This window comes from Aricia agestis, chromosome 6 (assembly GCF_905147365.1).
Source record: "Aricia agestis chromosome 6, ilAriAges1.1, whole genome shotgun sequence".
NCBI classification, from domain to species: Eukaryota; Metazoa; Arthropoda; class Insecta; order Lepidoptera; family Lycaenidae; genus Aricia; species Aricia agestis.
Window position 1 is genome coordinate 13,114,541 of NC_056411.1, and position 270,286 is coordinate 13,384,826.

Below are 270,286 nucleotides of genomic sequence, written 5' to 3' on the forward strand. Positions count from 1 at the left end.
TATCGAGGAAGGCTATAGGCTATATTTTGTCACACTGAGGGCCTGTTTCACCGCTTCCTGATAAGGCTATCCACCACTTAATTTGACACTTGGAGTATGGAAAATCTGTCGAATAACCCTATCGGGCACCTTATCAGCAAGCGATGAAACAGGCCATAAGACTAATATGAGCGAAGAAATAGAGGAAAATGTGGAAAAACCATTTCCAAACAACAAAAACACAAACAGGGCGAGCCATGCTTCGGCACGAATGGACCGGCTCGACCAGAGAAATACCACGTTCTCACAGAAAACCGGCGTGAAACAGCGCTTGTGCTGTGTTTCGCCGAGTGAGTGAGTTCACCGGAGGCCCAATCCCCTACCCTATTCCCTTCCCTACCCTCCCCTAATCCCTTCCCTTCCCACCCCTACCCTCCCCTATTACTCTATTACTGCCTGTCAAGTATAGCCTGTCCGGAATCTTGGAGGCCGCCATATTGGATTTGTAATGACGTATCTTAGGTAGACATGTATTGTCATCAGAACTGAGAGCGTGCGCAAAAGGAGGGGCATTTCTTACCCACTAATGAGTAATGTAGCACTTTGACACATAATATGTCAAATGAAAGGGCTTGAAAAGTTGAACATTTTATTTTATTACGAAAAATCTTTAAACCATGGGAGAAAAAAGGCTAACGAGGGTAGAAGGTAAGAAAAAATTACAAAAAAACACTCTGTATTGTTGCATCAATTTATAGTTTTGCTGGTAAGGAATCATTTCTAGAAAGTAATCGTATATGGCAAACTTGAGGAAAGTGTTGTATTGTATTTTTGTTTATTTATACGATAAAATGTAGGAAAGGTTAGATTTTGGTGGGTTTTATTGTCTTTTTATACATTTCTTTAAAATATGAAACAATATACTAAAATACAACACTTTCCTCAAGTTTTCCATAAACGATTACTTTCCAGAAATGATTCCTTACCAGCAACACTATTATAAATAGATGCAATATTACAGGGTGTTTTTTTGTGATTTTTTGTTACCTTCTACCCTCGTTAACTTTTTTCTCCTATGGTTTAGAGATTTTACGTCATACAATAAAATGTGCTACAGCTTGGGTACGGGCTCCATATAAAAATGCCCCTTGTTCTTTCATCCTAATCGAAGACCAGGAAGATTCCAAGATTTTCTTACATACAAAGTTACAACTTACTAGTGAAACTAATAAAAGCGTGTTAAAAATACAATAATTTTATTCATATATTAATTTGACGATATGCGAGATAGACATCTAATCGGCGATATATTTTAGAAATTACCTGTCCATTAGCCGACAGAGATAGTGGGACGATAATGGTCCCGATAATGTTGTATTATTGTCATAGTTGGGTGAATTTCCCAACCGCATTTTTTACGCGGCTTCTGTGAAAATGGGGGTGTTAAAAGGCTTTTTAGGGTTAAATAAAATTTTATCGCATAGTTTGTGTGATTGATTGATATGAGGCAACAGACACGTTTTTAATTCGATAACTATAACATTAAAATAAAAAAATCTAAAGGTGGAAATTTGGGCCCTCGGTAGTCACCGTAGTTTGGTTAGTCAACCAAACTCTTTAATAAAATCTACTTATAAAGAAATATGCTGCCGCCTATTAATGTTTGAATTTTTAAGCTATTGTATAGCTTTTAATTCCGTAACGAAAAACACCTAACATTCGTCTATCGTCGTTTCAGTTCGGCAGCCTTCGGTTCGGTGAGGCTCGATGTGTGGTGGCTGTGCCGGTTGTTGCCTGATTATAAAATGTGTCAATTATTTCCCAACAAAAATTGGTATTGTTATTTAAAATTGAAATCGATTGTAATTTGTAGATTAAACGCCCGCAACTCCGTCCGCCAAAATTCGTAGGTAACACACAGACAGACACACATACACACTTTTGCATTTATAATTTTAGTATGGATTAATCGTTACCTTAGATAATAAACATCAAAGTAATTGGCAATCCATATCCAATATCCATACTTCCATACTAATATTATAAATGCGCAAGTGTGTGTGCCTGTCTGTCTGTCTGTTACCACTTCACGCCCAAACCGATGAACTAATTTTGCTGAAATTTGGTATGGATATACTGTGAGCCCCGGGAATGGACATAGAATACTTTTTATACCAGGAAAATGTACGGTTCTCGCGCAACGGACTTGCGGGCATCATCTAGTATTATGTAAAGAATAGAAATTTATTGTCCTTTACAGTATTACAATCGAACAAATATCGCAGTTTGATTAAAACTTGTCAACGCGCCGATGGCGGCACGGCGGTGGCTACCGCGAGTATCTCATGATAATATTTTCCGGCCGGCTACCGATCTCTATCTCTCTTCCAAATACGTTAGAAAGTTGCCCAAAAGTGTGCCCTCTCTATTCCATCATTCTCTCCCATCAGGTGGAACGGCTGAACGACACGACCGGTGAGAGAACTGGCTAATGATTGACTGCTTTGCATTTTCGGTCTACGCATGGACGACTTTCTTAGAATACCGAACTAATTTCGGGGGGTCAGCTAGTTAGTTATTATATATTTTAGATACGAATTTATTAAATCACGGATTGTTTTATTTTTTTAACCGGGGTGCTTGTTTAACGTTTTACAATCATCTATTTCGGTGAATTTACATTTCGGTGACTTTTTTTTTAATCTCTTAACTGACTTTCTCGTCTCCGTGACAGCAAAAATAGATATATGTGTGTCCTTCGCTTATTTATTACTTAATTTTTATGACATTATTTTTGTAGCCATAAAACATTAAAATTGAGAGGAAACTTCCGTAAAAACTCAAAAAAGCATAGAACCAAAAAAGTTCACCGAAATGAAAAAAAAATGGACATGTTGAAATTCACCCAGTTATTACTTATAAGTTAATAGTTATAAACTTTATAACTTATATACTTTAATCAAATTTAAGAGTCATTATTTTAATCATATTATTATTTAGTTATTTTTACCAACACGCCAAGGAAAATAGTTGTCTCTATATTGTGATTGGCTTTTTAGCCTTCGACTTAGAATCGTTTCGAGCGATTTGATCTAATAATAAAAAAAATATTTAAAATCTAGTAAGTATTCTAAAACTAGTACCCGTTTTCACCAACGACGACGTTTAGTGTCTGCTACCGCTAGGGGATACTATAACTTTAGGGGGCGGTTGGTGAAAACCGGAAAAAATGTGCTTCTATCAGTACACTATGCGGTGCGGAAAAAGTCAGGAAATTACAAATTATCGCAACTACCTGCAGTTCAAAAATATTCATAATCTGCTTACGTCATCAATTCTGAGTAATAAAAATTGTTTACGTCCTCTTTAAGAAACGGAAAAGATAATAATTATTATTATCTTGTTCGTTACTTAATTAAGCTGCGTATAAACAAGCTTGCTATCTTTGATTAATAAATTAATTAAATCGGGTGAATGTATTATTGTTTTTCAAAATATGGTAAGTATAGATTTAGTAAAATTGCAGTTTTTTTTTCAGAAATTCTACTGCTCACGAGTGTCACGACACACAAATTACGCTCGTTTGGTTTCGCCCTTAGCCGTGAGCCGCGGACAGACAGACGGACAGACAGACGGACATACAGACAGATATATGGACGGACAACCGAAACTAAAAGGGTTTCTTGTTGACTACGGAACCCTAAACAAAACTTTTAACGTTGGACGCTGACGTCCATTTTTACCGTGGAAATCGGCGTCCGCAATATTATCGTCCAGAATAATTATAAAAAGTGCACAATATATTATTATGTGTGGTTCAGAAGAGTGAAGACATCGTCATGACCTCTAACGTGCACGTTTAATAACGTTATCGTCGATGGAAAAGCGTCTTCATATTATATCTCCATTCTCCATACATTTTACTTCCCTGAGTTATCGTTTTACCGCGGACGTCCACGGTATTACCGACACGTCCAAGATTATAAAAGCGCACATTGAAAGACAAATATTATTTTTACTCTATTATATTTTGCATTCAATCATATTTGGCGAGTTCGGCGGCCATGTCGGCGAAGTGTTTGGTGTCAATGTTGTACTTCTTCCTCATCTCCACCAGCGCCTCCGGGAACTTCACGACGGCCACCTTCAGCACCTCCTCCAGCTTGTGCTTCTGCAGCGGGCTGCAGTTCTTGCACGTGTTAGCTACGGCATCCACGATGTGCTCTGTGAAAAAGTTTAGGCACTGAATAGGCATGATGACTATTTTTTCATTGATGGTAATTAAAGCCTAAAGGATATTTCCGAAATCGAAACATCGGTGAAAGAATTACTGTGTTAGCTAAAAAACTTTCCAAGATAGAACAATTCAAAAATCCCATAAAATAGACCTGCCCGAAATGCTCCATACAAACTGCTACTCGATTATGACGTCACCGTGGAGTCGCTCGACGTACGCATAGCGGGAGTTCGATAGAGGATATTAGGTAATTATTGCGTTCATTAATGTGGTATCATAACAAAAGCTGTTTTAAATTAGAAACAAAAAAGTTCACCGAAATGAAAAAAAAAAATTGACATATTGAAATTCACCCAGTTATCACTCATTAGTTATAAGTTATACGTTATAACATACATCTAGTCCTACATAGTACATCTAGTTTTTTAATCAAATTTAAGAGTCATGTAGTTATTTTTACCAATGCGCCACGGAAAATAATATTGTGATTGGCTTTTTAGCCTTCGAATAAAAAAAATAATAAAAAAAATATTTAAAATCATGAGGCTATCTGGTACGTATTCTAAAATTTGTACCCGTTTTCACCAACGACCCCTAACGTTTAGTGTCTGCTACCGCTAGGGGATACTATAACTTTTTTTTTAAGGGGCAAACGAGCAAACGGGCCACCTGATGGAAAGCAACTTCCGTCGCCCATGGACACTCGCAGCATCAGAAGAGCTGCAAGTGCGTTGCCGGCCTTTTAAGACGGAAGAGGGTAATTATAGGGGAGGGTAAGGATGGGAAGGGAAGGGAATAGGGTAGGGGATTGGGCCTCCGGTAAACTCACTCACTCGGCGAAACACAGCGCAAGCGCTGTTTCACGCCGGTTTTCTGTGGGAACGTGGTATTTCTCCGGTCGAGCCGGCCCATTCGTGCCGAAGCATGGCTCTCCCACGCATGGTGAAAACGGGCATATTTTAGTGCTTCTATCAGTAGTCAGTACACTATGCGGTGCGGAAGAAGTCAGGAAATTACAAATTATCGCAACTACCTGCAGTTCAAAAATATTCATAATCTGCTTACGTCATCAATTCTGAGTAATTATAAAAATCGGCCAAGTGCGTGTCGGGCCACGCGCAATATAGGGTTCCGTAGTACCGCTATTTTTTTATTTTTTATTTTTGTATGGTCAATGAATGTATATTTATAACGTGTTTTACACTGCTAACAATATCATCTGAGTTACTTTCAAAGGAATTTGAACGGAAAGTTTCTTTATACTTCGCCGAATACAATTTTTTTAGTTGATCGACTATTACTCAATAACTTATGAAGTCTTCTTAGCCGTGATAGTTTTCCTTTTAAATTCAGCATATTTTCTACTCCCGTTAATTTTTTCACATTTCCAGAAGCAACCGTTTAGCTGGTAGAAGGGGGGGACACTGGACTCTAACGATTTTTTCCACTTTAAAACTTAATATTTCACAAACTGATACCAAATAGGAAAATGATCTATGAATACTCATAATATTTAAAAAAAAAACTATCCTACGACACCCCACACGATGGGGTGGAAACGAAAAAAAAATTCATCCCTGCTTGATGTGTAGGGAAGGTACCATAAAAAAAATATATTTTTAAGATTTCATGTACCAATTTGTCGGTATAATTAATATGCGTATTCATGCTAAATTACAGCTTTTTAGGTCCTATAGTCTCTCAGCAAAACCGCGGACAGATAGACAGACGGACAGACAGACAGACGGACAGACAGACCGCCGGACAGACCGAAACTATAAGGGTTCCTTGTTGACTACGGAACCCTCAAAATTGTCTACGTCCTCAAATTTAAGTAACGGAATAGATAATAATTATTAATATCTTGTTCGTTATGTATAAGATACTAGATGTCCCGCGCGTACATTTTCGAATAAAAATAGCTATAAATACTCCTTTCACGTGGTCTACTCTATATAAGTGCCAAATATTGCTATAAAAATTGCTCCAGTAGTTCGTGAGATAAACCCTTTCTAATATTTTCCCCGTTTTTACCATATTTTCCTGAGTTTCTTCGGTCGTATTAGTCTTAGCGTGATAATATAATATAGCCTACAGCCTTACTCGATAAATGAGATATCTAACACTGGAATAAGTTTTTAAATCGGACCTGTAGTTCCTGAGATTAGTGCATTCAAGCAAACATACTCTTCAGGTTTATAATATTAAGTATAGATTTTTTAACTTATCGCTTGACAAACTCGAGCCTCGATCTAAAAGACTATGAAAAGGCTCATAATCATGGGACGATGCATGGTATAATATTATGGTAGTGATGATGATGATGATGAATGTAATTTGCATAGTAGCATTAATTTGCTTTCCGTTCTTAAAACAACGCCGAAACTCTTCAAACTTGTATCTATAAAGAATCAGGAGTTCTTTCAGCACCTTCCGAACCACGGTATACCAGGTATACCTCGGTGCAAAATCTTACTTGTTTGTAGCATATGCTTAGAATACTTCTCACGAAACCGAAGTCACCACATCTTTCCCCATAAATTTTGAGGAGTTCCCTCGATTACTTATGGATCCTTTATCAGATCACCACTTTTGTGAATATAATACCAAATTGGGATGATACCCTACATACCAAAAGAAAAATTTTGAAAATCGGTTAACAAACGGCGGAGTAATCGTTGAACATAAGAAAACGATGTTCGTTTTCTTATTATAACACCTCCCCCATTTTGAAAGTCGGTTAAAATTGTAGCCTATGTGTTATTCTGATGTATAAGCTATATTATTGTAAAGTTTCATTAAAATCCGTACAGTAGTTTTTGCGTGAAAGAGTAACAAACATTCATACATCCACACATCCACACATCCATACATCTATACATCCATACATCCAAACAAACATTCGCCTTTATAATATTAGTAGGATTTTAAATTATAATACTTAATTAAGCTGCGTATAAACAAGCTTGCTACCTTTGATTAATTGGGTGAATGTATTATTGTTTTTCAAATGTTTGAGTAAAATGTATAGTTTAAGTAAAATTGCAGTTTTTTTTTCTTGTAATACGATACGATAAATAGATTACTTTCATAAGATTTGCGTTAAAATGTAGATTCTACCTCTTCTGAAAACGGACCATGTTTACCTATATATTGCAATACGTTAAGAAATACTAAGGTCGCCAGGAGAGAGCCAACGCCAGCCTGCCATGAGTGCGGCGCTGTGGAGGACACGGCCCAGCATACCCTTGAGGTGTGCGATCGTTGGGCCGTGCAGCGCCACGATCTCGTGGCGGTGCACCTCTCGCATCCGAGCATGCTCGAGAGCGATGAGGCCTGGCAGGCGGCGGTCTCTTTCTGCGAAATTGTTACGTCGCAGAAAGAGGCCGCGGAGCGGGACAGAGAGGACGATCCCACCTCTCTGCCGCTCCGCCCGCGTAGGACGGGAGTGCGGAGGCGACGCTATGCGAACCTCCTAAGTCTCGTCTAACGGGGCTCCGGGAGAGGATGGGAACCTCCCCGGCTTAGCCAGTCCCGGCGCCGAGGGGAACGCTTCAGTTTGCCGAAGCGTTCCCTAACTTAGTTGGAAGTCCGGTCCCTTCTGAGGTAGTCCGGCCGGTCGTGGAGGGAGTCTGTGTTTGTTAGATCCGGGATATCCCTCCTTTTTGCGGCTGAAGACGAACCGCAGGTGGTTTTAGTGAGTAAGAGTCTCACATACCCCCGGGGTGCTTCAGCTAACTGAGGCACATCCCCAACCCGGGGCACCCATGATCGGTTTCCCCTGCGCAAAAAAAAAACTTATTCTAAAGTCTAAACGGCTTTTAGCGGCCAGCGCACATTACTTATTTAAAAAACTACAACAATCTTGTAGGGAACATAGAGTTAGGGACTAGGGTCCACATGTGACAATACAATATGTTAAAAGCACGTTAAAAGTACCTATTAAAAAAGCGTAACAAGCGGTGAGTGGATAGGTTAAAAAAATAATTGTGTGTGACGTAATAAAACGTCCGGCCACGGCCCCTTAAATTATTGTGCGCTTTTATAATTCTGGATGTCACGTTATCGTGGACGACGACTTCCAAGATAAAACGTAAAGGGCCCCCGAGACGATCAAACGGTTTGATTCAAACTTTACGTGTTTGATGCAACCGTTTGATGTCGGTTTGAATGGTTTGTCAAACGACACTGCGCAGTTTCATTCAATACGCGCTGTCGAGTACACGTCTTGTGATGCAGAAGATGCTCTAGAGTCTAGACTCTAGAGTCTAGATTCTAGAACGAGGATCGCGATTTTCTTATCTTAATAATCTTATGTTTATAACGTTAATGTCCTGCGTCAGAAGAGAAAAAAAAAGAAAGCTACTTTGGTCCAAATTAATAATATGGCCTAACGACTAAGATAATATCGTTTTACCCACGAACATCTACAGAAAGTGCTAGAAACTACAGCTTCTTTTTTTTCTTCTTCATAATCCAGCACTAAACTAAGCGGGTTTGATCAAACGCGTCGGAAGTCGGAACACGATCAAACGGCACGTCAAACACAACGAAAATATGAAATTTCATCAAACAAGCTTCAAACACGTAAATGTTTGACAAACCGTTCAAACTAGCTTTGTAAACGGTTTGAGTCAAATCGGTTTGAGTCAAACCAAAATTAACGTGTTTGAGTCAAACCGTTTGATCCTCTTCGGGGCCCTTTTTTGACAAGTATAATGTGGAGCATGTTTTTTGACGGAGTTACTTTTCCTTAGTTTTTATTATTCGTAGACATAAAACATAATATACAGATTATTTTCTATGCCAAACTAACACTCTAGGTATACTGTCAGAATTCAGATATAAAAGTGATACTTAAATATTTTAATATTAATTAATACATAAATATGATAATCACTAGACATCTATAAATATTTACAATATATTATAGATTATTGATGTGTAATTGTGCAGTGATTACTGATTATCATATTTATGTAAAATTTACGATATACGATAGTGTGGCGATTAGTTCGTACTTCGTAGTAAAAACATTCTATCTGGGGGCATTGCAGTGCTCCCGGCAAGTCGAGCAAAAAAGCGGCACCTCTGGATCGTATCCAACGAAGGGCCGCTCGAATTGTTGACTGCCATAGTGTTTCAAACAGCTTGGACCAACTGGAATTACGCCGAGATGTAGCTTCACTCTGCATCCTCTATCCACCTGAGGAATTGTTCGGAATCATACCACCTGCAAAATTTCGCCATCGTCCCACGCGAAAAACATACCATCCTCATCACCTTGATGAGTGGCATCTTCCAGCGTGCGTTTTTCGCGTAACTTTCTGCCGTGCACGTAAAACTCTGGAACTAACTGTTACCAGCAGTATTTCCGGACCTATACGACCTGCAAACCTCCAAGAAGAGAGCGTATTCCTTTTCAAAAGGCCGGCAACGCGCCCGCAGCTCTTCTGATGTTGCGAGTGTCCATGGACGTCGGTAGTTGCTTACCATCAGGTGACCCGTTTGCTCGTTTGCTCCCTTATTTAATAAAATAAAAAAATAAAACATTTGCAGTTTATGAAATCATAATTGTACCGGTACCATCGATATCTCCCGTGCGTATATGGAAGGAATAATAGTTGTAGATAGGTATCTTTATAATATACCATATCTTATGCAATAACAAAAGAATCTTGAAAATCGGTCCACAAACAGCGAAATAAAATACATAGGTAAAACATAAAAAAGTTAAAATATCCTCCTACTTTTTGGAAGTCGGTTAAAAAGTAGCCTAAGTTACTCCTTATTACATCAGCTATCTGCCAATAAAAGTCTCGTCAAAATCGGTCCAGCTATTTCGGAGATTAGCCGGAACAAACAGACAGACAGACAAAAATTCTAAAAATTGTTATTTTGGTGTGTGTACCGTCTAAATATTCATATTATTCATGTAGTAAAAAACGGCTATTTCAATATTACAAACAGACACTCCAATTTTATTTATATGTATGTATGTATGTATGTATGTATGTATGTATGTATGTATGTATGTATGTATGTATGTATTATGTATGTACTCGTATATCAGTGTTGCCAGTTTTTTTTTGTGCCAAGTCGGGACTTTGGAACTTTTTGAGTAATAAAGCGGGATTCTTCATTCAAAAGCGGGACAAAGTGTAACAAAATCGGCCAATCGGTCTCGCGCTCCAAGGGTTCCGTACCGGTACCACAACAGAGCGAAAACGTAGTAGATTGTGTTTTTTGTATGGGAGCCCCACTTAATTATTTAATATTTAATTCAAAAGTTTTTGAATTTTTATCTTTTTATTTGCGTTAAAATAACGTTTACGATAGCAAAAGTAGCCAAAGAAAATCCACGCCTCTAGCTCCCACACTCTCCTCCTCCCTCTTCGTTACGCACCTCTCTTTCTCAGCACGCTGCACGTACGTTCGGGCTTTCCTCGAAAAGCGGGACCCGCGCGGGACATTTAATTTTGATAAAAAAATCGGGACGTCCCGCCAAAATCAGGACGTCTGGCAACGCTGATGTATAGATTAGTATGGACTATGGATATAGTCATGAAAGGCTTATAACTTATTATTGTTTTTAACAAAAATCAAAACAGACTTCCAAGTTAACCAGATATAGCTGAATCTTCAGTCTGCCAGAATGTTTGAAACTTTTGTAACTGCCTACCGACTTCAAAATTATGAAGATTGATTACAGAAATAGTTGAGTTTTAGCCGAATTCAGAAAAAGGCACTATTAGATAGGAAAAATTATTTAATACTTTTTAGTTCATATTATAAGGATGTTATTATTGTTTTTACCTTGGAAGTCGGTTTAAATTTTTGTTAAAAATAATAATTTCACTCTTTTTAGTTACCTAGTGAACTATCGCGTACTATACGTAGAATAATACACCTGTATATTATTCTACGTATCTTATTACAAGCTCACCGGTGAGCGAGACACAATAGAATAACAATAGATTTCCAAGAATCCACGATCGAAAGATTAATAGGATTGCTAAGTAAGTATAATCAGTAAAAACTAAAACCGTTTCGGAGGAGTAAGGTAACTAACATTGTGACACGAGAATCTATACTTCTATACTAATATTATAAATGCGAAAGTATCTCTGTCTGTCTGTCTCGCTTTCACGCCAAAACTACTGAACCGATTGTTATGAAATTTTGTACACAGATAGTCTAAAGTCTGAGAAAGGACAAAGGCTACTTTTTATCTGGAAAACGGGGTTGTAAGACCAAGGGGGTGAAAATGCGTAAATTTGTTCAAATTAAGTTAGTTCCAAAAACTCATAACAGATGGCGCCAAGAGTCGCCTAGATCGCGCTATCGCTTGCTCATATATATTTCTATAAAAGGTGGTATCATGTAAAATCAGATTTTTCGATTCTTTCGATTGTTATACACGTTATTAAATTAATCTTTTTTTTTTTAGCATACCAACTTAAAAGGCCCATTCACGGCAGGACTGCACGGCAGTCCTGCAGTAAATGGGCCTCACTGATTGGTTCACACTCGGTGTTTCCGGCCGGCAACACCGAGTGCGAACCAATCAGTGAGGCCCAATTGAATAATAAAAAAAAGTGAATTGTTTATGGGTAAAGCTAAAGTTGTGAAAACCGGCGTGAAACAGCGCTTGTGCTGTGTTTCGCCGAGTGAGTGAGTTTACCGGAGGCCCAATCCCCTACCCTATTCCCTTCCCTATCCTCTCCAATTCCCTTCCCATCCCTACCCTCCCCTATTACCCTATTCCCTCTTAAAAGGCCGGCAACGCACCTGCAGCTCTTCTGATGCTGCGAGTGTCCATGGGCGACGGAAGTTGCTTTCCATCAGGTGACCCGTTTGCTCGTTTGCCCCCTTATTTCATTAAAAAAAAATGCAGCTAAGTTGTGCAAAGCTAAATAAGCTTTAAAATTTGGTACTTATAAAAAGTTTAATGTAAAAAATATATATTATGTGCATACTGCACGGTTGTTTTGGGTATTTTGATTTAAGGGGTACTTACCAGGGTTTAAAAAAGCTTTTGACACCAATTTTGTTGACACCGCGCGCTATAAACTGAAGTCCACGCAGACGAAGTCGCGGGCAACAGCTAGTTTTAAATAATTTATGAAGATAAGAAGATGTACTTATTTATAATATTAATATTATAAGGCACTTATTTAAAGGGACAGTTGTAAATTTCAGTTGTGGTAAGTTAAAAATTATAAATGGCACGTTTAATAACTAGTTTAGCAGTTAAATTAAGCAGTAAAGTAAACAAAAACGAGTTGTAAAAAATAATGAAATGGATCATTGAATTTGATTGAATTTGAACGGAATTTGTCAGTAAGAAACATCATTCTAAGCAGTTCTTTAAACAATGAGGTGGTAAAATATAATAAAATCGGCCAAGTGAGAGTCGAACTCGTCCATGGAGGGTTCCGTAGCACGCTCGCTGCGCTCGCTCGGCTCCCTCTGTGTTGTGGTCTAAGTTCTAACCTAACCTAACCTACTCTTGGACTTTCTGGATTGTGTTTGTTTTTGTTTTGGGTTTTGGGGGGCTCCCCCTTTCGGGGGCGCTGGCCCCCCGTCTCCCCGCTACGCTCTCCGTGGTTAAGTAGGCCTTCTGTTAAGTCGTTATCGAACCGCTCATTCCATCATTTTTACCTCTCATTCAGTTATTGGACTGCTTAGTTATTTTTTGATTACAGTCCATGTTTCACGCTAAACGCAATGCAAAAGGTTGAAATTAGGTTGTTTTCCAGAATAGTAGGTAAATAATCTCGGCGATTTCGCGCCGTTTGTATGGAAGTGAGACAGGCATGTTACTTGTATTATCGAAGCAGCTTACTTCTCAGAAGTAATGTCAAATGTGTGCCTTACGCTCTGGAGTTAAGGCTGAATTTGTTATGTTCAATTTTGGTGACATTGGTGACCCTGACGTGGTAATGATGATGTTGAATGTAATTGCATAGTAGCATATGCTTTCAGTTCTTAAAACAGCGCCTAAACCCCCAAACTTGTATCTATAAGGAATCCGGAGTTCTCTTAGTATCTTCGGAACCATAGTATACCCAGGGGCAGATCTTGAATTTGTGGGGCCCTGGGCTAATACTGCTTAGGGGCCCTACCTAATTACTCAACTAATTGCCATTTTGACAAGAAACTGTTTTCTGTAGTGATGTAGGTATATCTATATTCTATACTAATATTATAAAGCGGAAGAGTGTGTTAGTTTGTTTGCTTGTTTATTTAAACGCGCTAATCTCCGGAACTACTGGTCCGATTTGAAAAATTATATCAGTCTTAGATAGCCCATTTATCGAGGAAGGCTATAGGCTATATTTTATCACGCTAAGACTAATAGGAGCGAAGAAATAGAAGAAAATGTAGAAAAAACGGGGATAAATTATTTGACAGGGCTTATTTGAACGCGCTAATCTCAGAAACTACTGGTCCGATTTAAAAAAATTCTTTTAGTGTTGAATAGCTCATTTATCGAGAAAGGCTATATTTTATCACGCTGAGATTAATAGGAGCTAAGAAATAGAGGAAAATGTGGAAAAAAATGGGAGGAAATATATTTGAAAGGGCTTATTTGAACGCGCTAATCTCAGGAACTACTGGTCCGATTTGAAAAATTCTTTCAGTGTTAGATAGTCCATTTATCGAAAAATGCTATAAGCTATATTTTATAACGCTACGACTAATAGGAGCGAAGAAATAGAGGAAAATGTTGAAAAAATGGGAGGAAATCATTTGAAAGGGCTTATTTGAACGTGCTAATCTCAGGAACTACTGGTCCGATTTGAAAAATTATTTCATTGTTAGATAGTCCATTTATCTAAAAAGGCTACAGGCTATATTTTATCACGTTACGACTAATAAAAGCGAAGAAAGAAAGGAAAATGTTGAAAAAACAGGACATTATTTGAAAGGGCTTATTTGAACGCGTAAATCTCAGGAACTACTGGTCCGATTTGAAAAATTCTTTCAGTGTTAGATAGTCCATTTATTGCAAAAGCCTATTTTATTTTTTATGTATTTATTTTATTTAACTCAGGCATCTTGGCCCATATAAGCTATATTTTGTCATGCTACGAAGGAGGAGCGAAGAAATAGAGGGAAATGTGGAAAAAACGGGGGAAATTATTTGAAAGGGCTCATGGCTCATCTCACGAACTACTGGAGGATTTTTCCTGTTATTCGGCCCTCGTAAATCAGATATTTCACAGACGAATTAGTCCATAAAAATAGCCTACGATCCTTCACGTGGTCTACTTCTTACCTGTGCCAAATAACAGAAAAATTGCTGCTCCACTAGTTCTTGAGATAAGCCCATTCAAATAATTTCCCTTATTTTTCCATAATTTTCTCTATTTCTTAGCTCCTATTAGTCTTAGATTAATAAAATATAGCTTGTAGCCTTCCTCGATAAATGGCCTATCCAACACTGGAAGATTTTTCAAATCGGAGCAGTAGTTCCTGAGATTAGTGCGTTCAAATAAGCCCTGTCAAATAATTTCTCCCCGTTTTTTCTACATTTTCCTCTATTTCTTCGCTCCTATTAATCTTATCGTGATAAAATATAGCCTATTATAGCCTTCCTCGATAAGTGGACTATCTAAGACTGAAAGAATTTTTCAAATCGGACCAGTAGTTCCTGAGATTAGCGCGTTCAAACTAACAAACAAACTGCAAATTCTTTTATTTGGTCATCGCACTGTAGGTCCTTTGTTAAATAGAAATTTATCAAAAGAACTGATAATTGATGATGACATTGTTGTCCTGTATTTGTTTTCTATATACGACATCCTTGAGAAAGAACGCTCTGCTCCCCGTGTATTATATTTCTCTATGGCTCTGCTTTACAGCTAGTGATCGGCATCGTTAAAAAATCTTTAAGATGGTATAGCAGTTTGGGAAAACATCAACAAGTTTCTTTTCATAAATTAGCCAAAAAATTTCACTGCAAGAGGTGAAACTTCGGTGCAAAATCTTGCGTTCTGGTAGCATATGCTTAGGATGCTTCTCATAAAACCAAAATCACCATATTATGTTTCCATATAAATTTCGAGGAGTTCCCTCGATTACTCATGGATCCCATCATCAGGTCACCACTTTTGTGAACATGGTACCAAATTGGAGTGAAATCTAATACAATAAAACAAAAATTTCGAAAATAGGTTCACAAACGGCGGAGTAATCGTTGAACATACAAAAATAAACAATAAATAAAAAGTATCCACAGCCGAACATAATATAACTTCCTCGTTTTTTGGAAGTCGGTTAATAAGTTATAAGTTATAACCAGCAGTTGGCGGTAGTTATACAGGTAGTATAATATAGTAATATTATAATTTATATTGGCGTTATATATATATATATTGTAGGGGCGAGGACCCCTACACTACAACGATGGGCAGAAAGGAAACTGGGGTTACCTGGTGGCTGAGGTAGCTGGGCAGATGAGCTGAGATGGGATGAGCTGATGTGGTCACACGACACTGTCACCTTCTATTTCACTGAGCTGAGATCGCGATTTACGGGAACGGCTAGCCGATATTTTTCGTATGTAACGATCGCGCGCCGGTATAGGACTGTGTCGAACCGTATGTCAAACGTATGACAGCTGACAGCGCAGACTCATGCGCAGTGTTGCCTACTGCCACATTCGTCGCGCTAAAGTTTGGCGCGAACATATATATATATATATATATATATATATATATATATATATATATATATATATATATATATATATATATATATATATATATATATATATATATATATATATATATATATATATATATATATATATATATATATATATATATATATATATATATATATATATATATTATATAACGCCTCCGTGGTCTAGTGGTATAGAGCGCGGCTCTTGACTCGGGGGTCGTGGGTTCGATTCCCGCGTTGGAAACATGTTATTTCCAAGTTTGGTTAGGACAATGCACAATGCAGGCTGATCACCTGATTGTCTGACAAGTAAAGTAAAAGTCGGTCCTGCGCCTGATCTCGCCGATCTCGCCGATCGACCTGATCGCCGGTCGTGTTGGTCTTCCGTCCCAGTGGGTTATGAGAGTAAAGGAATAGAGAGTGCTCTTGTGTACTGCGCACACACTTGGGCACTATCAAATTACTCCTGCGTAGCTGGCCTGGTTTCAATGAAAACGGCCACCGTCACCGAAACCGGTGTGGGAGCTATTAATGGGTAAAGCCAAAATTTTGTTACACTTTTAGATTTTTATTTGCGTCTAGTGATAAATAAAGAAACCATATGAGTATTTGTTTTCGATTGTTACATTGATGTATTTACTAGTTACGTAAATATCAATTTCAAACGTATAAGCTTATTTTGTTGATAAAAATTTAAAGACAAATTACCAACAACAAAAAATTTCATACAAAAAGAAATGTCCTTTTTTGCTACCCAAGTATGTCGAGTACCCTAGTGAAATTTATATAGCATTAATACTTAACTTTCTGATTCATAATTTAGTGTGAGGTTACTGGAATGACGATTTTGTTACATAAACTATGAGATTCAAAGTAAATTAGCATTTTTTTAGGTTTTATAATGTTGTCCTTGATTCTCGCGCTTTTACGTTACCCTATTTACATTACTAAATTTATATAAAACTAGCTGTTGCCCGCGACTTCGTCCGCGTGGACTTCAGTTTATAGCGCGCGATGTCAACAAAATTGGTGTCAAAAGCTTTTATAAAAAAACCCTGGTACCCCTTAAATCAATACAGCTGTGCAGTGTGCACACAATAAGTATTTCATTTTTTTATATTAAACTTTATATTTTATGCCAAATTTTAAAGCTTATTTAGCCCTCCAATTACACAACTTTACCCATAAACTATTTATCATTGATAGATTTAAGGTTACGTCACTGCATAGATAAAGTACTGACTTATTTAATACCGTAGAATAGATATAACAATCGAAAAAAATCGAAACTTAAATGTAAGATGATACCACGTCTTATAGAAAGACTTTTGAGCAAGCGTCAGCGCGATGTAGAAGACGCACGGCGCCATCTATTATGAACTGTTGGAACTAACTTAATTTGAACAAATTTACGCATTTTCACACCCTTACAACCCTTTTTTCCAGTAAAAAAGTAGCCTATGTCCTTTCTCAGGCTTTAGACTATCTGTATACAAAATTTCATTACAATCGGTTCGGTAGTTTTGGCGTTTGGCGTGAAAGCGAGACTGACAGACAGACAGACAGACATACAGAGATACTTTTGGCGTTTGGCGTGAAAGCGAGACTGACAGACAGACAGACAGACAGAGATACTTTCGCATTTATAATGTTAGTATAGATTATGTGCACACTGCACAGCTGTTTTTGGGTATTTTGATTAATTAAGGGCCGCGCTACACCGGAATGGCAGCGGCGAGGCGAGCACTTTCAGCGCTGCCATTCCGGTGTAGCGCGGCCCTAAGAGGGGTACCACTTACCAGGGTTTTAAAAAGTTTTTAAATTTGACACACATTTTGTTGACACCGCGCGCTATAAACTAAAGTCCACGCGGACGAAGTCGCGGGCAACAGCTAGTGTTACAATAAAGTAAAAAATAAAACGCCATCGCCAATGAATCGTATTAGAACTAAAATGTTCATTCCATCGATATATTTCTGGATTTTTTATAATATTATACATAAAATATGTTTAAGATTTTTGAAATTTTATTTTAATACACATCCAAGACCCAGGAACATTGAAAACTTTTTGTTCCGCCTGCGGGACTCGAACCCAGGACCCCCGGGATGAGCGCTGGCCACGCGCAATGCGAATTCATTTTCATCGATATTTTCATGGAAATAAGATATTTTCCCACATCAAAATGTAGCCTATGTCCTTTCTCAGACTCTAGAATAACTGTATACAAAATTTCATTGCAATCGGTTCAGTAGTTTTGGCGTGAAAGCAAGACAGACAGACAGACAGACAGACAGAGATACTTTCGCATTTATAATATTAGTATGGATAGTATGGATTAGAAATGCAGTAGGAGTTCTACATAAGATAAGATAGATTGATTATTATTATACCAAGTGATTATATTATTAAACATAATATTCTAACGTATTAAAAACTATAAACAAAAACATACTAACTAATAAGTATGATTAGTTCTATGTTACAATAAAGTAAAAAATAAAACGCCATCTGTTGAATCGTATTAGAACTAAAATGTTCATTCCATCGATATATTTCTGGATTTTTTATAATATTATACATAAAATATGTGTAAGATTTTTGAAATTTTATTTTAATACACATCCAAGACCCAGGAACATTGAAAACTTTTTGTTCCGCCTGCGGGACTCGAACCCAGGACCCCCGGGATGAGCGCTGGCCACGCGCAATGCCAATTCATTTTCATCGATATTTTCATGGAAATAAGATATTTTCCCACATCAAAATGTAGCCTATGTCCTTTCTCAGACTCTAGAATAACTGTATACTGAGAAAGGACATAGGCTACATTTTGATGTGGGAAAATATCTTATTTCCATGAAAATTTCGATGAAAATGAATTCGCATTGCGCGTGGCCAGCGCTCATCCCGGGGGTCCTGGGTTCGAGTCCCGCAGGCGGAACAAAAAGTTTTCAATTTTCCTGGGTCTTGGATGTGTATTAAAATAAAATTTCAAAAATCTTAAACATATTTTATGTATAATATTATAAAAAATCCAGAAATATATCGATGGAATGAACATTTTAGTTCTAATACGATTCAACAGATGGCGTTTTATTTTTTACTTTATTGTAACATAGAACTAATCATACTTATTAGTTAGTATGTTTTTGTTTATAGTTTTTAATACGTTAGAATATTATCTATACTAATATTATAAATGCGAAAGTATCTTTGTCTGTCTGTCTGTCTGTCAGTCTCGCTTTCACGCCAAAACTACTGAACCGATTGTAATGAAATTTTGTACACAGATAGTCTAAAGCCTGAGAAAGGACATAGGCTACTTTTTAACTGGAAAAAGGGGTTGTAAGGGGGTGAAAATGCGTAAATTTGGTCAAATTAACTTAGTTCCAAAAACTTAAAACAGATGGCGCCAAGAGTCCCCTAGATCGCGCTATTGCTTGCTCATACGTATTTCTATAAGAGGTGGTACCATGTTGAGGTAGGTTTTACGATTCTTTCGATTGTTATACACGTTAATATTAACTAACTAGCTGTTGCCCGCGACTTCGTCCGCGTGGTCTTTAGTTTATAGCGCGCGGTGTCAACAAAATTTGTGTCAAATTTAAAAACTTTTTAAAACCCTGGTATGTGGTACCCCTCTTAGGGCCGCGTTACACCGGAATGGCAGCGCTGAAAGTGCTCGCCTCGCCGCTGCCATTCCGGTGTAGCGCGGCCCTTAATTAATCAAAATACCCAAAAACAGCTGTGCAGTGTGCACATAATCTATACTAATATTATAAATGCGAAAGTATCTTTGTCTGTCTGTCTGTCTGTCAGTCTCGCTTTCACGCCAAACGCCAAAAGTATCTCTGTCTGTCTGTCTGTCTGTCAGTCTCGCTTTCACGCCAAACGCCAAAACTACCGAACCGATGGTAATGAAATTTTGTATACAGATAGTCTAAAGCCTGAGAAAGGACATAGGCTACTTTTTTTACTGGAAAAAAGGGTTGTAAGGGGGTGAAAATGCGTAAATTTGTTCAAATTAAGTTAGTTCCAACAATTCATAATAGATGGCGCCGTGCGTCTTCTACATCGCGCTGACGCTTGCTCAAAAGTCTTCCTATAAGACGTGGTATCATCTTACATTTAAGTTTCGATTTTTTTCGATTGTTATATCTATTCTACGGTATTAAATAACTCAGTACTTTATCTGTGCAGTGACGTAACCTTAAATCTATCAATGATAAATAGTTTATGGGTAAAGTTGTGTAATCGGAGGGCTAAATAAGCTTTAATATTTGGCATAAAATATAAAGTTTAATATAAAAAAATGAAATACTTATTGTGTGCACACTGCACAGCTGTATTGATTTAAGGGGTACCAGGGTTTTTTTATAAAAGCTTTTGACACCAATTTTGTTGACATCGCGCGCTATAAAGTACTATAAACTGAAGTCCACGCGGACGAAGTCGCGGGCAACAGCTAGTACATAAAATATGTTTAAGATTTTTGAAATTTTATTTTAATACACATCCAAGACCCAGGAACATTGAAAACTTTTTGTTCCGCCTGCGGGACTCGAACCCAGGACCCCCGGGATGAGCGCTGGCCACGCGCAATGCGAATTCATTTTCATCGATATTTTCATGGAAATAAGATATTTTCCCACATCAAAATGTAGCCTATGTCCTTTCTCAGACTCTAGAATAACTGTATACAAAATTTCATTGCAATCGGTTCAGTAGTTTTGGCGTGAATGCAAGACAGACAGACAGATAGACAGACAGACAGACAGACAGACAGACAGAGATACTTTCGCATTTATAATATTAGTAGGGATTTCTGAGCGAATCGTAGTAGTTATTATTTTATTTACACTAACATTTTGTTTTGTTTGTCATAGAACAAGTGAATCGGCGGCGTGTTTTAGTGATAAAAACTATTTAACTTGTACCTGTGATTTACAAGGTATGTTCCAAGTTATTTTTCTACTTGTTTATGTAAGATTGACGTTTGAGAACGTAAGATTTATGCGAACATAGCTGCAGCTAACAATTCCTTCCCATTTTCTTATAAATTATGGTTAAGCCTGTAAACAGAAGCTTTTTCTGTTACTTTTCCGTTACTTTTCTGTTACTTTTCTGTTACTCTTACAAAAGTTTATGTTACGTAACGTAAAAGCATTATAAAGGTAGGTGTATACCAGTGGCGAAGGGTGAATTTTATAGAAAGTGAAGAGAAGAAGAGTGAAGAGAGAAGAAAATTTACTTATTTTGCGTACGCTGCCTAAACTATAAAAGATAGAACTATACAATGTTCTAAGTAAATGTAGATCTTATAAATATCTACAAAAATGTCCGCGACACACTATACCTATCTATGTCAATTGAGGCACAACAACCATTTTTTTATTTAAAAATCTTGATTTTTATTGGACTACATTTAAACGGATTTATTTTACTCATGCTAATAATCCTTATCAAAATAAATTATTTCGTCACTAAGTACAGTTTATGTAGAATATATTTGGTCTTTGAATTATTAAAATTTGACGTTTAGTTTAGAAGTTATGGCGAAATTAAAATATTGCGATGTACGCCCGTTTCGAAGTGGGCGCTACCAATGCGGCGATGCGCTCGCGGAAAAGGTATCACTATGTACAATATACATCGCCCGCGTAATTTGGGAATGTCACGGAAACCGTACATTTTTCCGCAAAAAAGAACTTTCACGTGGTCTATTCTTCATGTGAATAATGTACCAAGTATTGTACACATTGAAAAGGTCTACAGAAAACTCCGCGATGGTATATACGCATAAGGATATCCCACAATAACATTTTTTGTCATTTACTTTTAACTTTAAATAATGGCTAATTTTCGAAGCCATTTTAAAATGGTCTCCCGTAAAAGTAAAGTAAAATGGTAAAAGTATGGCTCTGAAAGCGTATAAAGCATATTATGATTTAAATTTTAAATGAATTTTTTCGAAGATATTACAGATTTAAAAATTGCGGGACGTTGCTTTTGCGGCAGTAGGTACCGACCAATGTGGGCCACGGGTAGTAATAAATTATTTATGAAAACTACTGAATCTATTTCAATCATTTTTTTGGTGACATAGGCTGTAATATATTTTATACCCGTGCGAAGCCGGGGCGGGTCGCTAGTATATATATATATACAAGAATTGCTCGTTTAAAGATATAAGATAAGATAATGAAACATTGATATTAAAAATAACTTGCACGTGATATTTTAGAAATATTCATGCGAGATTTAGATTTAAGCATGATTAATAATCGGCATGTTGATTTCGATACATTTCCCAATTCCGTCTCAGAAACGAATAAAACGTTAATTCACGATTCGAAGACTGGGAATTTTTGCACCCTACAACACAACAGTACCTCGTACCGCCCATATTTTCCTATTTCAGAGCATTTTTAATGTTTTCAACGTGTTTTCATTAAAACTAGTAAACCGTATTTTACAGCTGATCACACTCTGACACCCACGTGTTGCCTGAATCTGCCACTCGCCGCGCCACTAGAGATATCCAAGAGGCCTATAGGTATTAGGTATTCCGTATTCATCTATACTAATATTATAAATGCGAAAGTATCTCTGTCTGTCTGTCTGTCTGTCTGTCTCGCTTTCACGCCAAAACTACTGAACCGATTGTAATGAAATTTTGTACACAGATAGTCTAAAGCCTGAGAAAGGACATAGGCTACTTTTTAACTGGAAAAGGGGGTTGTAAGGGGGTGAAAATGAGTAAATTTGGTCAAATTAAGTTAGTTCCAAAAACTCAAAATAGATGGCGCCAAGAGTCCCCTAGATCGCGCTATTGCTTGCTCATGCGTATTTCTATACGAGTAAGAGGTGGTACCATGTTAAGCTAGGTTTTTCGATTCTTTCGATTGTTATACACGTTCTATACTAATATTATAAATGCGAAAGTATCTCTGTCTGTCTGTCTGTCTCGCTTTCACGTCAAAACTACTGAACCGATTGTAATGAAATTTTGTACACAGATAGTCTAAAGCCTGAGAAAGGACATAGGCTACTTTTTAACTGGAAAAGGGTAAGGGGGTGAAAATGCGTAAATTTGGTCAAATTAAGTTAGTTCTAAAAACTCAAAATAGATGGCGCCAAGAGTCCCCTAGATCGCGCTATTGCTTGCTCATGCGTATTTCTATAAGAGGTGGTACCATGTTAAGCTAGGTTTTTCGATTCTTTCAATTGTTATACACGTTCTATACTATATAATATTATAAATGCGAAAGTATCTCTGTCTGTCTGTCTGTCTCGCTTTCACGCCAAAACTACTGAACCGATTGTAATGAAATTTTGTACACAAATAGTCTAAAGCCTGAGAAAGGACATAGGCTACTTTTTAACTGGAAAAGGGTAAGGGGGTGAAAATGCGTAAATTTGGTCAAATTAAGTTAGTTCCAAAAACTCAAAATAGATGGCACCAAGAGTCCCCTAGATCGCGCTATTGCTTGCTCATGCGTATTTCTATAAGAGGTACCATGTTAAGCTAAATTATTCAACGGCAGTCTCCTTCCCGATGAAGCTAACACGGCCCTCTCACACAGGGCCATTAGCATAGATCCATTCGAAAAAAAAAAAAAAAAAAAGCTAAGTTTTTCGATTCTTTCGGTTGATAAACACGTTAATAACTCACCTACCAACTTAGATTAGATATCAAATTCAAAAACAACAGCGCCAAAACTACTGAACCGATTGTAATGAAATTTTGTACACAGATAGTCTAAAGCCTGATAAAGGACATAAGCTACTTATTACTGGAAAAAGCGGGTCTTTATGCGTAAATTTGTTCAAATTAAGTTAGTTCCAAAAACTGGAACAGATGGCGCCAAGAGTCGCCTAGATCGCGCTATCGCTTACTCATATGTATTTCTATAAGAGGTGGTACCATGTTGAGTTGATATTTCGATTCTTTCGATTGTTATACATGTTATTAAATAACTCACGTACCAACATAGAAATCAGAAACAACAGTCTACCAATAATAAATAGTTAATGGGCTATGAGTATTGGCTATTGGGCAAAGCTAAAGTTGTGTAATGCATTATGCAGCTAAGTTGTGTAACGCTAAATAAGCTTTAAAAGGTATAAAAAAGTTTAATTTAAAAAAAAATCATATTATGTGCACACTACACGGCTGTTTTGGGTATTTTGATTTTAGGGGTACCAGGGTTTTAAAAAGCTTTTGACACCAATTTTATTGACACCGCGCGCTATAAACTGAAGTCCACGCGGACGAAGTCGCGGGCAACAGCTAGTAAAAAATATAATTCCGGTCCTGTACGAAACAGTTTTGAGACTCAAACAGTCGGATGAGAATGCCGCGTATTTACGTAATGCTCTAACAACGTCATTTCTCGTTTGTTAGAGTAGGCCGCGGCATTCTCGTACGATTGTTCGAGTCTCAAAACGGTTTCGTGGTACGGCCCCTTGTTACAAGACTTACTTTTGTAGCCCATCATCTGATCGGTGCAGGGGCTCTTGTCCAAGTAGCAGTCGATGTAGGCGCGCAGCTGAGCGGGGTCTTGAACCAAGTGGTCGACGTCGATTTTGTCATCCACGTCCGTGTAGTACCCCGACACTACCGCCACGCATACTACCAGTACCAAAAACTTCATCATCTTGAATATTCTGGAAATTAGGATTGTTTAAGTGGGGTTTAAATGGGTCATGGGAGTGCTAATACGTATGAAAGGTATGGTAGCTAAGAAGCGTTGTTCATAGAGGATTTTTATACGGGGATCACGGAATTATTATCGAATAATTCCCGAATCCTCCATGGATTAGGGGATCTGAAAGTCCAGCTGGGATCGTATCTTCTTCAGGCACTTTAAAACCGAAATCATGATTTACCTATTCCAAAGTATTCTACCTTCACTGCTAAACTGCACTTTAGTATTTCACTCGGTTAAATTTCTAGAAAAATCCACGGCGTCTAATTATCACTATTTTCGGTAAGCGAGTAAGGTAGGAAGAATGCTACTCTCCGCTTTTATAAGGCAATAATTCTCCAGTTAATTAAAATAATTAATGGTATATTCTCAGAATAATTAATGTGCAATTCAGTTTTCAGTGTTGAATAAAGCACGTCCTTCTAGTCAAAACAAAATAGGACCCACTTGGTTTTTATCATCGGATGATCGGTAAAGAAAACTATCGAAAAAATGGGTAGATGTATAGGGGTAAAGTGTTATTAATTGCGTAAACCCAATGATATTGTACTTAAACAGATATGTTACGACTTACGTCCATACTATTTTCCGGCTTAAATCTCTTCCGAACAATTTTCAAATTCAAAATTGCAGACATTGACAAATTTGACAGATGAGTGAAACAAAAGATACGAAAAACCATTTACGTAAAAGAGACAGTTCTATTTTTAAACGTCGAATCCTATCGCTGTCTGATGTCTCTTTCTTCGCCTGAGCTATGACGAAAATTCGATTTTTTCCAGATTGTTCGAAAAAATAATTGAAAATGTAAATAATCGAGGTATTTATAGCAATCAAGACATGTGGTAAGAGATTCCATGTTTTGTTTACTTTCGAGTCATAATTGGTACATTTTCGATACACGCACGACGTCATTTTCAATTTATTTAGGTAAGACAAGACGCGGCACATTCGTGACTGCGCCTGATGCAGACTAAACAACAGACGGCCCAATTGGGCCGTATTTGAAGCTTCACAACGCGCGCGGTAGTAACATATCTGGTTTGAGTATTTCATCATTGCGTAAACCAATGAAATAATAAAAATAAAGGTGCCCATATACGAGACAATTTGTCGTTTCGATCGATCGTCAAGAAAATCGTCCAATCGATCTTTTGAACGTAAAATCGTTTGCGATATTGCTAGTTGCTACACACGTACAATTTGTGGTTCGATTTTAACATCGAGAAGATAAATCGTTACGATAATTTTCCCGTGTATGGCCACCTTAACTTTAGTTTTTTTAAAAATACACATTAACATGAAAAATTTCAAAGGGGTTTGGGTAATATTGGCGTCATTTTCAAATTTCGCGGCCACTCACCAAACCGGCATATTATGAAAGAACATATCAAGAGGAGTAAACTTTTTTATGGGGGACATAATATAGCTAAACTATATCGGAGCCGAGATATTAGGCATTTTAAGTTCGTATTTTCAACTAAAAGTAAATTCAATCACAACATGAATACTCAGGAAAATACAAAAAAAACGGAATCATTTATGTGCTTAAAGCCTTCCTCGATATATGGGCTATCCAACACAAAAATATTTTTTCAAATCGAACAAGCAGTTCCTGAGATTAACACTTTCAAACACACAAACACTTCAGCTTCATAATATTAGTATACAGGGTAAAACAAAACTAAGTGATAATACTTTAAGGTGTGTACTGTGTATGAATCTCGTATATAGAGTTTAGTGTAAAAGTAGTAGCGCTGAAAGAGAACATTTTTTTTTCACTTTTGTACGAGGAATCTCTTTCCAAGGCCCATGCAAATCACAAAAAAAAATGTCTTTCAGCGCTGCTTCTTTCACAGTAAACTCTATACAAGGGACACGGTCATTTAATGAGTTTTTTAACTAAGTATTTATTTTTCTTTTGAAAAAAAAAATGGAAACCCATTTTTTTTCTTAAACAGGGCCGTTTTGTTTTTTTTTTTTAATTTTTTGTGTAAGTAGGGGAGGTCAGCTCAAAGTGGCCACCTTAACTTTCAATTTGAAAAAAGACGAAATATTATATATTTAAAAATAAAAAATGTGCTACTAGATAGTGCATTTATTATATTTCTGCTATGTGTGATTCATATTTACCCAAATCTTAAAATTAGCTCATGATTCACATATTACGACAACCTGTCAAAAAACCGCTTTGCCCGAGGGCCCACCTAAAGCGGCCATAGGGGTAAGGGCAACGTGGCCAGCCCAAATGTTCACACGAAATGGTGTTTTTTTCTATTAAATAAATATATTTTTTATAAAATTAATGCTATTTGAATGCTATATAAAAATTCTGTAAACTGCTACTTATATCGCTTCTGCCCGGTTTCTGAGGTTTCTTGAAAGGAGTTCATCTTCCAACAATCACAATATTTTTTTATAAAAAATAGTCAACTCTTTTTAATAAAAATAGTCAAAATATATCAATAAAACTTTGTTTTATCGATGTATTCCTGTTTTTAAATGTCTCCTTAAAGTATGACCATGTTTGTTTTCTACTAATTTGACTGAACCCGCATCATGGAGCGGGGCTGGGCGGGATGTTCACTATGCGCCAGAGCAGCAACATTGCTCTGCCTTTATAAATAACCGAAATATTAAGGGTGGCCGCTTTGCCTCCTATGGCCGCTTTGAGCTGGGCTCCCCTAAATAGTTAATATTCTATAAAACATTCCTGCAGCTCCACGTGTATGAGCCGGGAAGTAGATTAAAAGCTAGACTAAAAATTCTGCCGAAAGGTGGCGTCCGGCGTCATAACTCATACTGAACTATGGCCAAAATTCGCTAAATAGTGGAAATACTCGTAATCAACATTATATTATGGGAACAATACCCTAGAGTCATTTTACCTACAACACATTAATACACAAGAAAAATAATTATAATTGCCTAATATTGCATCCGGCATTTGAAAACCACTGTCTAGTGAAATATAGTCTCAAGTCTGGCTATATTTTAGTCGGAGAGTTAAACCCAGTGTGAAAATATGTATGAAAAATTATTCATATACTAGCTTTTGCCCGCGGCTTCGCTCGCGTGGAATTCGAAAATCGTGTACAATACGAATATTCTTGCAAATCTTCTTTAGAAACATGATATTTTTCCAAGACCAAAAGTAGGGGCAGGGGCAAAGCCTCCCACATATTAATCAAACGACACGTAAAATCTGCATGTTTAGTTTTGGTTAGATTAATTTCACTTTTAATAAATAACTTACTTTGATTCTAAAGAAGGAGAAGTAAGACTCAAAACTAACGACGCAACACCATTTTGCTTAGCAACATTACCAGGAGGGGGGGTTTGGGGGGGCGCAGCCCCCCCAAGTACCGGCCGGGGGCAAAGCCTCCCGCATGTTAATCAAACGACACGCAAAATCTGGATGTTTAGTTTTGGTTAGATTAATTTCACTTTTAATGAATAACTTACTTTGATTCTAAAGAAGGAGAAGTAAAACTCAACACTAACGACGCAACACCATTTTGCTTAGAAACATTACCAGGAGCGGGGGGTTTGGGGGGGCGCAGCCCCCCCCCCCCCCCAAGTAAGGGCAGGGGCAAAGCCTTAGCAACATTACCAGGAGGGGGGGGGGGGGGGGGGGGAGAAAAAGTTTTATACAAAATCTTGACCCCTCTTTTGTCCCCTGGTGAGGGGAAAAATTTTATACACCAGATATTAAATTGGGAAATACAGTTTATAATATGATGTAAGGTTATTCAAGAAAAAAGTTTGATACAAAATCTGCCCCCTCTTTGGTCCGTTTGAGGGGTGGGGGGGAAAAATTTTATACACCAGATATTAAATTGGGAAATACAGTTTATAATATGATGTAAGGTTATTCAAGAAAAAAGTTTGATACAAAATCTGCCCCCTCTTTGGTCCGTTTGAGGGGTGGGGGGGAAAAATTTTATACACCAGATATGAAGTTGAAAGAAGACAAATATATCTGCGAAAACCATATTCAAATCGGATCAGTAGTTTTCATGTTAAAAAAAAAGTTTGATACAATATCTGACCCCCTCTTCGGCCCCCTTAAAGGGGTGGGGGAAAAATTTTATACACCAGATGTTAAATTGGAAAATACAGTTAATAATATGAAGTTAGTCCATTGAAGAAAAAAGTTTGATACAAAATTTGACCCCCTCTTTGGTCCCTTTAGAGGGGTGAGGGGGGAAAAATTTATACACCAGATGTTAAGTTGGAGGAAGATAAACATATCTGCGAAAACCGTATTCAAATCGGATCAGTAGTTTTCGTGTTAAAGAAAAAAGTTTGGTACAAAATCTTACCCCCTCTTTTGACCCCTTGGAGAGGTGGGGGGAAAATTTTTGTACACCAGATTTTAAGTTGGGAGAAGACAAATATATCTGCGAAAACCGCATTCAAATCGGATCAGTCGTTTTCGTGTGATGCTGGAACAAACATACAGACAGACAGACAGACAGACAGACAGACAGACAGACAGACCAAAAACTAACCACAGTTTTGGCTTCTATAGCGATGTAGTAACAGCCCCCGCTTATTATTTTTTGGATATCTTTAATGTACAGAATTGTCATTTCTACAGTTTTATTATATGTATAGATTTGACGCGGACGAAGTCGTGGGCAATAGCTAGTGAGAAATATATACCCAACAGATTAATATACCCTTTCTATACCTGTTTGTTAAGGATAGCTCTATAAAGTAACGTTAATTACTATTGATTTTGTGAACATAAGGCGCAAAAATAAATATACTAAAATAATCGTAGCTCAGCTCCGATATTACTTAGAACAATTTTTATTACTAATAAGTAGGTATATGTTTCTCTAAAGTAGTGCTACAAAATAGTATTGGTTTAATCCCTGGCCGCTGGAAAAAAAAATGACGCCACAGGTCCATACAAAGTTACTCAATGCCCTTTAAAATAAAATTGATTTTGGCAATTTTGATTTTTGTTACTTTGAGGAATAGGGCTGGTTACACAGGCATATCTCTAGTATGGAGATTGGAGTGGGTCGTGCTCTGTCTGGACGAAAATGTCGCGTCCTGCTCTAACAACGTCATTTCACGTTTGTTAGAGAAGGACGCAACATTCTCGTACGATTGATTGAATCTCAAAACCGCTTAGTGGTACAGGCCCTGTTTGGGACACTCTCAATTAAGTGGCTGACATTTTAAGTGGGTATAATATGCTTCCAGCAGTTTTTTAAAGCGTTTATGAGGTCCTGTTCACTATGCACTTCACTATAATTTACTTTTAGGCTTCTTTTCATCTGGTCCCATAAATGTTCGATCGGGTTGAGGTCGGGGCTCATTGACGGCCGCGGTAAAACGGAGATATTGACTTCAGATAGATCCCTCTGTGTGTGGCGAGCCGTATGCGCACGAGCATTACCTATCCTGCATAAGAATAAAATTATTGCCCATACATTGTGCATAGAGGACGATATGAGGTCGGACAACGTTTGTATGGAAAAAAGGGCGGTGTGGACTAGTCCTCTTAATGCGAACAACATGCATTCTGGATCGTTGTCCGTCTTCATGCAGTCTATTGCGGGCCGTTTGGTCGCTTACTAGCATACCGGTGCAGGTGGCTTGCCGGAGTCGATTTTGTAGAGCACGGGCGGTGACTGTGCGCTCTCTACGAGCAGACAAACGAAGGTATCGATCCTCTTGAGTAGTTGTGGATCATGTTCTTCCTGATCCGGGTCTCCTAGCTACACTACCAGATTCTCCTGATAGCGTTCCTACACATTTCTGATCGCTCGTCGTGATACTCCAAGTCGTAATGCTACTGCTCGCTGTGGCTCTCCGTCTTGCAGCAATACCACAGGTCTTGAAGCACTTTCCATGCTCATATGGTTCCGAATACGTGGCATTATAACGTGCTCTAATAACCCAGTTGAAACAGTGAAACGAAACAAAAACGCCTGTAATGATAGTCGGAATACCACTGAATAAGAAATTCTGCATTGGGTGATTTTTACTTACCTACTTAACTTGTTTTGCCTATGGCCACTGGCCACTTGAGGCTAAAAATTAAAAAAAAGTGTTGTTCAAAAGATCGATAAAAACTCATAAACATGTAACGGTAAAACACTTAAACTTGTCCATAAATAAGTCTGAAGCGACATGCTAACACTTTTTGTGAAAAAATGGTGGTGGGCCCTATTTTGTTTTGAGTAGGTAGGTAAGGATTAAATATTTCTAAGTGAGATTCCAAGATAATTTTAAATAGTTGCATAGGTATGCTATTAAATTTTAATACATTTTGAATTAAATTTCCACGAAGTTGGCGCTCGGCTATAACGATACATTAGCACTTACACATACACTTTGTATGTGTGCACTGTGCAAGTGTGCATGCGGGGGATTTAACAATAAAACGATTAACTTATATCTCGATGGTTTACCGTTTAAGGCCCACTTGCGCCAAAACTTTGAGTTAAATAAATAACCCGGGGCTTACTAACTCAGTGTTAACGTTTTTAATTTTTAACTCATACTACATATTGCACCAGAAGAATTTATCCCAGAGTCAACTAACCCGGGCTTATGTCATGTTCATTCATTCTTTTTACATCCAGCCAAATATGATAGAGCGAATGCTGAATAATTTAAGTGTACTACTCTCTCTCGCTCCACAGTACTTTAAATAAGGCTATCTCCTTATATCAGATTTGAAATGACACGTGGTTCTATGTCGCATTATGCGTGCGTGTTGTGATATTTTGTGCAAATAAATTAAGCGGAAAATGATAAAAATTGGGAAGAAACACTTGTGTCCAATGTTTATCTAGTCTACCTATTTATGAAGGAGTTCACTAAAGACGCACTAATCCAATATTTATTATTATTAAACTTTGGTAGGAACTTACTTTTTATGCTCATTTGTATATTGCAATTATTTTCAATTTTATTTAATAAAAAGAGAACAGTTTCTTTTTCTAGGCGAAATTTTCGATGGAAATCTTAGTCTCTTTGTGAGTAAATACGGGACCCTAAACAGATCGGTCCGTTCTACAATCCTTCTGTAATACGAGTCCGAACTAATGTATTCGATAATTTCTTCATCATCATCAGATAACAACCACTGATCATTTATCATGGTTAAACACAAAATAAAACCGGTACCTATTACTGAACACAACAAACTACATGAGTCATAACCGAAAAAACTCAGTTTTGATACTACTAACCCAGAGCTAGTTGATTTAACCCTCCGACATCGGTGGGTTAAAAAATTTAAAAATTAACTCGAGGTTAACTCCTAAATCTTGGTGGTGCAAGATATGATGTCAATTTAAATTCGAAGTATAATTTAACTCAGAGTTAAGCGTGTTAACCCAGTCTAGCGCAAGTGGGCCTAAGAGGAGTCCACACCGCCGTTTTTCCATACAAACGTTGTCCCCTGTTTCCTCCCTGGATAATGCCGGTAGAGTTATGATTTTTTTCCTGAATATCTATGGCCACTATTAGCATGTCCCTATGTTTTCTTTTTTTTCATAATTTTATTATTAAAAGGGATAAGAACGTCCAAAAACCCAAAAAATGGCCAGATTTTCCTCTGTGTTCAAACACCCAGAAAACAAAACTGGAGAAAATATACAAAAAAAAAAAAACATAGGAACACAGCTCAAGCCTTGCTTTAATTCTTAATGAAAAAAGTACTTTAATCAGTTAAGTTTTGGAGAAGGAATCAGCGGACAACGTATCGAAGATTTTCTGTTCTTTTATTAGAACTTTTGTCGTGTTGTCTCTATCGCGCTCTGCGTTGGGAGACTTGAGATTGGTGAGACAGCAATACATTTTCAAATACCTATTTTCAATTCCTTTCGCCCTTGGTGTATCCTCTTAACTTTGCCGATAGATCGAATCTGAAGAAAGCGACTGCAGCAGTCTGCGTAATATGTAATAAGTAACACAAACACAATACGCGAACTGCAGTCAGTTTTAAATAAGGTAATACAATAATTTGTATGCAACTTGTTATTAACGTATATATACCTACATTATCAACTTGATTCGCTCATTATTTTTGTAAAATGCATTCGTCACATCACTCATATATCAAATATATTCAGTCGGAGAATTTATTCAATAAAAATACCCGTGATTGTTTAGAACATTTATTAAATACAGTACACCACACAGTTGTTTGATGATACATTGCTCAAAGCGTTTAAAATGTGCAACATCGATATATGTAATTGAAATTATTAGCAGCTATTGCTACAACACTTAGTACGCACCTAATTACGAAAATACAATATTATAGTACTTATAGTACCTACTCATAACCCACGGCTTTTCTCTAGCTACCTCAAAATAAATAGCTCTAGCCATAACATTGAAAGTCGTAATTACAATGCGACGTCGTAAAATTGGACTTAAATACATTTTAAAAACCAAGTCCAAAAGGCGAGGCAAAGATATATCGATCTCTTTCATTCTCATGTTTTTGCTGATGTTGTTTGTAAAACAAATAGCTGTGCACAGATTTCATCGTTTATGTTATCAATACGTAGCGAGTAAGATTTTTTTTATTATATTTTACTTAGGTAAGTATATAAAATGATTGAAACTTTAAGTTAGTGAAGCTTTCGATAAACTGTACTTAGCATACTTACATCACAATATTCGGATGGAAATCTTTGTCTCTTTGTGAGTACATACGGGACCCTAAACAGATCGGTCCGTTCTACAATCCTTCTGTAATACGAGTATTCGATAATTTCTTCATCATCATCAGATAACAAGCACTGATAATTTATTATGGTTAAACACAAAATAAAACCGGTACCTATTACTGAACACAACAAAGTACATAAGTCATAACCGAAAAATCTCAGTTTTGATATTACTAACCCAGAGTTAGTTGATCCTCCGACATCGGTGGGCTAAAAATTTAAAAAATTAACTCGAGGTTAAATTCGAAGTATAATTCAGAGTTAAGCGGGTTAACCCAGTCTAGCGCAAGTGGGCCTTACGTGCTTTTAAAAGATACACATAAGTAAATTTTAGAGTAATTTATCAACAACATTTTTTCCATTTTTCTTATCATGAGATAAGCATAATTCATAATCATAAAATTTACGACATACATAAATATAATTAATTTTATTTATAATTTGCATATTTTCATACTGAAAACGATTATTTATTATTTTTTTAACAAGGTTATGCGTAACCAGGAAATATTTAGAACTGTAAACATCTACTAAATTAGCAAAGTCGGTGCAGACAGGTAGTTAAATTTTCTAGTTAACTAAATGCCTAGGCCCATACTATGCGCTATTAAATTATATTTACTTCAACATTATATTTTTTGGAAATAAGATGCTACCCTTCAAATATTTCAGCGCTTCTTGGTTCTTTAAACATAATAATATTTGGTTTCAACTTTCAATTACACTCATAAACGGCCTAGGCGTGGAGATGGCTACAAGCTTCTTAATATACTTAAAAACATTTTAGGGTGCCTAATATTCTATAACACGAATATTCTAATTTCTAAAACACATATATTTTCGGCTTCATATTGTGTAGTGCGTATTATTAGAATAAATGAGAATTTTATTATTTATAACATTAAAAGCATTATTATCATATTTTCGACCCTAGTGTGTGTCGTTAGCATATTTTATATTTGTAATACAATACTCCTATACTTACTTTAATTTTCTACGCATAATTAAAAGTGACGTCAACCTCTTATTTTAATGTTACTGTATTAAATACTTGAAATTTTCTTTAAGATAACTATGAATTTAATAGATGGTAGGTTCTACTCTGCAAGAGATTGAAACATTACATAATAATTATAAATTTACAAAAGTCAATTTATTTTACACAATAATTTTTAAAATGCTAAAGAGAATTTGTTCTAATTTATAGACGAATAACGGAAATCGTACTTATTTTTATAATATGGTACTTTTATACAATGGTAATTAATTATATATTTTTATTTATTTATATAAGTAATATATTTTCTTATCATTATTAAATTTCCCTCGATAGTGGAATATGGAACGCTAAAATATTGATCCTGAGCCCCTGCACTCTTAACAACTAACTTAAATACACTAACTTAAATATTAAGCAATAGTGTCTACCTCTTTTCTTACAATACATGACTAGTACAATCAGTGGCAGTTCTATAGTGACAAAATCTACAAGACTAAAATTTGTTGGGTCTCTAGCTCACACAAAGTCTTCTTTATTGATAAAAATATTTACTCCAGGCATACGCTAACCCATATCGCTGTCATTGTCAAGTGGCTTTCCCAACGTATCAGACACGGACAGCAACATAAGGCTACGTCAAACGTAAGGGCCAACGCTAAAACCCGCGCGGGCGCACGCTCGCGTGTGTATAATGAAAAATAGTATGAGCAGCGAAGGCGCGTACGACGGGCACACGGCGCGGGCGCACGCTTTTCGAAATCGACGTTGTTTCCGTTGCCGTCTTTTTTCCAAATAATAAATTAGTAAATAATGTATGGTAATTTACTCGCACAACTGTACACGCTCGAGATAAAAATTATACTAGCAGCGATAATAAGATGGGCGCACGCGACGGGTGGCCCGCTCGCGGATTCGTGGCCCGCGGCGGTCTTCTGACGCGTGCGCCCGCGCCCGCGTCCGCCTGTGTTTTAGCGTTGGCCTTGGTACAAGTTGGAAGCCAGCTACTTGAAGTGTCAGCAGACGACGTGTCGTCGCGACACTACTGGTTTCTATGTATTTCTATGAATAAGTGTCGCTAGCTTCGTGTCGCTAATTGGGCAGGGCATTTCATAGAAATACATAGAAACCAGTAGTGTCGCGACGACATGTCGTCTGCGGTTGCTTTATGTTGTGCCAACCGGCACCTTAAAGTAGGCAAAAAATTTTATTAATAAAAGGAAAAACGCTGGCGAGTAATTTTGCAATTCAGCGTGGAGATAACAGTGAGTAGACCCTAATGTTTAAGTAGCGTTTAATAATTTGGTTGCTTTTTTATGAGAATTTGTAGTCACCACCTGTTGAGTTGGTCGTTCGCCAGTCTGTGCCTTCAATATGCTGGGAGAACCGCCACTGATACTATTATATAAATTATCGCCTACGCTAGCGGCTAACGTTTTTAATTATTCCCTACACTAGCAGCTAACACACAAGAAGATTACTCAAAAAGCTAACTATATAATATTATAATTCACATTATTTGCACTGACACATTATTTAAATAACAAAAATTTATTGAGATCAAGATGAGAAAGAGAAGAAAATAAATTTAAATTTAAGCTTAGGCCCAATTTCACCAATAACTTTTAAAGTTAATGCTCGAATTAGTATCACGTTACCCCTTCTGTTTTTCGTGCGATAGAAAGAGAAGACATGACATTTTAACAAGCTGTTAACGCTAACAGACGTTGGTGAAATTGGGCCTTAAGCTTCTACAAATAGATAAAATATGTAAGACATGAGATTTACATATTAAATTAAGTTAAAACCCTAAGCTTTACTTATTTTAACTCCACTCGCGTCAGTTTGTGTTAAGTAGCTAATCGGTTAACAAACTACCAAATATTATCTTCTTTTTCATGAAGAACGAGTGAAACAACATGATAATGTTGAACCCATATAAATTTAACACAGACTGCCACAAGTAGATCTTCGTCAGTTTCTACAAAAATTATTTTTTAATACAATATTCAAATATTTCTATAGCTTACGCCTATCCGATTCCAAATCTACAAAAAAACGTAGTACATAAAATAATTTACAGCTTCCGAGAGCTGGTCCATGTCTTTACCTAATTTCTAATATAATATTTATTCGATAAATTGTTCATAAATTATTTAAAAAGTGTCAACGCTACGTCGATGCATAAAACGTATACAGTGTACTACTTAATACACATCTATAAAATTTCAGAACAGTATTACACAAAAAAGCGACGTAATAAGAGCATTACAAATATTAATGGTGCATTCACAACATTGCGTCTAAAGTGACGCATCGACACGGACGCCGTAATGCAGGCTCTACAATGTTGCCTAATAAAAACGTATTTCTACGAATGTAATTATTACACTATTCTGAAGTTAGTTAAGAGTTATTACTAACATAACATGCATGACACTAACAATTCATGTAGCCTTTCAGCTGGTGTTGATGAAATTTTTTTCAACTCGGCAAAAGACGCGTAAAACATTATCCACCTTACCAATAAAAAAACAGCAAAAATAGCAAGGTCTGCATGACAAACAAAACAGCAAACCTTTAAAGTACACCGTGTTAATGTCTATATATTTTGTAATGCTAAGGATTCACTATACATAACACTACACAGGATACGTCCACAGTCCCGATGTTCTGGTCCCGCCTACTGTGCGGGCGGAGTGGGCGGAGAGGGCGGGGCGGGGGTGGCGGAGGAGGCGGCGGAGTCGGCGGAGGAGTCGGCGGAGGAGGCGGCGGAGGAGGCGGCGGAGGAGGCGGCGTCGGAGCTCGTGTCGCTAGAGTAGCCCGCGCCGCCGGCGCCCCACTATGGAACTAGAACATAATATCAAACTTTGTTAAACACGTTCATTTTATAGGTACTAAATGAGGCCTGAAACTCCGTTGCGCCAATATTCGTTCTTCGCGTTGGAATCATACATTTTTCCTAAATAAAAAGTCTGTCTGTCTCTCTGTTACCTCTTCATGCCTAAGATGCTGAACCGATTTTGTTGAAATTTGGTTTCAAGATACTTTGAGGCCCGGGAAAAGAGATAAGTAGGATACTTTTTATCCCAGAAAAATGTGCGTTTCCCGTGCGGTAAACGAATTTTGGCGCAACGGAGTTGCGGCCGTCATCTAGTCACTAGTAATATGATTTAATCACGTCTGGATGTATAATTTTATCGTGTTTGGAACTCATAGGATTTACCACTTAGTCACAAGTTCATAATATAAAACTAACACTCATTCTTTTAGATTCAAGGTCAGATTTTATGTAAATTATTAAAATAAGAGAAATATTTTATGTTTTAAATATAGAAAATAATTACCAAATACATAACAAAAATAGTAGAATTTTAAATTCTATGAACAAAATTTTTTCTCTCTCAACAATATTATCAGTATTTTAGCTAATTTGTACTTTACTAGAAAGTTGCATCACTTGCATTATAGTCACAAAGCTTATATTATAAATTTATGTTCAGTGGTGAGAACTTTGGTGATCTTTATTAGTCATATTGCAAGTAGTTAACAAGGGACAAAGAAGTTCTGGATACTCAATGATCAGTGGTCAGTACTCAGTATTCAGTCGTCAGTGCTCAATGTATTCAGTAGTATTCAGTCGTCAGTGCTCAATGTGTTCAGTATTCAGTAGTTAATGTTCAATGTATTCCGTAGTATTCAGTAGTCAGTGCTCAATGTTTCAGTATTCAGTAGTATTCAGTAGTCAGTGCTCAATGTATTCAGTATTCAGTAGTATTCAGTCGTCAGTGTTCAATAATAATCAGTGTTGAGTACCCATAAGCAGGTGCTCCCTCAATGTGGCGATCTCACGCTCGATGTTCTCGCGCGCGGCCGACTCGAAGCACTCGAACTCCGGCGTGTGGTAGATCTTCGGGATCTGCGAGAACTGGTTCAGCACCTGCAATTTATTTTGCGTTTTCTCTTCATTGATTCAATCTTGAAGACAGTAATGTTTCATACTTGAGTCTATTGGTTATTTTAGAAGACACAATCAATCAATCAATCATTTATTTATTTATTTTAAAAGTGGTACAGTAGATGTTAACATAAGTTCATTGCTCAGGTCTAAGGGCCTGTTTCAGCACTTTCTGATAAAGTGCCTAATAGGCTATTCACAACTTTTTTGACAGATTCTCCATACTTGATCTGTCAAGTTAATTGGTGGATAGACTTATCAGGAAGTGGTGAAACAGGCCCTTAAACTTTAAATTAAACTTAAAATTAAAAGATACTAGATAGCATCCAAATATTTAAAAAGTTATAGAATCTGCTGTTAGCAGTACGACCACCTATTTGTAAGTACATACTACATACATAGTTTTTCCTATATACATAATTATAGTATTTTTTATTTAGTTTATTTTTAAGCATTTTTTATTATATTTTCCAATCTACTTATTAAATTTTTATTAAAAAAAATTAAGATGTATTCCTGAAAACAAAAATGTTTACCTTGACCCGCAGCTCAACGTAATGCTGTCTCGCCATGCCCGTGTACTCTGCACGCACAAGCTTAGCGTGCGCGTCGTACTCCTCCCGGCTGGCGGCGAGCACGGCCAGCTCGCAGTCCCCGAACAGCTGCAGGTCGCGCAGCCCCGCGCCGCCGCCCCGGGACCCGCACCCGCCACACCACGCCTCGTCGTCCGTCAGGAGAGACAGGATGTACGATATCAGCTCTTGCTGGAAACATTTAAACACATAATTTGGTTTAAAAACAGCACAAAATATCTATCGTGATTTGGTGTTTTGTAATTTGTAGCTAAGGAACAATTAATGTGTAAGTGTGTATGGATAGGCACCCATCTCTCACCCTAATTAAAACCAATATTTGTATAATAAATATACAAGCATAAGTTTAAGCTAATCCTAAAAAGCTTCTGGCTATTTCAGTGTTTATAGAGCTATGAAGCTAAGTTATCTCTTACCGACTGTGGGTGAACATGTAGTAAGTCAGTGAGGAGCCTAATGGTAAGCTCAGAGGGTGTGTGGCGTAGCACTATGGCCAGCTTAAAGGCTGCCGGGTGTTCAACATCTGTTATTCCTTTTGTTAAAAGATTCTGCCATATGCCAGCCTGAAATAAATATGTGAGTAAATTATAGTTACAGAAAGTGATTCTAAAGTTAAAGGTTTGCAATTTTATTAAAAATTTCTTAAACTTATGAGAATCAATGCCCTATAAGTACAATGTTGATAACCCTATACCAAATGATGTTTTAAAAGAATATATTTTTAAAGAGTCTATAGGTAGTTTGTCCTTATAATATCTTACCTGATAAGAAACACAATTCCTCAATGAGTGCCACAGTGAGTCAGCAGGTGAAGCTCCCACAACCTGCTGCCAGGCTTCCTCAGAGTTGGGAGCTGCCAGTGAACTGCAGGCGCTCCGCCACATTCGAGACGCCGCGCACCCATCTCGCTCACCGGACACTACATGTATTATCGAGTAGAAGTTTAGGGTATAAGGAAATATCCGATTATTCTAAAGTTATAGTGTATGGCTTTAAAAAATCAATATTTTTAACAACTTTGAACACTCACCACAATAAATAACTAAAATGTGTTAGGTGGGATAAGATCACGTTTGGTTTAGTTGTGTTATTTAATCAATAAGCTGAAAGCTATTATTATTAGCTATTCATCCAAAAAAAATCAAAAACATATTTACCTCCCATTTTTTAAATATCTTCAGCAATGCCGCTGGGCCTTAAGTCTGGGTTATATTAAACGGCACCTTTATATTATGTTAAAAACATTCAATTACTTAGAAAAATATTTTTTTCGTCATTATTTTACAGCGACAAGTAGCGTTTGAAAAATGTTAAAATATTTATTTTATTTTTAGAAATAATAGTAAGTAATTTCGCCTAAATGGTTTCACAATCCTGGTGCAAAAATCACTGAATCTTATATTTTATTAAATAATATTATTATTTCTGTCGCAAAAAAATAAAATGAAAAGTTTATCGATCTTTCTTTTTGACACAGGACACTGACAAATGATGTCTTCATCTTCTTCTTTTTTTTTTTTTCATATAATGGCACTTCGGCTATAACCATTGTCAGTGTCGAGTATAATATTATGGCGGGAAAACAATATTCTTTAATACATTTTATTGTTGTGTATATTATTGTCAGGTCAGTCAGGTCTAAAGTCTAGTCAAAGTCTAAGTATAAAGTCAATACAGTCAAAAAGTCAAGTCGGTCGATTCAGTAAAGTGGTAGGACGCTTTACTGAAACTTTTGATGGAGTTTTGGAGGAAACACAAAAGAGCACGTTTCTGGTTATTACATCACTCTCCCACACTTGTGCACGATAACGAATATTTAATGGTTAATATCCTACCAATATTACACATTAAAAACCCAGATAACACAATTTTAGGAAATTAATATAAAAACACAACATCGCTCTTTCACATTCTCCCAAAAAACTCTTCTTCTTTTGTCAATGGACAAATGAGTGAAATGACAATTGACATGACGAGTCACGTGACAAACCAAGGACAAGCTGTCAAAGACATCTGACAGTGGTTTTTTTTCGATAAAATTAAATACGAAGCTATGACTTTTCATTTAAAAAAAGCAATGTTTTATTATCTACGAAATAACTAGCCTGACAAACGTTGTTTTCCTATATGAATTACTTCCAGTATCAATATAAAAAGTAGATAAAACCCTATTGTCAAACCTAACTTGCAAAAACAAAATTGCATTAAAATCGGTTCAGCCGTTTTGGAGGAGTTTGCGCACAAACACTGTAACACGAGAATTTTATATTTTAGAAATACAGGTCATAAAAATTTTAGAAAATAATGTATTATTTTGTATATTAAGTATTAATATTTTATTGGGTATAAATTTTCCCAAATTTTCATCCTATCTTCTTTCAGATTCTTATTCACGGAAAACTCGTCATCAATACGTAAATAAGTTCGATCGTCTGGTTTCATAGGAGGCCACTTCAAATCTGGCAACACTGGCGTGTCATCACGTCGGTTCGGATCACTGAAAATACGAACGCAACATCACTATATATAATACTACAGGATGTAACAAAACTAAGTGATAATACTTTAGACACCCTAAAGCGAAACGTCAAGCGCTCCAGCGTCAAGAGTTTCCCCATACGAGTAAAAAAAAAATTGGTCTTTCACAGCTGCTACTTTCACAGTGAACTCTCTACAAGGAACACATTGTACACACACTAAAGTATTATCACTAAGTTTTGTTACACCCTGTATATCGTAATCATTGTTAAAACCATTATTATTACATCGTAATGCGGTCGAAAAATGAACTTACCCATATCGAGCAAAGTTGTACCAGAAAGCAGTCATTCGATCAACCATCTGCGCATCTCGGCCTTCTAGACCAATATCGGGGAAACGAAACCGAAGCGACATTAGATAGTGCATGTCGTCGTGATGAGCAGCAGCTGGAAACAATTATTAATTTAAATAAGTAAACTCATTTTGTAAACACATTAATTTAAATAAGTAAACTCATTTTGTAAAGTAAACACTCTATATTATTATTTTTAAATTATATTGAAACACAATTTATTGAATGCGCACCAACAGGTTTCTTGGTGTCTGGATCTTCGTAGTGGCTGTGGTTGCCGATGTAACTAAACTCGTAGTACCACACGGGGTGCGGAGAATGCCGACACATGAGGTTGGCCATCCTTACAAATAAAAGACAGTACATCAATCCATCATCAAAAGGCTTTCAAGAAATAGTAAAGACGTTACCTTGGAACTTGGAATTTCTTTAAGTTCTAAGTTATAATAACTCTGAACCATCAGTACCTACCTGTGAACTGGGAAGCCAGTAATAGCGTCGGCGTACAGCTGGCCCAGCCTCCTGGCAGTGTCTGCATCGTTTACTAGAGGCTTGTCTTGTAAATATTCCCGGCGAAGCACTCTCGTGGCTTCGGAGGCGTTGTTTCGAGGCAAAACGAATGATATAGGCGCCACTCGCTCCCATTCTTCATTCATTTGCTTGCGTAGGCTTTCGTTTCTCAGAGGATCTGAAATAAAAAGTTATTTATTATTTGCCTCACTTAAGTGACTATTGACGATGAGTGCAATCAGCAATGTATCAAGTAATTTATAATATAGCCGTTTTGATCTTTTCCTTACATGTAGTCATTCAATTAATATCTTATTATAATCTTGAACTTACTGTAAGCAAACCAGAAGAATTCGTCTTGTGTCTGACTAATAAGATGAGGAACTGCGTGCATTTTGCCTTCTCTGATAGCGTCCATTGGCTCTATTGGCAAAAACCGCTCTTGTCCGAAGTCATTTTCTACAACGTGTTGCCATATTGTTATAGGGTCGCTTCCAATTTCCTGTAATTTATAGGTACCTAAGTTTGTGAAAATGATACATTAATTAAAATATCCTCCTATCGGTTTCTCAGAGAAAAACCGATAGGAGGATACAGTTGGGTTGGGCAGCATTCAGGAAGCTAAGCCACATTCTCACGTTGCATATTCCGCAGAGCTTGAAGACGAAAGTCTTCGATCAATGCGTGCTTCCCGTTATGACCTACGGGGCGGAAACCTGGCCTTTTACAGCAGGGCTAGCTCGTAAGTTTTCCGTCGCTCAGCTCAGCGTGCTATGGAACGCGCTATGCTCGGAGTTTCTTTGGCGGATAAGCTTCGAAATGAAACAATTCGTCAAAGAACTAAAGTCACCGACATAGTGCAGAGAATCAGTACGCTGAAGTGGAACTGGGCTGGTCACGTAGCTCGAAGAACAGACGATCGCTGGAGTAAACTTACTCTGGAATGGAGACCAAGGCTGGGAAATCGGGGTGTAGGTCGACCTCCAACTAGGTGGGACGACGATCTCCGCTTAGTTGCAGGCCCATGTTGGATGCGAGTAGCAGGAGGTCGGTCATCTTGGCGTTCATTGAGAGAGGCCTATGTCCAGCAGTGGACGACTATACGCTGATATAATGACGGTGAATTAAAATATGTAAGGTCAGGTGGGGTAAGAGGGACGCGGGGGGAGGGGGAGAGAGACTGTAACTAATAACAAGAAAACTATAACGCCGAGCTCCATGGTGACTACGTCCATAAAACAGTATTAGGCGTAGTTCATATATTCTTGGATAGATGAAGCTACAACACGGCAACTAAGCGAGTAAAAGAGAGAGAAAAAAATCTGTTTTCAAACTAAAAAAACCAAGTCAGACAGGTGTTCCTTGTTTTTGTTATTAAAATATTAAAAACATCAGTTTTGCGGTTGATTGCTAAGGAAAGTGTAATTATTACGTTTAATCTTTATTTTCTACGTATTGCATTGTTTGTAGTGTGTGTTTTTAGTGCTTTTTCGAGGTCAATAAAAACATAAACTTTAAAATGGCAAGCTGGGAAAGAGGAACAGCTATACCTGGTTAAGAGAAACATATGTTCCTCTTTCCTCGTTTCAAGGGGTAACAAACATTTTTAAAATACGCTAAAATACCGGCTGACTTTTAGTACTTACTGGTTTGTAATATGAGCCTACCTATGTGTATGAACAACCTTTTCTATGGGACCAACTTTCGTACCCGAAATAAAAAGGCTGTTCCATACAAAAGTATCAATCAGCTGTGACTAAAATGAATGAAATAGTAGATTTTTTCTTTCGAGTACGAAAGTTGGTCCCATACAAAAGGTTAAGGTTTATCCTACAGGCTTATACCAACTAATATTAAGTAGAAATGCGAAAGTCTTGTCTTTTTGTCTGTCTGTCTGTTGCGTTTTGACGCCTAAACCACTGAACCAATCTTAAGAAATTTGGAAAATAGCTTGATACCCGGGACTAGGGACATAGGCTCCATTTTAACTGATCTAACCGGGATACTAAACGGGGTTCATGTTTTGAAAAATTGTGCCCAGTGCGATATAACCAAAACGCGGACGAAGTCACGGGCGAAAAGCTATTTTTTAAAACATTCATTTAATACCAGAAAAAGTTTAGCACCTCTGACCTTACCTATATGTTCCTGTTACCCCAAATTTCGTTTTTGTATGCTTTCAGCCTTAATAAGGCCTTATTTTAAACTAGGGAAGGTTTCATTCCCTTAACTCAAAGAAATTGATTAATACATGCTATATAAACACTTAAAAACATGAGTAATTACTTTAAAATATTGAGTGTTTCTCTTACCCCAAATCTAGGGAAAGAGGAACTTTTTTGTGACCTAGCTTTGTTGCTAAATTGTGCCGTAATCATACGTAAAATCTAGTTCTGTGTCAAAAAAAATGTAAGTATATTTCAAAAGCGAAGATTTGTTTCAATTAATATCGAAATAAATGCATAATTTTGATAGCTGAAGGCCAAAATGTTCAAAAACCAGTAAAGTAGGTATGTTTCTCTTACCCCACCTGACAATAAGTAATTGCATTTCGCACCAGAAATATAGATGATAGAGAACTATAGCAATCAATTTATAATATTAACCAATTTATTATTACCAGTAATTATTGTCGGTCTATTCTTCCCCTTCCTAGTTCAGATGCTAGTAAGATAAGTCAATTAACTCACAGCAAAACCATTTACAGAGTAAGCGATATCTCGCCAAGGCTTCGTTTTCAAACAATCAATGATCTCCCTGGAACTAGTCGTGGAGCAGTTGAGCAGTTCTGCCTGCTTCACTGCGATCCCATGGAGATTATTCGGCGTTGGGACTTTCCGAACTGGGGACCCACTCATGGATATGGCTCGATGAAATAGACCTTAAAGAAGAAACATGAAGTGAGTGAGTAGTGACTTTAAAATAGAGATGCTGACTTATGGACCCATAGATTTCACGTGTAAGTCGCTGGTAGCCAGCTCCAGACATCCTATAGGATGTCTGGAGCTGGCTACCATATGGCTACCATATGAAAGTTTTATATGTCATTTGCCCAGTTCAGCTGGTTTCTCATTCATCTGTATGGTTTTTGTAGGCATCTACACAGTTTTCGTAAACACCTATACGGTTTTCGATAACTTTGTAGTGTAACGGCCGTTCCCAATATTTGATCTATCTCTGGTTTTGCCCTACTAGATTAGCTCAGATTAGACATTACGGACATATATTTTATGTCAATTGTGAGCTATTCCTATCTCTAGTAGGGCAAAACCAGAGATAGATCAAATATTGGGAACGGCCGTATGTAGGTATCTACGAAAACTGTACTAGTGTCTAAAAAACTGTGACAGATGTCTTCGAAAACTGTACGTACAGGTGTCTACGAAAACTGTGTTAGGGGGATATTAGATTATCATAATATACCTATATTGGATCCGAGATCATTGAGTCAATGTCATATTGGATAATGTAATATAGACATATGATTCATTTCTTCCTTGATCATAGATTTTTGACATTTGCTGAGAGATTGGATCCAATACGGTCATAGAAATAGGTGTTGCCAGTTATTTAATATAAAAAAGAGTTTTTAATTTCTTGTTCGTTAATATGTTTCAAATAATGTAATGTTATTATTTTTCTAATTATATACTTGGATAATCTTGCTGAAATAACAAAAAACAAGCCATATTAAAAATGACGATGTCTTTTGACAAATCGAATTCTCTGAGATCTAGTAACCCTGACGTCAATACCTGTCAGCGTTAGCGCTCTCCATTGGCTATTGAAACCACATATGACGTAAAATAGGATCAATGAAATATGATAATGTAATACGCAGATATGATCAAATGATCATATACAATGTGTCCCGACACCGGTGTCCGATCCTTTAATGTCATGATCTATGGCATATTTCATCGACAAAATGGCTCTCAAATTTTCTCTTTCTCTCACGGTTGTAAAATGGCAGCCATTTTAGTTTTTCTCGGGCTTTCACACTAATCTGACCAGTACTTCTCATGTAAATATCCTATGAAGATAAAAAAGTTCTCATTTGATAGCTTAACTTGTGGACTACGCTTACACAGGCAATATGTTATAAATTTCGTGGAATTAAACATAGAAAAACCAAAGTTTAAGAAAAAAATAAGGGAAATTTTAAGCCATGGCTTTTGGTGAAAAATCTAGCGCATTAAACTGGTTCTATTTTATTTTAAAAAGTTAGAGGAGGTCTTCATCTTAAACAAATTCTTTGCTTGAATGCTCTAAGTCAGATAGTTTAGAAGTTATAACGATTTTCTTATGATTTAGATTAGTATGAAGCCAGAGAAAAAGTTTTTTTTTTTAAAGTTGGAGAAAAAAAATATTTGAAAGCTAATTTGTCACTAAAATATGCCATAAATCATGAGTTCTAATTTTTTTTCTTCAACTTTTGAAAAAAAAAAATTTCTCTGACTTCATACTAATCTGACCTACACTTCATAAGAAAATCGTTATAACTTCTAAACTATCTAACTTAGAGCATTCAAGTAAAAAATTTATTCAAGATGAGAACCTCCTCTATCTTTATAAAACAAAAAATAACCAGTTTAATGCGTTAGATTTTTAACAAAAATCCATTGATTAAAAAATATACAATTTTTTTTCTGAAACTTTGGTTTTTCTATGTTTAATTCCACGAAATTTATAACATATTGCCTGTGCAAGCGTAGTCCACAAGTTAAGCTATCAAATGAGACCTTTTTTATCTTCATAGGATATTTACATGAGAAGCACTGGTCAGATTAGTGTGAAAGCCCGAGAAAAACTAAAATGGCTGCCATTTTACAACCGTGAGAGAGAGAGAAAATTTGAGAGTCAATTTATCGATAAAATATGCCATAGATCATGACATTAAAGGATCGGACACCGGTGTCGGGATACATTGTATATTGGATCCTATATATGATCATAGAAATGATCCAATATAAATGATAATGTAATACCCCCCTTAGACCGGTGTCGTAGACCGGTGTCTACGATAACCGTATAGACCGTGTCGATTGTAGATGTAGATTGCAGAAGTAAAACGTAAAACATTAGAACGGCTGAACCCATTTGGCTTATTTTAGTCTAGAATAATAATTATTCGTGAAAGTACAAGGAAGGTTTATATCCGGAGTTAAGTGATACAAAGTTCCCGGTGAACTTTGTATCACTTAACTCCGGTCATCTAGTTATTGAGAACAACTTGAGAGGTGTCAAGGGACACCCGGATGGAACGAAGTGATAAAAAAAGAGAGAGATCTTGACTGAGAGAGAAACACGCGATACCGCACGGCTTACAACTATAGTATTTTTGCTCTAGTTGTAATATACCGACACTTTTGTGTCATATCGTTACAAATTTTTCCGTCTAGCCCCCTTTCGCAACGCGCGATAAGGAACTTCGTTCCAAAAACATTATACCTTTTGACATGGGTGAGATCATGTGCAGCATGACACTGGCGGAACCGGCGCTGCAGCCAGCTATGGTGACACTGTGGGGGTCTCCCCCGAAGGCGGCGATGTTCCTCTGAACCCACCGCAACGCCGCCACCTGGTCCTTGAACCCGTTATTGCCGGGAGCGAGCTCGTCTGCGGTACTCAAGAAACCTGAACAAAAATAATGAACATAAACGTCATTATAGAGTCATTATAAAAACTAGATTTTACGAAACAGTGTATAACTTCTGACTGAAGGTCTGGATTATGTAGAAACGCTTTCAACGCGTACGGCGCGTATAAGGTGTTGACAAAATATTTTGCCACCGATTCCGAAATTACTAAAGTAGCGAAAATACCTAAAGAGCCAAGCCTGTAGTTGATGGTCACGAAGACGAGGTCTCTGTCGAGCAGGTAGTGCGGGCCGGCGAACTCGCTGCGGCCGGAGAACGCGTAGAACCCGCCCGGGTGCATAAACAGTATCACTGGAAGAAGTTTACTCCTGGAAACAATACGCAAGACTTAAAATCAATAGATTCATACTTCCTGATACTTCCATATCCATACTAATATTATAGATGCGAAAGTGTGTCTGTCTGTCTGTTTGTTGCCTCTTCACGCTTAAGACGCAAAACCGATTTTGCTGAGTATGGAGATAGTTTGAGTCCCGAGAAAGGACAAAGGATACTTTTAAACCCGGAAAAATGTATGGTTCCCGCGCGATAGGCGATAAACGAATTTTAATTATTTTACGATTAAGGTTTTTAGGGCTACGAAGAATAGCATCTTCGTAGTCTTGTGAATTAAGACAATAATAATAATTAGCTCTCAACTCGAAGGGATCGATTTGCTTAGTACTATGCTGATCTATATTATGTGTATCAAGAAAGTTTGTCCATGCGTCATGACTCATGTATAAATAGTCTCTTTATTAAGGTCGCTATTCGCTAAGCCGTTATTCGATAGCAAAAAAAATAGAGGCAAAAATTATATAATATTATACCTTTCTTGCTTCAGAGGGGTGAAAACATTGATGGTGAGACAGTCTTCGTCGAGATTGGGGAAGAACCGAGCGGACGCGGGCATGGGACACGCCGGACCCTCCTTACTGGCATCCACGGGCTTGGTGTATTGATGTATCATCTTGGGAGGCTGGAGCATAAAAGTAGTAAGTACTTACTTACATTTTTGGGAAATTAAAAAATTACTGATCTTGAAAGGAGCCTAATATTATGTCTTGCAGAATGGCTTGCAGTTGCCTTCTCTCTCTTTTAAGTCGGGCCAGTAACTATATCTAGTTGGAAACATTTCCATTAACATTACACATCACATCTAATCACAGAAGAAATTATTAAATTATCCAAGTTATTTTTGTGTTCTAAAGTTTTCTTCTTTAGGTATATAATAATTTACCTACCTATGAAGTCTTAAAGTAAGTTCTTTAAAAAGGTAACAAACCTGAAAGCGAAGTTCCCCAACAGGTGGTTCCGCATACCGAATGCCTCGGTAGGACTCGAACCTGCGCCCTCTCCGTGTTAAATCGTACGAGCCGCGGACCTCTCCGGACGGTGTTACGGTGGTAGGTTGATCGACGTCTAGATTGATGAAAAAAATTATCGATAAAATGTAAAATCCACTCGTTGAAACTCTTTTTTTTATGATGTTTGCATGAACCTTTAGTACTTACTAGGTACTTGGCTCTAAGGCCCCTTTCACACTGCGACTTTTATCAGCGATGCTGTCGCGATGCATCATCGATGCAGTCGCAAATGGTCCACCTTTACACCCTTGCGCTATTTTAAGTATCGATCCAGTCGCGATACAGTAGCGATACTGTCGCGATGCAGAAGCAAAATCAATGCAAAAATGCATTTTGTCGCGCGTGTGATGCTATCGCGCTTTCCAAATACGCGCGACTGCATCGCTGTTAAAGGTCGCAGTGTGTAAGAGGCCTAAGCTATTTACTCATAAGTCATAACCATAGTAAAAGGAGGGGAAGAAGGATAACTCCGGCCCAATCCGCGATATAATTACCTACTGTCTTAGGGTTGTCAATTTTAGGCGGCGCGGAGGCGCGGCGGGTTGGTGTGGGAGCGGCCGTCCCCGCTTCGTTCGCGCAACCGCATGAACAGCGGCAACGTCGCGGACTTTTAATAAAAAGTAAATCCTTATAGTACATATTTTGTGTATAATTCGGCTATGATATTTCGGCCATTTTTCGTGCATATTTGCATGCAAATTTCGGCACTTTGATCGTGCATATAATCCGATGTCTAAATAAAATTATAAAAATACCCTGTAAAACAACATTAAAAACTAACGCTTCAAGTCTCTTATACTTACTATAAACAAATCTGTTGTTATGATTCGAACTTTGCTTTATGTGTATTGTGATTTACAATTAGTCAATTACTTATTTTTAATTACGATTTAAAATAAGTAATTGACTGTAAGTAGTTAGTTAATATACGGTCTACAATACAGAGAAATCGGCAAATTACTATTACGTAAACAAAGCAATAGCGGCAAATTAGTTGACGGATCAAAAGTACATAAAACATTATCTTATTTATACTATGTTCTAGTGGGTAAGTAGATCTACCTACCTACCTACCTACTTCCTTTGTGTGATAGAAAACTAATACAATAAAAAAGCTTGTAAGTAGGTATCTGATCATCAAGTAAAAATTATTATATTATGCTAGAATAAGTGCGTAGTACTGACCTTTCCTGTTCAACAGGTAATTTAAACAAAGACAATGCTGGAATTGTTGCATTACTATTAAAACACCCAAACACACAGCAATATCTATTACTCCTGCGATTATGATCGGACATTTTTGATTCGTGTAGCCGTGGCGCGGCGCGAGCGTGCAGCGTAAAGTGTTAGCCCCGACTGGTAATGCCGAAATATTGTCCGAGATTTTGTTGTGTGCCGTGTGGCGACGCATTGATACTATGGCGCACACATACAAGCCGCGCGCGGTGCCTTTGTATTAAGATAACTTACTTCCCCTCCTTTTACTATGTCATAACATTGTCCTTAAAATTATTACGTTGACTAAAGGTGGGAAATCCACCACGTAGCTAAAATATATTAGGGACACTGATTATAAGGACAGTCTACAGCTATGGGGTAAGGAAGCCCTCTACTTATAGTATTATCAATGGTCACACTCAGAGAGATTTAATGTATACCTACTTAACTTTATTTTATACATATATAAACTCGGCTATTTTTCTGTCATACCCTACGAATAATAAAAAGTACAATATACTTACCCTTCATTAAAATATTATGTTTCTGACGGACTATTTTTCTGTCATACCCTACGCCTACGAATAATAAAAACTACATACCTACCCTTCATTAAAATATTATGTTACTAAAGCCCGGGCCTCACTAACGTCAAACGTGACGGACTTCTGCGGAAATAATGATTAGTGCTCCCTGATCAGTGATCACTATCTTACGATTCCTCGACAGTGAGTATTTCTCCAGTAAGAAATCATCTCTGTTCCCCAAAAAAAAGTCTGAACTAAGCCCGTATCCTAAATAAATTATAATAAAAGCCTCAGAAAAAGGATATGGGCGAAGAGCCCATAGGTGACCCAAACTATTGAAAAAAAAACCGTACCTTGGCCTGAGAGCCAGTTATGTTCAAGGCTTTTCGCGGCGCTCACCGCGAGAGCGACACACAATACCGCTAGAGCTCGCATTGTGAACTGACTGGGAGATGCTCGGACACGTACGTTTTATGTCCTGCCTGGTAGGTACTATTTTATTATACAGTGTTTCTTCTTAGTCATTTATTATTCCTATTGTGTCTAATCTGTGACTTGTAGAACACCGATAACATTTTCCTTAAGACATTTGCCTATAAGTCCTATACGCATTTCAATATTATATTTAAGACGCTTGTAGGAATAATAGGTAGCCGCAGGGTACAAATTAATATCCAAAAGCACACTACTTAGATTACTCTGATATTTTACAAAAAAAAAAATACCTAAGGAAAAGTGACACTTGGTAGGTGGAGGAAGTTATGAACTAAAAGAAACTAACGAATATTTAGATTAAAATATTTATTTACATTGCACGTAAAAGTTTATAATAAACTTACTAATATTAGTAGGAGATTGGATACAATTTTTCCCAAACTTGGAACCGATCTTCTTTGAGGTTTTCACGCAAGGAAAAGGTCTTGTCGAGGGAGAGGTATGTGCGTTTCTGCGGCGTCATTCTCGGCCAGTGTACACCCTTCAGCTCGGGCTGGTCACCACGGGGGTTCGGGTCTCTGAAAAGTTGTTAAATTTAATAGGGATAAACCAATAAAGTAGTAGTGAGTAGTTGTTACTTGTTCTACCCTTTTTACTAATAAAAAAGTAAGACTACGAATAAGCTATACGACGTTTTGTCCTTTTTGTATAGTTATTGTTTAGCACATCAAACAAGGTAGGTATAGCGTACCAATTTGTATACTGTGTAAGCAGTTTTATTAGCAAGGGTGTATTTACTTATTTAGATTTCATTAACATTTTAATGGAACCTTATTCAAGTTTTGAAACTTGTTTCATTTCTTTTTATCTTTTTACACAACTTGCAACATTACTTTTATTTATCTATCATTTAACTGAAACTGAGGTCAATAGAGGCATTACCCATATCTAGCCATGTTGTACCACAGAGCAGTCATCCGGTCGACCATTTCAGCGTCGGGTCCGTCCCGCCCAATGTCAGGGAACACAGCACGCAGCGAGAATATGTAGATGAGGTCGTCGTGGTGAGCTGCGCCTGTGAATGTTAGCAATAATAACAGTGCAGCGCTTACACGACAGGCGACAGTAATGCAACAGGCGTACTATATCTGCTGTCAATCGCCTGTTGTGTTGCTGTCGCAAGATACATTAATCACTCTCGCAATTTCTTTGGTGGCCGGTTTATTTAAATACTGGAGTGAGGAGTCATTGTATAGTGCTGTGTGTGAACTTTACATAGGGATTAGGGATTATCTATGTTCCCTTACTCTACACCTGTTCAACTTACCTATAGGTTATAACTATCATTTTGTACACTTTACCGGCTACATTTCAGTAAGTTCTCGTACTACCTACCAGTAGGTTTCTTCGTGACTGGATTCTCGTAGTGGCTGTGGTTGCCGGTGTAGTCGAACTCCGCGTACCACACCGGCTGGCCGGAGTGACGCGACATGAGGTTCGCTAGCCTGTGGACAGACATTTTTTTTAGTTTCTTACAAAGAGATTGTCTCGCGTTGAGATTGCAATAATATTGAAGATTGAACGCCTCCGTGGTCTAGTGGTTAGAGCGTCGCTCTCGACTCCGGAGGTCGTGGGTTCGAATCCCGCGTTGGAAACATGTTATTTCCAAGTTTGGTTAGGACAATGCAGGCTGATCACCTGATTGTCTGACAAGTAAGATGATCCATGCGTCGGATGGGCATGTAAAAAGTCGGTCCTGCGCCTGATCTCTCGCCAGTCGTGTCGGCCTTCCGTCCCACTGGGTTATGAGAGTAAAAGGAATAGAGAGTGCTCTTGTGTACTGCGCACACACTTGAGCACTATAAAATTACTCCTGCGTACCTGGCCTGGTTTCAATGAAACCGGCCACCGTCACCGAAACCGGTGTGGGGAGTGTATTATTATTATTATTATATTATTAATATTGAAGATTACGTTGGAATTTTAATAAGTATCTATCATAAAAAGTTATTGCAAAAAAAATATTTAGAATATTATGAGTGCGCCACAGACTGTACCACCCTTCGATCACGCTATATGTATACAGGTTGTTAGGTTTAACACCGTTATCCTTGAAACCGTCAAATGAGCCCGTCCAAATGAACAACTTTTTCTATGAGAACAATGCTGGGAACTCAAAAAAAAATGCCGTCTTTATACCCATACAAATTGCCCGGATCGGCAATTTGTATGGGTATGAAGACTGATGTGATCGAAGGTACCTACCACCTTACAAATAAAAAGATCACATTGTGTATACAGCTTAATACAATGTTATACAATGTTATGTTATTGTCTGATAGATGAAAAGGTTGGCTTGACCGACAAGAACACGTTGTATAAATATATTGTCTGTATACAGGATTATTTTCTTTTGTATTTTTTTTTTACTTTTTGACTTAGGATTACTACTTTCAAAACTTAAATAACAAATTTCCATTGTTACCTGTGTACGGAAAATCCTATGACAGAATCACCATACAGTTTCCCAAGTCCATCAGCACTCTCTGTGCTGTTAGTCAGGGGTTTGTCGTGGAGGTACGCTTGTTTCAGTTGCCTCACCGCGTTGTTTCTGTTCGTGGTCGGTAACATGAAAGCTATGGGGGCCACACGATCCCATTCCTCGTTCATCTGATTGGTCAAAGTGCTGTTTTCGAGGATAGCTAAAATGGTCGTTAGATAATATTATTAGCGTAAGCAAGATGTCGTAAAGGCCCATACATGTCCACGCCCGGGCATTTTGCGATATAAATAAATGGATAGGCGCCCAATAGGCACACTAGTAGACGCCCAATATGCCCAATTATTACCCGTAATATAGCTCAATTGGGAGACTTCAAACTTCAAAATCATTTATTCAACACTAGATGACGTCGCAACTCTGTTGCGCCAAAGTTCGTTTATCGCGCGGGAACCGTACATTTTCCGTGATAAAAATTATTCTATGTCCCTTCTGGGGACTCAGAGTATCTCTATACCAAATTTCATCGAAATCGGTTCAGCGGTTTGGGCGTAAACAGGTAACAGACAGACAGACGCACTTTCGCGTTTATAATATTAAGTATGGATAGACTGATGAAGATGCTGTAGCTACTCACTGTATGCCTTCCAAAAGAACTCGTCTTTCGTTTGACTGATGATGTAGGGGACTGCGTGGATTTTGCCCTCCTTGATTGCATCTAACGGTTGCATTGTTAAAAACCTTTCCTGTCCAAAATCTTTCTCAATGATTGGCAACCAAATACCGATAGGATCGTAAGCGAATTCCTGAAAAAGATCATAATATGAATTGTAATCGGCATGACTAATTTTTGAAACGCTTGTTTCGTCACAATCTTGAACGTGATACTTAACGATTTGATGGAAGAAGAATTTACGTGGGAGAGCCATGCTTCAGCACAAATGGGCCGGCTCCACCGGAGAAATACCACGTTCTCACAGAAAACCGGCGTGAAACAGCGCTTGGCGCGTTTCGCCGAGTGAGTGAGTTTACCGGAGGCCCAATCCCCTACCCTATTCCCTTCCCTACCCTCCCCTATTCCCTTCCCTTCCCATCCCTACCCTCCCCTATTACCCTTCAAAAGGCCGGCAACGCACCTGCAGCTCTCCTGATGCTGCGAGTGTCCATGGGCGACGGAAGTTGCTTTCTATCAGGTGACTCGTTTGCTCGTTTGTTAAAAAAATCATATCTTATTTGATGCCACAGCTTGGAATAGAACGCGCGCCTATAGGTTCTCAAGCAATTCAGGTACCATTAGCTAAGGTTTACGGATGTTCTATTCACAAAGTCAATAAACTGAACACTCACAGCAAAGCTATCAAGCGAATCGCCAAGTTCCTTCCACGATTTGGTCTTCAGACAGTCGATTATAGCCTTAGAGCTGTCGGTGGGACAGTTCAGTAGTCGCGCCTGCTTCACCGCTAAGTCGTTCATGTCGCTTCGCAGCGGAGCCTTGTCCACCGGCGACCAGCTCATAGATATAGCGCGATGGAATAGTCCTTGAAATGGTAAAACATATTTTTACTTGTGACACGCAAAATTTACGCACCAATTCAATTCAAAACTGAACTTTGTTAAGCACACAAAAAGATACACATTGAATTGATAGACCTGCCGGCTGCCGCTCGCGGTGTAAAAAAAAAATATTTTATTCAGAAAATAAAAGAGGATGGGCAAAAATGTATGGAACCTGGGACCATCCACCAATGGCATTGAAATATGTGTCATCGGATAAGTCTCTTGAATTGGAGCAACAATTGCTAAGATACATTTGTTATTACGGCTGTCCGTTCCGAGTTATGAGACTTGTAAGTTCAAATAAAAAGGTTACGTTTACCCAAGGCTAGCCAAGCTAGTTGATTACCCAAGCTATTTTATTAGCTTCTTTTCTCTGAAAGTCTCTTGTCATTTAAGCACTTGCTTTTTATATGTTTGTTGCATCTACTTTGTGGCGTATATGACCTTGTGCGTATGTGAAAGTGGTTTATAATAGCTACATTCTATTAAAATATTTTTGTCGTAGCAGCTTTAAATCTCGTTTAAGGCAGCCGTTCACCACTTCCACTAACCAGCAGCATACTGTTACAGCTCGAGCTTCACTTGCCTGTTCTGTAGCAAGCTGTGTCTCTCCACGGTCTTAAGATAGTGGCACGAACCACTCATGACCGCAAGCTTCGATAGACTCCAACCCATTCCCAAGCCCCGTGGGCTTGGGAATGGGTTAAATTGGAGTCTATCGAAGAAAATCACGTCATATCGAAGAAAATCACGTCATCTAAGAAAAACACGTCATATCCTTGAATTAAAACATGCAATGTGTTTTCATCGTCATTCATGAAGTCTTGAATTATTTGCGAGTCAGTTTTCGTGTCAGCAAGTGTATTTGATAAAAAGTCTCATTACTCCAAATGGACAGTTGTTACAGCCAGGTGGTCATAATGATTGTTGTTCCTATTGAGGAGACCTGTCCAGTGATATGTACCTTTTTGCTATTGGAGAGTGGTCCCAATCTGCCCAATGTCTTTTGAAACAAAATATGTTCTCAGAAAGTTTATATTATGGTGCCTACCACCAATTAGGGGTCTCACCCGGCGAGAAGAACCGGCGTAAGAAACTCGCAACTGTCAGTGGAGATAGTATATTCATTTTATTCATTTTTCCCAATGTGAGGCTTTACTAGATATATTGTAATAAAACATTTTAGAATTTTGTCATGGAAACTCTTACGTTGTATAAGGCGCTTCCTTTCGCTTTGAAGATATTAATTATTACGCCTGCACCTACGTTGTACTATCAGAGAAGTTGATTCCTAGGCAGATGGTGGTACCTCGCGGTGATGGTATCTCGCTTGTGGGTTGTGAATCCACGTACAAATTATGCATTGAATAGGATAATCCAGTCAAAATCTTTGTTTAAGTGATGACGCCTCCTGTAATATCCCATCAAAGCATGAACAGCCCCAAATACCTTCAGACATAGGTGAGATCATGTGCAGCATGACACTGCTGGCGCCGGCGCTGCAGCCGGTTATGGTGACACTGTGGGGGTCGCCGCCGAAGCCCGCTATGTTGTCCCTCACCCAGCGCAGCGCCGCCACCTGGTCCTTGAAGCCGTTGTTACCGGGAGCGAGCTCGTCCCCGGTGCTAAGAAACCCTGTTAGGTACCATACAAAATAATATTCAGCTTTTTTTTTTGGTAGGGTGCTGGTGTGGTGGTCATTGTTCGCGCATCATTGCCTTCATCGGAGAATAGGGCACCATGGGGATTTAGTGGATAGACTATGCGCCTGAGGAGTTCTAGATACACCATCTGATGTCCTCAATCAGCTAGGGACGCGGAAACTGGAAAGCATTTCTCCATGTAAAAAAGTTGTGCCAAACCCCCTAACGTTCTAAACATTTATGGTTGGAATACAGAGCACAGAGCCTACAGATACAGAAGAGACCGTCCAATTTAGCATTATCTTGTTTTTCACAATATGTCAGCATAAATACCGATATAGTAATGAATAATGATTATCGAGCGCAAATGAAAAAGATAAGTAGAGTTAGACCTCTGTCACGCCGTTCTGCAACTGTTCAAGCACCAACAACTTTAAGGGCGCGTTCAAACGTGCACGTTTCTGCGCGCGCGGTTCCTGCGCGCGTTTTCCCATACGTTACAGCAGAAAATGCGCATGTGTGAACGTGGCGTAGTGGGTTTGTTGGAGACTAAAGCCCTATCCTACCGGACAGGGCCGGATTTATATTTTTTATGGGTACATATAGGCCACTTTGATTTTGCCGCCCCTATGTACGAACTCTGCCGCCATCCTAGGACGCGCTGCCACCCATAGCCCATGGCCTATACTGCCTATGCATGAATCCAGAGCTGCTGCCGGGCTTCTAGTGGGTTAGTTGTGATACCACGTACCTAGTGAGCCTAGGCGGTAGTTGATGGTGGCGAGCACCACGTCTCGGTCTAGCAGGTAGTGCGGGCCGGCAATGTCGCTGCGCCCGCTGCCGGCGTAGAACCCGCCGGAGTGCATGTACACTATCACCGGGAGGGGCTTCGATCTGCAACATTGAAATACAAATTGTTTGATATTCTATTTGTCACCAGATGCCGCCATGTAGCCTTAGGGTCTATCGTGTCCACTGACCTCCATTATACAAGTACGCTGGACTTATGATACCCTTTGAAATGACAGCTATTTTTGTGCCTATTTGAAGCGGAATCAGCGCCCCCAATGAGGGGAAAGAGAACTAAATCTGACGTAACAATGACGTTTGAAAGTCGTCATATTGGCGCTGATAGCAGTAGTGAGAGTACTTGGAACTAATAATAATAATGACAACCAATAACGATTAAGCAGCCATTTGCAATTTACGTCAGATTTAGTTCTCTTTCCCCGCATTGGGGGCGCTGATTCCGCTTCAAATAGGCACAAAAAGCAGGTGGGTATCATAAGTCCAGCGTACTTTTATAATGGAGGTCAGTGATCCTGTCTAATAGGCATATTATCGTGACACACGATATCTATATCGTGACATATGATAGCAGTTTTTGACACGACATATCCTAAGGTTACATAGCGGCAAATAGAATTTCAACAACCCTCATTGGTGTGGGTCCTAAGAGTAAAATTACGTACCTATAACTTGCAGTTGTTTTTTACATTAATTATTGGCATTTATTGGTCATCACTTGCAACTTTACCTTGCACTTTTGACGGGCGTGTGTACGTTGATAGTGAGACAGTCCTCATCTACGTACGTCCCCGGCTCGGTCGGCTGCGGGCAGTACGGACCCTCGGCGGTGGCGTTCACCACTCCATCATACTTCACCATTAGCTTTGGAGGCTAAAAATGCCATATTCATTTTATATTCTTTCAATATTTATTTAAATAATAGGGTAACTAGCCAACTTCAAAACAAATATCGGAGAGCTTTCACGAATGAGTCCAACATTTCACAATCTTAATCGTGATCTATCGGCTGCATAAGAAGAGGCAAAAAAGTAGGTCCGCCGTCTGCCTATGAATCAACTCCTCTGATAGTACAAATAAACAATGCTCTTCTTGCTGTTGAGTAAGACATGGGTAAAACCAGGGGTATCACGAGTCACCACATTTTTCTAGTCTAACCTGAAACATAAGGTTGCCAACTGGAGGCTCGGCATATCTGATGCCGCGGTAAGATTCGAACTGCCGCCCTCGCCGAGTCACGTCCATGATTCCTTTGAACTGACCCGAAGGCGTCACAGCCGAGGCCTCATCTCTGGCTTCATTTTTGGCTGTAACAAAACGTAATACATAAATGTAAAGCGTTAAAAAATATTGTTTTTGTTAATTTTCAATGTGTAGCTTTAAAATATTCAAGGGCCGTGCACATTCCGTTACGACAGAATCCACAACACACAAAGAAAGAAGGCTGTAACGCATGACATAATATAGGATCGTAGCTTCATTATAATTTAACAGACGAAAGCCTGACGTAATATGTGAACGACAATAATTTCACTGACCTTGAACATAACCACCAAGTCCTTGGCCGATAACTGCTAACACAACACCCAGTACGAGCAACATAATATCTAGACACGTCCACTTGTAGCAAACAACTCGGTAAATCAGACGCTCGCGTTCAATTTAACACTTTATATACTTACCTATCCTTACTATAAAAACACATAGAGTTAAACGACAATGCCCAGTCTGAAATAATAAAAAAAAACATTTATTTGTACCTACTGCTACTATAATATATTTATATATAATATATTTATATACTATAATATATTTATTTATATTTGGAATCTCCGAATCGGCTCCAACGATTTTCATGAAATTTAAGCAGTAGCAGTAGGTACAAATAAATGGTTTTTTATTTTATATTATATTAATACTTTAAAAAAAAAAAAAAAAAAAAAAAATATATATATATATATATATATATATATATATATATATATATATATATATATATATATATATATATATATATATATATATATATATATATATATTTATATATATATATATATATATATATATATAATTTTTTTTTTTTTTAATTTTAAGATATAAGATAATCACAAAAAACAACACTAAAATGAGAGCACTTCGTGCATTGATCTTTTCTTGTTGATACATATATTTCATGTTAATAAACCACTTATTCCATGGCCGTTTCTTGGCTGGGATTGCCGCTTGAGGAAAATGACTCATAAGGAAAACATAACAAAACATTTACACACGTAAATAAACAGAAAGGTGAATGTAATACGAGATAATATACATGCGGGGATTTCTTGAGTTTATACTGTATACCTACCTAGTAACTATACTTACCTAAATAATATAAAGTCTATGTTAAGTTGTTTTAATCAGTTTCTCGCACTATAATGCACACTGTGACCGCCATATTAAATTCTCAATGCAATAAGAAAAAATTAATTGATTAAATACATATAATGTAGCATTATAAAATATAGATTCAATAATAAATGTAAGTCTTTAGATACTCTTTTAATCTCATACAGTAAAATAGCAGAAATAACTACGAAGACTTTACTAATTGGTGAGGAAATAAAGATATCTATGGTGCATATTTTACTGACTGAGGTTACAAATGTGAGTATGAAATACAACTTACAAGTAAATCTTCGTCTGTATTATGAGGTTCGAAACGTAAAGACCAAAATATAATTTCAACATTTTATTAAGAAAACGGAAACAGTGAAAAAGTACATAACTGTAAATAGCAGTTGGTTACAATATTTTATGAACAATTGCTTACAGTTAGAAAGGTTGCTAGATTTTTACTCTGTTATGTATAGTATATTATGATAGTTGTAACTAAAGTTAAAATATACCTTAACATCTTAAGATAAATATATTTCGTATGTGCAATAATCATAAAAATGAAAACACCTCCGTCGCCGCACTACAAATCTATGATAAATAAAATTATACATTATATTTCGTAAAACAGAGTAAAAATATAGAATCGTGAAGTTAGAGAAAAAAGCGCATAAATAAATGTGAAACATTTGTAATAGGTATATTATTATAATATTATTATACACGCGACCGTCTCACCCGGGCCCGGACCGCGGTGTAAATAAAAAGCATAAAATAAAGTGTAGTGCCTCGTCGACGTCGGCCGACCGCCGTCCGCCGACCGTGGTCAGACGACCGCCGTCAGCCGACCGCGAGGGCGAGACGATCGCTTCAATTTATTAACATTCAACATTTACACATCGCCGAAGGATGTCCTAAGCGGTATCACTCCCAATATCCTACGACTTAATTAGTAATTACATTTATAAAACTCAAAAACATTAGTGTTACTTATATTTTTCTAGTTCTCGGGTCGACTAATAAAATAGCTGGATAGCCTTTCGTTGCGGACGCCTAGGGCAGAGTTCAAAACTACGATCGTAGAGAAGACGTTCGGCCGAACGGTGAACCCCGACGGCGTCATTCACTTCTGGTGCCCGATTCTCAAGCGTCGAATTCTATCGCAGGTTAAAACGGCTTTCGACACTTGCGAACCGGCCCTCTGCTGCTGAGCGCTTGTGTCACGCATCGCTCGAGTGTAACAAATTATTTGCTATATGATACAGTTCATTCTCCTTTTGAATACGGTAATTAAATAATGGTGGTTTATACGTAACTGATTCTCTTTACTATGTTCTCTTCAATCCAGGAAATTAGTTAACACGATTTTACGATTAAACCATGAATACAACATGATAGATATACTTAGTATGGCCATACCGATCTGTAGCTGAAGCTTACTTTGACGGATAAAAATAAATTGATACATAGGCAGATGTTGGTCTTCGTAACTACATCGGATTATATTATAAACCTCAATCGATAGATCCCAGCTGACGCTAACTTGACATAATCCGTCCAAATAACTTAGGTCCACAATCTGCCAATAAATCGATTTCTCTTATAGTACAAATACCCTTAGATTTTTCAAATCAGCTGATAGCATACAGAACTGTTCAATAATTATTTAGAAAAATCATGGATCGCAAAAAAAAATATATAAACGAACATAGTTTTGTAACACAGGCTGGTCACACCAGTGCGGCTAGCATGCGCCAACGAGAAAATTTTGTCTACATGTTTTCTCGATGTTTGATGGTTTGTCTCTTCATTTCTATTGACCCTAACATGACATACATTTTTTCTCGTGTAGATCTGTCGTTAAAATAACACATCTTTATCGAGTTTTGTCGAGATTTTGACATTATGAGAAGAGTAGTTTTCAACTACACTCGAGAGTGAGATATCTCGTGGTACGCATGCTAGACGCTCAGAACGACTGCAGAGATATAATGCTGGCAAATTTTAGAGTCAAGAATTATTTAAACTTCTACCATATTATTATTACACAATTACACAAGTCTAATGCTGGCACTTCATATGGCTATTTGTATTTGCGTATTTGATGTATTCGCCAAGCAATCACCATATTTTGTAGACGGTATGTTTGACAAAGTATTGGCCTTATTTGCCTATTTGACAAATATGACCAATACCATATTTTATTATCATACCTTTGTCGGTTATTGACGCACTTCAAAACGATGAAATATACAAGTAAACAAAATCAAGTAAAAGTTTGGTATTGGACGTCCATGTGTTTGTTTATACGTCAATAATTTTGCCAAATGCAACAAATAGCCAATAGCAAATACGAATAGCCATGTGAAGTGCCAGCATAATATGTGTAATGGTGACCAATGTGAGCAACGGCTAAAATATTGACATTGATAAAGTTGAAACACTTATGACGCTATAACTGCTCGCCGCTCTCCTCTCGGGGGTCAATCCCGCAAAAATGGAATAACAAAGATGTTACAATCATATAATATGATATAAATATATGATTCGATTATGGTAGGACGTATGGGCAAGTTTAAACGATCTATCTAGTAGGTTACAATTTTAAAGTATGATATAAAACATCGATAATTTAGATTGACAAAAATATTATCAGATTTGATAGTTTCGCTACGACATCTACTATTATCTAGCATTCCTCTGACTTTTGGAGATCCTCGTATCCCTACCCCTTAAGTACGCCTTAAGTAGTAGATTCTACCCAATTTAAATATTAATTATTATGATTACTTACACCACTCTTGTCCGACATCGTTCACGACTCAAACACAGAACAAGCTACAGACATCAAAATGCGTAACGTTAAATCTAATTTCTCTTATGTATGTACATATATTACAAACTGAAGAAAAGTACAGTAATTGTTCACATCACACTTAGCTGTATGAGCGACGAGCGTGTGTGTTACAGACTTACAGAATAGCAGTAATATTGTCAAGCGAAACTACAAACACTCCAATTAAGGCGGCACCGCACTAGACATTACGCTGCAGCGAAGCGACGCGACATTAATTGACGCTTCATAGAACTAAGTTTTATGGAGTACCACGACTTCAAACAAACGGGCGAATATACGCGCGTTGGGCGCGAGTGTCAATTTTAACATGTTTCACAATGCTGGGTAATGCATTAGCACGGCGCGCGCCGGCCGATGACATACCATACTACGACAAATTCGAGATCTCTTCTTAGTCGGCCTACTCGTAAGTTCTGTTTACTCTGATGCTGCTTAGCTCATATGGTATTATGCGAAGAATATTTGGCCGTGACGTGTCCCTTAGTTTTACTGCAGCTTAGTGTCGCCGTGTGCGGTCTCACCTTTAAATTCTTACAAATGTTGACATTACACCAAGATATTGTTTTGTGACGTAATAAGGTTTCCGACAGTTCCGAGTAATTTTACGTTATATCTAATAATATATTAAGTAAATAAAAAATTTGGTAAATTTTGAACATTTACAGTATTTATGGTAATGTGAGGGAATACAGTCGGTACTCGGTACCACACACATACGAATATAAGTTTTGCGACATATTAGTAGCCACACCACACGCACGCAATATTAAAATGAGTAACGTGTAGATAGCCTCTTTTTATTCATTTTATATTTTTAAATACACCAAATGGTAATTATTTTATGATTAAAATCAAAGTATAAATCTATTTAGTAGTTTCGCCACAATCAGTGAACAATTAATATTATAAGTATAGGCATTCACAATCCCGGAAATCTAGCATCTTATGAATCGAATATTTTAAAGACCATAAATTAGCTCAGGTTTAAACTGTTCATTTTGTAAATATCAATTTACATGCTACTAAAAATTTAGTAAAATAAAGTCAGAATAATTCTGACACTTTTTTCTAACTATGTATTACAGAATTTGAACACGTGACTAACAAGTTGCTGTTGCACAACTCAGAATCGGCCAGTTCATAAAAAGTTTGGTACACATTCGTATCATAGTCGAGTTTACGGTACCCGAGTAGACCTAGCACTAAATTACACGTCGTAATATTATTTGTACATAAATAAATAACATTAAAATTAACTACTGTTGCACAATTTGTCGTTGTAGCATCGACTTATTTACAAATGAACAGTTTTCACGCAAGGGGGTGTATATTTGCTCCGTCGTGCTCTCCCGAAAGATATTTACAAAAACTCACTCCGTTCTTTACATGATAATTACACGCAAGTCTTACATTCAGCTAACACACCGTCGGTGTTCTTTTACAAGTATTAACAGGGCAATTATAAATACTATCAAGCGATAAATATCATATTAAGGACCGGCGCTAACCTACATACGGAATACATCGTACTCGCTGGACTAGTTTTGGATCGTAACTAGTTGAACTTTATAATAATTCCATTTATTTCAAGGGTTCCCAGTTCTACATTACAATTTTAAAATTCATTAAAACGTGTGTGTGAACTACACCAGAACACGTGCCCGCTAATGAAATTCAAATCGATACTGCTAGTAGATTAGTTATAGCTCAGTACGACATAAAACCACGAAGACCACCATAAGCTAGTTTAAGCTTTGGTAAGTTTCACACACATTCAATATCGATTGTTTTTTTACAACTCTAACGCTTTCAATTACAAATGATTTGAGTAGCGAAGCTATAGTACCATTACTTTACGAGTAAAAAAATATATGACAGCAGTCGACTTCATTTCATTGGTACAGCAAAACCCCTATTTTCAATGTATCAACCGATGTCCTAATATCTTATTATTATCAATGAATTACACAGATTTTTCTACTTTTATTCAAATTCGAATCACCCGAATAAAATGTCGCAATTTGTCATAACACATTTCGGAGTGCCTTTTTCACGTAAGCGTATTTAAGTTAATCGCAAATTGAATACCATGTTTTCTCTCTCGTACTTTGTACTTATTATTGAAAGAGAAGGCACTATATTTCAACAAACTATATTCCTCTGTTACAGCTCGAAACAAACAATTCAGCAAATGAATTGTCAAGACTGTCAAACTGATGTCAAATCAGTACAAAAATACAGAAATGAATTGCAAGCAGAGGAGTTGCATTTTGCGATTTTAGAAAAATGAATCATATTATGATTCTTCAAAGCGACCATTTTAGTTCCGCAGTGGAAAACAAATAGTAATATTGCTGTTGGAAACAATTGCACTCATATTATGGGATAATGTGGAAGTGTTCAATATGATCTCGTGAGTCGTTACATTGTTATTACAGAATTATTTATTCTACAAATCCTACTTTACGAAGATATTTCACGGACTTATACAGTCCATTATATAGCGCAAAGGAAATACTCATTCCGATGCATACAAATTTTGAATATAGCGGATGCCATTGGAGTTCAAATGAATGGTAGCATATTTTACGGATCATTTCATGAGATTTAACATAGAGATCCTACATGCTTTCAGTCTTGGTTCAGCTCATTAAAGTATGTTCTTAGTAGAGGGTCTATTTTAAGTTTTTTTGTAACGTGACTCATCTTTTCTATTGTTTTGACTAAAATTTACATCTACATGATACATGTATACGATAAAGATACTATAAAATAAATTACTCAACTTCATGACCCAATGAAGCAATAGCTAGATGTATTATCGTGCATACAGTAGCAATATGCCCGTTTCGATATGATTACTGTTAATTCTAAAAACCTGTTAAAGCGAAATAGATTTGGACAAAAGCGTGAAAACTGACAACGCCATTTAATATTAATTATACTACAAGCCTATTATGCCAACCATGGTAACTTTCTCCTTTCAAAAATTCAAAAGATCAATTTACGCCAAAACAATAATGGAAGATGCATTTGAGCAGACATTTTTGGTAGATAGAGAACGATTATTATTCGCAAATTTTACATCTAGGTATTCACGGATGAGCCTTTCAACAATTTAAACTTCTGCGCAGCTCCAACTTTTATTAAATAATTTTCTTTACATAGACATAAATAAAAATGACAAACGACACATTTCCGCAAGCAGAAAAATATATTATACCAGAAGAGCCTATAGTTTGAAACACCTTTAAAATAATATTCTTTACGAAAACCTTCCCGTTTTATGTATCCAGTGCCATTCTCGACAAGACACATCCGCTCAAATAACTTTGAAGTAGTAATTTTATTGTTAAGTTATTAAAAGGCTCATTCCATATAATTTAATTTTGCCCTAATCCTAAAGTACCTATTTACTCGCCAAAAGTGCAGATACACTAGTGTTATTATACATCATACTATTTTAAAATACATGTGTAAAACTTAAAAACGTAACAATGAATTTATTAAGTAGAGAGAATCTAGAACTTTGTCGAAAAAAATATTTTATTTGTATAATTATTTCTTTAGATTTTTAAATGAAGCTACATAATGTGTTCTTATTAGGAACAAAGAACCTTAATTTTCAATTTAGATTGTCATCTATTTTGTTTATTTTAGTAACACACAGCAATTTCCTAGTTACATATTTCATATTAGAATCCGCCATACTAAAAAATAATTAAATTGATAGTATTTAAATATTTCCATTTGTATGTGTTTCTGTTAGTCCAAGCGACATATCATACAAATTAATCACGACCAACACACGACATCAGGATTCTTATCTCTCTCATTATAAAGTTAATAAAACTCGTATGATAATAAATACGACGAAATCTTTTTCAAAATATTTTCTTAGACAAAATTTTATTTACTTACTTTGAAATAAAAATTCAGAATAAAAATGAATAAACAACTTTAACCGATAGATATTATTTAACAAAAAAAACCAAACACAACATCAACAGTTATTAAACAAAATATAATGCATTCTAAATGACCTCAGAATAATTTTATCACTCCAGTGGTGGCCGCCTCTAGAACGCCTGAAACTTGCCCATCGTAACACGAAAATTTCGCACAGAAATATCAGATATGACTCTCGAGCTGACACGAGTACTCGGAGAATGGAGATATCTCGTGGTCTCGACGTCTAGTTCCAGCCACCAACGGAAGACGTATGTACACAATATACTTCGAGATTTATAAATGCTCTATATCTTATATACAAACCGACTTACTTCAACGGGCTTAATCTATGCAAAATTTTGGACCGAGTGAAACGCCAAAGGGAAAAGCTTGCACAAAGCCGACCTCGCATCGTTCACTTCGTACTGAGATTGAGGCAGTCCCAAACGTAGCGACAGCATCCGCACTTCGATCGAGCGCACCGCGAAGCCGCGTAAAACCAAACACATTGTAGCACTACTAGCCAACAGGCGAGTCAGGTCGTTCACACGACTGTCTTTTTACGGTCTCATCGTTATCGTCTCGATCGCACTAGTCGCTGTAATATTTCACTTTACCGCTGCCGCACTTCATAATGTCTTCCCAAGCTGAAAATAATAATAATTGGATTTAATACCTATTCCAAATATTTTCTGGGCGCTGTCGATGATCACGAGGACCGCCACCATTATAAATTACAATATTTTAATGTAAAAGATTGTAAAATTTTGGAAATGTTTTTTTTTATTTGTGCATTGGGCAAGTGCTCCAGCGTCAGGAATTTGCCCATACAAAAGTTAATAAAAATTTTCTTTTTCAGCACTGCTACCTTTCACAGTGAACTCATACAGAGGTCCCATACACATCCTAAAGTGTTATCATTTAGTTTTGTTGCACTCTGTATAAAGTTGACTGTGAAAGCAGCAGTGCTGAAAGAGTTACGTGACTTCTATGTTTCTACAACAAATGGCCCAAGGCAAATATTCAAAAATATTATTTAAAGAACATAATATGCACACCCTAAAGTATTTTCCCTTTGTTTTTTTACAACCTGTATAATATATACTATTAAACTGTTGCATCGCTTACCGGCTTGCACGTAGTCGACAATGAGGTGTGTGTGGTGTGCGGTGTGCGCGGGCGGTGGCAGGTAGCGCAGCACCGCACAGCCCGCTCGCACGCCCACCGCCTCCGCGTCGCGCACCACGTCCGCGCGTGCGCCGCCCAGCAGCTGCTCGTTCACGTCGAAGCCGAACGTCACGCCGTCCAGCTCCCGCGCACGCGCGCCCGCCGCCAGCAGCACCACGGCCGGCCGCCGGTCGGCCACCACGTCTGGCGCCGGCGCCTCGCCCGCCGGGCCGCCGCCCGCCGCCTTGTCGCGCGCACGCCGTCCGCCCGCCAGCGCCGGGTACTCGCTGTCCGCGCGCGTCGCCCGCGCCCCGACTGCGCTCTCGGCCTCGCCCTCGCCGTAGAAGTTGCACGACTCGATGAGGTCGGGGATGTTGTGGCGGGTCCGCGCGATGTCCGCGTACGAGGCGGGCGGGGCGGGTGCGGGAGGAGCCGGGAGCGCGGGCGGCACAGGCGGGGCCGCCGCGGTCGCGGGCAGCGGGTGCCGCGCGCGGGTGCCGGCCGCCGGCAGCGAGTGCACGGAGTCCATATCGTCGTTGGAGTCGTTGCTACGGTCGGAGGGCGGTGCGGAGATGCGGCGTGCGCGGGGCGAGGGCGGGCGGCGGCGCGGCGCGGGCTCGGTGGCCGGCTCGCGCTCCGCCTCGTCGGTGCGGCGGCGCGGCTTCCGCTTCTTGGTGACGGTCTGGAAGTCGGTGAGCTCGGCGGCGGGATCAGCGGCGTCGGCATCGGCGGGCGGCTCGGGGCGCATCAGCAGCGCGGCGCGGGCGTCGTCGCCCCACGAGCGCCGCTCGGGTTTGGCGGGCGCCGCGTCGGGACCGCGCGCCTTGCCCGCGCGGAGCGGAGGGTCGGTATCGGTTAGGTCCTCGAGCTTCGTCCGGGAGAGCTCCTCCATGGAGGTGGCGCGCTTGATCTTGCTCTCCTTGTCCTTGCGTCGTTCGGTCGATCGTTTTTTGGTGCACTTGTCGTCGGAGTCGTCCTTGTGTTTGGCTCTGCCGAGTTTGTGGGCGCGCGCGCCGTCCGCGTTCGATTCGATGAAGCGGAGGACTTCGTTGAGATCCTTATTTCCCTGGTAGCCGTCGATCTGGTGAGATTTAATGACGGTCTCGTTTTTGGACGATTTCTTTCTTCGAGGTTTCTTGTGCTGACTAGAGCCCGATAGAGGTGAATTGAATCCTTGTACTGCATTGCCGTTTTCGTCTAGAGATTTCTGTAAACGGTAGTGCACAGTGAGTATAGGCACCTGAATAGAAAGGAAAAATATATGTTAGATGTATTAAAAAATTCGGGGTATTGAATGTTAACGAAGACCCAACGCCGACTGCAGCAATTTTGCGTGCGAATATTGCTCCTTGTCGCATAGTTAGTGTAAGAATTAACATTATTACATCGAACATCCAAAATGGTTAGGCAGGCAAGCAATGTTAGTGACAAAGAAATATACACGGCAAATCATTCACCTTGTACTCGTCAGTGGTCGAGGCGGTGGAGCCGTAGTTGGGTCGAGTGAGCGGTAGTCCATTGAAGTTACTCGAAATCACGCTGCGAGGTTGCTATAAATAAAAATAAATGTTTAATTATATGCATGTAGATATAAACATTAAAGTAACAATCAAATATCTAGACTTTTAGTACAGTGTTTATGTTTATATCGTATTGTATTATTCTCAATGTTTTCTTTGTGCATAATATGTTAATATTTAAGCAGACTTTTTTAAGCGAGTTCATATTTATTACCTTTTGGTCGATGGCGTCGGACTGTGTGGTCGATGTAGTCGTGTTGCAGCTGGACACAATCTCGGGGGTTGTGATACAACTAAACGGAATTGCAGAATCCACCTGAAATTTAAATCATACAATATTTTAAACAGACGAACTTAGCTTTGTCGTGTTTATATTATAAATACTTATCTCCCTAACTCACTAGGATCAATATCCAACATTTTATATTAAAATACATAATATTTTAATATATCAGTGAGTGACATATCACAGAGTGATTAAGGTGACGCACATTCCAATATTAGCTCTCGGAAACAGCAGCTGGTGACGTCATCCTAGTGAGTTACGGCACTTAGAAATAACTCGACAGTCCTACCTCAACAGTAGACGATACTTCCTTTGGATCTATCTTGGACAAAGCTTTAGGCGGTGCACTTTTTTCAATAGTCTCTTGAGATATTTTGTTTACATTTGCTATGGAATCTGTGCTGTCGTCAGCTGTTTTAGCTTCGAGGGCACGGGATACCGCACGTTCAAAAGCATCAGGTCCTGTTGATGTTATTTCAGGATCTTGATTGCTTGCATTAAGCTTGAGATTTACACATTCTTTATCGATAGAAACACCTTTATCTTCATTAATTTTACTCGTTGTAAAGCCTTTGTAGGCGTATTGTTTATCAAGAATATTTTGAGAAACTTGACACTTTTTCTGTGACATTTTCGGGTTATTTTTGTCACCTTGAGCTGATGGAAATTTAGATTTTACTTTGCGTTCCTTACGATTAGGGCCCGATTGTGATGATTTTGGGTCACATTGAGTGCTTTTTATTATTTCAATTGTTTTAATGCCAGATTCATTGGGGTCTCGAAAATTACTCGACACGCCAATAGTGAGACTCCTTATATTTCTTTTGTTTATAAGTGAGTGACTCGGCGGCACCAGTCCCTTGGTGATATTACGATATTTGATTTTCACTTCTACTACATTATTATTTCTATTATTAACATTAAATTGATGAAAGTCATTAACGTTTTCTTGAAATGAATCATAGTCACCTTTATAACATTCAATATTATGAAAAGCCATATTTAGTAACGGTTGGGTAGCTTCAGATTCAATATTTACATTTCGGTTGTCATTGAGCTTTTGAGTGCGATTTGTACTGCTATTAAAACTATCGTACCAATTGTTCACGATGCCAGTCCATGTATTGTCATCACATAATTTTTTGTAACTCGCGAAAGCCACTTCGCCAGTTTCATATACTGTGTTATTAGCACAGGTAAAGCTTTCTTTGGCGTAGGATCCACGAGCATTTTTCTTGAAGACTTTCTTATCAGTCCTTGGATTGTACAGCCTCCGATGTCCATACAACTTCTCGGGTGGGCCGGCGGTGGGCAGTGGGCGGGGCGGGAGGAGGGGCCGGCGTGACGTACGCACCTGATTGGACGCCGTGGTGGTCGTGACCGCGCGCCCCGACGACACGCTGCCGCTGCCGATCTCCAGTGTGGCGCGAGCCGTATATGTCACGGGGAATATAGGCTTACTTCTACTGGAACAAATTTCATCTATTGTAGTTATCTTTGCACACACGGTGAATATACTTTCTTAACTTCTTTGCAAAAATATATGTCAGTAATTTCGCCGTATCGCGGAAATATCACGATACTAATCGACATTCTCTCCCTAGCTTTTTCTGATATCTGCGACAAATGCTGTATAGTGTATTGTATTGTACTATTTATTCGCTTAACTATTTAACTGTAATGTATAGTACATGTATTGCTCGTTTCTTTTTAAAATAAATAAACACTTTAATAACAATAATTATAAAGGCATAAAAATCACCTGGTGAGCAGATCTAGTTCAGCTGGGGGGTTGGCGTCGCTGGCGGAGACGCGGCGCTCGGCGAGTGGCGGCGGGTTGACGCACCGCACCGTCGCCAGGTACCCGCCACGAGCCGGCTCCTCGCTCAGTAAAAAAGCTGTGGAAAGTATTATATTTTTTAAGTTTCGTCAAAAGTTACCTTAAATAATAAATTGTGATATTTTCCGGCGGTAAAACGTGTTCGATGTATCCAGCGTATCGGCTGCTGCCATGTCAACTTATCGCTCGAGCCGTTTAGATGTGATAAAAGTAAAAAACATCAATACACAACACAAGCGGCCGGGCCGTTCCATAGCGCGGAAACAAATAAATAGTCTAAACGACCAACGGATCACCAAAAGTCCGCGGACTTAAAGCCGGGGGGTTTTCTCCGTGTACGAGCTCCGTGTTGCCGCATGCTTGGAATTCTAAGTAAAGTTTTCGCGGTGCGGAGAAGGCGAGAGTAGACTTTTTGCACCTTGGCACGCTAATGCTAGCCGACGAGCCAAGTTAAACCGTTAGTTCGCCGGCTCACCAACGGATCACCTAATTAGTGGATTTAAAAAACGTCCCACTCGGGGTGCTTACATGTGTCGACGCCGGACGGCAGGCTGCCGCCGTGGTGCGCGCGCGCCGACACGCTGGCGGGCGGCGGGTGCGCGGGCGCGTGGCGGGGGCGGCGCGGCGCGGACTCGGCCGCCATGGCCGCCACAAGGTCCTGCAACGAGGAGTGGTGCTCGCGCCGGCCCCGACCCCGCCGCCCGCGCCCCGACACCCGCGCCGCCGCCTCGCACTGCTCGTCCTGCTCCACCTCCTCCAGCAGCTCCTGCAATACAACACACACATGTAATGATCTATACTATACAAATATTATAAAGCGGAAGAGTTTGTTTGTTTGTTTGAGCACGCTAATCTCAGGAACTACTGGTCCGATTTGAAAAATTATATATTTTATCACGCTAATACTAATAGGAGCGAAGAAATAGAGGAAAGTGTGGAAAAAACAGGAGGAAATTATTTGAAAGGGCTTATTTGAACGCGCTAATCTCAAGAACTACTGGTCCGATTTGAAAAATTATTTCAGTGTTAGATAGCCTATTTATCGAGAAAGGCTATATTTTATTGCGCTACGACTAATAGGAGAGAAGAAATAGAGGAAAAGGTAGAAAAAACGGGAGAAATTATTTGAAATTGCTTATTTGAACGCGCTAATCTCAGGAACTACTGGTCCGATTTGAAAAATTATTTCAGTGTTAGATAGTCCATTTATCGAGAAAGGCTATAGGCTATATTTTATCACGCTCAGACTAAAAGCAGCGAAGAAATAGAGAAAAATGTGGGAAAAAACGGGGCAAATTATTTTAAAGGGCTTATCTCACGAACTACTGGAGAATTTTTTATGTTATTTGGCACAGGTAAGAAGTAGACCACGTGAAGGATCATAGGCTATTTTTTGTGGAATAATTTGTCTGTGAAATATCTAATTGACACGGGCGAAGCTGCGAACGTTATATTTCGCGTGGTCACGACATCACGCGTAAACGGCTGGACCCATTTTGCTATAAATAAAATAAATAAATAAATAAATAATGTTTTATTTCTGAGTAAATTTGAATCAAATTTTTTCAGAATATCTACCTGATGCCTACCACCGGTTCGGGAACTACCCCGGCGAGAAGAACCGGCGTAAGAAACTCGCACGGGTTCCACTTTTTACCAAAAAAGTGAGAGAAAAATTATTCTTTTAAAATAAAGTTTACAATTTTGTAACTTAATATTATATACAATGTCAACATACATAATTGTAAGTCATAATATAATAATGTAGAAGTAGCCTTGCAAGAAGCCATCCTACTCCCAAGATGTGCCATCTTCTATGAAATCATTGACCTTGTAATAAGCTTTGGCACACAAACGCTCTTTGACTACTTTTTTAAATTTATTAATGGAAAGATTTTGAACGTTTTCTGGGATTTTATTGTAAGGGCGTATACATTGACCTTTAAAAGATTTACTGACTTTACTAAGTCTGATCACTGGCATGTCCAGCTTGTGCTTATTTCTAGTATTTCTACAGTGAATGTCACTTTTAACTTTAAATTTATTTATATTTTTTCTAACATATATTACATTATCCAAAATGTATTGAGAAGCAACAGTTAGAATACCAATTTCTTTAAATTTATCTCTCAGAGATTCTAAAGCAGACATTTTATAAATAGAACGTATGGCTCGCTTCTGCAGCACAAATATTGTATTAATGTCGGCAGCGTTTCCCCATAAAAGGATTCCATATGACATCCTACTATGAAAATAACTAAAATATACTAATCGTGCCGTGTCTTCGTCAGAAATTTCTCTAATTTTTCTGACTGCATATGCTGCAGAACTGAGCCTACCTGCTAGATTAGCAATGTGAGGACCCCACTGTAATTTACTATTTGATTCAAATTTACTCAGAAATAAAACATTTTTTATTTATTTATTTATTTATTTTGCTCGTAATCAATAATGGCAACATATAGCCACTTAAAAATTGAAATATTCACAAAATCCTTAATTATATTTTTACTTTAATAATTAATAATAATATTAGAAATAAAATACATAAAATACATATAAATATGCAATACAAAAATACAATTTTTTGCCAACTTGCGCTCTATAAAGGTGCGGAACACTTCGTGCGCAAGTCCGACTCGCACTTGTCCGATTTTATATTTATATAACATATTTAAAAACAAAGAATTGCATATTATATGAAATACGCAAAAATTATAAATAGGTAAACTGAAAGTACATAATACTTAACAGTGTGTCGAATTTCTTTGTGTAACAAGTAAATTGCATTGATATTACATTTCAAGGTTTTTAAAGACAGCATTTGTTAAAATAATGTTTTAAATCGCTCTAGCGGCAGGGTCGAGAATAGCGGTGATTGTGAATGAGCATGAAGCTATAGATCGATAGAGGATACTCATCAATCCCCAAGCGGTAGCCGGCTGCCGCATAATCTATTGTGTCTGCAATATCCACGACGGAGGTGATAATTGATAAAATTTTGAAAAATAATAAGGTGAAGAACCGCCATCCTGAAGGATTTAATATTGTTCACCTCCATCCTCAACACAGGCCGCAACGAAAACAAGTATAGTCTGTCAAGAAAGTGAAGAAATTAAAAAGTGGCAACATCGTAGTGTCATCGCTTTCAAAACAATCTAAGAAAAAAGGGATGACACTACGATGCTGGCACTTTTTAATTTCTTCACTTTCTTGACGGACTATATGAACAATGATTATTTCTCACCTTAAAAAGACTACTCTTCCCTTCTCTGTCTTTTGGGCACTTGTATGTAATGGCTTCATCTAGGAGAGCCCGCAGTTGCCCATCATCCAAAGTCTCCACATGTTTGTTCTAAAACCAAAATAAATCATTTGAGTTATATTACAAAGGATTAGAAGTAGATCTCTATTGGTTTTTTTTTAGTAAAAGAATAATTTATATTCATTTCAACCCTTTAACCGCCAAGGTCGGAATAATCCGACAAATATTTTCGTGCCCGTTTCGCCAAGGTCGGATATTTACGACCAGCCCCCGTAGACAAGTGGCAAAACGCTAACGCTGACGCTACAAAATGTATGGATTTGACATTAGTATTTGCTAGCGAAGCGATGACTTATGTCAAATCGCATACATTTTGTAGCGCTAGCGTTAGCGTTAGCGCTTTGCCACTTGTCTACAGGCCCAGTACCACTACTCGGTTAATCTGCCTTTTTTGTTTGTTAGCACTGTATTATATTAAAATATGGTTTATACTTGGTAAATAGTTAATGAAGTAATCATTTACCATTGATTACACTTTAGTTTCTTAATTAGAAAACCTAAAAATAATGTCTAAAGTTAAATAAATTACCGAAAATATTTTTAGAAAAGTGTATTGATGTCCAACGCACGAGTCGGAAAAATCCGACAGTAGGGACGGGACATAAGCAATGATTTACTGATACAAAAATCCACATAAATTAAATAATTTCTGCTTATACTAACTAATTTATTATAAAACAAATAAAGCAATGGTTATTGAACAAATAAACGTGTTTGTTTTACTTAATTTATAAAAAATATAGTATGAAAATGTCAGTGATTGAATTGACGATTCCCATCCCTAGCCTGCATGTTTAGAAACGAATGTTGTCAGCACACCCTACACCACGGTCGGAAAAAGACGACCGCTTCTGACGTCATAAACGAGTGCCGCCTTCTAGAATTTTCCACTAGTGCTGTGCTTATTAACCGACTTCCAAAAAGGAGGAGGTTATATGTTCGGCTGTGGAGATTTTTTTTTGATGATGCTAACGATAAATGTGATTGTAGTGTATACTTAAATTAGAAATAAAAATACAATAAATTACAAAGTAACGCTTTCCTATCTGTCTGTCTGCTACGACATTTAGATGAAATTTTATGCGTGTGAAGGGGATGGGATATCGATCTACTATTGAAAATCTATATTTGTAGTAGGTTATATATTTAAACAACACAATTATTTAATCCCTGGAAACTATGAAATGAATATTATTTGAAATGTAATAACAAATATTGGGAACTAGATGTCCCGCGCGGCTTCGCCCGCGTAAATTAGGAATTTTACAGAAACCGTACATTTTCCCATAAAAATATTTCCCCCGTTTTTCCCACATTTTCCTGAGTTTTTTCGGTCGTATTAGTCTTAGCGTGATAATATAATATAGCCTATAGTCTTACTCGATTAATGATCTATCTAACACTGAGATAAGTTTTTAAATCGGACCTGTAGTTCCTGAGATTGACGCGTTCAAGCAAACATACTCTTCAGGTTTATAATATTAGGTAGGTATAGATTTTTTTAATTATCGCTTGACAAACTCGAGTCTCGATCTAAAAGACTATGAAATGGTATAATATGGTAGTGATGGCGATGGTGATGATGATGATGAATGTAATTTGCATAGTAGCATATGCTTTCTGTTCTTAAAACAACGCCGAAACTCCCAAACTTGTATCTATAAAGAATCAGGAGTTCTCTCAGCACCTTCCGAACCACGGTATACCAGGTATATCTCGGTGCAAAATCTTACTTGTTGGTAGCATATGCTTAGAATACTTCTCACGAAACCGAAGTCACCGCATGTTTCCCTATAAGTTTTGAGGAGTTCCCTCGATTACTTATGGATCCTTCATCAGATCACCACTTTTGTGAATATAATACCAAATTGGGATGATACCCTATACAGGGTGTAACAAAAATAAGTGATAATACTTTAGGGTGTGTACGTGTTCCTTGTAGAGACTTCACTGTGAAAGTAGCAGCGCTGAAAGACGAAAAAATTTTTTCACTTTTGTATGGGCAAGGGCCCGAGCGTCACGAGTTTCCCCATACAAAAGTGAAAAAAAAAGTTGGTCTTTCAGCGCTGCTACTTTCACAGTGAACTCTCTACAAGGAACACGTACACATCCTAAAGTATTATCACTTGTTTTTGTTACACCCTGTATACCAAAAGAAAAAATTTGAAAATTAGTTAACAAACAGCGGAGTAATAGTTGAATATAAGAAAACGAACATAACACCTCCCCCATTTTGAAAGTCGGTTAAAATTATTTAATCTATACTAATATTATAAATGCGAAAGTATCTCTGTCTGTCTGTCTGTCTCGCTTTCACGCCAAAACTACCGAACCGATTGTAATGAAATTTTGTATACAGATAGTCTAAAGCCTGAGAAAGGATATAGGCTACTTTTTTACCGGAAAAAAGGGTTGTAAGGGGGTGAAAATACGAAAATTTGTTCAAATTAAGTTAGTTCCAAAAATTCATACTAGATGGCGCCGTGCGTCTCTTACATCGCGCTAACGCTTGCCCAACATCTTTCTATAAGAGGTGGTATCATTATACATTCGGGTTTCGATTTTTTTTCGATTGTTATTACTATTTTACGTTATCTAATAAGTCAGTACTTTATATTATATACAGTGACGTAACCTTAAACCTATCAATGATAAATAGTTTATGGGTAAAGTTGTGTAATTTGGGGGGGCTAAATAAGCTTTAAAATTTGGCATAATATATAAAGTTTAATTTAAAAAAATGAAATATTATGTGCACACTGCACAGCTGTTTTGATTTAAGGGGTACCAGGGTTTTTTTTATAAAAGCTTTTGACACCAATTTTGTTGACATCGCGCGCTATAAACTGAAGTCCACGCGGACGAAGTCGCGGGCAACAGCTAGTATCTAATAAATATTAAAATATTAGCCTATGTGTTATTCTGATGTATAAGCTATATTATTGTAAAGTTTCATTAAAATCCGTTCAGTAGTTTTTGCGTGAAAGAGTAACAAACATCCATACATCCACACTTCCATACATCCAAACAAACTTTCGCCTTTATAATATTAGTAGGATTATGTCACTTCACTATTCAAGCTGTTTTTTTTCTAATGTTTTTGCCAGCGTTGTATATTTACTTACAACATTATGGATTCAAATACTAGATATCAGTTTATACTTTATAAAAATTATAAATTAAGAAATAAATTATTGACATCGAAAAATATAAGTATTGCACATCACTATTTGTTGTAGGTATAAATTTTTCGATTTATGGCGCCGGCGCTAGAGGCACGACAATTGATTTTAAGCTTGGCGGTTAAAAGGTTAATTTAATTTAAGATTTTAAGAAAAATACTTGCACAGATCAGGGTTAAAGTTAACCCCAGATTAAATGTTACCTCTTTCGTAAAATATTTATAAAGGTTCCTGGAAAACTGTTGTTTTCGCGGTCGAATTCAACCGCTTGAGAGTTGAAGCAATATGAAGAATGTAAGAAGTAACACACTATTTAGCCCGGTATTAACTTTAATCTGGATCTACGCAAGTGGACCTAAGGTTGTTTTAAATATAAAATGTAAATTCTTCATAACCTATGTTTTCATGGTATTGTTTTAGCTTTATCAGGAAGTTCTGGACAAGTGATAGGAATTGGAGAAGCTTTCTTAAGTTATTGTAGTATTCAAACATTTAAAATTAACATTGTAAATACAAATTTTTAGTTAAATAATATTAAACTTAATCATGATTAACCCATCAAGCCCCATACGAGCACCGGTGATCGCGACAACAATAGAATACAATAGCATTTCTGAGAATCCCCTATCGAAGTATTAATAAATATTTCAATAGTACACATACATGGTAACATGGAACATCATGTTGCATAATATTATGTATATCAGTATGTTATTCATTTGTGTCTAAATGGACCATAAAGATAATTATAACATGTTCTCTTATGATGTATTGAAGAGGGAATCCATCAATCTTCAAGCAGCAGCGGGCTACCACATAACAATTGAAAATATTGTGTCTGTGATACCCAGGATGCAGGTGTTAAGAAGAAAAAGCCAAAATTTTCTGTTCAGTGAAATGAACAATAAAGTCATGAAAATAATTACAAAATATATAGAAATTGATGGTGTTATTGGATTATTGACATAGTCTAATTTTAAAATTTACTTGTAATTTTATTTCCTGAATAATTTGTCAGCACCTTGTTTGTTGCGCCTGAAATACTTATTTATATATTTGTTAACCCTTTAAGGAAATAAATGATATCGAATTTGAATGTTATATGAATATCACATTAAATATAAACGAATCATTTACTGGAAAAATGACTCCACTCTAAGATAAAAGCATGACGAACCATTACAAGCTGTAAATTAATGCAATAATTTATCTAGAGTCCAAAAATTATTGTAGTGAGTAATCATAGATCAACATTTAACATCTTTTGACCCAAGAAGAACAATGTCATTTCAGCAAGTTGTCCAATGTATTCAATAAAGAATTATTATACTTTTATGGTTATTAGAGCGTACTATAAACGCGAAACATGTGGTTGCAACCAATATTTGCCGAAATGACGAAAATTGAGCACAGACATTTTTACCACGAATAGACGAAAGTATTTTTGACATTTACGTTTCGCCATATTCGATTGGAACGGTGTTTGATTTCTAGCAACCAAATCACGATTTGTTATCTAAAAGCTTATTAATTAATAGTAATGATTACGAAGTTCAATTACTTTTCATATTTTTAATTAAAATGTAATGAATAATCTTACCTCTGCATCGGAATTTGCTTTTGAATTTGTAGATTTTACTTCCGAAGTAGGAGGATGATCTTTTATATTATTAGTATACCGAACTTTAGAATCGTCTTTAGAAATATTTATTAGACTTTTATCCGGTGCTTTGGGTTCCTTATCATACTCCGGTGGAGGAGCCATTTTGATGGAAGGGAAGACAGATGACACAAGTCTTATGACTTCTACACACAAAAAACTACTCTACCACTTTCTTATAAAAATCCACATTACTGTTTCTTCACCATAATAACGTGAACCCATCGAAATTTTAAAATCACTTCCTAAATAAGTTGATATTTGCGAAATTAATCAGATTTTTGACGGATTGTAAAATACATTTTTGCGACAATTTATTGGTGACTTGACTAACTTGACAGGACCCACAGATTACTAATAGATATTTGTAGACAGGACCTATCACCACAGATTACAAATTACTCACCTATCACCTACGGCTACACTGCCCTCAATAATCATTTTAGTTTCGCATACTCTGTAGCATAGACTTAACTCTATAAAATCCAAAGATTTTGTAAAGTCTTGGATGTTTTGTAAATTGTAGAGTCTGGCTAGCGAAAGATGAGACTGGAAAAAAGCGGCAAATTCAAAAAATCGACGTATAACAACCCTGTTTATAGCCGGAATTATAGTTTTAATCTACGAACTACGAATAATAAAAACTAAGAAACCTTATTATTCGTAGTTCGTAGATCAAAACTATAATTCCGGCTATAGACATGGTTGTTAAACGTCGATTTTTCTAATTTGCCGCCTTTTTCCAGTCTCATCTTTCGCTAGCCAGACTCCATTTTCAAAAATTTCATTAAAGAAATATGGACACAATCAAGAATTTGTGTGCCGAGTGTGAGTTTTTCGTTTGACATTCGATCGTGACCGCGTTTGGCGTTTACTAAGATTTTGTATGGGAGCCTGGCACTGACCTCCATTATACAAGTACGTTGAACTGATGATACCCTTTGAAATGACAGCTATTTTTTGTGCCTGTGTTTGGAACTAATACTAACGATGTACAACATGTGTACAACTGTCTTTTCTATTATCATGAAATGTTTCCAGATTCAGATAATGTCGACCATTAGGACAAAAATATTAAATTGAATAATACAAACGCTACATATTTGTATTAAAGATTACAGACTTCCTCTCCGTAATTTAGATTTAGATAGCGTAATAAATTAACAACGATTTCATACGTAGAAGTGTGAAGTAGCAGTACCTATCTATAATCCATTTATTTTTAGCAGTTTGCACTACAAAAAACTAAAAACAAAACTGAAGATAAGCTTCTAACGAAAACTTTGTTGTATTGCATTTTCTAATTTCATTTCTAATATTATCAAAGTAGTGCTACAGTGTATCGTATTAAAGCTGAACAAAGCTGAATAAGTGTTCTGTGTGCTAACTAACTAATCTCATTATATTATAAAGCGGAAGAGTTTGTTTGTTTGAACGCTCTAATCTCAGGAACTGCTGGTCCAATTTGAACAATTATTTCAGTGTTAGACAGCCCATTTTATATATTTTATCACGCTGAGACTAATGGAGCTAAGAAATAGAGGAAAATATGGAAAAAGCGGGAGAATGTATAACGTGAAGGATTATATAGGCTATTTTTAGTGGACCAATTTGTCTGTGTAATTACATATTTACGTGGGAGAAGCCGCGCGGAAAGTCTAGTAATAATATAAAAGTTCCTTATTTATTTATGGATCTAGCAAGCCAATTTTTATCGATTTACTTTATCTCATTTGATTTTCGCCATTTTGGCGCTGATTGCAGAAGTGCGAGAGAAATTAACTAATTGGATAATGCGATCCATAAATAAATATGGAACGTTTGAATAAATTTTTTTATTGGGGTGGAGTAGGTAAATAATAAAAATATATTATGTGCGATACTTTAACATTATATTTTATTAGTTATCGTTACACAGTTACAGTCTGTCAAGAAAGAGTAGACGCTGAAATAAATTTTCCAAACATAATCACGATCAAATGGTAGTTTTGCGCCTTGTATTTTCACAGAGAACGTTTGTACACTTCAAATAATAAGGCAAGCGGTAGTAGCAATTTTCGGACGCCAACCAGGCTTTTTAATTTTTTCAACCATAATTCCAGTCTTCCTTCGTCAGACGGAAACCTGTCAATTATTTTAAGAGCATAATATGTATTTGATAATAAAAATCGGTTATCGGAGATTTCAATACAATTATTATAGATATCGATAAGTTTTATCGACAGAAAACTCCAGCACTATTGAATTTTATTGTTTATCAAAAATCGGTAAAACAAAGGTATGTGGTGAATACGGTATAATAAGATTAGTGCCACATTTTTAAGTGCCTATATTATCAATAAAAGTTTAATATCGTAGAAATGAGCTGTTAAAATCACTTACTTGTGAAATGTAACCCCACATCCCTTTTTGTACCGTGTTTTACGTAACATACACCCTTTCATAGTTTAACTATGAACTACCACCACTTATATAATATATATTATATATATTACTTAATCGCGTAAAACCTTTTAAATCACTTTAAAAACACGAAAACAATTCGAACGATTAGCCATAGACTATAGAGAATTAAAATAAATACATGGTTACCGATGGTTACGTCAAATTTAGTTCTCGGTCCTAATATGGGGGCGCTGATTCCGCTTCAAATGGCACAAAAAAAGTGGGTATCATAGATCCAGCGTACTTGCATAATGGAGATCAGTGGAGCCTGGGCTCACTCCCGTGAGCATCGCAGATCGCTAGGTGGCGCTGTACAAATCCCATATGACATATCATAGATAAAGTATTATAGTATAGATCATAAAGTTAATATACCTAGCGGAATAGAGAAACAAAGGCCTGAGCAAGAGAGATGTCTCTATCAGTAACACTGCGTGGTAAAAAGAGACGTGTGATACATGACAACAGCACTCTTTTTTTGACGTTCAGTCGGCACGTGCCGCACGTTGACAATTTAATCTCATAGAATTCATGTTCAATCATGTTTTGTAAGTGTATACGTACACATATTTTTCACACAGATGAAAACCAATTTCGGTTACGTTTGACAGCTTGAGATTGTTGCTCTATTCCGCTAGGTATATCAACTTTATGGTATAGATGTAGTCTTAGCCCGTCATCACGTGGCCATTTTGTGCTTATTTTCATATATCAAGTAGTGTGCGTTTATTTTCTTGAATATTTCTATTTGTTGATTATTTCGAAGCAGATTGTGATACAGGAAAGAAAGTCAATTAGTTCATGATATCGATTAACTAGAGGTCAAGTGATGAGAATCCGTAAACACACGTAAAAGCTATGTGGTTTTTATAGCCAAATTATTAATTGATGTGACATTTGTAGCACTAATGCCATAAATAGCACGAATAAGGGATTAATAAACTTATAAATTATCTTTCAGCTTACAAAAATACCGATTGAAAAGCCCAAAAAACGTTGTTCAAAACTTACGTATTTAAAAGGGCGACTAACCCTAAAATGTCGATTTTATAATTCATTTTTATACTTGAAAATAAACCTCGAATTGTTTCATTTTCTAAAATTAGATACTACATTATATTTCCGACAATTCGATCTAAGCAAAAACACGATATCTTAAAATTTTCTCGATAGAAAAAATCACAAAGATGCATCTAATTTTCACGAATTTTTCATTTATTGCCATAACCGTGCATTGAACTAAGTTAATATTTTAACACATTGTATAAAATTCTATCATTAAGAGATCAACCTAGCGAATTTTTAAAATGTTGTATATTTATCGAGTTATTAAGAAAAAACTAATTTGGCAATGAATACGCGTCGTTTTATTTCACCTGGCATATGAAAGACGGGCGTGAGTGTGAAGAGAGAAGGACGATGTTTGATTTTTGGGGTTAGTCGCCCTCTTACGGCCGTTCCCAATATTTGATCTATCTCTGGTTTTGCCCTACTAGAGATAGGAATAGCTCACAATTGACATAAAATATATGTCTCTAATGTGTAATGTGAGTTATTCCTATCTCTAGTAGGGCAAAACCAGAGATAGATCAAATATTGGGAACGGCCGTTAATGTTAAATCCACGTGTTTGAGGCATTCTTTGACCATCTTATGGTTTATTATTTAGCGGAACCACAAAACTCAACAATATCTAGCATCAAATGTTCACTAAAAACCTTTATTAACACTTTTATTACATGAAATATGCAGACCGACTCCTTTGTTATGTCCTAGTAAGTAGGACATAACATTACACGCTTTTGACGCTTAATACACGGATATAAGGCTCTCTCCACTCTCCAGTCTCCTGTCTATAGTATCTCAACTCTCAAGGCTCAATGGTTCACACTTACTTGCCCGCGATCGGCTATTAACGGGCGTTCCCAATATTTGATCTATCTCTGGTTTTGCCCTACTAGAGATAGGAATAGCTCAGATTAGACATTAGAGACATATATTTTATGTCAATTGTGAGCTATTCCTATCTCTAGTAGGGCAAAACCAGAGATAGATCAAATATTGGGAACGGCCATTAATTAGCCGAATGAATTTTAATGAAGAACCTTAAAAGAATAAAATGTCATTTGTCATTGTCTTTTATCAATTGTCATTTGTCAATCTGTCACACAGAATAAAAATTACTCGGGGGAACGGCGGGAAACTCGAACGCGGGCGGTCGTGTTTTTCTTAATTCTCAAATTTTATTTGTTTATTAGTGTTCAGTGCGGGAATATTGTACATATTTTTGTAAATATTTAGTTTCTAGTTTATTTTATATTTTCTTCTCGGTAAGTGTATTTATTTCTGTACTATGAATCGACCTCCGGATCCCGGAGGCGGGAATTTTTGTGGCCCAATTCCACAGCCCGGTTATTTTGTTACGTTGGATTTTGATGAGTCCAATAATATGGACACAGAAGAGTCAATAAGTCAAAGAACGTACAAACGATCTCGTAATGATTTTACTGACGAGCTGACGTGCAAACAATCATGTAACAAAGTAACTAGAGATAGCGCGGGAAATTGTATTAATTGTAAGTGTATACTTGAAAAGGATAATTCTGCTAGCATGCGTGTATCCTCAGCCTCAGCACCTGAGACAGAAAGAAAACATATTGGCAGAAATTCATATAATGAAAATGATGTTTCCCCTTATTTAATTCATGTACAAAAAGTTACAAAAAATGTCTCTGATGGTACGCAACTACACCCCATCACCTTTGGAGACTTTTTAATTAAAAATAACATTTATAATATTATTAATGGCTCTCTAAAAAAATTGGTCGGAACAGAATTTCTGTTTCATTTCAAAATTACAAAGATGCTAATACATTTTTAGAGGACCGGTTGGTCTCTCTAAGAGTTCATTAGAGGTCGGAGGAGTATAGAGTAAAACTCGATATACTGTGGTGAACTGAAGTGATTTATTTACAAAAATGAGCTGCTTATATTTTTTTTTTTATTAAATAAGGGGGCAAACGAGCAAACGGGTCACCTGATGGTAAGCAACTACCGTCGCCCATGGACACTCGCAACATCAGAAGAGCTGCAGGTGCGTTGCCGGCCTTTTAAGAGGGTATACGCTCTTTTCTTGAAGGTTTGCAGGTCGTATCGGTCCGGAAATACTGCTGGTGACAGCCCATTCCAGAGTTTTACAGTGCGCGGCAGAAAGTTACGCGAAAAACGCACTGTGGAAGACTGCCACTCATCAAGGTGATGATTATATACAAAAAAATGAGTTAATTATTATTATTACAAAATGTACAAAGGTTAAAAGATTGATTGTGATTGGCTATTACAATTAGAAAGAGATGTACAGAAAGGGATAAAAACATTTACAAAAATTAGAAAGGGAAAAAAATTGATTAAGATTGCCGCGCGAGAAACTGGCCGCGCCGCGGCTCGCGGCGCTGGCATCGCCCGAGTATAAATAGGTATGGGCTCTCGCGGGCCGCGAAATTGGATTAGCTCGGCTGTCGTGTGGTGCGGACGTGTTTTTGGTTGCTCGCGATCGAAAACATTTACGCCCATACACTCCTTGTGAAAACGTTCATGCTTTTGTATGCACGCTATCCTTTGCGCTCGGACCCCGCTCCCTTTTACTCGCGTAGTGTTTGTGTTGTTCCTGCCTCTTCATTGAGTAAGTTGCTACCGCTGCGTGCGGCTCGACAGAGCTCCAGTGATCAGTCGTACCATACGGAGTAACCAAAGAAGCAGGAATCTAACCATCGCTACCCACGGATCAGTTCCCCGCTTCTTTGAAGAAGGTGCTGCATCCGTCCGGCATTTGCCCCAACCATATTCCGACGTACCGAGTCCCAGATAGGTCGTCACAGGGGTCGCGTATACAGCCGCCTACCAGTGATTCTACATTACAGTGTACCATGACGAATCCCTAGGAGCTGTACCCCACTGTACAAGTCCAACAAATAACCATGGACAATAGACCTTCAGCTTCGGCCGGGGACAAGCCAAGGGCGGAACGGCACAGAACCCTATCTGCGTCGTCCACCCGCAGCGACTCCTCCGCCTCTAGCTTTCATCAAGCTGCTTCCCAGCAGCCGTATCATCCGCTGGCCGGAGTTTCCTACTCCCCTACGGCCACTCATGTAAGCCGCAAAGAAATCGGCAGCGCGGACGTACATCGAAGCGAGGGTCCGTCGGCATCGAGGGGCGGAGACTATGTAGTACCCCCCCCCGGATGTCCCCCGACGCCCCCCGCATGCGATGTCCTATCTCCCTCGCACCGTAACAGCGCAACCACTGACCACACTAGAGTGACGCTGCAGGCTATCAAAGCCCAATTGACTCCCGATGCCTACGCCAAAGTGCTGCACATATACCAGGCACAAGGCCTCCTCCCGAGAGACCCGCGCGAGCGCAGAGACTCTCTAAAAAGACCTCGCATCGAGGAACCAGAGATCCTTCCCCCGCAAAAGCGGAATGACAAGGGCACACCAGCCCCCGATTGCCCTCCTTCTACCAGCTACGCTGCAGTAGCCCAGGCCCAGCCGCAGTCATCTCAGCCCATGGACACGGCTGATAACACAGCAGCCCCCGGCACGGCGGGCCAGAAACCCAAACCGAAGCCGAGATATCCACCACTTATAGTGGAACACCTTCCTAATTGGACCCGTCACTTTTCCGCCCTAAAGGACATCTTAGGGCGTAACCCAAACGCCCGCCCCTTCGGGAAAGGTATTCGTTTCTCCCCGTCGGACGAAGACGAATACAGAAAGGTACAAAAGTACCTTACACAGGTAGAGGCCACCGAAAACATATCGTGGTTCTGCTACTCACTCCCTGCAGAACGCAGTTTCAAGGTCGCCATTCGAGGCCTTCCCGCCAATACCCAGCCGGACGATATTACCGAGGACCTCGCACTGCAGGGGTTCACTGCGGAATACGTCCGGCAAATCAAAGCCCGCAAAGGCCGTCCTGGCTGCATCTTTCTTGCCATACTCAAGAAGACGGCCAATGTAGCCAAAATATACGAAGTAGACGAAATCCTAGGCATGGGCGGAATTATTATCGATGCTTGGAGGAGCAAAAAAGGTCCCGCCCAGTGCCACAGATGCCAGAAATTTCGCCACTCCAGTGCCCACTGCCACAGGAAACTTGCCTGTGTTCGCTGCAGTGGTGAGCACGTGGCTAGAGACTGCCCGCTACCAGTGGGCGAAGCGCCCATCTGCGCCAACTGTGGAGGCCCCCACCCGGCCAACTACACCAGATGCCCGGTTTTTGTTTCCGAGACCAGGAACAAAAATCCCGGGCCAGTAGCCCAGACGGCTGTTTTTAAGCCCAAGCCCCAGACTGAGCCAACGGCCCCATCCATCGCCCCAGCTCAGATCCCGCCCACAGACTCTCAAGGCCAATCCCTAATGGCCAAGGCCAACGACCCCAAGCCTCGCTCCACCACTAAGGCTAGAGGCAAGGGCAAGGGGAAAGGGAAGAAATCAAAGTCTTCCTCCCAGCCCCCGTCAATGCCCCAAACCCCGATTTCCGCCCGCCCGGCAGCCAGTACCGTCACCACCCCGGCCGCCGGGCCGAGTGCGCCTAGTAGTTTCCCCGCCACACCCAAAGCGGTAACTCTACAGACACCCAAGCCCAGACGAAGGCAATCCCAGCCCGCGTTAGATGGGAATTTCTCGCAGCTCCTTAACGAGGGCTGCGAATTCGTCAAAAAAGTCTGTACCGAGGTCCAACAAAGGGGCCCGGACACCCAGGCCATAATGGCATTATCGGCAGCCCTCCAGCTGCTGACCACAATAGTTTCCCAATGGAGCCGCTGAAAGTACTCCATTGGAATGCGAGGGGGGTGAAAGATAAGATAGCCCGTCTCCGTCTCACACTAAATTCCCACGACATAGACGTCGCACTAGTCAGCGAAACTCATCTCGCTCCTAAAATCCCGGTCAAAGTGCCGGGATACCATGTCTACCGCCTCGACTACATCACCGACCCACCGTCATGTTTACAACGGGGGCTAATGATTTGTGTGAGACGGAGAATCATTCACCAAATTCTTCCCGACACGAACACCGTGTCGTTTCAATCTTTGGGCATAGAAGTCCTGCACGAAGGGCGCCCCCTCTCCATTTACGCAGCCACAAGCCTCCCACTAGCAGGCTGAATGTCGCTGACATCCATCAGCTCTTGTCAAAAGAGCCAGCTGTCATCGCCGGCGACTTGAATTCCAAGCACCCGGATTGGAACTCTACCCGTACCTGCCCAAACGGTAGAGTTCTACACAGGGATGCCGAGGCTCACAATTACGAGATCCTAGGACCCGAGGTCCCAACCCGCTACCCTGAAGACACTAGGATGTCCCCGGAGGTCTTAGACATTGTAATATGTAAAGGCCTCCCGGGCGGAATCACGCAGGACGTCCTGCCAGACTGTCACCAGTCAGATCACCACCCGGTATTGTTACATCTCCACGGGTCCCCAACAACTCTACCAACTCTACCACGTAGACCGAGAACAGACTGGGAAAGGTTTACGGAGTATCTGCAAAACAATACCCCATCTTTCCCAGTCTCTACCCCTCAAGAGGTCGACGACCTGGCAGAGGCCCTTGACAATACTTTTCGTCTTGCCCGGGAACACAGTGAGATCCCAGTGCCCACAGGCGACTCAAATCCCAGACAGCCCCTCCCTCTGCGACTCAGAGCCCTCATTTCACGTAAGAGGGCCCTGAGGAGAGCGTGGCAGAATAATCGCTGCCCCTCTATCAAAAGAGAGGTCAATAGTCTGTCCGAGAAAATTAAGGCCGAACTCTCCCTCATTAACTCGGAAAGATGGAACCGAGTTATTGAGGAGGCAGCGGACAACTGGTCCTCCCTCCACAGGCTCTGTCGAAGCCTGCAGAACGCCCCGCCCCCTGTCAGACCCCTCTTCCATGAAGACGGCCAACTCCGATATAGAGCCCAAGACCGTGCTGACATCTTTGCCAGACATTTAGAGCGCCAGTTTACGCCCTTCCCTTCAGTGGATACCCAACACACCCAAATGGTAGAGGAAAAGGTGAGGGAGTTCAAGAACTCTACATTTCCGCCCACTACCGCCACAGTCTTTTCACCGACATCTGTTCGGAAAATACTAGCCCGTCTCCCCATAAAGAAGGCTCCCGGAGTGGATGCGTTTACTAACGCCCATCTCCGCCACCTACCGCACAAATCAGTAGCCGCCGTCACCCGCCTTTATAACGGCATCATGCGCTCCGGACACTTCCCAACCAGGTGGAAGACGGGGCTAGTAGTGATGATCCCCAAGCCCCAAAAAGACGTGAGGAGGGCCGACAGTTATCGGCCTATCACCCTCCTCCCATCAATCTCCAAGGCATTTGAAAAACTGTTTTTGGCTGATCTCCTCCCTCACCTACCCATACGCTCTGAGCAATTCGGCTTCCGATCCGAACTCAGTACCACCCACCAACTTATTCGGGTAATCCACGCCGTCACGGCCGCCCTTAATAAGAAGGAAGCGGTTTGCGCCGTCTTCCTTGATATGGAGAAGGCATTTGACAGGGTCTGGCACGATGGGCTGATAGCCAAGCTGCTGGACCAAGGCGTACCGCCCCACAAGGTCAGGATAGTGCACTCCTTCCTCACGGGCCGCTCCTTCGTCGTCCGAGTAGAGGATGCACTATCAGAACTCCACGCAATCCTAGCCGGAGTCCCCCAGGGAAGCTGCATTTCCCCCGACCTATACAGCTCATACGGAGCCGACATCCCGTGCCACCCGGCGACTCTATTGTCCCTGTACGCAGACGACACGGCCTACCTGGCCACATCCTTGAACCGCTGGCATGCGGCAATAAAGGTCCAGCGATCCCTAGACCTCCTCCCCTCTTGGCTGCAGAAATGGCGCCTATCAGCCAACCCAGCCAAAACACAGGCCATCTTGTTTCCGCCAGTCAAGAAACAACCATACCCTCCTCCGCTGACCCTAGATGGCGCCCACATTACATGGTCCAGCACGGCCAAATATCTGGGGGTGACCTTAGACAGTGGACTTAACATGGGTAAACAGGTCAAGGCGACGATCGCCTCCGCTAACGTGGCCCTAAAGCATCTAAGGCCAGTTATGGCTTCTCCTGCTCTCCCAACTTCCACAAGGCTCTCTATCTATAAGACCTACATCCGGTCGCGACTGACCTACGCCGCCCCGGCATGGTACCAACTTCTGTCTCCCACGCATAAACGCAAGCTTCAGCGTGCCCAAAACAAAAGTCTTCGCCTCGTAGCCGGGGCCCCCCGTTACGTCAGAAACGACGTCATAGCCCGCGATCTCAAGGTAGAGAGCCTTGAGAGCTTCATCGGCCGCTTGGCCTCCAAGCTTTTCGCTAAAGCCGACGCCTCCAGGCTGGAATCTCTTCAGGACCTGGCCCCTTGGCACGCTCGTCCTCCCGATAGGAGACAACTTCCAAGGAGTAATATTCCCCCAGAGACCCCGGAACCCAGCGTCGAATAGACAGAATAGGCTATTCTCTCGACTTAACCACTGGATACTCGGAAAAAATCTGTCAAAAATAGAAATCCAAAATCCAAAAAAAAAATGGCGCCAGGCCCCGCCCCTTTTTTACAAATAATATAATATTTTTACATCCAACCCACATTTTATGTTTCTGTAAAAAACATTAACAGCTATGTTAAATTTTCTATCTATCAAGCCATCATAATTATAGTATTTAGTCTGATTTAATATTCTTTTCACAGTATGTACTTTGAAAATTATTTTTCAGACCCTTTGATTACAAATTAAACAATATTTTGTTAAAATCTACACGACGGAACCCTAAATTAGACCCTTGTATCAACAACTCATCGAAACATCTTGAATTGTTTATAAAAACAGCCGTGATTTACGACCCAAAAAAACCGGTTTCGTATAACCCACAAGCAAACTTCGTCATTAGTGCTATATAAATAAAGTTCAAAATGGCGCGGCCGGCAGAAAATAGCCGTTATCTGTGAACTTTTGTTCTCAATTGTTTAGAAACGTAATGCATAATATTGATATAAATTGTCTTAGAGACATTGTGTAATAACTTGTATAAGCGTTTTACGTAATTAATTTACAAATATATGAAGCAAATCACGTCCAAATCACCAAAAACTAAACCAAATTTTCGAGTGTAACCTAAAAGTTTTTACGATGTATTTCTTTCAAATGATTATCTAAAATAATTAATTATTAGTAAATTTAGGTATTTTACTACTTACATTCGTTAAATCAATCCATTATTTCAAACAAATTACACAACACTGCAGAACACACACGAAAAATTTCACGATTTTCAAATGACTGAAAAATATTCGTCGACCACAGATTGTATAATATTTTGCATTCAGAATGTGGCAAATGTATCATAGATCGTAACTAACCCAACTTCTTCATACAAAAGTAGTCTCTAAATCAGCTAAATACGAAATATAATCGAATGAAGAGCGCGGCCCACTTGGGCCTTATGGTGCTTGACGGAATGGCGCTTGATATTTAGCGCGGCCCAAGTGGGCCTTATGGGGATTAAGGAGTTGGCTCCAATCCCCTAATTTTAATTTTAATTTAAATTTCCTAAATTCATTAGAACGCTAAATTTCCAATTTCAATCTTTCGTTTTTAACTTCGAAATTCGCTAGGACTCATAGATTAGGGCCCTAGCTTCGCAATTTTCTATAAAATTTTCGCACTTCTGCACCAATCCGAGCCACCGAAAACACCGATTATACGTCGCACTCCACACCAAGTAATACATCCTGCGTACCCCTGACTCTACCTGCTTGAATTATCGCCCCATGTCGCTGGCAGCCTCCGCTAGGCCTTCCCCGGGGCAACCGGGGATCTCACCTGGTGGGGTGGACCGCCGCGGCGACTCGGGCGGGCTGAGAAAGGCGGCAACGCAGGAAATAGAGGTGATCTTAGTCACCCAACCTAGGGACTCGTCCCGCCCCAATTCCGCCTCATCGTCATGAGGTGCGGCAGATCCCTCGGGCAGGGGGCTTAGCCCCGATCCCGAATTCCCATTTCTCCCCATGGGGGAAGTGAGAGACATCCCACGACCGGGCCGCGAATTCAGTCCGCGCGCGCATTCCATACCGACCTCGTCTCGCTGCCGGTCGCCGCCGTGCCGGTAATAATTGTAGTTTTGTGAAGATGGAAGCTCTGCAAACGCCATGAAGACCGTAGCCACGCTGCGAAGATCCCTCGCTCGACGTAGCCTCGATGTGAAGACGCGTAGTGTTGTTGCGAAGAATTCTTATTATGGCGGCTCTCGACATAGGCGAACGCGTTGGCCAACGCGTTCGCCTATGTCGAGAGCCGCCATTAGTCGACAGGGTTGCCAGATTGGGCGACAAGTAGCCAATTGGGCTATTTTGCGGTCCTCCGCGGCTACAAAAAATTTGGAATGGCGACTTATCGCCTGTTGGGCGACACGGTTTTTTACTTATCGCCTATTGGGCTACTGCCTACTATTGTATTTTCGTGAACGCGGCCATAATATCAACGAACGCAGCGATGCGTTGTCTATGCGCGGCCACTTTCACTCATAATCTGTGGTTCGCCGCGTGGGTGGCTGTTGAATATCATTCTGTTCAGGAGCAGAGAGAGCTCCGGTAGGAGTGTTAGTGTTCTGTGAGAGAGAGGCAGTAGATATCATAGATAATCTATACTAATATTATAAATGCGAAAGTATCTCTGTCTGTCTGTCTGTCTCGCTTTCACGCCAAAACTACCGAACCGATTGTAATGAAATTTTGTATACAGATAGTCTAAAGCCTGAGAAAGGACATAGGCTACTTTTTTACTGGAAAAAAGGGTTGTAAGAGGGTGAAAATAAGAAAATTTGTTCAAATTAAGTTAGTTCCAAAAATTCATACTAGATGGCGCCTTACGTCTCTTACATCGCACTAACGCTTGCCCAACATCTTTCTATAAGAGGTGGTATCATCGTGAATTTGAGTTTCGATTTTTTTCGTAAATACATAATTTTAAAATAAATACTATGAATTATAGATTTTCATTGCTAAATGTCACTTTTATAGTTGGGAAAAAAACCCCAAAAAATAAAGACAACTCGTTACCACTAATGCAAATTTACAAGTATCCAATTAAACCAAGAATCTTATGTTATATTATATATGCTTCTTGAATTAAACGAAGCAAGTCTCCTTAAAATATTGATAAAATTACATGTAAATACATAACTCTAATGTAATAGAACAGTAGCATATAATATTATTAATACGTTTTATTGACATTACGTTTAATTACCGTGTTTCTTTTTTATTGGGCTACTTTGGGCTATCTTTTTATCGCGAAGTGGCGATTTGATCGGTCTTTGATCTGGCAACCCTGTTAGTCGAGAGCCGCCATTAGAAAAATGCCTTTTTCAAGGCCGGTTCATGTCCGGTATTATTACACGGACAGCTGGTTCTCTTGTCATTGCGAACGTACGTTCTTTGCAGAGCGATTTTCTTCTGTGTTTCAACTTCTATAACGAACGTATACAAAGACGGCGTGCGTTCTTTTCAGAGCGCGTTGTTTTCTTTGTTTCAATCGGCGCACGAACGTAGGTACTGCTACACATTTATTAATAATTCAATACTCGCTGACAATAATTATGAAGCTTTTATACCATCTTTTAATGTCGTTAGAATAGGTATTGTGAGGGGTATACCAGTTGAATGGTCACCTGAGGAAATAATAAATAACATTTCTACACCTACCGGTAGTGGTAGAGTTGTAAAGGTCAGACGCTTAAATTATAAAACAATGGTGGAGGGTTCTCCTGTATGGAAACCGACTCAGTCAGTTGTTGTATACTTTGATGGTAGGGTTCTGCCAAAAAGAGTTTTTATTTGTTATAATTCACTACCAGTTGAGCTCTACATCTTTCCCACTATACAATGCTTCAAATGTTGTCGGTATGGACATACCAAAGCTCAGTGTAGGTCAAAATCACGGTGTATCAAGTGTGGTCAGGAACATGATATGGATTCTTGTAGCGTTAATGAGCATGAATATTTCTGTTGCTTATGTTCTGGCCATCATATGGCTAATAACAAAATATGCCCAGAGTTTAATAGGCAAAAATCTATAAAAATACACATGGCTGAACATTGTGTCTCTTATGCAGAGGCCAATAAAGAAATTCCTTCCTCATATAAATCTTATTCAGATACACTATCCACTCCTAAATTTAATTTATCTACTAATAATAATAATAGTTCATCTCTCATAAAAAAACTGTAGTTGCTAAGCCTCGTGCTCCTTATAGACCAATGAAAGGTTATGATAAAATTGTTCATAACAATGTGGTAAAAGAGTTTTCTTTTGATAATTTAGAAAAAAACAACACCAGTACATGAATACAATAAAGGTATACTTATTAAACAATCACAAGAATGAACTTTCTTCACTTACAGATGTAATATCATTATTACAAACCCACTCACAGAACAATAATATAACGTCCATCGTTGCCCCTTTAATACAATGTATAAGGTGAGGTGGGGTAAGACTATCACCGGGGCAAGAATAACACTTGCAATTATCTCGATATGTATAGCATATTTCCCAATGCCAGGATGTCGGTAAAACAGTTAAGTCGAAAAAGGTCTCAACTCAACTCTAACATGTCGCCGATACTCAACCATATTGCCAATATAACAAAATGAAATTACTCAGACGTTTTCAACTTTTCGGTAAGTTGTTGGGTCTCTACATGTGTGTACATTTTGCCAATAAAAAGTGAATAAATTGAAGTGTTCTGATGTTAAGTACCATAATATTAATATTCGCTTTTATAAGATTAGATTGATTTTCAGTAAAACAAACGAATAACTTGAATTTTCAACGAAACAAAAACATAACTTAAATACATTCAAGTGGGGTAAGACTATCAGTTTCCTTGGGGTAAGACAAACGTACGTTAGTCTTTCCCGAAATCAGATGTAATTAACCATTCAGTTAAGGTTTTGTTTTCATTTTGGGTACATAGATTATAAAGATCACAAAAGTGGCGATGTGAATGTGAAAGTCTGTCTCACAGTAATAAATATACAATTTTCATGCACTTTTTCCACTTGATTTATATATTTCATTACAATTTTAATGAAAGTATGTCTGTCTGTCTGTCTGTTACTCATTCACGCCAAAACCATTGAACCAATTTTGATGAAAAAAAACTTCGAGTGTATATTTTGCTCCGATCAATTTTTTTTTAATTGGCTGAAATAAAATTAAGGATAGATAAAGTCCATATAAACACAACGGTTCAGCCGTTGTGTTTATATTTGGACCAAGGGAAATATATATTTTTTTTATATACTTACAACGAGTTAACGGAATAACTGAAATTGAGAAAAGCATTTGTTCAGTTAGTAAAACTGAACAACTTTCCCAAATCCTCTTAAAAAAATTAACTTCTCCATACAAATTGTCTACTCGAACTTTTAATTTTATATGGAGAAGTATTTTTTTTTGTTTTAAAAAAAGAAAGCAAAGTTGATCAGTTTCATTAAATATAAAACGGTTTTTTTCAGTTTCGGTTATTTCATTAACACGTTGTATAAAGATTTATTTTAAATAAAACAAAGCAAAACGAATTAACACCCAAAGGTTTAAAACCTCTGTTTGCGATAGTATGTTAGTCTTACCCCAAATTGTTATAATAAAGAAATACTCCAAAACTGAACCTTATTCCAAGGTAATAGAATTAAAATTTTATTGAAAATATTTGAAGATATATTATTTTGTTTTGGAAAGTGCAGAAAGTCTTTATCTTATACAAAATTTTGCTACTGTTAGTCTTACCCCATTTCCTGGGGCAAGACTAGCAGTTTTAACTACTTACATTTTTTTAAATTATACAAGCCTAAAACACGTCAACTGGAATTTATTAATTATTTTATAAAAACATAAGTATTTGTCGTAAGTACGTCATTGTCAACTCAAAGATAGGCCAAACAGTTTAGTCAGAAAATTCGATTTATGCCGTCCAACAGCAAACTATGTTTGACTTACCCCACCTCACCTTAATTAATATTCTACAATATGGCCCAGATCATTCAGTGGAACGCTCGAAGTGTAGTTAATAAAAAAAGTGACATAGCTTATTTATTAAGAAATTATAATCCTTTTTTATTTTCTTTCTCAGAAACTTGGCTTAGGCCAAGTAATACTTTTAGATTTAAGAATTATAATACAATTAGAGAAGATAGGTTAGACGGCTATGGTGGTGTAGCCTTTCTCCTGGAGAAAAACTACCCTTTTAGCCTTATTGATATCCCTGTACATAGTTCAGAGCTATCTATTATAGCAATTAGTGTAAATAATATATGTTTTGTCTCTGTATATATTTCCCATGCCTCTATTAATATTTTAAATGAATTTAATAACATTTTAAGCTCTTTACCAAGACCTTTAATTATAACAGGTGACTTTAATTGTCATCACCAGTCATGGGGAAGCTCCATTACTAATAGTTATGGTAACAAGCTGCTAAGTGTTTTAGATCTGAATAATCTATGTGTTATAAATTCTGGTGAGCCCACAAGGCGCACTAGTCCAACAGAAGGCAAAAGCGTTGTTGATTTGACTATTTGCTCCCCACAGTTTGTAACACAATTAACATCTTTGGTTCTATCATCCACTTTTGGAAGCGATCACTTCCCCATATTAACTACCTCTCCTTTTGATAATTCTCAGGCTCCTATTCAAAATGTCAGATTATTTCCCAGGTATAACCTCAATAATGTCACCGATAAATGTTTGAAGAAATTCAGTAGTAAAGTTGATGTGAAACTGTCACAGATATTTCCAAATGAAGATGACTCTATTGATGCTCTCGTTTTTACAGATGTCTTGATAGAAAGTGCTAATGAAGTTGTTCCAATAAAAAATGAATCATCTTCCATCCCCAGCCCACCGTGGTGGGATAAAGAGTGTACGGAAGCTGTAAAAAGGAGAAAGAAGGCTGAAAGAATGTAGAGTACAAATATGTCTTTTGAAAATTACTGGACATTGAAAAACATTATAAGTAGCACCAAATTACTTTTCAAAAAGAAAAAATCTGAAAGTTGGCAAAAATTTTGCTCCTCTCTGTCCCCGAATTCTCCTCCAACTGTTGTTTGGCAAAATATTAGGAGGTTCAAATCTGCATACAATACTTCTCATTCTGTTTCTCTTCCTAGTTCTATTGCAAATGATTTTCTTGACAAGCTTGCTCCTCCTACAGTCAATCTTCCTAACCTATTTCATAACAATAGTAAATAGGTGAAAATGAAGAGTCTTCAGAATTAAATTCCTCCTTTACCTTACCTAACCCTCCTTAAATGTACTTTCGTATGTATCGGATTCCTCTCCTGGGCCTGATGGTATTTATTATTCATTTATTTCTCATCTAAACGAAAACAGTTTATCTTAGAATCATTAACTCAATTTTTGAATCTGGCAATATTCCATCAGAGTGGAAATGTCAACTAGTGCTACCCATTTTTAAACCAAACAAAGATCCTTCCCTCTCATCTTCATATCCTCCAATAGCCCTCTCGTCTGTTCTTCTAAAAATAATTGAACATTTAGTCAAAAACCGCCTGGAGTGGTTCGTTGAAAGTAACTGCCTGCTTTCTTCATCTCAATACGGTTTTCGGCGTAATAAAAGTACATATGACAACTTAAGTACTTTTACCACCGACATAAGATTAGCTTTCAGCGCAAATAAATTCGTTCTTTCGGCCTTTTTAGATCTTTCTAATGCATAATATGATAGTGTTATTATATCAATATTGAAACAGAAACTATAAGACGTCTAAAAATTCCTAAAAAAAATATTTCATTTATTATAAACCTGTTAACTGATAGATCTATTATTTTCTATAATAATGGCCGTAAATACATAAGAATATGTAACCAAAGGTTTACCACAAGGCTTAGTTTTGAGCCCTCTGTTATATGACATATATACTTATGATTTAGAATTGGCCATTGCAGAGTTGTTGGATGTTGATGTTTCGCAGTATGCGGGTGATCTGACCTTATATGTTGTTGGGAATAATGTTGATGATGCTTCCGCTAAGCTAACAAGAGCCTTGCATTTTCTTAAGCGTTGGTTGGACAACCACGGCCTAGATTTATCCCCAACTAAAAGTTCTATAGTTATTTTTAGTCGAATGCGCGTAACTCCTCAAGTTAGAGTATTTTTTGATAACATGATCATTTCACAAAAAAACCATCATAAATTTTTAGGTGTCATCCTGGATGAAAAGCTTTCCGGAATTCCTCATTGTGATTATGTTGTAAATAGATGCGAAAAAAATGTAAATATCATCAGATGTCTAGCCGGCGTATGGTGGGGTGCCCATCCATTTTATCTAAAATTAGTTTATAATGCTTTGATTCGCAGCATATTAGAATATGGCTCTTTCCTTTTGGAGCCTGGATGTGTATCAGGATTTAAATCTTTAGACAAAATCCAAAGTAAAGCCTCAGAATTATATGTGGAGCAATGAAATCTAGTCCAATCAACGCTTTACAGGTTGAATGTTGTCTTTCGATGCCTTCAGCTTTATGATCATCCTATTATTGCGAAGCTTCAAACGCTTTCCTATCATATTTCCGAAAATTCATACTGGTTAAATAAACAAAGCCCGTGTTTAATTGTGAGCTATTTTAAATTTAAATCTCTTACTGCACCTATTCATTCTTCTTCTAAATTACCGATTTTTTCTTCTTCTTATGGGGCTCTTGTGTCCGCTCCAAATATTCTGACCATTAATATAGAGAAGAACTCTTTGAGGGCCAATGAAAGATTTAATGATATAATTAATACACAATTTAAAGATCATCATGTTGATGTAGGTGAAAAATTAAACTCCCTCCCGAATGTACCGTATTCTCTGGAGAATGCTTAGGGATCTTAAAAGCTTTAGAATATATTTTATTAGCCAAACTTAAAAAATCTATACTTAATTTTTACAGACTCTCTAAGTTCTATTCAAGCTCTTAACAAGAATCCATTTGAAATTAAACAACAACATCCTGTTATATTCGATATAATAGACAGTTAATAACAGATGTTACCAAGAAAGGTACTTCAGTTTCATTTGCTTGGATCCCTAGTCTTTGTGGAATAGAAGGAAACGTTAGAGCGGATTCTCTTGCCAATGATGCACTAACGTGTGGTGACTTAAATCCATACAAAATCTACTACCCTGATTTATTAACTTTACCAAAAATTCATTTAGAGACGTCATGGAAATCGTCATTTGATCAAAGTCATAAACAAAAAGGAGCACATTTCTATAGTATTCAATCCGAAATTGTATCAAAACCATGGTTTTATAGTATGAATTTCATTAGAAAATGTAGTAGTATCATATCACGATTAAGACTTGGCCACACTTGCTCGCCAGACCATCTTGCTAGACTTAATATAATAATTAACAATCCCCTTGTGCCTTGTGGTGCTGAGGTTGGGGATGTCAACCATATATTCTTTTCTTGTCCTCTTTACAACCGTTCCCGTTTCCTTGATTCATTGTTAAAGAATAACATTCCTTTTCCTACTTCAGTTATTTGTTTATTGCATTCTAGAAAATATATTATGTATCAAATATTAGCTGATTTTATATTACATAATAATATTGAGATTTGATATTTCTATATTTAATTTTAAGTATTCTTTTGTAAATATATATTTTTTCCTGATCCTGTCCTGAATTCCTTTTTCCAAATTCCTCGTTTTTCGTAATAATTTAATTTTTACATTGTTTTTCCCGTTCGTCATTGGCAAGTGCATGCCATTAAAAAAAAGATACTCACATCTGTCACCTGTCACGATTTACGAAGGGCACCAAAGAGAACAAAGTAGTCTGTGAAAGAGAATGTCATGTACACGAATATATACAACTCGGGCGAATTAACATGACACCTGGTTCAATTGACGTTTCTCTTAAGTACTGAGTGCAAAAAAAGTTTTTTTATTTTAAGTTATTTCAAAAAAAATTACGTTACCGGAACTAGTTATTTTTATAGGGCTACACTAAGTTTAAGTTCCCCAGCAGGAATACGAGGTTTATGGATGCGTCCGATAATTTGTATCTAGCTTCATATTAATATATTCCGTGAGTAGCTAATTCATACCACAGACGCACGGCAATGTTCAAACGTTAATACGAATAACAAAAACTTAACAAATTTAACGTTCAAACGTAACAACTAACAAATAACACAACAAAACTCAACAAAAATCCAAAAACAATAACCATTAACTACTAGTAAATAACTCCGAAACGCAAACTCAATAACACACGTGTAACGGTAACAGATATAATATGCTAACGCTACTGGACGCGTACGACGAGAGCGGGGTGCTGCGCGGGGAAGCGAGGGAGGGGTAAAATTTAAGCCAGGTGTCAAGTTAACTCGCCCGAGTTGTACTAGTAATCTGTGTCATGTATGTACTATGAGGGCACGAGATTTGTGTGAATTGCAAAAAGTGCTAAATTAAATCATAAATTAAAACTCGTACTACTCGTATTCACCAATTAAAATATTAGTTTTAAATATTACTTTCTTAAATATTAACTGCCCATCGCGGCATTGTTAGCAGCAAATAGTAAGGTCTGCAAAAAATAATTATTGTGATTTGTGAGGTGAATAATGGCTGAAGCTGAAGAAAATGTTTTTCTTTTCGTTCCAAATATAATAGGTAATAACTAAGTAACGTTTATTTATTGTTTGTTTTGTAATATTAAAATAATTTTCCTTTAAAAATTAGAATCTTATGCTTTTAGGTTTTGCGAGAGTGATTTTGGCCATTATTGCGTTTTATTTTATGCCGACAAATTGTGTATTGGCATGTACCTGCTACATTGTATCAGCTCTACTAGATGCAGTAGACGGACACGCAGCGAGACATTTCAACCAAAGTAAGTAACACTCAGAAAACAAATTCACATTTACGAAATGAATAATAATTGTTAAGTAATTATTATAATTTTTAGGTACCAAATTTGGAGCAATGCTTGATCAGCTCACCGATAGAGCGGGCACAGCAGGTCTGATGATGACTCTGGCGACCTTCTACCCTCACTATACTTTCTGGTTCCAAATATCTATGATAATTGATGTGACATGCCACTGGTTCTATTTGCATACAGTCACACTGCAGGGTAAAAAGTCACACAAGTTCATTGACATGTCGGAAAATCCAATAATGCATGTTTATTACACAAATAAAACTGTATTATTCCTCATGTGCGCGGGCAATGAAGCATTCTATGCTGCCCTGTATGTAATGAACTTTTTTACGGGACCTACAGGTGAGAAATTCCTAACCAAATAGGTACTTAATAACTTTTGTAATTGTTAGCTAGAAACAATATTTATACGATAATTTTATACTTTTTTTCAGTTCTTGGTGTTGGATTGTTTAAGTTAATAGCAATTTTGACTATGCCGGTTGCCGTCATAAAGGCAGGAATCTCTGTCATCCATGGTATTGTTGCATCCATGAATATTGCTATCATTGATGTTAATGAGCGCGCTGCAGAACGAGCCTCTAAACAGGAGTAAAACATCCCCTAATAAGTAATAAGCTAAGCTAAGACTAGACAACTGAAAACCATAAAAATTGCCACTTGGCATTAGTGTTAAAATGTTAACCTTCCTTTTGTGTTTGTCTTGTATAAGTAACTAGTTGTATGACACTTACAGTTCTTTATCGGAGGGTGTATTTTTAATGATAAGAGTAGTAACAAGCATCTGTTATTACATAATATATTATATTCATTTTTTTATTTGTAATTTGGCATACTATTTAAATTTCTATAGAAAAATTACAATATAACATAAAGTTTATATATGCCAATAATTATAACAAGAGGCTGCATTTAATTTTATTGTATTTGTGTATTTGATCGTATTACTCAATTTTATCTAATCTTGCTTGGGGGTGATGGGTAGGTATAATTGAAAGCTTATATCTTTAAACGAGCAATTCTTGTATATATATATATATATATATATATATATATATATATATATATATATATATATATATAGCAAATAATCAGCTCCAACGAAATTTCATGAAATTTAGTATATAGGGGGTTTCGGGGGCGATAAATCGATCTAGCTTGGAACCATTTTTATTCGTGTTTTATCGATAATCGATAAACTGAAAAATATGACTCTTCCTGACAACTATTGGCGAATAATAATACTATTTTGTGAACAACTAATTACTTTAACGACACAACAACAGCTAAAGCTATTCCAGCAGATGGTGTTGGTAACATGAAGTCAATGAGTGTTTGCTATACCGAGCAAAGCTCGGTCATCCAGGTACTATTATATAATGAGAGACCAAAACAGATTTCAACCTTTAGTCCATAGACTTATCTCCCTAATTGAATGCACTAATTGCACATTCAAAATTTGAATTAACATTTTATGTCATTAAATGTGTTGTGTTTCCTACTAAAAGTACCAAAGTAGTTGTAGAAAATACAAGCTAGTAGTTATTATTTTGAGTGTTAGGTGAAAAATATAATAAATTTTGTTATCTCAGTATTTGTGTAAAGTAAAATAAAATTCGTTAAAAAAAACAACTCATGTAATATATAAGCAACAGTTAACTGTATTGAAATGTTGTCATTAAATATAAATAAAAGAATAATCAATGTTTACAAAAAATAACAAGCTTTTATAAATATCAAATACTGCCAGACCCAACAATAGGCAATTATTTTTTAAGACAATATATGTGATAGAAAATTGATTTTGTATTCTTGTAGGCAACCTGAAAATCCAAAAACAACTTCATCATAGATATTATGAAGAGTTTAGCTCCTCTGTTATGATAATAATGTTGCAATGACAGAAGCCAAATATTTAACATTCCAATATCTCGAAGCATTTCAAAAGAAACAAATCTCACTATTTTTATAAAATATTGGTTGAAAAAATAATTTTATTTCTAGTCATGATATTTATACAACTTTATTTAGTTACTAGTATTTTATGTTGTTAACTCATCAGTCATCAGTTAATGCTGTACTATGTCTAGCTACTTACATTGATACGTATTTAAATGTTATATAATTTATTGTACCATGTTCCTGAAGTATATATTATTATGTATTAGTACAGCTATCCCCAAACCTCGGTCCGCGGGCCGCATGCGGCCCGCCGCGCCGGAACTTTATCTGTGGCCCGCGTGGTGTTAAACCATTTTGAAATTCACGCACACCGGCAAAATAATGTAAGGTCGTCGTTAAAGTCGTGAATTTTTCTTCCACTTTTAAATCGTTAATTTTGAAGAACGTTATTTTTTAACCCTAAAAATCTTCGTTACAGCCCGCAACACCAAGATCAAATCACGTTTGTGGCCCGTGTGGAAAAAAAGGTTGGGGACCACTGTATTAGTACAATTAGGTATTTTTGCGATTGTTATCTCTATTTAACATAAATAAATGGTTGATATGTGTACTAAATGAGTTTATTTCAACACCTATTACAGACAGTACAGTACGAATAAATTGAGAGCACTGTCAAGGTAATAATTCCTAGGTACCGTACCGAAATGAAATAATAAATATAGCTGCGGTTGTACCATAAAGTTAATTACCTATGTACCTAGCGGAATAGAGCAACAATCTCGAGCTGTCAAACGAAACCGAAATTTATATACGTCTGTGTGTAAAAATTTGTTTACTTATACAAGCATCTTTCTTAAGACACGCACGCGTCGGAAGACCGCCGCGGGCGAGCGGGCACCCGTCGCGTGCGCCCATCTCATTTAGCGCTGCTAGTATAATTTTTATGTCGAGCGTGTACAGTAATTGTGTTAAGTAGATTACCATGGATTATTTACTAATTTATTATTTGGAGAAAAGATGTCAACGGAAACAACGTCGATCGTGTGCCTGCGCGTGTGACAGTCCGTCGCCTGCGTCCGCGCTCCGTCGCACGCGCCTTCGCTGCCTATACTATTTTTCATAAACACGCACCCGCCCGCGTGCGCCCGCGCGAGTTTTATCGTTGGCCCTTAGATCAGCCTTTCCCAAAGGGGGCGATAACGCCCCCTTGTGGGCGCTGAAGGTCTAAAGGGTGTGGGATCCAGAAAAAAAAATAGGGGCTTGTGGATGATTTGTAATTTAATTTTATCTGGATGCATTTTAATTTGAAACTATGGGGGGCGCCCCACTGTTGTCCCAATTTCGACGCTAAAGTAGATATAGTTTTTCTCAAAGTGGGCATTAGACAAAAAAGTTTGGGATATAGATACTCAAGTAAATTAAATTATAAAAATAATACAGCCTCTTAGGTTTTTCGACATTTTATCTTTATTATCAACATGATACAGCCGTTATAGTTTTAGATTCATTCTATATTTTATATTATAATAAAAATATTAACAAATTATTTATCTTACATCCACCGGAAAATGTACAGTTATTATTGTAATACAGTACACCTTACAAAATACAATAAATATACTTCCGTTATCGACACCACAGCCTGTATGACCAGGTAGGCGTGAAAACATTTTTATTGTTCATTTAATGACTGATCTAATCAATTGGCCATTAATATAAACACAATACTTGAGTACTTCATTTGTCTATGTGTGGATATATTTTGCCAGGACCTTACACAATGTCAGTGTAAGCTTATCGACCGAGAAGTAATGATTGATGTTAGTAGTAGCCTTATAAAGGTTTATTTCAACTTAGTAAGATAAAACAATTTCAAATACATGCATTCAAAAAGGTATTTATATACACAACTTATTATTCTACACTCACAAATTTTATTACAATTTTATTTACCAGATGTAGAATAATATATTGAATAAAATGTATAAATGTAGTATGTATTTTAATGCCCAGTTATAAAATATACTTCTAGAAGCCTAATAAAATAATTTAAAAACATTAAGTTTCGAACACAAAGTCAAAATATAATGAACAAAAAAAAAACAATTAAGTACCTATCTTAAAACTTTTTTTTCTGAAAAAAAATTTTTTTTCCTCAAGAACATTTCATATTTACCTACACGGAATGAATACACTATAAGCGACTTAACAGAGTTAGTAAAAAACACAGCACGATTTTTAGAAACATATACAGTATAATCTATTAAAAAACATCCAATTTTATCAACTGATACACAATATAACATTTTAAATAATCCTATTTTACGTTTACAAGCCGCGTTAGGCATGGACGTCGTTTAGCCAAAAGATTCATCCGAGTCTGTAGCGGATTTTACTAATAATTTTAGGCTGTTTTCAAATTAACATAATCTTTCACACATCATAATAAATCAATTGATGTACTATCAGGGAAGTTGATTCATTCCTAAGCAGATGGGGGCCTACGTAGCTTGGTCGCGTTACGTCAAACCCAGCCGGCAGATCACAATTAACATTGAATTGACATGATCCAACCAAATGACGTCGGTCTGTCAACTGTCTAGGAATCAATTTCCTCGATGGTACATAAAACAAATTATAATGATGAAGTATAAGTACTGTACAATTATCGATAACCCACACCCAGGAACAATGTGTTTAAAATAAGTTAAAATTATGTTTAGAAACATCATGCACAGCTATAACAGTGCGGCCATCCTGGTAATAGCCCTTAACAATTATGATTTTTAACCGATTACCATTTAGACCATATGAATAATAAAAACTAAGGAAAGTTTTACTCCAAATCGAGTAATAATTACTGTGTGGACCGCAAAACTCACAGCTCGGAGGCTCGCATCGAGTCGGCTCGCATTGATGGAATGAAATATTATGTGGATTTAGAATAAAACTATCGAGCAATGCTGAATGTGTGGACGAAAGCCAGAGCCGCGGGTTTTGCTCGTCGTTATTGCTCGATCGAGCAAAACCGTATGTGACTACTTAGCGAGTTACGTTTCCTTAGTTTTTATTATTCGTAGATTAGACCTGTATGTATGTAATAATTCCAAAACTGCCCAGTTTTCGCATATTATGTATATCAAGGTGTCAACAAAATGTGCCCAAAAGAGTTATACAGTATTTATTTTTTCCTCCTCCGGAACTACAAGTCCGATTTAAGTATTTTTTGTTGTACATACTTGGTACTGTTCAACTAATGGAATACTGCATGTGTCATCAAAATCGTTTCAGTAGTTTTTAGATAGGGATTTTTAATTCTCAATTAGATACGTGAAATTTTGAAGTTGGTATTTTTAATATAAGTACTATTATTTAAAATAACTCATTTTCATTTAAATAAAAAAACACTTAATATTGTTGAGGACCATTTCCAGGATGATCGTGCTGTAACTTTTTAACTTACAAAATTAGTAGTACATATTATTCGATTTAAACTTGCGCAGATTTGTATGATTGACTTGCTTCTGTATTACAAGTTCCAATTTTTCTTTTGTAAATTGTTGTGTTTATTGCTTTACCAACTTTTATTTTTGATAATAATACTCGTAACCTGTAACGTAAGAATTATTGCTATTGATGCACCAGTAATGTTATATTTTGTTTTTATATTCCAAATATAATGGTATGTACATTTTACGTAATAATTTCAAATTTAAATGTAGAAAGTTTTTAAATAAGTAATGTTTATACAAAGTGACAGAGGGGTTTCGAAATGTTTTATATTTTTTTAAATAACAACTAAAGTTATATAAAATTTTAAGGATATGGGAAGGAAAAATATAGTTAACATAATAATAACTATATCATATTATAATTAATATAAACAAAAAGTACTATCATGTGATATTACTACATTAGAATTACAATCCTTGCACTTAATAAGGGCACTTTTGCTTAATCTGTACAAGGTATCAAAAGTACCCTCCTTTTTAAGTGTTAATTAAAAAGTGAAATGCAAGAACTATAACAGGCACTTGCAAGCAAGAAAGAAGTAGTTAATGTAACTATATAATTTTTAGGTTCATTCTGCTACAAGGATGTAATGGAACGGGGATCAAAATCATAATATAATGCATATTACAAGTTTAGCGCGTCATGTCTTGTCAATTTTTTAAATCATACTGTTACTCTCATTCTCCCACTCAAACACTCACAATTAACACCGATAGCAATAGTCAAAACAGGCCCGACGACGCCGCCCGGCGCCGATCACAATGATGCTTTAATAAAAACCCAAAACGTCGGTATCGACCCTCGGAAACGAGCAGGAAGCTTCAAAATTAGCAGCCCTATCTCGACTACAGACACTTAGAAAACTAATCGAATATTTTCAATGTAAGTAACATATAAAAATAACAACGTACTAAAAAATTTATGAATTATAGTTTATAGTTTACATGAATACTGTGTACAATACATATTCATAAGTTGTGCACCCATAAAAAATATATCCTCAAATGTATTTCGTCGTGTCGTCAGGCGTCAATAGAAATGGTGGTTATAAAACTTTAAAATGGAAATACATTTCGTGGCGACTCTTCGCCTCTCAGGCGCCGCACAGATCTAATTTAATTTCATCGGAAGCGAATAGAAGTCGACGAAGGTTAAGAAGATTAAAAGCAACGTTCCCGCCGGTGACGAATTAAAACAAGACCAAACGACCACCTCGCATTCGCTAGTCCCGTAGATTCGGACGAAAGAGTTTTTTAAAAATGTATCGAACCGAGCGAAACCTACGGGCATCGCGCTCCGGGGCCGGGGGTCGCAGCGCGCTAGAATATGTCGGGGCAGGCGCTCCAGTCCTGCTTGCGCTTGCACTCCCAGTAGCGGTGCGTGTAGAGGTGGCGCAGGTGCGGCGCGGGGGGCGCGGCCTGGCGGGCGAACCAGGCGGGGCGGGGCGGCGCGGGGGGCGGGGCGCCGCGCGCGGCCGCGGATTCGGCGTCGGCTTCGAGCGCGCGACGCACGGCGCGCTGCTTCTCCTCGAGGCGGAGCTTCTCGGTGTTGGCCTCGTCCCAGAGCCCCTCCTCCATGAGGCGCTGGTCGGGGCGACGGCGCGAGTCGGTGGGCGCGACGTCGGGCTCGGGCTCGTTGAGCTGGGCGGCGAGCAGCGTGAAATTGTACCACTTGTCGGAATCGGGCGGCGCCGGCACGCGCTCCCACGCCACGCTGAACTTGCCGGTCTTGCACACCGTGTTGTCCGCCGACGCCGACGTCACCGGCGCCAGCTCCACGCGGCTGTCCCAGTGACCCTGCACCACGTACCGCGGCTGAAATACGACACAACGTTGGTCACGCATACCTAAATTATTTAAAAGTAATTGCAGTGTGTTATAAGAGCTAAGTGTTGTAAAGGTAATCTAACACCTTTTATCTTGCATCGATTATTATGTAGGGCTTGTCTAGCTTAAAATGACGCGCCCCTTCCTTGTATTCACAGTACAAAATTTTTCATTTATATCAACTAGTGAAGTGGTGGGGCGCGTCTTTTCAAATTAGACAAGCTCTAAAGTCTAACACATATTAGATCTTATAACCAAAACATAAATTTTCCTTTTACAATGTATTTTTGTCATTTACATCTTCCACGCCTTACACTATTTGTATCGAGCCTGAATATTATAACCCTAAAACTCACCACGCCCTGGGGGTCCTTGATGACGCCTGTGACCTTGCGCTGCGTGTCCTTGCTGAAGTATCCGTAGGGCAGGTACTTGAGGTGGGCGACGTAGCCGGCAGCGGGCCCCGCCTCGCCCACTATCTCCATGTCGCCGTGGTTGTCCACCCACAGCTTGCCGACTATTATGTTGTGCACCGTCGTCGTTACCTAGTAGTTTAGTTATTAACATTACGTACTCCACGGGTACAAACTTCTTTCTTAAAATCTTATGTAATCAAGGACTTAAAGCATATTTATACCCATCAAAATCTTAAGCGTGATAAGCCAATCTATATATATAAAACTCAAAGGTGACTGACTGATTGACATAGTGATCTATCAACGCACAGCCCAAACCACTGGACGGATCAGGCTGAAATTTGGCATGCAGGTAGATGTTATAACATAGGCATCCGCTAAGAAAGGATTTTGATAAATTCCAACCCCAAGGGGTTCAAATAGGGGATGAAAGTTTGTATATAATAATACTTCTTAACGCGAGCGAAGCCGCGGGCAAAAGCTCGTTGACAGATATATCACATATTATAGAAACACTTTCGCATTTATAATAATTATGGATGTTAAAGCCAGGGACGGCTATAAAGGCTCCTGCTCCACCTGTCCGTTAACGTTAACTTAATGCCAAACTGCGCGTCGCTCAATGCATTAACATTTAACATTGCGCGTTGGCTACATTTAGGCATTAACGCTACAAAAATTTAGGCATTGGGGCATTTTCAAAAAAATGTATACCCCTGGTTTTTACCTTGTCCCTTGACTTCGCTACAGATTATTTGTAAAAAATTACAAACTAACATTTTGTAATTTTAATGTAGGAGCAAAAACGAGTTTTTTTTTATTAAAATACATACACGTTTGTATAAAATTTTATTTAGTATGAGATTTATAAGGGTTTTTAAGTACCGAAAACTATTAAATTCACCTGTCCCCTTCCCAGAAGTTGTAAAAAAATCTTTAATAACTATTTTTTTTCTTAAAGTAAGTTGCTTAAAAAACATATTTTAGATTCCTAAATATTTAATGTATCAATTGAATGTGTTGTTATTGAAAAATCTAACATAATTTAACTACAAATTAATTAAAATTATAATAATGAAAAAACAACCCGACCGGAATGTTCTGTTTAGTGACCGTTTTTTTTAGTTTTATAAACATACTACAAAAATATTTTCGGCACTAAATGATAGCACTATATTTCATTGTACATCGAGAAACTCCAATTTGAATTTAGTAGTTAAAAATCTGCTACAAGACGCGGACGCAGGTTGGACGGTTCTTCAGGAACGGTTTCTTTGTTCAGATAAGTTACCATATTTTGTTAGAATTATTATACTTTCTCCAACTATTATTACTGTTGACACGTTGCAAAATTAGCTTAGTATTTAGTATAAAAAATGAAATTGTGATAACTATTATCGGTTATTTACAAACACTTTAAAAGTAAAAGAAAGTAATATTATGTGACTTCCGATTTGCGACTTTTCGTATGGTCACCTATAATGGAACGGACAAGTCACAACAGGCGGAAAGCATAAGGCTTAGTTCACATTTCAAATAAATTATTTTTTTATTCACAGATTTTATTAAGAAAATTGGAAATTTTTAAACTGGTACGATTAACGTACAAATATATTTTTTATTACTTATGTGTTAAAATGACGCCGCGTTAAAGTAAAAAACCGTTTTGGATATGTTTTAGATTGCTAGTTTTCTATGAAAGTCCGGCCCGGCCTCTCACAGAAAACAAGCAATGGCACAGCAAAAAATGGAAAGGGCGTAAGCGACAAAATAGTTTTGTCGTGTAATTTAAAAACCATAAATACATTTTATATAAGCTATGGGAAAATTAAAGTGTATGCTTGAACCAATCCATGTACATTTTTGGAAGCTTAAATCACTCTCCTCTGTTGGAAAAATAGGAATCCCTTTTTTTACACAGGTCTTTTTGATTGAATATTCTGTGTTATAAAAGTTGACCAATCGTGTTATGCTATGGGTAATTCTAAGACAAAGACATGATGAATACTGACAATAAACTTTAATTTCTTAGCTTTAGTCATTGCTGAGAAAAATCGATATCGCTACAGCCAAAATATCAAGGCGTCGCCTTTACTTAAAAATAACAAATATACTATTTAAAATTTAAGTACCTAAAAGTTTTATTTTTTAAATAATTTTGATTTTATTTCCACTGCTTTTCTATCAGTAAAGTTGAAAATAATTTTGTTTCATTGATATTTGCACATCGGATGTCTAGTAAGACATAACTAGACATCGGATTATATGCATTTGCATATGCAAGTATACAAAATATAATGCCACTTTTTAGGCGATAACGTGCATATTTTGCCAATTTTTCGTTGATAGTGCATATTTCGGTAGTTTAACTTCCATGGGCATTAAGATTGCTGGAAAATGTTGGTAGAAAATTATTTTTGGCGTATAATAAATAAATAAAAAGTCTTTATTTCAAGAAATTAAAAATCCTGGATTTTATGAAATTATGAAAATTGGCGCTTTTATTAATGTCACTACCGGAAAAGTCTTCAAAAAAATAATAAATTTTAATATTAAGTGACTTTTGATTGTGCATATTTCGACCATTTTTCGTGCATATTTGCATGCATATTTCGGCACTTTGATCGTGCATATAATCCGATGTCTAATAATAACTTAGGAATTCGTAGACATGTGAACACAACTTTATGATTATGAGATGTTCGTCCCTCTTATTAATTAAGTTAAATCTATGAAATCAAAGAATTTTTTACTTTTATAAGTAGTGCAACAATAAAAATGTTTAAATAAAAGGTTTTTGTGTTATAAAAACTTCTTTAAATATGTTAAATATTACTTATGTAAAAAAATGAAAAATAACCTAACGGATAGGTCACAGAGTCACACTATGGATTAAAAATAATTGCTACTCTTGTTGATCCTTGAAATTATCTATATTTTTTTTAATAAACAATTAAATATGCATTTCACTACATTAAATAAATAAGGAAATCCATTTATTGCTGTATTTTTTGTATTAAATTATATTTTACATTTAGTCACACAACGGAATCTGTTTCGTCGAAAATTCGATTTAGTTTCAATAATATCAGAATAATATAACGTTTTCGGCGTTCTTTTTAACTTATTCCATTAGTTCAATATTTTTCCTTGTATATTATGACATTCAAATAAAGGTAAATAAATGACCTTAAAAAATATAGACATATTTTTGCAAGGGTACACGTTTTTTTGAAAATGCCCATTAATTTCCCAAAGAAATGGTTCTAATTGAAGCAATTCTAAAAATTCCAACGCTTTCTCATTGGACCACTCCATTTTCGTATTATTTTGCCCCAAAAGAAAGCAAAGACGTCGTTCCTGTACGCAAGCGTCGCACAGTGGATCGAATCGACAATTTCGGGGACATAGGGACCAATTTTTGTTTTTCAAATTTTTTTTTGTGCCAATGGATAGAGCTAATTAATCTTAACAAATGTTATTCTTTGCAATTTTTTCTTAGGGTTATTATTTAAGTAGAAAAAAACATATTTTTAAATTTCTTGTATGGAAAAAAATATATAATCCCAAATTTTTGTCAAGTCCTGATAGATCCCACGCTCAAACCTTTTTTTTTATATATTTTGGCTACATTGCTAGTATTATGTACCATAAATGTGTGCCTAAAGTTGCCACCCTGCCAGAAATAGCCGAAGAAAATTACAAAAGATTTAATTAGTAACTAATGACTTCTTAAAATTCCTTAAACTATTCTAGGCATATTTCATGCAAAATAATTATTATGCTAGTAAAACAATACTTATAATTACTTAAAATTAGATAAAAAAAAACTAGAAATATCGATTCCCCATATGACCCTCAATTCTTTCGACCTGAAGAATCTACATAACCTGGAAGAACAATTAATTGGTTAGAATCGTCAATAAATTGGCCCCAAGAAATAAATTGATGTTATCAATACTGAACCAATAGAACTCGAGGTTTATGATAATACTGAGAATCTACCACCAGCACTTTCTACTTCAGACGCTTCCACATCTACGTTTACTCCGAGGAAACCTTTTGAAGATTTATGTGATCGACAAAAACGGAGACGTTTAGATGAAATAAATAAAAATCTTTCATTTTCTCCGGAAGAAATGTCTGCCATATCAACAAGGAGTTTAAAAAATAGTGGAAACGAAGATATTTCAAAAATAATGAACCATTTACTCAATCATCCAGAAGATTTAAATAAAGTCAAGGCATGCTTAAACAACGATAAGGTTAAGAGTGATACGTATTCACCTGATAAGGCACTAGCTTTATTAGTTTCGCTAAAGTTATCAAAGTGGCAATATATAAACTTAAGAGAGTCTGCGAGTGAAAATGGTTCAGAGTTATATCCATCGTACTACAAATTGCAACAAGCTAAATTGAATTGTTATCCAGATAAAAAAGATTTATGTATTACTGAGGACGGGGCTTCAATTAAACTGCAAGCTTTACTCAACTTGACTGTATCAAGACTTTTGGATGCAATATCCATGGATTTGGACGCAACAATAAATTTAGAGCTTGTAAGTAAATGGGGTTTTGACGGAGCTTCTGGTCAAAGTGTGTACAAGCAAAAAGTAAACAAAGAATTTGAAGACTCCAGTATTTTTATGGCCAGTCTAGTACCAGTTAGGCTACAACAATCCGATGGAACTATTGTTTGGGAAAACGAAAGACCATCGTCCACGTTTTACTGTCGTCCATTAATGTTTCAATTTACGAAAGAAACCCAGTACACTGTTATGTCAATTAAAAACAGAATAACAGAAGAAATAAAAGCGCTTCAGCCATCAAAACTGAATCAAATTGAAGTGTCTCACCAGTTACTTTTGACGATGATTGACGGAAAGATAACGTCATATTTATCAGAGACGTCGACAGCCGTTTGCGATATTTGCAAAGCAAAGCCATCGGAAATGAACAATATTGAACTGCTTGACCAAAAACACAAGAATGAAGAAATTCACCAGTACGGACTATCATCTTTACACTGCTGGATAAGGTGTATGGAGTGCCTTCTTCACATAGGTAACAATAATTATTCTTATTTATCATACCTTAGCTATTAATTACTTTACAGCCGCAAGTCATTGTTCTTTTACAAAATATTCATTTTCAATATTAATAATGTCCCATTTTTCTTATGCAGCCTATCGTATGGATTTTAAAAAATGGAGTGGCAGGGGCGAAGATCAACAAAAAATTAAGCTTAGAAAGTTCGAAATTCAGCGAGCATTTAGAGAAGATTGCGGATTACTAATAGACCAGGTGAAACAAGGAGAGGGAACAACTAATGATGGCAATACTGCCCGAAGATTTTTCAGGGACGCAGACACTGCAGCCCGTATTACTGGTATAAGCAAGGAATTAATAGAAAGGTTACATGTAATACTCCAGACTGTAGCATCTGGAGAGTGCGTCAACCTTTCTAAATTCTCCTTATTCTGTAGAGAGACTGCAGAACTCTACATAAATTTATATCCCTGGTATTATATGCCTTCTAGTTTACATAAGCTGCTTATACATGGCGCTGATATTATCCAGCATTTTGCTACCATACCTATCGGCAATCTGTCAGAAGAAGCAGCAGAAGCTCGTAACAAAGATTTCCGGAAATTCAGAGAGAGTTATTCCAGAAAATTAAGTAGAAAAGCCACAAATGAGGATATTTTACATAATCTTTTAATATCATCAGATCCAAATATCACAAGTTTTAGACCAAGACTATCAAAGCATACCAAAATAGCTCTCTCTTCACGGGCTAAAGAGCTTCTGTTAAATTTGCCGACAGAATCTGAGATAGAGTTCATTGACGTTAATGAATTACAGGATAATCATTCTGATAGTGAGTAAGCTTTTTGAGTTTTGTAAATTAAATGCAATATTTATTTAGAAATAATTTTATTACTTTTATTATAGTATGTATGGTATCGTAATTTTTATGTATACTCACTATTTTTTATTTTTCAATTTTATTATTAATAGGGAATATGTATGTAACGCTTTTTTTTTTTTTATTAAATAAGGGGGCAAACGAGCAAACGGGTCACCTGATGGTAAGCAACTACCGTCGCCCATGGACACTCGCAACATCAGAAGAGCTGCAGGTGCGTTGCCGGCCTTTTAAGAGGGTATACGCTCTTTTCTTGAAGGTTTGCAGGTCGTATCGGTCCGGAAATACTGCTGGTGACAGCCCATTCCAGAGTTTTACAGTGCGCGGCAGAAAGTTACGCGAAAAACGCACTGTGGAAGACTGCCACTCATCAAGGTGATGAGGATGGTATGTTTTTCGCGTGGGACGATAGCGAAAAGTTGCAGGTGGTATGATTCCGAACAATTCCTCAGAGCACTCCCCGTGATACAACCGATAGAGGATGCAGAGTGAAGCAACATCTCGGCGTAATTCCAGGTGGTCCAAGCTGTTTGAAACACTATGGCAGTCAACAATTCGAGCAGTCCTTCGTTGGATACGATCCAGAGGGAGCAGTTGGTATTTTGGCGCCCCTGCCCAGAGATGAGAACAATATTCCATATGAGGCCGAACCTGCGGCTTAAATGGAGAAAATATTATTATTTGTAATCTTTATTGTTAAAAAACCATATTAATGCTATTTTTTTATGTTTTTTTCGATACTTAATAATAAAATTTAAGTATCAAAAATTGGATTTTTTTTAAATTCCTTCGCAAATTTTTAAAACACTACGCTATTAGCAAAACAAAACGAGATCCATACTAATATTATAAATGCGAAAGTATCTCTGTCTGTCTGTCTGTCTGTCTGTCTTGCTTTCACGCCAAAACTACTGAACCGATTGCAATGAAATTTTGTATACAGTTATTCTAGAGTCTGAGAAAGGACATAGGCTACATTTTGATGTGGGAAAATATCTTATTTCCATGAAAATTTCGATGAAAATGAATTCGCATTGCGCGTGGCCAGCGCTCATCCCGGGGGTCCTGGGTTCGAGTCCCGCAGGCGGAACAAAAAGTTTTCAATTTTCCTGGGTCTTGGATGTGTATTAAAATAAAATTTCAAAAATCTTAAACATATTTTATGTATAATATTATAAAAAATCCAGAAATATATCGATGGAATGAACATTTTAGTTCTAATACGATTCAACAGATGGCGTTTTATTTTTTACTTTATTGTAACATAGAACTAATCATGCTTATTAGTTAGTATGTTTTTGTTTATAGTTTTTAATACGTTAGAATATGATGTTTAATCCATACTAATATTATAAATGCGAAAGTATCTCTGTCTGTCTGTCTGTCTTCTGTCTGTCTGTCTGTCTTGCTTTCACGCCAAAACTACTGAACCGATTGCAATGAAATTTTGTATACAGTTATTCTAGAGTCTGAGAAAGGACATAGGCTACATTTTGATGTGGGAAAATATCTTATTTCCATGAAAATTTCGATGAAAATGAATTCGCATTGCGCGTGGCCAGCGCTCATCCCGGGGGTCCTGGGTTCGAGTCCCGCAGGCGGAACAAAAAGTTTTCAATTTTCCTGGGTCTTGGATGTGTATTAAAATAAAATTTCAAAAATCTTAAACATATTTTATGTATAATATTATAAAAAATCCAGAAATATATCGATGGAATGAACATTTTAGTTCTAATACGATTCAACAGATGGCGTTTTATTTTTTACTTTATTGTAACATAGAACTAATCATACTTATTAGTTAGTATGTTTTTGTTTAAAACAGATGGCGCCAAGAGTCCCCTAGATCGCGCTATTGCTTGCTCATACGTATTTCTATAAGAGGTGGTACCATATTGAGCTAGATTTTTCGATTCTTTCGATTGTTATACACGTTATTAACTAATAACTCACCTACCAACTTAGACATCAAATTCAAAAACAACAGCGCCAAAACTACTGAACCGATTGTAATGAAATTTTGTACACAGATAGTCTAAAGCTTGAGAAAGGACATAGGCTACTTTTTAACTGGAAAAAGGGGTTGTAAGGGGGTGAAAATGCGTAAATTTGGTTAAATTAACTTAGTTCCAAAAAACTCAAAACAGATGGCGCCAAGAGTCCCCTAGATCGCGCTATTGCTTGCTCATGCGTATTTCTATAAGAGGTGGTACCATGTTGAGGTAGGTTTTACGATTCTTTTGATTGTTATACACGTTAATATTAACTAACTAGCTGTTGCCCGCGACGTCGTCCGCGTGGACTTTTGTTTATAGCGCGCGGTGTCAACAAAATTTGTGTCAAATTTAAAAACTTTTTAAAACCCTGGTAAGTGGTACCCCTCTTAGGGCCGCGTTACACCGGAATGGCAGCGCTGAAAGTGCTTGCCTCGCCGCTGCCATTCCGGTGTAGCGCGGCCCTTAATTAATCAAAATACCCAAAAACAGCTGTGCAGTGTGCACATAATCTATACTAATATTATAAATGCGAAAGTATCTTTGTCTGTCTGTCTGTCTGTCAGTCTCGCTTTCACGCCAAACGCCAAAAGTATCTCTGTCTGTCTGTCTGTCTGTCAGTCTCGCTTTCACGCCAAACGCCAAAACTACCGAACCGATGGTAATGAAATTTTGTATACAGATAGTCTAAAGCCTGAGAAAGGACATAGGCTACTTTTTTTACTGGAAAAAAGGGTTGTAAGGGGGTGAAAATGCGTAAATTTGTTCAAATTAAGTTAGTTCCAACAATTCATAATAGATGGCGCCGTGCGTCTTCTACATCGCGCTGACGCTTGCTCAAAAGTCTTCCTATAAGACGTGGTATCATCTTACATTTAAATTTCGATTTTTTTCGATTGTTATATCTATTCTACGGTATTAAATAACTCAGTACTTTATCTGTGCAGTGACGTAACCTTAAATCTATCAATGATAAATAGTTTATGGGTAAAGTTGTGTAATCGGAGGGCTAAATAAGCTTTAAAATTTGACATAAAATATAAAGTTTAATATAAAAAAATTAAATACTTATTGTGTGCACACTGCACAGCTGTATTGATTTAAGGGGTACCAGGGTTTTTTATAAAAGCTTTTGACACCAATTTTGTTGACATCGCGCGCTATAAAGTACTATAAACTGAAGTCCACGCGGACGAAGTCGCGGGCAACAGCTAGTAGTATTATATTCCATGCCACACTAATAATAGCTAATGAGGGTATAATTAAAAGCCCTTATGCAAGGCTACTTAAGCTATTTATTTTGAATGTTGTTCTGTTCATTGTCATTAAGCGATTGTTAGAAAATACACAATACAAAAGATTATTTACTATTGTCAAACGGATTAGTTACTTGAAGTTAATGACCGATCACAATATTTACATGGAATCGATTTTTCTTTTTTTTTTCTAATTTTAAGTAATTATAAGTATTGTTTTACTAGCATAATAATTATTTTGCATGAAATATGCCTAGAATAGTTTAAGGAATTTTAAGAAGTCATTAGTTACTAATTAAATCTTTTGTAATTTTCTTCGGCTATTTCTGGCAGAGTGGCAACTTTAGGCACACATTTATGGTACATAATACTAGCAATGTAGCCAAAATATATAAAAAAAAGGTTTGAGCGCGGGATCTATCAGGACTTGACAAAAATTTGGGATTATATATTTTTTTCCATACAAGAAATTTAAAAATATGTTTTTTTCTACTTAAATAATAACCCTAAGAAAAAATTGCAAAGAATAACATTTGTTAAGATTAATTAGCTATATCCATTGGCACAAAAAAAAATTTGAAAAACAAAAATTGGTCCCTATGTCCCCGAAATTGTCGATTCGATCCACTGTGCGTCGTGCGGAATGAGCCGGCGTAAATGTAGCCAATATCCTCTAGACTCTTAGAGTCTAGCGCATTACACTGCGCGGGAATCCCCTTTGATTAGTCCAAAAAACCGATACCCGGGATATCGCTTAATGTCATGTGTTTAGAACCTTTTAGGACGACTGGTTCTAAATATTAAAAATAAATAATAATGACGTTTCGCCCTCGATTTGTATTGTCGCCTTCTCTTTAAAAAATGATATTTAGCCCCAATTTCACCAACGACTGTTAAAGTTAACGCCGGAATTAGTATGACGTTACCTCTTTCGATTTTCATATGAATGAAAGAGAAGACATTACATTTTAACAAGCTGTTAACACTAACAGACGTTGGTGAAATTGGGGCTTAAGAGGATACACCAGGGGCGAGAGAAATTGAAAATAGGTATTTGAAAATGTATTGCTGTCTCACCAATCTCAAGTCTCCCACCGCAGAGCGCGATAGAGACAACACGACAAAAGTTCTAATAAAAAAACAGAAAATCTTCAATTCGTTGTCCGCTGATTCCTTCTCCAAAACTTAACCGATTTAAGTATTTTTTTCATTAATAATTAAAGCAAGGCTTGAGCTGTGTTCCTATGTTTTATTTTTTTTGTATATTCGAGCCAGTTTTGTTTTCTGGGTGTTTGAACACAGAGGAAAATCTGGCCATTTTTTTTGGGTTTTTGGACGTTCTTATCTTTTTTAATAATTAAATTATGAAAAAAAAGAAAACATAGGGACATGCTAATAGCGGCCATAGATATTCAGGAAAAAAATCATAACTCTACCGGCATTATCCAGGGAGGAAAGAGGGGACAGCGTTTGTATGGAAAAACGGCGGTGTGGAATCCTCTTAAGCTCCTTGATGTAAACATTATACAATTGAAGTTAATATTATGGTCTAATTATTTGCTTCTATACAACAAGCAGATTCTAAACATCATGTGACGCTAGTATGGTACATTAACACGTTAAAACGTTGGCTACATTTGCGTACCATCCTGATTAACGTGCTAATTAACGCCTAACGCAGATGGAGCAGGGGCATACGAGAGAAGAAAAATTAATTTTAATATTATAATTCGTATAATTTTGGAAAACTAGATGCCAGTCTCGATATTTTTTTATTGCCGTACCATTATACTGACCTTCGAGATCGACGAGCGATTCAAAAATCACGTAAAACAGACCTTCCTAAAACACCCCATACAAAATGTCAGCGAGCTATGACGTCAATAGCAAGTTTCTATGCATCGCGGGTAGGGTTACCATCTGACCGGATAAAGCCGGTCAAGACCGGATTTTTACGTGTCAGACCGGATTTTTTTCATTCTTGCATGTCGTTCCGCCCGCTCAAGCGATGAGTGCCGCACGCACTGAGCCCGGAAGTCCCGGAACGCAAGCAGTGGACTTCTCAGAGGACCAAAGAGAGAAACAGACTTTCAGTGGAGTCAGTGAGAGCCATATTTAATAAATAAATAAATATCTATGGACGCTTCACACTACGTCAGTCTGGCCCCGTGGTAAGTACCTGAAGGACTTGTGTTACGGGTACCAGACAACGGAAATATAGTTAATACTCTTATACTATACATATATTTAAGATCTGGGGGCACGGCAGTGCCCCCGCCAAGTCGGGCAAAAAAGCGGCACGGCCGTACTATCCTTTTCTCGAACCAATTCAGGCTCTTTTTGACCCCCTATAACTTCATTGTGGATAAACCAACAAGCCTGAATTTTCATCTGCTAAGCAAGCATTGTATAAACACGGTATATTTAAAATTTCATTCAATTTGAACCAGTAGTTTAAGAACTGTAACTTGTTAAAGTTTCTTAATTTTGTCACTGACTGACTGACCGATCACCAAAAGTCTGAGGCACTTCCAGCTGACATAGAACCTTCAAATTTAGTATATAATTAGTGTTTAAATCAAGGAAAATTTCAAATATTTCAAAATTTCTGTCTAGTTTTCTAGATACAGTAACTTCGTAAATAACTTTGTAATCCCATATAAATGTATAGGATTACAAAGTTACATTTGCGGTTTATGAATCATTGTACCCGTACCATCAATATCTCCGGTTTATCGTCGGTAGAGAGCTATATCTAGCTAGTGTTTAGTGTCTTAATTAAGGGAAAACCTAATAAACATTTCATAATGACTGTCTAGTATTCTTCTTCTTTCTCTAACTTCGTGAATAACCTTGTAATCCCATTTATTACATGTATATAGATTATAAAGTTACATTAATTGCAATTTATGAATCATTGTACCGGTACCATCGATATTTCCGTACGTATATTCGAAGAAGTAATAGTTGTAGATAGGTATCTATATAATTATATATATGAAGCACTAGCTTTTGCCCGCGGCTTCGCTCGCGTGGAATTAAAAAATCGTGTAAAATACGAATATTCTTGTAAACCTCCTTTGGAAACCTGAAGTTTTTCCAAGACCAAAAGTAGCCTATGTTACTCTTCATCCTTTCAACTAAGTCTACATCAAAAATCAAGTCGATTGGTTGCTTCGCTAGGCCGTGGGAAGGAAGGACAATCAAACAAACAAACACACTTTCGCATTTATAATAATATTAGAATGGATATTGGATAGTCATGAAAGGCAAGTAGTATAGTAATACTGTATACATAATGATTATATTAATTTGTTTCTTATAAAAATCGTTATTGATAATTTTATAGCTGTAGTAAAAGGTAAGTACCAAAAAGGAGAAAAGTGGGACTCTACAAAAAGAAGTGAGATCCCATCAAAAACATCCTGTAAAAAAACCAAGTCTCGCAACTCAGTTTTTATACCGTAAAAATTTATTGATGTCCAAGTCGATCTATTTATTTAAAACGTAAAAGATTTTTAATATTGATTTGATAATAACTTACACGTAATAACTTGAGACAGAAGGTCCCCTAGGTAGGGACTGAATAAATTAACGGACTTGGTATTGCATGGATCTCATAAATTTTTACGATATAAAAACTGAGTTGCGAGACTTGGTTTTTTTACAGGATGTTTTTGATGAGATCTCACTTCTTTTTGTAGAGTCCCACTTTTCTCCTTTTTGGTACTTACCTTTTACTACAGCTATAAAATTATCAATAACGATTCTAACACACACCAGCATAGCTAGCACGCCGTTGCCCAGTCGATTCTTCGGAAGAAAGTAATGGCAGTTTCTTTCCCATGTCTACATATCTTTTTCCTGAGCATGGCGCAACCCGTCGACTTGAGTTTCAGTGGACAAAGACAAGAAACTCTTTCCATAGCAACCGTTATAGCAACGGCAATTATTTTTTTTGACATTTAGTTTCTTGATTCTTTTTTTTTATTATGGCACTTTGGCTATAAAACCATGGCCAGTGTCGATTAAATGGCGGCAAATTAAAAAAATCGAATTATTCGTAGTTTGTAGATCAAAACTATAATTCCTTCTATAGACAGGGTTGCTATACATCGATTTTTTGAATTTGCCGCCATTTACTCGACACTAGCCATGGTTTTATAGCCAAGTGCCATAATTAAAAAAAATATATATCAAGAAACTAAGGCTGCGTTCCAGATGACGTTAATTTTGACCAAAACGCTCAAAACGTCCCCTTCTGCCGTTCCCTTTGGCGACCGGGGTCGTTTTGATCGCGGCTATGACGTTACTCATGACGTCATCATTTTCGCTCAAAACGACCCTCGACGAAGATGGGTCAAAGTGGGCGTTCTAGTTTTTTTTTTAATTTTAACGTAACTATATCGCGAAAGCTATGTTCGGAAAGTTTTCAGGAGAGAGTAGATAAAAAAAACTTTATATTATTTCATTACAAATAATATTTATATTACTTAAATAAATTAAATAACATTTAATGAAATATTTTGATTGGAAAATAAATTGTTTTAAATGAAAGGTCAAATGATTTCTTATAAAATATTATAATAATTAATACTAATTTTCATCTCTCCTATACCTGTTGATTTATTCGTACTTGACTAAACATTATGCGGTATTGTTACCTAACGTTTATATGTATATTGTGACAATTATAGTCAATATTCAAAGTATGTGGATTTGTTATTAAAATATGATTCAATGTGAAAACTCAAATATAATAAAAGTTTAACTATATTAAAATATGATTACTTAAGTAAAAAAATGTAATACTAAAAACCTAACAAATATAATATTATGTATTTTATTTGTAAATTAAATGTAACTATAAACAATAAAATTACTTTTATTTACGACTTGAAGAAAAGGATCATAATATCCAAGTAATGAACCGATCATTGTACCTATGTATAAAAAAATTATAGTTCTTTTTTTAAACTTTTCTCAAAACGCTCAAAACGATCCATAATCCGTTCCACTTGGGTTTGTATCGCTGACGCTCACATGCTAGTGGAACGGGAAAAACTACGGTCTTGAGCGTGAGCGTTTCTAACGTCATCTGGAACGCGGGGTAAATGTCAAAAGCGGTTCGTCATGCTTGACTTATAGATTTTCAAAAGCGGAAGATAATCGAGATACGAAAGAAACTTTTTCTCCAAAGTATTTCCGGTAAAACTGTCAAAATTTAGTTTCTTTCGTTTGTCTACGTGCTTGTGCTAGCTATGCTGGTGTGACCGGACTTTTTTTTTTCAAAATCAGGATTTTTAGACATGTCAGACAGGATTTTGCATTTTTAGGCCTAATCGCGGGAGAACTTTCTTCGATAACTATATTAAAAATTGCATTTTTTAAAGTGATTCCATAACAACATTTTATAAGTCATCTAGTGGTAAATAAATTTAAACTTTTTCGAACTTTGAAAGCTCATAACAAAAAAATACAAAAGTTATCAAGCTGTTTGGAAACACACATTTTTCACCGTTATATCTTTATTTTATTTAAAAAATCTGCTAATCTTTGACCATAGTAAAAGTAGCATTAGCAATAATAATTAATTGTTATATGCCCATTAGCAATAATTAAATTAATCTTACTTGCTAAAAATATGATTGCTACGAGGGCTGCTATTTATGTATCCGGAATTAAAAAAAGAAACAAACATATATCATTTAATATGGTTTTATTGCTTTTCAAAATATTCGCCGCGATGATCGACACACTTTTGCATACGCTGGAACCAATTTTCATAGCACTTTTTCCATTCTGATTGAGGTATCTCCAAAACGTGCATTTTGAACGCATCAACAGCCTCTTCGCGGCTCGAAAAACGTTGACCACGTAATTTGTTCTTCGCGTATGGAAATAAAAAGAAATCGTTAGGTGCCAAATCAGGGCTGTACGGCGGATGACCAGTCAATTCGATCTTTTGACCCTCCAAAAACTGAGTTGTTTCAGCTGAGGTGTGACAGCTAGCATTGTCGTGATGTAATATGATTCTGCGTTGTCGGTTGTCCTTTCTTATTTCTTCAAAGACTTCTGGTAAACAAATGGTCGTATACCATTCAGAATTAACCGTTTTACGATTCTCTAATGGCACTGTAGCCACATGTCCATTAATTCCAAAAAAACAGGCGACCATTTGCTTCAAAGTACTTTTTGCACGAGTAACTTTTGTTGGTTTCGGCTCATCTTGGAACACCCACACCGTTGACTGTTGTTTAGTTTCGGGGTCATATGCATAGATCCAAGATTCATCACCTGTGTAGATATTATAAACGGCTTTTGACGTACCACGGTTGTATTTTTTTATCATTTTTTTGCACCAATCGACACGAGCCCGTTTTTGATCGATTGTCAAGTTGTGCGGAATCCAACGCGAACATATTTTTTTTACAGCCAAATGTTCGTGTAATATCTTATGTATGCTCGTCATACTTATGCCTAAGGACGCCTCTATCTCGCGATATGTAACATGACGATCACGCATTATTAGTTCCCGCACAGCATCTATATTTTGTGGGACAACAGCTGTTTTTGGGCGACCTTCTTTATTTTCATCCGTGAGCATAGACCGCCCACGATTAAACTCACTGTACCAGTGATAAACAGTGGTTTTTGATGGTGCTTCATCTCCAAAAGTTGCGGTGAGTTGAATAAAGCACTGTTGTTGATTTAGCCTACGCCAAAAATCGTAGTAAATCATTGCACGAAAATGTTCACGCGTTAAATCCATGGCAAATGAAGACACGCAATTTTCAAAATGACGCCACAATGGAAAAATAATTGACAGTCACATGAAACAAAATGTATTCTTCAACCAAAGAGTTCTATTTTCAAATGTTGTAATTACTTTTTAAATATTGTTCTTGTAAGTGGCCAGTTCCGGATACATAAATAGCAGCCCTCGTAATATTATCGTGCGCAGCATTAGTCTGCGATCATGATAAAAAATTCACGTCCGCGCTGTTGCTCACCGCGGCGCTAGCTGTTAATGAATTGCTATTTTTCACTCGATGCGAAATAATACTCGACGCGAGCGGTGCGGAGACAATAATTAACGATGCCGCGTTTTTAGCAAATAGCAAAGCAATAAATAACACGTAGCATGCTGTGACATCAAAATTAGCATGTTAATGAAATTAATAGAAAATAACATTAATTCCCATTACTACCTTCCTCCACGTGTACTTGTTGCCGGTGGCGAGGAACTCGGCGTAGGCGCCGCCCAGCGGCACCAGCTGCAGGTACTTGCCGCGGAACTTGGTGGTCATGGTGAACTCCTGCCAGCACTGCCACCCCGCCTGGCCCTCGCAGAACTGCGCCACCATCGGCGGGTGGTGCGACACCTGACAGCAGAACATAAATTATGATCATTAAAAATTGTTTTTTTTTTTTTAATTGAATCAAATATTATTAGAAGGTTCTTCTTGTTGATCTACCAAGAACAATCGGAAATCATAAAAAATCTGCCAAGTGCGACTTGCGAGTTGGACTCGCGCACGAAGGGTTTCGTACCATTATAGAGCAAAAATAGGTAAAAAATGTGTTTTTTGTATGGGCGACCCCCTAATTATTTAATTTAATAGTAGGTGAGGGCAAGGTGCTATTTGTCACTCGAGCATCATGGAGACCTAGTAGGTTTTTTATATTAGGTAAAACTGATTAAAAAAAATAAGAACGTTTTTTATTTTAGCGGTGGGTTCAGAAACTGCAGCCATTTTAAAGTTTTGAAAAATATATAATTTCATTTCATTTATTCATATATTTAGAAAATTGCTTATTTAGGTACTTAAATTATAAATGTATTTTAGACAACGAGGACTAAATCATTTAGTTCAGTGCAAAATGAAATATCTTCGGAAAATATGAAGCTTTATTTTTTTTATATTTTAAAAAGTCCCTACAGGCTTACCTAACCTTTGAATCGTCAGTGCTTTATATGGAAGCTTCTTTGATGTATTAGCCCGGTCTATTAAGACGCAAAAAAATCGTAACCTCGGAATAATTTGCATAGTACTGAAAATTGGTAGAGACGTTAAACACACCATTATAAATAAAACCTTAAAAGTCCCCAGCGATCCTCTTTGTGCAAAAATTTTTATTCAAGGTCAAAGGTATAAAAATTATTTTTTTCCAAACTGTACATTTTATCATAAAAATAGGTATGGCAAGAGTGTAGATCATAGAATTGTCTACAAAAATTATTCAGACACTTTTTTCATACGACCTAACATTCCTCATAATTTGCGGGTTTGAAGTTTGGGAAAATCATACTTATATTATAAAGTTAAGAAATGGAACTGCTAGTTTGAATTGAAAAATTCGTTTTGCGTTGTTTAGTCTTATTTATCGTGGAAGACTTGAGCTACATAACATCACGTTGCCACCAATAGCGGCAAAGAAACAGAGGAAAATGTGGAAAAACGGGAAAAAGTATTTGAAAGAGCTTATCTCACAAACTGCTGAAGGATTTTTTTGTTATTTGGCACATATATAAAATAGACCACGTGGAGGGACATAGGCTATTTTGTTTTACGGGAAAATGTACGGTTTCTGTGAAATACATAATTAACAGTGGGGAGCGGAACTTCTTGTACTACAGCATACGAGGGCTGTTTACAGCCTAACATACTTCTGCGTAATTTATTTCCGTTACGCAATCTTATCTTTTCGACTCGCGAAGAGCAACAGAACGTTTGCAAGGCACTCAGAAGTATGTCAGGCCGATAACATGTCAAACAAGTATGTAGTACTAGACGTCAAGCGTGGCTCCGCCGGCGTTTATTATTGATTTCACGGTAACCGTACACTTTGCTCAAAAATAAAATAGCCTACGTCACTCGACGTGGTCTATTCTATAACTGTGCCAAATAATATAAAAATTGCTTTAGCAGTTCGTGCGATAAGAGCCCTTTTAAATTGTTTTCTTCGTTTTTTTCACATCTTCTTCTATTTCTTCCCTCCTATTGGTCGCTGGGTGATGCTATATTATAACCTAAAGCCTTCTTCCTTATCTAAGACTATCCAACACAAAAATAATTTTTCAATTCGAACCAGTAATTCTACAAATTCTTCAGCTTTATAATATAAGTACATAGATAAGATTTTCCCAACTATACGCCTGCAATTTACAACGAATGGTAAGTCTTACGAAGAAAAGTGTAAATATATTTTTTGTAGAGAATCCTATGATCTACACTCTAATATATATTTTAATATTTGTTGTTATAGCGGCACCTGAAATACACAATCTGTCAAAATTTCAGAAGTCTAGCTGAAGCGGTTTTTGAGATACAGCCTGGAGACAGACAGACGGACGGACAGACATCGAAGTCTCAGTAATAGGCTCCCGTTTTTACCCTTTGGATACGGAAAAATTGGATCAAATATTATTAGAAGGTTCTTCTTGTTGACCTACTGAGAACAAACGGAAATCGTAAAAAGGGGAACAATGTTCTTTTGGAAAAAGTAAATTCTCTCTAGGCAAACAACTTGCCTGTTCTGATATCGCCCGCCAGCCCAGATCCGCCATCCGGTCGCATTCGTATGTCTCACCCAGGAGCGGATTAAATGGCTTTGTAGTTCTAAAAAACAAAACTTACACTTAAGTGACTTAAGAAAGATTTAGTTTAAGTAAGCATAAGCAGTTTAAGATTTACAATTTTTATTTGGTGTTTAAAATACAGGATGTAATAAAACTAAGTGATAAATGATAATACTATAGGGTGTGTATGTGTCCCCTGTATAGAGTTCACTGTGAAAGTAGCAGCGCTGAAAGAAAAACTTTTTTTAACTTTTGTATGGGCAAAATCAAGACATTGAGACGCTTAAGCCCATACAAACCCCAAAAAAAATGTTCTTTCAGCGCCACTACTTTCACAGTGAACTCTACTACTATACAGAGGACACATACACCAGTACACACCCTAGTATTATCACTTTGTTTTGTTACATCCTGTGTTTAATATTGAAATAAGCAGGTTAATATTTATTCCGTTTAGAAACTTTGTGAAATTAACAAAATATTAACAAGATAAGAAACTTTTCTACTGATAAATTATCAACTATCAGAGAAGTTGATTCATATGCAGATGGGGGACCTACGCAGTTTGGTCGCGTTATGCAAACCCAACCGACAGATCACAATAATTATAGTTTGCGCGTTTTATGAATATATGCGTGACACATTATAATTGACAATAGTAGGGAAGTTACCTAACAAAAATTAATCGATAATTTAAAAATATCGAATCACTTCGTAAAGGAATTGCAATCGAAATTATCGATTTCGTATTGACATTTCAGTGGTGCTGGCGATTTAAGATGGCTGCCCTTTTTTATTGATCGGTTCAACAGAGTCAATCTTTGACATAAGTTCCGTTTCATGCATCTGACATTTTTCAAATGTTTTCGTAACAATAATTTTATACTCCTATTTCACAGTTAATATTTATAATTTTATATTAATAAGTTAGCATTTAGCAACTTTTCATTTTTATTCATTTACAAAAATAGGAAACATTTGTTTTTGTAGATAGAATATAATTTATTACATTTTGATTTTTTTTTGTTTTCTTGTAAATAAAACCCGTAGCAAGGAATATGAAACCTGTCACCCATATCATCTTAAGACCCAGTTTCATCAAGCAATGTTAAATAAATAATGGCTTGTTATATCAGTTAATGGCCTGTTAGAGCTATCGAGCGTTCCACCGTGCCCTAATGTCATGTTAAATCACCTAACACGGTGTTAAATTTAATTCCTGCTATGGAGGTCCGTTAAATATATAACAGGCTGTTATATGAGTCAAAATAACTACTTTCAAAGACAATAATATGCAATATCAATAAAAGAATCTGTTTTGACTTTTGAGACTTTCCGCCACGTTTCCGCTACGTCCTTATTATTAATTATTTTCATAGTTATGAATAATTATTTATTTTCACTTTGCCAAAAATTCAGCCTTCGGATTTTCCTCGACATTGCAAATATACTAACTTGTATCAAAATTACCAAACCGAAATATGTAAATAAAAGTTTGTATTATGATTCATGTTTTCAGCTTTGACAGATAATAATTATTAACCTGGTAATTTAAGAAGAACTATTATAGCGTAACAAATGTATGCGATCAGTGATATTTTAATTTGGTCGCATTATCTACTATTATACTACTATGGAAGAAAGTGACACATTGCAGCAAACATGTCGTATTAATCTTGTACATTGCAATTTCGTCGCCTTATAACAATAATGAACGAATTGATAGTTGTTCACTCGTTGTTCACTTAACATTGCATTTACTAATCCGCTGTTAAATTTTTACTGTGGGACATAAGTATTTTAACAGTCTGTTTAATTTTCCAAGGTCCGTTAAGTAATGCCTTGTTAGGATTTAACAAACAGAGGTTGGTGAAATTGGGTCTAAAACGCACAAACTATAACATTGATTTGACATGATCCGACCAAATGACATGGGTCTGTCAACTGCCTATGAATCAACTTCTCTGATAGTACCATCGAGGAAATTGATTCCCAGGCAGTTGACAGACCTACGTCATGTGACCACATGACGTAGGTCCGTAGGCTTATGTCAATTCAATGTTAGCTGTGATCGGTCGAGACGGATGGGTTTCTCAACTTCTCTGATAGTATATACCTGTTGGCTGTAGTAGCATACGATGAGACGGTGAAGGCGGCGACGTAGGCGAGCTGCTGCGCCGGGTCCGTGCACTTGGCGGCCTGGTCGAGGATGTACGAGTACTCGTAGTCCTCCGTAAGCCGCTGCAGCATCGACAGCGGCTCGCTGAAGTTCACCGGAATAGGGATCTTCGATAGCTCCTTGCCTGCACAGTTTTTTTTTTTTTATTTAAGTTATACCATAGAGGAAATTGATTCCTAGGCAGTTGACTGACCTACGTCATTTGGTCGGATCACGTCAATTAAATGGTAATTGTGATCTGTCGGCTGGGTTTGACGTAACGCGACCAAGCTACGTAGGCATTACTTATCCTAACATTAAATTATGGTGTCTAAAAAGTGATAGCCTATTGAAGTTAGGCTAATATATTTTTGTTTTTCTAACCACCGCCTTAACAAAATATTATGTACCATCAGAGAAGTTGGCAGATGGGGGCCTAGTCACTGGGCCCCCATCGCCATCTTTTTAGACACCATAATTTAATGTTAGGATAAGTAATTTGTAAGTAGCAAAAAAATAAATTATTATCCAAATGTTAGGTGCATCTTATTATCAGACAGCTAGCGTTTTGTAACTAGCATTGGAATCTTGCATTAATTCTGATAAGTGTGGGCAAATGAAATGCATTTTCAAATTCCCAGATATGCTCACAGTAAATCTATACCACGGAGCTAATACTAAGAGGAGGTGTTGTAATCAAGTTTCCTTATGAAACGACGCGTGACAATTTGCGGGGTGAGGGGGTGTCAAGCTCCGCCCACTTCTTAATATTTCATCTATCGGCTAAAAGCAAAACTACTAGCTTAGGTCGATGTTGATGTTACTACGTAGTTCAACTATCTTACACTAGATGTCGTTTTGTCTTGATATTAGGCCCAATTCACACCGGATCGGCAGCGGCCGGCAGCGGCGCGAAGAGCACTTTTAGTGAGAAATAATTGTAAACTTTATTTACATACTTATAACTACTAGTATCGCTTGAAAACTTCAAAAGTGCTCGAGGCGCCGCGCGACCGTCGGCGGAAAGTGCTCGCGGCTTCCCACGACCGCGCGCGTCATCGCGAGGCGCCTCGAGACGCCTCGAGGCGTCGCAAGGTGCCGCGAGCACTTTCCGCCGACGGACGCGCGGTGCACAGTGGATCGAAAATCGAGTATCATAGACATAAGAACTTGAATTTCCAGATGTCATTTTTTTGGGCTGAAATATGGTCTCCTAGTTGTTATTACATAATAAAATGTAAAAAGACGCAGCTACGTGTAATAATATGGGAGTTACAATTTTTTATGAAAGTAAAGAACACGGATTATTTAACAAAAAAACAATAGAATATGTCAAGTAGTTCCAGACAATTTAATTTAATTCAGTTGGAAGTTTTAAATTGTTATTGGGGACACTGGAAAAAGAGAGGGTTGATACATTATATCGCCATAATAATTTCTTTCTTCTTTCTATTTGAATTAAGTTTTTAATTAACCAAAATAAAGTACCAATGGACAGTTTTTAATTAACCAAAATGAAGTACAAATGGTGCCGTAATACAAAATATGCCAAAATGTGAGTAATAATCCATACTAATATTATAAATGCGAAAGTATCTCTGTCTGTCTGTCTGTCTGTCTGTCTGTCTGTCTGTCTTGCTTTCACGCCAAAACTACTGAACCGATTGCAATGAAATTTTGTATACAGTTATTCTAGAGTCTGAGAAAGGACATAGGCTACATTTTGATGTGGGAAAATATCTTATTTCCATGAAAATTTCGATGAAAATGAATTCGCATTGCGCGTGGCCAGCGCTCATCCCGGGGGTCCTGGGTTCGAGTCCCGCAGGCGGAACAAAAAGTTTTCAATGTTCCTGGGTCCTGGATGTGTATTAAAATAAAATTTCAAAAATCTTAAACATATTTTATGTATAATATTATAAAAAATCCAGAAATATATCGATGGAATGAACATTTTAGTTCTAATACGATTCAACAGATGGCGTTTTATTTTTTACTTTATTGTAACATAGAACTAATCATACTTATTAGTTAGTATGTTTTTGTTTATAGTTTTTAATACGTTAGAATATTATGTTTAATAATATTATCACTTGGTATAATAATAATCAATCTATCTTATCTTATGTAGAACTCCTACTGCATTTCTAATCCATACTATCCATACTAATATTATAAATGCGAAAGTATCTCTGTCTGTCTGTCTGTCTGTCTTGCTTTCACGCCAAAACTACTGAACCGATTGCAATGAAATTTTGTATACAGTTATTCTAGAGTCTGAGAAAGGACATAGTCTACATTTTGATGTGGGAAAATATCTTATTTCCATGAAAATATCGATGAAAATGAATTCGCATTGCGCGTGGCCAGCGCTCATGCCGGGGGTCCTGGGTTCGAGTCCCGCAGGCGGAACAAAAAGTTTTCAATGTTCCTGGGTCTTGGATGTGTATTAAAATAAAATTTCAAAAATCTTAAACATATTTTATGTATAATATTATAAAAAATCCAGAAATATATCGATGGAATGAACATTTTAGTTCTAATACGATTCAACAGATGGCGTTTTAATTTTTACTTTATTGTAACACTAGCTGTTGCCCGCGACTTCGTCCGCGTGGACTTTAGTTTATAGCGCGCGGTGTCAACAAAATGTGTGTCTTTAAAAACTTTTTAAAACCCTGGTAAGTGGTACCCCTCTTAGGGCCGCGCTACACCGGAATGGCAGCGCTGAAAGTGCTCGCCTCGCCGCTGCCATTCCGGTGTAGCGCGGCCCTTAATCAAAATACCCAAAAACAGCTGTGCAGTGTGCACATAATCTATACTAATATTATAAATGCGAAAGTATCTCTGTCTGTCTGTCTGTCTGTCAGTCTCGCTTTCACGCCAAACGCCAAAAGTATCTCTGTATGTCTGTCTGTCAGTCTCGCTTTCACGCCAAACGCCAAAACTACCGAACCGATTGTAATGAAATTTTGTATACAGATAGTCTAAAGCCTGAGAAAGGACATAGGCTACTTTTTTACTGGAAAAAAGGGTTGTAAGGGGTTGAAAATGCGTAAATTTGTTCAAATTAAGTTAGTTCCAACAATTCATAATAGATGGCGCCGTGCGTCTTCTACATCGCGCTGACGCTTGCTCAAAAGTCTTTCTATAAGACGTGGTATCATCTTACATTTAAGTTTCGATTTTTTTCGATTGTTATATCTATTCTACGGTATTAAATAAGTCAGTACTTTATCTGTGCAGTGACGTAACCTTAAATCTATCAATGATAAATAGTTTATGGGTAAAGTTGTGTAATTGGAGGGCTAAATAAGCTTTAACCCTTCAGTAAGTGCCAAAATCTTTGCAAAAATGTAGGGTACGTGGTTTGCAAAAAAAAATGGCGCCCGGCCTACCCCTTTTTGTACAAATAATGTAATAACCTTACATCTAATCCATATTTTATGTTTGTGTGAAAAATATTATAATATATGTTAAATTTTCTATCTATCAAGCCATCATAATATAGTATTTAGTCAGATGTGATATTTGTCTCACCACTGTAAACTTTGAAATCTATGTTTCTAACTATTTCGCAACAAATATATTAATACATTATTATAATCTCAATAACACAGAGCTATACAAACTGTTTATGTAAACAATTCTTTGAAATAACTTAACTTGTTATCAATAAACAGATAAGAGATAAGAGTAATAAAAACCGGTTTTGGTATTATACACAAGCAAACTTCGTCCTTATTGCAATACAAATAAAGTTCAAAATGGCCGCGGCCGGCAAAAAGCCGTTATAAATAGGTAATTTTTATCTTGATTATTTTACTAAAACGATACTATTATATACTATTACTAGGATCTAAATCGTTTTGTACACGATAATATACGCTTTTAACGTCAATTATTTACAAAAATATTACACAAATCGCGTTCAAATCCCATAAATAAAAACCAAATTTTCTCGTGTAAACTAGAAGTTATTACGATGTAAGTATTTCTTTCAAATGATTATCTAAAACTATTTATAAATTATAATTAAGAAATTAAACTATTTTACTACTTACATTCGTTAAATCCATCAATAATATCAAACAAACAACACAACATGGCAGAACACACACGAAAAATTCACGATTTTCAAATGACTGACAAATATTCGTCGACCACAGATTGTATAATATTTTGCATTCAGAATGTGGCAAATTTATCGTAGATCATAACTAACCAAACTTCTTCATACAAAAGTAGTCTCTAAGTCGACGAAATACGTAATTCAATCGAACGAAAGAGCGCGGCCACATCCGGCCGCTTGGGTGTAGACGGAATGGCTGCAGTATAATCTGTGGCGGCCGGATCCGGCCGCTTGGGGATTAAAAGGTTAAAATTTGGCATAAAATATAAAGTTTAATATAAAAAAATGAAATACTTATCGTGTGCACACTGCACAGCTGTATTGATTTAAGGGGTACCAGGGTTTTTTTATAAAAGCTTTTGACACCAATTTTGTTGACATCACGCGCTATAAACTGAAGTCCACGCGGACGAAGTCGCGGGCAACAACTAGTTAGTACTATAATAGTGTGTGAGGATATAACTTCCAACCATGCGATTCCAGAGATATTATTTTTTATATTATACTAGCTGTTGCCCGCGACTTCGTCCGCGTGGACTTCAGTTTATAGCGCGCGAAGTCAACAAAATTGGTGTCAAAAGCTTTGATAAAAAAAACCTTGGTACCCCTTAAATCAAAACAGCTGTGCAGTGTGCATATAATACTTCAATTTTTTTAATAAAACTTTATATTTTATGCCAAATTGTACAACTTTACCCATAAACTATATTTTATCATTGATAGGTAAGGTTACGTCATCGCATGGATAAAGTACTGATTTTTTTAAATAACGTAAAATAGAAACAACAATTGAAAAAAAAATTGAAAACCGAATGTAAGATAACACCACCTCTTACAGAAAGACTTTTGGGCAAGCGTTAGCGCGATGTAGGGGACGCACGACGCCATCTAGTATGAATTTTTAGAACTAACTTAATTTGAACAAATTTACGCATTTTCACCCCCTTACAACGCTTTTTTCCAGTAAAAAAGTAGCCTATGTCCTTTCTCAGGCTTTAGACTATCTGTATACAAAATTTCATTACAATCGGTTCGGTAGTTTTGGCGTGAAAGCGAGACAGACAGACATACAGACAGACAGAGATACTTTCGCATTTATAATATTAGTATAGATTACATTTTATTATTTTTACATTTTATTATGTAATAACAACTAGGAAAACATATTTCTGCCCCAAAAAATGTACATCTGGAAATTCAAGTTCCTATGTCTATGAAACTCGATTTTCGATCCACTGTGCGGCGCCCTAAAGGTAGCGCGCGGCCGCCAGCGGCCGCAAGCGTCCACAAGCGGCCGCGAGCGTCCACAAGCGACCGCCCGCGGCGTAGCGAGCCGCCTCTGCCGACCTCGCCGCGCCTCTTCGCGCCGCTGCCGGCCTCGCCGCGCCTCTCCGCGCCGCTGCCGGCCGCTGCCGATCCGGTGTGAATTGGCCCTTATGGGACGTACTACGGCCCTGGATATTTTTTACGTTTCAAATAGTTATCATAGGTGACGAACTGACGACAGATGGCGGTTTATAAGTAATAAAATAATAAAAGCTATATAATCACGGTTTTAGCTATTAAATGTGTTTAAGACTAAGTGTATAACGGTTTTCAGTATTCGAGTATCATACTCGAATACTGAAAACCGTTATACACTACACTACACCGTATTGTAATAAACTTATGCAAAATTATACGCATTTACGTCTGTATTATCTTTCAAAGGTTTGGCCACCTAGTGTCAAGTAGTATAATTAACGCTGAAAGCTGAAATGTTCTAGAACTTTTATATTTAAATTACATTTAAATTATTTCTAAATGAAATGTGATGGTATTTATATTATCAGAACGTCTGTCTGAGTGTTTTCGACATTGTAAAACACAATACTTCATCCTTTCCTTGTTAAATACGCAGAAAACACCAATTTATTGGGAGTCTCGTTACGTGTGCACCTGACAAACGCTGAAAGTGTACTGACTTAAGCCCCGCCCACAATGATGACGTCAGGACCTAGTTGAAAATCACAGTGCACAGTTGCTTAGGCCAGCTCCTCTTCGTATGAGCTCCGTGATCTATACTAATATAAAAGCTGAAGAGTTTGTTTGCTTGATGATTTTTGTGTAATTTCAAATTACTAATTGTAATTTGGCACCCATATAGAGTAGACCACAATGAAGGACTTAAACTGCTTTTTTTTTCGGGAAAATATACGGTTGCCACGAAATTCCTTATAAACGCGGGAAGCCGGACGGAAACTTTAGTGAACGATGCTTACCGATACAGTTCTTCATGATGGACCACAGACTGAGGGGGTAGTTGGGTTTGTCGGGCACGCGCGTGCGCCGCGGCCGGCCCTCCACTAGCGCCGCGCCCGGCGGCACCTCCGACACGTGCGGCTACATACATCAACAGGTGTTATAATATGCCGTAGACGTAAGATCCATAATATATGAATCCTAGCTGACCCGCCAACGTTGTTTTGCCATATAAATTATTTCTAGAATCAATATAAAAAGTAGATAAAACCCTATTTTCAGGCCTGACGAATACAGTACAAACAAAATTTCATTAAAATCGGTTGAGCCGTTTTAGATTAGACACAAACATTGCGACACGAGAATCCATACTAATATTATAAATGCGAAAGTATCTCTGTCTGTCTGTCTGTCTGTCTGTCTGTCTGTCTGTCTTGCTTTCACGCCAAAACTACTGAACCGATTGCAATGAAATTTTGTACACAGTTATTCTAGAGTCTGAGAAAGGACATAGGCTACATTTTGATGTGGGAAAATATCTTATTTCCATGAAAATATCGATGAAAATGAATTCGCATTGCGCGTGGCCAGCGCTCATCCCGGGGGTCCTGGGTTCGAGTCCCGCAGGCGGAACAAAAAGTTTTCAATTTTCCTGGGTCTTGGATGTGTATTAAAATAAAATTTCAAAAATCTTAAACATATTTTATGTATAATATTATAAAAAATCCAGAAATATATCGATGCAATTTCTAATACGAACATTTTAGTTCTAATACGATTCAACAGATGGCGCTTTATTTTTTACTTTATTGTAACATAGAACTAATCATACTTATTAGTATGTTTTTGTTTATAGTTTTTAATACGTTAGAATATTATGTTTAATAATTTAATCACTTGGTATAATAATAATCAATCTATCTTATCTTATAGAACTCCTACTGCATTTCTAATCAATACTATCCATATATCCATATATCCATATATCCATATATATCCATATATATCCATATATAATATTATAAATGCGAAAGTATCTCTGTCTGTCTGTCTGTCTGTCTTGCTTTCACGCCAAAACTACTGAACCGATTGCAATGAAATTTTGTACACAGTTATTCTAGAGTCTGAGAAAGGACATAGGCTACATTTTGATGTGGGAAAATATCTTATTTCCATGAAAATATCGATGAAAATGAATTCGCATTGCGCGTGGCCAGCGCTCATCCCGGGGTCCTGGGTTCGAGTCCCGCAGGCGGAACAAAAAGTTTTCAATGTTCCTGGGTCTTGGATGTGTATTAAAATAAAATTTCAAAAATCTTAAACATATTTTATGTATAATATTATAAAAAATCCAGAAATATATCGATGCAATTTCTAATACGAACATTTTAGTTCTAATACGATTCAACAGATGGCGTTTTAATTTTTACTTTATTGTAACATAGAACTAATCATACTTATTAGTTAGTATGTTTTTGTTTATAGTTTTTAATACGTTAGAATATTATCTATACTAATATTATAAATGCGAAAGTATCTCTGTCTGTCTGTCTCGCTTTCACGCCAAAACTACTGAACCGATTGTAATGAAATGTTGTACACAGATAGTCTAAAGCCTGAGAAAGGACATAGGCTACTTTTAACTGGAAAAGGGGGTTGTAAGGGGGTGAAAATGCGTAAATTTGGTCAAATTAAGTTAGTTCCAAAAACTTAAAATAGATGGCACCAAGAGTCCCCTAGATCGCGCTATTGCTTGCTCATGCGTATTTCTATAAGAGGTGGTACCATGTCAAACTAAGCTTTTCGATTCTTTCGATTGTTATACATGTTATTAAATAACTCACGTACCAACATAGAAATCAGAAACAACTGTCTACCAATAATAAATACTAAGGCCCGATTCGACCAAACTTGAAGTTACACGAGTATAACTATCATGAGAATAATTTTACTCCTTTAATTTACTCTAGGGTATAATCGTTTGCATTTTACCAAGTTACTCAAAGAGTATGAAATAAAATGTCAATTATAGTTCACAATGACACCGACTGTGACAGGTGAACCCTGTTATTCTCAGTTCTCAGCAACTATTCTCAGTTTAATATTTATTCCACCAAAATAGCCCGTTTAATTATTTACTCCCATTACCTCATTCTTGGATTAGAAGTTGGAAAAACGCAAAACCAGCTTACTCTTAGATTAGGAGACAGTTATACTCGAGTAAAATTTTACTCCAGTTTGGTCGAATCCGCCCTAAATAGTTTAATGGCCTATGGGTATTGGCTATTGGGCAAAGCTAAAGTTATATATATAATATAAAGTTATAAGATTACGTGGTTTGTCATGAGTCAGGTGCTAGAATAATGTGATCAAATAAAGTTTCTTAATTACATTGTTTTTTTATGTAAGATATTACGAGGCAAAAAGAAAATTTTCTACATACCCATACTTTAATGTCCTCTTCTTTACTGTCTGGCGTTTTGTCTGCCACAGTTGCGTCTGTTCCACCCATGTTGCTTTCCGCTGCACGTTCCTTATCTTCTACGAATATTACCTGTAAAGTAAATAATATGTAGTTGTAAAAAATAAAAAATCATATTTTCAGAACCATCTTTTACGCAAGCTACGGCGCATCTTTTTGTGCATGTTTGTTGCAATTCTGATGGATATTAGTTTGAGATATCATAATATTTGATATATTATAGCATCATAATAACTGTCTGCATAGTGCATACTAAATTTCCATGTTATCTATGTTTTATTTTGATGTCACAGGTCACAGGTAGTACCAATGATGTGGAATAAAACACAAATTGTATAAACAAACTTTAGGATTAATATTAGTAATACTTATATCTCCACTGTATTATTGTTTTACTTTCGATTTAATATTTACTAGCGACCCGCCCCGGCGTCGCACGGGTATAAAATATATAGCCACTGAAAAAATTATTAAAATCTATAGCCTATGATCCTTCACGTGGTCTACTTCTTATCTGTTCCAAATAAAATTAAAATTGCTCCAGTAGTTTAGGAGATAAGCCCTTTCAAATAATTTCCCCCGTTTTTTCCACATTCTCATAGTCTTAGAGTGATAAAATATAGCCTATAGCCTTCCTCAATAAGTGGGCTGTCTCTAACACTAAATGAATTTTTCAAATCGGACCAGTAGTTCCTGAGATTAGCGCGTTCAAGTTAGCCCTTTCAAATAATTTTCCCCGTTTTTTTAAACATTTTCCTCTATTTCTTCGCTCCTATTAGTCTTAGCGTGATAAAATATAGCCTATAGCCTTTCTCGATAAATGGGCTATCTAACACTGAAAGAATCATCAAAATTCATTGCGTAGTTTTAAAGACTAAAGGGAACAAAGGGACATGAGGAAAAAAAGCGACTTTGTTTTATATGTATAGATATAGATGATCAAGAATAACTAAACTCACTTGTTGAGTTTCAGTAACAGTTTCGCCCTCAGACTCGTCAGAACTTTCACCCTCTTTAACAGCACTTTTCCTATTTACCTGAAACAGAAACAAAACATTTTGGTAATTGGCACTAAACTAATGAGTAATGAAGCATGACGTGACTACTGACTGTAGACTTAATCCATACTAATATTATAAAATATGCGAAAGTGAGTCTGTCTGTATGTTATTGCCTCTTCATGCCCAAACCGCTGAAACGGTTTTGCTGAAATTTCGTATGGATATACTTTGAGGCCCGGGAAAGGACAAAGGATACTTTTTATCCCGGTAAATGTATACCTGCGTGATAAACAGATATTGGTGCAATGGAGTGGCGGGTGTCACCTAGTTATACATGACTATTTGACAAGATAGTTCTTCATTAAATAAACCAATCAATTCAATAATTTTGCAATGTCTTATTATAACCTGTTTTTGAAATGTGACCTAGACTAAATATTAAAATGTGGCTATATTGTGTACGACAGGCTTCTTGTAAGTTGTATGGTTTTCTCTAGTTTGTTATTTCTACATTTATGCAAAAATAAATATTATATCAATCAAGGAGCTGTATTAAAAATGTTTAATTTAAATTTAAAAAATACTTACACACTGGATAGCTCACACAAATATTTTATCCCTGTATTGATAAATTTGTTTAATTGACAAGGACAAAACACAAGCTATTAAAGGACATCTACGTCACCTAGTATTATAAGCGTGTTCAATTGTAGAACTTACAGGTACTTTCATTACAAATGATGTCTTATCCTCCATTGCAGGATGAACTTCTTCCTCAACAGCATCAAAGAACTCATGTTCATCATCCTCAGTATCGTTGCTTTGTCCGCTGCCATTTGCACCTAAACAATGGTAAAAAATAATAATCAACAAAAACAGTCACTGGCACAAAAAGTTTTACTGATAAACACAAAGATTAAATATGGTATAAAATGTGCACAAAGTTAAAGTCACTTTAAATAGTTCACTTCAAACTACAGATAGTTCTCAACTGGTTTGTGATAATGTGTGGGTAACATATAGGTAATTCTAATATATGATCTACACATATACGGGATAATGGATCATAATATTGGATACTGACACACAAAGTTGTATTTACAGGGACATGAGTTTGACAACACTATTATTTAAAGAAACATTCTGGTATTAGTACCGGTTCCCCAGACCATTTTTTTTACTTGATTACTATCAAGTTAAGTTTTCGTAAGTAGCTTCTTTTCGATAAGACGAACAACAATTTCCTCTGCGAAAATTCTCGAAAGTGGCAGCCTAGTATAACCTACAACCTATACATTTTGTAGTACACTTCATGGAAAAACTATCGCACTTATTGATTTCTGCTTAAACATAGTAATTTTAGTTATATAATATTATGTTGATGTATTATCATCAGTCAGTCAGGGTTTTTTATATGTAGATGTGTCATCATCAGTCAGTCAAGGTGTGACGAGCCCTCACAAAGCTCGGCTTTTAGCTAGTATAAATAATAACCTATCAATATACAAAAGATCAGCTGGTTAGGGTTGTGTTTTAGGCTTCTGTAATCAACAAGTCCTTGTTGAGACAAAAAATGTTCTAGGGAACCTGTACTATTACATAGATTTTAAACTATTTTTTTTAATTAAGTAGAGTCTATGTCCTAGTAGTAATATGTCCTAGTACATGGACTAAAATACTGATTACTACTGACATTGAATAAATTTAAAGTTTACAATGTTATTTTAATGAATTTAATAATAGCATAAGCTACATTGCATGTAGAAAGCATGATGTAATAGACAAAAAAAATACATATAAAACTACAAGCAGAAAACAAATATTATAGGTAACTGATGTTTTACAAAATGGATTCAAAGTGTAAAGTAGTTAAAAGGAAGTAACTTCCAATGTCATCTGTTGGTGCAAATATATTCTGTAAATATTCCAAGCCACTTGAAAGTAATTTGCCCACATTCATTTTATGTTGAATTTTCGTAATCTATAATGTATTATAGTAATTTTGAGTAACTTAAATTAAAAAATAACATTATTATTTTCAATTGAAGAAAGAAAGAGCAAAAGCTGGTGGCTTGCATTGCAAAAGCATGTGTGATTGTTTTTGCAGTAGTAATACTATGCAAACATAATTTTTACATGAACTTCTTTAAATCACTCAAAAGTAGATTGTTCCATAATTTTATAATAACATTTTTGAAAAAGAACCTGCAGATATGTCTCAAATAAATAAATGATCATGATGTATTCAAAATTCAAAACCACTTCAGCACATGATAATTCGTGATTCGTAAGCCAATAAAACATTCTAATAGCCAATTATGGACTTACATTGAGTCAGTGTCTGCCTATTTCATGTTTCGTATCAATGAATACGTGGACCGTCGTTGTAGAAAAATAAATTGTACTTACAATATTCTATAAAACAATTTTCTATGCATTGCCTAACTATATTGCACCAAATTCCCTGCAGAAAAGCTATTCATTACGTATATCATTTCACTATTTAATTAATATTCACAAACACAGCCTTGGTTCGCAAAAAATAAAAGAGAAAAGGCGTCCGAAACATTTACGTACCCAGTCATTAGATCATACATTGTATCACTTTTTAGACATAAATATAAGCAGACTCACAATTTTCAAGGATACTATGAAATTTATTTAAATTTTTTCGAGATTTATGAATTGAGATTCGCAATAAAAATACTTGGAAACGTCAATGTCAAATTCAAAGTCATAGACAATAGGGTTTTTTTTCTAAGTAACGATCTTAGATAGCATTGACACAAGCCATACCATACCATACCATAGCCATACCACAGTATAGCAATATGACATATCTAATATTGCTATACTGTGGCCATACCGCCTGGAAAATAGCCTGGTACCACCTTGATTGTATCTAAGATGATAAACAACTTTTTATTGCTTTATAATGATCCAGTCAATTATTCTACTTAATGAATAATTTATCTGTTACGGACTACAGTTTATAGAAAACTCAATGAGACAGTATAAAATTTTGATTGAGTAGAATACAGGGTAAATCCAAGGCCAGAATCCTGAAGGCCAACTGCAAAATAAATAATAATTTTGAACGAATATTACTTTTACCAGTATGTGGCGTGCTGCGTCCAGTCACGGTCTTCTCCAGACTGTCGTGTTGTCGGGCAAGCTGTTCCACAACCTCCTGGAGTCGCATCTTCTGCTCGCGTTCGTGTTGCAGGGCGCGGCTCATGCGAGCACTCGATGCGGCGGCGGCGCTCATAAACTCCGAACAGGCCTTTGGAAAAATGGACAACATGCATTATTTAAATATTATGATTAAATACTTGATAAGGCGTGGTATTTGGGTTTCTGTGTATCAAAACTATAGTTGTAAACCAGCGGCTTGTAAGCGGGTAGTAACCGATAGCAGCCGCTAGAAACGAATAAACAGCTGCTTGTTACCGGGTAAACAGCCGCTTGTTACCTGACTTGAGCATCGAAAAAAAAACTATTTTCAATACTTTTTTATTGTTAAATTATTATTTTTTTCATATTGTAACACTTACACTGTTCTTTTATTTTTGTTTTTATTAAAAAGCACCGAAAATACTGTTTATACCTATGTCGTAACTTTACTTTAGGTGGCATACGAAATTATAAGAATAAAGGTACCTAGTTTTAGCTTAGTTTTGATTATCTAATCGTATCATAATTTTAAATCAAATACATATAAAAATTGAACTGTTTTGGTAGTATTTCTGTTATTTTTTAAAAACCTCCAATATTTTCTGCATAATATTAAATCGCTCATTACCAGTATATTACTCAAGTTCATGAGATATTGTTCATGAGATTGTGTATTTAACACTTTAAAATAGATTGAAATGTCATCGTTTATGTCTATTTAAGTTAAATATATCCTATTGTAAGTAAATCAGAATAAAAACCATAAAAAATAAACGAACTCATGTGATTATACCAATGAAATGTAAGAAGCCGTTACCAGCCGCTATTTATCGCTAGTATTGATAATAAGCGAAAAAAGTTGTTACTCGCCGCTTGGCTAATAATGTTAGCAACCGGCTTCACATCTATAATCAAAACATATCTAAATATAATATGGTCGAAAAGTCAAGGGCTCTATGATAGGTTACATATCTTATAATAATATTAGGTAGTTTTATATCTCTGTATCCATTAATTGCTGAGTCAATACAGCAAATAATATAGTTAATCATTAACTTTATCATTGTTATTTAATTGAATGGTTGACCTATATTCTCAGAATGGAATGGCTACCACAAAAATACTATTATCTCGAAGCTGTCGCTCCACGTCTGTATGACCTAGCTACATAAAACAATCTGTGAACTGGTAATCTGCCAATTTTTTTTTGGTTTGATCTCAACCAAAACAAATATTTGTACTTACAGCATTGTCTTGCTTACGTTATTTGTGTAAAGCTAAATAATTATACATTATACATAATACAATATAGTTATTTTTGATTAAGTTGTTTGAAAGGTAGCTTAACATTATGCTAATTAGATAAAAATATAACGATTATAATATGTACAAAGTATGTATTATCAGAGAAGTTGATTCATAGGCAGATGGCGGACCTACGTAATTTGGTCGCGTTATGTCAAATCCATCCGCCAGATCACAGCAAACATTGAATTGACATAAACCAACCAATTGAAGTAGGATCGTCAACTGTCTATGAATCAATTTCTTCGATGGTACAACCACATTCATAATTAATGTGAAAAGCAACTTACATTCATCATAGCGTTGCACGATATCCTGAACAGGGTGGCCCGTTCTGACACCTGTTTGGTGGTATCGGTGGGCGGTATCTCCAGGTCTACGAGCGAGCGCTGCAGCGCCGCCCCGTGCTTGGCGATCAGCTCGGAGCACGTGCGCAGGTCGTGGAATCTGGCGGAGAGCTCCCGGGCGATGCCACCGGCGTCCTCGCCCTCGCCTTCGCCGCTGCCGTCCGCTGTCGGACCGGACAACATCTGGTCCTCGTCATCGTCAGACTCTTGAGCTCTTCTGCGAGAAGATACAGTATGTTGGCAAACAGGACCACTTACGTACGCGTACAGTCTGCCAGCTGTCGGTCGCAGACTGTGCGAGTAACGTCAAACGTCGGGAGCTACAAGACACCGGTAAATACATTGCATTGGCGTGACACGTGAGACAACCTATAATTAGCAGCCAGTTAATTATATCATTTACTTACATAATTTTCGCACATTTCTAAACATAACTGAAGATGTGTAAATAAATATGTAAAAGTTACAATGCAAAGATATTATCAAAAGCCATATTTATGGACTATAGGCGTCAGCACGGGCGTACCCAGGTAATACCCATCTTCTCGAAACAGGTAATATGTGATTCGTTTATCCCGCGCGATAAACGAATTATTATGGTCATCTAGTAATGCATAATAGCGATACAAAATTGATATAGCGTCACTCCAAGTGTGCAGTATTGGCCATTTTTGTACAATAAATTCCCCTTCATAACACAAGATTGAAATGAAATGAAAATGCGAAAAAAACTTTTGTATTCACTGTTTCGAAAGTCGCGTCTCGTCTCGTTTAGGTGTGAATCGACCCTTATTGATATTTTTCATGTCTGGCACGAGTACGAGCTTCTATTAACGCTGTAACGATAACATATTTATTTAGCTGTTAGCACGTAATTTAATTGAACTTCGACACCATTGCTATGACTCACTAAAGACTCAGACTCCACAATATGTGATTGATATATTTTGTTGAATGATAAAAATTTTGTACTTATTATTTAAAAATGAATAATTAATAAAGTTTATATTTTAACGACAAAAATAATATTATGTAAGTATTGATTTTATCATAAATAGCTGGAAGTCTAACTCATTTTAAAACAATTATGCAACCTGACCACTGCATTATATTTTTACTGTGTTGGCACTAATAAAACTCAAAAGTGAGTCTACTCATTTAACATCCTCCTTTTTAGGGTTCCATATTAAACAAGGAACCCTTATAGTTTCGGTCTGCCTGTCCGTCTGTCTGTCCGCGGTTTTTCTCAGAGACTATAGGACCTACAAAGCTGTAATTTGGCATGAATGCACATATTAATGATTGCGACAAAATGGTACCTACATGAAATCTTTAAAAAATATTTTTTAAGATTTCATGCACATCAAGCGGGGATGAATTTTTTTTTCGCGTCAACCCCACCATGGGTGTCGTGGATAGATTTTTTAAAAATAATACGAGTATTTATACAAGGTGTAACAAAAATAAGTGATAGTACTTGAGGGTTTGTATGTGTTCCTTATAGAGAGTTCACTGTGAAAGTAGCAGCGCTGAAAGACCAAATTTTTTTTTCACTTTTGTACGGGGAAACTCGTGACGTTCGGGCGCTTGCCCATACAAAAATGAAAAAAAATTTTGGTCTTTCAGCGCTGTTACTTTCACAGTGAACTCTCTATAAGGAACACATACACACCCTAAACCCTAAAGTATTATCACTTGTTTTTGTTACACCCCATAGATCATTTTCGATTTATTCATCTGTTTGTGAAATATTAAGTTTTAAAATGTAAAAAATCGTTAGAGTTCAGTGTCCTAGGTTCAGTGCCGTAAATAGGGCGGTGCGACCGGTGCCCAGGCACAGGGCGTAGACTCTGGGGGGGCGCAAGAATGGCCAGGTAGACTCTTATTTTTATTATTTGAAGTCGGTACCAGCTAATTTTATCGTGAGTTCAGTCAATGTCAGAATATCTGAAGCTTTTGGAACTGGTACCGACTTCAAAGTAATGAAGACTGTAGTATATGTACAGAAATAGTTGAGATTTAGACGAATTCTGAAAAAAGGCACTATTGTAGAGTAAGAGTTATTTAATACTTTTTAGTTCATATTATTATTGTTTTTACCTTGGAAGTAGGTTTTAATTTTTTGTTAAAAATAATAATTTCACTCTTTTTAGTTATCTACAAGCTAAGGCTTTATGCGTAAATAACCACTACGAATGTTAACTATTCACATTATGTTACTGTAAGCGAAATTGTGGTAAATGCTTACAGTTATCTAAGCGATGCTGCAATTTAAAAACTTTTATCTTTAAAGGTTCAGGAGTTCTGTTCAGTACCTTTGGACCAAGAGACACCTTCGTATGAACTTTCTCTTATTCGTAACATATGTTTAAGTTACTAGAAACAACATTTTAACCACTATGAGTCTTTTGATAAATTTCAAGGATTTCCCTCGATTGCTCATTGATCCCATCCTCAGCTCACCACTTTCGTAATTATTATACAAAATCAAGAATCAAATCAAACAAGAATTTTGAAAATCGGTCCACAAACAGCGAAATAATCATCAAAAACATTTGCTTCGATGCAAAATATCACGGAAAGCATCAATAATTGGGTCATAATGTGATGACCCATGGCATAACTATGATTGTGATGATGATCAATTAACTTGATTGGCTTATGCTTTCAGTTGTTTAAACAACGCCGAAATCCCCGAATCTGTATCTATAAGGATTCAAAAGTTCTGTTGGGTACCTTCGGATCCAGGGTATAACCTGGTGCGAAATCTTACTTTTTGGTAGCATTTACCTCGAATGCTTCAGAAAAAATTGAAATCACTATATGTTTCCATACAAATTTCAAGGAGTCCCCTCGATTCCTCCAGGATCCCATCATCAGATCACCACTTTTGTGAACATGGTACCAAATTCGAGTTAAACCCTATACAACACAAAAAGAAATTTGAAAATCGTATCACAAACGGCTGAGTTATCGTTGAACATACAAAAAAAAAGATACATACAGCCGAACGTATTACCTCCTCCTCTTTGGAATTCGGTAAAAATAATTTTTAGGGCCAACCCACACGTGCCACAACCACACCACGTCGCAACGACAAAATGCCGTCAAGCAGTGGTTAGATACGTGTGAATGGTGTCGCTGCAGCTTTTGCGACCACGTGGTGTGGTTGTGGTTGTGGTACGTGTGGGTTGTCCCTTAATAATTGGAAATTCATGAGGCTCTCGAACTACTAAGACTGGGTTGCACCAGAAGCGTGGGTAAAGTTAAATTTAAAGTTAAATTTATGGTTATAGTTTATATATATACTTCATCTATGGTTAAGGTAAATTTAACTTTATCCTTAACTTTGCCCTGAGAAATTGACAGATGACAGTTGATCCAACAAGGTTATAAATGCGCGTGGGCGGGGGCGCTGCTGGTAAAGGAGAACTGTCAAAAATAGCGGTTTTTGTATGATGACAGCGTTAGTTCTTTTTTCGCCACATGCATTTAAAACCTTGTCGAGCTCTATGGTTATGGTTAAATATGGTGTCTTCAGTCTTGATGGCGTAGATTTTTAACTTTAACCAAAGATTTGACATTTTGCACTGTAGCTAAAGTTAAAAATAAAGTTAAATTTACAGTTAAAGTTAGTAGGTGCAACCCAGTCTTAAAAGTTAAATAACAAAACTGTCAAAAAGTTAAACTGTAAACAAACACTAAACTAAATATAGTTTTTTTTATTTTATATAAATAACTAGATGACTGGCCAAAAATAACAACAGAATTATGGCTCCCAAGATAGTAGATACAATAGAAAAAGGAAAAGAGGATGACCACTTAAAAGATGGTCAGATGAAATCAGGGCTTCTGCTGGCCCTCTGTGGCTTCGGCTGGCTCGTGACAGATGCTAATGGAAAAGGCTGGAGGAGACCTTTGTGTCAGAAGAACACGCCAATAAGGAGGCTGACATGCAGCTTCCCATTTCTAAATAATGTTTTAATGAATTGTTTTGTAAATATTTGTAAGTTTTGGCAATAAAAGGCTTTTTAAATTGAAATTGAGATGACTACAGAGTTCACAGGAACCTTGTATCACTTTTCTTCTATTACAAAGTTATAAACCCTAAATCCCTGAACCTCCATTAATATCTTATCTTATATCTTTAAACGAGCAATTCTTGTATAAATGTTACGCTCAAAGACCGAAATCGCTCAATGAGCGAAAAAATGGCTCACAACGCGTTGTGGTCACTTCGCGTCGTGGCTGTTTCACTGTCTCTAATGAAAACGGCCACGACGCGTTCTGGCAATCGCAAAAAGACCATAACGCGAAATTCGTGTCGTGGCTGATATGCTATTCGTTTTTCTTCTTGATTTGTTCTTGATTATCGTCCATAGGTATGGAAGATTATATTTAAATTACCACACGTACTACAAAATATTTTTTCTTTCACTAAATCACTGCAAAATGTGTTTTTCATTATTATTTGAAAATATCCATAGTACCATAATATCCGTGCTAAGATTATTACTGTCTGTCTGTCTGGCGCAACGTTATTATGTTTGTTGTTGTTGTTTTTTTTTAATATAGGGTAATCTGATCTTAATAAATTTTAAAAAATTAGCTTTTTTTAGATAGATGGCGACAAGTTGCAGGTGGTATGATAGTTATTAAGAATCCTGAATCTGTAGAATAAACTTTAACACCTCCATTGTGGGTATCGCAGACACAATAGATCTTCAATTGTAATGCGGCAGCCAGCTACCACATGGTGATTGACGGGTTAAAACCTTATAGCTGTTGATATGAGGATTGAGGGTATTCTTAAATTTTATCACAAAGTACCCACATATAGTATATCATATTGCTTAATATGTTATGGCAGCATAGCAACTAAACTTGTAAAACATTAAAATACATTGTTAAGACATAAAACATACAGTTTATACTTACATTGCTTTAGCTTTTGCTAATTCAAGAGCAGTCACCCAACTCTGTCTCTCCACCTCATTGTGGGCTCTAATGTGAAATGTCTGTGTACCTCCGTTACTAATGACAAAAGTGCAGGAATCAGCAGTATGTATTAGTGCTCCTAGTAAGGATATTGTGCCTCGACATGTGTGTGCCATTTCAGCTTGATTTCTGAAAAATAGAGTTAAATGAGTTGCAAATACTCATAAATGTATGAAAATTATTTTATTTTTGTCATAAAGTGCAATATAATTAATTATAGATCATCATTTATAATAAATCCATTAAGTAATTATACTAATAACTTCCTCCTGCAGTAAGTACTTTCTTTTTACTCAGTGGCCGATTTACAAATTTGCCGCCTGTAGGCTATTCAATTTTTGCCACCACTATAACTGAAATTTGAAATTCAATACGTTAGTTTAGTTCACAATCATATCCTACCAAAAACATTTTTTGAAAATTTTTGCTGAGACGACCACACAAGGTTTCACCCAGTGCGGTAGCGAAACGGCGAAACTTTACATATTTACTGGTATGTAGAAATTGTTTAAGTTAGGGTCAGTAGAGTTAGGCCGGTTCAGAAGCTAATTGGCTCTACATAATAAGATCTCATATATCTTTTTCACAGGGTAAACCTTATGTGGTCGTCTCGGCAATATTTTACAAGAAGTGTTTTTTGTGGGATTTTTTATTTCTGTAAGATTAAAAAAATGGGGCTAAATTTGCCGCCCCTCTAAATCTGCCGCCCTAGGCTACAGCCTACTTAGCCTATTGGTAAATCCGCCACTATTTTTACTTATATAAAGTACACAGTGATAAACAGTAAACATATTTATACTATTGACACACAAGAATCATAATTTGTGACACTTGTTCTTTATCAAGAATAATGGATAAATATTATTTTACCTATAATATGATAACAATCCATTTGACAGCACAAACCATCTCCGCTGATATCCTTTCAGATAATTTGTCCACTTGAACAACCAACCCTTCTTCTCTGGAACCCCTGATACAGGTTGACCCTTAGGTACAACAACGTCAGACATTTTCAATATCGTTTCAATTAATAAGGTTTGAAATCCATAACACACCAACTACGCCACGTTCATTAGACTCTTTTTAGATCAGGGTTTTTTGGATTTGATTTGGATTTTAGCGAAAGTCGAACGTCGAAAGGTATGATGTGACAATTTACTAATTTCAAGTAGGTATTCTGACAAGTTTATTTTCATCAATCATTATCAACCATGACATTAATTTGACAGTTGATAGATATCTGTTTTAAAATTGATACGTATATCTAGCAACGGAGCAAGACTCAAAAGTCAAAACAAAAGACAGTCTTTTGGGCCTTTGGGCCGGGGCGTGCGTAAAATATCCAAAGAATTCTATTTAAACTAAGGTAGAAGTGGTGTACTCTACGAAATGTCATTTGAAAAGCAATCCTAAAACAATACACTCAAAACATTACACACACACAGAAACTAAGGCCCAATTCACACCGGATCGGCAGCGGCCGGCAGCGGCGCGGCGCGAAGAGCACTTTTAGTGTGTAATAATTTTAAACTTTATTTACATACTTATAACTACTAGTATCGCTTGAAAACTTCAAAAAGGACTCGAGGCGTCGCGAGGTGCCGCGAGCACTTTCCGCCGACGGACGCGCGGTGCACAGTGGATCGAAAATCGAGTATCATAGACATAAGAACTTGAATTTCCAGATGTCATTTTCTTGGGCTGAAATATGGACTCCTAGTTGTTATTACATAATAAAATGTAAAAAGACGCAGCTATGTGTAATAATAAGGGAGTTACATTTTTTTTATGAAAGTAAAGAACACGCATCATTTAACAAAAAAACAATAGAATATGTCAAGTAGTTCCAGACAATTTAATTTAATTCAGTTGAAAGTTATAAATTGTTACTGGGGACACTGGAAAAAGAGAGGGTTGATACATTATATCACCATAATAATTTCTTTCTTCTTTCTATTTGAATTAAGTTTTTAATTAACCAAAATAAAGTACCGTACCAATGGACAGTTTTTAATTAACCAAAATGAAGTACAAATGGTGCCGTAATACAAAATATGCCAAAATGTGAGTAATAATTTTACTATAATAGTGTGTGAGGATATAATGGCCAACCATGCGATTCCAGAGACATTGTGCTCATTTTTCATGTCGGCTCCATACTAAAATTTCTTAAAAAAATTATTACTACCTTATTTTTACACGTAGATGAGTCTTTTTACATTTTATTATGTAATAACAACTAGGAAAACATAATATTTCAGCCCAAAAAAATGACATCTGGAAATTCAAGTTCCTGTGTCTATAAAACTCGATTTTTGATCCACTGTGCGGCGCTCTGAAGGTAGCGCGCGGCCGCTAGCGGCCGCCCGCGGCGACGCGAGCCGCCTCTGCCGGCCTCGCCGCGCCTCGCCGCGCCTCTTCGCGCCGCTGCTGGCCGCTGCCGATCCGGTGTGAATTGGCCCTTAAAGTATCTACGTAGTCAAGTGCGAGATGCCAATATTATTTTGTAACAAGAGTGTCAAGGATGCAGGCCTATGACATTCGGTCATACCGAACGCAAGCGTGGCCGGCCGCAAATTGTCCGAAATTTCTGATCAGAAACATATGAACTGCCATCCGATCGAGTACTCTGGTGTTTCGTCCCAACCAAGGTTTTGGGCCCAGTGGGCCCAATCACCAGATATGGATTTTTAACATTTTTTTTCATCTGGCGATTGGTCCCAAGTAATTATTTTTTATGACTTTTGGGCTTATGTCCGTAGGGCTAGCAAAACAGTTGTAGATTTGAATAAAAAACAAAATAATTGCTTTGTATGAAAGCATTTATTATACACTGAATGAATGTAATATGATATTTAAAGAAAATTATACAATGGACATTGTATATTATATTAAAATCTCTTATGACATAAATAATAACAAAAGTACTTATTTTCTAAATAATCTAATTATATTATTTTTGTATAGTTATTTCAGTTTAAAATTTATTTATAATTATTATATTTATATAAAGCTTATATATTTCTTTAATTGGCAAATTATAGGTATATATTCTTTTTTTGTAAGAGAACGACTAATTAATTAATTAATTTTATATAAGTAAGTTTAATTCAATTACGCGCCATTGTTGTGGCAGAATTTTAAAACTATAAGTATTTAATAAAACCTTTATTTTATTTTATTTTAAGATACATGGAAAACTTACAGCTATTGTTACAATGAAATTAAAAAAAACGGAATACATAATAAGGAGCCAATTAGAAGCTTTCACTAATAGTAATAGTTTACAGTATATTGGCTTAAATATTTTATGAATACCTAGTACTACTGCAACACAATTTACACTTTAGACAAGAATATCAGTTATTTATTTAGTGTTATCTTATTTCTTACATTATAATACAGAAGACATAAACATCAACAATAAATTATTTTTGATCGACAAAGTGCTTGCATAACGATCTTTTTAGAGCTGAAACATTACAATTGAAAATATCAAGATCCATATTGGAACAAATCGAGTTAAGTAGCTTGCTTGCACGATACATGAAGGAGTTCTGTCTGTAGTAGTGTGTAAGAAGGTAGTGGGTAAGAAGATAGGACATGACGACGGTAGGACTTAGTAGGAATTTTAAAAGACAACTTAGAAAATAGGTTGGGGCAGTCAAGATTATTAGAAGGGATTTTTACAAGAAAAGACAAATCAGCAATAACACGACGGTCCTCTAGGGTAAGTAGGTGGTGTTTGGTACAGACAGACTTATAATTGGAACTACTAAGCCGTTGATTAGTCTTAAAACACAGGTAACGTATAAATTTTCTTTGGATGTTCTCAATTCTATTAATGTGAATTTTATACGTAAGGTTCCAAATTTGGGAGGCAATAGGCATACTCAAGGTGACTTCTAACTAGAGAGCAATATAGAACCTTGATGGTTTTAGCGCGAACAAATTCTTTAGAGTTTCGCTTTAAGAAGCCAAGAGCTTTAGATGCCTTTGATATGACATGATCAATATGAGAGTTAAATGATAGTTTCGAGTCATGGATAACTCCAAGGTCTCTTATGGTGGTAGTTCTAGGCAACGGATGATTTTTGAGACGATAATCGTAAGTAATGTTATTTTTCTTTCGCGTAAAGGTAACAACGGAACATTTTGACGGGTTAAGGTCTAAACGGTTTGTGATACAATAAACTTCCAGTGCACGGAGATCTGCCTGAAGACGATGAGCGTCATTGAGACTCGTTATGCGCTTGTAGATTTTCATATCGTCGGCAAAGCACAATAATTGGGACGAGCTAAAACATTGGTCAATGTCATTAACAAATATGACGAATAAGAGGGGCCCAAGCAGGGATCCCTGCGGTACACCACTCGGGATCCGACGCCACCTAGAGGTACAGTTATTGATTGCTACTGCTTGACTGCGATTGGTAATGTATGACACAAACCATCTGAGTAAATCACCATGAACACCGATCTCCTCTAATTTTTGTAAGAGTTTTTTATGGTCAATTCTGTCAAAACATTTACTATAGTCGGTGTAGACAACGTCGACCTGGGCCCCTTGGTCCATAGCGTCGGTCAGAAAGTCATTCAGTTGGACCATATTAGATGTCGTGGATCTGCCAGGCTGAAATCCGTGTTGATAATTCCGAAGTGAGTTTTTAACTGCTGAAAATAGTTGACTATAAATTAATTTCTCGAATAGCTTTGCAGCAATACATAATTTAGATATCGGGTGGTAATTACACGCATCCGTTTTAGACCCCTTTTTATGGACCGGAGTGATGTAAGCTCTTTTCCAAATTTCCGGTACAATACAATTTAGGGTTGCTGAGGATTCCTCTTCCTCTTCCTCATAATGAGGAAGTTCCGCAATATTTTGGGTTCCTCAACCGTTACCGCATCCTCATAAATAAAAATAAAAAAATCCTCTTCCGCTATCGCTTCCTCAAAATTTAGGAGGAATTTATGAGGAATTTTACTGCGCATGCGCGTCGCGTATCCAATCATGATAACGCACACGCCAGAGCGCGATGCCGGACCGAACGGGCGAGCGAGACCTCCCCTCTCGCCACCCGCGCTGAGCAAGCTTGCTTGTTTGTTTTAATTTTATTGACATAGCCACAGAATATATATTAGTAGTATGTTACACCATCCTAACTACGATACACCTCAATATAAGTGTATCCACACCTTTATTTTAATATTCAGAAACCCAAGTGTGCACACAGCTTTACCGCGCTGTACCGCACACGGTGCAAGATTTCAACATCAATTCGAGGGAATATCCAAGTCAGCAGAAGCGGCCACCACCATCGTGCGACCAGCGGAGGACCTCATTCTTTTACTCCACTTCAGTAGGGAATCACTCTTAGTTTGTAATTCGTAATTAGTAATTTTAATTAATGTAAAAGTTATAATTAATAAACTATTATTTAAAATTTGCTTTTTTTTTGGCACCCACGGCTGCAGCTATCGTTACTGGCGCAGTCGGTAGGATCTATTCGCGGGCCGGTTCGCGAAATTCGGGATAATCATCATCGCGATGCGTACCACCCGTGTGGTAGAAGAACCTACGGTTGCAGCCTACGGGGAATCCAGACATTGATTCGGCTGAGAAAAATGCAAATGAAACTGCTGACCCTCTTTCTTCTCCTGAGCGTCGTCCGAGCACAAGAGATAAAACTTGAAAGCCTAAACGACGGACCTGGAATTTTACCTTTTAAATTAGGATCCACTAGGATCATTTCCCATCATCATACCTTTTTAAATAAAATTAATCTTAAAGAATTAGAGTATCAAATTAAGTCTATCGATATTTTTTTTTTTTTTTTTTTTTTTTTTTTATTTCCACCCCCCTAACATTATTAGGGCTTGTTATTATTCTTTAATTTCTTTTTTCTTTTCCTTCCTATTTATTTATTTTAGTCTTATTTACTGATTTCTTAGATAGCTATTACATTAAAATATCATTTCGTGATTCTTGTCACTCTTATACAATTTCCTTTTTCTTTTCGATTTTTCATATTATAGCCTATGTAAAATTATCCTTCATACAATATGGTTCCAATAATCAGTTTCTTACAATTTTCCATATGTTCCATTTAATAAATTTCTGATTAATAAAATTCCAATGTGATAAGTACAAATTGTAAATAAAAATTACCAAAAATAAAATTTCAATCCACATTTTCAATATTATACAGCAACAATGTCAAAGATAAAGCAACGGCACAAATTTAAAACTATCCTAATATCACAGCTAACCATTAAACTAGAACCTAACTTTTATCCCACAGAATATCACTGTTTTTCTTACACACTGCACCCACAATCTTCCTGCAAAAAGCCAGGAATATGTCCCGCTTTTTTCCCCCCAGGATGGATGGCAGATTCTCACCTGTCATCGATGTGCCCAATTTCTGTTCAATATCATATCTATTGCTAGCAAAAATTGGGCAGTCGAGTAACAGGTGAGGAACCGTCTCCTCAACTCCTGGCTGACACAGGCACGACGGATCCTCCTTCAACTTGAATCTGTGCAAGTAGAAGGCGAATCCGCCGTGTCCAGTCAGAATCTGTGTGGTGTAGTGTGTGATGTCTATCTTTTTGACTATTTTGTACGCAGCGGCAGCGCTTGGGAAGAAGAGCTTCGTGACTCCAGCCGTCCCTCCCACTTCGTATCTCCTGTCCCATTCCTCAATCGTATCCTCTCTTAAGATACGCTTGACGAATGAAACAGGACACAGATCGTAGTCGGGTTTCCTCCTCAATCCCAGCGCGGCCTTCTTGGCTAATTCGTCAACTCTCTCATTCCCTCTCAACCCTACGTGCGCCTTGATCCAAAACAAGGAGACCTCCCGCCTCTGCAATGCAGCTTTTCGGAGGGCCGCCCTTGTTTGCACTGCCAGGGGATGAGGGGAACTAAGAGTGACAGCCTGGAGAGCCGATCTGGAATCGCTGAGGATTCCGACCTTCGCCAGTCCACTCTTGCAGGCTATAGTTACTGCTCTTTGGAGCGCTAGAAGTTCGGCTTGGTAGACGGTGCAATACGGCGGCAATGCAAGCTTGACGGCCTTTGTCTCGGCCTCACCCTTCCATACGGAGAGTGCGGCTCCAACTCGACCCTCAATCTTGCTGCCATCCGTATATATCCTATGGACGTGGCTGTTAACCACGTCTGCATATGAGTCTTCATCTACCAACCCGAACCTCAGCTCTACCTGCTCTGCCGGATGTGGGTCCTCAATCGCAGGAGCCATTCGCTCCACCTCCCTGTCTCTTAGTGCCGGGTGTGGTACTCCCTTCTTGGCCTCATAAAGCCTCGATGCTTCGAGTATTCTGAGGTCAAGAGGGAGTATCCCAGCCAACAGCATTGCAGAGTTCAGGGAGACGGTTCGATATGCTCTGCAGATCTTCTGGGCAAAACCCCGTTGGACGGAGTTGAGCCTTTTTTGGACCCCCATCTTTTCCACGGTGGGTGCCCACGCTGCTGATGCATACAGAATAGTCGGTTCTATGACCGCAGTATAAATAATCCTAACTATTTGGGGTTTAAGCCCCCAGCTTACTCGAACGGCTTTGGCTAGCTGCTTGTATCTTGCGATAGCTTTTTGGCATACGTTGCCGACATGTTCACTGAATGTTAGTCCGCTATTCAGTAGTCTATCGATATTCAATTAGATTCCTTTACTCAAGAATTTCAGAATAAAACTAAATTTTTTCTAGAACCCCATATAGCATACCTTAAAAATAAGCTTACTGGTGTTTTAAATCAGCTAGAGACATTTGTGTCCAACCGTGCGAAAAGAGGCCTTATTGATGGTCTTGGCTCAGTAATCAAAAGTGTCACTGGTAACTTAGATTATACTGATGCTATTCATTACAATGAAGCTATTAAAAATTTGCAGGAAAACGAAAATAATTTGATAAATGAATTAAACAGTCATATTAGCTTATCTAAAAATTGGACAATTCAGTATTCAAAAATTATAGAAATTATTAAAGAAAATCAGAATAAAATGATGAACATGGTTAATAAAATTAATGATAACAATGTAAAGCAGAATTTCAGTTTAGTGAAATATACTCGTCTCACTCAAATACTCTTAATATTGAGTGACAATGTAGATTCCATTTCACAGGAAATAATTAAGTTGCAGAATATTTTAGCATTTATTAAAACTTCCACTTTACATCATTCAGCTTTAGATCTAGCTAACATACGCTCTATTTTAAGCAAACTGTCATCATTGTACGGCAGTGAGCGTATTCTTAATTTAGATGTAAGAGAATACTATGATATAATTAGAGTAGGCTCCTTTTATGTGGGTAATGAAATAGTTTTAGTTTTTAAATTTCCAATATTTCTAGCTAAGATATTTACTTTATATAAGTTATCTATAGTTCCTAATAAGCACCATGAGATCCTCAAACCCACCTTTCCATTCCTAGTTATCCATGAGAAAGAATTCAGGTACATAGAGGCAGAATGCCCGAAGGCCAACAAGTGGCATATATGTAAGGAACAGCCGAACCCTCTCAACCAGCCAGAGGACTGCGTGCAGCGACTAATATCAACCCAGGAGCGAAGCCCTTCGTGCAAGCCCATCACTGTTACCCTGAGCCATGCAGCATTTGAAGAATTGGATGAGAAGCACTACACTGTCAGTTTTCCTGAGCCAACAAAAGTCCACATGTTCTGCGAACGTCACCAGTACGAGACTCTCCAAGGCAGCTATCTTGTCATCATCCCTAAGCAATGTTTTATGGAGGCCCCAGAATTTACCATTTCGAACTCCAAGGATCGTCTAAAAGGCCAGGCGCTCAAGCTACTGAATATGCCCAACTACACGACTACTGAAGAAGACTCACAGGCTACTCTTACACTAAACTCAGTAAGCCTGAAAAATCTACAAGAAATCAATACAAGAATCTCCATGCAGCAACCTATAAAACTGAAAAATGAAGACAACTACGGTATCTATCACACTACGATACCTATGTATGCATTGATACTATTAAGTGCATGCGCCCTCACTAGCGTGTACTTATGGAAGAGATATACCAGATCCTTGGCTGAAACATCAAAACCGAATGACAATAGCAAGATAGAGATGCCAGCTGTCTACGCTCGACATAGAAGAATAGATCCTGATCATCCTCCAGCGCAGTTTACGACAACAGTCTTCAACAGGCGCTGTTCTACGGGGGGGAGGTGTTACACCATCCTAACTACGATACACCTCAATATAAGTGTATCCACACCTTTATTTTAATATTCAGAAACCCAAGTGTGCACACAGCTTTACCGCGCTGTACCGCACACGGTGCAAGATTTCAACATCAATTCGAGGGAATATCCAAGTCAGCAGAAGCGGCCACCACCATCGTGCGACCAGCGGAGGACCTCATTCTTTTACTCCACTTCAGTAGGGAATCACTCTTAGTTTGTAATTCGTAATTAGTAATTTTAATTAATGTAAAAGTTATAATTAATAAACTATTATTTAAAATTTGCTTTTTTTTGGCACCCACGGCTGCAGCTATCGTTACTAGTACCAAACATAGCAAGCGTTGTTTTGTTTACGCGTGTACGCAGCTACGCAGTGCGAATAATCTAATAATTTGATTTCTTTTATCGAAAATCGAAATGAGACCGAAGTGTAGTGCTATATCAGACTTTTTTTGTCCACTGCCCACTTTGAGAACAAAATATGTTTTAACACCCCCATTGTTTCACCTACTTTCTTTTCCTAATTTAAATTAAGGAGCTCTTGCCACAAATTTGTCGGTAATATTAGCCCCCCCCCCCCCCCCCCCAGCCTCTACAAAACACCGCCATTTCTTCTGAGTTTCACACCGCCACCCTTTGGATCTTCAGCGCCCACAAGGGAGCGTTATCGCCTATTGGGAAACGCTGTGCTCCCCGCGTTCCAGATGACGTTAGTAACACTCACGCTCAAGACCGTAGTTTTTCCCGTTCCACTAGCATGCGAGCGTCAGTGATACAAACCCAAGTGGAATGGATCGTTTTGAGAAAAGTTTAAAAAAAGAACTATAATTTTTTTATACATAGGTAAATTGAACCGAACTTGGATATTATCCTTTTCTTCAAGTCGTAAATAAAAGTAATTTTATTGTTTATAGTTACATTTATTTTACAAATAAAATACATAATATTATATTTGTTTCGTTTTTAGTATTACATTTTTTTACTTAAGTAATCACTAGCTGTTTGACCGACTACTTTGCTCGGTATCCGATGAAAATGATATTTTCTATATATATATATATATATATATATATATATATATATATATATATATATATATATATATATATATATATATATATATATATATATATATATATATATATATATATATATATATATACAATAATTGCTCGTTTAAAGATATAAGATATTTTAATATAGTTAAACTTTTATTATATTTGAGTTTTCACATTGAATCATATTTTAATAACAAAACCACATACTTTCAATATTGACTATTGTCACAATATACATATAAACGTTAGGTAACAATACCGCATAAATGCTTAGTCAAGTACGAGTAAGTAGTATTAATTATTATATTTTATAAGAAATCATTTGACCTTTCATTTAAAACAATTTATTTTCCAATCAAAATATTTCATTAAATGTTATTTAATTTATTTAAGTAATTTAAATATTACATATTTGTAATGAAATAATATAAAGTTTTTTTGTCTCTAGTCTCTACTCTCTCCTGAAAACTTTCCATACATGGCTTTCGCGATATAGTTACGTTAAAATTAAAAAAAAAACTAGAACGCCCACTTTGACCCATCTTCGTCAATGGTCGTTTTGAGCGAAAATGATGACGTCATGAGTGACGTCATAGCCGCGATCAAAACGACCCCGGTCGCCAAAGGGAACGGCAGAAGGGGACGTTTTGAGCGTTTTGGTCAAAATTAACGTCATCTGGAACGCTACTAACTATATGGACGTACTTCCTCTTCCGCTTCCTCATCCGCATCCTCTTCCTCAAAAAAATATCCTCTTCCTCATCCGCATCCTCTAAATTTGCGCGTGACAATTCCTCTTCCTCCTCCTCTTCCTCATAATCACTTCCTCAACAACCCTACAATACATTCGCTTAATGATTTTTGATAAAAAAGTGTAAGTGGCACTGCGACGGATTTGGCACATTTTATTAGAAATATAGCAGGTACACCATCAGGTCCTGCTGATTTATGTGGATCGAGATCTTTTAAAAGTTTAACAAATAAGTCTTCGATAGTAATAGTAGATATGTCGCTTACAGACATGCCATAAACATGGCAGGTGTGTTCTAACTTCTCTTCAGACTTCAGAGTTCAGTACTTGTCACTCACTGCAACTAGATGATATTTGATTGGCTACCGAGAAGGCAAATCTCGTCAGATAGTATACTATTACAAGTTTAAAAGCATACCCATCATTTTCTTTACTATAATACTTTATCTATGTCTTTCATCTTTGGAAAATGTCAAAGGCAAATATCATAGACTTATTATATACATTTGGTCGAGACGGCTGCAGTGGTCGTTGCACTCGCTATAAAAAACCGAAGAAAGCGTCGAAAAATAGAATAATGGATGCATCCACTATGGAGCGATCGGCTGACTCTCGGGAAATTTTATACTAGTTTTATGAAATTGAGAGCATACCCAAAAAAAATTTTTAGTTACTTTAGACTGAGTGTCGAAAGTTTCGATGAACTGTGGCAGAATCTTACTAGATTGGCAGTTTACGGCAGCAACGCGTTGCCACTTGCCACTTCGAAGATGTCTGCAGGCATATGTCATGTCAATAACCATAATATGGCATATCTGACCTACATATTGACACAATAACCATAATATGGTTATTGTGTCATTATGTAGGTCAGATATGCCTGCAGACATCTTCGAAGTGGCAAGTGGCAACGCGTTGCTGCCGTAAACTGCCAATCTAGTAAGATTCTGCACAGTTCATCGAAACTTTCGACACTCAGTCTAAAGTAACTAAAAATTTTATTATTATGAATTGACATTGTCTTTTGAGCTATCAAGTGGTTACGCATTTCTGAGAATATTTTGTAAGACGTTGCTATTGCTACTCTAGTATTTTAGAAACTCATTGCTGCAAGTACACACAAAATCACGCAGCGGCAGTCGAGTGGCAACTGGCCGATCGGCAACTTTTTTGTTGCCCGTGCGCGCACTTGCATAGAAACCAATAGGGAAGGAGACAGTTGCGTCGCGGGCTCTGGGCAACGAAAAAGTTGCGTCGCTACGTGCGCGCACTTTCATACTAGCTCCTAGACTTCATCAAGAGACAAATAAATCGCCGAGCAACTAAGTTGCCCGTGCGCGCATACCCTTAGAATCAACAGTTGTCGAGCTTTATTCACGGTTGTAGGTCGTGAACAATGAATAAGGAAACAGATGGAAGCGACATAACTACAAAAAAGTGTGGCCGGCGCCATATTGCCAAGAGCTAAACATAGCGGTCTATAGTGATGGTACACTCGGTTGATATTTGTCGAGGATATCGATAAGTAATATGTTATAAGTGAGCTATTAAGGTTAAAATCTTTTAAATAAATGATCAGATTCTTCACCTTCTATTTTTTAAATTCGATAAAAAAGTACATCACTAAACGTCAAATCTACTAATTTCTATGTTAAATATCGAAAATCAAGCCATGTTATATTCTATTCTATCACAAATCTTATTTATTGTCTAATTATTAACTAAATTAGCACATACGAAGTCAAGCCATCGGTAAAATAACAAAAATTTTAGTAAAAATATAAACGTACCGATCCAAGGACAAACTTTTTTAAATTTCTTCACTTTTTTGACGGACTATAAATTAATTTAGAAAAAGCAAATTGGTCGAAAAATTTGACCGATATATCGATATTTTTTTCGCAATATATCGAGACCGATATTGATATTTATTCAAATATCGATGTATCGATATATCGATATTTTCTTTCAATTTCGACATCCCTATAATACGACACTTTGACAGTTTATGTACCTCGGAGAACCGGAACATAAAATGGCGGACCGGCCACAGTATTTTGATTTGGTAGAGACCTTAGAGTATACATTAGCAAGCTATAGAGCGCGCGCATCGCTCGTTCCCCGTTGTGCCGATCGTAAGCAGAAGTTCTATAGATACTTGTCAAACGTATAACGCAAGTCTAGTGATGTTCCATGCGCCATCGTTTGACGATTATAGGAAAATATGTTCACACTCGTGCTTACAGTTCATACCTTGTTAGAAGCACTCTATAGCTTGCTTGTATACTCTATGGTAGAGACCATTATGCCGAGTCCACTTATAAAAGTCAATGGTCGTCATCTTCATAGATTGAATATATTGTCTTCACCCGTTTGTAATTACTGTAATCATTCTGAACAAACCTTGGATCATATTTTCTTTACTTGTAACAGTTTTACTCTTCAAAGATTTATTTTTATTAACCACTTGATGGATATCTTTAAAACTGCTGAAGCCATCCCGCACTCCCTTCAGCAGCTTCTGAAAACACCCGATTGTTATAAGCCAATATATGAGTACGTCCTTTCTACCATTGGTGATATATAATTAAATAGGTACTCACCAGTCATTACCTATATACCTTGAGATTGTATATAGTAACACAGAGATAGTTCTCTGTAACGGTTATGTGTTGTAAATTTCCTAATTATATATAAGTACTTTGTGGTTGTAAATAATTCTCTTTTATATTTGCTTTTCATCTCGTTTTTCTTAATTTTAGTAATAAAATATTATTTAATGTACATAACTTTGAACTGTTTATTAGCAGACTTTTTAGCCTTTTTAGGCATCTGTCAAGAGTCAAGACCACGTCAAGACAAACCAATGACGACAATATGTCAAATTGAAGAAGGGACAGTATTAATTAAACAAAACAATACTATCAAAACATGAGAAATGGCTTCGGCCTGATGAAAAAACTTATTATTCATATTATTTATATCAAAGAATTGGCTTCGGCCTGATGAAAACTCTATTTCAGATGGTTAATATAAAAGAATTGGCTTCGGCCTTCACTATCATTCATTAAATAGAGAAAACATAGAAATGGCTGTATGGGCAACGCTCCCTTTGCCTGTCCAGACCGGGACGAATTAACAAAAAAAAAAAAAAAAAAAAAAGTCAATGGTCGTGAATCAAATGCATGGAATTAATATGTACTACGTACAGCAGGAATGCTCACTTGCAATTTTCTTGAGTGTCAAAATGAACCTTATTATAAAAAGAATAAAGTATTTTTTTAATAACCAATATTTACTCTGGGAAGTGTGCCCATGTGATGGCGGCTCTCGACATAGGCGAACGCGTTGGCCAACGCGTCTGCAGACGCGTTGGCCCAATGTGTAGAACGGGCGTTCGCGCGTTGGCCGTAGGTATTTAGACGTTGGCCAACGCGCGAACGCCCGTTCTACACATTGGGCCAACGCGTCTGCAGACGCGTTGGCCAACGCGTTCGCCTATGTCGAGAGCCGCCATGAGACAAACTTTTTCTTGGTGCATCTCTTTCGCACAATTGCCATGTAAAATATTTTAAGTTTTAACGGTAGTAAATTCAAGAACAGTTCTTCGCAGCAAAGACAATAATTTTGTTTATGAATATCACGTGCCGTATGTTTGTACTTGTATACTAATAAAAATATTGAATGCAAAAGTTTGTAGGTCCAGATAAATCCAAATGTTATGTTTCACGACATAAAAAAATTATGGCAGGTAGTTTTATTATATTTACACTCGGCAACACTTGGAAAATGGTATAAGCATCACAAACGTCAAACGACAAAAGCAATATGGCGTTTTCTTTGTTTTCGTATGGAGTTATTATTAATGTTTTCCAAGCTTAAAACGATTTTTAAATAGTGTCGTTTGTAAAATGGTCAACAATATTTGTGCTGTGAGTGGCTGTGGGAAAGAATCGTACCCTGGCTGTGGATTATCTTTTCACAGGTAAGTTTGACATTCAGTATGCACTAGGGTGACTACGCATTTTACGTTTTTTATTAATATTACGTTTTTATAATCTTCTTATATATAAAAATGGATTTCCAAATGTGTTAGTCGCGCTCAAACTCGAAAACGGCTGAACGGATTGGGCTGATTTTAGTCATAAAATATTCGTAGAAGTCCAGGGAAGGTTTTAAAGTGACACGAAGCTCACCGGGACAGCTAGTGATATTATATAAAAAATTAATATTAGTTGCCCGCGACTCCGTCCGCGTGGGCTTCAGCTTATAGCGCGCGTTAGTTCCCGTTTCCATGTAGGCTACATTACTGCAAATTGCAAAATTTCCACGACAGAGTTGCTTTCGCGGTACACTTACTTCAAAGTTCAATGTTTACACTTTACAGACAGACAGACACGTCACACTTAAAACGCCCCTTTTTTCAATCAACATTTAGAAGTAAAATACAAACATAGAATTAAAGAACATTTAAACTCTTTACTCATCGCATTAGCCGGAACAAATCAAAATTTTCCAGATTTGAACTGACTACTGACACGAGATCATCTTAAACGGCCCATTCACTATCCTGCATTGCAGTCCGCCGTACAGGCCTGCAACATCATTCACTATCCTGCATATGCCGGCGGACTGCACGCAGGATAGTGAATGGTGTTGCAGGCCTGCACGGCGGACTGCAGCAGGACTGCAATGCAGGATAGTGAATTAAGGCAGCCGGTATAAATTACACTAAAAATAAATGGCGGATAATTATTTCAAGTTATGGTGAACATGGCCATTTGGGTTGTAGAAGTGGAACTGTAGTTTAGTTTCTTGCGTGTATGTAAGGTGTCGTTAGTTGTATAATATTTGTAGTTTTCGATATTTTTGAGATACCTTACCCTGTAGGTGCACTTGCCCCGACGGACCTTAATAAAAATTGTGTTTATATAAATTTTATATTTCCAGTTTGCCTTCAGATTTAGAGCTAAAGAAAAAGTGATACCCGTTAGAGGTGATACCCGGCAACTTACGTCAAAGCTCTGTAGTTTGTTCACTTCATTTCAAACCGGAAGATTATCGAACAGAAGCTCGGAAAAGGTTGAAACCTGGAGTGACTCCTTCTATCTTTCCAAAGGTAATTTAAAAATATTTAAAATAAGCAACATTGTATCCTAATAAAAAAGTTAGCGAACCGACAGACATATCGACAGAGATACTTTCGCATTTATAATATTAGTATAGATAAACGCGAAAGTGTGTCTGTCTGTCTGTCTGTTACCTCTTCACGCCTGAACCGCTGAACTGATTTTGCTGAAATTTGATATGGAGATACTTTGAGTCCCGAGAAAGGACATAAGATACTTTTTATCCCGGAAAAATGAACGGTCCCTGCGTGATAAATGAATTTTGGCACAACTGAGTTGCGGGCGTCGCGTAGTTTGTAATAATACTTATTTTTATGTAATTTCGTTACAGATTTTGGATGCAGGCAGCCGGGAGATGTTCGTGTCGGAAGTGGATGCAGCCGGGAGAACAGAGAAGAGGATAGAAAAATGCGATTGAAGTTGTTTTATGTAAAACTATATAAAAATAATTTATAATATTATGTATTATTTGTAACTGCAGCGGTATGTATAAAATTAGTAATTATGTTACAATTTTTTTTTTATTTAAATTTTATGTTGACATCAAAATTAATTATATAAGTAAGTCATATAATTTAAGAGTAACATTGTCCTACAAATATAACAATCCATATTTTTAAACCATCAATTCAAAGTATGAAATCCTTTCTATCTCTGTTAGCTACCACTTTCGAGGTTTTTCGTAAATAAAAATTTTGTTCGTCAAAATGTCGTTACTCACAAAAAATTAGCTTGTTAGTAATCACAAAAAAAAATTGTTCTAGGGCTCCCTCACTATAAATAGAAAGTTCCGTTTAGAAAAATAAATGATTTAAAGCAATATTACAAATGTAAGAAAATTTATAACAGTAGAAAGAAAATGTACAAAATGCATCTTCAGTTTTAATAATATTGCGATTTCATAGTATTATAATTTTGAATAAAAATAATTAGAAATAATTCAATTAAAAAAAGTAGAATGAGAAATAGTTTAAGTATTAATTAGTGAAAAGTCAGATTGCTTTAAAAAATAAATAAGTTTTTGCGAAATTTATAACATTGGTAATATTTCGATATAGCCTATAGGTATGTTTTACAATAACTAACTTAGAATTTTCAAATTAGTTGCAATTGATTTGACTAGTATTATTTTTTTTTGTGTGTGTGCATGTTAATTTTATTTAAAGCATATTATGTAAGCTAGTATTAAGTATTAAGGTGAAATATAAAAAAATGAATTTTCTTTATAAATAATATGAAAGATTGTATTTTTGTCTAATATCAATAGAGGTTTTAGAGAGATTCATAAGATATTGAGTAAAGAAAGTATAGAATTTATATTTTAAAGAACGTAAAAAGACCTAAGTAAAGTAACCATGTGAAAAAGTATTATTAAAATTTTGAGAAAATGTTCAATGTTCAATACTTTTGTTTGTTGAAAAATTCCATTGTCAACCACCCATCACTGAATTTAAAAAAAATGTAATTGTAGTTAAAAAAAACAGCACAGATATAATATACAGATTTGTATTTATTGTAATAAATAATAAGTAAGAATTAAATATATATATCTTATATATTTAAACGAGCAATTCTTGTATGTAAACGAGCTGCTACTTTCACAGTTGAACTATCTACAAGGAACACGTACACACCCTAAAGTATTATCACTTATTTTTGTTACACACATACATATGACATTAAAGGATCGGACACCGGTGTCGGGACACATTGTATATATATATTAGTAAGTTAGATATATCAATAACCAGGCTGAGCAAAGTAAGCAAATCTTTCAAAGGTAAATGTATATGTCTATACGTCCAAAATCTTTCAATTATTAAATTTAAAAAAGTTGTGTGCTAGGGCTTATTATAAGGTAACTGATTTTCTCAATGATAGCACTCTTTGGGTAAAATAGGCTGACTGACTGTAAGCTACTTCTATAAAAATATAACACATTTTTACATGCTTTTTGTAAATTAGTTTAAGTTACTATTGTAATTTTCCATCTTTTTAGTAAAAGATGGCCCGTGCGAGTTTCTTACGCCGGTTCTTCTCGCCGGGTTAGTTCCCGAACCGGTGGTAGGCCTCATGTAGACGCGACGTTCTAAAAGTTAACTTTGTTAACCTATTTAGAAATAAATATTTTGATTTTGATTTTGATTTTTGAATATACTCCCGAAGCCTGCACATTGCATAGTGATCTATCAACGCAATCAATGAAATTTGGCATGCAGGTAGATGTAATGACGTAGGCATCCGCTAAGAAAGTTTTTTGATCAATTCTACCACCAAAAGGCTATGAAACTTTGTCAATTTTAAATCGATCGGGCTGATACTTTGCATGCATAAAGATACTATGACGCATGCATCCACTAAGAAAGGGTTTTGATAAATTCTACCTCTAAGGGGATAAATAGGGGATGAAAGATTGTATATAATAATACTTCTTAACCGATTCGTTGCGGATGGCACGTTTCAGTGCCATCACTTTCTTTGAAATAATTTTTCAAATCGGACCAGTAGTTCCTGAGATTAGCGCGTTCAAATAGGCCTTTTCAAATAATTTCCCCCGTTTTTTCCATACTTTCCTCTATTTCTTCGCTCCTACTAGTCTTAGGGCGGATTCAACCAAACTGGAGTAAAATTTTACTCGAGTTTTGCGTTTTTCCAACTTCTAATCCAAAAATGAGGTAATTACACGGGAGTAAATATTTACACGGGCTATTTTGATGGAGTACATATTAAACTGAGAATAGTTGCACAACAGGGTTCAACTGTCACAGTCGGTGTCATTGTGAACTATAATTGACATTTTATTTCATACTCTTTGAGTAACTTGGTAAAATGCAAACGATAATACCCTAGAGTAAATTAAAGGAGTAAAATTATTCTCATGATAGTTATACTCGTGTAACTTCAAGTTTGGTCGTATCGGGCCGTGCGTGATAAAATATAGCCTATAGCCTTTCTCGATAAATGAGCTAACATTGAAAGAATTTTTCAAATCGGACCAGTAGTTTCTGAGATTAGTGCGTTAAAATAAGCCCTTTCAAATAATATCCCCGTTTTTTCCACACTTTCCTCTATTTCTTCGCTCCTATTAGTCTTAGCGTGATAATATATAGCCTATAGCCTTCCTCGATAAGTGGGCTATCTAACACTGAAAGAATTTTTCAAATCGGACCAGTAGTTCCTGAGATTAGCGCGTTCAAACAAACTTCCGCTTTATAATATTAGTATAGAATATAGATAAATATCTATCTATACAGATATATATTTATCTAGTCGTATTTTCAAATTGTTTTAAGTTGGCGGTAGCGGTCGTTGAGTCTAGGCGCTAAGTAGAAAATGCCTTCACTAAAAATTTTACTCTTATAGAGACACAGACTAGCTATTATAGATTAGAAAAACCTATTGGTAACTCTTAGAATGATAATCTCCAACTCTCCAAAATAGCCGCTACCGCCTAGATTGACCGTAGCTGCATTGGGCGAAGCGATTTTATTATTCCAATAAAATCGCTATCCTAATCCTACAGATAGGAATGGTCACACTAGTTAGAGAGAGACGGACCAAGATTAATGACCTCTCACTCGGCACGTGCTTAGACGCACAGTAAGCTTTCCTGCTGTACGTAGTACATATTAATTCCATGATCAAATGTTTTATGCCTCAAGGCACAATAGACATAACGACCAGTAGTTCGACTGCAAAGAGACGGACAGGTTTCAATATCTGTCAAATTTGTCGGGTTTCACTAGGATTATGAACGGAATGTGCCTTGCGCTGGCTGATATAATTTATTTTTAAATATTTAAAATAAAGATTTCAAAATTAGATTCTGTCAATTTTAATCGCATGTGCCAAAACATAAACAACAACACGACCACAGAGGAACACGTCCAGCGAATATGTCATAGTTTTAAATTCGTAGGTGACAAGTTAACAACCCTAGCGACGATTTTCGTCATAATACGTCAAACTTAAAAATTTCAACATGAGTACTAAGTCGGTATACTCTATCATTCTGTCTACTCTGCTCAAGGCAAGGTTGGTAAGTCCGAAATCCTTTCTCTTTTTTTTTTTTTTTTTTTTTTTTAATTTATTGGGAGCTGGAAACGAGTCCTTTGCTCCAAAAAAAATACATTAATAATACAAAATACAACAGATTAAAATTAAAAAAAAGGAATGTCTTTCTTCTATGTTGGTTCTCACCACAGGCTCTCACCAATGTTCACACTAAGCACTATTTACAAAAAAAAAAAAACAAAACACTACGGTACCTATTTACAATTATTTTTAAACTTTTTCCATCGTTGAGCATATATAACGGTATAAACATTTGAAGAAATTGTAATTAGACAGTAAATCTTCTGGGCGGCGGGGTACACTTATATCTTCATCTTTACAAATTTTATCTATTTCAGAGCAGAGTAAAATTCTGTCCAGACCTAGTGCTTTGCAATCAAAGATTATATGTTTGAGGTCAGCATCATTTTCTAAGCATTTGGGGCATTTTGCATCATCTAAAATTCTTAATTTATGGAGGTGGGAGGGGACCAAGCAATGTCCAAATCTCATCCTTGTTATTACTGATGTGAATTTTCTTGATTCAAACTGTACAGTGTAATACCATGGGATTGAAAAATCTTTCTTTGTGTCACTGTACCATTTACCCTTATTATCCTTTACTATATTCCAGATTCTTTTCCATAGCTCAAACATTTCATCTTTGACAGTCAAAAAGAGGTCTGTAAATGGCACTTTTATGATGTCCTTATGATCCTCATCTGGTGGTCCTCTAGAGGCTGTATCCGCCCTCTCATTTCCAGCAATTCCTCTGTGGGAGGGAACCCATAGAAATTCAATATTAATGTTATTGCTGACTAATTCATGTAGAATGTTTTTGATCTTAAAAATTAAATAATTACTTTTGAAACTTAAATTACTATTATCTAGAGCTACTAACACACTTTTACTATCTGATATTATAAGAAAATTATTTACATATGACAAAGTTTTTATATATTGTAATGCCATATAAACAGCATAACATTCGGCTGTGTAGATAGAACACATATTACTGATTATAAAACATTTGGTAACATCCAGAAATTCATCATAATAAGCCGATTTAACCTCATCTATAGTTTTCGACCCATCTGTATAGATTTTGTAAAAGTCTGTTTTCTTTTCTATAAAACTGAGAAAGTCGGTCTTACCATAGATGTCTCCAGTTGTTACCAAATATTTTTTCTCTAGAGAACCTTCAAAGTTGTCATAAATTGGCCATAGATCACTAGAATAAATGTCATTTGTCATATTTAAAACCAACTGTAACAAAGTCGGCATCTGTGGCAAAATCCTTGTAGAAATAATTTGTGATGTTATTACAGAAGAATCTAATAAACTAGTTATTTCCTCAGATACTTTAAGTTTTCTTACAGGAAGTGAGGACTTAATTGCAATCATCTTAACAAAGTATTTCTTAGCTAACATGAGTCGTCTCAAGAATAAAGGAGGAATATAAGTTTCAACTTCCATTGAGTTTATAGGGGTGGATTTCATCGCACCAGTTATAATGCGCAGTGCTTGATTTTGAATGATATCTAACTTTTTTAGAAGACTAGCGCTAGCATTAATATATGCTAAGCAACTATAGTCAAAGTGGCTCCTAACTAAACTTTTATACAACATTGAGAGAATTTTTGGATCAGCACCCCAAAAAACTCCTGCTAAACATCTCAATATATTGAGTCGCTTGTAAGCTTTATTACATATATAATCTATATGTACATTAAATTTAAGTTTGTTATCTAAAACTATACCTAGAAATTTATGTTCATTTACTAGTGAGATGATTTCATTATTACATTTAACTTGAACATTACATTGACTTTTACCAAAAGTCATAACTGAGCTTTTTGAAGAATTAATATTTAGTTTTAGTTTGTTATTATAATAATTTAACAGTTGCTTAAGAGCTAAATTAATATTACAATTGGCCGAGCGTAGTAGACGATTAATACAATAGATAACTATATCATCAGCATATTGTAGAACATTAACACCTAATACTTTTACATATTTACAAATTTGTGATGTATATAAATTATACAGGATTGGAGACAATATCGCTCCTTGCATTAAGCCTTTATGTGCAAATTTTGGACCATGTAGTATATCATTAAATTTCACATAGACAAGACGGTGATTTAAGAATCTATATATCCAATTTAAAAACCTACCAGGAATCCCCAATTCACTTAAAACCTTAATAAGTACAGACAAATTAACATTATCATATGCACCTTGCACATCTAAAAATACACAAATTGCATTTGAATGAGCCATTATAGAATTCTTAATATCATTTATAAATGAAACAAAGCCATCAACTGTACTTTTTCCTTTACGGAAACCTAACTGAAAATCTGGTAATATTGAATTAGTTTCTGTAAAATAGTCTAACCTAACTTTTATCATATTTTCAAAAACTTTTCCAATGCATGAAGTGAGTGATATTGGACGGTAAGAATTATGATCATGGATTGGCTTATCTTTTTTCAGAATGGGCAAAACACACTGAGTTTTCCACTCGTCGGGAATAACTTGTTTGGACCATAGGTGATTGTAGATATTAAGAAGAACTGCTTGTGCATTTTTGTGTAAGTTTTTAATCATTAAATATGGAAAATTATCCAGTCCAGGAGTAGAATCTCTTCTTGACATTAAGGAACTATAAAATTCATCCCAGCTAAAATCTTTCATAAAGAAGTTGAAATATTCACTATCATTATTACTTTTAAATATATCTTCTAATGAACTTTCACATTCTTCATCATTTGTAAATTTGTCTAAAAATGCTGGTACAAAACTATCACATTTACTATGTATGCTAGAACCTACACGCTTATATTTTTTGATAAAATTCCAAATATTCGTGACTGGGGTGTATCTATTAAATGTAGAGCATAAATTTTGCCAACTTTTTCTCTTTTCCTCTTTTATAATCCTTTTTTTGAGTGCATCTAATCTCTTATAATTTATATAATTTTCCATACTTAAATTACTTCTATATTTTTCCAAAGCTTCTCTACAATCCTTTACAGCCCTATCACAAATATCATTCCACCACGGAGCAGGTACCTTTTTTTTAAATTTTTTAGATGAATTAGTTATTATAATTTTTGGAACACATTCATCTCTTAAAGTGTTTAGTAGATCACAGAAATGATTATAACTTTCTAAAGGATTTTGTAAATTATATTCAAAATCTTGAAATAGATCTTTTGACATATTAAAGAACTTATCCCAGTTAGCTTTTTTGAATAAATACTTATTTACATTTTTATTTATGTCATATTGCATAGGAGAAGTATTAAGTTTTGTAAAAGTTGGAAAGTGATAACTTCCCAACGGATCGTCACCGACATGCCATTCACAATAGGGAGCCAACTCTGGACTCACTAGTGTAACATCAATTGCAGAAGTGTTATTGTTTGGTCTGCCTACTGTAGTAGCACAACCTGTATTTAAAATACATAAATTATATTCATCTATAACTTCATACAAGTCTCGTCCTCTTGTATTATTTATTGTACAACCAAAAGCTATGTGATGGGCGTTACAATCACCCGATATGATAATAGGTTTAGGAAGATTATTAATTATTCTTTTTAATTTTGTTTTATTAATTTTGTTTCTAGGTGGACTGTAAATGCAAAGGATTGTAATGGAACCTATACCTGTTTCTATGGTTATGGCAATAGTCTGTATATCTTGATAATTTGGAGTCGGATGCTGCACATACTTTATAGAATTCCTAATAATTATTGCCACTCCTCCGTGTTCATTTGTAGCATTTTTATAAATGAAATTATACCCAGGGAAATGAACCCGAGGACTTGAAGTTTTAAGCCATGTTTCATTTAATAAAGCTATATCTATTTCTTTATCTATTAAGAGTGATTGAAGTAAAGGTTTTTTATTATTTAAACTCTGGATGTTATGCTGTACAATATTAATACTATCCATTACTTATTAAAGTTTTTAATGAATGTTTCTTTAATGTGTGTTGTAGTCTTAATCTCATTAGAATTTCCTATACTTACAATAGTGCTTATTATGGCTTCTAAAATTTTTTGATTATTAATAATGTCCTGGGCTGATATCTTTTCTGGAACAATTTTAACATTTTGAGGATTAGCTTTTGTAAGAGGTGGGAAAGATGTTAAATTATTTGTTATGTCTGCATAAGTAGAATTATTAACTCTCAAAGATATGTTTTTCTTAATTTTAGAAGCCTTAATTGGGCACTCCTTAGAAATAGCTAGGTGATTACCTCCACAGTTTTTACATTTTAAAACTTCTGATGTGCATTCTTTATAAGAATGATTCTCTGCACATTTAGAACATGCTTGTTCATTAAAACAATATTTTGCAGAGTGATTGAAAAGTAAGCATTTAAAACATTGTAAAACTGGAGGTATATAATTATGAACCTTATATCTCCATCCATCTAAGAAAATGCATTGTGGTAATACAGTGCCAGAAAAAGTAACAGTAATAGTATTTAACGGAACAAATGTATTATTTTCTTTTTTCATAAATCTACGTATACCAATTATGTCAATATCGCTACTTATTTTTTCAAACAAATCCCTATTACTAATTTCCTTAGGAATGTACCTAACTACCCCAACCCTTTCCACAGAGGCTGCTGGGATATAAGCTCTTAGATTGTTTTCTTGGATAAATGATGCATTGAGGAAATCATTAGCTAATGCCGCTTGTTTGAAAGTTATTTTTATTTTGCGGGCGCTTATTCTAGCTCTTTCATAAACTCCTTTTGCGTTTTTGAAAATTTTCGAAAGGCTAAGGGGGTTCATGTTTCCTATTTTTGTATCCTTATTACAATGTTCGACAAATACAATAAAATCTCCGTTGTAATTATTGTCAGGATATTTTCTTGAATATGAAGGTTTAAGAAAGGGTTTGTACTTATCGCCTGAGTTTTCAATTATTTTCCTTTTCTTCGATGACGAAGATTTATAGTTAGGATCATCTCCGTCGCTCTCGTCCTGCATATTATCTACTTTTAACTTACTTTTAATGTATAAAAACTATAAATATAATTTTTTGCAAATTGTTATTCAAAAAAGGCGCCTTCCTCTTCCCGCCAAAAAGAGCAAGAAAATCCTTTCTCTTTCAAGCAGGGTTGCCAGATTGGGCGACAAGTAGCCAATTGGGCTATTTTGCGGTCCTCCGCGGCTACAAAAAATTTGGAATGGCGACTTATCGCCTGTTGGGCGACACGGTTTTTTACTTATCGCCTATTGGGCTACTGCCTACTATTGTATTTTCGTGAACGCGGCCATAATATCAACGAACGCAGCGATGCGTTGTCTATGCGCGGCCACTTTCACTAATAATCTGTGGTTCGCCGCGTGGGTGGCTGTTGAATATCATTCTGTTCAGGAGCAGAGAGAGCTCCGGTAGGAGTGTTAGTGTTCTGTGAGAGAGAGGCAGTAGATATCATAGATAATCTATACTAATATTATAAATGCGAAAGTATCTCTGTCTGTCTGTCTGTCTGTCTCGCTTTCACGCCAAAACTACCGAACCGATTGTAATGAAATTTTGTATACAGATAGTCTAAAGCCTGAGAAAGGACATAGGCTACTTTTTTACTGGAAAAAAGGGTTGTAAGAGGGTGAAAATACGAAAATTTGTTCAAATTAAGTTAGTTCCAAAAATTCATACTAGATGGCGCCTTACGTCTCTTACATCGCGCTAACGCTTGCCCAACATCTTTCTATAAGAGGTGGTATCATCGTGAATTTGAGTTTCGATTTTTTTCGATTGTTATTTCTTTTTTACATTATTTAATAAGTCAGTACTTTATATTATATTATATATACAGTGACGTAACCTTAAACCTATCAATGATAAATAGTTTATGGGTAAAGTTGTGTAATTGGAGGGCTAAATAAGCTTTAAAATTTGGCATAATATATTATAAAGTTTAATTAAAAAAAATGAAATATTATGTGCACACTGCACAGCTGTTTTGATTTAAGGGGTACCAGGGTTTTTTTTATTAAAGCTTTTGACACCAATTTTGTTGACATCGCGCGCTATAAACTGAAGTCCACGCGGACGAAGTCGCGGGCAACAGCTAGTACATATATATACTGAGTAGATATGTTGGATCGTAATTTGCTCGACACCATCCAACTTTTTGCAGCAGATGACGATTAATATGCATAAAACATTTTTTATTTGTAAATACATAATTTTAAAATAAATACTATGAATTATAGATTTTCATTGCTAAATGTCACTTTTATAGTTGGGAAAAAAACCCCAAAAAATAAAAACAACTCGTTACCACTAATGCAAATTTACAAGTATCCAATTAAACCAAGAATCTTATGTTATATTAATATTATATAAGCTTCTTGAATTAAACGAAGCAAGTCTCAAAATATTGATAAAATTACATGTAAATACATAACTCTAATGTAATAGAACAGTAGCATATAATATTATTCATACGTTTTAATGACATTACGTTTAATTACCGTGTTTCTTTTTTATTGGGCTACTTTGGGCTATCTTTTTATCGCGCAGTGGCGATTTGATCGGTCTTTGATCTGGCAACCCTGCTTTCAAGTAGCGACTTGTGTTTTTGTTTGTAATTAGAAGGGTAAGTACGTACTTAAGTATATTAATAATATTTGAAAGGTTAGCTCAGACTTGTCTTGTTAAAAGCCTTTTAGTGAATTTTCCACAAGAAAAACTCTATTTTTTTATTTTAAGTATTTTTGCATTACTTATGGACTTAAATATGGATACATTACATAAACTGCAAATAACTGCGGCTTTAGTATTTACTTCCAATATCACTATTTTCTTTCCAATTATTTAAGCCTCCTTCCTATTTCTTCTTATTTCAGGGTTGAGTTTTTTCAAGTCAGGATGGGTAGCTCACATTCAAGGTCATATTCAACAAATAATGACAGGAATAGTCCTGGAAATGAAAGATGTAAGTATTAACAGTAATTATTGTATATTTGGTATTCAGTAAATAATTTAACACTCTTACTGTGTTTAAAAATGTTGGTAAAATACTAGGTTGCTTTTTGTCATATGAAAAGTAGTAATAATTATTTATGTATTTTAAGGTGGCACAATTAAAAGCACTGAATCAACTGACAATTATGTTGAATCAGTGGTATGTAAAACCAATGATCTAAAAGATAATGAAATGAAAGTGTTTGATATTGGTGAAGAGGGTAAAGTGTTAGTTGTGAAACAAAAAGGAGAATTCCATGCACTAGGAACTAAATGTACACATTACGGGGCCCCACTGGTCTCGGGTGCTCTCAGTGACGGCAGGATTAGATGTCAGTGGCACGGAGCATGTTTCAATTTGAAGACTGGTGATATAGAAGATTTCCCTGGCTTTGATTCATTGCCATGCTACAAAGTGACTGTATCATCAAAGGGAGAAGTTAAGGTAATCAATTTTTTTCATACATAATAAATATTATTTTCACCCTTTTTATTACCTAAAAAGGGTGAAAATAAATAATGTCATTGTAGAGTTATTTATTTATTTAGTTTAGGAGTAACTGAAGTTTTTGTTCCTTGTATTGTCTAAACTTTATAAAGGTAAATTATAATTTTACTTAGCCAAAATGTTTGACCATACACTAATTAAAATTAATAAAGTGATCTCTTTCTTCTTTGTGACTTGGTTTAAAATTTTAAAAACAATTTGGTGATCAATTTCACACCTTCTGGATGAAAAATGACCTGTATTTTTTTTCTTTTCTACCACAGTTCATGAGATACCATATTATTGGGTCCTTTACAATCTAAGGATGGATCTGTAAAAAAAATTAAAACCTACATAGTCATGCCACAATTTATATACAATATAATATACAGTAGACTACTTTTATCTTAGAATATCTATCAGCCACAAGCATGTAACATTAACATGAGTTCAGGTAACTTGCTACTTTGGCAAATCAATGCAGTATCATGATTCATGTCTTACCTAAAACTTATCCCTGTTTTGAATCATTTTGATTTTCAGGACCCAATTAAGTTAATCTACTGCATGGTGTATGTTGTATACTGTGCCACATGAAAGGACATTATGTGGGCTCTCTTATTACTTATATAAGTAAACTAGATGCCCCGCGCGGTTTCGCCCACGTAAATTAGGAATTTTATGGAAACCGTACATTTTCCCATAAAAAATAGCTCTTATGTCCTTCACTTGGTCTACTCTATATCTGTGCCAAATATTGCCATAAAAATTGTTCGTAATTTCTAATATTTCCCCTGTTTTTCCCACATTTTCCTGAGTTTCTTCGGTAGTATTAGTCTTAGCCTATAGTCTTACTCGATAAATGAGCTATCTAACACTGAAATAAGTTTTTAAATCGGACCTGTAGTTCCTGAGATTAACTCGTTCAAGCAAACATACTCTTCAGGTTTATAATATTAGGTAGGTATAGATTTTTTTAAATTATCGCTTGACAAACTCGACTCTCGATCTAAAAGACTATGAAAAGTACCAATAACATGGTATAATATGGTAGTGATGATGATGATGATGATGATGATGATGTTGATGATGAATGTAATTTGCATAGTAGCATATGCTTTCCGTTCTTAAAACAACGCCGAAACTCCCAAACTTGTATCTACAAAGAATCAGGAGTTCTCTCAGCTCCTTCCGAACCACGGTATACCAGGTATACCTCGGTGCAAAATCTTACTTGTTGGTAGCATATGCTTAGAATACTTCTAAGTCACCACATGTTTCCCTATAAATTTTGAAGAGTTCCCTCGATTACTTATGTATCCTTCATCAGATCACCACTTTTGTGAATATAATACCAAATTGGGATGATACCCTATATACCAAAAGAAATTTTTTTAAAATTGGTTAACAAACGGCGGAGTAATCGTTGAACATAAGAAAACGAACATAGCACCTCCCCCATTTTGAAAGTCGGTTAAAATTGTAGCCTTTGTGTTATTCTGATGTATAAGCTATATTATTGTAAAGTTTCATTAAAAGTTCAGTAGTTTTTACGTGAAAGAGTAACAAACGTCCATACATCCATACATCTATACATCCAAACAAACTTTCGCCTTCAGAATATTAGTAGGATAAACATTACTTAATGTTGGGATGAATGTGTGAATTTAACTGGCTATTGAATGACTATGGACTTTTTACAATTATTATTGTTTATCACGATGTCACAAGGTGCTTTTTCTTGTAAAATTTTCATGACTAGTGACTGCACAGTATCAAATATCAATGATGGTTTCCTTTAACCACAACCTCTCTGATAGTATTTTATCGTACCTAAAAAATTCGTTGTATTTCTGCGGTATAATTATTTGTTGCGCCAATTTTAGACCGGGAGATGGTGACACAAAATTCTTGGTCATTTGTACCAGTATGGCGGTTCTTCAGGAGTTTATTAGGAGGCCGATTATTTTTTCGCCAAACGATTTGTACCACTCTGAAACTTTTTTAACAGTTCCCTGTATGATCATAAATAGAAGTCTGATAATGCCATACCTGTGGGAGGTGGCGAATGTGAACAATATTTTTTCAAAATCCTAAGATTTTATTTGTAATTCAAGTATGGCGCCACTTTTTCCCTCTACTACAAGTATGGCAAATATAATAATGGTCACATTGTATCGTATAATTTCCAAAAATCCAAATGCCATACTGGTACAAAGCGTCAAATTTTTATCACTTTTTTGTGATAAAATCAAATTACGCTACCGCCTGTTTAACTGGAAACTAATCTATACTAATATTATAAATGCGAAAGTATCTCTGTCTGTCTGTCTCGCTTTCACGCCAAAACTACTTGTAAGGGGGTGAAAATGCGTAAAGGAGTATGGGCATGGATGGTATCTCTTCAATTGAAATTGTGCCATTAAGTTAATACATTGAAAATTCCTGTTTTTATTTTAGATTGAATTTGTAATTATTAATACAGTTTAAACTCTCCGGAATAAAAATGATCAAGAATCAATATTCATAATTGATTTTTTATATTCTAACTGCAAATGGCTGAAAGTAATACGAAAAGTGTTGCCATTTTTTAATTATTTTAAATCGATTACCAATCGACTTTAAACATATTATTATAATATTTTCTACGTCTAAAGATAATTTTTATTCTAAACCGTATTGTATATATTATAATACTGTTTACAATTAAAGCCGAAAATAAACTATTGAATGCGAAATATTGTAGAAGTACTTCGTCGTCTGAAGTCAAACCAGAATTTAAGTAGTATAATATTATCCATTTTATGCGGTATTAAAATAAAATATAAAAATGAAGATTTTTCATTAATAGTCGGGCACACATAATATAGCGAGCAGCTCCGCGAGGCATTTTCCGCTATATAGACGTCCCGCGGCCGTGTAAGCACGTGTGCTGCTGCAGGCGAGTGCGGAGTGACCGAGTCACCGAGCGAGTGTACCAAGTACCGACTACCTCAGACACGGTGACCCAGCCATAGACCCGGCCGCTCGGAATCGCACCGGCCGAAAAAAAGCAACGCAATTAAACTAGAACACTGAAGTCTGGGGCCTGATTCTCATGCCTCGAATATCGGTGCGATTGTCAGTCTGTCCCGCTCGATCGCGCGCGCCTGTGTGAATGAGTCAGCGCGAGACTCAAATCCACAAACATTTGACTCAAACAGTTGTAGTATTTCCGTATTTCTGCTCTTTGTTACATAGGTCCAGACTCTTGAGTTCTGTTTTCAATGCTCTGAATTTTCTCCGGTCAGAGGGATTTCAGTAATATAGTCCCAAGTTTATTCTTCGAGCAAAATAAAAAGCCGGCTTTTTGTTTTGTTCAAAGGTTACCAAGGCTGCCACTCTTGTGCCGTCGGGAACCATTTCCTTGCGCGGCAAATACCTCGTGAGGAGGCTCGCTATGTATGGACTAATAAACTGTTAAATTCTGCTTGAGTACGCCAAATGTTTTTAATTCATTTAATTCACCACTCGATAATATCGATTGAACAATATTACATTTTAACATCTGGCAACACCGACACGGCGATATGTCTCAAACGTCATCGCGGTTCCTTAGTTACGCACGTTAGTTTGAATTTTCGGATTGTACGAATGTTTCTTGTGTGGTTTGATACAATCAGTAGAAATAAACAAAGTGATAGTGAGATAGAGACTCTATTAATTTAGAAAAAGAGACTCCATTAGTTAAGAGAAAGTGACTCCTCTGATCTTCATTGAAGAGACTCAACAGTGAGCAGAAACATGGAAAACTTACGGTGTGTTAATTGTTCACTTCTACTGCGGCATATTAGTCGACGGTCATTGGGAGAAGTTATTTCCTATTTCCTTAGGTATTTCCTTTTTCACATATTAAAACATAGATAGTAAAAAAAGTTTTAATTAGTTTTTATCATATATTTTAAGCTTTATAGGCTCAAATACGAGGCGCAACGTTACTTAACTCGTATTTTTAAATTGAAATTGCCGTAAACTCCGGAGAGTTGTAAGAATCGTAGCTGATGTATTAGAAAGAGCTATAATCAAGCGATTATTTAAGCTAAAATAGCTAATGGCACAAAAATATTTTTAGCGATACTAAGTTCCATAGACACTTGCCCATTCGCCTTTGTTCAAATTAAGTTAGTTCCAAAAATTCAAAATAGATGGCGCCGTGCGTCTTATACATCGCGCTAACGCTTGCCCAGAAGTCGTTCTATAAGAGGTGGTATTATCGTATAGTCAATTTTTTTCGATTGTTATTGCTTTTTTACGTTACTTATTAAATCAGTACTTTATGCAGTGACGTAACCTTAAACCTATCAATGATAAATAGTTTATGGGTAAAGTTGTGTAATTGGGGGCTAAATAAGCTTAAAAATTTGGCATAAAATATAAAGTTGTTGAGAAAGTGATTATGAGGAAGAGGAGGAAGAGGAATTTTCACGCGCAAATTTAGAGGATGCGGGTGAGGAAGAGGATATTTTTTTGAGGAAGAGGATGCGGATGAGGAAGAGGATGATAGGAAATTATAAATACTAGCGGACCCAACCCAAAAGTCTTTGTCCTGTCTATCCATAACTAGGTACATACATTACACAAAAAAAAAAACCGGCCAAGTGCGAGTCGGACTCGCGCACCGAGGGTTCCGACAGCTTAAAGGTATTATAGACCTGAGTATTTGGTATGAATTTCAATTTAATACCTCTACGCGTTTATGAGGAAATGGGTAGTAAGTTTAAAATTATTAAAAAAAAATATATTATGTGATGTAACTAAAAATTTATGGTTTTCGTAATTTTTCCTTTATCTATGCTATAAGACGTTGCTTCGTACCAAATTTCAAGATTCTGAGTTCACGGGAAGCACCCTGTAGGTTTTGATTCCCTTGCAAGTGTCGAAAATTTGCGGCATAAACGGCTGTATCTTTTGATTGCGTTGGCTTAGAAGTTTGATTTTTTCACAGCTTCAAGGGACAGTAGACCTGAGTAATTGATATAAATTTCAGCTTCATACCTCCACGCGTTCCTGAGAAAAAGGGTCTTGACAGACGGACGGACGGACAGACGGACAACAAAGTGATCCTATAAGGGTTCCGTTTTTTCCTTTTGAGGTACGGAACCCTAAAAATAATTAAAAGGGCATTTTCCAGTGGACCCAACTATGAATCTAAACCATTCTCAAAACACACACAATAAAGAATCATCAAAATCGGTCCAGCAATTAAGGAGGAGTTCAGTAACATACACAACACACGCACACAAAAAAGATGGATACGCGACGCGCATGCGCAGTGAAATTCCTCATAAATTCCTCTTAAATTTTGAGGAAGCGATAGCGGAAGAGGATTTTTTTTTATTTATGAGGATGCGGTAACGGTTGAGGAACCCAAAATATTGCGGAACTTCCTCTTTATGAGGAAGCGGAAGAGGAATCCTCAGCAACCCTACTGACACTGCACAGCTGTTTTGATTTAAGGGGTACCAGAGTTTTTTTATTAAAGCTTTTGACACCAATTTTGTTGACATCGCGCGCTATAACCAATACGGATTTACTAAGGGTCGATCCACAACGGATGCTGGTATAGGACTTCTTTGTAGTATTTTTGAAGCTTGGGAGGAGTCGCAGGATAAATGTGTATAATAATTATAATATTATAGTAGTTACAGGCTAAATAGTGTAAACCATTTTTATGTTCTGCTTAACATAAAGATTGACTAAGATTGAAAAATAAATATTTAAAAATCAATGTCCACCCGTGCGAAGCCGGGGCGAGCCGTTAGTGACGTATAAAATTATTAACGGCCGTTCCCAATATTTGATCTATCTCTGGTTTTGCCCTACTAGAGATAGGAATAGCTCACAATTGACATAAAATATATGGCTCTAATGTCTAATCTGAGCTATTCCTATCTCTAGTAGGGCAAAACCAGAGATAGATCAAATATTGGGAATGGCCGTAAATATATTTCCGTTGTCTGGTACCCGTAACACAAGTCCTTCAGGTACTTACCACGGTACCAGACTGACTCACTTAAATTGCTTTTCTATTATATAAATAGAAAAGCAACTAAAATGAGATTAATTTGTGTCTATTGTCTCCCATTAGACATAAATTAATCTCATTATTGTTTGATGTCACCAATCTATGTCTCCCAGTCAGTGTAGATTTCCTTACGTTGCCAGGCATTGACAGGTATTTGAGGTATTATCATGGTATTATATTATGTCAGTACTCAGTGTCTTCCTAAACTGTTACCAGTGTACTGGCCTAAGCGCTTTGTTCTTCGTGAAATTTAAACTAGAGAGACGAAGCCAAAAACAACATAAAAATATATGGAAATGTTCAAATACATACAGTTTTATGTTAATTTTATGCTAATGGAAACTAAATTACTTTCAAAAAGCCCTTCCATTTAATATCCATATTGTAGAACTGCATAGAAAATAACTATTTCGCCATCTTGGATTGTCGGCCATATTGGATTTAGAGTGATGTCAAATACAATATCATGTATTGTCATCCAAACTAAACGTGCCTGCAAAATTTCAGCTCGATCGGTTAAATATATCTAATTCAAAATTGAGTACCAAGATTTTACCCGAACATACATACTTACATACATACAGAGCAAGTTAAATAAAAGCTTTTAAAAACGTGCGATTTAAATGCAAACAAGTCTAAGCCAACACGTGTGATCCCGTCGGGCTCTCAACGTACAGTGACGATACGTAGTGTGGCCGCTTCGGAACTAAATTTTTGGTATTTTGATTTATGTCACATTTGACAGTACACTGATATTTTTAGAAACACAACCAATATTAAGTCCATTTAAGTTGCCAACCTGCAAATAATTTCAGGTCGGTGGGGAACCAATAGAAAATCTAGAAGTGTCTATCGTCGCGCCATCTGGTGCAGATTATAAAAAGAAAACAGCCTATTCTGACGAATTCTCAAAAATTGTAACACTTCCGGCAAAAATAACTAAAAGTATTTTAGCAAACATAGTATCTACAAAATACTAAGATACCAAATAACAGGTAAGTATGTAAATACAAGATACAAAATGAATTTCAAAAAAAGTATCTGAGATACAGATACAAGATACGTATTTTGTATCTTGTATCTGTATTTCAGATACTTGTATCTTAGATAAGTCACATCTCTGGTATTTATGTATATAAGTATGTATGTATGTATGTTTTTATGTTAGTGTTCGCATATCTTTGGAACTACCATTGCGATTTCAGTAAATCTTTTTTTGTTGTACTAGATATTGTTCAACTTAGGGAATAGTGCAAGTTGCATCAAAATTGGTTCAGTAGTTTTGGAGAAAGGGCGATTTAATTCTAAATTACGTACAATTTTGAAGTCGCGTTTATCTTTTTCTAATGTTAATTCATTTCTTCAAAAGGTAATCATTCTATTATCCATCGCCAAGCATCACTTTGCATTCCACGATTCTTGTAACTTTTGAGTTTCGGATCCCACAAACATGGTTCGGTTTGCAAAATCTCAAAAAAAAGCAATTACTTTCTCGTTTAACTAGAGTGGAGTAAAGACTCCATAACCAAAGTACGTATTTAAATTAAATAAATTATACGCAAAAAACTTTTTGAAAAAAAGCTTTTATTTAAATACTTTAAAAAGAAGAAAATAAATTTCCTATTAAGTTATAACCTAATATATTATACAATTTGCATGATAATAAAAGCTTGTCGCGTGATTTGTTAATAATAAAGTAGTAAGTGCCAATTTAACTTAGTAAACTGATATAATATTTTTTATTTTATTACAGTAATTAAATATTGACAGATTGTTAAGTCTCGCGACTTTCCAGTAAAAAAAGTAGCCTATGTCCTTTCTCAGGCTTTAGACTATCTGTATACAAAATTTCATTACAATCGGTTCGGTAGTTTTGGCGTTTGGCGTGAAAGCGAGACTGACAGACAGACAGAGATACTTTCGCATTTATAATATTAGTATAGATTATGTGCACACTGCACAGCTGTTTTTGGGTACTTTGATTAATTAAAGGCCGCGCTACACCGGAATGGCCGCGGCGAGGCGAGCACTTTCAGCGCTGCCAATCCGGTGTAGCGCGGCCCTAAGAGGGGTACCACTTACCAGGGTTTTAAAAAGTTTTTAAATTTGACACAAATTTTGTTGACACTGCGGGCTTTAAACTAAAGTCCACGCGGACGAAGTCGCGGGCAACAGCTAGTATAATCTAAATAAACTGTTCTTAGTGATGAAATAATTAATTTTGATAAGGATTCTTAGCATGAGTAAAATAAATGCGATTAAATATAGTCCAAAAAAATTAAGATTTTTAAATAAAAAAATTGTTGTTGTGCCTCACTTGACATATACATAGGTATAGTATGTCGCGTATCTATCTTTTATAGTTTAGGCAGCGTACGCAAAATAAGTAAATTTTCTGGTTGTTTCCGAAAAACTGAAATATCTTACGGAACCCTATATTTTACAAAATAAAAAGTAGCCTATGTTACTCGTAAATAATGTAGCTTTTGAATGGTGAAAGAATTTTTACAATCGGTCCAGTAGTTTTTGAGCCTATTCATTACAATTAAACAAACAAACAAACAAAGTTTACCTCTTTATAATATTAGTATAGATTATCAACCTTTAAAGTATACTTAATAATGACGTTGAATCGAAAGTCAGAATAGTCTACGTAAAAAGCCTTAAGGCAACCCAAGGTGACCTTAGCCTGCTTTCTGACACGTAATAAAAATTACATCACGCCTCAGGCTTTGAAGGCTAACTATAGCTGTTATATTTATGTTAAGAATGTAGACCTTTGTACCAATTTCTTGGATATAAATAAATTGAATTGAAAAAAGACAGAATATCTTATATCTTTAAACGAGCAATTCTTGTATATATACAATGTGTCCCGACACCGGTGTCCGATCCTTTAATGTCATGATCTATGGCATATTTTATCGACAAATTGGCCTTCAAATTTTTTCTCTCTCTCACGGTTGTAAAATGGTAGCCATTTTAGTTTTGCTCGGGCTTTCACACTAATCTGGGCCTCTATCACAAGCTCTTAAAACCAGCCAGAATACTGAATGGCTCGCATTTTGGTACCACGACCTCTATTTTCCAGCCAGTCAGTGGTCATGTGACACAAAACTCACTTCTCCATTGATAACTGAGTAGTAATTTCGTATCATGACAACACAACTGACATAAGCTGGCTGGCTTTTACGTCAAATACAGCAATTCAATAAACACCAACCAACGAGTAGCTTTTACTGAATAGTTTGTTTACATTTAAGTTATTTTATTTATTAATATTACATACTTTTTAGTCTTAAATTATATTGCTGTTTAGTTGGTTAGTTACTTAATAAGTTATATTTTAGTCTATAGCATATATTTTAGTGAAAATAATTCGTTATAAAAACTAAACATTCGAAGTGTCCGATTTTTTGGAAAACGATTAAGTATTCTCAAGTTAATCAGGAAGCGAGACATAAGTAAAGACGCCTTAGAGACCTTAGTAATCCATTTAGTGTTAGTGAGGTTTCAGAATAATAACATAAGTGAGGTGTAGTATAATAATACAATAAATCAATATACCTATATGTCTAGTCAACAATAAGGTTTGCATTTGTGGGATGAGCTAAGACTGCATTGATTTAGTACACAAGAAACACATACAAGGTATAAGGAACACAAGTGTTGTGTATAATTACTGTAAAATAAGTATGAATTTTCACCAAAAACCTACAGGTACAATCTTATAGTTGCATTGTAGGTTTTTGTGTTATTTCACAAACTATTGCCTTGTAAACCTGAAGTATTTTGGTATATGCATGATAAAAACTGCACCAAAGAGGTAAATTCAAAGGCATATTACTTACTTTTAACAAGAATTTTGAGAACACCACCTTTTAAACTTTAGATGTATGTATAACATGCTCCGGATAAACATTGACACACCTGAACTACTAGAAAAGTTAAATAATTGATAATATCATAGAATCCAAATTAGCTAAATTCTTATACAAGCACTTTTTCATTTATAACTTCTCTTGACTACAATATGGTATTATATGATGGGAATAGTATAATCACTAAATTTTACACAAAAATAAAAACCTACATTACAGTACTTTTCCAAAAAAGACTTACTTAATAAGAATTGCATAACAAACATATGGAACTTATTGTTCATAAAACAATATTATCATAGGAACATATACTTATTATTAGGTATTACCAAAAATACTTTTGTACCTCAATAATAATAATAAGTATTAGTTTTACAATAATAATAATAAGTATTAGTTTTAGGCCCTTAATTAATCAAAATACCCAAAAACAGCTGTGCAGTGTGCACATAATCTATACTAATATTACAAATGCGAAAGTATCTCTGTCTGTCTGTCTGTCTGTCAGTCTCGCTTTCACGCCAAACGCCAAAACTACCGAACCGATTGTAATGAAATTTTGTATACAGATAGTCTAAAGCCTGAGAAAGGACATAGGCTACTTTTTACTGGAAAAAAGGGTTGTAAGGGGTTATTTTTAACCCCGTAAATTTGTTCAAATTAAGTTAGTTCCAAAAATTCATAATAGATGGCACCGTGCGTCTTCTACATCGCGCTGACGCTTGCTCAAAAGTCTTTCTATAAGAGGTGGTATCATCTTACATTTAAGTTTCGATTTTTTTCGATTGTTATATCTGATCTATTCTACGGTATTAAATAACTCAGTACTTTATCTGTGCAGTGACGTAACCTTAAACCTATCAATGATAGTTTATGGGTAAAGTTGTGTAATTGGGGGGCTAAATAAGCTTTAAAATTTGGCATAAAATATAAAGTTTAATATAAAAAAACCGGCCAAGTGCGAGTCGGACTCGCGCACCGAGGGTTCCGACAGCTTAAAGGTATTATAGACCTGAGTATTTGGTATGAATTTCAATTTAATACCTCTACGCGTTTATGAGGAAATGGGTAGTAAGTTTAAAATTATTAAAAAAAAATATATTATGTGATGTAACTAAAAATTTATGGTTTTCGTAATTTTTCCTTTATCTATGCTATAAGACGTTGCTTCGTACCAAATTTCAAGATTCTGAGTTCACGGGAAGCACCCTGTAGGTTTTGATTCCCTTGCAAGTGTCGAAAATTTGCGGCATAAACGGCTGTATCTTTTGATTGCGTTGGCTTAGAAGTTTGATTTTTTCACAGCTTCAAGGGACAGTAGACCTGAGTAATTGATATAAATTTCAGCTTCATACCTCCACGCGTTCCTGAGAAAAAGGGTCTTGACAGACGGACGGACGGACAGACGGACAACAAAGTGATCCTATAAGGGTTCCGTTTTTTCCTTTTGAGGTACGGAACCCTAAAAAATGAAATACTTATTGTGTGCACACTGCACAGCTGTATTGATTTAAGGGATACCAGGGTTTTTTAGGGTTCCGTAGCCAAATGGCAAAAAAACGGAACCCTTATAGATTCGTCATGTCTGTTTGTCTGTCTGTCTGTCTGTCTGTCCGTCCGTATGTCACAGCCACTTTTCTCAGAAACTATAAGAGCTATACTATTGAAACTTGGTAAGTAGATGGAGTCTGTGAACCGCATTAAGATTTTGATACAAAAATTGAAAAATTATCAAAAATGTTGGGGGTTCCCATAGGTACAACTGAAATTAAAAAAAAAAATTTTTCATCTAACCTATGTGTGTGAGGTATCTATGGATAGGTCTTCAAAAATCATATTGAGGTTTCTAATATCATTTTTTTTCTAACCTGAATAGTTTGCGAGAGAGACTCTTCCAAAGTGGTAAAATGTGTGTCCCCCCCCTCTAACTTCTAAAGTAGGGGCATAATAATTGTAGAAAAAATATATGATGTATATTACTATAAAAACTACCAACGCAAATTGTTTTGAACGAGATCTAGCAAGTAGTTTTTTTTATACGTCATAAATGGTAAAACTTAAATTAACTTTCATTAAATCAACTGAAATATAAAAATAAATCAAAAACCTTTTAATTTCGTAGAAATAAACCTTATTGCTGCTGCGGAACCCTTCATGGGCGAGTCCAACTCGCACTTGGCCGGTTTTTATAAAAGCTTTTGACACCAATTTTGTTGACATCGCGCGCTATAAACTGAATTCCACGCGGACGAAGTCGCGGGCAACAGCTAGTCTATAATATTTCCACACAGTGGTGATAAGCCATCAACCACTATGTCGAGTAATCCCGATTACTTACCAATTTAAGTATTTTACTTTAAAATCGCCAGACGTATTTTCATTTTATATATCCGTAATCAGCATTTTATTCTAATATTATTGTATGTAATTCTAATATTCGCCTTTTACACTCATTTATATTTACAAAGTGTAATCTTAAAAATTAAAATCTATATATAAAACTCAAAGGTGACTAACTGATTGACATAGTGATCTATCAACGCACAGCCCAAACCACTGGACGGATATATATATATATATATATATATATATATATATATATATATATATATATATATATATATATATATATATATATATATATATATATATATATATATATATATATATATATATATATATATATATATATATATACTATATATACCAAAATATTTGTTCGTAATTAATTATTTTATTATACCTATTCCAGGTTCGAGCGAAAATAAGCGATTTGAAGTCCAACAAACGGGTCAAAGATTTGGGTTCGGATTTACCGTGCGACGGAGCATCGGTGGTTATCATTGGTGGTGGACCTTCCGGTGCCACTTGCGCTGAAAAGTTACGCGACGAGGGATTCATGGGAAGAATCACCCTAGTCTGCAAAGAAAACTACCTACCCTATGACAGAATCAAAGTTTCTAAAATCGGTACTGTCACCGACATTGGAAAACTACAAGCCCGAACCGACGATTACTACAAAAATGCTAACATCGAGGTCATAAAAGGTGTGGAAGCTCAAAAAGTAGATCCAGAAGATAAGAGCGTCCACTTGAGTAATAGTGAGAAACTACGCTTCACGTCCTTGTATATAGCCACGGGGTCTAAACCGAGAATTCCGAGTGACGTACCCGGAATAGATCTGAAGAATGTATTTACCCTACGGAATTTCGAAGACTCCGTTAACGTGATAAAGGCGCTCGGCGAAAATCCCGAGAAACATGTTGTTTGCCTCGGACTCAGTTTTATCGGTCTCGAAGCCGCAGCATCGTGCTATCAAAAGGCCAAATCTATGACTGTGGTAGGTAAAGATTCGTCCCCACTCGGACAAGTTTTCGGCAATGAAATTGGGCAGAGTCTCCGAAAGTTGTTCGAAGAGAAAGGTATTAAATTCCAATTTCAAACGTCTATTGCTAAATGCATCGGCGAAAATGGTGCTATAAAATCAGTTGAGCTCACTAATGGAGCGACGTTGCCCGCCGATATTTTGATTTTGGGTGTGGGAAGCACATATTATACTGATTTCTTGCAAAATAGTGGTATTTCACTGAATAAAAATGGCTCCGTCAACGTGAATGATAAATTGGAAACGAATGTCAAAAACGTTTATGCCGGCGGTGATATTGCTCACGCGCCCGTATTCGCTCACGATAACGAGCATATGAGCATAGGCCACATTGGCTTAGCTCAATATCACGGTCAAGTCGCAGCAAAAAATATTGCGAACAATGTGACTTCTTTACGTACTGTGCCTTATTTCTGGACCATGCTTTTTGGGAAGTCTATACGCTACGCGGGCTGCGGAAAGCCAGCGAGCTCTCAGATTGAAGGCGACATAGATGCTCTCAAATTTGTTATTTTCTTCTTTGATGCGTCTGAGAAGGTTATTGCTGTTGCTTCGTGTATGCGGGATCCCGTTGTATCGCAGTTTGCGGAATTACTTTACCAAGGAAAAAAATTGTACAAAAAGGATCTTCAAGGAGATCCCTTTGCTTGGATAAAGCAAATAAATTAAATTTACAACTGTAAAGAAATAAGTAAATTATGCGGTTGCTTCATTGTTAAAGTCTAAAACACACAAGTTAGTCTTATCAACAAAAGCATTATCTGTTATTGCAAAGCATTTATAATTTATATCCCTTGTTTGGCGATTCCTTGCAACTTTTTACCCACACACAACAATTATACCCACGACCCTTTCATTTTATAGAACCCCAGTCCCCATGTCAAGAGATGGCAAATAACAGAATTTTTTAAAGCGGAATTTTTAAGGCGTACTTAAATCGTAATGCATAATATTTAATTTATCGTGTTAGAAGCCCAACTGTTTTATAGAACTTAGGTTAGGTCAGTACCAACTCAACCTTTATTTTACATGGACCACAAACACATTTCTAACATGTTAGTACTTATTTCTGTTACATTTCTGGATATTAAGTAAGTAACAAAAATACTAATACTAACCTCCCTTGGCACCAGATTAAGTGAATGTAAATGTGTCACTTGTCAGTACAAAATATTACAATGTTGTAGGTAAGTATAAATATTATGTGAATTGTGATTTTATCAGTATTAAGCATACTTATTGCTGCAAGTTGTTCTGATTTCAATGGCTGAAAGCATAACTGCAAAGTACTAAATAAATATGTTATTATGTGCTTGCTAACAAATTATTATTTATATTTATTGTACATTTATAGGCTGTTGATATGATACCTATAGGTATACATAAATTAGAGATGTGTAAGATAAACTTGTGCAAAGAATGTACTTAATATATAATAAAATTAATATAAGAAATTAAGTAAGTACTTATTTTTTGTATCTTCCCTTACAAAAATTGAAAATGTTATGTCATTAATTCATTATAAATACTGTACTACTCTTGCAAGGGTCATGAGGCCAAATCCGTCAGTTTTTTTGGTCAGCTTTGTGTAAAAAAACCCTAACACCACATCATTCAGAATTTAATCTTTAATCATTGCTAAATTTAAATATTTTGGCTACAGAGTCAAAAAGTTACATATTAACTGTATTATTTTTTTTGCATGTTCCAAGCCACAAGAGGAATAAATTCCATACAAATTTTGTCAATTAATAAAATAAGTGATTTATGTACAAATAATTCTATTTAAACTGAGGTAGAAGTGCTGTACTCTACGAAATGTCATTTGAAAAGCAATCCTAATGCCGGCGCCAGACATGTGTTCAAATACGCAAATACCCAAGTGTGGCACTGACATTTGCCTATTTGTGCAAAGTTTGAACACATATTCGTCATTTGCCATCATGTGTCGGTTTTTCTGCGCACATCAAAGTAAACAAACTTCAAAGTTTGTGCGGCCTGCCACACTTGTCGCAGTGAATCAAATATATACTAGTAATCTGTGCAGTGAATAGTAACGCGCGCGCCGCTGATAGCAGTAAATTGTCAAGACATTTTGAATGTCAACTATTATAATGATGGAGTGGAGTAATGAGGTAGTTTTAGAATTTATCGAGTTACTTCAGACAGAACCCTCAATATGGGATCCGAAGAACAAAGATCATAAAAATCGGAACATAGTTAACGACGCATGGCATCGAATAAAAAATAGTTTCTCCGTCCCATTTACAGTTGAAGAACAAAGAAGAGAAATAGCCTTTTAACACAATACAGAGATAATTTGAAAAAGATGAAAGAAACGACGAAAACGGGCCCAGGGGCAGAACCATCCTCACCTTCATTGTCTTCATCATCACCGTGACAATTAACCATTAATGATTGCAAGCATATAAATATTTTGTCACAGAAAATCATTCATCCCGCTAAAGATAATATACTAGCCAAAGCTTATAAGAGTATTAATAATAATAAAACCGATCCAGAACAAGACTAAAATAAATTCTATAGGATAGGATTTAGGTATGAAAGTATCTTGGTAGTTGTAAGTTAACTTGTTGCATTTATTTAGGGTAGTGTCATGGCTTTTAAGACATATTGTGTAACTTTTTTTAAAACCACTAAGTACAGTATTAACTGTTATACACTATGTCTAAGCCATGACACTACCCTAAATATGCTTTACTGAACTATTAATCCAATAAGCACTCAACTGTGATAAAATTGCTATTATGTTATTAATTATTAATAGGTACATATTTACAGATATAGTTGAGATTAAGACTAATTATGAAAAAGGCAATATTAAAGTGTTGTGAATTCTTTTATTAACAAAAATTAAAATTATGTTGGTAGATAGGATTTAGGTATAAAAGTATCACAAGATAATACTTGTTCCATTATATTATATTTAGGGTAGTGTCATGACTTTTAAGACAGATTGTATAACTTTCTTAAAACCACTAAGTACTACTTTAACTGTTATACACTAGGTCTTAAGCTATGTCAATGACATTATCCTAAATATGCTTTCAGAACTATAAATCTAATAAGCACTCAACTGTGATAAAATTGCTACTTTATTATGTTATTTATTACTTATTGCCAATATAAAATATTATTACTGAATTAAGCGCTTATTCCACTTATCCTAGCTAGGATCCTAAAAAATGTTATTCCACTTGACAAAATTTTTTATTTTTTATTAATTTTATTAATTATGGACGCTTCACACCACGTTAGTCTGGCCCCGTGCTAAGTACCTGAAGGACTTGTGTTACAGGTACCAGACAACGGAAATATATTTAATACTTTTATACTAGACATATATTAAAGATTTTTAGTATATCATACACATATTTAATACACATCCATGACCCAGGAACATTGAAAAATTTTTGTTCCATCGGCGGGATTCGAACCCGCGACCCCCGGCTTGAGTTGCCACACACTCTAACCATTGAGCCACGGAGGTCAAGGCTCAATGGTTAGAGTGAAATATGTATACAGATTTTCATGATATTGTTTATAGGTACTTGGGGTGGACTAATACATGAAGAATCTATACCCTATGTAGGAGAAAATTATTATGCTTCTGGTAAGTATTTTTACTATTTAATATTTTTATAGTGCTTGCACTGAAGTGCAACTCTAAGTAACTCGCCTTAACGATGTCCCGGTGATAGTCAATTAGTGTAAAAGGTTCTGGGAACTGTGACTACAGAATTTGAACTTTATTAACTGTAGTGTAATATAACCTTCCAAAAATAACATTTTAATGGTATTTTTAGCCCCCGACAAAAAAGAGAGGTGTTATAAGTTTGACGTGTCTGTCGGTCTGTGTGTCTGTCTGTGGCATTGTAGCATCCAAACGGGTGGACCGATTTGGAACTAGTTTTTTTTGTTTGAAAGCAGACATGGTCGAGAGTGTTCTTAGCTATAGTTCATCATCATCAGCCTGCTCATTGTTGGAAAATCACGGTTTATCTGGTCCGTGATAGGCTGATTTGCAACTTCCAGTCGTTTGATGGGATTTTTTTTATTTCAGACTGTATTGAAGAAATAATGTCCCAATTTCATTTACCTATACCAGAGAGTATTGTACAACCTTTATATGGAACTGTGGAGCTGGAGGATAGTAATAATTGTGGGCTGTTACAACTGTGTAAGTATCTTCTGTTACCATTCTGAAACATATTTTACATTCTTATATTTTATTATTCTTTTTTTAATTAAATATAAATTCTCATTTTTACAGCTGCTTTAACATCTGCGTCTCGCATTACCTTAGAGCATAACTATTTCCTTTCGGGCTTTTGCCAGGCTGAAAATAGAAATTCTAGGAGTAAGATAAAACTTATGTGTTATTGAATCTACTGTAGGTTTTTGAGGGCAGCCGCAAATTACACGAGGTGTCAAATCATCTAATATTACGCTGGGGGGAGGAGGGGTCTCGGGAAATCTCACGTATTTTTTTTTTCTCATTGTTATTTGAATTACCTATATGAAATTTGTTTGGGAATATATAAGTAGTGAATTCAATTTTTTCCGAAATATTCAAGGCACATGCTACCAAAAAGTAAGACTTTACATCAGGTTATACCCTGGATCCGAAGGTACCCAACAGAACTTTTGAATCCTTATAAATACTAGTTCGGGGATTTTGGCGTTGTTTAAACCACTGAAAGGGAGGATGGTCAGAATTTAGAAAATTTAAAAAAAAACACCTCACGTAATTTGTGGACCTTTGGTAGAAATTCAAGTTAAATTTCTGAGTATACTATCTTTTTTAGTTTATTTTGTTCGTAGATAGTGTAGTGAAAGTAATTTGTACTTATAGTTTTTTTTAGAATAATTATGTAAAATTTTAGAAGTTCAGCTATAGCAGTTCTTGAGATACCTACATCCTGGAGACAGACAGACAGACACGGATAACTTAGTAAGTAATAAGTTTTCCGTGTCTGTCCATCTCATAATTTCGTTTCGGGGTTTCGTTTTTATCCTTTGGGTATGGAACCCGAAGAAGAAAGATGGTCGTGATATAAATAGCTCTCGGCCATCTTTCTTAAAACTGATATGCAAATGCATTTCAGTTTCATTTTATATAGATTTCAAAGTTAATATACTTACTTGTAATATTAGTTATAAGTTTAAAGTTGCATTTGAAACTCATTAGTTGTATGGTTACTTTTCAGGGTCAAAGCTGCATCAAAAATATAAAGAACTAGCAGCTAACGTGAAATCCCTTCGTCGTAACTCGTACAGTAAGGAATTTTCGTAAGGGACGTCCATCATATCAAACTAGGTTAAGTGAAGCTGACAGAATGGTTGACAAAATTGATGAGCTGACTAAACCCGTAAAAGTATTTTGCAAAATACAATTTAGTCAATGTAATAAAAAACTAAAAGGACGTTGTTTTACTTTTGACGAGAAACTTTTATCTTTAGCTCTCTACAAAAAAAGTCCTAAGACGTATAAATCTTTGATATATAAAATGTTTACATTGCCTTCTGCAAAATCCTTAAAAAGGCTTCTCTCACAAGTGAGAGAAGCCTTTCTAAGAATTTAAATTTAGCAATACCGGCTCTGACTACCGAGTTCAGTTATTCAACGCTAGATGGCGCTTGACAGCTAAATATGATAAGACTTGAAGTTGTACGCAATTTTACACCTTACGTCAACTACCATAAGGTTTAAATCCGTACTCACGAATTTCCTTTTGCGTGCGAGTTATGTCCAGCTGGACATAACCACATAACTATGGCACGCGGGCCACGCCCATATGCCCTTTCCTGTAGTGTTATATATTCGGTGCGTCAAACTCTTTTAAGACGCTTATCTGTCTACAAATATATACTAGTAAACATAGACTTAATATATACTGTCGCTAGTAAATATATACTTACTAGTAATCTGTGGCAAGTACTGACTGCAAAAAGTTTATTACATAAATAAAGATTTTTTTTTGTTATTAAGTTTATTGTTTTATATAATAATATTAATTAAACTTAAACTACAACTTACAATTAACTGGTATTTAATAGTACCTGCGAAGGGCGTGTGCGGGTGAGGTCAGTGTGAAGCGGGAGGGTGGTCGAATGCATTGTATACCTATATATATTATGTTACCCACACCGTTAGAATGCGGAATACGTTAATGTTCAAATTAACTAGGTAATCTGCAGATTTCTTGATAACCATCCGGTAAAGTGAGAAATTTAAATCAAAAAAAGCTAATTTTTGTATTTTACCTAGTTAGTTTGCATAGTAACGAAAGGTACTAAACACTTTTGTTACGCTCCTTCGCTGGGACTGCACCCCTCTGTTCCTATGTTCGACGATTTGGTCTGTTATATTTTATCAGTGGAGTAACTTTAACAACATTGAAGTTAATATTGAATATTTTAACCTTTCTTTATTTTTTTCTTATTATGGCGCTTCGGCTATATAACCATGGCCAGTGTCAAATAAGCGGCGGGAAAACTATGTTCTTGTAACAATTTTTAGCATCGATTTTCTATTTGGTAAAGTCCAAAGTCTAGTCAAAGTAAAAGTCTATGCAGTCAAGGACTCAAGTCGGTCGATTCAGTAAAATGGTAGATGCTTTACTAAAACTTTCGATTGAGTTTAGGAGGGAATACAAAAGGCACGTTTCTGGAAGTTGTTCTAGCTGGTTCATATTATTTCTATCTTCAATTCAGGGCTGGATTGAATTACTTACTGGATTAGAATAATGTGAACTAACCACAGCGGATTATATTTTATAATATAACTAGCTGTGCCCCGCGGTGTGACCCGTGGTTGAAGTGACATAATATAATAAAAGAATATGAAAAGTACCAATAATAGGGTAAAAATGGTTTATGGTAGTGATGATGATGAATGTAATTTGCATAGTAAGAAATCCGTTCTTAAAACAACGTCGAAACTCCCAAACTTGTGTCTATAAAGAGTCAGGAGTTCTCTCAGCACCTTCCGAACCATGGTATACATTGGTGCAAAATCTTACTTGCCGGTAGCAAATGCTTAGAATAATGCTCACGAAACTGAAGTCACCACATGTTTCCATATAAATTTCGAGGAGTCCCCTCGATTATTTATGGATCCCTTCATCAGGTCATCACTTTTATGAATATGGTGTCAAATTCGGATGATAATAACCAAAACACCAAAAGAAAAAAAAAGAAAATTGGTTCACAAACAGCAGAGTAATTGTTGAACATTAAAATACGAACATAACACCTCCTCCATTTTGAAAGTCGGTTAAAATTGTAGCCTGTGTGTTATTCTAATCTATAAACTATAAGCTATATTATTGTAAAGTTTCATTAAAATCCGTTCAGTAGTTTTTGCTTGAAAGAGTAACAAACATCCATACATACATCCAAACTTTCACTTTATAATATTAGTAGGAAGTAGGATAGAACTATCCATAATAATATTATAAATGCGAAAGTATCTCTGTCTGTCTGTCTGTCTCGCTTTCACGCCAAAACTACTGAACCGATTGCAATGAAATTTTGTACACAGTTATTCTAGAGTCTGAGAAAGGACATAGGCTACATTTTGATGTGGGAAAATATCTTATTTCCATGAAAATATCGATGAAAATGAATTCGCATTGCGCGTGGGCAGCGCTCATCCCGGGGGTCCTGGGTTCGAGTCCCGCAGGCGGAACAAAAAGTTTTCAACGTTCCTGGGTCTTAGATGTGTATTAAAATAATATTTCAAAAATCTTATATGTATTAATTTATGTATAATATTATAAAAAATCCAGAAATATATCGATGCAATTATAAATGCGAAAGTATCTCTGTCTGTCTGTCTGTCTGTCTCGCTTTCACGCCAAAACTACTGAACCGATTGCAATGAAATTTTGTAGACAGTTATTCTAGAGTCTGAGAAAGGACATAGGCTACATTTTGATGTGGGAAAATATCTTATTTCCATGAAAATTAATTCGCATTGCGCGTGGGCAGCGCTCATCCCGGGGGTCCTGGGTTCGAGTCCCGCAGGCGGAACAAAAAGTTTTAAATGTTCCTGGGTCTTGGATGTGTATTAAAATAATATTTAAAAAATCTTAAATGTATTAATTTATGTATAATATTATAAAAAATCCAGAAATATATCGATGCAATGAACATTTTAGTTGTAATACGATTCAACAGATGGCGTTTTATTTTTTACTTTATTGTAACATAGAACTAATCATACTTATTAGTTAGTATGTTTTTGTTTATAGTTTTTAATACGTTAGAATATTATGTTTAATAATATAATCACTTGGTATAATAATAATCAATCTATCTTATCTTATAGAACTCCTACTGCATTTCTAATATATGGTGACAAGTTGACAACAGAAGGCGCTCTAAAATAAAGGAGTTCGAGTGTACCGTGTTGGCCTATATTCCATCCAGAAAATATATAAATGCAATTAATTTTGTTGACATCGCGCGCTATAAACTGAAGAAGCCACGCGGACGAAGTCGCGGGCAACAGCTAGTAATAAATAAAACAGTAGAAAAGTATAACATAGAGTTTATGCATACATCAATAAGAACTACTTGTTTACAATCTTCAGAACATCAAAACATAAAATACTAATCCCAGTTTTCAGAGACTCTTAAATGTTTGTATCTTTCATAAAGAGTTACATCTTCTTTGAAAATTCTTCTTGTTGCTTCTTTTAGCTTTTCCATTCTTAGTTCTTGTTTGCCTAGAGCTTTACCATGTCCAAAACTTTCTGCCTGAAAAGTAAATTTATTTATATCTTAAACTGTTTTAGATAGTATCAGTGTTGTGACAAATGTTTGTGCAATAATTTACTTTAACACATTCAATGCCACCACAATTTTCTAGTAGTTCCAAGTGATGCCGCCCTATAAGAAACGCAAACTATGCGTAACTATGCTAGGTGTGCTCTCGGCATGGATGAAATTACGTAGCACACTAGGCGTGTTCACTGTTCACTGGCACTGTAAAGAGTTAAAATCATAAAAAGCCTTTTTTCTTAGTTAAAATTGTGTCCTTGAGTTACTGCAGATATGTTTTGTTTTTACTAGTGTTTATGGTTTTGAAGGTTTAATTATCGCAGTAAATGGATTCCGAGGTAAGTATCGTAATTTGATCAGTGAATATCAACCTTTGGTTACTTATTTATGATTTTTTAGAGAATAGAAAAAATGACCTAGAAACAGAGGAATATGATGACGAGACGTAAGCAGTACCTATTGGTGCCTACATTATAACATACCTATTATAGATTGCATATTGTATTGTCAATATTTACATATTTCAGCTTTTTTAAGCATCACAGCAGGCATGGTGTACCAGTGCTTGTGCTGTTTTATGTAATCCTTAATAATATTATAAATGCGAAAGTGTGTCTGTCTGTCTATCTGTCTGTCTGTCTGTAACCTCTTCACGCCCGAACCACTGATAAGATTTTGCTGAAATTTGGTATGCAGATACTTTGAGTCCCGACAAAGTACATAGGATACTTTTTATCCCGAAAAAATTTACGGTTCTCGCGCGATAAACTAATTTTAGCGCATTTGCGGGCGTCATCTAGTTTATTATAAATCTTTTTTGTTACAACTAAAAAAAATACACTATATTTTATTATTTACATAAAAAATTTAGTAAATTGACCAAACAATATAAAAGGTTGAGAACTCGTGTAAATGAACACGCCTGGCATGTTTGCGGCAATTATTTTCGATGACAAAAAAAATTTTTGATCATGGAACCACAGTGGTTCAACCACTTACGAATTTATAAGCTTACGGCCCAAAGTTTATGCTCTGTGCGTTTCGGTGAAAAACACTATCTTATCTTTGAGATATTGATGAAAAACGGAGATCACGCAAGTATTAGGATAAATTTGATGCATTTTAACATTACATACCTCACTTAAGTATGGGTAACGTAAATAGTACATGTTTTGTTCTTCAATTTCAAAATCTTGTTGCAATCGCCGTAAATGAACTGGTTCTACCCTTTTAACTAAGCGATCTTTGCCTCTGAATATGTGACCATTGGGAAGACGATTTCGTCGAAAAAGAAACTGTGTTAACCTCATGATGACTATGTAAAGTTTATTGATCAGTTATCAGTAAAATTTCAAGAAGTGTCTACTTTACTTAATAATTTTTAATATACCTATTCAGCAAATATAACCTCTGCAGAAAATCTTGAAAACTGAAAGTGACAGTGAGTGACAGATAGCTGATAAATTTTTTTTCTCTTATTATGGCACTTCGGCTATTTAACCATGGCCAGTGTCGAGTATATTATGGCGGGAAAACAATATTCTATATACAATTTTCAGCATCGTTTTTAGGGTTCCGTACCCAAAAGGGTAAAAACGGGACCCTATTACTAAGATTGGCTTTCAAAAGAACAAATCAACTCAACAAGCATGTTTCAACGTTACTAACCAAATTGTAAACTGCATTGATGAAAAGAACCACTGCATAACTGTTTTCATTGACATGACTAAAGCTTTTGATTTTGTTTCACATAAATTACTACTGAAGAAATTAAGCAAAATGGGAATAAGGGGACCAGCTTTAAATTGGATTAAGGCCTTCCTTGAAAATAGAACGCAATACACAATAATAGAAAACATTAACGGAGATAATGAATTAGTCTATACTGAATCTGCAGTCTTACTTAATGAATATGGAGTTCCACAAGGCTCTGTACTAGGTCCTCAGCTATTCTTGTTTTACATAAATGACATTCCCATTGAAATTAATAATCCAATAATCATGAATAATTATAAATTTACATTATTTGCTGATGACATATCTATAATATTTACATATAATAAATCGGACGTGAATAAAATCGAAAATGACATAAACTTGACACTTAGATATTTAATTGAATGGCTGACATGTAATAACCTTAAAATTAATGTTAATAAAACTAGGTATATACAATTAAGAACTTATAACAAAAAACCCGTTGACTTAAAATTAACACACAATAATGAAAAAATAGAGGAAGTTGAGGAAAACTTGTTTTTAGGCGTACAAATTGACAAACACTGTAATTGGCATGCACACATAGATAAAGTTTGTTCAAAACTGAACAAATTTGTTTTTGTCTTGCGCAGGTTAGCATGGACAGTTAGTATCCAAACCTCAATTACAGCCTATCACGGCTACGTGTCCTCAGTCCTGCGATATGGTCTAGTTGTCTGGGGAAACTCAACGCATATAGACAAAGCATTCATTGTGCAAAAGAAATGTATTCGTGCTATAGCTAAGATTCCACCGTATGAGTCATGTAAGCCTTTCTTTAAAAAATTCAACATATTGACTCTACCTAGCATGTACATTTTAGAAATATTTAAATTCGTTACACACAATAAGGACATTTTTACACAATTGATTGACACAAACCCAACTAAATATTTTAGAAATTCAAATAGATTAATTATAAATAAAAAACCAAAAACAACTCTTTTTCTAAATAATGCATATACAATGTGTGTAAAGATTTATAACAAAATACCAGATCACATAAAACACTTGTCTAAAAAACAGTCTATTAGAGAACTAAAAAGAATGCTAATAAATGAATCTTATTATGATGTAAAGGAATTCTTAAACAGTTGACATTAACTTATTTTATTTTATGACAATAGTTTTTAAATTAATTGACATTTTTACTTTATTTAATTTCTTGACATAAATATATACTTAGATTTCTCATTACTCTCATGACATGTTTAATTATTACTAAGTATGTAAAAATTGATTTGAATAGGTATTGTTAGCGTAAAATATATTTTGTATGATTATAATTACTTATATTATAACTTTATGATAATATGTTTAATTATTACTATTATTAATGATGATTGATAACTTATGTATAAAATTGATTTGAATATTTTTAGTGTAAAACATATTTTTGTACATGATTATAATTTAAATATATATTTGCATGCTATTTTATACATAGCTAAAAGTGTTAGATCTTAAGAAAATAATCATTACCACCTACTGTATTCACCACTTTTATAGCAAATAAACGAATTGAATTGAAGACTTCAATGTCTGTCCGTCTGTCTGTCTGTGTGTCTCAAGAACCGCTATAGCTAGACTTCTGAAATTTTCACAGATTGTGTATACTTATCTATTGCCACTATTATAACAACAAATACTAAAAACAAAATAAATCAAATATTTAAGCGGGGCTCCCATACAACAAACATGATTTTTTAGCTATTTTTTGCTCGTAATCAATAACGGCAATACATAGGCACTTGAAATATTCACGAAATACTCTACTTTATTCGCACTTTAATAATTTATAATAAAATTTACATAAATTAAATAATTTATATAAATTTATACCATACCCATTACAAAAAAAAACACAATTTTCAGTTTTTTTTTGCTCTATTGTGGTACGGAACCCTTCGTGCGCGAGTTCCATTCGTACTTGGCCGATTTTTCTATAATATTGTCAGGTCTAAAGTCTAAGTAAATGGAGTAAAAGTCAATGCCACAAATGCAGTCAAGAAGTCAAGTCGGTCGATTCAGTAAAGTGGTAGACGCCTTACTGAAACTTTCGATGGAGTTTTGGAGAGAACACAAAATAGCATGTTTCTGGATATTGCATCACTTTCCTACACCTGTGCACGATAACGAATATCTCAGTGGGTTAGACACTTGTAGTAAACAAGGGACCGTAGACAGAGTAAAAGTATAGACAGCTGTATATTTCCTTTTCACTCACACAAAGAAAGAGATAGTTAATTACGTATTGCTTGTGGAGAAAAGAGATAAAATAATTATTTTCTGTCCCTCACCGCGTGGCCATTTTTTCCAATGTGATAGTAAAACAAAGTTTGACGTTTCGTAAACAAACAGCTGGGATTTACAAATTTTGTTTGATTTATAGCCCGTCAAAAAAGTCACGACATTATAGGAGTCGCCACTTGTTTCCGGTGTGGTCTCTTATGGCCACACTGTATCCAGTCACTATAAAAGATTTCGATACTTTATATTAAATACAGTTAAAAAACACGTAAATATTATGATTTATATATATTATGTAGTTAAGAAAATTTGAAATAATTATGATGTATTTATATTGTGTGTTTAATTTACGACATTACAAGAAACAATCTAATCTATGTAAAGTACAGTCTGTCAAAAAAGTCATGAAATTAAAAAGTGGCAACATTGTAGTGTCATCCCTTTCAAATCAATCTAAGAAAAAAGGGATGAACACTATGATGTTGCCACTTTTTAATTTCATGACTTTTTTGACAGACTGTACCTATCTTTGTATATGTCATAGTCTGTCTCTGTCAAGAAAGTGAAGAAATTAAAAAGTGGCAACATCGTAGTGTCATCCATTTCAAATCAATCTAAGAAATAATCGGTCAAGTGCGAGTCGGACTTGCGCACGAAGGGTTCCGTACCGTTATAGAGCAAAAATCAGCCAAAATTGTGTTTTTGTATGGGAGCCCCCCTTAAATTTTTATTTTATTTAAATATTATTGAATAACACATATTACAATTATGGCCATTGTGAAAATTTCAAGTGCCTACTTGTTGTCATTATTGTTACCAAGCAAAAAATGTTTGAAAAATTATGTTAGTTGTATCGGAGCCCCCCTTAAATACTTAATTTATTTTGTTTTTAGTATTTGTTGTTATAGCGGCAACAGAAATACATAGTCTGTGAAAATTTCAACTCTCTAGCTACTACATCACTTACTGGTACAAATAAAGTTGGGATAGCTCCTTTAACCGAAATAGTATTTATTCTACTTTTTCTTTAAAAAATTTCAATGAAATGTTTGCTACATATTGTTGAATTTTTCTTGGGATTCCAACCAACACGCCCAATTAATTTCAGCCAGAAGAGGAAAACCTATTATTAGAGGATCTTGAGGGAATCTGTAAAACAAATGATTATCCATACTAATATTATAAATGCGAAAGTATCTCTGTCTGTCTGTCTGTCTGTCTGTCTTGCTTTCACGCCAAAACTACTGAACCGATTGCAATGAAATTTTGTATACAGTTATTCTAGAGTCTGAGAAAGGACATAGGCTACATTTTGATGTGGGAAAATATCTTATTTCCATGAAAATATCGATGAAAATGAATTCGCATTGCGCGTGGCCAGCGCTCATCCCGGGGGTCCTGGGTTCGAGTCCCGCAGGCGGAACAAAAAGTTTTCAATGTCCCTGGGACTTGGATGTGTATTAAAATAAAATTTCAAAAATCTTAAACATATTTTATGTATAATATTATAAAAAATCCAGAAATATATCAATGCAATGAACATTTTAGTTCTAATACGATTCAACAGATGGCGTTTTATTTTTTACATTTTTGTAACATAGAACTAATCATACTTATTAGTTAGTATGTTTTTGTTTATAGTTTTTAATACGTTAGAATATAATGTTTAATAATATTATCACTTGGTATAATAATAATCAATCTATCTTATCTTATGTAGAACTACTACTGCATTTCTAATCCATACTATCCATACTAATCCATACTAATATTATAAATGCGAAAGTATCTCTGTCTGTCTGTCTGTCTGTCTTGCTTTCACGCCAAAACTACTGAACCGATTGCAATGAAATTTTGTATACAGTTATTCTAGAGTCTGAGAAAGGACATAGGCTACATTTTGATGTGGGAAAATATCTTATTTCCATGAAAATATCGATGAAAATGAATTCGCATTGCGCGTGGCCAGCGCTCATCCCGGGGGTCCTGGGTTCGAGTCCCGCAGGCGGAACAAAAAGTTTTCAATGTCCCTGGGACTTGGATGTGTATTAAAATAAAATTTCAAAAATCTTAAACATATTTTATGTATAATATTATAAAAAATCCAGAAATATATCAATGCAATGAACATTTTAGTTCTAATACGATTCAGCAGATGGCGTTTTATTTTTTACTTTATTGTAACATAGAACTAATCATAGGTACTTATTAGTTAGTATGTTTTTGTTTATAGTTTTTAATACGTTAGAATATTATGTTTAATAATATTATCACTTGGTATAATAATAATCAATCTATCTTATCTTATGTAGAACTCCTACTGCATTTCTAATCCATACTATCCATACTTCCATACTAATATTATAAATGCGTAAGTATCTCTGTCTGTCTGTCTTGCTTTCACGCCAAAACTACTGAACCGATTGCAATGAAATTTTGTATACAGTTATTCTAGAGTCTGAGAAAGGACATAGGCTACATTTTGATGTGGGAAAATATCTTATTTCCATGAAAATATCGATGAAAATGAATTCGCATTGCGCGTGGCCAGCGCTCATCCCGGGGGTCCTGGGTTCGAGTCCCGCAGGCGGAACAAAAAGTTTTCAATGTTCCTGGGTCTTGGATGTGTATTAAAATAAAATTTCAAAAATCTTAAACATATTTTATGTATAATATTATAAAAAATCCAGAAATATATCGATGCAATGAACATTTTAGTTCTAATAAGATTCAACAGATGGCGTTTCATTTTTTACTTTATTGTAACATAGAACTAATCATACTTATTAGTTAGTATGTTTTTGTTTATAGTTTTTAATACGTTAGAATATTATGTTTAATAATATAATCACTTGGTATAATAATAATCAATCTATCTTATCTTATAGAACTCCTACTGCATTTCTAATATATGTGACAAGTTGACAACAGAAGGCGCTCTAAAATAAAGGAGTTCGAGTATACCGTGTTGGCCTATATTCCATCCAGAAAATATATCAATGCAATCAACATTTTAATTCTAATATATGAAAACAGATGGCGTTTTAATTTTTACTTTATTATTGTAACAGAACTAATCATACCTACTTTACTATATAATATTGTTTTTATTCAAAACTAGCTGTTGCCCGCGACATCGTCTGCGTAGGTTTAGTTTATAGCGCGCGGTGTCAACAAAATTTGTGTCAAATTTAAAAACTTTTTAAAACCCTGGTAAGTGCTTCCGGTGTAGCGCGGCCCTTAATTAATCAAAATACCCAAAAACAGCTATGCAGTGTGCACATAATCTATACTAATATTATAAATGCGAAAGTATCTCTGTCTGTCTGTCTGTCTGTCAGTCTCGCTTTCACGCCAAACGCCAAAACTTCCGAACCGATTGTAATGAAATTTTGTATACAGATAGTCTAAAGCCTGAGAAAGGACATAGGCTACTTTTTTACTGGAAAAAAGGGTTGTAAGGGGGTGAAAATGCGTAAATTTGTTCAAATTAAGTTAGTTCCAACAATTCATAATAGATGGCGCCGTGCGTCTTCTACATCGCGCTGACGCTTGCTCAAAAGTCTTTCTATAACACGTGGTATCATCTTACATTTAAGTTTCGATTTTTTTCGATTGTTATATCTATTCTACGGTATTAAATAACTCAGTACTTTATCTGTGCAGTGACGTAACCTTAAATCTATCAATGATAAATAGTTTATGGGTAAAGTTGTGTAATTGGAGGGCTAAATAAGCTTTAAAATTTGGCATAAAATATAAAGTTTAATATAAAAAAATGAATTACTTATTGTGTGCACATTGCACAGCTGTATTGATTTAAGGGGTACCAGGGTTTTTTTATAAAAGCTTTTGACACCAATTTTGTTGACATCGCGCGCTATAAACTGAAGTCCACGCGGACGAAGTCGCGGGCAACAGCTTGTGATATATAAATATAAACCTTCCTCTAGTTGTAGAGTCACTCTATATTATAGTAGTTATATTATATTAGCTATATTATACTATACTATATTAGTTAAATTAAGATAATATGTTCTTTTTAGTCCGGCCGCACATTATCCGAATTTCTGATCACGAAATATCGGACGCCCCGCCCCGCTCATACATTTTGACACGTCAGAAATTCTTTTAGTATGATGGGTCTACAACAAAATGTATGAACAGAGTGCGCTCCGCCGGGCGTCCGAATTTTTCTGATCAGAAATTTCGGATAATGTGCGGCCGGGCTTCAGGTGATAAATATAAAGGTAAATGATTTTTATTTTAGTTTTATGTTATTGTAAAATATCGATAAGCATATCGATAAATTTGATTCAAGCACTAGCGTATATGTAAAAAAATTTGATGAAAAATTTTTCTTCAGAATTTCTGTAATATAAGAACAATAATACCTTTAGTTACGCAAAATATGAAAGTAAAAGGGAGGATTCACAGTATTTTATTTGAAATAGAGAACTAAAGACAGAATATAGCAAAAATAAACACATCGTAGCAATTAGGACATGAAGATTAATTACCTGTGAAATGTATATTTTTCAGGATTATTCTTATGATTTACACTGCAAATACTTACAGCACTAGTCACAATTTATAAATATAATAATATTTATTCAAAATAACAAACAAATTGAACAATATATTGGAAATACCGAAAGGGCATAAAAACGACTGACGACCTTTGACGACCTGTCAAATGAAAGTGGTTACAATTTTCATTAGACTGCCTCTCTCTTTTCATCTTGTTATAATTCCATAAAGGATTTTCTTCTCTCTCGCACTCTTTGTTGGGCTTTAGGTTGATGGCTAAAAATTACACCGACGAACACGGCCATTGGCCGATTCTACTGGGTTTCTTTTTCTAAGCAAAGGACAGTCGCTGGTGGCGCCATCTGCTTCGAGCTTTTAGTTTGGCTCCTCATTCAATCAAACGGCGGCTTTTGAATCAGCTGTATAGTCTGTCAAGAAAGTGAAGAAATTAAAAAGTGGTAACATCGTAGTGTCATCCCTTTCAAATAAATCGAAAAAAGGGACGTACGACACTACGATGCTGCCACTTTTTAATTTCTTCACTTTCTTGACGGACTATAGTGTTGAACGTTTTGAGCGACTTAAATATTCAATTAGACATGTGATTGAATGGCGTTCGTCTGTCAAAAGGCTAGCTGTTTGATTGAACAGCTATTTAAACCAGTTGGCTGCGACATTTCTTTACTTTCTTGACAGACTATACTATTATAGCTTCAGCTGTATTAAAACTCCGTTAGCTACTTCCCTGAACAACCCTTACTGATATTCTGCGTGCTGGCAGGCCGTGGGCGGTGGGTGTGGGAGTAATGGGGTGGGGAAAAAAATTAAAATAAAATGTAGATTCAGTTGTATTAAAACTTCGTTAGCTACTTCCCTTCAACATCGTAGTGTCATCCCTTTCAAATCAATTTAAGAAAAAAGGGATGACACTACGATGTTGCCACTTTTTAATTTCTTCACTTTCTTGACGGACTATACTTCCCTGAACAACCCTTTGCTTACTCAACTTACAAAGCCTGAAGCCACATGAGACATGCCCGATTTGGTCGACAGCTCTCCGTCGATAATAGTCCTACCGGAGTTTGGTTGATTGTTTATAATTAGCCTTTACTTATATAAATACGGCCTACGGGGCACGGGCTACCAAAGCGGGCTACGGCCTACGGCATGCCTATGCCCTATAGAAAAAATGGGAAATTTTTAGGGAGTGCCTCCGCTGCCGGCGCCGCGGCCGGCTCCCAAAAATATCAGTAATGGGAACCGGCGCGGCGGTAAGTAGGTATACTGCCGGCAGCCGAGATATAAAACAAAGGCTGCCGGTGCTGGCACTCAAAATGGGAACCAGTGAAAATGCGTAAAATGCTAGGTTCCAGTGCCGAGAAACAAATTTTAAAAAGAAATAATTATAATTCACGGGCGTTAAATATATTGCTTTGGTAAGGGAGGGGGGGGGGGTCCCTAACGTAAAAAAGTGGCCAAGAGCGAGTTGGAATCGCCCATGAAGGGCTCCGCATGTCCAATTTTCCTTACTTGTCCAATTTCGACAATATTATCGTCGAAAATCGACAAGTAAGATGGATAGTAATATGGGGGGGGGGTCCGGATCCTCAGGACACCCCCCTTATATACTCCCATGGTCGAACTGTATACAGTTCGACAAGGCATTATTTGAACGTGGGTGACATTGATGGGAGCGCTGCTGGTAAAGGAGAACTGTCAAACACATGTCAAAAATGACGTATTTCTATGATAGAAGCGTTTAGTTCCTTTTCTCGCCACGTTCAAATAAAGCCTTGTCGAACTGTCGAATTGTACAGTTCGACAAGGCTTTATTTGAACGTAGGTTTGACGTTTCAAATAAAGCCTTGTCGAACTGTATTCGACTTCTTAACCGACTTCCAAAGGTGGAGGTTATGTGTTCAGCTGTGGATATTTTAGTTTTTTGTGATGCATTTTTATCTGCCTTAGCTTTACTAAATTTTTTCAGCTACCAAAAAGTAAGATTTTGCACCACAGTAGGTATAGTCCGTGCAATCCACGAAGACGCGCCCCACTCCTCCTAATCGTTTATAGTATATGACGTGTGCAAGCCTTTTCCAATCGAGTGTTATCGGTACACACTAATTACCTATGAGTGCACGCGCATACTACAATAAAAAGACCAATAATTAAGAAAAAGCGTGACGGTAAAAGGGAAAGATGTTCACCCAAAAAGTGGTGGCGCGCGTCGTCGTGGATTGCACGGACTGTAGTCTGTACCCCGTGGGGCGTAGACCGTGGTATACTTCCGAACTCCGAAAGTACTGAACAGATTTTCGGACTCCTTATAAACATGTTAGAGAGTTTCAGTGTTGTTTAAAGAAGCAAAGACCGTACATAATATATTATATTACGCTACTATGCAGATCACATTTATCATCATCATCACTACCATTAAAGTATGCATCCATATTATACCTTAAGCGCTTATTCTACTTATCCTAGCTAGCTGCCGTGAATGGGCCCTTTTAGGATCCTAGCTTTCTAAATGTTATTCCACTTGACTAAATTTTTTAGGATCCTAGCTTGGACTTCCTAGCTAGGATAAGTGGAATAAGCGCTATAATATTGTCCTTTAGCTCAAGACTGATGTTTTTGATCATTTTTCTGTCATTTGACAAGCGATGTTTGCCGAATAGGCGCCGGCAGCCTATTCGGCAAACATTGCGTGACTTACCTGCACAAATTTAGCACCCCATCGAAGGATTTTTAAAATCAAAATGACTTTAATCGATAGGTTTACGTTAGGTCCGTATAGGTCCACCATAATTTTTGTTAGGGCCCCTATAGTTTTTTAATAAATATTTTTTTAAATTTTGCAAAAAAAAAATGGTATCTTAGCACCTCATCTATATAAACCGAAACTGATTATTTTTTATATTTTTGCATTCTTTATCGTTAGGTCTGTATAGGTCCCCTATAGTTTTTTTAATAAATAATTTTTTAAATTTTATAAAAAAAAAATTATTGCATCTTAGCATCTCATCTAAGCCGAAACTGATTAAGTTTTATATTTTTGCATTCTTTAGCGTTAGGTCTGTATAGGTCCACAATAATTTTTGTTAGGTCGCGGTTTTTTAATGAATAATTTTTTAAATCTTGTAAAAAAAAATGCATCTTAGCATCTCATCTAAACCGAAACTGATTATTTTTTATATTTTTGCATTCTATATCGTTAGGTCTGTATAGGTCCACAATAATTTTTGTTAGGTCGCCTATTTTATAGTTTTTTAATAATTTTTTTTTAATTTTGCAAAAAAATTGCATCCTAGCATCTGATCTATACCAAAACTGATTAATTTTTAAATTTTTGCATTCTTCATCGTTAGGTCAGTATGGTTTTGCTTTTATATTATTCATTTGATTATTTTTATTCGCGGCGCATGCGCTCAACGCACCAAGTAAATTAATCTAGCAACCCAGTGATGTTTGTACGATAAAGGGCCCATTCACGGGCCACGGCAGGACTGCCGTGCAGTCCTGCCGTGAATGGACCCTTTTACTCACGCAGCTTTAGCGCTTATTCCACTTGTCCTATTTAGAAGTCCTAGCTAGGATCATAGGAGACTAATTAGTTCGCTTCTTATTCCACTTGTCCTAATTTAGTGACTAAATCAGTTGTCATTTAGGTCAGACGTCCTCTTAATGGCTCCAGTTCTATCAAAGCAACAAAAAATTGGTCTTTTCATAGGCTTAGCTGTTGGCTCAATGAAAATAAAAATAAATGAAAGGCGAAAAAAATGGTTGAAAGAATTTTTGCTCCACGTAAAATTATGAATTATGAGCTTTCTGAACTAATTGGAACCAGCAGACTTAAGAAATTACCTACGAATGGATTACAGATCTTATAACATAATATAAATTGTATTTAATACAGATTTAGCAGTTCCCACTACAGATAAAAGGTTGAAACCATCTGGCAACACTGATTTAGTCATTCGGGAGCCACATTTTTTTCCGATTTAGGATCCTAGCAAGGATCCTTGCTTTCAAATGTTATTCCACTTGACTAAATTAATAAATTATTTAGGATTCTAGCTAGGACTTCCTAAATAGAACAAGTGGAATAAGCACTTTAGATAAATAAAAAGTGAAAATGTTTTCGGAAAAATGACCTTTTTGACTACTTTTAACAACATAAATCTATTGTTTTTTTTTCTTGGCACCATATTATTCTGTTAATTTTTTTTTGCAAAATTTAAAAAAATATTTATTAAAAAACTATAGGCGACCTAACAAAAATTATTGTAGACCTATACAGACCTAAAGATAAAGAATGCAAAAATATAAAAATTAATCAGTTTCGGTTTAGATGAGATGCTTAGATGCAATTATTTTTTTATTATAAAATTTAAAAAAATATTTATTAAAAAACTATAAGGGACCTAACAAAAATTATTGTGGACCTATACAGACCTGACGATAAAGAATGCAAAAATATAAAAATTTATCAGTTTCGGTTGAGATGAGGTGTTAAGATACCATTTTTTTTTGCAAAATTTAAAAAAAATATTTATTAAAAAAACTATAGGGGACCTAACGAAAATTATGGTGGACCTATACGGACCTAACGTCTTCCCTAACGTAGACTTATCGATTAAGGTCATTTTGATTTCAAAAATCCTTTGATAGGGTGCTAAATTTGTGCAGGTGCGTGACTTCGGCAAGCTTCGGAAAACGGCGCCGGCAGCCATTTCGGCAACCGGCGCCGCCGGCAGCGGAGGCAATCCCAAATTTTTATTCTATGGTAAAAATTAGAATGGTTAAAATTTTGTCTATTGGTCATATATACCGGACGACAGTATTTTAATAAGTCTTTAATCTGTGTAATGTGTATTGGTCTATACTCTATGGTCAAATCGAATGTCGATCGGTGATCGAATACTAGTATAATAATCTGTGGTCGATCGAATTTGTGTCTCTGGTGTTTTATGATTGTAAATATTTTCCTAAATTATAATTTTAATCAGTATTTTTTAAGAAATAGATTCGTAAAATAAACATGGCTACAAGATAATGATTATAATATAAGTTGAGGAGCAAGCCCTGTTATTGGTAAGTAAGTAAATATGGTGTAGATGCTTCCGTGATAATAATTTCCCTGTGATTTTTTTATGGCACTCGGATTTAACTTTCGCATCCTATTATTTGACTAAATTCAGTAAATTATTGTAAGATTGTTGATTTTGGTAATACTTATCGTCACACAAAATGATTTAACCGAATAATTGATTGTTTCCTTTCACTTCAACTCATGCATTGTATTCGTGCTCTACTTATGCTCCACTTGTGCACTTTAATTTCTCCATTGATATTTTTATGAATATAAACTTCTTTATATATATATAAAGTAGATATAAATATAAATGTGTAAATCGTGTATTAAAAATATTTCTTTGGCATGTTATAATAATAGGTCAGATTAGTTTGCTGTAAGTAATAGAAAAAATAATATTTATTATAAAAAATAAAGGTCTATTTAAATAGGTAATATATTGCAAAGTTTAATGGAAAACCAATTCTAATTGCCAAAAATGAGTGGACAGTACTCTTCACTAATTTTAGTGATAAGAATAAAGGTTATCACTGGTAACATTTATCCATTGTTCTTTTTATAAATTAAAAGATACTCCATACAATAATAATTTATGAAAATCATTTCAGTACACTGAACTGATTTTTAACAAGTAGAAGTAACAGGTAGATAGATAGGGGAATATTAGATTATCATATATATTGGATCCGAGATCATTGAGTCAATGATATTGGATAATGTAATATAGACATATGATTCATTTCTTCCTTGATCATAGATTTTTGACATTTGCTGAGAGATTGGATCCAGTGCGGTCATAGAAATAGGTGTTGCCAGTTATTTAATATAAAAAAGAGTTTTTAATTTCTTGTTCGTTAATATGTTTCAAATAATGTAATGTAATTATTTTTCTAATTATATACTTGGATAATCTTGCTGAAATAACAAAAAACAAGCCATATTAAAAATGACGATGTCTTTTGACACATCGAATTCTCTGAGATCTAGTAACCCTGACGTCAATACCTGTCAGCGTTAGCGCTCTCCATTGGCTATTGAAACCACATATGACGTAAAATAGGATCAATGAAATATGATAATGTAATAAGCAGATATGATCAAATGATCATATATATTGGATCCTATATATGATCATAGAAATGATCCAATATAAATGATAATGTAATACCCCCCTAACACTTTCCCATATTTTGTAACATTAGTAATTATGGGTATATAAGCATCTTATTAAAAAAAGTGTCTTACATTAATTGCAACAAAATTGTATCATAGAGTCAATCTAAAAATGCACAATATTACTTATAAGATGCTAATATTACATTTATTAGTACTAAAGCGAACATAGAGTAACAGCAGTTCATAATTTATTTTAGTTTGCTCCAACTCTCTCCTGAAGTTTCTGCTATATATTTCAACTTCACCTGAAGAATGGCGCAAGTTGGTGCAAATATGGAATACCAGGAGTACAAATGGGCCTACTCTATTATGGATTCCTCCAAGTGAGTACAATTATTTGTATAAAGATCTACTGTAGACAAAATAAACATCATTTAAAGGCAAATTTGAATGAAGGACCCCCTTCTTACAGTTTCATCTGAAAAACTAAATCTTAGAAAAACTTTTTAATCCCTTATTAAGGGGTGAAATTTACTAGAATCCTCTCTTTCCGGATGCCTATAGTATTTAAATAATTGTTTGCCAATAGACTGGATGATGCATCTATTAGTTAAAGAGCTTTGACTTTTTAGGGTTCCGTAGCCAAATGGCAAAAAACAGAACCCTTATAGATTCGTCGTGTCTGTCTGTCTGTCAGTATGTCACACCCTTTTTTCTCCGAAACTATAAGAGCTATACTATTGAAACTTGGTAAGTAGATGAAGTCTGCGAACCGCATTAAGATTTTGATACAAAAATGGAAAAAATTTAAAAAAAATTTAGGGGTCCCCATAGGCACAACTGAAACAAAAAAATTTTGTGTGGGATATCTATGGATAGGATTTAAAAAATCATATTGAGGTTTCTATTATAATTTTTTTCTAACCAGAATAGTTTGTGAGAGAGACTTTTCCAAAATTAAAAAAAAACTACTTGCTAGATCTCGTTCAAAATTGATTTGAACGAGATCTAGCAAGTAGTTTTTTTTATACAACTATACGTCATAAATGATAAACCTTAATTTAACTTCCATTAAATCAACTGAAATATAAAAATAAATCAAAAACTTTTTAATTTCATAAAAATAAACCTTATTGCTGCTGTGGAACCCTTCATACGCCAGTCCAGCTCGCACTTGGCCGATTTTGTATTATAATAATATCTAAGAAGACTAGATGACGCCCGCAAATCTGTTGCGTGGGAACTGTACATTATTCCGGGATAAAAAGTATCTCCATACCAAATTTCAGCAGTCGGTTCAGCGGTTTGGGTGTGATGAGGTAACAGATAGACACACTTTCGTATTTATAATATTAAGTATGGCTATGGAAGTATAAATTGGATAAATTGGCCAAGTGCGAGTTGGACTCGCGCAAAAAGGGTTCCGTACCACGATAAAGCAAAAATAGGCTGAAAATTGTGTTTTTTGTATTTAATTTATTTTAAATACTTATTTAGTTTATTTAAATTTTAATATAAATTATTAATACCTCGATCACAGTTTCCAGGAAATGCTATTGTATTCTATAATTGTTGTCGCTATCACCGGTGCTCTTATGGGGCTTGAAGAATTAAAGTACAAATTCAACTGAGTATTTCGTGAATATTTCAAGTGCCTATGTGTTGCCGTTATTGATATTGAGCAAAAAATAGCAAAAAAATCATGTTTGTTGTATCATGTATGGGAGCCCCCTTAAATATATTTTTTTTGTTTTGAGTACACAATTTGTAAAAATTTCAGATGTCTAGCTATAGTGGTTCTTGGTGGACAGACATCAATGTCTTAGTAATAGGGTCCCGTTTTTACCCTTTGGGTACAGAACCCTAAAAATCAACAATAAAAAAAAACTTACTTTAAGTTCCTATAAGAAATTATGGCAAAAGCTACTGTATTGTTGATATATGCATTGATTATTTAATGAGAGTGATTGATGTTAATATATGGTTAGTTTAGTGACCCACATTACTGATCTATTCATGTACTTCAAACTTTACTGATAATGTGTAATCTGGAAGACTGTAACTTATTGTTCTTATCATAACAACATTGTTTTTAATACTGTATCATTATTATATCTCAAGAACATGTTACCAATTAAAATACCTACTGCTAATAAAACGAGTTTTCTTTTTACTTTCAGAGTATCAGCATGTCTGATTTCTATGTTACTTATTGTGTATGGAAGTTTTCGTTCTCTCAATATGGAGCGAGAGGCCCGGGAGAGAGCTGAGAAGGAGAGAGAAACATCATTGTTAGGCGGAAAACCAACAGTCACCTCATCGCCTAATAATAGTAAGATTGCCTTGACCACAGACATAGATCATGATAGATACCGCATGTGAATGTAGGTACTTCGCGTGCCATATAGCGCTCCCAAACGACGAGCAATGCTCGTCTTTCGAAAGTCTGTTCTTTAGTCTGATATTGGAATAGGATGTCAATCGGAATTTTAAAAATGCCTAAATTCCTTAAAGTGCCGTATTGAGTTGCAGAAATTCAAATAGAAACTTTGGCCTAGATAATGGGCACTTTTCTTAACATCGGTACGTCACAGTTATAGCTATAAAAAAGTGGCACGCTCGTTTTCATACAAATGGAGCGACATGCGGTATCTATCTTGATCTATGTCTGTGGCCTTGACCCTATTGGCCTATTTGGTGACTTATTGCTATAAAAGAGTTCGAACATTTTTGTATGGAGCGTGGCATACCTACCTAAAGTTTGCAAGTACTTAAAATCGCATATTTTCGTATACACCTGTGAAACATACGTCAGTCGACAGATAAAATATTATGTAATTACAAACAACTAGTGACCGACCGAACTTTCGGTTTCGGTTTCGGCCAGTTTCGGCCTTAGTTTCGGTTTCGGCCAAAATATAGCCGTTCGGTAAACTTCGCAGTTAACTCGTGCTTGCTTGCCAGTGAGGCCCCGGCTCAGTTCGGCATCATTTATTTAATCGTGTTTTGAGATTATGTTTTCCAGATTTGTCCCAAATCAAAAATTAGCACTTCGTTTTATTTTCATTAAATTGTCTAAACTTATTGTTATCGAAATTATATTATTGAATTTTATTTCTACAACAAACGCAGGCTTATTTAATATACATAACTGTTGGCAAATTACGTGCTATTTTAACAATGTTTCCCAAACAAACGATTGAGTAAATGCTATGATAAATTAATTAAATTGAGTATGAACTTCATTTACTTAAGAGTTTTGTTTGACTGTCAGATTATAGGATATATTAGGATATATCTTGCGAGATTTATGTTGTGAATCATCTCGCCTCACTCTTTTCCTTTTACCACGCGTTTTATTTAAATATTTAAAATTAACATTTAACTATGGACACGCAATCTCTTATTAGACCGTTCCTACCCTGCTAGAATCTTATCTAGCCCACTTCCCCGTAAGCTTCACTCTTGCAGCCCTCAGTATATTTTTCAGGTTTAGTGGCAAAACGCCTTCTGGAGCAAAAAAAAAATGTGACGCCAACTGCAAGTTTGCTTAGTAATTTCGTTTTGAACTTCTACCGCGATCGTGTCCATGTTTCCCATACAAATGGATTTTATAATCTTCTCTTAATTACGATTAATAAATCTAAGTTTATGTGACGCCACGCGATGATTTTACATAGTTTTATCATTTTGGAGTCTAGTTACGTTATTTCATCAACAAAAAAAACAAGAAACGATACATAAACTACCCAAACGCATCTATCAAAACTGTCATCTTGACATTTTTTTCGTCTATGATTTTTGATTCACCATGTTACTACACTGACAGGACCTTAACGGCTTTTATGAAGTTTGTCCGTACAACATTGGACGTTCTGAAGATAAAACTCGATTTTGCTGTGAACGCTATGTTGTTGAAATGCAATTTGCTGCTACAAACGCGTTTATACGCTTAGAACCGATTTAGTATACACTAGGCGCGATCTATTTCTTACGTGAAATCGCACCTAAATAAAATGACTTGAAATAACTTCTGCTCTTGTTTTAAGGGTGATCATTCGTTGTAATACATTAAGGGGAATTGCACCAATCATACTTAAAACTTTGTTTTATTAAACTAAGTTCTCATTGAACAATGAGCGCGTTTTTATGGCGACGTAAATCTCGTTTTGTTTCAAATAGATTTTACATTCTTCTTTTAATCGCGATTAATGAATCTAAGTTTACGTTACGTCACGCGATGATTTTTATATGTTTTTATCATCTTGGAGCCTTGTCACGTTGTTTCTTTTTTAACAAAATAGCAAGAAACGATAAATAAGCTAACCAAATTGTGAAAACAATTTTTTCGTCTATTTTTTTTTCGATCTGTCATGGCACTACACTGACAGGACTTAAATGTGTTTCATGAAGTTAAAACTCGAATATTGGGCGTTCAGAAGATAAAAATCGGATTTGCTGTGTACGTGTTTAGTTTTAATATGTTGGTGAAATGCAAAAAAAAAGTGTTGTATAAGCGTGTTTAAATACGTTTAGTACCGGTTTAGTGTGCGCTAAGCGCGTTCAATTTCTTTGGTGAAATCGAACCTACTTGGAATCGTATAAAAAGATGGAATATAGTACAAAAAAGTTTCGAGTCTAAGATTAATAATATTTAGAAAGTTTCAAAAGATGTAATTTATGTTAAAAATCAATAAATTTCAGGAAATAATCGTAATTTTAAATGTTTTACCGAGTTTCGGTTTCGGTTTCGGCTGAAAAATCAGTTTTGGTCGGACACTACAAACAACACTTACTTTTTGAAAATCTGAAATAAATTTATTTTACATTTTCAGATTGAAATAACTCAGAAAGTATATCATTTACGACATTTTGTCAAAGAGTATTTATTGTTTGTAAACATCTTCTCTATCTATTGGCGTGTGTTTCATAGGTGTACACCAAAATACGACTTTTTTATGAAACAAGGGGGCAAACGAGCAAACGGGTCATCTGATGGAAAGCAACTTCCGTCGCCCATGGACTTGCGAGTGTCCATCAGAAGAGCTGTTGTTTGTTTATTTATTTCCTCTTAAGACCCAGTTTCATCAAGCAATATTAAATAAATAATGGCTTGTTAAATCAGTTCACGGCCTGTTAGAGCTATCGAGCGTTCCACCATACGCTAATGTCATGTCAAATCGCCTAACACGGTGTTAAATTTTAATTCCTGCTGGGGAGGTCCGTTAAATATTATATAACAGGCCGTTATAATAGTCAAAACAACAACTGTCAAAGACAATATCCAATATCAATAAAAGAATCTGTTTTGACTTTTGAGTGTTTCCGCCATGTTTCGCCACATCCTTACATATTATTTATTATTTTTCATGTTATGCATAATTATTTATTTTCATTTTGTCAAAAATTCAGCCCTCGGATTTTCCTTGACATTGCAAATACACTGACTTGTATCAAAATTACCAAACCGAAATAAGTAAATAAAAGTTTGTATCATGATTCATGTTTTCAGCTTTGACAGATCATAATTATAAACCTGGTAAATTAAAAAGAACTATTGTAGTGTAACAAATGTATGCGATCAGTGATATTTTAATTTGGTCGCATTATCTACCAGATGACGTATTATACGAATAAGGTGAAAATGACACATTGCAGCCAACATGTCGTATTAAACTTGTACATTGCAAATTCGTCGCCTTATAACAAGAACGAACGAATTGAATGTTATTCACTCGTTGTTCACTTAACATTGCATTTACTAATCCGCTGTTAATTTTTTACTGTGGGACATAAGTATTTTAACAGTCTGTTTAATTTTCCAAGGTCCGTTAAGTAATGCCTTGTTAGGATTTAACAAACAGAGGTTGGTGAAATTGGGTCTAAAGGTTGCCGGCCTTTTAAGAGGGAATAGGGTAATAGGGGAGGGTAAGGAAGGGAATAGGGGAGGGTAGGGAATAGGGGAGGGTAGGGAAGGAAATATGGGAGGGTAGGGGATTGGGCCTTCGGTAAACTCACTCACTCCGCGAAACACAGCGCTTGCGCTGTTTCACGCCGGTTTTCTGTGATCCCGTGGTATTTCTCCGGTCGAGCCGGCCCATTCGTGCCGAAGCATGGCTCTCCCACGTCAAAATTTTATATGTATTTTATATGTACTTGTAAGTTTAGGTATGCCAATAAGGTTCGTTGTTCTTTATTCTTTAAATGAAATGAGCTCTTATATCCCAAGAAGACCAAGTATGTAGTTGGTATAATCTAGCAGCTAGCTTGTCAGTAAGTATTATTATTTTAGCCATTTAAAATTTTACTTTGGATTATTTGCAGTGCTAATTTATATCAGTTTATTCTATTTATATTTTTTATGTACCTCTAATTTTAAGTTTTTCATTGTAAACAGGTTATGTGTTGTTAAATTATAAATTAAATAAATAAATATTCTTTTCAGATGTACAGACATTAAATACAATGCAGGCGCTTTGCTTCCCTCTTGGATCGTCGGTTGCACTTCTCATCATGTTTTTCTTCTTTGACTCCATGCAGACACTTGTTGCAATATGTACTGCAGGTAGGTCGAAAATGATTTTGTTCTATTCGCGTCCGTAAATATCGAATCTCAATAAGTTGCGTTCACGATAAATTACTCGCAAATATAACAGGCGTAATACATCTCCTAGCATTTTCTAGTGATTTGCTGATCATGACTATTTGACTAGCTGATTAGTCGGCCGATCATGGTTTAAGAATATGCATAATAACTAATTAGCGTAGTTTTTAAGACAGCGTTTTTCAAAATTTAACATTATTGAGAACACAAACTGTCCTACACATTTTCTGTAAGTTGTATGTTACTAAAGCTATAGGAAATGAGAAGCCGACTTAAGAGGGTGACTAACCCCAAAAATCAAACATCGTCCTTCTCTCTTCACACTCACGCCCGTCTTTCATATGCCAGGTGAAAAAGAACGACGCGGATTCATCGCCAAATTAGTTTTTTCTCAATAACTCGATAAATATACAACATTTTAAAAATCCGCTAGGTCGATCTCCCAATGATAGAATTTTATACAATGTGTTAAAATATTAACTTAGTTCAGTGCACGCGGTTATGGCAATATAAAATATGAAAAATTCGTGAAAGCTAGATGCATCTTTGTGATTTTTTTCTATCGAGAAAATTTTAAGATATCGTGTTTTTGCTCAGATCGAATTCTCGGAAATATAATGTAGTATCTAATTTTAGAAAATGAAACAATTCGGGGCTTATTTTCAAGTATAAAAATGAATTATAAAATCGACACTTTAGGGTTAGTCGCCCCCTTAAATATAACTCAATGGTAAAAATCTTTACTGCCATACATCATATGAAGAGTTTAACAGAAACTGTTTGGAGCTTTAACCTCAAAATCTTTTAAATCTTTTTGATTGCGGTCGTTATTATTCTACCTATTGACTATTTACAGTGATAGCGTGCGCGGCGCTAGCGTTCCTGCTGACACCTTTATGTCAGTACGTGGCGGGCGGCGGCGGCGGCGCCGCGGTCTGCGGCCGCTACTCCGCCCCCGAGCTAGCTGCGGCGCTGCTCGCTGCCGCCATCGTGGCCGTATGGGTGCTGACCGGACACTGGTTACTCATGGACGGTACGTTAATATTATAAATGCGAAATTCTGTCTGTCTGATTCTTCCTCTTCACGCTCACACGACTAGCAATTGGTCGCTGTTAAGCATTTGTGTACTAATCCACATTTTTTTGTTAAATTTTAAATGCAGTCTTGTTCTAAATCATCTAAAGAACATAACTGCATTAATAACTAAACACGTTTTTTTGTGGGTTAGTACACGAATGCTTAACAGCGTCCAATTATGACAAAAGGCATGGAGATACTTTAATGCTAAGCACTCACATACGGTTTTGCTCGATAGTTTTACTCCAAATCGAGTAATAATTACTGTGTGGATCGCAAAACTGACAGCTCCTGACAGCTCGAAGCTCTCTAATAATTATTTATTATCTAGTATCTAATAATTATTTATTATCTTCTTATATATAAAAATAGCTGTTGCCCGCGACTTCGTCCGCGTGGACTTCAGTTTATAGCGCGCGATGTCAACAAAATTGGTGTCAAAAGCTTTTATAAAAAAACCCTGGTACCCCTTAAATCAATACAGCTGTGCAGTGTGCACACAATAAGTATTTCATTTTTTTTATATTAAACTTTATATTTTATGCCAAATTTTAAAGCTTATTTAGCCCTCCAATTACACAACTTTACCCATAAACTATTTATCATTGATAGATTTAAGGTTACGTCACTGCACAGATAAAGTACTGACTTATTTAATACCGTAGAATAGAACAATCGAAAAAAATCGAGTAAGATGATACCACGTCTTATAGAAAGACTTTTGAGCAAGCGTCAGCGCGATGTAGAAGACGCACGGCGCCATCTATTATGAATTGTTGGAACTAATATAAGAACGAATAGAACAATCGAAAAAAATCGAAACTTAAATGTAAGATGATACCACGTCTTATAGAAAGACTTTTGAGCAAGCGTCAGCGCGATGTAGAAGACGCACGGCGCCATCTATTATGAATTGTTGGAACTTACAACCCTTTTTTCCAGTAAAAAAGTAGCCTATGTCCTTTCTCAGGCTTTAGACTATCTGTATACAAAATTTCATTACAATCGGTTCGGTAGTTTTGGCGTTTGGCGTGAAAGCGAGACTGACAGACAGACAGACAGACATACAGAGATACTTTTGGCGTTTGGCGTGAAAGCGAGACTGACAGACAGACAGACAGACAGAGATACTTTCGCATTTATAATATTAGTATAGATTATGTGCACACTGCACAGCTGTTTTTGGGTATTTTGATTAATTAAGGGCCGCGCTACACCGGAATGGCAGCGGCGAGGCGAGCACTTTCAGCGCTGCCATTCCGGTGTAGCGCGGCCCTAAGAGGGGTACCACTTACCAGGGTTTTAAAAAGTTTTTAAATTTGACACACATTTTGTTGACACCGCGCGCTATAAACTAAAGTCCACGCGGACGAAGTCGCGGGCAATAGCTAGTGTTACAATAAAGTAAAAAATTAAACGCCATCTGTTGAATCGTATTAGAACTAAAATGTTCATTCCATCGATATATTTCTGGATTTTTTATAATATTATACATAAAATATGTTTAAGATTTTTGAAATTTTATTTTAATACACATCCAAGACCCAGGAACATTGAAAACTTTTTGTTCCGCCTGCGGGACTCGAACCCAGGACCCCCGGGATGAGCGCTGGCCACGCGCAATGCGAATTCATTTTCATCGATATTTTCATGGAAATAAGATATTTTCCCACATCAAAATGTAGCCTATGTCCTTTCTTAGTCTCTTGAATAAATGTGTACAAAATTTCATTGCAATCGGTTCAGTAGTTTTGGCGTGAAAGCAAGACAGACAGACAGACAGACAGACAGAGATACTTTCGCATTTATAATATTAGTATGGATTCTCGTGTCACAATGTACTATTACCGTACTCCTCAGAAACGGCATTACTGATTTTTAACAAATTTTATATGCATATTCAGTAGGTCTGAGAATGGAAATCTTTGCTATTTGTCGTAACTCGTCATCACGAAAACACCCGAATCTATAAAACGTAAGAGCCCCAAACAATGTACTTGCATTTTGCATCTTGTTTAAAGGAAATATGTAGAAGTAAAGTAAATATCATATAGCCGGTGGATGTCCGCTGTCGCCGGTCCGTCAATAAGTGCTAACTCACTGGAAAGCCATCGCGGCGTTACCATGGTAACGTCCAAGCAACGTCAAGCACCTCTATGTTGCTGCAAAGTGCTGTTTTTCTGAAAGTTAAGTTTAAAACAGCGCTTACAGCGACGTTTTCCGACGCTCGGGAAATACAACCGTTGCTGAAAAATTACGAAAATTTCTTTGCATATTATCTTGCTTTGGGAGCACTGTAAATTATTACAACTCAAGACTGACAGCGACCATTGTTTGTGCGACGGGATAGCTATGAACGTTGCCATGGTGCCATACTTATTTAGTCACTTCAATAAAATAATAAGGGCGAAATACTTTAAATGACAAAAAGGCGTTTGCCGGAACAGCTAGTTTTTCTATGTTATTTAATGATTTTTTATTACCTCCAGCGATGGGCATGGGTTTGTGCGTGACGTTCATTGCGCTGATCCGGCTGCCATCGCTGAAGGTGTCGACGCTGCTGCTGACCGGCCTGCTGCTCTACGACGTGTTCTGGGTGTTCTTCTCCTCCTACATCTTCACCACTAACGTCATGGTCAAAGTGGCCACCAGGTATGAAGATTTTTCGCGTGCCATATCGCGTTCCCAAACAACGAGCAATGCTCGTCTTTCGAAAGTCTGTTCTTTAGTCTGCTATCGGAATCGGACGTCAATCGGAATTTTAAAAATGCCAAATTGTGCCGTATTGAGCTGTAGAAATTCGAATAGAAACGTTGGCCTAGTGGCCCGGGAGCTGTCAATCTCAAAAGTGTCCTCATAGTGTGCATGAAAATTTTTGATGAAAATAGATAGTTTTGAACTATAGCTACTCGAAACGCTCGGTTTGCGTGGATTTGCAAAGCCCGAAGTGCTTAAATTTTTTTTGAAAAATGTTTTGCCCTCACCATGTGCAACTGGTTTGCGTAAAGTGTATTCAATAGAAAATTTCTTTACCTTTCAGGAAAAAAATACGCAAACCATTTTTTTTGGCCGGAAGTGAGTCAGGCAAGACTCTTTAAGTGTGTGATGAGGGAGGTCATTTTGCCCTCATTACGTGTCATGATTTTTTTAAATTTGTTCCTTGCAATGTCTACTTTAAGATTATGTTGGTTTGCGGGCTCAAAACGGCCGGAAATGTTCAGCAAACCACCTTAAAGTTCATTGACTCTGATGAACTCGTTTTCTATAAAGTAGTAGTTCCTTTCCTCTACCCTGCCCTGCCCTATTACACTATTCCCTCTTAGTATCGCTTCGCCCCGGACTCCGTCATTGAATTTTAAACCACATTAGTTTTTCTTATATACGATGTCATTAAACTTATGAGAAGTTCGATATGTCCAGCACATTTCAATACCACGGGCTTACAAAAAAAACCGGCGTGAAGCTGCGCTCGCCGAGTGAGTGAGGGCATATTTTTTACTCCCGTGAATTTTTTCACATTTCCAGAAGCAACCGTTTAGCTGGTAGAAGGGACACTGGCCTTTAACGATGTTTTCTACTTTAAACCTTAATATTTCACAAACGGATCCCTAAATCGGAAAATGGTCTATGAATACTCATAATATAGAAAAAATATTCAGAAAGTTATTTTATCCAAAAGAAGTATAGTTTATAGAAGATGTAAGTTAATAAAAGGGAAATAATAAAACGAGCGAATAAAAAATTACTTAGCGACTGATGATGAAGATACTGTTTTAATAACTCGAGCGGTATGAATTTGAGTAAGCGAAAAATAAACTAAACTAACGACTAATATTGATTTATAATAAAATCCAGAACGAGCCTACAAAAAGTGGATTGTGATTAATCTATTTCAGATATTAAAATTCTATCCGAGCGACTGTATTACTAAGTGAGCGACTGGAAATACATAGCGGGCAACTTCAATATTAAAGATAGATTCCATTTTTCTAAGTGAGGTTATACATTACGAACAACTAAAAAGTACACTTTGAGCAAACTTTTGTGAGCTGCTTTATTAATGATTATTGGTTACTGTCTACTGATATTCTATTTGAGGGTTTTATATTTTATATTTTGATACGTATTTTAATGAAAACTACAGATTGTTAAATGCACGCGAATTCGAATGGGGGCGAGGGAGGGGCGACGAATCGTTGCAGTCAGGTGAGTTGGGCTGCGGACCAATAGCGTTGCGTGTTTACGATTGCCATGCCCTTGCATCACTGGCTCAAAGTCTCAAAGGGGGACTCGCCAAAACAAAAACAAGCACAATCCAGAAAGTCCAAAAGTAGGTTAGGTTAGGTTAGAACCTAGACCACAACACAGAGGGAGCCGAGCGAGCGCAGCGAGCGTGCTGCGGCAGGAGCCGGCGACTGTCATAAAATAAAAGGGGGGCCAAAACAAAAACAAACACAATCCGGAAAGTCCAAAAGTAGGTTAGAACTGTGACTGTGCTGTGGCAGCAGCCGGCGACCGTCACAATACACGCTGTAGGTTAGGTTGAAGGCGTTAAAAAAGGCGACCAAAAGACTTAGATGTAGCCTCAGAATTCCGAAAATTTCAAAGGTGAGTAGCTGGGGGGTTTCTCAGTGTGGATTTGGTACTTCCCATCAATTTTGGGGTAGGTTTCCGAACCTTTATCGTTGTTCCTCTTATCCAAATTAAGCCACTCACAAAAATTTTGCTTGATAGTAATAAAAAAAAATGTTTTAGGGATCCCTGAATAAGTAGTGTTTCATCAAATAGTTATTTCATATTAATTTTTTTTGTTTTAATGTGAGTTCATTATACTCTGCTCATAAGTGTATTTTTCAAACTGGTTTTAGTATTCGAAACACTTCATTTAAGATAAAATGCCGCTCAGTATAAAAAATACATTTGCCAAATATTGAAAACAATGCAGGACGTAATGTTCACACTCAAACAGATATTAGGTCGCTCAAATATTATGAAGCTGCTCATTTTGAATTTTAAGTAACTCAAATAAATAATTTATAAGTTGCTGTTTTGTTAATTTCTCGTCACTCATAGTCGGTCGCTCAAATAGTAATTCTATAACCCAAATTAATTAATTTTGACACTTAAAACGGTCATTCGATTAAATACTACCCTTAATAAAATAAGCGGCCAAAAGAGCAAACGGGTCACTTGATTGAAAGCAACTTCCGTCGCCCATTGACACTCGCAATATTAGATGAGCTGCAGGTGCGTTGCCATCCTTTTAAGAGGGAATTGCGTAATAGGGCGGGGGAGGGTAGGGGAAGGGAATAGGGTACGGGATTGGGCCTCCGGTAAACTCGAATAAACACAGCGCAAGAGGCTTGCCTGACTCACTCCCGCCAAAAAAAATTGGTTTGCGTATTTTTTTCCTGAAAGGTAAAGAAATTATCTATTGAATACACTTTAGGCAAACCAGTGCACATGGTGAGGGCAAAACATTTTTCAAACATTTTTTACGCACTTCCGGCTTTGCAAATCCACGCAAACCGAGCGTTTTGAGTAGCTATAGTTCTAAACTATCTATTTTCATTAAAATTTTTCATGCACACTATGAGGGCACATTTGAGATTGACAGCTCCCGGGCCATAGGTAATGGACACGTTTATCATCGGTACGTCACAGTAGGTAGGAAAAAAGTGGCACACTTATTTTCATACGAATGGTGGGACATGCGGTATCTATGCTGTGGTTGAAGACTGTGATGATAAAGTGACCGCCGCGACGATGTCGATTGTATTATGTAGGCTCATAATTTTGTTAAGTATGTCGAAGAAATTGATTCATAGGCAGTTGACGGACATGCGTCGTTTGGTCGGATTATGTCAATTCAATATAATGCGGGCTCTACACTCGCGGCGCGAATTGTCGGCCTCGACTCACGGATGTTACGCGCCGTGAACACGATGCGTACAAATATGAAGCCGCGAAGCGCAAACATGAAGCTGCGAAACCGTCCACACTCGCGGTTCGCGGCCTTCATGGGCTTTCGCGCCGCGAGTGTAGAGCCCGCATAATAAGTCGTGATCTGTCGGCTGGGCTTGACATACTTCGACCAAACTGCGTAAGTCTGCCTATGAATCAATTTCTCTGGTAGTACATTTAACAAGTTTAAATAAAAGCTTGTAAAATTAATGCAACTTTATCGTGTTTAGTGTAAAGTGCTGCATATAAAAAAAATTGAACATATTTACTGCTGCTGTTGAAAAAAAAAATAACAGTAACACGATGTTCGGTTCCCCTACCCCTTATGTAACACCATGCAACTATCTGTTAGATCTAGGAGGGTCTGATGTATCGTTAATCCCGTTACGTATCTAGTACTTGAACATTCTCCTCCGTGGTCCAGTGGTTTAGAGAATGTGGCTCTTGACTCGGCAGGTCCGAGGTTCGATTCCCGCGTTGGAAGCATGTTATTTCCAAGTTTGGTTAGGACAATGCAGGCTGATCACCTGATTGTCTGACAAGTAAGATGATTCATGCGTCGGATGGATATGTAACTCCTACGTAACTTGCCTGGTGTCAATGAAACCGGCCACCGTCACCGAAACCGGTGTAGGAGTTATTATTATTACTTGAAAGTTGTCATACTTAAAACACTTTTTCAGGCCGGCAGAAAACCCCATGAACGTGGTGGCGCGACGGCTGCAGCTCGGCGGCGCGATGCGCGACGCGCCCAAACTGTCGCTGCCCGCCAAACTCGTCTTCCCCTCCATGCACCACCAGGGACACTTCTCTATGCTCGGTGAGATATTATATACTGCGTCAAACGACAATCTAAGACAGGGGTCACCAATTAGTTTCCCTAGGGGTTCATACAAGAAATGAATTTATAAATTATTATATTTATTTATTATATCAATGAGAAAAGTGATAATATTTGTACCTAATTCTCTCTGATCTGTGGAGTGAAATTGGTGCAAACTATTGACATTAAATCCTGGAGATGTTCATCAGTAAGTCGAGACCAAATTTTTTTTAACGAAGTTCATCTTCGAAAATGCGCACACAATAGATCTGCGCAGCGGACCGCGGTTCGCCATTTGGTGACCCCCTGATCTAAGAAATTGATTCATAGACCTTAATTTGGTTATACACGATAAATTTTTTACTCTGGAATATTTTATTTGGTTAATATGTCAAGTGAATGCTAGTTTTAATCTAGCTGGAGGGCTTGTCATGACTTTTTTGGAAAAAATTGTTTCTTTATAGCTTTTTTCTTTATATATGAAATACAACATAATTATATAAAATGATATTTTTTTCCAGGATTGGGTGATATAGTGATGCCGGGTCTATTGCTGTGCTTCGTGCTCCGCTATGACGCCTACAAAAAGGCCACACTAGTCTGCCAGATGGGCCAAGTTCCCGGTCCACGATCTATGGTAACAATCGAAATATTATCCTTACTAATATTTTAAATGCGAAAGTGTGTCTGTCTGTTTGCTACCTCTTTTTAATGCTGAATAGATTTTGATGGGTATTAAGTTACTTTGCGAATAGAGAAAGAGAATGCGGCATCCTACTCTAACAACGTCATTTTACATTTGTTAGAGTAGGACGCGGCATTCCACTTCGTTCGTTTGAGTCTCAAAACGGTTTCGTTGTACGGCTCCTGGTAATATGCCGTCCTTTACAGTGGATAGTTATTATCGCCAAAAAAAACTAATCCAGAGCGGCGGAATATTTTGGCGCAACCAAGTTGCTGGAAACTTACACTTATAAAAAAAAAAAAAAAAGACTAAAAATCGTATTAAATCCAATGTTAATCAGAGCCTTTGGTGGGTATAATATAAATTACTAGCTGTTGACCGGCAACGTTGTTTTGCCGTATAAAGTATTTCGATTTCCGCCCATATTATTTTATTGAAGTGATTAAATGAGTTATGTCACCATCGCTATCCTGTCACACAAACAACGGTCGCCGTCAGTCTCGAGTTGTAATAATTTACCATTATTTATTCAACAAATGCACTTATCAATATAAAAAGTAGATTTTGTCCGATTCTCAACCCTAGCCAATCGAAAATCGGTCGAGCCGTTTCAGAGGAGTTCAACCACGCACCCAATGACACGAGAATTTTATATATTAGATAATGATCAACATGATGAATGATGATGTGTTGTGTGCAGAGTTCCCGCGTGACGTACTTCCACTGCTCGCTACTGGGCTACTTCCTGGGGCTGCTGACGGCGACGGTCTCGGCGGAGGTGTTCAAGGCCGCGCAGCCCGCGCTCCTCTACCTCGTGCCCTTCACGCTGCTGCCGCTCCTCACCATGGCCTACGTCAAGGTACGCGTTTCTGCTGTCGTGCCGTGCTGCGTCATCATCAGACACGGCATGGCATCATCAGACATGTGGATTCACACGCCGAACCCACGTTATGACGACCTCTGTGCTTCAGTGGTTGAGCATTTATTTAATTTTACACATGAATTTACAATATTAAAAAATTTAAGCCGATTTAAAAAAGATTAATTTTAAGCCCGAAGTTACATGAACATGTCACTACTCATACTTTATTGATGAACTAGCTGTTGCCTGCGACTTCGTCCGCGTCAACATAGTATAATAACAAAGATGGATAGTCCGCTAACAAATATGAAAAAAGTAAAATATAACCTCCTCCTTTTTGGAAGTCGGTTAAAAAGTAGCCTAAGTTACACCTTACTACATCAGCTATCTACCAAAAAAAGTCCCGGCAAAATAGCTCCAGCCGTTTCAGAGATTTGCCGGAACAAACAGAAAGACAGACATACAGACGAAAATTGTAAAAAAATTTGTTTTGGTGTATGTACCCTATATACATTCATATGCTTCTAGCAAGAAACGGTTCTTTCAATATTACAAACAGACACTCCAATTTTATTTATATGTATGTATGTATACATAGACATATAGATATGTTTTCTCATTATGTGTGTTTTGTAAACTTACAGTTATTTGAAATATTAGTGCTGCCTATCATGTTGTGTGGACATAATTAGAAATACTAGAGATCGCCCAATGGTCGAAATTCGACCTTAGTTTCAACGACATTAGGACCTATATTTTGAAAAAAATATTGACTTTTTTTCAACTCTTGTCTCTGGGACTCAGACTGGCCGTGTAAGCATTGTCTAATAGTATCTAAGATTCAATAAAAAACTATACTAATGCTAAGTACTCACATACGGTTTTGCTCAATAGTTTTACTTCAAATCGAGAAATAACCACCGTGTGGACCGCAAAACTGACAGCTAGGGATTGCAATCCGGCGTCATTTTCAATCCGGACCGGGTTCCTATCAATCCGGTCGGATCCGGCCGGATTGACGAAATTGAACTAAAAACCGAAAATTATCCTATTTTTGCTTTTTAATTCTCTTTAACTTGTCGCTGATTTATACAATATTTTCAAAGCGAGATAGTACCACTCTTTAAGATTAAGATTATAATACATATCCGTATGGTTGCTCAAGCACATACGGCATTATCGCAACATAGTCGGCCTAGTCTAGAAGAATGAGCAATTGAGCAGGTCAATACGTCTGGGACTAACTATGTGCGGGTTTCATCACGATGTTTCCTTCAGCGTACGAGCATCCATATTATGTACTTGAAATCTGAAAATGTCCCATTGGTTCACGCCTTTACCCAGGATCGAATAGAATAGAAGATAATTCTATTCTATGTACCCAGGATCGAACCTGCACCCTCCCTACCACCATACTTAGCTGTAGTTAATGGCAAGTTAATATTAAAACGATATAGATCAATTTGTTATTTATCATTTAAAAGTAACTAATGGGTCACCACCTATCAACCGGCCCGGGGGAATGGCCGCCGGGATATGTGGGACTCCCCAGGTGCTGCAGTAAGGAGGAGCACCCGGGGTTACCCACTAAAGCCCACCGGTGCCTCCTGCCCGGTAGAAGAGCGCCTGGTGCGGAGGAAGGCTCCGCTACTCTGCTGGGCCACCGGATCCACCTTCGAGGGTGATATCTGCGGCAGCCCAGTTAGCCGCGTCTGCTTGAGCAGACTCCTCCGCAGCAAGCTATTAAGCTACTGAGCCTTCAGGGAGCTGCCCGAGGCACCAGGCGCTCTTCTACTGGGCATGGCTTGTGCAATGGGTAGCGGAGTCCCCATTGGGAGGCGCCCAAGCCCTGATTACGGCGGGAGCTGGCGTTTATGTATGGCATGCCTGCGCCCTCAACCTAAACGTCACCTAGCAAACGACTTCTAATAGAGCTGCTTATGGCCGAAAGGCTCTTTCAGCTTCTATTGAAAGACTAGTGTACTAATCGGCCTTATTGTCAGCAAAATATAATCATAAAAAAACGAGAAATAGCTTATCCAGGGGTTATGCAATATGCATATTAAGTAAGTTATTTATGCAACAATTAAGTTATTATATTATTATTTTTAGTACCGCGATATTCCGCGAAATTAGCCTCAACCTGTGCTTAGGTTAATTTCGCGGAATATTGCTAAAAATAATAATATACAAAATTTTAAGCTACGGATTTCCTCAAAGTAACGCTTGATTCAATTAACTTTTGCCGCTAATTGCTAACACCGGATCCGGTCTCCGGATCCGGTACATTGGGACCGGATCCGGTACCAGTAAAATGACGCCGGATCCGGTGGATTACCGGATCCGGTTTTCCGGATTGCAATCCCTACTGACAGCTCGAAGGCTCGCTTCGAGCCGGCTCAATGGAATTAAATATGTCATTTCCTTCGATTCGGACTAAAACTATCGAGCAAAACCGTATGTGAGTACTTAGCATTAATCCATTTACAATTTGTCAACTCGTTGTCAACCTCATTGTCAACAGACTTCAACCATAATTAAAAGAGTATAATTTGTATGTATAGGCTTGTCACTCAAAAATTTGTCATCTTTCCTAGTGTGTGTAATGTTTTTTTTTTTTTAAAGTGTATGATAAATGCATAATTTCAAAATAATATTAGCTAGATGTACTCCTTCACCATATTATACTGTGCAAAATTTCATTCACCTACGTTTCCCCAGTTTTCGTCAAAAGGGATACAAAGTTTTTCTCTCGCGTATTAATATTATATATCTAGGAATAATAAAAACTAAGGAATCGTAACTCCCATACTATTACCGTTTTAAATTTGGTTCCTTTTGATTTGTCATGTAACATCAGCCTAGTACCGCTCAAGGTCACCTAAATATTGCAAATGTATTGAAATGTGTACCTAAGGTACACTTTTTTGACAAGTATTGTGGAGCATGTTTTTTGACGGGGTTACTTTTCCTTAGTTTTTATTATTCGTAGTTATATATATGTCGCAGCCGACTGGTTTAAATAGCCGTTCAATCAAACAGCTAGCCCTTTGACTGAACAACGCCATTCAATCACACGGCTATACGTCGTTTAGCCGACTTGTTGACTACAACGTTCAACACTACAGCTAGACGACGCTTAGCCAACTGGTTTGTTTTTGTTTTGGCGAGGGACTGCGCTCCCCGTGCCCTCCTTTTATTTGACGGCGGTTGCCGGCTGCTGCCGCAGCACGCTCGCTGCGCTCGCTCGGCTCCCTCTGTGTTGTGGTCTAAGTTCTAACCTAACCTAACCAACTTTTGGACTTTCTGGATTGTGTTTGTTTTTGTTTTGACGGGGGGCTGTGCCCCCGAACCCCCCTTTCGGGGGAGGCTGCGTCCATCCATTTCATAATCCCGTAATTTCTCCTCGAATATTTGTTGAAATTTTAATTCACTCGTATGTGCCTCCACAATTTTTGTCTCTTTAATAACACTTGTAACTTTTATTAACTACTTTCTTTCCGAAAAACAACCACAAACACCAACAAACACCTGCTAGTTGACGCCATATTGTAAATAAAACGCACCTAGCCCCGCAGCGGTGCGCGCTGAACTACTTCAATTAGACGGCGGCTTTTGAATCAGCTGTAGTGTTGAACGTTTTGAGCGACTAAAATATTCAATATAAAAGCTAGACGTGTGATTGAATGGCGTTGTTCAGTCAAAGGGCTAGCTGTTTGATTGAACGGCTATTTAAGCCAGTCGGCTGCGACATATAGATAAATAATCTAGTCGATAAGTTTTTAGTTTGTTAATGGCACCAGTATTTCTGTTTTGTGTACCAAATAAAATAAATAAATTGAAATATCGTGTTGTTTTCAGGGAGATCTGAGAAGGATGTGGAGTGAGCCGTTCATAACGCCACACCCGAGCAAGTCCGCCGCTGACTTTGACGTGTAAATACTCATCTAGTGTCGTATCGACCGCATTCTTCATGTCGGAGGTCTTGAGCTCCAGTTACACTATTTAGTAGTCGTATCCAAACAGGCTAAGTTTCCTCCTCGCTCGACGACTTTAAATTGCATTATGAGGTAGTGGGGGATAAAAGAAAAAAAAAACCTTATAAAATATCTTTCGCCTCAAATGTAACATTCAGTCGTCTCCGCTCATTCAACTATTAGACGTGACTGCTAAATTAGTTGTACAACTCATAAACTCATGTTTTTTTTAAGTTAGCTGTGTAATCGGACTCGAGACCCTTTTGCATCTACACCTGTGACGACCGAGGCATGTTGCAGATATTTCTCGGCTTAGAAATATAAATCAGCCTTATTTTATTTAATATTATTTATAGATTTTAAAGAATTGACACGATTTTAATAAGTTTTAGTCGTTTGTGCCCTAGGCAATCTTAGGATTAATTCGTGTAACACCATCAGCCGCACACATTTTTGTCTAATCAGAGAAAGTGAAAAAACTATTGTTAGTTACACTTATAAATAACTTTTTATTTTACTTTTTTTTTTTAATCTCAACAAAGAATTTATACTAAAATGTGACACATTATTATAAAATAAATTCTGACGTGGCATCCTATTCCTAACAGTCCCCGTTACAAGATCCTACAAATTCCCTCACATTCAATTGTGTGTATTCATTCTCCTTTATGCACTAAAATAGAATAATCAGTATATCGATAGACCATAGACGATACATAGATAAATAAGGATTACATTAGGGTACAGTTGGTTTATTATGGTTATTATTATGTAATTATTTGATTTATAGAACCTGTGATGTCAATATATTGTGCAATACTTGTACACAATCATTACAGCCTACAGAAAAATTCGCAAAATAACCCGAAAATCCTTCCTTCTTTATTATATATATTTCTTAATTTACAAAAACTTGTGAAGAAAAATTATTTCAATTACAACAATTAAACATATTCTCCGCCTATATTTTTTCGCTGTTTAATAGCTTTTTATTTTTATATTAATTTATCCTACTTAATTAGTCATTGTATTTGGATGTTGGTAATAAATTATGTCAATGCAGAACAAACCAGTGAAACGAAATAACTAAATGTATTTTCATCACAAAATAATTTTAATGCTATATCTGCAAATTGCAATCTCATACTAGATATCTCCTAGATTCTAGAACAAAAAAATACCTTTTCGGAGTTGAATGAAAATCTACGAAAAAAATATAATGTATCAAATAGTTGGCTACCAGATCTTTGCAATTTTTATATTGCACTCAAAAAAAAGAAACTAAATACCATGTTATTAAATAACAAAAGTTGTGGTAAGCCATTACTGATATGTACCTATTTATACCTATATATGCAGGAAGACGTTAATCATAATTTCATGGATGTTAGAATTAAGAGTCTCAATCTCATCATTATTAGTTTAGTAGCAAGGAATCTCAATTGTTAAGAACTCAGTAAGCCCCATTTTGAATGTTTTCTCTAAATGTAGATAATTATGTTTATCTAAGTATAAAAAAAAACTTCTTTATGAACAAATTCGTTATCACTGCCTTAGACTGATGTTTTGAATGAATTTGTGTGTTACAAATAGTATTAAAGGCAAATATAAAGAATCCTATTCTATTGTTGTTACAAAAGCAACATGTTTGTTATCCTGTAAATTATTTCATTGAGTTTAAAACTATGTTGAAACTTAGATATAAGAAATACTATTGTCATTGGTTTGTAACTTTAAACTTTAAAGCAACTCTTTTGAAATATTTTTTACAATGACTTTTTCTACCAACAATGATTTCGATTAATATGTAAATTAGTTAAATATTTAATAAGACTGCTAACCAGAGGCAATCTAAAATTTAAATAAGTTTCAAATGCAGATTGATTGATATTTAATGTTACAGTCTGCACTTCAAATCTGAATGGCAATTTACACACAAGTTTTTGCTGACTCTGCATATAAATACTTACCAGTGTTTTATTTCAATCCAATTCTGGTGTTGTCAGGTATAAAACTTCTTGCATTACAACGCAAAGGTCAGAGCAGAGGGCACATCAGAATATTGACAGAAATATTGTAACACGACGCGTCGAACAAAAATGTCTAATATGCTGGTAGTGCCTCTAGTGGTGTTTGCTCTAGTGTGACTCTAGTGTTTATATTGACAATCGAATCAGAATTCAGAACACATAATCTCCACTGTGAGTAACCTTCCTGGTGTATTTAGAAACATTTTAATTTTGTATAAGATTTATTAAAAATGGTAAAGTCTTAGTTTGTAAAACCTCTTAGATAAAATAATATTAAATAGGTACTTTAGTTGTTTTTTGTGATAAATATAATATATTCTGATCTATTGAAACAATGATCACAACATTTCTGCATTTTTTCTCAATTGGGTTAAGAATTATTTGGAACCATAGTATTGTAAATAAGATCAAACATTTAAACATGTTTTATCAGATATATCCAATCATGAAATACTCAAACCAGATATGTTAATACCGCGCGCGTTGTGAAGCTTCAAATACGGCCCAATTGGGCCGTCTGTTGTTTAGTCTGCATCGAGCGCAGTCACGAATGTGCCGCGTCTTGTCTTACCTAAATAAATTGAAAATGACGTCGTGCGTGTATCGAAAATGTACCAATTATGACTCGAAAGTAAACAAAACACATGGAATCTCTTACCACATGTCTTGATTGCAATAAATACCTCGATTATTTACATTTTCAATTAATTTTTCGAACAATCTGGAAAAAATCGAATTTTCGTCATAGCTCAGGCGAAGAAAGAGACAGCGATACGATTCGACGTTTAAAAATAGAACTGTCTCTTTTACGTAAATGGTTTTTCCATAAAACTATAATGCTATAGACCAACAAAGAGTGCGAGAGAGAAGAAAATCCTTTATGGAATTATAACAAGATGAAAAGAGAGTCTAATGAAAATTGTAACCACTTTTATTTGACAGGTCGTCAAAAGTCGTCAGTCGTTTTTATGCCCTTTCGGTATTTCCAATATATTCTTCAATTTGTTTGTTATTTTTAATAAATATTATTATATTTAAAAATAGTGACCTTTGCTGTAAGTGTTTGCAGTGTAAATCATAAGAATAATCCTGAAAAATATACATTTCACAGGTAATTAATCTTCATGTCCTAATAGCTACGATGTGTTTATTTTTGCTATATTCTGTCTTTAGTTCTCTATTTCAAATAAAATATTGTGAATCCTCCCTTTTACTTTCATATTTTCCGTAACTAAAGGTACTATTGTTCTTATATTACACACATTTTGAAGAAAAATTTTTCATCAAAATTTTTTACATACTTATACGCTAGTGCTTGAATCAAATTTATCGATACGCTTATCGATATTTTACAATAACATAAAACTAAAATAAAAATCATTTACCTTTATATTCATCACCTTAAGCCCGGCCGCACATTATCCGAAATTTCTGATCAGAAAAATTTGGACACCACCACCGCACTCTGTTCATACATTTTGTTGTAGAGTCTACAACAAAATGTATGAACAGAGTGCGGTGGTAGAAATTCTTTTAGTATGATGGGTCTACAATGTAGACCCATCATACTAAAAGAATTTCTAACGTGTCAAAATGTATGAGCGGGGCGGAGGGTCCGAATTTTTGTGATCAGAAATTCGGATAATGTGCGGCCGGACTAAAAAGGACATATTATCTTATTTTAACTAATATAGCTAATATAATAGCTAATATAATATAGCTACTATAATATAGAGTGACTCTAAAACTAGAGGGATCTTTATATTTATATATCATAATCATTTGTTTTACAGATTCTCTCAAGATCTAATAAGAGGAAAATGGCTGAAATTAATTGGGCGTGTTGGTCGGAATCCCAAGAAAAATTCAACAATGTGTAGCAAACATTTCATTGAAAATTTTTAAAGAAAAGGTAGAATAAATACTATTTTGGTTAAAGGAGCTATCCCAACTTTATTTGTACCAGTAAGTTTGACATACTGCCGCACTTGTTACTGAAGCAATTATTAAAAATAAGCAAATAAAAGCAATTATTGCTTTTTAGTTCATTTAAGATTATACTTAAATGAACTAAAAAGTATTAAATAGGTAATCCTTATTCTGTACTCAATCTTCATAATTTTGAAGTCGGTACCAGTCCTAAGTATATAAGTTGCAGTTATACCTATTCTGTCAGAGAACTGGCGATTAAGTTAGCTGGTACCGATTGCAAAATAATGAAGATTGAGAACAGAATTAATACTGAGTACAGAATAAGAATTATTTAATACTTTTTAGTTCATTAATGTATAATATTACAATTGTCATTACCTTGGAAGTCGGTTTTAATTTTTTGTTTAAAAATAATACTTTTACTCTTTTTAGCTGTCCTTAAGGTTTTCTATACTTACAGTTGGTGTTTTAATAAATCAAAATCAAAATTGCTTTATTTCTGAACACATCTAAAATAAAATATATTTTCAGAATACATGGTGCCTACCACCGGTTCGGGAACTAAGCCGACGAGAAGAACCGGCGTAAGAAACTCGCACGGAGGCCCCGTTTTTACCAAAAAAAGTGAGAAAAAAAATAATCTTTTAAAATAAAATTTACAATGCTGTAACTAAAAATTATACAATGTAAACATAGATAGATACATAATAATTGTAAGTCATGTAGAAGTAGTCTTGCAAGCAGTCATTCAGCATTCTACTCCCAAAATGTGCCATCGTTTATGAAATCATTTTGGCTTTGGCACAAAACGTTCTTTGACTACTTTTTTAAATTTATTAATCGAAAGATTTTGAACGTTTTCTGGGACCATATGTTCCTATTTGAATATCAAGGAGTCACCTCGATTTCTCATGGTTTCCATCACCAGACCACCACTTTTGTGAACATGATACCTACTCGGAACAATACAATGTACAACAAAAGAAAAAATTTGAAAATCGGTTCATAAACGGCGGAGTAATCGTTGAACATACATAAAAAATATATCCACAGCCGCACGTTTGGAAGTCAGTTAAAAATAATTGTAATAAAAAATATTATGATATTTTATGATATGTATTTAATTTAAGAATAAAATTTATTATACTATGTGTGTTGTTTACTTTCAACGTTTAATTTCAATGTAAGGGCTGATTTACCAGATAGATTTTACCTTAGTAATAAATAAGTAACTTTATAATGTGCTATGTGTATATTATTTACCACTATAAGAACCTCATGTCATAACATATCCGACGATTGAAAAATCATTCCAAAAGAAAATGTGTATCTACTTTTCAATCGTCACCTTTTTTTGCCAATTAAAATTTATGATACCTAATTTGAAATACAAATCTGTCAAAGTTGCATATTATTTATTTCTTATATAGAAACTCAGGTAAAATAACTCGAACGGACTATACTATCGATAGCAAAATACTATACTATCGATAATAAAATATACATCACTAGCACACGCACACATTGACAGATCGAAAATGGTCACGCATTTTCGGGTTGTCAGGTGGTCTATACGACAGTATATATTAAGTCTATGGGTTTTTCGTATCTTTTGTTTCACTCATCTGTCAAATTTGTCAATGTCTGCAATTTTGAATTTGAAAATTGTTCGGAAGAGATTTAAGCCGGAAAATAGTATGGACGTAACATATCTGTATAAGTACAATATCATTGGATATATCCAAATGTTGTAAATATAAACTCACATGACATTTCTACTTGTTCACATAATATACTGTAAAGGTGTTTAATGTTTTTATATGTATATGACTAATACTAATTACAATAAAAATATTAGATGAATAATTTATTTTTAATTAAATTTCCCTCAGGAAGCTTGCCCACAATAGATTTTCAATTGTAATGCAGCAGCCTCAGTCTGCGATACCCACAATGCACGATGGAGGTGCTACCTTAGAACTTGAAACCAATATTTTATTTACTTATTTTATTTCAGGACATCCAGTTACCCTTTATAATCAGACAAAATATAACCCAATTAGATAATTCTTTATAACAATACAAAATAAAATATATTTAATTTCTACTTGCTTTCTTTATTAACATCTCTTTTTTCAATAAATCTTAGCTGTTTCTTCTTCATCCTTTTAAGTTTCGTAGAGTTTGTTATAACTTGAACAATTTCTGATTTTTTCTTATTTTCTTCGGCTCTTTTAATATTTACCCGACGTCTTTCTTTTTGTGTTAAATGTTTTTCATTAATCTGTTCAACAAGCTGTTTGGATAGTGCTTTAGTTCTGTTAAGTTCTTGTCTCAGTTCTGTTTTTTTTTTAAAGTCTGGTCTAATACCCTTCGTTTTTACAATTGATGAGAATCTAAAAAAAAATATAGCATTATGTGAAGGCACTGCTGTTTATGAGTAGGTAAATGGACTGTTCATAAAAGAGGAAAATCTTATACAACAGCATCTTGAACCTACAATAGTTTATTAATCTATTTCTTCTTGTTATAATGTTTTATCTACTTGTTTGGGTTCACAATATTTGTACAAAGATACTAGAAGTAGAGCATTAATAAACAGGATTTTATTTACAAAAACAATGATTGGTAAAGGTTCGCAAACCTACTTCTCCTAAATGGGGGGTGGAAGTGGCATGAGGAGGTTTCACTCACCCAAAACATCCTTCCTCAACCCATGTGAGCACCAATAAATTGAGGTAGGTTTATGAACCTTAGCCCAATTGATTTTCGTACCTATAGTATCAATGTAAGCTATTAAAACTTACCTGTCTTTCTTTGTTTTCCAAAATTTGCCCGATTTCGGCATGCCTCGAATAGAGTTTGTTTTTATTTTCTTATCTTTAGATGTACTTTCAGTGGCAAGGACTTTTGACTCATTATTTTGGTTTTTGATCTTTTGCAAAATAGAAAGAACTTGCTGGTTGCTGTTGCTTGTTTCTGCCATCTTATTAAGCACAATATGACACAATAATTACTTATTAGTTATTACTAATACAAAAAACGCAATGCAATACTAATAATATAACCTCAAAAATATATTTCAGGAGTTTTGACTTTTAGCTTGACGGTGGACCACAGACAGATGACAGATTACCACAGAATACTTATACCCATAAACCTATATTAAGTCTATGCTTATACCATAGAGTTTTTTTTTTAATTCGTCCACGTCGGGACAAGCAAAGGGAGCGTTGCCCATACAGCCATTGCTATGTTTTATACCATAGAGTTTATTGTTAAAAATGAACGTGGCGTGGCGAACATTGCGAAAAAAAAAGGAACTAACGCTGTCATCATTGAGGTACTATAGACTGGAGAGAGCCATAAATAGGTGTATGAAGCGTCAAAAGCGTGTAATAATATGTCCTACTTACTAGGACATAACAAAGGAGTCCGTCTGCATATTTCATGTAATAAAAGTGTTAATAAAGGTTTTTAGTGAACATTTAATGCTAGATATTGTTGAGTTTTATGGTTCCGCTAAATAATAAACCATAAAAATGCCCAAAGAATGCCTCAAACACGTGGATTTAACATTAAATACGTATGTTTTGAACAACGTTTTTTGGGCTTTTCAATCGGTATTTTTGTAAGCTAAAAACATAATTTATAAGTTTATTAATCCCTTATTCGTGCTATATAAGGCATCAGTGCTAAAAATATCACATCAATTAATAATCTGTCTTTAAAAATTGCATAGATTTTTATGTCGGCTGTACACTCTCGCCGAGACACAGCGAGGCGGCCCGAGTGCGAGAGTGTAAATGGGTGCGCTCGCCTCGTCTCGCCTGTCTCGGACCCTCTCGGTCCGGTGTCGGTATTTTGCGCCCGAGACAAAGGGTCTCGCGAGGAAAGCGAGCGCATTACTGTACACTCTCGCGTTTTTTCACTACTAGTCGCGCCGCTAGACAGTGCAGAACAGAAAAATAACAATAATAAACGTCATTATCAGTCATTATCTGTTAGAAATAAAATTAAATATGATTATAGATCTTTGGATTACATTGATATCTTTCGATGCATAGAGAAAAATAATGGTCCATCTTCTCTGAGTTCATAACTGCAATTGAACTAAGCGAGAATGTACATGATCGCACTCGGGCAAGGGGCTCTCGCACGAGACTCTCGCCCGAGAGCTCTCGGCGAGAGTGTACAGCCGACATTACGTGTGTTTACGGATTCTCATCACTTGAACTGTAGTTAATTGATATCATGAACTATTTGACTTTCTTTCCTGTATCATGGTGTGCTTCGAAATAATCGACAAATAGAAATTTTCAAAATAAACGCACACAAATAAGCACAAAATGCCACGCGATGACGGGCTTAGACTACATCTATACTATACTTTATCTATGAACGCTGCCTATGATCAATCATCATCATACAAAAACGCACACAAAAACGCCAGTTTTGAGTTTTGACAGTTCTCCTCACAGAATCTACTCGTATATATGTCGCAGCCGACTGGTTTAAAAAGCCGTTCAATCAAACAGCTAGCCCTTTGACTGAACAACGCCATTCAATCACACGTCTAGCTTTTATATTGAATATTTTAGTCGCTCAAAACGTTCAACATTATAGCTGATTCAAAAGCCGCCGTCTAATTGAAGTAGTTCAGCGCGCACCGCTGCGGCGCTAGGTGCATTTTATTTACAATATGGCGTCAACTAGCAGGTGTTTGTTGGTGTTTGTGGTTGTTTTTCGGAAAGAAAGTAGTTTACAAACAAACAAAAGGGGGGCGCAGCCCCCCGCCAAAATAAAAACAAACACAATCCAGAAAGTCAAAAAGTAGGTTAGGTTAAAACTGTGACTGTGCTGCGGCAGCAGCCGGCGACCGCCACAAAACACGCCTCAGATTTTTTTATTTTTACTTATTGTAAATTAAACTTTTGGTCACCCCTTAAACTTAATCCGAGAATAATCTTTCAATAAAATACAAAAAGTTTTCCTATTCTCCCAAATTACATATGAAGCAATAGCTTCATATGTAATTTGGGAGAATAGGAAAACTTTCAATGGCAAATTAACTAGGGCGACCAATAGGTCGCCCTAGTTAATTTGCCATTAAACCAGTTGGCTAAGCGTCGTCTAGCTGCAGTGTTGAACGTTGTAGTCAACAAGTCGGCTAAACGACGTATAGCCGTGTGATTGAATGGCGTTGTTCAGTCAAAGGGCTAGCTGTTTGATTGAACGGCTATTTAAACCAGTCGGCTGCGACATATATAATAAAGTACTCTGTGCCTACGCCTAGCGGGTTCTTCTCATAGAGATAAATAAACATATAGTCCGTCAAGAAAGTGAAGAAATTAAAAAGTGGCAACATCGTAGTGTCATGTCCCTTTTAATTGTTTCCAGCTCCCAATAAATTAAAAAAATATATATATATATTTCTCATAAAAATCAATATAAGAAAAAAGGGACATGACACTACGATGTTGCCACTTATTAATTTCTTCACTTTCTTGACGGACTATACCTATGGTTCTCCTTTACCAGCAGGCAACAGCGCCCCGCCCACATCATAAAGCCTTGTCGCACTTTAAGCCCGGCCGCACATTGTCCGAATTCTGATCAGAAACAGTTGAATTTCGCCGGACCGCCACCCCGCACACTATCCGAAATATCCTTCCGGCGAGTTCGAGCTCACTCGGCTCAGTACAAAATGTAAGAGACAGCGCGGACGTTCAACTGTTTCGTATCAGAAATTTCGGACAATGTGCGGCCGGGCTATGTCAGTCTGAGCCTCAGACGGGCTATGGTAAGCTTACCCCTCACACTCTGAGGGATAAGCTAACCATAGTCCATACAGTTCAGACTTCCGAAGGATCACGTTTCACGACTGCTCGTCCAAAATTATCAATTTATGATCGATTAGTAATATCCACATTATTATATACACAGTACACAATGTTATCCCCTATACCAGGGGTCACCAAATGGCGGACCGCGATCCGCATCCGGACCGCCGCGCCGCGCCGACCCATTGTGTGCGGACAAAGCATTTTCGAAGATGAACTTCCTTTAAAAATATATTTCGGTCTCGTCCTACTGATAAACATCTCCTGGATTTAATATCAATAGCTAGCAGAAGAGAGATTTTCACTTTTCTAATTCATATAATATTATGTAAATAATTTTGTACTTTCCTTTTTTTTGTACTTAAAACCTTTGTACTTTCCAATTACCTTTGTTTAATATTTTTTTTACCTATATAAAATGTGCGGACCGCGGTCATTTCATTTCCTGAAATGGACCCCGAGCGAAACTTAATTGGTGACCCCTGCCGTATACTAGGTAATTATATTATTGATCATCATCATACCAAAAGTCTTACATGTTTAAAACCCTGAACCGATTTGGACAAAAATTTGAAAGATCCTGGAAAATGTACGGTTCCCGTGATTTAATCTTATGCCGATGTTACTATTTAGTATTTTGGTATGCATCTATTTTGAGGCAGGAAAGGACATAGAATATTTTTTGTGGTGGAAAAAACTACGGTTTCCGCAGGATAATCGAATTGAAACAAGAGGTCATGATAAAATTTCAAAGTTTACATCAATTAGGCTACCCATAGGTCATAGCCCATAGCACACTGGTAGGTTATACTTTCTACCCACATAATTATAGTAAACTAGATGTCCCGCGCGGCTTCGCCCGCTTAAATTAGGAATTTTACAGAAACCGTACATTTTCCCATAAAAAAAATGTATACTTACTCCCTTCACGTGGTCTACTCTATATATGTGCCAAATATTGCTATAAAAATTGCTCCAGTAGTTCGTGAGATAAACCCTTCCTGATATTTCCCCCGATTATCCCACATTTTCCTGAGTTTCTCCGGTCGTATTAGTCTTAGCATGATAATATGTATATAGCCTACTATAGCCTTAATCGCCTCGATAAATGAGCTATCTAACACTGAAATAAGTTTTTTAAATCAGACCTGGGGCCTGGGGGTGGCATATGCTTTCCGTTCTTAAAACAACGCCGAAACTACCAAACTTGTATTTATAAAGAATCAGGAGTTCTCTCAGCACCTTTCGAACCACGGTATACCAGGTATACCTCTGTACAAAATCGTACTTGTTGGTAGCATATGCTTAGAATACTTCTCACGAAACTACATTTTTTCTTTTGGTATATAGTATATACCAAAAGAAAAATTTTGAAAATCGGTTAACAAACGGCGGAGTAATCGTTGAACATAAAAAAACGAACATAACACCTCCTCCATTCTGAAAGTCGGTTACAATTGTAGCCTATGTGTTATTCTGATGTTTAAGCTATATTATTGTAAAGTTTCATTAAAATCCATTCAGTAGTTTTTGCGTGAAAGAGTAACAAACATCCATACATCCACACATCCATACATCCAAACAAAATTTCGCCATTATAATATTAGTAGGATCGTGCATGCTTCTTTCTAATAAAACTTAGTGTACACAATAAAACAGAAATTTTTTGTTAATACTTTATTAAAATAAATGAATTTATTATTAAATACATACTTTGTAAGTGAAATATGATCAAATGAAAGGAAAACTTTATGAAGCATTAGACAAATTAAATGCACAAGCCATTATTAAAAGCTAATTTGTGTTACAACTATAAGATATTAAATTTCATAAATTTGTGTTTTATCCCTTGAGACTTGACATTCCAGCTCTCATAATTTCATCTACTAGTAGAAGGTTGCTGGCAATGACAGAACAAGAATTAAGTATTTGTTTCTTGACAATGTAGTTATCAAATATACCTAAATCAGCTGGTTTAATTGCTTCTCCAGTGCTCAAGTCTAGACCAATCGGATCAGGGCTCAAACGAGCCTCCTCTTGAAGTTTAACAATAGTGTCTTGGGCATCATAACCTGAGTTGACTGCAAGAGTTTTTGGTATCACAAGCAAAGCTTCAGCATAAGCTTGAATACCTAAACGAGCTTTGCCCTTGACTGTATCTTTGAATTTCAAAAGCTCCATGTTGGCTTTGATATCAAAAGCTCCAGCACCTGGTACCACACATTTATCTTCAATAGCATTATTGATGGCTCTGAGACCATCTCGCACCGCATCCTTAATCTGAAGGAGTGTGTGCTTGTTTGGTCCTTTTATAAGAATAGTTACTGACAAAGGATTCTTGCACTCCTCTACAAATGTATACTTTTCTTCTCCAAGTATATGCTCATAGACAAGACCAGCATAACCAAGACAATCTTCTGTGATATTTTCAACGGAGTTCATGGCGGTTCCACCGCAAGCGAGTGACAGCCGCTCCATGTTACGCCTCTTGGCTCTACGCAGAGCGATTATGCCTTCCTTAGCAAGTGCATCAAGGGAAAGAGGATCAATTCCCTTTTGGTTGATAACAACAAATGATTTGTCTGTACCTTCACAGACTTTCTTCTTTAAAGCAATAATCTGTAAACAAATATAATAATTGAAAAATATAGTAAAGGTAGGTTCTTACTAAGTTAGTAACACTCAACATGTTTATGACATACCTTCTTTACCCTTTGGTCAATAAATTCTCTCTCAGCAGCAATAAGCTTTTCTCTATCTTCTGCTGATTTATAGAAGAAGCCAGAATTAACCTCAGTTTTTTCATATTCTAGGGAGACATTGCACGTAAGAATGTATGCATTCTCAACACGTTTTGGCATGTCTGGGTGACGTGCACCATGGTCCAAAACCAAACCTAAAAAGTAAAAACAAATATTAGCAACTTATAGATAGGTTAACGAGTTCAAAATATGAATTTACGATTTCTTTTTATTTAATTTTAGGGAAAATATTTTAAACTGTTAAACAAAATGACCTCTTATCAATGTTGTTTCTGTGGCTGTTTTGTGTTGCATTTCCATGAGTTCCACCATGTGTAAGTCAACTGGTTTGTTGGGTGTACGAATGGCGAGGACAGCATCTACACAGGCATCAGTTAGCAAGTTGGCCAAACTAGCATGTACCTGAAAGAAATTCATCAATAATTCAAGTAAAGTTTGTTACTACAATAAACATATAAAATACATAAAAATATAACTTTTGGTAAAAAATTTAACAAAATTTACATTTAATTAACCCGTTGATCGTGGAAAAACGAGACACAATAGAATTTCTATTGTGTCTCAGTCACCAGTGACCGTATGGGGCTTGATGAATTAAATTGTTGAAATTATAAGAGATTTAAAGATTTACTACAAAGTAGATCCTTTAAAAAAAGTCAAAGCTGGTACTAACCTTAGTCTTGAGAGAGGTTCTTGCAACGTCAACTAAACTTTCTCTTTTAATTTCTATAGGTATTTTCATAGAATCAAGAATCTCCAGAGCTTTATTGCGAGCAACATCAAACCCTTCAGTGATGATCCTAGGGTGCAATCCTGTAAAATATTATGTTAATATGGTAAAATAGAAATAGATATGGAGAATCTTGCTAAATGTTATTCTCATTCAATATTTACATGACAATAATAATATAATATACCTTCACTAATATAAATATCAGCTTGTTTGAGTAATTCTCCTATAAGAAGAACAGTGGACGTCGTCCCGTCGCCGGTGGCGTCGTCTTGGGCGGTGGACGCGCGGGCAATGAGAGAAGCAGTGGGATGTTGTATTTGCATTTCATGCAGTAGTACATTACCGTCTTTAGTTATTTTTATGTCACCGGCGCCAGATACCAGCCTAAAATACATAAAACATGGTTTGAAACAAAAAATTACTGATATTTTATAACCGGTGCATTACTATGGTCGAGAACACATGTGACTCAAATCACATTATTTTCCAAAGACTATTTATGAAATCAATAATCGCTATATAGAATATGTTTCTTAGACTTTAAAAAAGCTTGAAATATTATAAATACGCTAAAACTAGGTAATATATTTAGGAAATCTTACATTTTCATGGTTCCTTTAGGACCGAGGTTAGTTCTCATAACATCCTGAATTCCTTTAGCGGCGGAAATGTTAACAGCTAAAGCTTGCGCTGCCCTAGCGAATTCAGCTTTAGGATTTAATAGACTTATTGAAGCCATATTTTTACTTTATAAACACAGCAAATGAAAATTATCTTTGTTCTATTAATTTTACAATTCGCAGGAAAAAATGGTTTTTGAATTTTGAAGGTTGACTGCATCTGTCAAAAAATATTTTTTTTTGTTGGCTTTTGGCTATGGACTTATGGAGTGTAGACTGTAGATGGAGCCTGGAGGAGAACTATCTCTGTATGAAAACATAAAGCGCTTATTCCACTTATCCTAGCTAGGACGTCCTAGCTAGGATCCAAAAAAATTTAGTCAACTGGAATAACATTTAGCTAGGATCCTAGCTAGATTAGGATCCTAGCTAGGATCCTAGCTTTCTAAATGTTATTCCACTTGAATAAATTTTTTAGGATCCTAGCTAGGACTTCCTAGCTAGGATAAGTGGAATAAGCGCTAGTGTCCGCTGAAATGCGTTTAATTAGGGTGGCGTTATAGTAGCAACCATAGACTTAATATATATGGTAGCAACTATAGCAGCTTTTATTTCAGATATTTTAGGTTATATTTTAATATACTTCAATTTATATTTTGTCAGCTATTTTAGGATATATTTTAATATACTTCAATTTATATTTTGTCACCAACGGCTACATTCATTCCATACCCTTTCCTGCAGCTAGCGCCACTCTTGGTGGATTTTTCAACTGTTATAATTACTGCGTACAGCTGGACACTTTTTCAAATATCCCCCATATAAAGGTGGCCATACACGGGACAATTATCGTAACGATTTATCTCCTCGATGTTAAAATCGAACGACAAATTGTACGTGTGTAGCAATATCGCAAACGATTTTACGTTCAAAAGATCGATTGGACGATTTTCTTGACGATCGACCGAAACGACAAATTGTCTCGTGTATGGGCACCTTAAGATAGTTCTCCTTCATCTACTTTTCATTGAGCCAACCTATGACCACAATAGACATAAGACTATGAGAAGACCAATTTTTTGTTACTTTGACAGAACTGGAGCCAAAGAAAACGTCTGGCCTAAATCACCGAGTCGTCACAACTGATTTAGTTACTAAATTAGGACAAGTGGAATAAGAAGCTTCTAATTAGTCTTCTTTTTAGGATTCTAATTAGAATTTCTAAATTTAGTCAAATGGAATAACAACTTAAAATGGTTTTTTACTTTACTGAAACTTTCGGCGGAGTTTTGGAGGGAACACAAAAAATCACGTTTCTGAAAGTTGCAGCATTTGCCTATGCATTTTGCAAAACACGATACAACGATATAACAACGAATATATAATGGTTAATATTCTACATATACATTATTTACACATTGAACACCCAGTAAACAAAATTTTAGGAAATAGGGACCGTGCAGAAACTATAGAGGGCGTCGTAATTCGACAGTAACTTGTGAGTGACTTTGGCTTCGCATTCTCTTGGCTAGTTTATAAGTGTTTTTTATGTTTTCGACTATAAAATGATTTAATACTTATACACTCCCAAGTTGCCACATACGGCCGCGAGAACAACAACAGATTTATAAGAATCCGCAATCGAAGGATTAAAGTAAAAGACTAGATGACGCCCGCAACTCTGTTGCGCCAAAAATCATTTATCGCGCGAGAACCGTACATTTTCCCGGAATAAAAACTATCCTATGTCCTTTCCCGGGGCTCAAAGTAAATCCATACCAAATTAGCTAATCTAGTTATCTAAGAAAATATCTGAAAAAGTAATTAGTAGCATCCTTCAGCATAGAAAGTAAAAACTTGATAAATATTGCAATAAAATAATGAAGATGCAAATATACTTATAATAATTACTGAAAATGCTTGTGGATTAATAAAATAAAAACAAGTTCACTAAAATAAATGCTTTTATTTTATCAATCTTCTGTGATTCGCTCTATACCATCTTTACAACTTTTGTCTGTAACTATTTTTAACTAATGTACTTATACCTACCTCATCAGCATAAACTTATAATATACTGTCGCTCATCAGTGCAAACATAGTATACATATAATTGGTATATAAGTATTCTTTAAATAACACACAAAGACTGCACTATTAATCTTTTTCCTACTTGAAGAATCATCCTTTTGAGAACCAACACTTTGACAAGATGGTTCAATAAAAAACGATCACTGACTTTTATAAGTGGACTTGGCATATTGGTCTCTACCAAATCAAAATACTGTGGCCGGTCCGCCATTTTATGTTCATGTTCTCCGAGGTACATAAACTGTCAAAGTGTTGTATTATAGGGATGTCGAAATTGAAAGAAAATATCGATATATCGATACATCGATATTTGAAAAAATATCAATATCGGTCTCGATATATCGCGAAAAAAATAGGCACTTGAAATGTTCACAAAATACTCAGTTGTGTACATACTTTAATAATAATAATAATTGATGGTAAAATTAAAATAAACTGTAAACACTTCGTGCGCGAGTACAACTAGTATTTGTCCGATTTTTTGGTAATTTTTGCCCGATATCAATAATGGCAACTTAAATAATAATTAATAAACTTAAAATAAATTAAATAGTTTTATTAAAATTAAGGAGGCTCCTAAAAACATATTTGCCTATTTTGTCTCTATGTACTATAGTACATAGGGACAAAATAGGCAAAAATGATATTTTTTATATAATATAAAAAAAATATATTTTTGATATCAATTTAATATATAATATAACAGGACGCTCACTTATAACATGTTAGTTTATCGATGTCCTCGACAAATATCAACCGAGTGTCCCATCACTATAGACCGCCATGTTTAGTTCTTGGCAATATGGCGCCGGCCACACTTTTTTGTAGTTATGTCGTCTCCATCTGTTTCCTTATTCATTGAAAACGATGATGAAAAATATTGTAATGCCGCGGCCGCATATGCGTAGTGCTTCGCGCTAAAACCGATACTATTGAACGATCTGCGTGTATCGTCCAATAGTATCGTCTCATAGCACGAGCCACGAAGCTTCGGACCTGTGCTTCGGACCTTATTTTCCTGTTCTGAGCTTCGGACGATAGACGCAGGTGAGGCCGGGCCGTAAGAAGAATATTATGTGGCAACTGGCAAAGTACACCCCCGGTGTTCTTGCCATAAACTTATAATGCATAGACCAACAAAGAGTGCGAGAGAGAAGAAAATCCTTTATGGAATTATAACAAGATGAAAAGAGAGATGCAGTCTAATGAAAATTGTAACAACTTTTATTTGACAGGTCGTCAAAAGTCGTCAATCGTTTTTATGCCCTTTCGGTATTTGCAATTTATTATTTAAATCGTATGTTATTTTCAACAAATACTTTTATATATAACAATAATAACTTGTGCTGTGAGTGATTGCAGTGTAAGTCATAGGAATAATCCTGAAAAATATACATTTCACCCGTAATTAATCTTCATGTCCTAATTGCTACGATGTGTTTATTTTTGCTCTATTCTGTCTTTAGCTCTCTATTTCAAATAAAATATTGTGAATCCTCCCTTTTACTTTCATATTTTGCGTAACTAAAGTTACTATTGTTCTTATATTACACACATTTTGAAGAAAAAATTTTTCATTAAAATTTTTTACATATACGCTAGTGCTTGAATCAAATTTATCGATATGCTTATCGATATTTTACAATAACATAAAACTAAAATAAAAATCATTTACCTTTATATTTATCACCTTAAAAAGGACATATTATCTTATTTTAACGATTATTTTTAAGTAATAATTATCTTTAGACATACCTAGTATAAAATCAAGGTTTCACAGATCAGTCACTTGAATCTAATACTCATTGAATGCAGCTTTCAATAATATAATAGACAGTAATTCTCTGACAGAATAGGTAAATAGGTATAAGTGCAACTTATATTATACTTAATAGGACTGGTACCGACTTCAAAATTATGAAGATTGAGAACAGAAATACCCTAGATAAAGTATTAACGTATAGATGTAGTCTTAGCCCGTCATCGCGTGGCCATTTTGTGCTTATTTTCATACAAGTAGTGTGCGTTTATTTTCTTGAATATTTCTATTTGTCGATTATTTCGAAGCACATTGTGATACAGGAGAGAAAGTCAATAAGTTCATGATATCGATTAACTATAGTTCAAGTGATGAGAATCCGTAAACACACGTAAAAAGCTATGCAATTTTTATTGCCAAATTATTAATTGATGTGATATTTTTAGCACTAATGCCTTATATAGCACGAATAAGGGATTAATAAACTTATAAATTATCTTTTTAGCTTATAAAAATACCTATTGAAAAGCCCAAAAAACGTTGTTCAAAACTTACGTATTTAATGTTAAATCCACGTGTTTGAGGCATTCTTTGACCATTATTATGGTTTATTATTTAGCGGAACCACAAAACTCAACAATATCTAGCATTAAATTTTCACTAAAAACCTTTATTAACACTTTTATTACATGAAATATGCAGACCGACTCCTTTGTTATGTCCTAGTAAGTGGGACATAACATTACACGCTTTTGACGCTTATACACCGATATAAGGCTCTCTCCAATATATAGTACCTCAATGAGAAAAACTGAATACAGAATAAGGATTATTTAATACTTTTTAGTTCATTTAAGTATAATATTACTATTGTCTTTACCATCAAATCGGTTCACAAACGGCGGATTAATCGTTGAACATACATAAAAAATATGATATCCACAGCCGAACGTCTAACCTCCTCCTTAAAGTCGGTTAAAAATGATTGTAATAAAAAGTATTAGGGAGTGCCTCCGCTGCCGGCGCCGGTTGCCAAAATGGCTGCCGGCGCCGTTTTCCGAACTCTGAAGTTTGCCGAAGTCACGCGATGTTTGCCGAATAGGCTGCCGGCGCTTATTCGGCAAACATCGCTTGTCAAACAGAATAATGATCAAAAACATCAGAATTGAGCTAAATGACTACGAAAAGTACAAATAATAAGGTCATAATAATTGTAAGGATGCATAATTATTTGAATCCTTCGATCGGGGATTCTCGGAAATGCTATTGTATTCTATTGTTGTCGTAATCACCGGTGCTCGTATGGGGCTTGAATCTTGGATGTGTTAATGGTGGTGATGATGAAGATGCTGATAAATGTGATCTGTATAGTAGCATTTAAAGACAATATCTTTGCTTCTTTAAACAACGCTGAAACTCTCTAACATGTATAAGGAATCTGAAGTTCTGTTCAGTACCTTCGGAAGTATACCACGGAGTTTATAACTGTAGCTGTGGTGCAAAATCTTACTTTTTGGTAGCTGAAAAAAGATAGCTAAGGTAAAGCTAAGCTAAGAAAATGCATCACAAAAAACTAAAATATCCACAGCCGAACAAATAGGTACCAAACCTTCACCTTTAAAAGTCGAATATATAAATTGAGATTATAATTATAATTTCTTTTTCAAATTTGTGTATCGGCACTGGAACCTAGCGCTTTACGCATTATCACCAGCTCCCATTTTGAGTGCCAGCGCCGGCAGTCGTTGTTTTATATCTCGGCTGCCGGCAGTATACTTACCGTAGTTCCCAATACTGATATTTTTGGGAGCCAGCGCCGGCAGCGGAGGCACTCCCAAAAGTATTATGATATTTTATAATATGTATTTCATTTAAGAATAAAATATAATATTCTATGTGTTGTTTACTTTCAACGTTTACTTTCAATGCAGCAATGTAAGGGCTGATTTACCAGATAGATTTTACCTGAGTTATTAATAAGTAACTTTATAATGTGTTATGTGTATATTATTTACCCCTATAAGAACCTCATGTCATAAGTCATAACATATCCGACGAATGACGATTGAAAAATCATTCCAAACGAAAATGTGTATCTACTTTTCAATCGTCACCTTTTTTGCCAATTAAAATTTATGATACCTAATTTGAAATACAAAATCTGTCAAAGTTGCATATTATTTATTTCTTATAGAAACTCAGGTAAAATAACTCGAACGGACTAAACTATCGATAGCAAAATACTATACTATCGATTGTAAAAAAGTACATCACTAGCACACGCACACATTGACAGATTAAATATGATCACGCATTTTCGGGTTGTCAGGTGGTCTATACGACAGTAAATTATAAGTTTATGGTTCTTGCCAATGAATAAGGAAACAGACTTATAAAAGTCAATGGTCTTGCCAAAAGCAAAAAAAAAAATTATCAATGACAGTGACAATTGACAGTTGACGTGAGTGTCAAGTGTCAATTTACATCGAAATGGCACTTATTTTCTCGATGTACGGTACGAAAATAAATATTCTATTTTAGAACTTTTGTATCTTGCTTGAATGTGCTAGAAAATTCGTTTTAATATATAAAGTGCAGCTGGCATTAATTTAATCGAAGTTCTACGATTATGGTCACAATGAAGCCATCAGAAGAAGCTGAATCTTGTAAGAACCAGGGCAATGAATGTTTTAAGTCTAACAATTTCGAGGAAGCCGTATCACTTTACAGCAAAGCTGTTAATTTATCCGATAAAGGAACACGTGAGAGAGCCACCTATTTGAAGAACCGTGCTGCTGCTTACCTGAAATTGAATAAATTCAACGAGACCATTGCCGATTGCGATGAAGCTCTTGAAGTTATTCCTGAAGACCCAAAAGCATTATATCGTCGCGCTCAAGCATTGGAAAGTGTAAAGAAATTTGAAGAGGCATATAGGGATGCGCAATCTATATTCAAAGTTGACCCAACGAATAAAGCAATACAGCCTATGCTATCTCGTCTTCACACCATAGTCCAAGAAAGAGCTAAGCACAATGCTCAAACTAGCAGTAAAGTTGAGCAAATGCTTAAGTTGGCGTTTAATGTTTCGGAACAAACTGAAAAAAGAGAGAAAGCCATCACTAACTTGCTTGTTTTGGGTAAAGAAAACTCAGGTGCTGACATAATGTTAAAAAGTGGTATTGTTCATAAAATTCAACAATTATTAAAGGTGGAAAAGAATTCTGAAATATATGTTAATGCTGTGAGAGTGATTGCTCAGTTGTGTAAAAGAAATGTTGATAGAACCCAGCAAGTAATAAAAATTGTTGGAATACCTTGGTTTTTGGAAATAATTGACAGTGATAATGAAGAGCAAGTTAATGTGGCTCAATATTGCTTACAAATTGTTTTAAACAGTTTCTCTGGCATGGATAATAAAAAAGAATCAAAACCAGATCCAGCTCTAACCAATCAGTATAAAGGTGAAATAGATACACTTCTTACCTGTTTAACCTACTCTATTACTAATAGGGTTATAACTGGTCTTTCGAGAGATGCAATTATAGAGTTAATTATGAGAAACTGCCATTATAGCACTCTTAATTGGGCTGACAAGTTTGTTGAAATAAGAGGTGTACAAAGATTACTCGAAGTTTGTAGTGAGCTAGAGGAATATAAATATGAATCTGCAATGAATATAACTCCTTCATCCAGGACTATTGCAGCAGCTTGCTTGGCTAGAATATATGAAAATATGTTTTATGATGAGGCGAGGGAACGTTTTAATCATTCAGTTGATGACTATATTAAGGACAAACTTCTATCACCTGACTTAGAGTCCAAAGTAAGAGTGACAGTAGCCATTACTTCATTGCTACGTGGGCCACTAGATGTTGGTAATTATGTTATTTCCAAAGAAGGTATTATGGAAATGATATTGGTCATGGCACAGACTGAAGATTCTCTGCAACAAAAAGTTGCCTGTGAGTGTTTAATAGCTGCTGCATCAAAGAAAGATAAAGCTAGAGCTATTATTAATAAAGGAGTAGACATACTTAAAAAACTGTACACCAGTAAAGATGACGCAGTAAGGGTTCGAGCTTTAGTAGGATTATGTAAAATTGGAAGCTTTGGTGGTGATGATGCGTCAATTCGTCCTTTTGCTGATGGATCTACTAAAAAATTGGCAGAGGCTTGTAGAAAGTTTTTGGTCAATCCAGCCAAGGATAAAGACATGAGAAAATGGGCTGCTGAGGGTCTATCATATTTAACTTTAGACGCAGATGTCAAAGAAAAATTGGTCGACGACAAACCAGCCATACAGTCATTAATTGAATTGGCCAAAACTGGTGACCAGTCATGTCTCTATGGTGTAGTCACCACATTGGTGAATTTATGTAATGCCTATGAAAAACAAGAAGTGATGCCAGAAATGCTGGAGTTGGCAAAGTTTGCTAAACATCATATACCGGAACAACATGAATTGGATGACCCTGATTTTGTGAACAAGCGATTAACAATTCTTGGTAAAGCTGGTGTAACATCTGGTCTTGTAGCTCTGTCTAAAACTGAGAGTCACAATTCGAGAGAACTCATTGCCAGAGTATTCAATGCTCTCTGTAGTCTTCAAGAGCTCAGAGGTTTAGTTGTACAGCAAGGTGGAGCTAAAGTGTTGATTCCAATGGCATTAGAGGGAACAAACAATGGTAAAAAACAGGCTGCACAAGCTTTAGCCAGAATTGGGATTACAATAAACCCAGAGGTGGCTTTTCCTGGTCAAAGAAATTTAGAAGTTGTTAGACCCTTAGTGAGCTTACTTCATCCTGAATGCACAGCTTTGGAAAATTTCGAAGCGCTTATGGCACTTTGCAATTTAGCTGGAATGAATGAAACAACACGAAACAGAATACTCAAAGAAGGAGGATTATCCAAAATTGAACACTATTTGTACGAAGATCATTTGATGTTGCAAAGGGCTGCTGTACAATGTATTTGTAATTTAGTACAATCTGAAGATGTCATTAAAATATATGAAAGTGAGAGTGACAGATGTAAATATTTATATATGTTATGCCAAGAAGAAGATATGGAAAGTATTATAGCTGCAACTGGAGCCTTATGTATATTAACATCAGTGAGTAAGAAATGTTGTAGAAAATTGTTTGACCTCCAGTCTTGGTTGGAGTCGCTGAGATGTTTACTCGCTAATCCTAATAAAGAGGTGCAGTACAGAGGAACTTATATGCTCTATAATATTCTCAAAGATGATAAAGATTCTGCAGCAAAAATATTTGAGACTGATGTAATGGAGATATTGATGGCACTGACAAAGTTGGAGGAAGTAGAAAATAAGACTAAGGAATTTGCAAAAAAATGCTTAAGTGTAGCAGAAGAACTAGGTGTAATTAGAAAACCTGATGAAAATTTCTCCTTGGAAGCTATAAGACAGGAACACAATGATGTTGAAGAAAATGAATGAGGAGTAAATCCTTCTTAAATGTATTAACCAATCATTAAAATGTTTAAGTATTATAATTTATATGACACATAATATCAACGGTAAAATGAAAAAAGTTACCAAGCGACACTAGAGGTCAAAATGAGTTTTTCAAATATTTGGAATCAGCCTACAAATAATGAAGGTTTTATTATTCGTACAAATCAGCAAATTTTTCTCTATTGATTAGTCCAAGCGGCCCCCTTGTCCTACAATATATTGAAAAATCTTTTATTGAACAATTTATTTGACAATAAGATTTTTAAAGTAAAAATAAATCTTTAAACGGCTCTGTTGTAAAAATAGCAATATGGCACTTATTAACTTTTTTCATTCCACCATTGATTAGTTTATTGAGGTAAATTATTAAAAAATTGTAAATTGTGTGTGTTTAGGCTCTGAGGAGTATTTTGTTTTTTACATACTTGGTAATAAAGATAGACCCCCTTACTAATAAACGTTGTATAAGCTTGAATAGTTATACAGTGTTTTGTTCATGTCACACAAGTGACATTTTTAATTGGGTTGAAGAAGACAAATACTGTATAACTATTCAAAGCTTATACAGCGTTTATTAGTAAGGGGAAAAGTAAATAAGCATTCAAGGTATTTTGTCTATGTCTGGCATGTGGCTTTTCCAATAAGCCTGACTAAGACCGCACTAAGACCACTTTGTTGCATGGTTATTGTTCGTGTAAACATTTTTATTACTAGGGGCAATGTGTATTGTGTAGTTTGTAAAACTATGTTTCAATAAAAGAAAATTGTGCCTAAATTAATTATAATTATGATTAATTTATTAATTTAATTATATAATTATGTATTTGTTGTTATTTGCTTTTTGTGTGACAAATTTTAATTTAAAATTTAAATTAATATTTATATTTTATTTAAGTAAATAAGATGTACTTACCTAAGTTAATGAACTAGGTACATTAATTGTTATATTTATTCACAATAGTGCCTAGGTAAACATTTTATACAAATCTAATTTTAAGTTTAATAATAAAATCGATTTTTGTCTCATTTTTTTATTACTTGCCATCAAAACTCTTTTAATTAAATATTAAACGATAAGATGTTGCCTACAACTTTGTTGTACGAAAACTCGTTTATTGCATAGGAATTAGGAATAGGAACCCAATTTTTCTAGGATAAGAAATATTGTATGTCCTTTCCCAGGGTTCACAGCTTACACTACTTATCTAAATTGGTTTATCTGTATTAAATGAAGGGGATACAGAAAGATAGACAGAAGATTTTTTGCACAGAATATATAACACATTTTTTGCATTTTAACCGACTTCAAAAAAAGGAGGTTATTAATTCGACCCTTTTGTTTGTTTCTGCCCAGTTTTCGTTTATATAAGTACTTAATAATATTAGTATGCGTGCTGAAATGCAGGTATACTGTATACCGTATAATACATATGTACAGGGCCGCTTTTAGCAGTTTTGGGTGTTTTCCTTCACTCACTTCAGCGCCCCTTCATAATATCTCCATACCAAAGTTCAGTAGAATCGGTTCAGCGATTTGGGCGTGACAAGGTATCAGACAGACACAAGGTAGCATATTTTATAGTACCTATTAATACTAGTTTATAGTCTAATTATAAATAAACAGCCATCTCCACATACAGTCTCTACTTTGCATAGTATTTTAATCTATATACAGCCACACTCAGAGTGGAAACTGGAACATTAAAACACCTGCACAAATTTAGCACCCCATCGAAGGATTTTTGAAATCAAAATGACCTTAATCGATAGGTCTACGTTAGGTCTGTATAGGTCCACCAAAATTTTCGTTAGGTCCCCTATAGTTTTTTAATAAAATTTTTTAAATTTTGCAAAAAAATTTGGTATCTTAGCACCTCTTCTAAACCGAAACTGGCCATTTAGCCGAAATTTTTTCGTTTTCGCTTCGTTAAAGAATCGCCGACCAAAATGTATGGAATCGACATAAGACGAGTCGAACGTCAACGTCATATTAACGAACGCATATGTCAATTCCATACATTTTCATCGGTGATTCTATAACGAAGCGAAAACGAAAAGATTTTGGCTCACCCCCAATTTTTTATATTTTTGCATTCTTTAACGTTAGGTCTGTATAGGTCCACAATAAAATGTTCGACAAGGCTTTAATCACCACAGATTACTAGTTTAAATTTGTAGATTAATCACAGAATTTGCTTTAATTGAATGTGTCAATGTCAGTCAATGTGCGCTGCTGGTGAAGGAGAACTGTCAATTATGGGGTTTTTGTATGATGACAGCGTTAGTTTCTGTGTGGCTTTTTTCACCACATTCATCTAAAACCTTGTCGAGCTCTAAACCGAAACTGATTAATTTTTATATTTTTGCATTCTTTATTGTTAAGTCTGTATAGGTCCACAACACTGACCTCCATTATATAAGTAGGTACGCTGGAGTCTGGACTAATGATACTGTTATCTGTGGTTTCTACAACCAATATATTTTTACGTGGGAGAGCCATGCCTCGGCACGAATGGGCCGGCTCGACCGGAGAAATACCACGTTCTCACAGAAAACCGGCGTGAAACAGCGCTTACGCTGTGTTTCGCCGAGTGAGTGAGTTTACCGGAGGTCCAATCCCCTACCCTGTTCCCTTCCCTACCCTCCCCTATTCCCTTCCCTTCCCATCCCTACCCTCCCCTATTACCCTATTCCCTCTTAAAAAGCTGGCAACGCACCTGCAGCTCTTCTGATGCTGCGAGTGTCCATGGGCGACGGAAGTTGCTTTCCATCAGGTAACCTGTTTGCTCGTTTGCCCCCTTATTTCATAAAAAAAAAACCAATAGCGATTGAGCGGCCATTTGCAAGTTACGTCAGATTTAGTTCTCTTCCCGAATATTGGGGGAGCTGATTCCGCTTCAAATAGGCACCTGCACAAATTTAGCACCCCATCGAAGGATTTTTGAAATCGAAATGACCTTAATCGATAGGTCTACGTGAGGTCTGTATAGGTCCACCATAATTTTCGTTAGGTCCCCTATAGTTTCTTAATAAATAATTTTTTAAATTTTTCAAAAAAAAAATTGTATCTTAGCACCTCATCTAAACCGAAACTGATAATTTTTTATATTTTTGCATTCTTTATCGTTAGGTCTGTATAGGTCCACAATAATTTTTGTTAGGTCCCCTATAGTTTTTTAATAAATAATTTTTCAAATTTTGCAAAAAAAAATAATTGCATCTTAGCATCTCATCTAAACCGAAACTGATTAATTTTTATATTTTTGCATTCCTTATCGTTAGGTCTGTATAGGTCCACAATAATTTTTGTTAGGTCACCTATAGTTTTCTAATAAATAATTTTTTAAATTTTGCAAAAAAAAATTGCATCTTAGCATCTCATCTAAACCTAAACTGATTATTTTTTATATTTTTGCATTCTATATCGTTAGGTCTGTATAGGTCCACAATAATTTTTGTTAGGTCGCCTATAGTTTTTTAATAAAAATTTTTTTAAATTTGCAAAAAAAAAATGGTATCTTTGCACCTCATCTAAACCGAAACTGATGATTTTTTATATTTTTGCATTATTTATCGTTAGATCTGTATAGGTCCACAATAATTTTTGTTAGGTCCCTTATAGTTTTTTAATAAAATTTTTTTTAAATTTTGCAAAAAAAAAATAGCATCTTAGCATCTCATCTAAACCGAAACTGATTAATTTTTATATTTTTTTCCATTCTTTATCGTTAGGTCTGTATAGGTCCACAGTAATTTTTGTTAGCTCGCCTATAGTTTTTTAATAAATAATTTTTTAACTTTGAAAAAAAAAACAAATTAACAGAATAATATAGTGCCAAGAAAAAAAACAAATCTATTGGTTTATGTTGTTAAAAGTAGTCAAAAAGGTAATTTTTCCGAAAACATTTTCTCTTTTTATTTACCAAAGCTGCGTGAGTAACGTTTTAAACATCACTGGGTTGCTAGATTAATTTACTTGGTGCGGAGAGCGCATGCGCTAAAGAGAATATAATCACTATGGCATGCGCCGCGAATAAAAATAATCAAATGAATATTAAAAAAAGCAAAATCTAGCAATACTGACCTAACGATAAAGAATGCAAAAATATAAAAATTAATCAGTTTCGGTATAGATGAGATGCAAAGATGCAATTTTTTTGCAAAATTTAAAAAAATATTTATTAAAAAACTATGTAATAGGTGAGTGGCGAACTAACAAAAATTATTGTGGACCTATACAGACCTAACGATATAGAATGCAAAAATATAAAAATATATCAGTTTCGGTATAGATGAGATGCTAAGATGCAATTTTTTTTGGAAAATTAAAAAAAATATTTATTAAAAAACTATATAATAGGCGACCCAATGAGGCGACCTAACAAAAATTATTGTGGACCTATACAGACCTAACGATATAGAATGCAAAAATATAAAAAATAATCAGTTTAGGTTTAGATAAGATGCTAAGATGCTATTTTTTTTTGCAAAATTTAAAACATTATTTATTAAAAAACTATAGGCGACCTAACAAAAATTATTGTGGACCTATACAGACCTATCGATAAAGAATGCAAAAATATAAAAATTTATCAGTTTCGGTTTAGATGAGATGCTAAGATGCAATTCTTTTTTTTTGCAAAATTTGAAAAATTATTTATTAAATAACTATAGGGGACCTAACGAAAATTATGGTGGACCTATACAGACCTAACGAAGACCTATCGATTAAGGTCATTTTGATTTCTAAAATCCTTCGATGGAGTGCTAAATTTGTGCAGGTCAAATAGGCACAAAATATATCTGGGTATCATCAGTCCATACTTGTATAATGGAGGTCAGTGCATGGAATTAATATGTACTAGCTGTACGTAGTACATATTAATTCCATGGGTCAGTGGTCTACAATAATTTTTGGTCGCCTATAGACTTTTTTTTTTAATTTGTCCCGGTCGGGACAGGCAAAGGGAGCGTTGTCCATACAGCCATTTCTATGTTTTCTCTATTTAATGAATGATAATGAAAGCCGAAGCCAATTCTTTTATATTAACCATCTGAAATAGAGTTTTCATCAGGCTGGAGCCTGGAGCCAATTCTTTGATATCAATAATTCTATACTAATATTATAAATGCGAAAGTATCTCTGTCTGTCTGTCTGTCTGTCTGTCTGTCTCGCTTTCACGCCAAAACTACTGAACCGATTGTAATGAAATTTTGTACACAGATAGTCTAAAGCCTGAGAAAGGACATAGGCTACTTTTTAACTGGAAAAGGGGGTTGTAAGGGGGTGAAAATGCGTAAATTTGTTCAAATTAAGTTAGTTCCAAAAACTGAAACAGATGGCGCCAAGAGTCGCCTAGATCGCGCTATCGCTTGCTCATATGTATTTCTATAAGAGGTGGTACCATGTTGAGTTAATATTTTGATTCTTTCGATTGTTATACATGTTATTAAATAACTCACGTACCAACATAAAAATCAGAAACAACAGTCTACCAATAATAAATACTAAATAGTTTATGGCCTATGGGTATTGGCTATTGGGCAAAGCTAAAGTTGTGTAATGCATTATGCAGCTAAGTTGTGTACCGCTAAATAAGCTTTAAAAGGTATAAAAAAGTTTAATTTAAAAAAATCATATTATGTGCACACTACACGGCTGTTTTGGGTATTTTGATTTAAGGGGTACCAGGGTTTTAAAAAGCTTTTGACACCAATTTTATTGACACCGCGCGCTATAAACTGAAGTCCACGCGGACGAAGTCGCGGGCAACAGCTAGTATGAAATAAGTTTTTTCATCAGGCCGAAGCCATTTCTCATGTTATATTAAGCCCGTCACAGACTTAGCTATAATATATATTAATATATTTATAGCTCGGCATACTCGTATTAATATATATTTTCTATACTAATTTCGCGTGACCACACACTCAGCTATAATATATATATTTCTGTGGCATGTGGATTTAGTATAGAAAATATGTCTAGCTATAAATATATTAATATATATTATAGCTTAAGTCTGTGACGGGCTTTATGACGGGAAAACAATATTCTTTAATACAATTTTTTCTATATTATTATCGTCAGGTCAGTCAGGTCTAAAGTCTCGTCAAAGTCTAAGTATAAAGTTAAGAAGTCAAGTCGGTCGATTCAGTAAAGTGGTAGACGCTTTACTGAAACTTTCGATGGAGTTTTGGAGGGAACACAAAAGAGCACGTTTCTGGTTATTAAATCACTTTCCCACACTTGTGCACGATAACGAATTTTTGCCGAGTATCCAGTGGTTAAAAAAGCAAAACGTATAGAGCAATACCACAGTATAGCAATATGACATGCAATTCTGACCTAACGATAAAGAATGCAAAAATATAAAAATTAATCAGTTTCGGTATAGATGCGATGCTAAGATGCAATTTGTTTTGCAAAATTTAAAAAATATTTTTTAAAAAACTATAGGCGACCTAACAAAAATTATTGTGCACCTATACAGACCTAACGATAAAGAATGCAAAAATAAAAAAAAATAATCAGTTTCGGTTCAGATGACATTTTTTTTTTTGCAAAATTTAAAAAAAAAATTATTAAAAAACTATAGGGGACCTAACGAAAATTATGGTGGACCTATACAGACCTAACATTTTGATTTCAAAAATCCTTCGAAGGGGTGCTAAATTTGTGCAGGTCATTAAAACTGTAGTTATTTCAAAATTTTGACATAAGCCCCATACATTATCTGTCAAATTCTTCAGTTGATATGAAGGTTAATCATAATTAAATGTCTCTGAGTACGGCGGATTGTGAGTTAATCAGCAGTATGGAATTATAGCTAATTACATATTATCTACTTCAAAATCGAGTTCCATTCATTTTTTGGCAGATTTTTCTCCAAGAATCTTCCCTTATTCCCCTGTTAGTGTGGTTGGGATCCCTGGCATCCCAAAGCCATACATTTGCGGCGTATAAACTTATTAGTAGTCGACACTGATCGTTCATTTTTGACCACGGCACAAATCAAAATATGTGACGTCCACACCAGAGTGTACAATCTTAGAATGTTTGACTCGGTAACATAAGAATTTTAAACCTCCAAAATAAAGAAGACCAGCCAAGAACCCAATTATTGTATGAAATGCTTACTTTTTAATTTGGTAGGATAATAATAGTTAATAACTCCGTCGCAAAATAAGAGATGGCGCTTGTAAAGCTTTCGCATCAGATTTTATCATAAATTGTACTAGATGTCACTACTGAGTTATTTGTAACTAAAATACATAAGTATAACACGGTCACATTAACTAGAGACGCGGTTTGATGACGTCATTATGGAGTGAGCATGTTATTACATTCCAGCGATGTGTCAAATTAATGTGACCGTGTTGTAAATATACAAAATTTGAGAATCTTTTATGAAAATAGTATTTTAAACAAGTGTACGGTGTACTACTTTTATAAAATGAGTCTGTTGAGAGAACCTAAAACAACACAAACATTTAGGGTTAGTAACTACTAACTAATTACAATTTTATTTTATTAGTATCAATAAATGTACATAACACTTTAATAAATGACGTATTTACAAAACATAACACAGATTTAAAATTGATAGGACGGGGAATGGTTGCGGGGAGAAGATCATATAGGGAACAATGGTTATTAGGACAAGAGAAAAATATATGATCGTGATGTACCTTCGTCTAGCCCACACTCACAAAGGGAACTATCCCTTACCCTAATTTTTGCAAGAAAGACAGGCGAGCAACAATGTCCGAGCCTAACTCGACAAATTGTAGAGGACACTGTTAAGTTTATGGTTTTACATGCTTCGCACCACACTCGAAAGCAAAAAGTTTGATTGACTTTGACATCTTTGTTGGGATATTTTTATCGATGTTACCAGAAGGAAAAATAATATTATAGCTGTTATGTTACAAAAATACAACACAATACATACCTTTTATTGAAAATATTTTATTTTAAGCATTAGACCTTCTTCAGCACAGAGTCTTTGCCACTCACTCTGATATTGGCAAGTGGCAACTCACCAAGGAGCCATTATTAAAAAGAAGAAGAAGAAGAAGAGTGTGGTGCTATCTGTCATAGATAAGCGTCTACGCTTTTTTCTTGCGGCTTACGAATTACCTACCTACGGAGAAACATAGACATAATATATAATGCGGAGAAATTTGTTTGTTTCTGTGCATATGTCCGTCGAGTAGAGCCTCCGTTCCTCCTGTTTGTGTGTTTGTAAATTGTAAGTGCTGTGAGATTGCTCCTGTGCAAGAACTGAGATAGTACTCTTTGTACTTTGTAGAAGTGTTGTGTTGCTTTAAAATGTTTTGAAATAAAATAATGTTCTTGTAATAAATAAAATTTATAAAATTCTGTTGTTTTATTTTAATTTTAAATGTACATCTAATATTCTATAAATATTTAGGTACCTATAGTAATACTAGAATCCATAGTACCGCAATAAAGCGCCATCTGTAAATTTAAGACGGTACTAGACCGTTGTAAAGTAACAGATGGCGCTTTATTGCGGTTTCCACAAAATAAAGAGAGTGAGGTCTCTATTAGGGTTGTTGAGGAAGTGATTATGAGGAAGAGGAGGAGGAAGAGGAATTTTCACGCGCAAATTTAGAGGATGCGGATGAGGAAGAGGATATTTTTTTAGGAAGAGGATGCGGATGAGGAAGCGGAAGAGGAAGCGGATGAGGAAGAGGATGATAGGAAATTATAAATACTAGCGGACCCAACCCAAAAGTCTTTGTCCTGTCTGTACATAACTAGGTACATACATAACACAAAAATTAATTAAAAGGGCATTTTCCAGTGGACCAAACTATGAATCTAAACCATTCTCAAAACACACATAATAAAGAATCATCAAAATCGGTCCAGCAATTGAGTATTTCAACAAAAAACATTTTTTTTGATAAATGGAAAGATCATAATATTATACAGGGTGTAACAAAAATAAGTGATAATACTTTAGGGTGTGTACGTGTTCCTTGCAGAGAGTTAACTGTGAAAGTAGCAGCTCTGAAAGACGAATTTTTTTTTCACTTTTGTATGGACAAGGGCCCGAGGGCCCGAGCGTCAGGAGTTTCCCCATACAAAAGTTTAAAAAAAATTTGGTCTTTCAGAGCTGCTACTTTCACAGTTAACTCTCTACAAGGAACACGTACACACCCTAAAGTATTATCACTTATTTTTGTTTTGTATATATAAGTTTTAAATAACAAAACATATATTTTTTTTTCGTAATAATTCAAAAGTTATTTCAAAATAAAAATTGGAAGACACGGCGACAGCCTTGCGGCACTAGACCAAGCGCGTGTGACGTCATAATATTTTTTTACCACAGAACAATAAAAACAGTAGTACGTACTACTAACGTACCACGAATTGTTTAACAAACGAATGTTTTAATTGGTTGCGTACTTCTAGACCCAAAGCACAGAATATATATTAGTAGTATCAACCCAAAGCCTTAAATTTATTAAAACGGAAAACCGAAACACACCTTCATTACTTAAAATCGAGTTTGTTTTACAAATAAACAAAACGGGCACTTAAGACATTTCTTATTTCGAGTCATAGGAGCATCAGTTTATTCAGTTTATGGTGGATTTACTAAAAAGTTTAGCTGCGTACCTACATGGCATATTATAGTTAGCGCAAACAATTTTGACCTTAAACGTGAACGAAATAAGGGTAATATTCACGTGATAAGTCACGTGACTTTATTAAAATTTCATGAATTTTTAATTGTATATAATTAATTGAAAAAACATTTTTTTAAGGTTCTTGCATTATATATCAATATTATTAATTATTATTAATAATATTGATATGTATTTAAATGTATTTTATAACCTTATTAGGTTATAAAATACATTTAAAATTAAATAATAAATTTTTGAAATACCCAATTAAGAAGGAGTTTAGTAACATACACAACACAACACACGCACACAAAAAAAATAGATGAGTGAATGATACAATTCTCGCGCTCTGGCGTGTGCGTTGGCCGTTGCTATGATTGGATACGCCATAGGCGACGCGCGTGTGCAGTGAAATTCCTCATAAATTCCTCTTAAATTTTGAGGAAGCGGTAGCGGAAGAGGATTTTTTTATTTTTATTTATGAGGATGCGGTAACGGATGAGGAACCCAAAATATTGCGGAACTTCCTCATTATGAGGAAGCGGAAGAGGAATCCTCAGCAACCCTAGTCTCTATTCCAGTATATAATAAAGTACTCTGTGGTCCACACTGCGCGAGGCAAACGACCGAGGCACCTTTGAGCATTTCAAAAAACCGAGACCGCTCGGCTCGGCCGCGCGCGCGGTCGCCCGAGCGTGAGCATGCGCCTGCCTCGGGCGAGCACGGAGCAACGTCCACACGTGGTCCACACATAAAGTTAATATACCTACCGGAATAGAGCAACAATCTCGAGCTGTCAAACGAAACCGAAATTGGTTTTCATCTGTGTGAAAAATATGTGTACGTATACACTTATGGCGGCTCTCGACATAGGCGAACGCGTTGGCCAACGCGTCTGCAGACGCGTTGGCCCAATGTGTAGAACGGGCGTTCGCGCGTTGGCCAACGTCTAAATACCTACGGCCAACGCGCGAACGCCCGTTCTACACATTGGGCCAACGCGTCTGCAGACGCGTTGGCCAACGCGTTCGCCTATGTCGAGAGCCGCCATTACACAAGCATGATTGAACATGAATTGTATGAGATTAAATTGTCAACGTGCGGCACGTGCCGACCGGACGTCAAAAAAAGAGTGCTGCTGTCATGAGCATGACTCAATATGTATCACACGTCTCTTTTTTAGCACGCAGTGTTACTGATAGTGACATCTCTCTTGCTCAGGCCTTTGTTTCAGCGTTCCCAACTTAGGGGTTTTCCCCCCTAGACTTAGGGGTTAAATAAGTGAGATGGGAATTTTTTAGGGGTCTGAAATTTTTAGGGGTATTTACAGGGATTTTTTTACTTTTTAATATTTGTAAATTGTTGATATTAATATTAATTATTTCTTGACCTAGCGACTTCTAGCGACATCTATTACGTAATTCTATGACCACTCTGTGGTGACTGGCGGCAATACTGATGGTCCGATTTACATTAAATCGTAATGATGTCACTTGTGCAACATTTAATACAACAAATAAAATGTTGACTTTATTCAATAATAAGATGTACGACTTCAAAACATCTGAATCTTCAGATGAAGATGAAATATTTAACATATTAAATCAATTATTGTAATAAAAATATTTTAAAACATATTTCAGTATATTATTTCCAAACTATTATAAATTTATTTATATATGCATATTTTAGGGGGAAAACAGAAAAATTAAGGCGATTTTAGGGGTTTTTGACACCAATTTAGGGATAAATATTTTTGAGAGGTGGTAACACTGCTTTGTTTCTCTATTCCGCTAGGTATATTAACTTTATGGGTCCACACCAAGCGAGCGGTCGCGGCGCACGCCGCGCGCCGCGGGCCCGGGCCGCGCCCGAAGCGGCTCGCTTGGTGTGGGCCCGCCTATTGGCCCAGTTGATTTGATTTCATCAGATTTCATCACTGACCTCCATTATATATACTTGTACGCGTACTTGTATAATGAAGGTCATAGTATTGGATCCGACCGTAAAATCCTGCATGAATAGTTTTTTTCGATCAAATATATTTTAAAATAATCTTTAGAACGTATAGAATGGATTAATGTTGGGTTGCCTTGTCAAAAGTAGCCGCAAGTACCTCTAATTAAGTTTAATGTTCATGATATAAATGCATAATTTTAATTTGTATGTATATTTTTTTCAGTAAATTTTACATAATTTGAAAGAAAATGACGAGACAAAACAAGTATAAATGGTTGCCAGCTCTAACGGCCGTTCCCAATATTTGATCTATCTCTGGTTTTGCCCTACTAGAGATAGGAATAGCTCACATTAGACATTAGGGGGGTATTACATTATCATATATATTGGATCATTTCTATGATCATATACAGGATCCAATATATATGATCATTTGATCATATCTGCATATTACATTATCATATTTCATTGATCCTATTTTACGTCACATGTGGTTTCAATAGCCAATGGAGAGCGCTAACGCTGACAGGTATTGACGTCAGGGTTACTAGATCTCAGAGAATTCGATCTGTCAAAAGACATCATCATTTTTAATATGGCTTGTTTTTTGTTATTTCAGCAAGATTATCCGCAAGTTTGTATTACGGGCTTTCATTTTGCTCAATTAGAGGTACTTGCGGCTACTTTTAACAAGGCAACCCAACATTAATCCATTCTTTACGTTCTAAAGATTATTTTAAAATATATTTGATCGAAAAAAAAAACGATTCATGCAGGATTTTACGGTCGGATTTTAGGATATCAGTGGATTTCATAGAGTACACTGTACAATACATTGTTTGACGCATAAACCTACGACAGTATATATTATGTCTATGGTTTGACGCATAAACCTCTTATGTCGGCTGTACACTCTCGCCGAGACACAGCGAGGCGGCCCGAGTGCGAGAGTGTAAATGGGTGCGCTCGCCTCGT

At 36.2% G+C, this 270,286-nt stretch overlaps 12 protein-coding genes and 4 long non-coding RNA genes across 22 annotated transcripts; 6 read left to right on the forward strand and 10 right to left on the reverse strand.

Annotated features, from left to right (window-relative positions):
• Window positions 1–4,015: 4,015 nt before the first annotated feature.
• LOC121727628 (allergen Tha p 1-like) lies at window positions 4,016–24,895 on the reverse strand. The gene is made up of 3 exons (XM_042115561.1): window positions 24,809–24,895; window positions 24,402–24,586; window positions 4,016–4,203 (listed from the first exon to the last, which is right to left on the reverse strand). The coding sequence occupies exons 2-3, from the start codon at window positions 24,574–24,576 to the stop codon at window positions 4,016–4,018; spliced, it is 363 nt and encodes a 120-aa protein (XP_041971495.1). The 5' UTR covers window positions 24,577–24,586; window positions 24,809–24,895.
• Window positions 24,896–35,945: 11,050 nt separating this feature from the next.
• Window positions 35,946–51,926, reverse strand: LOC121727974 (venom carboxylesterase-6-like). Its single transcript, XM_042116059.1, has 15 exons — window positions 51,816–51,926; window positions 51,334–51,462; window positions 49,154–49,290; window positions 48,699–48,847; window positions 48,055–48,197; window positions 47,681–47,866; window positions 44,920–45,110; window positions 42,563–42,731; window positions 42,191–42,407; window positions 41,953–42,062; window positions 39,648–39,805; window positions 39,303–39,449; window positions 38,830–39,057; window positions 38,152–38,275; window positions 35,946–37,185 (listed from the first exon to the last, which is right to left on the reverse strand). Exons 2-15 carry the CDS (start codon window positions 51,413–51,415, stop codon window positions 37,178–37,180), a joined length of 2,049 nt encoding a protein of 682 aa, XP_041971993.1. The 5' UTR covers window positions 51,416–51,462; window positions 51,816–51,926; the 3' UTR covers window positions 35,946–37,177.
• LOC121727977 lies at window positions 49,119–75,444 on the forward strand. The gene is made up of 3 exons (XR_006035752.1): window positions 49,119–49,131; window positions 50,877–50,887; window positions 75,353–75,444. It is a non-coding gene; the product is annotated as an uncharacterized LOC121727977 (long non-coding RNA).
• On the reverse strand, window positions 51,765–59,650 carry LOC121727975 (juvenile hormone esterase-like). Of its 2 annotated transcripts, none has more exons than XM_042116061.1 (11): window positions 59,461–59,650; window positions 59,081–59,217; window positions 58,653–58,795; window positions 57,867–58,009; window positions 56,922–57,107; window positions 55,263–55,453; window positions 54,553–54,721; window positions 53,901–54,117; window positions 52,811–52,920; window positions 52,358–52,490; window positions 51,765–51,993 (listed from the first exon to the last, which is right to left on the reverse strand). In XM_042116061.1, the coding sequence occupies exons 1-11, from the start codon at window positions 59,522–59,524 to the stop codon at window positions 51,825–51,827; spliced, it is 1,662 nt and encodes a 553-aa protein (XP_041971995.1). In that variant the 5' UTR covers window positions 59,525–59,650; the 3' UTR covers window positions 51,765–51,824. The 2 variants fall into 2 exon arrangements, with proteins under 2 accessions (XP_041971995.1, XP_041971994.1); XM_042116060.1 differs by having other exon boundaries at window positions 59,081–59,229.
• LOC121727973 (nucleolar protein dao-5-like) lies at window positions 67,691–80,420 on the reverse strand. 3 transcript variants are annotated; one of them, XM_042116056.1, is made up of 9 exons: window positions 80,027–80,420; window positions 75,167–75,274; window positions 72,448–72,685; window positions 71,842–71,977; window positions 71,434–71,542; window positions 70,008–70,109; window positions 69,731–69,823; window positions 68,235–69,480; window positions 67,691–67,753 (listed from the first exon to the last, which is right to left on the reverse strand). In XM_042116056.1, exons 1-9 carry the CDS (start codon window positions 80,189–80,191, stop codon window positions 67,698–67,700), a joined length of 2,253 nt encoding a protein of 750 aa, XP_041971990.1. In that variant the 5' UTR covers window positions 80,192–80,420; the 3' UTR covers window positions 67,691–67,697. The 3 variants fall into 3 exon arrangements, with proteins under 3 accessions (XP_041971990.1, XP_041971989.1, XP_041971991.1); XM_042116055.1 differs by having other exon boundaries at window positions 71,434–71,545; XM_042116057.1 differs by lacking the exons at window positions 71,434–71,542; window positions 71,842–71,977; window positions 72,448–72,685; window positions 75,167–75,274; window positions 80,027–80,420 and adding an exon at window positions 70,369–71,419.
• A 20,633-nt stretch (window positions 80,421–101,053) lies between these two features.
• On the forward strand, window positions 101,054–102,392 carry LOC121727976 (CDP-diacylglycerol--inositol 3-phosphatidyltransferase). Its single transcript, XM_042116062.1, has 4 exons — window positions 101,054–101,290; window positions 101,376–101,510; window positions 101,586–101,903; window positions 101,996–102,392. The coding sequence occupies exons 1-4, from the start codon at window positions 101,242–101,244 to the stop codon at window positions 102,154–102,156; spliced, it is 663 nt and encodes a 220-aa protein (XP_041971996.1). The 5' UTR covers window positions 101,054–101,241; the 3' UTR covers window positions 102,157–102,392.
• A 4,908-nt stretch (window positions 102,393–107,300) lies between these two features.
• LOC121727661 (oxysterol-binding protein 1) lies at window positions 107,301–150,974 on the reverse strand. 2 transcript variants are annotated; one of them, XM_042115624.1, is made up of 13 exons: window positions 150,689–150,974; window positions 149,759–149,947; window positions 144,764–145,037; window positions 143,109–143,277; window positions 140,715–140,836; window positions 139,953–140,030; window positions 138,955–139,065; window positions 136,532–136,652; window positions 130,097–130,283; window positions 127,933–128,020; window positions 125,609–125,782; window positions 109,159–109,347; window positions 107,301–108,790 (listed from the first exon to the last, which is right to left on the reverse strand). In XM_042115624.1, exons 1-13 carry the CDS (start codon window positions 150,829–150,831, stop codon window positions 108,296–108,298), a joined length of 2,340 nt encoding a protein of 779 aa, XP_041971558.1. In that variant the 5' UTR covers window positions 150,832–150,974; the 3' UTR covers window positions 107,301–108,295. The 2 variants fall into 2 exon arrangements, with proteins under 2 accessions (XP_041971558.1, XP_041971557.1); XM_042115623.1 differs by having other exon boundaries at window positions 143,103–143,277.
• Window positions 150,975–162,236: 11,262 nt separating this feature from the next.
• On the forward strand, window positions 162,237–192,333 carry LOC121727681 (apoptosis-inducing factor 3-like). Of its 3 annotated transcripts, XM_042115647.1 has the most exons (6): window positions 162,237–162,264; window positions 169,641–169,662; window positions 170,031–170,039; window positions 176,947–177,035; window positions 177,175–177,509; window positions 190,249–192,333. In XM_042115647.1, the coding sequence occupies exons 2-6, from the start codon at window positions 169,646–169,648 to the stop codon at window positions 191,548–191,550; spliced, it is 1,752 nt and encodes a 583-aa protein (XP_041971581.1). In that variant the 5' UTR covers window positions 162,237–162,264; window positions 169,641–169,645; the 3' UTR covers window positions 191,551–192,333. The 3 variants fall into 3 exon arrangements, with proteins under 3 accessions (XP_041971581.1, XP_041971583.1, XP_041971584.1); XM_042115649.1 differs by lacking the exon at window positions 170,031–170,039 and having other exon boundaries at window positions 162,248–162,264; window positions 169,641–169,665; window positions 176,945–177,035; XM_042115650.1 differs by lacking the exons at window positions 162,237–162,264; window positions 169,641–169,662 and having other exon boundaries at window positions 170,031–170,035.
• Window positions 163,336–163,608, reverse strand: LOC121727684. The gene is made up of 2 exons (XR_006035709.1): window positions 163,475–163,608; window positions 163,336–163,392 (listed from the first exon to the last, which is right to left on the reverse strand). It is a non-coding gene; the product is annotated as an uncharacterized LOC121727684 (long non-coding RNA).
• On the reverse strand, window positions 170,362–171,914 carry LOC121727682. Its single transcript, XM_042115651.1, has 2 exons — window positions 170,993–171,914; window positions 170,362–170,825 (listed from the first exon to the last, which is right to left on the reverse strand). Exons 1-2 carry the CDS (start codon window positions 171,896–171,898, stop codon window positions 170,808–170,810), a joined length of 924 nt encoding a protein of 307 aa, XP_041971585.1. The 5' UTR covers window positions 171,899–171,914; the 3' UTR covers window positions 170,362–170,807.
• Window positions 171,633–174,056, forward strand: LOC121727683. Its single transcript, XR_006035708.1, has 3 exons — window positions 171,633–171,748; window positions 172,556–172,653; window positions 173,695–174,056. It is a non-coding gene; the product is annotated as an uncharacterized LOC121727683 (long non-coding RNA).
• Window positions 182,097–199,527, reverse strand: LOC121727685. Its single transcript, XR_006035710.1, has 3 exons — window positions 199,471–199,527; window positions 193,588–193,597; window positions 182,097–182,107 (listed from the first exon to the last, which is right to left on the reverse strand). It is a non-coding gene; the product is annotated as an uncharacterized LOC121727685 (long non-coding RNA).
• A 13,650-nt stretch (window positions 199,528–213,177) lies between these two features.
• Window positions 213,178–235,702, forward strand: LOC121727958 (signal peptide peptidase-like 3). Its single transcript, XM_042116042.1, has 10 exons — window positions 213,178–213,324; window positions 214,699–214,824; window positions 216,622–216,773; window positions 220,887–221,006; window positions 221,902–222,078; window positions 224,613–224,775; window positions 228,771–228,907; window positions 229,432–229,547; window positions 230,296–230,454; window positions 234,319–235,702. Exons 2-10 carry the CDS (start codon window positions 214,754–214,756, stop codon window positions 234,394–234,396), a joined length of 1,173 nt encoding a protein of 390 aa, XP_041971976.1. The 5' UTR covers window positions 213,178–213,324; window positions 214,699–214,753; the 3' UTR covers window positions 234,397–235,702.
• Window positions 235,703–240,489: 4,787 nt separating this feature from the next.
• Window positions 240,490–241,501, reverse strand: LOC121727840 (coiled-coil domain-containing protein 86). The gene is made up of 2 exons (XM_042115866.1): window positions 241,204–241,501; window positions 240,490–240,792 (listed from the first exon to the last, which is right to left on the reverse strand). Exons 1-2 carry the CDS (start codon window positions 241,380–241,382, stop codon window positions 240,501–240,503), a joined length of 471 nt encoding a protein of 156 aa, XP_041971800.1. The 5' UTR covers window positions 241,383–241,501; the 3' UTR covers window positions 240,490–240,500.
• A 4,435-nt stretch (window positions 241,502–245,936) lies between these two features.
• On the reverse strand, window positions 245,937–260,162 carry LOC121727630 (T-complex protein 1 subunit zeta). The gene is made up of 8 exons (XM_042115563.1): window positions 260,157–260,162; window positions 249,143–249,148; window positions 248,337–248,480; window positions 247,919–248,118; window positions 247,675–247,814; window positions 247,256–247,403; window positions 246,942–247,135; window positions 245,937–246,858 (listed from the first exon to the last, which is right to left on the reverse strand). Exons 3-8 carry the CDS (start codon window positions 248,471–248,473, stop codon window positions 246,082–246,084), a joined length of 1,596 nt encoding a protein of 531 aa, XP_041971497.1. The 5' UTR covers window positions 248,474–248,480; window positions 249,143–249,148; window positions 260,157–260,162; the 3' UTR covers window positions 245,937–246,081.
• LOC121727629 (protein unc-45 homolog B) lies at window positions 254,707–257,678 on the forward strand. Its single transcript, XM_042115562.1, has one exon. It carries the CDS (start codon window positions 254,834–254,836, stop codon window positions 257,663–257,665), a length of 2,832 nt encoding a protein of 943 aa, XP_041971496.1. The 5' UTR covers window positions 254,707–254,833; the 3' UTR covers window positions 257,666–257,678.
• Window positions 260,163–270,286: the final 10,124 nt, after the last annotated feature.

What these genes read in the sequence shown, in the direction of transcription:
- LOC121727628 (XM_042115561.1), bottom strand. Translation starts at nt 24,576, where the DNA reads ATGATGAAGTTTTTGGTACTGGTAGTATGCGTGGCGGTAGTGTCGGGG. An exon ending in TCAGATGATGGGCTACAAAA is followed by an intron (nt 4,204 to 24,401) that starts GTAAGTCTTGTA and finishes ACTTTTTCACAG; the next exon opens with AGCACATCGTGGATGCCGTA.
- LOC121727974 (XM_042116059.1), bottom strand. Translation starts at nt 51,415, where the DNA reads ATGCGAGCTCTAGCGGTATTGTGTGTCGCTCTCGCGGTGAGCGCCGCG. An exon ending in ACCCCTCTGAAGCAAGAAAG is followed by an intron (nt 48,198 to 48,698) that starts GTATAATATTAT and finishes TATTGTTTCCAG; the next exon opens with GAGTAAACTTCTTCCAGTGA. An exon ending in ACGTTGAGCTGCGGGTCAAG is followed by an intron (nt 38,276 to 38,829) that starts GTAAACATTTTT and finishes AATAAATTGCAG; the next exon opens with GTGCTGAACCAGTTCTCGCA.
- LOC121727975 (XM_042116060.1), bottom strand. Translation starts at nt 59,524, where the DNA reads ATGTTGCTCGTACTGGGTGTTGTGTTAGCAGTTATCGGCCAAGGACTT. An exon ending in GATCTCACCTATGTCTGAAG is followed by an intron (nt 55,454 to 56,921) that starts GTATTTGGGGCT and finishes TACCATTTCAAG; the next exon opens with GACTATTCCATCGCGCTATA. An exon ending in ATTCGCTTGATAGCTTTGCT is followed by an intron (nt 54,722 to 55,262) that starts GTGAGTGTTCAG and finishes GATCTTTTTCAG; the next exon opens with GAATTCGCTTACGATCCTAT.
- LOC121727973 (XM_042116055.1), bottom strand. Translation starts at nt 80,191, where the DNA reads ATGGCTCCTCCACCGGAGTATGATAAGGAACCCAAAGCACCGGATAAA. An exon ending in CCGACGCCATCGACCAAAAG is followed by an intron (nt 69,824 to 70,007) that starts GTAATAAATATG and finishes TTTTATTTATAG; the next exon opens with CAACCTCGCAGCGTGATTTC. An exon ending in TGTCGACTACGTGCAAGCCG is followed by an intron (nt 67,754 to 68,234) that starts GTAAGCGATGCA and finishes TATTATTTTCAG; the next exon opens with CTTGGGAAGACATTATGAAG.
- LOC121727976 (XM_042116062.1), top strand. Translation starts at nt 101,242, where the DNA reads ATGGCTGAAGCTGAAGAAAATGTTTTTCTTTTCGTTCCAAATATAATA. An exon ending in TTTCGTTCCAAATATAATAG is followed by an intron (nt 101,291 to 101,375) that starts GTAATAACTAAG and finishes TTATGCTTTTAG; the next exon opens with GTTTTGCGAGAGTGATTTTG. An exon ending in CTTTTTTACGGGACCTACAG is followed by an intron (nt 101,904 to 101,995) that starts GTGAGAAATTCC and finishes ACTTTTTTTCAG; the next exon opens with TTCTTGGTGTTGGATTGTTT.
- LOC121727661 (XM_042115623.1), bottom strand. Translation starts at nt 150,831, where the DNA reads ATGTCTGACGTTGTTGTACCTAAGGGTCAACCTGTATCAGGGGTTCCA. An exon ending in CTGTTACTGAAACTCAACAA is followed by an intron (nt 139,066 to 139,952) that starts GTGAGTTTAGTT and finishes TTTACTTTACAG; the next exon opens with GTAATATTCGTAGAAGATAA. An exon ending in TCAAGGACCCCCAGGGCGTG is followed by an intron (nt 108,791 to 109,158) that starts GTGAGTTTTAGG and finishes GTCGTATTTCAG; the next exon opens with CCGCGGTACGTGGTGCAGGG.
- LOC121727681 (XM_042115647.1), top strand. An exon ending in TAGTCCTGGAAATGAAAGAT is followed by an intron (nt 177,036 to 177,174) that starts GTAAGTATTAAC and finishes ATGTATTTTAAG; the next exon opens with GTGGCACAATTAAAAGCACT. An exon ending in CATCAAAGGGAGAAGTTAAG is followed by an intron (nt 177,510 to 190,248) that starts GTAATCAATTTT and finishes TACCTATTCCAG; the next exon opens with GTTCGAGCGAAAATAAGCGA.
- LOC121727682 (XM_042115651.1), bottom strand. Translation starts at nt 171,898, where the DNA reads ATGACTTTTGGTAAAAGTCAATGTAATGTTCAAGTTAAATGTAATAAT.
- LOC121727958 (XM_042116042.1), top strand. Translation starts at nt 214,754, where the DNA reads ATGGCGCAAGTTGGTGCAAATATGGAATACCAGGAGTACAAATGGGCC. An exon ending in ATGGTCAAAGTGGCCACCAG is followed by an intron (nt 224,776 to 228,770) that starts GTATGAAGATTT and finishes ACACTTTTTCAG; the next exon opens with GCCGGCAGAAAACCCCATGA. An exon ending in TCACCATGGCCTACGTCAAG is followed by an intron (nt 230,455 to 234,318) that starts GTACGCGTTTCT and finishes TGTTGTTTTCAG; the next exon opens with GGAGATCTGAGAAGGATGTG.
- LOC121727840 (XM_042115866.1), bottom strand. Translation starts at nt 241,382, where the DNA reads ATGGCAGAAACAAGCAACAGCAACCAGCAAGTTCTTTCTATTTTGCAA. An exon ending in TGGAAAACAAAGAAAGACAG is followed by an intron (nt 240,793 to 241,203) that starts GTAAGTTTTAAT and finishes ATTTTTTTTTAG; the next exon opens with ATTCTCATCAATTGTAAAAA.
- LOC121727630 (XM_042115563.1), bottom strand. Translation starts at nt 248,473, where the DNA reads ATGGCTTCAATAAGTCTATTAAATCCTAAAGCTGAATTCGCTAGGGCA. An exon ending in TGATATTTATATTAGTGAAG is followed by an intron (nt 247,815 to 247,918) that starts GTATATTATATT and finishes AATATTTTACAG; the next exon opens with GATTGCACCCTAGGATCATC. An exon ending in TTGACCAAAGGGTAAAGAAG is followed by an intron (nt 246,859 to 246,941) that starts GTATGTCATAAA and finishes ATTTGTTTACAG; the next exon opens with ATTATTGCTTTAAAGAAGAA.
- LOC121727629 (XM_042115562.1), top strand. Translation starts at nt 254,834, where the DNA reads ATGGTCACAATGAAGCCATCAGAAGAAGCTGAATCTTGTAAGAACCAG.